Source organism: Tachyglossus aculeatus, chromosome 3 (assembly GCF_015852505.1).
Source record: "Tachyglossus aculeatus isolate mTacAcu1 chromosome 3, mTacAcu1.pri, whole genome shotgun sequence".
In the NCBI taxonomy this organism is placed as follows: Eukaryota; Metazoa; Chordata; class Mammalia; order Monotremata; family Tachyglossidae; genus Tachyglossus; species Tachyglossus aculeatus.
In genome coordinates this window covers 95,461,559-95,749,916 of record NC_052068.1, presented here as the reverse complement: position 1 = coordinate 95,749,916, position 288,358 = coordinate 95,461,559, and the positions used below count along the sequence as shown (strand labels likewise).

Below are 288,358 nucleotides of genomic sequence, written 5' to 3'. Positions count from 1 at the left end.
CCTCCCCACAGCACCTGTATATATGTTTGTACCGATGTATTACTCTATTTATTTTACTTGTACATATTTACATATTCTATTTATTTTATTTTGCTAATATGTTTTGTTTTGTTGTCTGTCTCCCCCTTCTAGACTGTGAGCCCACTGTTGGGTAGGGACCGTCTCTATATGTTGTCACCTTGTACTTCCCAAGTGCTTAGTACAGTGCTCTGCGCACAGTAAGTGCTCAATAAATACGATTGAATGAATGAATGAATTGTAAGCTCCACAGGGGACAGGGACTGTGTTCAATATCCACCTGTGTATTTTTACCCAGCACTTAGTACTATGCTCAGTTCATAGTAAGTACTTAACAAATACTATTACTACCAAATGAAGGCTATCTATAAATTATATATTATAAATTACCTATTTATATTAATGTCTATCTCCCCCTTAGGCTGTGAACTCATTGTGTCTGCCAGCTCTGTTATACTGTGATCTCCCAAGCATTTAATACAGTGCTCTGCACTCAGTATGCTCTAAATAAATACCATGGATTGATGAATGCCAAGATACTTCACAAATTGAGGTTTCTGGGATCATTCAACTTGATTTATTGATAATAATTATTGATATAAAATACCTAATTGCCACTTAGTGCCAATAAGAGATTATGCAGAAGACAACCGCCAGCTATCAGTAATATTTCCCTCTCTCCTATTTCTGCCCCCACCTATTAGAACATACTCTCAGTCTCTATCAGATTCTTGTGACCTCAAGAATATCTGCTGGTGCTCTTAGGCCAGTGATCAGTTAATAATAATAATTATGGTATTTGTTAAGCCCTTACTATGTGCCAAGCACTGGAAGCAGCATGGCTTAGTGGCAAGAGCCCGGGCTTGGGAATCAGAGATCATGGGTTCAAATCCCAGCTCCACCGCTTATCAGCTGCGTGATTTTAAGCAAGTCACTTAACTTCCCTGGGCCTCAGTTACCTCATCTGTGAAATGGGGATGAAGACTGTGAGCCCCACGTGGTACAATCTGATTACCTTACATCTACCCCAGTGCTTAGAACAGTGCTTGGCACATAGTAAGCCCTTAACAAATGCCAGCCAACGTTATCATTATCATTATTACAAGGTAATCAGGTTGACCCATGTGGGACTCACACTCTTAATCCCCATTTTACAGATGAGGTAACTGAGGCACAGAGAAGTTAAGTGGCTTGCCCAAGGTCACACAGCAGACAAGTGGAGGTCAGGATTAGAACCCATGTCCTCTGACTCCCAAGTCCTTGCTCTTTCCACTAAGCCATGTGGTTTCCTCTCCAGCTTATGGCTCCTTCTGATGTCTTTCAGAAGTTTGATTCCTTAGCCTGACATAAGCCAAATCTCTTTGTTCGGCTTTGTGTCAAGAGTAGATTGTGCTTCTAAATCAATCAATCAATGAATGGCATTTATTGAGTGCTTACTATGTGCAGAGCAATGTATTAAGCACTTGGGAGAGTACAATTAAAAAGAATTAACAGACACATCCCCCGCTCCTAATGATCTTACAGTCTAGATGGATTCTCTCACTGCCTTCCACAAAGATGACACTCCACTTGTGCACTGGAGACTGACATGCTCTTCTCCTCAAACATAGGAATCACTTCAATCTGTTCATCACTTTCATCATCATCATCAGTGGTATTTATTGAGCGCTTAGTATGTGCAGAAGACTGTACTAAGAGCTAGGAAGAGTACAATACAGAGTTGGCGGACATGTTCCCTGCCCACAATAATAATAATAATAATGGCATTTATTAAGCACTTACCATGTGCAAAGCACTGTTCTAAGCACTGGGGAGGTTACAAGGTGATCAGGTTGTCCCACAGTCTTAATCCCCATTTTACATATGAGGTAACTGAGGCACAGAGAAGTGAAGTGACTTGCCCAAAGTCACACAGCTGACAATTGGCGGAGCCGGGATTTGAACCCATGACCTCTGACTCCAAAGCCCATGTTCTTTCACTGAGCCATGCTGCTTCTCCAATGCGTTTGCAATGGGTTTGCAGTCTAGAGGGGGAGACAGACATTAATATAAATGAATCATTTCACTCATAAAAATCCTATAAATATTGAAAATGACTTGGTCCTCAGGATTACTGATAGTTCAAGTGCACACACAGTTTACCTATAATTTGAGGGTTGCATTCCCAGGGTAACCAACATTAAAGAAAACTCACACTGCATTTCGCCCTTGTCGCTGTGCTCATATGTCTGCCCTTAAGGAATTTCTTTGATAATGTGGCCCACCAAGCACAAATATAGGCTTGTGTCATCAGAATAACATTTCCTAAAATCCTAGCCGTGTTTTAGCACATGTTTTTTAGATGTGTTCTGGCTATGGCAGTGTAAGCAATCGAACAGTTAATATCTGTCTGATTTTATTCCCTTTCCAATTTTATGCTTCTCGAATATGGGCAATGTAGAAGTTGCCACCACAAAATAAGCACTCGATGCACAACTGATCAATTCATTGATTGGCTAAATGTCCTCTTACATAAATTGATCAGATAGGTGGACTGCCATTTTGCCTAATTTCTGAATCTGAGCATAAAGAAGTAAAATAAACAAAAAAAACCTCACCATTAGGAAAGCTTTGAATTTCCTAGAGAACCAATGTGAAAAGACAAGTGAAAACTGTAAGATGAGGCGGGTCTACTTTGCATTTTTGGGTATCTTCCCCCTTCAGGTTTAAGGAATGGTGGTAGTTTCTGGTCATTTACTATTTTAATGGGAGTTTCTTTGAGTCACCAAAGGAAAAACTATCCTTTGCCACCCATGTTTTCCAAACATTGGGGATAAAAAAAAATCTTTGAAGTCTTAGGCAGTCACAATGAAAAAAAAATGACTTCAGTTATGGACAAAGCTCAAAATGTTCAGGGGTTAAATATACCTGGAATTGAAAAGAATGTTATTGCACTCTTCTCTTTCCTACTCTTGATGGGGGTTATCATTCAGGCCAAGTGTTTATCTTTAACACATTTGTTTCCCTCAGTTTGAGAGCTTTTATGCCTTTGCTCTCATTACTTTTCTCTTGGTTGTGGCCAAGAAAAGTCTAAATTATAGAGCTCTTAAAATGAGAATTTCACTCTCTAAGTCCGGATCTAAATCACGTGTTAAATGTTAACCTCCCTATTAAAACCAATTGCAGTCACATCTATTGGGAATTGATCATTTATTTTTCTTTTCTTCATATGTCAGTTTGTGAACCATGAAAAGTAGGCCTCTGTTCCCATATATTCAGGCTGATACAATCCATATCAATTCAGTGGAGCAAAGTCTACAGAGTTTTCACTAAAAATGAGTCAGTAATTTTCCCTCTTCAGAAGTAATTTTGCCTCTTACAGACATAGCTGTGGGCTTGTATTCCCTTCAGGTTTCCAGACCTTGGGCAAGTCACTTGACTTCTCTGGGCCTCAGTTACCTCATCTGTAAAATGGGGATTGAAACCATGAGCTCCACATGGGACAGGGCCTATGTCCAAACTGATTTGCTTGTATCCACTCCAGGGCTTAGTACAATGCTCAACACATAATAAACATCATCAACATCGTCATCATTAATCGTATTTATTGAGTGCTTACTGTGTGCAGAGCACTGTACTAAGCACTTGGGAAGTACAAGCTGGCAACATACAGAGACGATCCCTACCCAACAGTGGGCTCACAGTCTAGAAGGGGGAGACAGAGAACAAAACGTGTTAACAAAATAAAATAAATAGAATAGATATGTACAAGTAAAATAAATAAATAAATAAATAAATAAATAAATAAATAAATAAATAAATAAATAAATAAATAAATAAAATATGTGCCAAGAACTGTGCTAAGCACTAGGGTAGATAGAAAATAGGCAGGTTAGATTCAATCCCTGACCCAACAGGGCCTCATAGGCTAAGTAGGAAGAAGAGCAGGTATTGAATCCTCATTTGACAGATGGGGCAACTGAGGCACAGATAAATGTAATGACTTGCCCAGGGACACCCAGCAGGCAAGTGGAGGAGTGAGGATTAGAACAAAGATCTCCTGGCTCTTAGGCCCATTCTCTTTCCACTAGGCTATGCTGGTTGCTTTGGGAAAACAATCAGAAATAGAATAATGGGTAAAATGGATAGTTGTGGTTGAAGAAACAATATCTAATTGTCCTCCTAAATTTAACTGACTGAAATGGAAGAAATCATTTTGTTTTTATGGTCTTTGTTAAGCACTTGTTATGTACCAGGAAAAATACTAAGTACTGGGGTAGATATAGGCTAATTAGGCTGGACACCATCCCTGTCCCACAGGGGGCTCATAGTTTTCATTCACATTTTACAGATGAGGTAACTGAGGCACAGAGAAGTGAAGTGACTTGCCCAAAGTCACACAGCAGACGAGTGGCAAAGCTGAGATTAGAACCCAAGTCCTTCTGTTTCCCAGGCCCACTAGGCCATGCTACTTCTCATTTTAGTCTTGAAGATCCTTCTGAGACCCTCAGGTTCTTGGTTTACCTCCTGGTAAATCTACTGGGGATCTGCATCACCTAAATTCTGAATCTGATGATGAGATATACAGCAAACAAAATAAACCAATAACTCATCATAGATGCAAATAGATTGCTCAAATATCAAGATGATTCTGGGGATTAAAGAGTTAATGTTTGAACAATTCACTGAGTTAGCTGAATAGTCCAGTCGACAATTATTGATCAAGTTCCCACAGGGTGTATAGCCCCGGACGAGACTCTTTATAGCTAAGTGCATATATTATTTATATGCACCTGTTACTAGCGTAGGCTATTGCTGCAGGCAATGTGGCCCAAGAGGATTCTATTTCCCTATAAAGACAGTTAAGAAACAAGGCATAAAGAAAACGGGAGATAAGAAATAAGGAATTAAATAGAAAAGGAAAGTTTGGGAGATCTTGATCATTGCTAAACTTTTAATCCTGCTCTGCAATAGTATGCTGACTAGAATGGAGGTGGGGGTGTGGTGTGTGTGTGTGTTTATAGGTATGTAAAGGGGAAAGAGAGAGAAAAAATACAGTATGTGTACTATATTGCTTTGCTTTTTCCCCCATAAACGATTTTATTTATTATGCCGCAGGATAAACAAACGGCTGAGCCTTATTTAACCCTAGATGTTCTCTCCATCCTTGCTCCCTGAGGGCAGGGATGTGTCTTTGAATTGTGTGGCACTCTCTTCAGCACTTAATATTTACTGTGGACAGTAGGCACTTTTTTTAATAGTACTTGTTAAGTGCTTACTAGGTGTCAGACACTGTACTAATCCCTGAAATAGATACAAGATAAGGTCAGACATAGTGCCTGTTCCACTTAGGGCTCACAGTCTAAACAGGAAGGTGAACAGGTAATTAATCCCTACTTTATAGGTGAGGTAATTGACACAGAGAGAAGTTGATTTAATCAATATCACATAGCAGAAAAGTGGAGAAGCCAGTAACAGAACCCAGATCCTCTGGCTCCCAGGCCTGTGCTCTATCCCCTTCGCCATTTTTCTCTACTAGGCCATGCTGCTGCTCTGTGTTGAATAAATGTCTGGCTTATAAATATCATTTTTAATATATATCCTTCTCCCTTTCACCTCCCCCTCATCTCTACTGGTGATCTAAAATGGATTTTAAAGTAAGTTGTATCATGAAAATGACAGCAGTTGATATCACACTGTAAACCTGAAAAAAAACAATAGAGGGTCCAGCTTTTTTCCAATTTTCTAGGAGTGTTGAATAGAGGGGACAATACAACAGGATCTCAGCCACGATAGTTGTCATCTTTGATTTTAATCAATTAGTGATATTTATCGAGCACTTACAGTGTACAGAGCACTAAACAAATGCTCTGTTGAGAAGCAGTGTGGTTCAGTGGAAAGAGCGCAGGATTTGGAGTCAGAAGCCATGGGTTCAAATGCCGGCTCTGCCAATTGTCAACTTTGTGACTTTGGGCAAGTCACTTAACTTATCTGTGCCTCAGTTACCTCATCTGTAAAATGGGGATTAAGACTGTGAGCCCCCGGTGGGACAACCTGATCACCTTGCAGCCTCCCCAGTGCTTAGAACAGTGCTTTGCACATAGTAAGTGCTTAATAAATGCCATTATTATTATTATTATTATTATTATTATTATGAACAAAGTGCTTGGGAGACTACAGTACAACAGAGTTAATAGACATATTCCCTACCCACAACAAGGTTACAGTCTAAATTTGATATGACTACCACTGTTGGGATACTGTTTTGTGTGGGATTTTTTTCCCCCTCTACCCACCATTAGTCTTCCTAATCAATCATATTTACTGGACACTTAGTGTGTGCAGAGCACTGTACTAAGTACTTGGGAGGATACAATATTACAGAGTCGGTAGACACATTCCCTGCCCACAGCAAGCTCACAGTCCCATTTTGTATCTCAGCAGCCACCATGAAACCACAGGCCAGTTAATCTATTAATCGATCAATCGATGATATTCACTGAGCACTTACCGTGTGCAGAGCACTATACTAAATATTTGGGAGAGTATTGTACAGTGGAGTTAGTAGACATATGTCCAGCCCTCATGTAGGTAGAGCTGGAGCAGCCAGAGCATAGGCCCTAAGCACCCACTTATAATAATAATTATGGTATTCATTAAGCTCTTACTATGTGCCAAGCACTGTTCTAGGCGCTGGGGTAGACACAGGGTAATCAGGTTGTCCCACGTGGGGCTCACACTTTTAATCCCCATTTTACAGATGAGTTCACTGAGGCACAGAGAAGTTAAGTGACTTGCCCAAGGTCACACAGCAGACATGTGGCTAGAGGTGGGATTAGAACTCACATCCTCTGACTCCCAAGCCCGTGCTCTTTCCACTGACTTGCTGGTTCAATCTCTCATCCTATCCCAACTGGATTACTGCATCAGCCTCCTCTCTGATCATCTCCCATCCTCCTGCTTTTTATTAATGATGTGAATATAGCTTTAATTCTATTTATTCTGATGGTTTTGACATCTGTCTACACGGTTTGTATTGTTGTCTGTCTCCCCCTTCTAGACTGTGAGCCTGTTGTTGGGTAGGGACTGTCTCTATATGTTGCTGACTTGTACTTCCCAAGCGCTTAGTACAGTGCTCTGCACACAGTAAGTACTCAATAAATATGACTGAATGCATGAATGAACTAAGCCATGCTGCTTCTCCACTTCCTCTTCTCTCTCTGACCTGCCAGCCTATCCTGTCTAGTCTGGGTCTCTGTCCCACCTGCATGATTTCTCTACTTTCCCTAAACTATATTAGCAGAGCACAGTTTGAGTTGTGGAGGTATTCGAAGTGATGACAATGGAAAGTCAAGCTTCAGCGTGGCTGAGTGGAAAGAGCATGGGCTTTGGAGTCAGAGGTCATGGGTTCAAATCCTGGCTCTGCCAATTGTCAGCTGTGTGACTTTGTGCAAGTCACTTAACTTCTCTGTGCCTCAATTACCACATCTGTAAAATGGGGATTAGGACTGTGAGCCCCCCGTGGGACAACCTGATCACCTTGTAACCTCCCCAGCTCTTAGAACAGTGCTTTGCACATAGTAAGTGCTTAATAAATGCCATCATTATTATTATTACTATCTCACAAAACGCGACATAGGCAGTGTACATGCACTGCTCAAGTTCAAAGAAAGTAAGCATAATGAATGCACAATATAACAGTCAATCAATCACATTTATTGAGCACTTCCTGTGAGCAGAGCACTGTACTAAGAACTTGGGAGAATACAATTTAACACAGTTGGTAGGCACATTCCCTGCCCAAAATGAGCTTACAGAATAAATATTTCATAGTCCAGACATACCCCAGAATGTAACAGGATTAATGACCCCTAAAAATAGGCTTGCATCCTGACTGGTTTTACCATGCGGCTTATTTTCCTGAGTCTTACCTATTTTATTGTAGAGTCCCTTATTGTAGATCCCTCTCTGGATTCTGGTTGCTTTCCCATACTCCTCTCACTTGATCCTTTCCTCTCCATCTCCCTGATTCCCCTGCTCCCCAACTGCCATGGGCCACCCATGGTTCCCTCCATTGACTCCACCTAGTAGGCCCACTTAATTGCCTGCAATTTTTCCACTTTTAAGATAGTTTCAGTAGTTTGAGTAGATCAGTGTTGAAAGAGCAACGGGTGAGGTCTGGGTTGTAGTAGGAAATCAGTGAGACAGGTAGGAGGGGGAATGCAGAATGAATGCTTTGAAGTCACTGATGAGTTTCTGTTTATTGTAGAAGTGGGTGAGCAACCACTGGAGGTTCGTGAGTAGTGGGGCAACATGGGCTGAAATTATTTATATTAATGTCTGTATCCCCCTCTAGACTGTAAGCTCATTGTGGGAAGGGGATATGTCTCTTATATTGTTTCATTTTACTCTCCCAAGTACTTAGTACAGTGCTCTGCACACAGTAAGTGCTCAGTAAACACGATTGACTGACTAGAAAAATGACCAGGATTGGAGTGGGGAGAGAAAAGAAGCAAGGAGATCTGTGAGGGGTTGATGAAGTAGTCGAGATGGGAGATGATAAATGCTTAGATCAGCATGGTATCAGTTTGCATGGAGGGGAAATAATAGATTCTAGAGATGTTGGAATGTATGGGAAAGTTGGAAATACCAGAGGGAAGAAGAGTAGTTCAGCTCTGGACATGTGAAGTTTGAGGTGTCAGAGAGCTAACCATGTAAAGATGTGCTGGAGGCAGGAGACAATGTGAGATTGCCCCTCTAGACTGTGACCTTGTTGTGGGCAGGGAATGTGTCTACCAACTCTGTTGTATGATACTCTTCCAAGCACTTAGTAATAATAATAATGATGGCATTTGTTAAGCGCTTACTATGTGCAAAGAACTGTTTTAAGCGCTGGGGAGGATACAAGGTGATCAGATTGTCCCACCTGGGGCTCACAGTCTTCATCCCCATTTTACAGATGAGGGAACTGAGGCCCAGAGAAGTTAAGTGACTTGCCCAAATCACACAGCTGACAGTTGGCAGAGCCAGGATTAGAACCCATGATCTCTGACTCCCAAGCCTGTGCTCTTTCCATTGTGCCATGCTGCTTCTCTAGTACAGTGCTCAGCACAGAGTACAGAGCAAGTGCTCAATAAATATGATTGATTGATTGCAGAGAAGGAAAGCAGTCTGGGATAGAGAGAGAGATTTAGGAGATATCTGCAAAGAGGTGTTAGTTGAAGCTGTAAGAGTGACTTAGTTCTCTGAAGGAGTTAAGTGTAGATGATGATGATGATGATGGTGATGATAATTATGATGATGATGGTGATGATAACGATGATGATGATCAAGTGTGCCAGCCAAAGGAGAATTTGAATGAATTGTCCTAAATCCAGATGAATACTTTCCTCTTTTCCTTCTCCTCCTCAGGTTTACTTTACCAAATAATATATGGCTATAATAGAAAACTAACTGTCACGTGATGAATTTTATTATTATTATTATTATATTCCCTTTAGAAACCCCAAGGCCATCACTCAAAGTATCGTCTTCAGTACCCAGAGGCATCCTGGCCTTCCCTGGCTGCTGATTTTCCACCTTGAGATCCTCTGACCATATATTACTTCACCCTCTTTTCTCTAGGTGCTAGTCAGAAACAAGGCATGATTTCTCACTTTAAAATCCTCCTAGTATCCTAGCTTGAGTTTGCAAATTCAGCTACATATTTTGCTGGTTCTATTCCTTATTTGAAAGGATCCTCCTATTATAGAAAGAAAAAGAAGCAGGTTGGGGGGATAAGGAATAGACTACCAAGGGAATCAGGCAGTAATCTACATTTTTGACACAAAATATATTATTCACAAAAAACTTAGAAGTGAATGAGGCACTTCAAAATCCCTGGGAATGATTAGAAATTTAGTGGAGAACACTTTGGCGCATCTGTCAATAGGCTGTGGTACTTCTACTTGCATTCCCTAGGGATTTTGCAGATAATACATTTCAACCTGCCCTAAGGAAACCTTACCTAGAAAAGTATAGTTTAATGTCCTTGAGCACAAAAAAGAAAAAGAAAAAAAAAGAAATAAATAATCTATGGAATTCCACATGGTAAATGAGACAGGTGAGAAACTGATGGGAGATTTCCAATTCAGATGTAATTATTCTGAAAGAGCTTCACAAGGTTAAAATCGGTTTCTCGCTTCTCATAACACTTATGGGATGTCCTCTACAACTTTTGCTCCCGTCTTTAAATTTATGATCTTTACTAAGGTCTTGAAGCAAACACCGCAGCAAATGCTTTCTTAAAGGTCAATAAAAAAAACAGGCTTTGGAAATGAAGGAGCAAATGTCTCCCGCACTGTTTGGTATGCTGTTATTCTACCAATTAAATTGCAATAAAGACAATAAAAGTAAATCAACTGTAGAAAATGAAAACTGCCCTCCTATTAATAAATATAGTTCAGATTCTCAAAGCCTTAAAAACGGCGAAGAAAAAAAGAGCTCCCATACAATCCAGGGAGAAAAAGGCCCATAAAAATCCCTAAGACATCTCATTAACTCCCAATACTTTTAGATGAATAAAAATCCTTTGCCTAAAGATGTTTGTATCTAAACTAGGAGAGCAGGCTGGGGAAATTGAGTTTAAAAGCAAAATTACTGAGCAAACACTTAATTTGCTGCCTTAATCTAGCAGTTTATGGATTGCGGCAAATGCAGGCCAGATGAAAGACTGGTCCTACCATGAAGCTCATCCTTCCTTCAGCACACTCCTGCTGAGCCCCTTTAATTAGACTGCCCAGTATCCTCTCACATCTTTGTCCTCTACTACTAGGACCAGACCGTATCACCTGAGAAACCTAGAGAAAGTTGTTATCTGGGAAAAATATAATACCGAGCAATACTCGACACCAAAGGCTGAAAAAACAACCCGAGTGAGCGGCTGCAGAGAACCTACCCTCTCCTTGGCTGTCGTTTTCCAAACAATCTTGGCAGAGAAGTGTTTCCAGCAGCTAACCCATTCATTTCTAAAGCAAATTCAGTTGTTCCTCCCTTCCAACACTCACCATCACATTCTACCTGAGGTCATTTTTTCACTGGCCAAAGCAGAGCATATTATTTGCTGGAACACTGGAGAATCAATTGCTTTCTATGCAGAAATCAAAGACATTTTGAAAATACATCTCCCTCCACCCTCATCCTGCCCCTGTGCAGACAGCAGTTTATTCCCCAAACCTCCTCTGTGATCTACGAGTGGGATTGGAAGCAAAAAGCATTCCTTAGCAGATGGAATAAACAAAATCCCTGTTTTCAACTCCCGACAGGTACCATTAGACCACCTGCAGTTTGTGGGTCAACTTTCTACAAGTTTAACTTCCTGATTAGTATTTTGCTTTTCCACCAAGTAATAAATACACTTTAAAACTACTGTGAGTGCATGTGACACATTCTTTATCAAGGGGTCTCAAAGGACTTTTGGTTGAATATGGAGTAGATGTCAGGCTGTGCTTTATGGCTCCACGGGGAAGGTAGGAATTTTCACTTGATATTTAAAATCGGAGTTCTTCCACCTATTTGTGCTCAGCCGAAACTATCAACTGGATCACCTTTCCCCACCAAGTGCTGTCTCTTTTGGGATTCCAGAGGAACCATTTGTCAAATGTTAAATCTCAATCTGGGCTGCTGTTATATTGTTATCGCGTAAATGTAAGAAAATGACTAAATAGCGGAAAATATCCGGCCAAGCGGCAGCAAAAAAAAAAAAGCCTTTAAATATTCAATCCAAAAAGAACATTATAACTCCTGACACTGTCAGAATGTAAGCTGAGTTTGGTTTCCAGTAGAATTATAGTGTAATAAAAATATAGAGCATTGCTGGACAGTGGAATAGCATTTGGAATCTCATTGAAATGTAAGTTTGCCTATCAATAGTGAATATAAAATAGAGCAATTTAAAGTATATCAAGGTACAGCAGACAACCAATTTCATTTCAGAATACTTAGGGGGGGTAGAGCCATCCTGACTGCGGTTGAAGAGAAACTGATTAAGAACAAAATGAGTATTAGGAAAAACACAAGGCAGCAACAACTCATTGGATTTAATTGTCATTGTTACCTTACATGTGGATGGATTTTTAAAAATATGTATTTCCAAATATCCCTCTATTGCTGTGATACCCAGTTACAACTAACTTTGTCAAGGAAGGAGAAACATAATCTCCTTTCCTGAAGGTCTCTAAAGAAAGCATAGGCAGCCATCTCTCCTGGATATTTCAGTCATTCACTTGCCTGGAGGCAGAAGACGGAACCTGACAGTTCTATGAATCTATGCATTTGGGGGGATAAAAATTAAAGGAGCTCAAACAAGTCACTTTAGACTGCAGAAGAATTTCAATGCTGCTTCAGAATTTATGTACATTGTATTTTTTAATGTGGCATTCACATTGACATTCATATCATGAACTGACTTTAGCAAAAACCAACAGGTGCAGTTCACTGGTCAGACTTTTTTCCCCTAAGGTCTCACATACTTTACCAAGCACAGTAATCATTTAATAAATCAATGATATTTATTGAGCACTTACTGCATGCAGAACATTGTACCAAGTACTTGGGAGAGTACAAATAATGGACATGAAGGCAAGTGGAGAGGGCAAATAAGGTGGAGAAATCAGGGGTTAATAATAATAATAATAATTATTATTATTACACACAAAGATATTGTGGTTCTTGTTCAGCGCTTACTAAGTGTCAAACACTATTCTAAGTGCTGAGGTAGATAAAAGGTTGGACACAGTCCCTGTCCCATATTGGGCTCACACTCTTAATCCTCATTTTTTTTTTACAGATGAGGTAACTGAGGCCCAGAGAAGTGAAGTGACTTGCCCAAGATCACACAGCAGACAAGTGGTAGAGCTGGGATTCGAATCCATGACCTTCTGACACTCAAGCCCATGCTTTATCCACTACACAATGCTGCTTCTCAGGGAAGGCCTCTTGGAGGAGTTGTGATTTTAGTTGAACTTCAGAGATTGGGAGAGTGGTGGTCCATCAGATATGGAAGGGGAGAGAGTTCGAGGCTAGAGGCAGGACACAAATAAAGAGTCGGCAGGACAGATGGGATCGAGGTACAATGAGTAAATCGGCATTAGAGTGAAGTGTGTGGGCTGGGTTGTAATAGGAGAGTAGCAAGGTAGGATAATCTTTTCTGTTTAGGTAGATCCTTTCATAATGTGGTTTTTTACACCCTGAAAATGCAGCTCTACTCATTTCAGTTCCTTGAAAAGTGACAGTTCTAGGGTAATGTGTGGGAAATAATTGGCTGCCTCTTAGGGAGGAGAGAGATGGAATGTGATATTTGGAGGAGAGATGGTGACTGAGGAGCAGTAGAATAGAAGGGGAAACTGGAGATAATAATAATAATGGCATTTATTAAGCGCTTACTATGTGCAAAGCACTGTTCTAAGCACTGAATAATGATGATGATGGCATTTGTTAAGCACTTACTATGTGCCAAGCACTGTTCTAAGCGCTCGGGGAGATACAAGGTAATCAGGTTGTCCCACGAGGGGCTCACAGACTTAATCCCCATTTTACAGATGAGATAACTGAGGCACAGAGAAGTGAAGTGACTTGCCCAAGGTCACACAGCAGACAAGTGGCAGAGCCGGGATTAGAACCCATGACCTTCTCGTTCCCAGGCCGGCGCACTACCCACTAAACCACGCTGCTAAATCGAGAGATGTAAGGGGGAGGGGGAATGCTCATGCTAGGAGAAACACTCTCAGAATCGAGAAGAAACAGAAATGGAGGTTACGGGAAAAAAGTCCCATGAATCACTTGGTCTAACCCCTATCCTAAGAAGATACAAAAGTTGTTGATTAATCACTTTTTTGTGATATGTGTTAAGCGCTTACTATATGCCAGACACTGTACTAAGTACCGCGGTAGATATAAAATAATAGGGTTGGACAGAGACCTTGACCCACATGGGGATCACAGTAGAACTAGAAGGGAGAACAGGTACAGGATCTCGATTTTACAGGAGAGGAAACTGAGGGGCAGGTAAATTAAATGACTGCCCCAAGTTCAAATAGTAGGCAAATAGAGGGTTTAGAACCCAGGTCCTCTATTTCCAAGGCCCAAGCTGTTTTCAATGGATCTCCTCAATTCAAGGCTACTTTCAGAATGAAAGTGTCCTTCATACCGAAGCTGCATAGTTGAAAACTGTGTCTTGTATTATTCTCTTCTAACTGAGGGGTAAAGAGACCCCTTCTGCACTCAATGCGTGCTTCCTACAGTCTCCAGATTGTGAAGTGATCACTTTAAGTTTCTAACATTTCCCATTCTCATTATACTCTTTGTCATCAGAATGGATTTATGCAGTGCCATTTTCTATACTCATTACAGTGTTTGTCAAGATAATGAATAGTTTGAGAATTTGAATTTCCAATACAGTGGGTGAGTTATGGAAGTGTGTCTAAAAATATTTTCCTATTTTTCCCCTTTATTCTGCATGCTCAACCAACTGGCATTACCTTATTTTCTTTTTTTCCCCTCCTAAACAATGCTAGGGAGAGGTCTACAGGCCAACCAAAGATGAGAATATTGAAAAGGTCAAAGGAACAACCCCACCTCTTTAATTCACACCATATATTAGGCATTAAATTTCTAATTCCTCACTCTCATGACAAATGAGAATAGAAAGTGGCATGAAATTAATCGGCCACACTTTATTATAAGTGACAAATGGTTATTAATTTCTTTGGTATTCATTACAATAACATTAATCACGGGGAACTTTTTGGTATCAGGGTGGCTGTAACGTGTAGTTCCATAGGAATTCAGTGGTAATTTAGCATTCATTAATGCCCACTTTTCTATAAAGTGTAACTGTATTAATCTGTTTTTCTGTGACAAAGCCTGTTAGTAGGAGAAGTAAAGTAAATCATAACCTGTTCTCCCTGTAGCCTTTCCATTTTAATTGTTCCACCTACGTATGCCTTCAATTAAAAGCTGAAATTGCATGAATTGTTTTGTTAAATCTGGTTGGTTCCAGTTGTTTCCTCAGCTGGGAAACAGGGAAGATCCAGACTCCTACAAGGGCACGTGAAGTATTTCTGAGATGACTATGGATCCAGCTGAGTCAAAACAGTCTTGCATAATAATTGTTTTGGTTTTATTTAAGTGCTTACTATGTGTGCCGAGCACTGCATTAAATGCTGGAGTAGATACAAATTAATCAGATCAGACTTAGTTGCCATCCCACTTAGGACTCAGAGTGTTTAACAGGAAGAGAGAACAAATATTGAACCAGCATGGCCTCATGGCTACAGCACTGGCCCGGTGGTCTGAAGGACCTGGGTTCTAATCCCGGCTCCTCCACTTGTCTGCTATATGGCCTTAGGCATGTCACTTCACTTCCTCCGTTCCTCAGTTACTTCTTCTATAAAATGGGGATTAAGACTGTGAGCCCCATGTGGGACAGGGTTTGTGAACAACCTGATTTGCTTATATCCATCTCAGCACTTAGTACAGTGCCTGACATATAGGAAGCACTTATAAATACCACCATTATTACTGAACTGTGCATTTTCAGGACAACCTGTGATGAACTCTGGCTCCAAACCTACCTTTCTTTGGCCTGGAAACAAGGCTTGGACCCTTATGATTATTGAGCAAGAAGCAGAATCTGATCAGAATTTTTTTCCAAATGTCCATATTATTCACATATGCAAAACATGATAATCATTTTTGGTATCCCTTCACTAACTAAAAAAAAGTCCATTCTTAAGTTAACAATAGTAACAATAATAATAACTGTGGTATTTGTTAAGCTCTTACTATGTGCCAGGCACTGTACTAAGCACTGGGGTGGATACAAGCAAATTGGGTTGGACACAGTTCCTGTCCCACGTGGGGTTCATAGTCTCAATCCCCATTTTACAGATGAGATAACAGGGGAACAGAGAAGTTAATTGACTTGCCCAAGGTCACTCAGCAGACAAGTGGCGGAGCCGGGATTAGAACCTATAACCTCATGACTCCCAGCCCTTGCTGTATCCACTATGCCATGCTGCTTGAAATGGCTGTAGAGAAAGAAGCATCTTCTCAAATCTCAAATCTAGGGTTGAGTCTAAGGCAAGCATTTCTTATTCACACTCTGGCATACGAAATTAATTATAACCTTTTAGCTGCTTCTAAGATCAATCAATCAATCAACCGTATTTATTGAGCGCTTACTGTGTGCAGAGCACTGTACTAAGTGCTTGGGAAGTACAAGTTGGCAACACATAGAGACAGTCCCTACTCAACAGTGGGCTCACAGTCTAAAAGATATAGTAAGTAGATATACTAAGATATAGTAATAATAATAATGACAATAATAATAATAACAATAGTATTTGTTAAGTACCTCCTATGCCAAGCAGTGGGGTAGGGTGCAAGATAAGGAGACCACACATAGTCTCTGTTATCACATCAGGAAGCAGCCAAACTTTATAAACCCTAGAAGACATCACTCAGCTGAGTGCTGGTTGAAAAACATTTACGTCATTTGGTGTCCCCTAGTTGGGGGTCACAGAACTCCAAAAGTTCCATCAAAAAGTACCTTTCTTCCTCCTTCCTCTCACTCCCCACTTAGCCTAAGTCATCCTGGGGAGTTCAGGGCCAACCAGTGGTATTTGTGCTTTGTGGCAGGAGGGGCCTATCACCACCCCCTTGCATGTATACTGTCTCCTTTCCAGGATGACCAATGGAGAGAGACCTTCACACGTTTTTGACCATCCTCTTATTTAAAACTCTGGAGGACAATAATGGGGTTAAGACCCCTTACCCTACAAAAGATGGTCTCCACCAATCCCTTGTTACAGGCAGGGAAAGTCCCTGCTAATCCTCCTGAATTATACTCTCCCAGGCACTTAGCATAATGCTCTGCACACAGTAAGCACTCAGTAAATACCACTGATTAATTGATTGATCCCTGGGGAAGGTGACATGGTGAGGGGAGTGAATGGATTCCAGTTTAATGGAGTTAGATGTGGAAGACCTTGGGGGAATCTCAGTGATGTGGTGGTGAGGTAGCCAGGGTGGTAAAGCAGTAACGAGGGTCTATCTATGCCCTTCTTAGCAATTTGGAATATTTACCTTACCCCTGAAATAGATCAGCATTCTTGAAGATAAAAAAATCTAAAAAAAAATTTTTTTCAATGAAGTCTAATAAATTCCCATGGGACCAGAAAAAAAATTCTGTTGAAGTCTGGTCCTACCCTGTCAATTACAGGCTTGAAATTGTGAAGGCAGGGGCAAAAGCTCGGAAACTGACAAGAACCTCTCCTGGGAGATTTCTAAGACAAATACATACATATATTTATTTATTTCAGAATGTACTTTGATAGGAAATACAGTATTTACTCTCTCTCAGACCTCCTATCCATGTGCCATATACCCATCATTACTCAATGCAGGTATTTGGTGGTCTGCTGAATCAATTAGGAACCCTACCTTTCCAGGCAGAAAGGGGCTACCTACCCCCTCTCTGCAAAGGAAACTCAACTTCAGTAGGTGTAGTAATAGTAGTGGTATTTACTGAGCACCCGCTAGGTGCAGTGCATTGGGAATTAGCACTTGGGAATTACAAAACAGACAGATATGATACCTTTCCAGGCAGAAAGGGGCTACCTACCCCCTCTCTGCAAAGGAAACTCAACTTCAGTGGGTGTAGTAATAGTAATAGGATTTACTGAGCACCCGCTAGGTGCAGTGCATTGGGAATTAGCACTTAGGAATTACAAAACAAACAGATGTGATGCATTCCCTGCCCACAGTGAGCTTGCACTCTAATGGGGGAAGCAGACATAAACATATGTACACATAGAGTAATGAAAGTAATCAAATGGGCACCTGAATAACATTCACATAGAAGTGTTCAGGATAGGTATGAGTAAGTACATAAGTGCTGGAGGGTGTGTACAACTTAGGCTTCTGGGAGTTAATTAGGGAGGGTTTGATGGAAAAAGCAGAATTTTAGGAGGGCATTAAATATAGAGAGAGCTGCAATCTACCCAATTGTGGAAGGAGGGAGTACAAGGCCAGGAGAACAGCATGGGAGAGGCAAAGGCAGGTGAGGAGACAGCAAGTTACAGCTTGAATGTTAGCTTGAGAGGAACAAGAAAGACAACATAGGGAATAGTTCTTAAAGAGATCAAATACATAAGATAGGATGAGTTGGGTAGCCTTGAAGCTAAGGGTGAAGAGAGGCTTTGTTTGATGAAGAGGAATATGGGAAGTCAGTGGAGGGTTTTAAGGAGTGGAGTAGATCATCATCATCATCGTATTTATTGAGCGCTTACTGTGTGCAGAGCACTGTACTAAGCGCTTGGGAGGTACAAGTTGGCAACGTAAAGAGACAGTCCCTACCCAACAGTGGGCTCACAATCTAAAAGGGGGAGACAGAGAACAAAACCAAACATACTAACAAAATAAAATAAATAGAATAGATATGTACAAGTAAAATAAATAAATAAGTGTGTGAAGTGACCTTCCAAGAATAAGATCTGGGTATCAGCATGAGGTATAGAGTTTGGGGTGGGGAGGCTGGAGACAGGGAGACCAGCAAGAGATTTGATACAGTAAACTACTTGTAAGTCACTTCTTTTCTCTGCGACTCAATTTCCTTAATGGCAAAATGGGGATTCAATACCTGGTCTCCCTCCTTAGACCGTGAGTCCCTTGTGGGACAGGGGCTGTGGCCAACCTGATTAATTTGTATCTACTTCAGCATTTAGAACTGTGCTTGACATGGTAAGCGCTTAACAAATACCATCATAATCACTAAAGTTATCTGACTAGAGCTTGGACCAGAATGCTAGCTGTTTGAGGGTGAGGAAAGCACAGACCCAGGAGATACTTTTTTAGGAAGAACCTCTGGGATTTGGCAGTAGATGGAATGTGAGAATTGAAAGGCAATGACGATTCCAGAATAACACCTAGCCTGAGGGCTTCTGGGAGGGGGGGTTGGTGGTGTCATCAACAGAGATGGGAAAGTTAGGAGAGGGAGTGGGTTTAGGAGAAAAAGATGAGTAGTTCTATTATGGACATACTGAGCTTGATTGAGTGGCTGTCACATCATCCAAGTGCATCCATCGCTATCCCCTACTGCAATTACTTGTTGCCATCAACTACTGTCCCCCAAATCCCTTCTCAAACTTTCTGAAACATTTCACTTTCTCACTTTTTCTCTTTCTCCATCTCTATGCTGATGTTCTGGGACTTCAATATCCATATGGATGTTCCCCAAAAGCTTTACCCTGGCCCACTTCTCAATCAGTTAATCATATTTATTGAGCACGTATTGTGTGCAGAACACTCTGCCAAGCACTTGAAAGGGGTTTAACAGAGTTGGTAAACATGTTCCCTGCCCACAAGGAGCATACAATCTAAAGGGGGAGACAGATATTAAAATGAATTACGGATACGTACTTAAGGACTGTGTGACTGAGGCTAGGGTGAAGAAAGGATGCAGACCTGGCATGCCGGCCTCCCTGCAGTCAGGGAGAGGGTCCCTGGGATGTGGTGGGTGGGGTGATATGAGTCCAGACCAGATGAGAAAGCCAGACATGCACAGTATTACTCGTCGGCTGGAGGAGGGTCATGGGACGGGCATTAGTCGGGGACACTGGCAAGCGGAACACGTGAAGTGGGGTGCCTCGGGGGGCTCAGAGGTGAATGGAGTACTAAGCCAGAGATCTGCTGCTTCACCTGGAATGTTCTCAGTTCAGCGCCTGACACGCGGCGGGAGCTCGCTTCAATCCACTGCAGCTACTACAGGACACCGCTTACTTTGAAGAGGTTTGGGGGCAGGAAGGAAGTTTTGGTGCCAGCCTCCAGTTGGGGACCAGATAAGTGAATCAATCAATGGTATTTATTGAGCTCTTCCTGTGTGCAAAGCACTGGACTACGTGCTTGGGAGAGTACAATGAGCAGTCAGACTGGAGGCCAGCCCTCCAAGGTGTGGGAGTGGTTCCAGCATTGTCTGGTGGACGGAGGCTGGGCCTGTGAGTCAGAAGATCATGGGTTCTAATTGTGGCTCTGCCACATGTCTACTGTGTGTCCTTGGGCAAGTCACTTTACTTCTCTGTGCCTCAGTTACCTCATCTGTAAAATGGGGATTATTAATAATAATAATGATAATAATAATTGGATTTGTTAAGCACTTACTATGTGCCAGGCACTGTTCTATGTGCTGGGGTAGATACAAGTTAATCAGGTTGGACAGAGTCCCTGTCCCACGTAGGGCTCACAGTCTTAACCCCCATTTTACAGATGGGGGAACTGAAGTGACTTACCTAAGGTCACACAGCAGACAAGTGGCAGAGACGGTATTAGAGCCCATGACCTTCTGATTCCCAGGCCCATGCTGTGGCCACTAGGCCATGCTCCTTGTCTGGTAAGACTGTGGGATGGGGGTCCTGCCCAATTATCTGCTGAATTGTACTTTCCAAGGATATAATACAGTGCTCTACACACAGTAAATGCTCAATAAATACAATTGAATGAATGAATGAATCTTGTATCTACCCGGATGCTTAGAACAGTGCTTGGCACATAGAAAACACTTAATAAATACTATTTATTATTATTATTAGAGCATGAGAGAGAGGGAGAGAATGAATGAGAAAGAGAGAAAAGAGGGAGAGAGAGAGAGAGAGAGAGAGAGAGAGAGCACTCTGTCTCCAATTATGCAATCAGCTGCTTGTGGGATATATTTGATGGCATTTCCTGGGAGAGTGAGACGTAGTGTAAATCTGGGAGGTAGCATAGCAAATGTCAGCCATAATATAGAAAGAATATCCTGTGTTCACATAATATATGAAAGCACCACTATAAAAGTTACTCCAGATTATAGTATATGAGTGACTGCAAACATATTTCTACATTGCCGTAACTGGATTGAAAACCTTGCTTAGTGGGTGAGACTTGATAAATCTCAGAGGAAAACCACATCCACAACAACTTGCTAAATTGTACCTGAATGAACTTCAGCACCCATTCACCCGTAGCCTGTGTCTACTCAGTCCGACGCCAGAGTCAGCATTTGTCCAGTGAATTAATCTGAAGAATTCACTCCCCACATTCCCTCTGGCTCTCATTCATTAATAGGAGACTTTGCGGCCCCTTGATGAAGCAGACTTTTGTATTTTTATGATATGTTTAAGCAATTACTGCATACCCGACTCTGAACCAAGCACTAGGGTAGATACGAGATAATCAGATTGAAGATAATGCATGACCCACATTGGGCTCACAGTCTTAATCCTCATTTTGCAGATGAGATAAATGAGGCATAGCTAAGTGAGGTGACTTGCACAATGTCACAGAGCAGACAAGTGACAGAGCTGAAACTAGAACCCAGGTCTTCTGACTCCCAGGACCACCCTGCTCTTTCCACTAGGCAAAACTGCTTCTCTGATATCATCATCATCAATCATATTTACTGAGTGCTTACTGTGTGCAGAGCACTGTACTAAGCGCTTGGGAAGGACAAGTTGGCGATATCTGCAAGTGATAAGGACAAGTGATATCTGCACACCCTCTATGCAGGGGCACCATCTCCTAGAGTTAGAGGCTGAGGTTAGATGAAAATGGGGACTTTTGACAACAACCTTTCCACAGAGAAATATTAAAATGTCCTTCACATGAAATTACCACAATAGCCTCTAAAGAGGTGAAAATAATCCGGGCCCCCTTCCCTTCCCAGACTGACAGTGACCCCTGCAACTTAAAGAGTTAATATACCAACTCCAGATTGCCAGCCATTCCAAAATTATGAGGATTAGTACTAAAGAATGTCTCCCATGAAGTATAATGAAGAATTTAGCAATACCAATGCACCCGGGGGTTATATTCTTGCAGAATCCCTTAAGAAAAACTCACTATTGCAATATTCAATCATGATTACGCATAACTGTTTTCTTCTGACACTGTGATGGGCTGTAGGCTGACTGTCATTATATGAAGAATAATATATAATAAAAATAATTACACAATGATAATCGTGATAGTTGTTAAGTGTTTACTATGTGCCAAAGTTCGACATACTTGAATAGATATACGATAATCAGATGTGACACAGTCCTTGTCCCCTATGAGACCCACAGTCTGTGAAGGTGGGATATCAGGTATTTCAGTCCCATTTTACAGATGAGGACTCTGAGGCAAAGTTAAGTGACTTGCCCAAGGTCACGCAACAGGCAAGTGGTGGAATGAGGATTAGAACCGAGTTTGTGATTTCCAGTCATGCTCTTTCCACTGGGTCACCCTGAAGAACGTCCCTTAATTTTGCCATCATCATCATCATCAATCGTATTTATTGAGCGCTTACTATGTGCAGAGCACTGTACTAAGCGCTTGGGAAGTACAAATTGGCAACATCATGTTCTATCCAAAATGCAGGCCCCAATGAGGCACTGTGGGACAACCAATTGTATTCCTATCTTCCTTCACCAAAGGGGCTACAAATTGTCCATTTAAGACCAAGGTTTTGGCTCTGGAATGCTTTATTTGATGCATGTACATTCTGAATCCTATCAAACCAGTTCTTATGGCATCATTTAATGATTTTCCACTTGTTGATCAATCAGTGGTATTAATTAAATGTGTACTGTGTGCAGAGCACTATACTAAGCACTTGGGAGGGTACAATACAATAGAGTAGGTCCATATTGATGGTCCATTAGTGCCAACTCCAAGAGCTGCCTTACTCTTTACATAGTGGATTTTGGTGATGGAGACTCTCTGATCCAAAGAGCACCTGGGAGGTGGTTGCTCAACTCCTTTTCAGCTGGTTTAGTTCTCCAGGAGCTTGACAGGCAACTGTCAAAGTACTTTAGATGCCAGGTTGAGCGAAGGACTCCAGAGCAGCAGCATGGCCTAATGGAAAGCGCACAGGCCTGAGAGTCAGAGGACCTGGCTTCTGTCCGTCAATCAATCAATCATATTTATTGAGCACTTACTGTGTGTAGAGCACTCTACTAAGAGCTTGAAAGAGTACAATATAAAAAAAATAAGTTGGTAGACACATTCCTGGTTCTAAATTCCAATCTTCCATTTATCTGCTGTGTGTTCTTGGGCAACTTCTCAACTTTTTTGTGCCTCAGTTGCATTGTTTGTGAAATGGGGATTAAGACTATAAGCCCCATGTGGAAGACGGACTGTAAAACCTGACTAGCTTGTATCTACTCCAGTGTTTAGGACAGTGTCTGGCACACAGTAAGTTCCTAACAAATACCATTAAAGAAAATATCTTTATTTACAAATAAATTTGGTCCAATCACTGACTAACTTTCAGCTACTAGGAGTCAAGATAATTTTTCAATCAGTGGCATTTATTGAGCATCTGTTTGCAGAGGATTGTACTAAGTGCTTGTGAGAGTACAACAGAGTTGGTAGACATGCTTACTTCCAATCCCAGAGAGCTGCAGCATAGAGAACACAGAAGGAGCAGCTTGTCCAAGTCAGGCACATCTCCTCCAGGAGGCCTTCCCTGACTAAGTCCCCCTTTCCTCTTCTCCCACTCCTTTTTGTGTCACCCTGATTTGCTCCCTTTATTCATCCCCCATCCCGGCCCCACAGCATTTATGTACGTATGTGTAATTTATTTATATTAATGCCTGTCTTCTCCTCTAGCTTATTGTGGACAGAGAATATGTCTTTTTATTGTTATATTGTACTCTCCCAAGCACTTAATATAGTGCTCTGCATACGGTAATTGCTCAGTAAATGTTTGAAAGAATAAATGCATCAATGAATGAAAAAGCACCTTTAGTCCCACTCTTTCCCCTCGGTTTTATTATGCAGTCATCAGTCCAGGTACTGAGCATGGGCTGCTTACTTGGGTGGAGTTTTCACATACCTGTCCATTTGCATGAGCCCACTCTGAGCAGATATGGTCAGCTCCCCTTGGCCCTCCCGAAGATGCTCTTACAGGAGTGAACCATCATTAGTCCTCATATTGTCACTCAGGTTTTGTGGCTCCTCATTGGTGGTTGAATGGGAAGTGGGTATCCCTCAGTCTCTAATGGCACCCATGCATCACTCTTAGACCCTCCTCCAACAGTCCATTGATCACCATCACATGGCCCGATCTGCCTTCTTGGAGCCACATGGTCTGGGAGGGCCAGGGGGCACCCCCCAAAATACCAAGATGTTGGGGAACCACAGAGCACTATGGTCTATCTCAAGCTGCAATGGGGCGGGTGTTGGAGGTGTCCTACGGAGGCGAGGGCTCCAAGAGATGTCCTCTGGGGCAGGGGTTGGGGAATGTGCCATGGATGGCACCTCAACACTGGGGTATGTGTGGGAAGTGGGGGGGTGGTCCTGGGCCACTGCAGCCGGTTCAACAGTGGAACTGGGCCCGGGACTGGTAGGGCAGAGCACTGTACTATGCACTTGGAAAGTACAATACAGCAATAAGGAGAGAGAAATCCTGCCCCCAACGGTCTTACAGTCTAGAGGGGGGAGACAGACATAAAAACAAGTTAACAGGCAAGAATATTAATAAATAGAATTATAGATACATACATATATACATAAGTGCTGTGGGATGGGGGGAGGGGGAAGAGAAAAGGGAGCAAGTTGAAGTGACATGCTTCTAATCCCACCTCTGCCAGTTGCTTGTTTTATGACCTTGGGCAAGTCACTTCATTTCTCTGTACCTCAGTTTCCTCAACTGTAAAATGGGGCTAAATCCTACTCCCTCCTACCTAGACTGTGAGCCCCATGTAGGACAGGGACTATGGCCAATCTGATAAACTTGCATTCATTCCAGGGTTTAGAACAGTGTTTGACACATAGTAAGTACTTAAAGAACACCATAATAGTAAGCGCTTAATAAATGCCATCATCATCATAATAAAAAAGAATGGAGAGGGGGAATGTGTGGGGAGAGTCGTTAATTTTTTCCCTGCCTCAGAGAAGCTGAACATCCAATGCTGGCCCTGGTGCCAGTCCTGCCAACATGTACTTCCCTACAGGTTTAGCTGTTTGCTCACCAAACTGACATTGCCCAGAACAGGCAGGCTCGACCATATCCAGGCATACTTACAAGCACATAATTTTCTTGTTCATATGATTTGCTCTGCTAAAATCCATTCTGCATGTTTTGTTGACTATGCTTATAATAATAATAATAATTAGGGTATTTGTTAAGTGCTTACTATGTGTCACCGTTTTAAGCACTGGGGTAGATGATGATGATGATGGCATTTATTAAGCGCTTACTATGTGCAAAGCACTGTTCTAAGCGCTGGGGAGGATACAAGGTGATCAGGTTGTCCCACGGGGGACTGACAGTCTTAATCCCCATTTTACAGACGAGAGAACTGAGGCACAGAGAAGTTAAGTGACTTGCCCAAAGTCACACAGCTGACAATTGGAGGAGCCGGAATTTGAAGCCATGACCTCTGACTCCAAAGCCTGTGCTCTTTCCACTGAGCCACGCTGCTTCTCCGCGTGGCTCAGTGGAAAGCAAATTGGGTTGGACACAATCCCTAACCCATACGGGGCTCACAGTCTCAACCCTCTTTTTGCAGATGAGGTAACTGAATCACGGAGAAGTGAAGTGAGTTGCCCAAGGTCATACAGCAGACTAGTGGTGGAGCCAGGATTAGAATTCACGACCTTCTGACTCCGAGGCCCATGCTCTATCTACTACACTACGCAGCCCCAAATTTTTGGATTAGCATTCATCTAAATGCCTTGAGTGCCTTTAAGCTAATTCCACCCTGGTTTATTATTCAGCGAATGAGATGCCAAACACTGACAAACTCAGCTGAGTCTGGAAATTAAGCCAAGCTTCCAAGTATGCAAACTTTTGACATGGGTGCCAGAGTTTGTCACTTTTCTGGAGCCTCCAAGACCTCTTTATATAAAAATGTCACCTTCTCCTGATTTCTACCTCTCTTCTAAGTCCATCGCTCTCCTCAACAGGGTCATCATCATCATCATCATCAATCGTATTTATTGAGCGCTTACTGTGTGCAGAGCACTGTATTAAGCGCTTGGGAAGTACAAGTTGGCAACATATAGAGACAGTCCCTACCCAACAGTGGGCTCACAGTCTAAAAGGGGGAGACAGAGAACAAAACCAAACATACTTACAAAGTAAAATAAATAGAATAGATATGTACAAGTAAAATAAATAAATAAATAAATAAATAGAGTAATAGAGGGTCCAGCTCCTTTTTAGGGCCATGAGAAACAGTGTAGCCTAGGGGATAGAGCATGGGCCTGGGAGCCAGAAGATATGGGTTCTAATCCTGGCTCTGCCACTTGTTTGCTGTGTGGACTTGGGTAATTCACTTCACTTCTCTGTGCCTCAGTTACCTCATCTGTAAAAAATGGGGATTAAGACTGTGAGTCCCATTTAGTACAGGGATTGGGTCCAACCCAATTTGCTTGTATCCATCCCAGTGCTTATAATAATAATAATAATAATGGCATTTGTTAAGTGCTTACTCTGTGCCAAGCACTGTATGCTTGTATCCATCCCAGTGCTTAATACAGTGCTTGGCACAGAGTAAGCACTTAACAAATGCCATTATTATTATTATTATTATTAGGCAACTTAAGGGAATAAAACCCCAGAGGACAGCAAAAAAGGGAATGATTATTTTGCAGAAGTCAGGAGCTAAGGGAACAGCTTCAGCTAAATGCTGCCATTCCTGAGCTAATGAGCATCCGGCCCCATCCCCTCCTGTCCTTCTTGAAACAGAGCTGCTTTGACACTGTGAACTCTTTTGTTGGATGGGGCTCGTTGCCTGCCGGTCACTCCTGGATCCCAGACCTTGTGCCCTACCCTTCCCAGTCAGAGGACAGTCACTGTCTTCAGAAATGCTACATCTCTGAGAGGCTGAGGCAGTTTGGAAGCGGGAACCATTTCTGGAGCTGGGAGGAATATCAACCGGCCCCCTCCAAGGACGACTCATCTGACCTTCTCTGCCCTTAGTTATTGTTTGTTTCTAAATGTTCCATTTGTCTGTAACTTTTCAGTGTCTCTCTTCCCCTACATAGCATGTGAAGCCCCTTGCAGGATGGGTACTGAATCTGAAATGCTTTATTTTCTATGTAACCTAGTGTTTGGCATTGAATCAGTGCCCAACAAACACCATAACTAACAAATTAACTCAAAAGACAGAGCAATAAGACTATTTTATCAATGCCTAAGTTACACAAACACCCATAACTTTAAGTCAATCTACCAACCACTAGAGATAAGAAATTCCAAAATAAGGTTTCTAATATCCTGAAGTCTTAGATTTCAAAAAGCAAACAAACAAATAAGCCAACAAAAACTCCTTACGGGTCCAGAGCAAATACAAAGGATCTCCTTCAGCGCAGTAATTATTTTTGCCATAACTCCAAAACTAAATGCTCCTTGAGTTAAGAACTTCATCCAGTTTGCTCATTCATGGTGTTGTTGGAATTAAGGCTCTTTCTCAAAGACTAATCTCCCCATTGTTTGCTTTGAATCACTATATTCTCATCCTTTTTATAGCTCCATATCAGGTTTATGTATAATTCAATCAATACCTTGGGGCAAACGATTTGATGATTATAATAAAAAAACTCATTTTGTTATACTTTGTGAAAGTAGTTTCATTATCACATGTCACTCAGTTACAAGTGTTTATGGGACCGGAACCCCACCAGAGGACATTTTAAACATACAGTTTTTATGACAACTAAATTCTAAGATAAACGAAAACATTAAAATAAGATATTAGGCCCCTTTTCTTTGGTCTTTGACTGATAGGAATTGGGGTAATAAAAAGGGTTTTCTTTTGCACAATTTAAAACGTTGCAAGAAACTAGATAAAGGGATTTCCAGCAGCCCATTTCATAAAGAGCACTTACACGGTCATGCTCCCTCAGGTGTGGTATGGGCGTGCAAAGCCAAACTTGCAAATAGCCATAGCTCTAACCAGCTCCAGCCATTAGCCCACCCTCTGGGTAGAAACAATATTGGGATCCAGGCTATTTGTGGATTGGGTGGTTTCATATAAATCATTATTGTTCCAATTCCCTCATTTCTTAGTACAGTGCTAAGAGCCTAGTACCGTGTTCTGCACACAGTTTACATTCAACAAATATGCTTGATTGTTTAATTTTTTCAGTGCCTAGGACAAGACCTGAATAAATATTAATCAATCAATCAATCGTATTTATTGGAGTGCTTACTGTGTGCACAGCACTGTACTAAGCGCTTGGGAAGTACAAGTTGGCAACATATAGAGATGGTCCCTACCCAACAGTGGGCTCACAGTCTAGAAGAGGGAGACAGAGAACAAAACAGAACATATTAACAAAATAAAATAGAATAAATATAATCAATGGCATTCATTGAAAGCTATGTGAAGAGCACTGTACTAAGCACTTGGGAGGGTACAATTTCAACAGAGCTGGCCGACATGTCCCTGCCCATGAAGAGCTTACATTATTTTTCTGACCCAAATCCCTTGTTACTCAAAGCCTGCGACCTCTTTTCCTTAGCCACAATGCATGAGGCAAGAGTGTTTTGATTAGGTATGGTCCTGAGCAGAAGAAGGAGGATGACTTAAATGACCTCAGGATAATAATAATAATAATAATGATGAGGGCTTTTGCTTAGCGCTTACTATGTGTCAAGTACTGTTCTAAGCTCTGGGGTAGATAGAACCTAATCAGATTGGACAAACTGCCAAAAGGAAGCAAATGGTTTTGTGTTCATGCAGGGACCCTGGGGATTCCTGGACCCGGTCACCTAGGTCCCTCAAGACAAAGCAGACATTGGATGGAAGGATGCAGAAGGGTTGTTAAGGGGCCATTTTGCACTGGGGAATCACTCATTGTTGCCTCCTGCTAGCTAGCTTTTCCTTTGTTAGAGCAAAGTTTGTTTTCTGCTCTATCTTTTGACCTCAAGAATTGCATCCCCCCAGAGAACGAGATTGGCAAGTGCTTTCAACGTCTCCTGCTTCATAGCCTAGTGGAAAGGGCTCAGGTCTGGGAATATTAACGTCTGTCCTCTCCTCTAAAAGTAATAATAATAATAATGGCATTTATTAAGCACTTACTATGTGCAAAGCACTGTTCTATGCACTGGGGAGGTTACAAGGTGATCAGGTTGTCCCATGGGGGGTTCACAGTCTTAATCCCCATTTTACAGTTGAGGTAACTGAGGCACAGAGAAGTTAAGTGACTTGCCCAAAGTCACACAGCTGACAATTGGCGGAGCAGGGATTTGAACCCATGACCTCTGACTCCAAAGCCTGTGCTCTTTCCGCTGAGCCACGCTGCTTCTCTAGACTGTAACCTCGCTATGGGCAGGGAACATGTTTACCCACTCTTGTACTGAACTCTTCCAATTGCTCAGTAGAGTGCTCTGCACACAATAAGTGATCGATAAATGCCATTGATTGAATCAGTGGGCTTGGGTTCTAATTCTAGCTCTGAACTTGCCTGCTGTTTGACCTTGGGCAAGTCACAACTTCTTTGTTCCTCCATTTCCCTATCTGTAGAATGGGAATTAAACTCATTTTCTCTCCCACAGACTGTGAGCCTCAGGAAGGATAAGGACTATGTCTGACCTGATTATCTTATAACTTCCCCAGTGCTTTGTACTATGTTTGGTGCATAACAAGTGCTAATCATATTTCCTAATTATTATTATTCTCTCTACCACTCCGAATCTGGTTTCTTACCCAGTTTCCACCATTACTAAGGAAATCTGTTGGAGCTGGGGCCCAGAGACCCATACTGTAGATGAGGAGTTTATTTTCTGGGGTCTAGAAGGCAGGGAATATTGCGGGGGTACAAAAGAAACCTTCTCTTCTTTTCCTCATGAACATGTGTGAGAGGCTGAGCCTACACATTTTGGGTGGCCCCACGTCCTGGGAAAGTAGAAAATTAAGAGCACAGACAAGTCAGAAAGGTTCGGAGAAGCTCAGAACGGACTGGGGATGATTAGAATATTAATCTACTCTGTCTTTTTCCCAAACACCAAGCTCACTTGTTTCTCCTCAAAAGTGGGGAGAAACAGCCTGCCTTCATTTGGAATGTTGAAGTCTGGGGAAAAAAATGAAAGTATTGAACAAGCAGGTTATATTCTGAGATTTTTTTTCTACCTAGGAAAACAGACCTTGAGGTTACCTCGAATCATAAATGAAATCTTCAATGCTGAAAAACTGAGCTTGGGCCAGAACAGCAGCAGATTTGGTCATGGAAGGGTTAAATGAGCAGATGAAGTAAAACAACTTCAGTTAATCCACCCATTGTGCACCCCCTTTTGCCACTTTAAACTAGGGAACTGGAATCACTAGGGAAGAAAATGGGACTGTTCTACATGTGTGAAATAGCTGAAAGCTGTTAGGGAAATTTACCTTCTATTTTCCCACCTTGCCCTTTAACCCTTCATTTATGGCACAGTCCCCGAAAGGAACAGACATTTCAGCCCCAGAGGAACAGTTAGCTCTCTGGAACATGAAAACGTCCATCACAAGGCTGCAAAACGAAATGATGAGAAGAAAATTGGGATGGGGTGAGTCAACTGCTTCTGAGCTGCTGAAAATGACTTTTTCCAAATACAGTATTCTGGGCTGTAACAATATATGATGCAGGGCACATATTCAAGCTGCTAGATTAATATCGGCTCCCACAAAAATCCCCTTGCACAATTGTCTTAGATCCAAACAGACTTTTTTGGGTCTTAAAATTACTAAACAAAGCAGGGCAAAGAAAAAACCATTTAATGTATTTTAAGCTGCTGCCTAGGGCAAGATTTTCTTATTCTCATCTTTAGATGTCTGCTTTCTAGTTAATTTGTACCCCAATTCCCACTTATGTGAGTAGAAGTTCCATGTGTTTTTAAGGTATAATAGATTTACTAAATTGCCCTCAAATATTAACTAGCAGTGGAATGTTCTCCAGAGAATTTTAACTAAAGCTACAGTGGCACGTGTTCTTGATAACTCACAGCTCATATTGAGAACAGTTTTGCTTAGTGGAAAGAACATGGGATGGGGAGTTGGGGTATCTGGGTTCTAATCCCAACTCTGCCACCTGCCTGCTGTGTTACATTTAGCATGTCTCTGAACTTCTCTGTGCCTTAGTTTTCTCATCAGTCAAATGGGGATTCAATATCTGTTGTCTCTCCCTCTTGGCCTATGAGTCCCTTGTAGGACAGGGACATGGAAAAGCAGTGTGGCGCAGTGGAAAGAGCATGGGCTTTGGAGTCAGAGATCATGGGTTCAAATCCTGACTCCGCCAATTGTCAGCTGTGTGACTTTGGGCAAGTCACTTCACTTCTCTGTGCCTCAGTTACCTCATCTGTAAAATGGGGATTAAAACTGTGAGCCCCCCGTGGGACAACCTGATCACCTTGCAACCTCCCCAGTGCTTAGGACAGTGCTTTGCACATTGTAAGCACTTAACAAATCCCATCATTATTATTATTATTATAGAATCTTGCTCCTCAACTTTTTTTAATGGCATGTGTTAAGCGCTTACTATGTGCAAAGCACTGTTCACCTCAGCCACTCACTAACTTGGTCATATGCTCTATCTCATCATGTTTAGTCACTGTACAATCTCTACCCTCACCAACTCTGAAATTCCTCTAACTACAACCTGTCCTGGCCCCCTACAGAGACCTCCAATCTTTTAATCCCGTCCAAGTTTGTAAAATTGTCATGGCCCATTTGCTCTCCATACCCAAACTATGGTCTCTTGAGGCACAAATCAACACCCTCAACACCAGGCTCTCCACTGAACTCAGCCCACTCAATCCCTTCTCCCTCTGCCAATCTCACACCACTAACCTGCAGCCCTGGATCACCTCCAAAGTATGTTTCCTTCACTGCTGTGCATGATCTACAGATTACTGTTGGAGAATATCCAGACATCTGGCTGCCCATGTCCACTTCAAGTTCATCCTTTCCTGCTTTCACTCTGTCAACATCATTTCTCAATCATTCAGGGGTATTTATTAAGCACTTACTGTATGCAGAGCACTGTACAAAACATTTGGGAGAGCACAATACAACAGAGTTAGTAAACATAGTACAGTGTTCTGCACACAGTTAGCGCTCAATAAATACGATTGAATGAATGAGCGAACATGTTTCCTGCCTACTCTCATGTCAGTTGCCTACGTCAGCAGTTTCATACATTTCACTCCCTCCTTAAATGCTCTGTCTCCTCACTCCCCCCATCTCTTGCCCTTAATGATCTGGCCTCATACTTTACTGATGAAATTAAAACCGTCAGGCATTAACTTTCTAAAATCTCCCTTGTTCTTCTCCAGTCCCTCCATCCTCCTACCCATTCTTCCACTCTCTCATCTTTCCCAGCAGTATCTCAAGAGGAGATCGCCTGCCTCTCCAACTCTTACCCCATCCCTTCACGCTTTATTAAAATACTTCTTTCCTCCCTGCCTACCATCTTTTACAGTTTACTTTCCAACTGTTCCTTTTCCCTCTGCTTTCAAACATGTTTATATTACCCCTTTCTTAAACCAAAAGAGCAAAAAAATAAAAAATCCTCCCTTGACTCCATGGCTCCACAATGATTTTAATAAAGCTTTGAAGGTGGAGAGAGTGATTGTCTGATGAACGTGAAGGGGAGGGGGTTACAGGCCAGAGGCAGGATTTGGGTTGAGGGGTTGGTAGTGTGAGAGCTGAGATGGAGGTACAATAAGTAGGTTGGCATTAAAAAAGTGAAGTGAGCATGCTGATTTGTAGTAGGAAATCAGTGAGATTAGAGAGGAGGGGGAGGAGGCTTTAAAGCCCATGGTAAGGAGTTTTTGTTTGATGTGGAGGTGGATGGTAACTACTGGAGATTCTTGAGGCATGGGGGAAACATGGCTGAGTGTTTTTTTAGAAATATGATCTGGACAGTAGAGTGAAATAAGGACAGAAGAGGGGAGAGACAAGAGACAGGGAGATCAGAAAGGAAGCTGATGCAGTAGTAAAAGAGGGACAGGATAAGTGCTTGGATCTGAATGGTAGCAGCTTGGATGGAGAAGACAGGGCAGATTTTGGCAATATTGTGAAGGTTGAACAGACAGGATTTGGTGACAGATTGAATATGTAGGTTGAATGAGAGGTGTGAGTTGAGGATAATGTCAATGTTATTACCTTGTAAGACAGGAAAGATGGTGGTGCTGTCTACAGCGATGGGAACGGCAGGGGGACAACAGGTTTCTGTGGGAAGATGAGCAGTTCTGTTTTGAACATGTTAAGCTTAAGGTGTCTGCCGGACATCCAGGAAGAGATGTTCTGAAGGCAGGACACCCATATGTTTATATAAAGTAGTTTATATAAATGTATGGATGAAAGGAACGTAAGGGTTTCTGGGAGTAAAGTTAGGGGTGTAGCGGGAGAAAAATATTAGGGATTCAATCTGATCCATCCCAAAACCTTTAGAAGGATGCTTCTCTAAGCATCCTATTGCCACAGAGACTGAATACTGGTTGGATGGACCATTAGTCTGACCCAGTAATGACATTTCTTATGTTCTTATAAACTGGGAAATATCTGACATTATTCTCAACTAAGCTATTCCTACCTTAGTAGCCCTCCTACTGAGTTGTAGTTTCTATTCAAATTTTACACTCCACAAAGAAACCCAGTATAAGCGAAAATGTCAGAGGCTACACTCTGATTAAGCTTCATAGGGGCAATAAAATTATGTTTTATTTTCTTTGACTACCTCGGTGAAATTTCTTCACCACCGGAATATGCTCATGGTATTATTGGTTTTTTAGAGAGTGAAAAGGACACACATAAAACCTCTTATTTGTCATCAGATCCAGACTCCCACACACTGATTTTAAAATTACCTATAACTGCAGCAAGCTTTTTTCCTTTCCATTTTTTCCCCTCATAAAAAAGTGGACCTAATTGTCTCCCGTACCGCTTTTTCACTGCTTTGTTAGAAAGAAATAACCAGCACAGGGAGTTTTCAAGGTTGTAAACAAAATGGCTTGTGCTTGTCCTGAGAAGCGCTTTCCACTGACTGTGGCCGGATCTCCATTGGGCAAAGCAAATTATCTTTAGAAACAAACACAAAAACAAAACCCTAAACTGTATGGGGCAACATTTACAGCTAAGTTGTCCAAAAAAAAAAAAGATAGCCAAATTGTTTTTACACTGATTGGCTGAAAGGGGTGGGGGGGGGAAGGGTGTGGGTGCATTTGTATGTGTGCAAGCATGTGTGGCCACCAAGACAGGTTTATTTGGTGATGAGACTGCATCATCAGGGATATGATTCCTGACTGATCCAATGCCCCACTCTACCCTCTTTCACCCTCATGATGTTAAAAACACTCAATCACCTTGCTTACCTTGCTTCTGTCTTACTACAATCCAGCTCTAATGCCAACCTACTCAATGCACCTTGTACAGGATTGTATATATTCTTTGCCTCCACTTCCTCTCCTCCAACTTCCTTCTTGACCTTTGGAAATAGAGTTTGACCCCTTCATTTAATAATAATAATAATAATGATAATAATGATGGCATTTATTAAGTGCTTACTATGTGCAAAGCACTGTTCTAAACACTGGGGAGGTTACAAGGTGATCAGGTTGTCCCACAGGGGGCCAACAGTCTTAATCCTCATTTTACAGATGAGGTAACTGAGGCACAGAGAAGTTAAGTGACTTGCCCAAAGTCACTCAGCTGACAATTGGCAAAGCCGGGATTTGAACTCATGACCTCTGACTCCAAAGCCCGGGTTCTTTCTACTGAGCCACGCCGCTTCCCTGAGACCACTCTCTCCAAGGTCTCCAACGACCTTCCAATGAACTCCTTCTTACCCAGTTCATACTCTGAAACTCATTTCCCCTAAAAATTAAACAGACAGGAATTGTCTCCATTTTCAAAGCCCTTATGATTTTTTTCATGATATTTGCTAAGCTCTTACTGTGTGTCCAGCAGTGACCTAAGTGCTGGAGTAGATACAAGTTAATCAGGCCAGATACAATCCCTGTCCCATAAGGTGATAACAGTCAAGGAGGAATGAGAAGAGGTATTGAATCCCCATTTTTTTTTACAGTTGAGGAAACTGAGGCACAAGGAAGTTAAGTGACTTGCCCAAGGTCACACAGCTGGCAAGTGGTAGGAACAGGATTAGAATCCAGGTCTTCTGGATCCCAGGCCCATGCTCCTACAGAAAATTTTCCCCAGATAATTTCTAATCTACCTTATTATATTCCCCATTCTTTCTCTCCAGCCCCTCTGTGTCCTCTAAGTACTCACAACTTCCCTAGCACTTTTGTTCATATTTTCCATTCCCTATGAAGCCATAGACTCATGTACATATAACCTTTGTTTCCCCTATCTGTAATTTATTTTAATATTGGTCTCTCCATCTATTAGTGTAAACTTCTTGAGGGCAATGATCATGTCAACTAATTGTGCTCTCCCAGGAGCCTAGTACAATGCAGAAGTTCAGGAAGTACATTTGATTGACTGAACATTTGTGGGTCTGAGCAGAACAGGTCAAGGCGTGGACCTCCACTTTGAGATGTGCAGCGAAACTGTGTTGCCATCAGTCACACAGGCGGTTTGTTGAAATACAAAAGTGTCCTGCGAGGTACTTCACATCTCGCTATAATAATCACTGTGGTGCTTTGTTAAGCCCTTACTATTTGCCAAACACTGTACTAAGCACTGGGGTGGAAACAAGATAATCAGATCAGATTGCCCCTCACTATTTCCCTATCCCTGATCTTTTTTAATATCTGTATCCACCTGTAGACTGAAAGCCCCTTGGGGTCTAAGACTGCATCTACCAACTCAGGTATACTGCACTCTCCCAAGAGCTTAATACAATGCTCTGCACACAGTAAATGCTCAATAAATACCAGTCTGTAAACTCATGGGTAGGGAATGTTTCCGCTAACTTTGTTGTATTGTACTCTTCCAAGTGCTTAGTACAGTGTTCTGCATACAGTAAGAGCTCAATAAATACCACTGATTGATTAAATGATCAGTCATGGGGCTCAGAGTCTAAGTAGGAGGGAGAATAGATGAGGAACTGAGGCTCAGAGAAGTTAAATGCCTTCCCCAAGGTCAAACAGTAGGCAAGTGGCAGAGTCAGAATTAGAGCCCAGGTCCTCTGATTCCTAGTCCTGGGCTTTTTCTACTAGACCACACTGCTTACTCCACCCAAAATGAAATAAAACCAAAAACCTTCCCCCTCAAAAAAATCTAGGCAGGAGAGAGCATTTTCTCAGACACCATTTAAATATTTATCAGTTTATTCCAGTTTTGGAGATTCCTTGGCTTCTGCCTGCAATTAAGGGGATTTTAGAATATCATGTATAGGTGTATCACAAACCCTTCAATTTAGCAATAACCTCATTAGCAGTTTATGTCAGTAAGCTTGAATGTATCTTACTTTAAACATTTAACACATGCAGCTAAATATCCCCTTCAGAAGCTAGAAAGTCCACAAAATATTCCAAAAAGTGCTGGCATATTTCTTGTCTGTCCTAAGGGCTATAATAAATTCACCTTTCCATTAATTCATAAAACCTTTAGCAGTCTGCCATTTGGTCCCTACGCTTTCATTCCTTCCTCCAACCTAGACAAAGATCTTTCAAATTCAATCTCTATAGATCTCTGAATGTTAAATCTAGTAAAGTTATCTTATTCCTGTAATTAGAAGGTCAGCTGTTACCTGGGGCTTTTCCATCTGTCTAGGAGCTGAATGCTGGCATTTAGTAAATCAACTATTGGTTACAAATTAGAGAGGTCGGTAGCGCAATGAGACAGGGCCTGGGTCTTTGCCGGAAGGTTGTAGGCTCAAATGTGGTTTAAAGGGAAATTGTAGGAGGATTCCGTTTATCAGACCCTTAGTCCATGTCTGCCTGGCACCAGGTGGAATTGCTGTTACCAAGCAGACTGGTGGAGCATTTTAACTCCAATTCTTAATGGAAGATCTCCCGGCTCTGGGACCTGAGTGGTGGCTTCTCCCTCTCCTCTGGCTTCCTACAGGATCCATCAATATTACTCTGAAATGCTTTGGACATTTAATTAACTCTGGAATGGCTCAGCCTGCAGAGCCGTGACTCCCTCTGGACTAGCAAAAATCCTCTGGTGGATCAGGGAACGGGAGCAGGGTGGGTCATAGGATTATGGTCTCTCTCAGGCAGCCTGGAGTGGCCATGCCGCAGTGCCAGTAGCCCCACTCAGGCAAAATTACTGCAGTCAAGTCAGGAAGAAGGACTGGATGGTCCTTACAGGTCCAATTTAATGCTTTGCCTCTCTTAAAAAAAAATTATCCGTCATACTGGGTCTCTGTTGGCCCTGTTCTAAGCTGCAGCTGTACAGCTGATAGCTGCCCCTGAAAACATTACCTGACCTTTTCCTACTCCCACCACCATAATGCAACTTTTTCCGATGTTACAAAGGTTACTTACACCATCAGTTTATCTGCCTTGGATAAATCACAAGTCCGCGTACTAAGATCTAGAACACACAAGACGGAGGATTCAGAACCTGAGTAGTGCTTAGTATAGTGCTCTGCACATAATAAATGTTCAATAAATACCATCAATGGATGGATGGCCCATTATGTCCCAATCAAAGGCTCCAGTTATTAGAGGATATTCCAGGGATGGGTCCTCAGTTTGATCCATTAGAAGGAGTTCAATCAGTCAATCAATCATATTTATTAAGTGCTTACTGTGTGCAGAGAACTGTACTAAGCACTTGGGAGAATACAATATAATGGAGTTTGTATATACGTTGAACCAATAATAATAATAATAACAATAATGGCATTTATTAAGCGCTTACTATGTGCAGAGCACTGTTCTAAGTGCTGGGGAGGTTACAAGGTGATCAGGTTGTCCCACGGGGGCCTCACAGTCTTAATCCCCATTTTACAGATGAGGTAACTGAGGCACAGAGAAGTTAAGTGACTTGCCCAAGGTCACACAGCTGACAACTGGTGAAGCCGGAATTTGAACCCATGACCTCTGACTCCAAAGCCCGTACTCTTTCCTAGTGAGCCACACTGTGGGCTTTGGACTGATTTGGAACTGAGTCATTTGAGTAACTGAGGACTGAGTAGAGAAAGTAATGTGTCATGGCAATTGAAAAATACTATCACACAAAATGGTGCATATGCACACATTTGATATAATGGTGTCAAGAAGAATGTGTGGGAGATGTCTATTTTAACCCTGCAACTGGGCAGTTGCATATCTGAAGCTTGGTCTGTGGACAACAGGGAGACTCAAGTCAGCCTGGCATAGAGCAAGGAGACATATTGTTGTGTGGTTCTCTCCCAAATGCTTGGTACAGTGTTCTGCACTCAGTAAGTATTCTGTAAATACAACTGACTGATTGATCGATTGATATATGGTGACCATCTTTGTCCACACACTTCAGGAAATTGTGGGTAACAAATGCATCAGAACAACAAGTTTCCTAGGCCTGCAGGGATTTGGCCAACCTACACACAATAGGCACCCAGGAAATACTAATGATGGTGATGATTTCCCTTTGGTCCAGATGTTGAGTTCAGAGAGTAATTTTTTTTAAGGGTATTGCTTAAGTGTTTAATGTGTGTCAGGCACTGTCTTAGATGCTGGATTAGATACAGGCTAATCAGGTTGTATACTGTTCCATTCCCAAACTGGGCTTATGGTCAGAGTTGGAAGGAGAAGGATTTAATCCCCATTTTACAGGTCACTGAGGCACAGGTTATTTAGTGAATTTCCAAAGGTCACATAGTAAACAAGTGGCAGAGCTGAGAATAGAAGCCAAGTCCTTGACTCCTGAACCCATCCATGCCTTTTCTACTAGGCTGCTCTGCTGCTTCTTCAGTTTTCCACAGTCCTAAAACTCAATGCTTGGAGTTCTAGTTCACTCTAGTTCTTTCAGGACTAGAGAGGAGGGAGATGAGATATCTACTTCCACATCAGAGAATCATAGAGCTGGAGACATGCACACACACGATAGGAGAAATCTTTAACCAAAGGAAAATAATGGGAAATGTTCCTTAAGAAAAATTCTGAATTGCCTAGCGAATTACTTGAAAAGAGTGAAGTCTATTTTACTTAAAAGGGAGAGAGATTAGGGTGTGAAGCCATTTTCTTTGCTTTGAATAAAATTGTAAAGCTAGTTTTCCTCCTTTCAGGACACAACCAGGAGGGCTGCCAGCTTCACAGTTTGGACTTCACATGAATCTTACAAAACCTCAGGATGGGAAAAAATGAATTTTGGCAATGCAAATAGGTTATTTTTCCAGACCTAACCTTCTGCCATTCACCTCTCTTAAGCACCTAGTATTCTGCACATAATAAGCACTTTGATAAATACCATTGACACAAAAGTGTATAAAAAATTTCCCTGACTTTCTGCCTAGAAAACTCACTCACTCCTTTCACCCATCATGTTTTGGGTGCGAACCCTCAGGGGATGGAGGGGGAAGTTAGAACAGAAGTGGGGAAGATGGGTTGGAGCTTGCTACAGCAGTTATCCGTTTCAGAGAAGTACCTAAGGGCTTTGAGTTTCTCAGTAGATCCACTCCCTTGAAAATGTCAGGTGTTGGGTCACCTTGTGAGAGTCTTATTCCATCACCACCAAGAACACTAGCTTGAAATCCTTCCCCTCTGTGGAGTTCCCATCCTACCATCTGATTTGTGGAAATGTCTGCTTGTTGAGACCCTGTGCTGGGCGGCAGAGGCACGGGAGAGAGTAGAGGGTGGAGACTCATGTTGACTGCGTGGAAGAAGGCAATGATAAACCACTTCCTTTTTTAGTTAGTTTTAGTCCCCCACTTAAGGGACATATCCTACTCTCATTGGTCTCTTGTGGCAGTGGAGGGAAGGGCCAGCAAAGCAGCAAGGGAGATGAGAGTCTGCTGTTTCCAGAATAGGGCGGGAGGGTAGGAGAAGGGAGGACCTCTCTGTGGCCCCTGAGGTGGTGGGTTGTAGGGAGAGTGGACTTGTCCTCTGCTGGAGGGCCCAGGAGCTGGTTACAGGAGTTCACACTGGGCTCAGTTTTGGTTTCTTGGGCAACACCTGTTTGCATATTAATAATAGTATTTGCCAAGCACCATATTAAGCACTGGGGTCTTGTCTTATGCTGTTGAGTCATTTCCAACCCGTAGCAACACCCTGGACACATCTCTCCCAGAACACCCCAGGTCCATCTGCAGTCCATCTAATAATAAAAATAATAATAATAAAAATGGTATTTGTTAAGCGCTTACTATGTGCCAGGCACTGTTCTAAGCGCTGGGGTAGATATAAGATAATTGGGTTAGACACCCAATTATAGTCTTAATCCCCATTTTACAGATGAGGGGACTGGGGCACAGAGAAGTGAAGTGGCTTGCCCAAGGTCACAGAGCAGGCAAGTGGCGAAGACGGGATCAGAGCCCACGGCCTTCCAACTCTCAGGCCCGTGCTCTATCCACTGGGTTATGCTGCTTCTGGTAATGGATCTGTAGAGTTTTCTTGGAAAAAAGACAAAAGTGGTTTACCACTGACTCCTTCTGTACAGTAAACTTGAGTCTCCATCCCCAGCTCTCTCCCATGCTGCTGCTGGAGGGGAGTTTTGACTTTTAGCAGATTGTCTGCAACTCCGTACCACTGCCCAAGCTAGGAATGGAAAGCCTCTGCTTGACTCTCCCTCTCATAACTGAGACTGGTAGAGTACTGGGAGCTCTCCAGGTACAATCCTGAGAGGGGAAAGCACTGGGGTAGATATCAGATAAGCAGGCCAGTCACTGTCCCTGTCCCACATGGGGCTCACAGTCTAAGTGAAAGGGAGAACAGGTATTGAATCACCATTTCACAGCAAGGAAAATGAAGCCCAGAGAAGGTAAATGATTCCCCCAAGATCACGCAGCACACAAATGGCAGAGCAGGGATTAAAACCCAGTTCCTCTGAAGAAGGGAGAGGAAGATAGGGAGAACAGACATCTCTTCCTGTTCTGGCTCACTAGGTTCTCTCCTCCATCTTTCTCCCTTCCTTCTAAATCAGCAAAAACAGCTGCTATGAACAGCTGTTATTATGAAGGAACCGTATAGTGCAATGATGTCACTGCAATGATGTCATCAGATTGTGTTTTGTGCAGCAGGACAGAATGACATCATATGTCACTTGGAACCCTGGTATTGTGGGGTGAGACGAGTAAGGAGAATGAGGAGGGGTGGGGAAATGGAAAAAATAAAGAGTGGTCGATATTGAGCCCTCTAGGGTGCAGAGCACTGTGCAGTAGAACTGTTAGACATGATCCCTGCTCTCAAGGACCTTACGGTATAGTGTGGGGAAGGGGGAATGTGGTTGACCTGCCAATAAGAGGGCACAGATGAGGTGGAAGGCAGGAGAGAGGCAAGGCTTTAAGATCCATGAGATTTATAATTAATCAATCCATCGGAGCACTGTGTTCAGAGCACTGTACTAAGTGCTTGAGAGAGTACAATATAACCGAGTTGGTAGACATATTCCCTGCGAGCTTACCGTCTAGAGGGGCAATCAATGAGGCTACTTTAATATGGCTTTAAATACTGTGATCGACTCTTTGTACGTCAGATGCTCAAAAGTTTCATTTTGCTTGCCTCTTCTGCACAAAATGGATGCCAATCCCTGCCCTAGGGAAACTTCAATCTTTTCCCCACCTGCCCTGAGCCTTTGCACTAACCTCCCAGGTCCCCAGTAACACAGGCATTGAGACTGTAAGCTCATTTTGGGCAGGGAATGCATCTGTTATAGTAATAATGACAATAATAATGATGATATTTAAGTGCTTACTATGTGCAAAGCACTGTTCTAAGCGCTGGGGGGATACAGGTGATCAGGTTGTCCCATGTGGGACTCACAATCTTAATCCCCATTTTACAGATGAGGTAACAGGCACAGAGAAGTTAAGTGACTTGCCCAAAGTCACGCAGCTGACAATTGGCAGAACCAGGATTTGAACCCATGACCTCTGACTCCAAAGCCCGTGCTCTTTCCGCTGAGCCACGCTGTAGTATTATATAGTACTCTCCCAAGTGGTAGTACATTGCTCTGTACACAGTAAGCACTCAATAAATACAATTGACTGCCTGAATGACTCCAAGCTGCATCACTGGGTGGTTGTCAAGATGACAGGAGTCTGGGAACTTTTAAATGTTTAACCACCACTGGCCCTTTAACAGGTTCCCATCTGAAACCAGACCCGCCAATGATAGGGAAAAACTCTGGGGAAGAGAGTTCCTCAGTTTAGGTTCTAGGCAATAGGTTCCAGGTTCTCACAGTCCCTGAGGTTAGAAAATTATTTCTAGTATCAACCTCCTGTTTAGAACACAAAGTCATCATTCATTCATTCATTCAGTCGTATTTACTGAGTGCTTACTGTGTGCAGAGCACTGTACTAAGCGCTTGGGAAGTACAAGTCGGCAACCTATAGAGATGGTCCCTACCCAACAACGGGCTCACAGTCTAGAAGGGGGAGACAGAGAACAAAACAAAACATGTGTACAGGTGTCAAGTCGTCAGAATAGAGATAAAGCTAGATGCACATCATTAACAAAACAAATAGAATAGTAAATGTGTACAACTAAAATAAATAGTGAATGATCTGTACAAACATATACAGGTGCTGTGGGGAGGGAATGGAGGTAGGGCGGGGGGGATGGGGAGGAGAAGAGGAAAAACGGGGCTCAGAGCTGGGGGGGGATACAAGGTGATCAGGTTGTCCCACGTAGGGCTCACAGTCTTCATCCCCATTTTACAGATGAGGTCACTGAGGCCCAGAGAAGTGAAGTGACTTGCCCAAAGTCACCCAGCTGACAACTGGCGGAGGCGGGATTCAAACCCATGACCTCTGACTCCAAAGCCCGGGCTCTTTCCACTGAGCCAGTTTAATCACTTTCAGAGCCAGAAATGTGGTTTTAGAAGACATACTTGAATCATTATACTCCGCAAATAGTAAGCGCTTAACAGATGCCATCATTATTATTATTATTGACCGTAGTTCACATATTCCATTTCCCAAGCTTCAGGAAACACTGTCCTCTTCCAGCCCCAAACAAGCCAGCCTGTTCAGATTCCGTAACACTCCCTGCCTGTTAGCTCAAGCATTATTCCCTATAATGCTTGACCCTGGTGTACTCCAAGGAACATTTAATCCATCCTTCTAACTCAATTACTTCAATCATGGATGGTGAGAAATATTTGCTCTCTTCCAACCTTTGGATACTCTAAGGGCTTTTCCCACCTAAGTTCTAGTTTGCCAAAGATCAAGATCGAGAAGCAGCATGGCCTACTGGCAAGACCACAGGCTTGGGAGTCAGAAGAGGTGGGTTCTAATCCCTGCTCTGCCACTGGTCTGCTGTGTGACCTTGGACAAGTCACTTAACTTCCCTGTGCCTCAATTACCTCATTGGTAAAATGGGGACTAAGGCTGTGAGCCCCTAGTGGGACAGGAACTGTGTCCAACCCAATTACCTTGTATCTACCCCAGCACTTAGAACAGTGCTTGGCACATAAGTGCTTAACAAATACCATAATTATTATCAAGTAATTTAGTCAGGAAGACCAAAATTGAATTCCAAAGATGCCTGAAAGTCTCTAACAAGGCTGAAGCTCAGTCCCGTATCTGTAAATCTTGGAAATCTTTCAATAAAACTGAACTCTTAAGGACAGAGCCTAGGGCGGGAATGTGCATATTAATTTTGTTTCCTGCTAAATAATCAACGGGGTATGACCCTCTATTCTATCATCAATAACTCTGCCTTAGCCCTATAACTAAAATGTGATCTTTGTCCACAGCGCACATTTCCATGTTAACCTTAGAGGAAAAGCCAGCATTCAATAAAGAAAAGCAGAGCTAGAGGTAAATCATAATATTAAGTTATGGAGGAGCAAGTCGGAATACTGAACAACTGATACAACAGATAACACAATTTGGGGTGCCTATTAGAGAAATCCAGGTCAGCAGCAGCCCAGCATACATCGTGAGATTTACGAGCTATTTAAATCAGAAACAAAATGAGAGAGCAGGTACAGAATGTTTTATTCTATCAGGAGATCAAATTGCCCAAGCCCACCTGGGCCCTCTGGGGTGTCAGATGGCTGTTATTATTTTAATAGCGTTGAGCCAGATTGACACCCCTGCGTACAGGGAGAACACACTGAATTATGCCTGCAGTGTCATGTGGGGGAAGGGAAAACTGAAAGTTGCTGCATTACATGTTTATTCTGTGCCAGTCTCCAGTGTTCCCCATCATTATTTGGAGACAGGATTAAGGGTGGATTTAGGGGGTACATTCAGGAGTATGGCTCTCTATCAGCCAGACGATTGTCACCTCTCTCTCAATCAATCAATCGTATTTATTGAGCGCTTACTGTGAGCAGAGCACTGTACTAAGCGCTTGGGAAGTACAAGTTGGCAACATATAGAGACAGTCCCTACCCAACAGTGGGCTCACAGTCAGCTTGGACCCCAACATGCTCGATTAGTCCTGGGTTCCCTCCCCTCCCCGCTTCCGTCCCAAAATTTCCCTTTTACCTGCATGTGTCCAGCACAGTCCCCGGGAACGCAGCTCAGTCCCGTTCAATGAACTCATTCGTTCCATTGGATTGATTGAGCGCTTACTGTGTGCGCTTGGGAAGGACCAAGTGGGCAACATTGAGAGACAGCGTGGCTCAGTAGAAAAGAGCCCGGGCTTTGGAGTCAGAGGTCAGGGGTTCAAATCCCGGCTCCACCAATTGTCAGCTGGGTGACTTGAAGCAAGTCACCTGTCTACTTGTTTTGTTTTATTGTCTGTCTCCCCCTTCTAGACTGTGAGCCCGTTGTTGCGTAGAGACTGTCTCTATCTGTTGCCAAATTGTATTTTTCAAGTGCTTAGTATAGTGCTCTGCACACAGTAAGTGCTCAGTAAATACGATTGAATGAATGAATGAATGAATGAAAAGAGGACTTAAACCAGGAAGGCTTCTTGGAGGAGATGTGACCTCAGATAATATTCTTTCGCTGATCCACCTCCAAGGTTCTCCCCTTTCCAAAAGACAACTCTCCCCTGGCCTCCCTCATAATAATAATAATAATGATGATGGTATTTAAGCACTTACTATGTGCCAGGCACTGAAATAAGCAGTGGGGTGAATACAAGCAAATCATGTTGGACACAGTCCCTGTCCCACATGGGGGCTCTAACTCTTAATCCCCATTTTCCAGATGAGGTCGCCAAATCATTGATTGATTGGAATCAATCAATGACATTTATTGAGCTCCGGAAAGCAGCATTGCCTAGTGGATAGAGCATGGGCTTGGGAATCAGAAGGACCTGAGTTCTAATTCCAGCACCACCACAGGTCTGCTGTATGACCTTGAGCAAGTCACTTAACTTCTCTCTTTGCCTCAGTTATCTCATCAGCAAAATGGGCAATAAGACTGTGAGTCCCACGTGGGACATGGATTGTGTCTAAATGGATTAGCTTGTATCTACCCCAGTGCTTAGTACAGTGCTTGGCACATAGTAAGTGCTTAACGAATACCATAAGAAAATATGCATGCAGATACTGTACACTTAGGAGAATGTGATACAGTAAAGTACGTAGGCATGATCCCTACCCTCCAGGAGCTCAGTCTAATGATGATAATAATAATAATTAGCAATAATAAGAATAAGTGGAGTGAGTTGTGATTGTATGATCCATGAGGGCAGGAATTGTGGCTACCTTCTCTACTGCGCTTAATACAGTGTGCGGTGCATCATCAGAGCTCAATAAATTCTACTGATTGAGAGACTGAGTCTCTGTGAGAAGCAGGTATGTACTGCTCTGGAAACTGGGGCGAGGGGTTCTCCATCCACAATTCTCCAGAATGCATTGTTGAGCCCTCAGGAGCTTCAGTTTGGCTTATCCATTCAATCATATTTATTGAGCGCTTACTGTGTGCAGAGCACTGTACTAAGCGATTATCAACAAACAAGCCTGGTCTCTCCCACGCAGGGAGCGATGAGTCATCAATGCACTGATGGATTATGACAGTGGGTATTCCCATGGCCCCAAAGAAGGGATGGCTAGGGAGTGTCTCTCAATTGCCCTTATTGCCATTATTTGGCTGAGGTCCGGCTGCTTATATCAGCCTCTTCTCTGTCCTCCCTATCTCTTTTTCCTTCAAACCATCTCTCCCCTCTCTCAGCTCTACTTCACAGTGCTTCCCAGATCATCTTCTCAAAGGTTTGCTAATCTCACATTTCTCTTCTTCCCAACTTCTGCACCAAGCAAAAACCCATCATTATCAACTTTAAGGCTCTCTACTAACTCTTTCCATCCTATGCATTTTGCCCTCTTCACCCATGACACCCCAGCTTGCTCTCTTCATTTCTCCCATGTTAATTTCCTGAGTATAACTCGCTCGGGACTCTTCCCTAACTACCCTCTCGCTTACACTGTTCCCATGCCTGGGACTCCCTCCTCACAATCAACAAACCTCCTAAAATCCCACTTCCTCCAACAAGCCTTCCCTGCTTAATCCCGATACAATCCACCAGCCACTTCCATCCAATCAATCAATCGTATTTATTGAGCACTTACTGTGTGCAGAGCACTGTACTAAGCGCTTGGGAAGTACAAGCTGGCAACCTATAGAGACAGTCCCTACCCAACAGTGGGCTCACAGTCTAGAAGGGGGAGACAGAGAACAAAACCAAACATACTAACAAAATAAAATAAATAGAATAGATAGGTACAAGTAAAATAAATAGAGTAATAAATATGTACAAACATTTATACATATGTATATGTATTTATACATCCATTATGTATTTGATTTACACCCATCCTCAGCACATCATTTCATATAGCTCTATCAGTCAATCAATTGTATTTATTGAGCACTTACTATGTGCAGAGCACTGTACTAAGCACTTGGAGAGTACAACAGAATTATTAGCAGACAAATTCCCTGCCCATAACGAGCTTACAGTCTTGAGTGAGAAACAGACATTAATATGAATACATATGTAATTTATAATATACAATTTAGCTCTATACTTTAACGTCTCTATCTGTATTTTGTTTAAGATCCTTCTTACCTCATTAGAATATAAACTCCTTGAGGGCAGGGAGTGTGTCACTTTTCTGTGTTGTACTTTGCCAAGCTGGTAGTACAGTGCATTACACCCAGAGAGTGATCAGTAAATAACATTACCCCTATTGATAACCACCTAGGCCCAATTTAAGGCTTAAGGAGGACCAGGACCTGCATTTTGGGGGGCTTGCATTTTGGTAGCTGAGTCTCTTTGTTCTGGACTACTGATACCACCAAGTCAGATACATCTTTTCTGGATCTCTCCAACTCCTATGAAGGATCCCTCCAACTCCTGAAACTTTCAATCCTACAAAGAGTATAGTAGGCAGAGCCAAAATTCCCAAGTTGGATGTTTCCTGAGAAGTCCTCATCTTAATCAATCCTGGTCAGTGATTGGAAAGTATTGAATTTAATATTATATCTTTTGGTAACCACCAAGGGTGAGCCAGACTCCTTCCCTGATAGTCCATATTCCTGAGCCAAATTATCTTACAATTTCCCCTTTCTTGCCTGTATCATTGACTAGTTGAATAATAGCATTATGACTTAAGGGTTATTTCTCAGGCACTGCATCTGTTTCCAAGTTAGAGAACTTGCACTCCCCTCTTCTTTTTTAAATGGTATTTTTTAAGCACTTACTACATGTCAAGCACTGTAATAGAAACTGGGGTAGATACAAGGAAATCAGGTTGGACACAATCCCTGTCCCATTTGGGCTGACAGTTTAAATTGGAGGCTTTAATCCCCATTTTACAGATGAGGTAACTGAGGCACAGAGAAGTTAAGTGACTTGCCCATGGTCACACAGCAGACACATGGCAGATCTGGGATTAGAACCCATGTCCTATGATTTCCAAGCCCATGCTCTTTCCACTAGGCCATGGTGATTTCCTGTATAGTTCTGTGTGAAGACTTGTGTGAAATCCAAGCTATAAAACCATGTAGCATGGTGATTTCCTGTATAGTTCTGTATGAAGACTTGTGTGAAATCCAAGCTATAAAACCGTGTAGCAGTATGCATAGTGCACGGAAGCCTAACACCAAAAATGGACATGTGTCCAATATAATATTGATTCAATCATATTTATTGAGCTCTTATTGTGTGCAGAGCTGGAATTGGACAGAAGACTGGCCAGTTGACAAGAGGACTATTCAATTTAAAACTAAATGGCTGCCCCTTTAGTGCTCAGTGGATCCAGTTTCTCCAGTGCACAGAAGACACTAGACCTCAGTATTCTAAATGGTCTAAGCTAACTTTTCTCAGGTAGACCACAAATCCTTGATCAAAGCACCATTCTCAAACAAATTCCAGTTTTAGAAACAACAGGAATTATCAGAGGATAACCACATAAAGTCATTCTCATAGGCTGAAGATTTATTCAGTTATGTTTCATTCATTTGCATTTACTGAGCCCGTACTGTGTGCAGAGAATGGTACTAAGTGCTTAGGAGAGTACAAATACAACAATAGACACATTACTTGCCCACAGTGAGCTAGAGGGGGAGACAGACATTAATATAAATAAATTAATTACTGCTATGCACGTAAGTGCTATGAAGCTGGGAGGGGGGGATAAGCAAAGGGAGCAAGTCAGGGTGATGCAGAAGGAAATGGGAGAAGAGAAACAGTGGGCTTAGTCAGGGAAGGCCTTTTGGCAGAGATGTGCCTTCAATAAGGCTTTGAAGGCAGGTATGGTAATTGTCTGTCGAATATGAAAAGGGAGGGCATTCCAGGCCAGAGGCAGGACATGGGTGAGGGGTTGGTGGTGAGAAAGATGAGATCGAGGTACAGTGAGAAGGTTAGCAATAGAGGAGCGAGGTGTGTGGGCTGGGTTTTAGTAGGAGAGTAGCAAGGTGAGATAGGAGGGGGCAAGGTGATTGAGTCCTTTAGAGCTAATGGTGAGGAGTTTCTGTTTGATGCGGAGGTGGATGGGCAACCACCGGAGTTTTTTGAGGAGTGTGGAAATATGTCCTGAGCATTTTTGTAGAAATATGATCTGGGCAGCAGAGTAAATTATGTACTGGAGTAGGGAGAGATAGGAGGCTGGGAGGCTAGCAAGGAGACTGATAAAATCAAGGCAGGATAAGATAAGTGATTGGATTAACGTGGTAGCAGTTTGGATCACAGATCACAATATCCTAGGTCTAGAAGTTTTGACCAGGTTGCAGAATTGCAATGCCTAAACTTCTCTCTCAATCAAACAAATGGTATTGAGTGCTCACTGCATGCAGAGCACTGTACTAAGTGCTTGGGAGAGGACATTACAACAGAATTGGAAGGCACATTCCTTACCCACAAGGAGCTTCCAGTCTAGAGGGGGAGACAAACATTAAAATACACAAATTATGGATCTGTACATTACTTCTGAGGATGGGGAGAATCAGGTGCTTAATGGGTAGAGGGATCCAAGCTCTTAGGTGATGCAGAAGGGAGAGGGAGTCATCTCTCAGGTTATTTGTAGATAATAAAATGGAGAGCACAACTAATTTTTCCACACAAATGGTCTATCTACTACTGACTTCCACAGAAAGGTTAAAACAAAAAGCATTCAAACTTATCTGGTCTTCACTGATCTATCCTAAAGCACCCAAAATCAATCCCACTCTGGTTTATTTTATCAGGTGGGAGAGGACACAGCAAATGTAGTGGTGATAATAACTTTCAAATAAACGTGGCTATTATACCTTAGCAGGGCATTGTCTGTTCAGAAAGCCTCAAATAATCATCATTCAAGTAGTAATCTCCATTTTGGCCCGGAACTACTATTTTATTTGCCCACAGAGGCCATGGAGGAGAAAAAAATCACAAAGGGAACAGGACAAGTAATAATGCCTCAACCTAAATTAATGATGCTCTTTACCACCTCAATATGTAAGAATGTTCTCACAGAACCGCTTTGAAATTTAAAATATACATATATTTCATGATTACACCTAATCTCACAGACTTTGTGATGGAGATGCTTTTCAATATTTCTCATTTGACCTTATCAAGGCCAGAGAGATTATAATAATAATACTCCATTCAATGAATCTGAGACCTTTCTTCCAAGGAGTACAAAGCTAAAAAAGATTAATTAATGTTGTCACTTTATAGTAGAAGGTGGGGAAGAGGAGAGCTGGAGAGGAATTTAGCAGACACTTAGGAAGTAAAATAATGGTCTTCATTCAGTTTTTCTTTGCTTTCAATTCACAGGGTGGGGAGCTGAGATACGTGTTTAGCCTGACATCTGGAACCATAAAGAGGCTAACAATCAATGGCCTCCTAATGATAGCAGCTAGCTGAAGAACCAAAATAATCATCTTTGGAAAAATCAATATAGAAGGGAATGTGAAAACAATTTGATAGAAGGTGTGAATGGTGTTGTTTTTCAGCCCCTAATCAGAACAGGGAGTATGTGTTCCTCTCGTTGTACTTCCCTGGAAGATAGGAAACCTAAATCTCTCAGGAAAAAAAATCATGTAATTAAGATATATGAATAGGGTCAGGTTGGGACACATGAAATAATGAAGGTGGGGGCGGGGAGAAACAGACCTTACATCTACTTCCTACTGGCAGAGATACAGCCATAAAGTGCTCAACCTAAATACAACCTTATACCAAAAGATGACATTCATTGAGAGAAGACATCTGATCAAAATGTCACAAGGAAAAGGAATACAAAAAAACCCCCTTCTTTAGCTTCACGGTATTTCAAGAAAGGGCTGATGAGAAAGTCAAGGTGACTCGATTACCCAGAAGACTAGCCTCTCTAGAAAGAAAGCATTTGTATACTTGTGGGTAGGGAATGTGTCTGTTAATCATTATACTGTACTCTCCCAAGTGCTTAGTCCAGTGCTCTGCAAAAGAGTACTCAAATACAAATGAATGCTTATTACTGAGCACTGTACATTTTCTAGTAAGTTCCTTATTATCAAAACAAACCTACTTCCTCTTAAAAATTCCGCAGACGTCTTCATGTCAGTAGCATAGTTGGAGATCTGGTCTATGAACCATTTTACATACATTGGGAATGTGATAAAGCGACAGCCTGATTGACACATTAACAATTTTTTATGTTATTTGTTAGTATGTGTAACTGTGTACCGTGCACTTTACTGTCTCACTGTCCTCTAGACCGTGAGCTCATTGCGGCCAGGAATTTATCTGTTTGTTGTTATATCACACTCTCCCAAGTGCTTAGTACAGTGCTTTGCACACAGTAAGTGCTTAATGAATATGATTGAATGAGTGATTCAATACTAAGTACTGAGCTAGATTCAAACTAATAGGTTATTTGCTTGATTATTTGTTTTAAATAATTTTAAAGTTTTTTAAAAAATGCTTACTGTGGGCCAGCTACTGTTCTAAACACTGGGAGAAATATAAGTTAATCAGGTTGGACACAGTTCATGTCATCATCATCATCATCATCATCATCAATCGTATTTATTGAGTGCTTACTGTGTGCAGAGCACTGTACTAAGTGCTTGGGAAGTACAAGTTGGCAACATATAGAGACAGTCCCTACCCAACCCATGTGGAGCTCAGTCTTAGTCCCCATTTTACAGATGAGATAACTCAGGCACAGAGAAGTTGAATATCTTTAATTATTAATTATCTTCCTGGAGGAAGTAATATGGCCTGACATTACTGCTCCTAAGACAGGCTAGTATCCATCTATGTATATATGTACATACTTATAATTATAATTCTATTTATTTTTATTAATGATGTGCATATATCTATAATTCTATTTATTTATAACGATGCTTGCTACTGATACCTGCTTACTTGTTTTGACGTCTGTCTCCCCGCTTCTAGACTGTGAGCCGGCTGTGGGCAGGGACTGTCTCTATTTGTTGCTGAACTGTGCTTTCCAAGCACTTAGTACAGTGCTCTGCACACAGTAAGCACTCAATAAATACAATTGAATAAATTAATGAATGGTCCTTAGACTGCCAGGGAGACAGAGTTGGTGTTCCTCTCTGAAGTGACTCTACCTCTCTTGCATCTTTGTATTCTAGTGCACTACTGAGACTGAGCCTAGCCTGGGGTTTGGAGAAGTCCTGCCGGCCAAAAGCATCTTTGCAATCATTGTTGGAAATTCTAAAGCAGTTACTCAGTTTCTCCCCTCATTTTCTATTTGCTATATTAAGCCTCTACCAACTGTGGCAGGAAGAATTGTTTTCCTGGTACCTTAAAGGAGATATAAGGGGAATGAATGTAATTTATTTTCACTCCAGAAGTAATTTCTGGGGAAAAAAAAACATCAGTCCTGGTGTTAGGACAGGTTGCTGGTTGTCTCCACACATGCAAGTCAACCCCATTGTAATGATGATAATTTCCTCCCTACAGCCATGCCTGGATCATTTTTCTAAAAAAAAAAACCAACCCTCCCCCCAACCCCCAAAAAAACAATAAAAAGTTCAGTCTGTATCTTCCCACTCCTCAAAACCCTCCAATGGCTGTTCAACAAACAGAAACTCCTCTTTATTGGCTTTAAGGCAATCAGTTGTCACCCCCCTCCCTACTTTATCTCCTACAATAACCCAGCTGGCACACTTAATTCCTCAAAACCAACTAACTCACCTTTCCTTGATCTCATCTATCTCACCACTGACCCCTTCCCCACACCCTCTCTCTGGGCTAGAACTCCCTCCCCGATCACAACTAGCTGATGATCACTCTCCCAATCTTCAGAGTCCTCTTGAAATCACATCTCCAAGAGGTCTTCCCAAACTAACCCCTCATTTCCCCATCCTATTCACCCTCTGCTCTGTCACTTGGGTGTATACCTCCTAAACAAGTTGATTCTCATCCCAGCCCCACAGAGTTTATGCATATACTCTTATACTCTGACATTTCCCTATCTGTATTTTAGTTTAATGTCTGTCTTCCCTTCTAGACTTTAAGCTCCTTATGGGGTGGTATCTTATCTACCAACACTATTGTATTGTACTCTCCCAGGCACTAAATGCAGTGCTCTGCACACAGTAACCTCTCAATAAATACAGTTGATTGCACAGGTTCTCTGGAAACTTTGGTAACTCTCCTGATATAGGTCCTGAACTGAACCACTCTCCCTAGACACCATGCTGCCTGTCCTAAGCTGGAACAGTACACATATCTTCTCCTCCTCTTCTCCTTCTCTTCCTCCTCTTCCTGCTCCCCTTTCTTCTCCTCCTCCTCCTGCTCTTTCTCTACCTCTTCCTCCTCCTCCTTCTCTTCCCCTTTCTTCTCCTTCTCCTCCCTCTGGCCTTGCCTGAATGACCATAGCACAAAGTAATATCCCTCTGGGGAGGACAACCTTGTAATGAACAAGAATACAAAGCCTCCAAATACTTGTAATAGTTTTTACCCAGTGCAGCCCCCTTAACCTGGCAACACTTCATTTCAACTGCAGGAGGGGCATTCTGCTCAATTCAATTCCCTTCCAGCTTCAGAAGCATGCAAACTCTTCCTCGGGATTGGTCCCCAGCCGGTAGTGGAGTGCATTTGGGTATCTCTGAACCAGATGGGGACCCACCCCAAAGATGGAGGAAGCGATTTCTTTGCATAATAAATTTAGGGTAATAATCCTTTGTTCTTAGCTGGGGCCTTTTCTTCTTGGATCTTAAAGCTGTCTGCAAAGAGCATTCAGTCCTTAGTAACTGGAAAATACTGGGCACAGTTGTTAGAGGTTTAATATGGCAAATGGGAAAAGAGTGGAAAAACTCTGAATAGCTGCTTTAGAATTTCCAACCAGCATTTGCCAAGATGGTTTTGGCAGACATGACTTCTCCAACCCCCAGGTTAGCCTCAGTCACATGAGTGCACTAGTTACTTCTCCCCACCTTTCTAAACCCTTAGACTGTAGGATCATTGTGGGAACTTGTCTACCAAATCTGTTATATTGTTCTCTTCCAAGCTCATAGTACAGTGCTCTGCATACTCTAAGCATTCAATAAATATGATTGATTCATCAAGCCTGAAGCATGACTAATTCATATTCATCCCAGAGTAATGTTACATTCCTTCTTAATTCCTCTATGTTACAGGGTAGGAACCACATCAATTATTGCTATTATACTTCCCTAAGTGCTTAGTACAGTGCTCTGTAAACACTACTAATAGATTAATGTCTATTTATAAGCCATTACTGACCATTTAATTAAATCAATTGTATTTATTGAACCCTTATCTGTAAAATGGGGAGTAAATCCTTTTCCTTCCTACTTGGACTGTAATCCTCGTGTGGAACAGAGACTGTGTCCAACCTGATTATCTTGTATGTACCCCAGCTTTTAGTACCATGTTTGTCACACAGTGAGCACTTAACAAATATCACTATTATTATTAAATGCCTGGTCAGAGCTGAAAATCACTCTCAGGAAATTGACTGCCTGTATGACTGGTAGAAACACAACTTCAGTGCAGGGCTGTCCTGTTCTGACCACATCCACAAATAACCAAACAATAGCCTTTACTGAGCTCCTATCTGCAGAGCACTGTTCTGAGCACTTGAGAGAGTTATAGTAGAATTAGTAGACATGATCATTGCCCTCAAGGAGTTCTCAATATATCAGGATTAAAATAAATTACAGATAAGAGAAGGAAAAGGAGATATGCAAATGAGATAAGTAGTGGGATATATAAAATATGTTCAAAAGTGCTGCAGGAAGTTGTTAGTACAGAAGTGGTACAAAGTGCTTGAAAGAAAGTGGGGGGGGGGATGTAAAAAGGGCAGTTGACAATTATTTAAGACAGTCCTCCTGGAAGAGATGTGATTTCAGAAGGGTCATATATATATATATATATATATATATATATATATATATATATATATATATATATATATATATATGTATATATATGGGGAGAGTGATGATCTCTCTAATTTTAAGGAGCAGGAGTTCCAGGAGGATGGTGGGGTGTGAGCAATAGTTGGGAACTTGGAGAGATGAGAGTGAGACACATTGAGAAAGAAGGCTTGAGAGGAATGAAGAATGCTATCTGGGACTTAGTGGAAGAAGAGAATGGGTAAGAGGTGATTTAGAGTTGATTATCTTAAAGCCAATGATCAGGAACTGTTTTAATTGTATTCATTCAGCACTATGTGTCAAGCACCACTGTAAGCACAGGGATAGATGCAAGTTGGACTCAGTCTCTGTTCCACTGATTCCCAGGCTGTGCTCTTCTACTTAATGTGGAGAAGTAGGGGCAAACAGGCTTTTTTAGGAGTGGGGAGATGTCTTCAGAATGATATTATTAGAAGAATGATCTGGGGCAGCAGACTGAAATATGGACTGGAAAAGGAAGTGAGGAGACTGATATAATAATCCACCTGGGGTATGATAAGGTCTTGGATGAGCATGGTGGCCATTTGGATGGAGAGAAAGTGGCAGGTCTAAGCTTGTCCGTGATTAGGGCACGGGATCACCATGCCCTGTCTTCCACTGGAGTGGCACTCAATCAATATTGCAGACTGCCTGAGAAGCCTCTTTCCTTAGAGGAGTGCATTGTCATATCCCTCCCCTTGTTAAATTCGCAGGAAAATTATTTCTCTTTCTCTGCCTCAGCGGTGGCAGGTACTATTATTGAAGACAACAAGATCAAAGCTACACTTACCCGAGGGGTTGACTGATAAATATCATTTGCTGGGATATTTCCCAAGAAACTGAAAATCGGCCTATACAAAATAAAACCCACTGCTAGAAACAATTAAAAACATGCACTTTAAATATGGGGAAAATCCTATGGGGAAAATCCCACTGGGTGCTGCAAAAAGGATGGTTGTCAGCCCTGATTTTTCAGAGAAACAGAAAAGGAATGCAGAAGAGAATCAAGAATCTAATGCATTTTTCAGCCTTTAAACTTCCTCCTCCTTCCAGCTACCATACACTCAGCTCAACTGTCAACAAAGCAATCAATTGAGCACTTAGTATTTGCAGAGCAGAGTACTGGGCATTTAAGAGAGTACACAATTGTATTTTTGAGCCCTCACCAAGGCCCAAAACCATTTCCCCCTTTCTCCATCCATAGAAAAACAACACAGACATGTCTATCCCTAGAGGAACTAGTCAAATTGATTGAGCATTTACTGCATGCAGAGCACTCTGCTAAGTGCTTGGGAGAGTACATTAGTATATGAACCTGATCCTTGTCCTCGAGGATTTTATCATCTAGTGGATTAGCAGGGAAATCTTCCTAATAATGATTCTCCGCTGTGTTGTTGGGAGAAGAAGAGAAAACCGACTTGGAGATAGCTGAGCTACGTATCAATGTAGGGGTTGGGTGTAAAGGTTGGTTGGCCCTGTGGGAAGAATGATGGTGTCAGCTCCCCTCTAGACCCTCACATTCATAGGGCAATCCTGGATGGTAGCCCCTTTTCCCAGCCCTGGCACAAATGGATGAAAGGAGCTGGATGTGAACAGACATAGAACAGCAGGACCTAGTGGAAAGAACATAGACCTGAGAAACAGAGGACTTGGGCTCTAATTCCAGCTCTGTCTCTTGCCTGCTGGGTGACTATGAGGTAACTGAGGCACAGAGAAGTTAAGTGACTTGCCCAAGGTCCCATAGCATAAAAGCGCTGGAGCCGGAATTAGAATACAGGTCCTTCTGACTCCCAAGCACATATGCTCTATCCACTGGGCCATGATGCTTCCTCATTTAGAACTCATAACCTGACTGGCGATGTGCCTTCTGTGGATCCCAAAGGCCAACTATACCAAAATAATAGTAGAAGAGAAAATGGACATAGAGTGTTCAGAGACTTGTAAAGCTGTCATCCTCAGATGGAATTCCCTCAAGATTTTAGAGTGGCCAAATGCTTTGAGTTTTGATGCCGAGAAAATACCTGCTTCCCCCTTTGCCATTCCCTTCTCTCAGTGCCAGCTAAGGTCTGGTTTCTCTACCTACTTCCCCTCTGTGGCAAGATAAGGACAAGAAACTGACTCCAGATTCCATTTGATTGCAAGACCCTTGGAAGTAAAAACCGTCTTTTCCTCTGCAAATCCCAACTATCTTTAGTATGATATTTTGCACTTTTAGGGCACTCGGTAGTTTAACTGGCTGACTGAATCACCGGGGACAGGATCAAATCTGCGATTCTGTGACAGCTCAACTGGCTTTTTTCCCCTACTCACACCTCCCCTGGAAATACTTTGGAAAGTTGAAGTGAAACCAGGAAGTAATTAAATCGAGTCTTATTATTAATAATTGCTAACATACTGCAGCTTGCCAATGGCACCAGATGTTTCTCCTTTCCAGAGAGAAAAACGTGAAGCAGGTGTCATTTCAGTCGAGTTGAAATAAAGGGGTACAGAAAGTACCAGGACTTGGCTATTACCCAAACAGGTAAGATAGCAAGAGAAACATCCTTTCTGTCAGATTGAATGCCCTTTAGCTTTTGCACTCCTATACTCTGGTTTAACATCAAGATGCCTTGAGCTTTAAATGAAATGTCAAATATAATTTGGCTGCAGATCCTAGAGATATATGATTGCCCTTGGAGAAAACTTGATAACTCAGCATTCTTTGCGTCAAATGTGTATCTACCAGCTACTGCACTCTATAAAACAAGCACCCAGTTCTCTCTCTACCATATAAAAATATTCAGCTTATGAGACTGCCGGACTGCTTGCAATTTACTCAAGTGGGTGTGTTTTTAAACGAAAATCTTTATGTCCAAAAGGCAAAACTCCCACCATCCAAAGTTCATTTGGGGAATTCAATCTCAGCAGAAAATGTCATCATTATGCCTCTCATTTGTATGCAGAGGAGATGGACTTCTCATTTTTGTGGCGTTTTGTGGAGCAATGTATTATGCTCGGTTATGCTTCGAGTCTGCTAGAGGGAATTGATTCTTAGACCTCTCTCGCTCCACATTTTATGAATCTCTGGAAGTTCCATGATTGTTTTTATGACTTGTGGAGGAGTCAGTGCTTACCTCTAGTTTGGTCCAAAATGGGAGTTTTTTTTTCTTCCCAGCATAAGACTCAAGATTTCATTGGGTTTGTGTGGGGGGGTGTCAATGTGGACTTTATATCTGCTGAATGTGCCTTTGTCAATACTGCAGAGTTAGGGTGGCAGAGGGGAGCTGAGAGGGTTTTGAAGGGGCCAGCAGGTGTAAGACGTGAGGTGGGGAGAAGATGAGAGAGGCCAGAGGAGAGTAAGAAGAGGCGAAGTTAGAAGAAAGCATGAATGGTCTAGACTTTTAGACTGTGCGCCCACTGTTGGGTAGGGACTGTCTCTATATGTTGCCAACTTGTACTTCCCAAATGCTTAGTACAGTGCTCTGCACAAAGTAAGCGCTCAATAAATATGATTGATTGATTGATTGAATGCTGAGAAGCCTGGTAGAAGTCAGCTGAAATGGAAGGGAGCCATGCAGAGGAATATGGGACTATTTTAGATGGGAGGTGAAGAACAGATGTAATGTTTTCCTAGAGATGCATAGAGCAACACTAGAAATCTGTCGTCTCCTCAGGTTATTTATAAAGGAGGAGTGAAATGAGGTTATTATCTCAATAAAACAATCTACAAAAAATAGCATGAAGGAATAAGGGGAGTGTTTTAGCCTGAAGTATCCCATGTGCCTATCCTACTGATCAAATTACCTGAATCACTGATAAACCATTCCATTGTCAGTACTCTATTGTGTACAGTGAGGCACAGTGCACCTGGCACTTAATTTTTTTGCAGTCAGCCATGAGTTTTGCATCTTCAGGGAGCTAACATTCCCTGATGGTGCGAGTCTAGTTGAGTTCTCCCAATCTGGGGCCTTGGCTTGGGTTTAAAATACATGCTAGGCTGGACTCTGGCTCATAGGGAAGGGTGGTGTTTAATGTGTCAGGGGGAAGGGCTGAAAGGAAAGAGTACATCTTTTCAGTTTCTTTGTAATTTAAAATTACTTCACCAGCATGTTCTACAGGGCAAGTGTATGTGGAACATTTCTGAGTGGCAGCTTTAAAGGAGACAAGTTGGAAACAGACAAAAGTATAAAATGGAACTGGATGATTTCTCTGACACACACAAGAATGATGAATTGCCTCATATTTAAAGCCGAATATTCAATCCATGAAAAACATAGGTCAGTAGAGGCATGACTCCCAGAAACTCCAATTTCTCTCAGTCAAAGGCAAAACAAAGGACTGGATCACTCAGGCCGAGACTGGTTAACCCACCTTGCCCTCCTGTCAAAATCCTTTAGCCCTATCTACCCCTTCACAGTTAACACCTCATTTTTATTTCACTGTTGCCCACCTCTGTACCCTCTCTTTATCACCTGCTTACAATTTTCCTAATTATTATATATATAATTATTATAATTTTCCTTATTATTATTATTATTATTATTATGACATTTAAGTGCTTACTATGAGCCAGGCACTGTAGTAAGCACTGGGATGGTTACAAGCAGATCAGGTTGGACACGGTCACTGGCTCACAGTCTTAATCCCCATTTTACAGATGAGGTACCTCAGGCACAGCGAAATGAAGTGAATTGTCTAAGGTCACACAGCAGACAAGTGGTGGAGCCAAGATTAGAACCCAAGTCCTTCCAACTCCCAGGCCCAGGCTCTAACTTCTAGACCATACTGCTTACTGCCTTCAAACCTAGGAAAATCTAGCATTATAGTGGTCAACTGAAGACAACACAAAACAACCACACACCTACTCATCCAATCAACCAACCAATCAACCCACCACCATGACCCATTCAATCTGCCCTGCCCCTTCTCTTGAGTGAGGCTAATCATTACCCTGGACTGGACCCAAGATCCTCTTCTCATGTCAGTAACGGTTCCATCATTATCAGACCGGTTTGTAATTAATATGAGATGAGTTGATATGTTGGTACATGATTAACTGATGTCTAATTCAAGAATATTCCTCCTTTCACACCATACTGGGAAGGTAGGAGCCAGAGAAGCAACAAACCCTAATGGACAGAAGACAGGGTTGGGAGTCAGAAGACCTGGTCTCTAAATGTGGCTCTGTCACTTGTCTTCTGTGCGACCACTGATTGATTAATAACAGATCATAAAACCTTATTTTGCAGGCTAAGAGAACTGAGGCTCAGAGAACTTAAGTGACTTGCCCAAGGTCACCCAGCAAGTAAATGGGGGAGCTGGGATTAGAACCCAGGACCTCTGACTCCTAGGCCTGTACTCTTTCTGCTAGGCCATGCTGTTTCCCTATTATTTCCCCAGTGACTGACATGTAGTAACTTAACAAAAACCAAAATTGTTATTAGTAGAATTGGTTATAGAATCTGTTGGGTTTTATTTATTTTTGGGCCAATGGAGAAAGTTGCCTAAATACTCTTCTGGAGGGAGCAATCTGTGCCCTTCCATGGCAGGCTTCCAACATTTGGCTAGCCTAAGCCAGGGAAAAATTGGCAATCCTCTCCCATTCCATATGGTGCCCTACTCAACATTTTGCAGAAATCTGTTCATATAGCGTCCTCTGCTCCTGTCCCCGTGGTTAACCCACCCCGTCTGGTTGCCTCAGCTCCCTGTTCACTTTCTGCAGGATTCCAGTACCTTTGGAAACCATATTAGCATGAAGTGGGCAGGGACATCATTTCCCCAGGAAGAGAACAAGACAGACCTTACTCAAACTGGGGGCTTTTTCTAGAATATAAGAATAGATTATCTGCCGGGGGGTTTCTGCCTGGCTTTATCTGGGAACCGGTGTTGGGGTGACTGACTGGCAGGCTGCAAATGAGGGGCACTCCCTCCAGTTACTAGCTCATCACCCTCCTACCATCCCTCTCTAAACTCCTTGAGTGAGTTGTTTACACCTGCTATCTCCATTAACTCTCCTCGACCCCCTCCAAGCTTCCGCCCTCTTCACTGCAAAGAAACTGCCCTCTGAAATATCATCAGTGATCTCCTTCTTGCCAATCCAATGGCCTCTATTCCATCCTAATCCTCCTGCACCTCTCAGCTGTTTTTGACACTGTAGACTGCCTCTTTCTCCTGTAAACATTATCTAACTTTGGCTTCACTGACACTGTCCTCTCCTAATTCTCCTCCTTTCTCTCTGGCTGCTTCTTCTCAATTTCTTTCATAGGCTCCTTCTCTGCTTCCCACCAAGGAGTTCTCCAAGGCTCAGTTCTGGGCTCCCCTTCTATTTTCAACCTACACCCACTCACTTGGAATACTCATTCACTTCTATGACTTCAACTATCACCTCTATGTGGATGATTCCCAAATGTACATCTTCAGTCCTGATCTCCCTCCTTCTCTGCAGTCTTGCATTTCCACTTGCCTATAGGTCATATTTACTTGGAAGTCTCACTGATTCTTCAAACTTAAAATGCCCAAAATAGAACTCCTTGTCTTCCCACCCAAACCTGTCCTCCCCATCACGGTAGATAGCACCCTCATCCTTCCTGTCTCACAAGCCTATAACCCTGGCATTATCTTCAAGTCATCTCATTCATTCAATCATATTTATTGAGCACTTACTGTGTGCAGAGCACTGTGCTAAGTACTTGGAAAGTACAAGTTGGCAACATATAGAGATGGTCCCTACCCAACAACAGGCTCACAGTCTTTCAGTCTGTCATCAAATCCTGTTAGTTCAACCTTTATAACATCCCTAAAACCCACTCTTACCTCCCCATCTGAACTGCTACCACATTAATCCAAGCACTTACCCTATTCTACCTTGATTACTGCATCAGCCTCCTTGCTAAACTCCCTGCCTCCTGTCTTTCTCCACTCCAGTCCAAACTTCACTCTGCTGCCTGAATCATTTTCCTATGAAAACATTCAGTCCATGTTTCCCCACTCCTCAAGAACCTCCAGTGGTTACCCAACCCCCTCTGCAAACAGAAACTCCGTAGCATGGGCTTCAAAGCACTCAATCAACTGACAATCTCCAACCTTTTCTCATTGCTTTCACCACACTTTGCTCTTCTAATGCCAACCTACTCGCTGTAACTCGATCTCATCTATCTTGCTGCCAACCTCTCATCCATGTCCTGCCTCTGGCCTGAAATGCCCTCCCTCTTCATATCCAACAGATGATCACTCTCTCCACCTTAAAAGCCTTATTTTTATTTAACTTTTTAATGGTATTTGCTAAGTACTTACTATATATCACTGTTCTAAGTGCTGGAGTAGATACAAGATAATCAGGTTGGACACAGTCCCTGTCCCACATTGGGCTCACAGTCTAAGTTGGAGGGAGGACTTAATACCCATTTTACAGATGAGGTAACTGAGGCACAGAGAAGTTAAGTGACTTGCCCACAATCACACAGCAGAGAAGTGGCAGATCAAAGAATAGAATCCAGCTCCTCTGACTCCCAAGCTCATGCTCTTTCCACTAGGCCATGCGACTTCTCATGCTTCCTACTGAAAGTACATTTCCAGGAGTCCTTCTGCAACTAGACCCTCATTTCCTCTTCTCCCACTTCCTTCTGGGACACCTTTGCACTTGGATTTGCATCTTTATTCATTCCACCCTCAGTCCCACAGCACTTATGTATGCATCTGTAATTGATTTATTTACATTAATGTCTGTATCCTCCTCTACACTGTAAGTTCATTGTGGGCAGGGAACATAGCTACAAACTCTGTTATATTGTACTCTCCCAAGAGCTTAGTACAGTGGTGTGAACACATTAAGAGCTTAAAAAATAAAATTGATTGATTGATTAATAGTGGACTGGGGGTTAAGAAGATGAACCCCGAGATTGATCTAAGGGAAACAAACTAAACCAGCAGATTTTGGGTCATTAATTTTAACCACAAGAGTTGTAAATATTTTTATGTCTGTCTCATCTATTGAAATGTAAAATATCTGTGGGCAGAAAACATGTTGATCTTATTCTGTACTTTCCTGGCTTTTGGTACAGTGTCCCACACAAAGTGGGCACAACTAAACGTTGCCACGACTACTGCTAAGATGCTGGAGAAATAGCCATCAGCTCCTCCTACTGATAATTGCCCCTATCTCTAATTTAGTATCCATTGTATACCATAAGCACCTTATGGGCAGTCAACCAACTGTTGAATTGTACTCTCCCAAATGCTTAGTATTGTGCTCTGCAGGCAGTAAGCACTCAATAAATACCACTGGTTGATTGACTGATAAACAGAACTAAATTAACCATTGGCCATTTCTTTTAGCTCAACACCTTTAAACACAGTCTTTAATCAGGTTCCTTCGCAGCAAAAACAAACATAAAAAAAGACCGAGTAAGACTTAGCCACTTCCCCAATGCTTTCTGGTAGCTTCCCGCTTCAAGGCTGTCCATCACCTCGCCCCCTCCTACCTCACCTCCTTTCTCTCCTTCTGCAGTCCAGCCCGCACCCTCCGCTCCTCTGCCCCTAACCTCCTCACTGTGCCTCATTCTCGCCTGTCCCACCGTCAACCCCTGGTCCACGTCCTTCCCCTGGCCTGGAATGCCTTCCTTCCACACATCTGCCAAACTAGCTCTCTTCCTCCTTTCAAAGCCCTACTGAGAGCTCTCCTCCTCCAGGAGGCCTTCCCAGACTGAGCCCCCTTTTTCCTCTCCTCCTCCATCACCCCCCCACCCTACAGCACTTGTATATTTGTACATATTTATTACTCTATTTTACTTGTACATATTTATAACTATTTATTTTATTAATGTGCATATAGCTATAATTCCACTTATTCTGATGGTTTTGACACCTGTCTACACGTTTTGTTTTGTCTGTCTCCCCCTTCTAGACTGTGAGCCCATAGTTGGGTAGGGACCATCTCTATATGTTGCCAGACTTGTACTTCCCAAGCGCTTAGTACAGTGCTCTGCACACAGTAAGCGCTCAATAAATGCAATTGACAATGAATGGTAGCAGGAGTTGGAGTGTGGCACCCTGAATTTGGTAATAATAATAATAATAATAATAATAATTCTGGTATTGGTTAAGCACCCATATTCTAAACACTGTACCAAAGGCTGGGATAGATACAAAATAATTAATGGGTTGCAGTCTATGTAGGAGAGAGAACAAGTATTGATTCCCCCTTTGCTGATGGAGGAATTGAAGCACAGAGAAGTTAAGTGACTAGCCCAGGGTCACACAGCTGAGCTGGAATAAGAACCCAGGACCTCTGACTCCCAAGCCTGCACTCTTTCCACTAGGCCACTTTGCTTCCCAGCCCCACCAACCAATTTTTTTCCTTTTATCTCTCCCTAAATATTTAGACAGGGGCTCTGCCTCACACTATGTCTAGGAAAGTCACAATTTCGAGAATCCTAGCCTAACAAACACTTCAGGTCATCAGTCGAAAGGAAAGTTGTATTTCTCCCCATAGAATCAGTTCTGTCTGCAGGAGGGAATCACAAGCTTTAAAGCCAAATCGAAAACCTCCATGGGAGAAGTAAAAAAAACCCTTAGAATTGATCTGTGTATTCTGGACTCCAGCACATAGAAGAGTCAGTCCTAACAGGTTCAGTATACTTTAAACAAGGGAAACAAGCCAAGCGGTCTTAGTCTCTCAGTTTGGGAAGAACAATGCGATTAAAACACTGGCCCTCTGTAGTCAGACTGGACTTAACCCAAGTGATTTCTCGGTGCAATATGCAACTGAAAATGGGGCTATCCAACCCGGGCTGATTCAGCTGGAACTTCTCCCTGCAGTGATTTCCAGATGACCTTTCACAAGGAGAGAGAGAGACACAGAGAAAGAGAGAGGCTTAGCATAGTACATTTCCCTCTTCCAACTTGAACTGTTCAGCCACTGGCCTAGGGGAGTTTTAGGCATTGTTCATGTCAAATGGTGTAGCAAACGAGGCCTCATTTAACCTTCCTCTGAACACTGATCGGTTCCTGAGCTGCTCCACGGGGCCAATTTGAAAGTCCCCTTCAATGCCAACCCTCGGCCAGATGGAGTGTTTACTCTTTCACTGCACCTTGCTGAGTCCTTTCAGCAAGTAGCAATTTATAAAATTTTTTTTTTAAAAAAACAGCATGCTTCAACATTCAGAGTGGGTGTGGTGAATCTAGAGAGGTGTTGCTGAAGAGGAGAAGTAGAAGAGAAGCAATAGGGGAGAGGAAGGTCTCAGAGGATGAAAGCAGAGGCTAGGGACAGAGGAAACTTACATCTTTATACTCTTTCAATCAAGCAAGCGATCATATTTATAGAGTGCTTACTGTGTACCGAGCACTGTACTCAGCACTTGGGAGAAAACACAAAACAGAATTGGTAGACATGTTCCCTGCCCACAAGGAGTTTAGTCTACCTCCCGCCTTCCACTATGCAACCCACTCTCCTTCTCACCCCCAAACTGGCTCAGAATCCCCAGGACATAGATGAATAATGATGATAATAATAATCATAATGGTATTGGTTAAACATTTACTATACACAAAGTGCTGAGTAGATGAGGGATAATCAAATGAGCACAGTCCCTGTTCCACACAGGGCTTACAGCTAAGGGAGAGAAAAAATGGGAATTTAATCCACTTTTTACAGATGAGGAAACTGAGGCCCAGGAGAGTTAAGTGACTTGTGCAGTTACATAGCAAGTCAGTGTCAAAATCCAGGTTTCCGAACTCCCAATCCTGCACTCATTTTACTAGACCACTTTGCTTGCAGTTGGAATCAGGAGAGAGGTTCCAGAGAAGGTTGGCACGGATTCATGGAAAGAGCCTGGACTTGGGAGTCAGAGGATCTGAATTCTAATACCAGCTGGGTCAATCGCTTGCTGTGTGACCTTGGGCAGGTTGCTTAACTTCTCTGTGCCTTGGTTTCCTCAACTGAAAAAAATGGAGCTTAAATCCTCTTCCCTCCTACTGAGTTTTGAGAGCCCCATGTGACACAGGAACTGCATCCCATCTGATGACCTTGTATCTACCCCAGTGCTTAGTACCTTGTTTGAGACATAGTAAACACTTCTCAGTGGGTAGCACACAGGCCTGAGAGTCAGGAGGGGAGGGCTTCAGCTATTGAAATGGCAGAGTCCCTGACTGGCTGGCTGAGGTCGATGAGAAGTGCACTGGCTAGACCTTTCCTTAGGACACGGAAGGATGTGAGGAGATAGCTCTGGTGTTGCAGAAAATTCAAGGTTGACTTTTTCCCTACTTTACAGATAGCCACTTAACTCTTCCCTTAGGGGTGCACGATGGGTGGAGAGAGAGCAGGCTGATTTGTAGCCTGGGTTTCACCTGGACACAGGGTTAGCTGATTAAAGATAATTAGCACACAGTAACTGTACTCAGTGAGCTGCCACTGTGTAGACGATGCTAGGTGCTGTGAGAAGTTAGAGAAAGAATAGTGTCTGGTCTGATATCGGGAAGTCTGATTTTCAACGAGGTAGTCACCTGTCTGGTACTGCGGTGGGAAGGATGGACCTTAAAATGGTGTTCTGGCAGTTGGCCTTCTGGGTGCAAATTGTCCAAACTACGTTCGATTGAACTGCAGCCTCCTTGGGCTGCGGTTTCTGATCAACCTCCACCTAGTTGAAGGGATAAATTTACTACAACATCACGCACCACACTCTCTAATTGGTTCCTGCAGACTGGATCTGATGGATAGCGAGATCTACCAGTCTTACGACAGAGAGCTGAGGGCGGAACAGCGAGAAAGTTTTCAAAAAAATCAAAATCAGTATCCTTCCCAGCATGTCTCAACTCTGCATCCCAGCTCCTCGGGCGGGAGGGGGGCTGTGCCTGCTGCTGACCCCACCCCATAACTTCCCTCAGCCAGGAGCTGAATGTGTGGGCATGTCAGGCTTGCTTGGCTGGAGCAGAGAGGAAGACTTATGGTGGAACAGAGACTGATGAAGGCCTGTTAGGAACAGACATGCCAGCTGAAGGGGAGCCATTCCGATTGTTCCCAGCAGTTCGGAACTGAGGCATCTGTGAGTTTGGACATTGAGCCCATTTGTTGTTTTTAAATGACTGTCTTTCAAGACAAGAAAAAGAAGAGGCCACAGACAAGCCACTATGCCACTGGCTTTAGAGAGAGGGGATTAAGTAATTACAGGTCTGGGGCCCAGGATGTACATATCTGTAATTTTTTTTTTATTTATATTGTTTATATTAATGTCTCTCCCCTTCTTGACTGTAAGCTTACTGTGGCAGGGGATGTGTCTGTTATACTCTTTCAAGCACTCAGTACAGTAAGCACACAGTGAGTGCCCAGTTAATACAATTGACTGTGACTGATCCCAAATTGTAAGCCCCTTGACAACAATAATTGTGTCTACTTACTCTGTTGTGCTTTCACAAGTACTTAGTCCATTGCTCTGCACAGAAATGCTCAATAAACACCACTGATTGATCTGTTACTGGCTCAGGGATGCCTGCAACTCAGGCCTCTAGAGTATCAGGTGAAAGCTGGGCTGGCAGCAGCCAGGGATTGGGGTAGGTAGCTACCCTAACATCTTTCCCCCTGTCCCCTGAAATAAATTCACTGCAGGATCACCAGTTTCCCTCCCTTTGACCCCTTTCCCTTCCCACTTCCGTGGAAGGGGGAGGTTTATCCTGTAGGGCAAGGATGTGTGTGGCAGCAAGAGGCTAAGTGGAGGGGATTGGGCCTGGGAGAAGACAGCGAGCATATTTCAGTGAGACTGCCCAAGTAAGTCCATCTCAGCGAGCCTGTCTCAGCCAGCAAAGCCATCCCAGTGAGGCCAGTTCAGCAAGAACACACCAGGGAGCCTCTCCTAGAAAAACGGCTTCAGCAAGGCCATCTTAGCGATGCTGCCTCAAAGCCATCTCAGCAAGTCCATCTCAAGGAGGCTATCTCAACGAGGCCTTCTCCCCAGAAAGTGCTCAGTAAATACAGTTGACTGACTGACAGATTGATGCTGGCTCAGCATGTCCATATCGACGATGACATCTCAGTGAGGCTATTTTAGGGAGGCCACCTCAGTGATCCTGCCTCAGTGAGACCTTCTCAGCAAGGCTGTCTCAGCGAGGACTTCTCTGCTAGACTGTCTCCGGGTGGCCATCCTAAGAAGGCTATCTCAGCGATGCTGTCTCAACAAGGCCATCTCAGTGAGGCCCTTTCAGTAAGGACTTTTAATAATAATCCTAATTGTGTTATCTGGTGCTTACTATGTGCCAGACACTGTAGTAAACTCTGAGGTAGATAATCATGTTAGACCCATTCCCTGTCCCAAATTGAACTCGCAGCCTTAATCCCCATTTTACAGATGAGGGAACTGAGGCACAGAGAAGTTAAGTGACTTACCCAAGTTCACACAGCAGGTAAGTAGAGTAGCCAGTATTAGAACCCAGGTCCTTCTGTCTCTAGGCCGCTTATGCTCTATCTCCTAGTCCACTCTGCTTCTACAGAGAGACCATTTCAGTGAGACCAAGAGCTGGACTTTTCATGGTCCCACAAGGTCTTGGTGAGAATTCCACAGATCACGGCAGCTACCTTCCATCCTGGTTTCAAGGAGCAGGACACAGAAGGATTCAGCTGGGCTGACAGGGAGGAAGGGAGGCCGGAACAGCACTCAATTCCAGGAGCCAAACAAAATTTTCTGCCATGCATGGGGATTTTCTAGGAGCAGTTTTACCGTTTCCTGGCTCCCCGCCTCCCCTAGTCCTGAAACCTGACTCACCCTATGCCCCCAGGGCCGGGGGCAGAGGGGAAGAGATAACAGGTGCTGCCCATGACCTGAGCAACTGGCCCCAGAGAGTGCTTCAGGCTTGACCTCACGGGTAGAGATAATGAACCTTATGATATCATCAGGTCATGTGATGGGGTGGTGCAGTCAATTGGGTTCTTGCCTCACCCTCACATGGTTCTGACTGTTAGCTTCTTGAAGGCAGAGGTTGTGTCTACCAGCTCTACTGTATTGTATTGTAATTTCCCAAGTGCTTAGTACAGTGCTCTGCACAGGGTATGCACTTAGTAAAGATAGAGCTTGGTTCTGGAAGTCAGAGGATCTGGGTTCTAATTATGACTCCACCACTTGTCTGCTGTGTGACCTTGGGCAAATCACTTCACTTCTCTGTGCCTCAGTTACCTCCTCTGTAGAATGGGGATTGGGACTGTGAGCCCCATGTGGGACAGGGACTGTGTCCAACCCAATTAGCTTGTATCCACCCCCCCCCCCCCCAAGGGCTTAGTACAGTTCCTGCCACATAGTAAGCACTTATTAAATACCATAATAATTATTAATATTATTACTTCACTTTTCTGGGCCTCAGTTACCTCATCTGTATAATAGGGATTAAGGTCCTGAGCCCCATGTGGGACAGGGACTGTATCCAATCTGATTAGCTTGTATCACTTGGAACCATGCTTAGCACATAATAAACACTTAAGAAATGTCACAATTGTCATTACTATTATTAATACTTGATTACATCCAGCCCTGAAGGGGAGAAAGGAGCAGGGAAGTGGACTATAACTGGAATAGGATCTCGAAGACTAAAGCCTGGAACATTTGGAGTCCCCTGGGTTAATTCGCAAGAGGGAAAAGTACAGCTCAGCACAGGTGATGGTGCTCAGATGCAGGAACAGCTCACAGGCTTGGCCTGGTTTAAACAGACCAAGTGCAACGCATGAAGAAGCAATGCCAATCCTCCTGCTGGGGCATGCTAGGACACCAACTGCTCTTGAGTTTCCAGAGTTCAGATATTCCCAGACCTTTGCTCCTTGGTTTGGCAGGGGACCTAAGTTCCCTTAATTAGGAAGGAGCCATGGATGGGCACTGCCTGCTCCTCTGGTCCCCGTTCTTGGAGCAAACTGAAAATCGCAGCAGCTCCCACCCCGTGGACATAGCCCTAGTTCCTGCTGGAATCTCATCAGCTCAGAAACAGAAAGGCTGGGTGATCCTGAAACTGACAACCTCTCCAAGCCAAGAGGGACACTGGGATTCATTCTGCTCTCCGGGCAGGGTGTGTGTGGGAATACACACACCCTACAGTTGTCCAGGTCAGTCAGTCTGTGTGCAGCCAGCCCTCCGTGGGGGTCCCCAACCCGGGGCGAACCAGGAGGCAGCCAACACAGAAAGCTTCATGAGTAGGTGCTCCCCCCAGCCCCTGAGGCTAGCCAGATCCCCTGACAAATACCAGAAGATGTAACTGAGCTCAGCGACTCTAGAATCACGACCCTGCTACAGCTGGGCAGGGCCAGAGATCCTCATGGCTCCCATACTGGTGGAAGGATCCCTGACAGGATGGGTTTACCTCAGAGGCTTCGGCCTGTTCCTAGCCCTACCCCGGAGAAACAGCTTGGCGTAGCAGAAAGTGCACTGACCTGGAGTCTGGACAGCTGGGTTGTAATCCTGGTTCTGCCGCTGACCTAGTAGGTGACCTTAGGCAAGTCACTCACTCAGTTACCTCATCTGTAAAACTGAGATTTGATACCTGTTCTCCCTCCTGCTTAGACTGTGAGCCCCATGTGGGATACAGACTGTGTCCGACGAATACCTTGCACCTGCAGCATGGCTTAGTGGCTAGAACATGGGCCCGGCAGTCACAAGTTTGTGGGTTCTAATCCTGACTCCATCACATGTCTGCTACGTGACCTTGGGAAAGTCATTTAACTTCTTTGGGCCTCAGTGACCTCATCTGTAAAATGGGGATAAAGAGTGTGAGCCCCTTGTGGGACAGGGATTATGTCCATGCTGATTAACTTGTATCTACCCCAGTGCTTAAAACAGTGCCTGGCACATAGTAAGCTGTTAATAAATAACACAATAATAATAATAATAATTTGCACTAACACAGCACAGAGCACGGCACATAGTAAGCATTTAACAAATACCACAGTTATTATTATTATTACTCCTAAACAGTCCTGGCCATGGATACTGCTTCTCTCCCTGTCCAGATGCAGGGATGATTCTTAGCTACCCTTTCCATAAATTTCTGCCAAGTTTCCCTCCAGCTATTTTCAGTCAGTCAATCAATTGTATTTATTGAACATTAACTGGGTGCGGAGCACTGAATTAAGTACTCGGTATCCCATCCCATGGTACAATATAACAATAAACAGATACATTCCCTGTCCACAATAAACTCATAGTACAGAGGGGACAATGTATTTTCCAGCAAGCAGAAAATTCAGCCTTGGACATAGAGCAGAACTGTGGTTGCATTTTTCTATGGTATTTGTAAAGTTCTTACAATGTGTCAAACACTGCTCTAAGTGCTGGGGTAGATACAAGTCAATCAGGTCAGACACAGTTGCTGTGCCACATGGGGCTCACAGTCCAAGCAGAAGAGGGAGTAGGATTTAATCTCCATTTTTTAGTTGAGGAAACTGAGGCACAGAGAAGTTAAGTGACTTGCACAAGGTCACACAGCAAGCAATTGGCAGAGATAGAATTAGCATTCAGGTCCTTTGACTCCCAAGTCTGTGCTTTTTCCACTAGGTCAGGCTGCTTCTCCTTTGCATTTGCAAAGGTATTGAAAACTTTCTTGCTTGCAGTCTGATTTTTTTAAAGTCCACCCTAGATTCCCACTTTACCTTGAGTTTTGGGGACTAGTGAATTAACTGGGGTTGGTCCCTCTGCCTACACTCCAATCTACCTGAGCCCTGAGAAAAAAAAAAAACCAAGAAACCTAACTGGAAAACCTTCCTTCAAGTTTTCAGGTAAAAAATGTTTTCTGCATCTTTAGGAAAGTGGAGAGAGCCCGGGCCTTGGAGTCAGATGTCATGGGTTCAAATCGCGGCTCCGCCATTGTCAGCTGTGTGACTTTGGGCAAGTCACTTAACTTCTCTGTGCCTCAGTTACCTCATCTGTAAAAAAATGGGGATTAAGACTGTGAGCTCCATGAGGGACAACCTGATCACCTCATAACCTCCCCAGCACTTAGAGCAGTGCTTTGCACATAGTAAGTGCTTAATAAATGCCATCATTATTATTTATTATTACCTGGCCTCCATACCTCCCAGTCACCACCAATTAGGATGGAAAAGCCATGAAAAATTGAACAACGAACAAGTTGGGTCTGGGCCACGGTGTGGAAAGAGGATTTCAACATCAGTGGTGGCCCAGAACCCAAAGACATGAAGAAACCCCATGTCTCATCCCTCACAAAGATTTGCACACTAAGACCTTAATCCATAAAATATCAATTTGGCCTTAGATGGAAATCTCATGGGGATTGAGAGTTTTAGATAGGCTGCCTCTTTTCCATCCCGTGGATATTTACATGGCAATTAGGAGGACCCTGACACGATCTAACATTGAGGCGAATTTATGAAATGGGATCATGTCTGAAGAGGTGGTTCCGAGTGCATGAAGAGTTAAGGATAGAGTTGAGAGAGGGTAATCCTGTTGGGTTTTACAAAAAAAAAATATTGACTCCAGCCAGATTTTCCAGTGCAATGGATCTTTTCTGCTTTTTCTTCTCCTCCGTCCCCAACAACTTTCATATTTCCTCTTTCCTCTCTGCCCCTCCTGTTGTTGCTCATTTTTCTTTTCTTCCTTCCTTTTCAAGGTGGTGGGGTAGGGCCAGGGAAGAGTTGGAATAAGGTGGTGAGGGGATGAGAAAGAGTGTGTCTACAGGGAGCTGGGTTTGAAGCAGCATCGGTAAGATCCCGGCCAGTTTTCTAAGAAATGTGACAGGGGGACGGCAATGGAATTGTCTCTATTGCTGAATTGTACTTTCCACATGCTTAGTACAGTGCTCTGTAGTGCTCTGCACACAGTAAGTGCTCGATAAATCCAATTGAATGAATTAGGAGGGTGTTATAAATGCTGAAAATTGGGTGGCAAGTAAGGAAAGGATTGAGATTAGACAGGTCTGTGGAATGCATATAACAATGTCAGCTCTAAGATGTTGATCTATTGATGCTGTTTAATTGGAAATTATTACTCCCCCTGGAACCCACTGGCTTCTCAGCCTGCTGACCGGGGGGAGGATTTACAAGCTCAGCTTCTATCTTTCCAGATTGGAACCACGATACCATGTTAGGGGGCATTGATTCAAGAAGGGAAGTTTGCTTTCACTTCATGAGACACTGATGAGCAGTAACTATTAGGTTTTTATCTCATGGGTTGAAAACAGATCTCTCTCTTGCTCCAAAGTAATGATGACCACACAAAATTAACTTAGGGGAACTAGAAATATAACAGCTAATTGTTTTTTGTTGGGTCTCTCACCTACCATGTTCTGGTCATTTCATCTCCTCCCTCAACTAAGGCTCTGCCCAAGTACTATATCCAAGTTTGCCTGCTTAGGCCTAATTCTCATCTCTTCTTTTCCCCTAAGCCCACTCCTCCCATTTAGCATTCTAAAATCAGTGGATAACTGAGTTATCTTCCCTGTAATTTAGCCTGCAAATTTAGCTTGCAAATCTTCAACTTCAGTACTTTTTAACTCTCACATTCAGTCTATTGTTAAATGTTTCCAGCCTTACTGCATGATATCTCCTGGATTCACTCCTTCCTCTCCACCCAAATGCTTCACACTGGGACAAATTTTGGTTTTAGAGAGGCCAGACTTTTGCATCAGCTAGTTTCCCAGCCTCCAGCCTCTCCCCTCTCCAATGCAAGCTATGTATTGCTGCTGGGATCATCCTCATGAAGAACCACTCGACCCATGTATCTCCTCTCCTCGAATCCCTAGATTGGCTTCCTGTGTCTCTCCACATCAAACTTCTCAAACTGGCTTCAGAGTCTCTCCATCATCTAACCCCACCTTATCAATCAAGCAGTCTTTACAGTTTACAAGCAACATAATTTGCTTGTATCCACCCCAGCACTTAGTACAGTGCCTGGCACAAAGTAAACATTTAACAAATATCACTATTATTATCATTGTAATTATCTGCCCCCTTCACCCACTATTCCCCACAATACTTCTTCGTTCTTCCCAAGCCAAACTTCTAGCTAAACTTCACTCTTGACTGTCCCACTTTTGTCCCCTTGCTCACACTGTTTTCCTGGTTAGGAACTCCCTCCCCTTCCCACACAGACAGATCACAGATCTCCTCACAGCCAAATCCCTTCTAAAATCCCACCTTCTGCAACAACCTTTCCTTAGTAAATTTCCCACCTAACTAAACTGTATAATCCCATTCACCAAATCTAGCATTTATGAATTTGTTTATACTCAACTTCAGTACTCATGTATATATGTTTATTCAATTTTTCCTATTATTATAATTTATTATTTATTCAAATATTCATTCAAATATCTCCTAGCCATCCCTCATCACTGTAAACTCATTGTGATCATGTGCTTACTGGCTCTGTTGTATTGTACTCTCCCAAGCACTTAGTATGCTCTGCATACGGTAACTGCTCAGTAAACACCACTGATTGATTAATTATTTATTTTGACCACTTTGTAGTTGTAAATATTTTTCTGTTCTCCTCCATGAGAGGTTAAGTTCTTTAGGGCAAGTAATGTGTCACTTCTCTATTCTGTAATTTTCAAGCATTTAGTACTGTGCGAGGCACCAAGTGGGAGCTCAATTAATAATACTACTACAGCTCCTGCTACTTCTGCTGGCAGCATCAATAAATGCCATAATTACTATTACTACTACTACTACTGCTGCTGAGAGTTGTCTAGGTCTTTGTGGGAACTAAGTTGTGCCTCTTTTTCCCGCTCTTCCCCTTCTTTTCTGAATCTAGTATCAATCATTTCATCCAAGGCCATGCAGAACCCCCCTGTCATTATTTCCTCTTTTTATGTGACACTTTTAACAGAGCAATCCTGGGTCAGACCAATGGCCTCTCCATCATGTAGTCAGTTGCCAACTAGGGCACCAAAAGACACCTGGAGGGACTTTATACGTTGTCCTGAATGCACCAACCATGGAGTTGTCCTGAGTATAACAATTATCATGACTCCCATCCACCACATCCTCAGTGTTGTACCACAGCGCACCAGATAGAATTTAGGTTCTTCATTTTGACCTATCACAGTATATGACCCTCATAATTTTAAAGCCTAGCTTGCTGCCCATCATTTCCAGGAAGCTTTTCCCAACTAGGAAAGAGAGTTATGGACTAATCCCTTAGCTCTTCCCCTCCCTCAACTCACTGATTTTCTACTATTAACCCAGTCCACACACTTTTTCCTCTTATGCCAACCTACTCACTGTACCTTGATCTCATCTATCTCACTGCTGACCTCTTGCATCAGATTCCTTTTTTTCCTGGAACTCCCTCTCCCTTCATATATAATCACGCTCCCCACCTTCAAAGCCGGATTAAAATCACATCTCTCCCAAGAGGCCTTTATCTCCCCTACTCCTTCTCCCTTCAGCATTGCCTGTTCACTTGGATCTGTACCCTTTAAGCACTTGACTCACCCCACTTTTATCCCCATAGCATCTATGGACATATCTGTAATTTATTTTAATATCTGTCTCCCCTCTAGACTGCAAGTTCCTTGTGGACAGAGAACGTGTCTACCGACTCCATTGTAGTGTACTTTCCCAAGCACTTAACATAGTGCTGGGCACACACAGCTCAATTATCTATGACTGATTAATTGACTGATCAATTGCTCTAGATTGTAAGTTCACTGTGGGAAGGGAACTTGTCTTGTGTGGTACTCTCCTAACCGCTTAGTTCAGTGCTCTACCCACAGTAAGCACTCAATTAATACCACTGGTGATTAATTTCATGGTGACTTTGATATTTTACTCTTCATCATCACTAGTAATGGACAGAAGCATTCAATGAGCCCCTGCTGTGCACTGAAACTTGCACTGTCTAGAGTCTTGACAGCATACACTGGAAGTAAAGGACATAGTCCTTGCCCTTGGGGAGCTTTTGATCTAATGTCAAAGTACAGTGCTCTGCACACAGTAAGTGCTCAATAAATTCAATTGACTGATTGATTGACAAGCAGGCACAGAGTGCCAAACAGTCAGTGAGTAGACAGAAACAATGACAACTGCTACCACTTCCAGAGAGATGGCTTAGAAAACACTCAGATCAACAAGCTCACTCCAGGCATGGATCTTATATCCTCATGCCTTCCTGGGAGGGTCCTCAACATATGCAACCAAAGTAAGCAGTGAAAGGGGCAAAGTGATCAAATTCAATTTGGCTTATATCTCCTAGGAGCCATGTCAGCAGCCTCACTCCTGGCCTGCCCCTTTCTTTCCTTAACCTTTCCCCCCACCTCTTTGTCCCTTTTCCTACTGCATTTTTAATCTAATCAGGGATTTTCTGTCCCTGGCCTGCCCCTTTCTGTCCTTAACCTTTTCCCCCACCTCTTTGTCCCTTTTCCTACTGCATTTTTAATCTAATCAGGGATTTTCTGTCTTAAAAGGACCTAGATTTCTCCCATTTTCTCCTATGATTAAATCAGTTAATTCTGTCCTATGGCTGTAACCTGCCCTTTTCTCTTTTCCTCTCCAAACCTTGAGAGGGATATCAAATAGTTAGCTGTGTTTGCATGGATGCATTGGGTGACAAAAACAAAACTGAGCTGTTAAATACATTAATAAAATGTCAATAAATAAACATACACACAAAGAAATTGAGTACAGAGTGCAAATGGCTGCCAGGGAGCTGGAAAAATCCCTTCAGGTACTCAGGCCCTTTTGCTGTTCCGGTTCTTTTCTGTTTCTTATAATCAATCAATCAATCAATCAATCATATTTATTGAGTGCTTACTGTGTGCAGAGCACTGTACTAAGCGCTTGGGAAGTACAAGTTGGCAACATATACAGTCCCTACCCAACAGTGGGCTCACAGTCTAAATAGGGGGAGACAGAGAACAAAACCAAAACATACTAACAAAATAAAAAGAATAGATATGTACAAGTAAAATAAATAAATAAATAAATAGAGTAATAAATATGTACAAACATATATACATATATACAGGTGCTGTGGGGAAGGGAAGGAGGCAAGATGGGGGATGGAGGGGGACGAGGAGGAGAGGAAGGAAGAGGCTCAGTCTGGGAAGGCCTTCTGGAGGAGGTGAGCTCTCAGTAGGGCCTTGAAGGGAGGAAGAGAGTTAGCTTGGCGGATGGGCAGAGGGAGGGCATTCCCTCTAAATTGTTCATTCAATCATTCAGTCGCATTTATTAAGTGCTTACTTGTGTGCAGAGCACTGTACTAAGCACGTGGGAAAGTACAATACAACAATAAAGAGTGGCAATCCCTGCCTACAACGAGCTCACAGCCTAGAGGGCTCTCTAAACTGCTGTGGGCTGTGTACCAACTCTGTTGTGTTGCGCTCTCCCAAGTGCTTAATACAGATCTCTGCATATAGTAAACATTCGATAATATATCACCCTATCTTCTTCCTACCCTTCCTTTCCAAACTCCTAGAAAGAACCATCTACACTCACTGCCTTGAATTCTTCAACTCCAACTCTCTCTTAAAACCCCTCAAATCTGGCTTCCATTCCCTACACTCCACCAAAACTGCCCCCTCAAAGGTCACCAATGAACTCCTCCTTGCCAAATCCAATGGCTCCTGCTCTATCCTAATCCTCCTCGACCTCTTAGCTGCCTTCGACACTGTGGACCATCCCCTTCTCCTCAACACGTTATCCACCCTTGGCTTCATGGACTCCATCCTCTCCTGGTTCTCCTCTTATCTCTCTGACTGTACATTCTCAGACTCCTTTGCTGGTTCCTCCTCTCCCTCCCATCTCCTTACTGTAGGGGTTTCTCAAGGGTCAGTTCTTGGTCCCCTTCTGTTCTCCATCTATACTCACTCCCTTGGTGAACTCATTTGCTCCAACGGCTTTGACTATCATCTCTATGCAGGTGTCACCCAAACCTACATTTCCTCCCCTGTTCTCTCTCCCTCCCTCCAGGCTCGTATCTTCTCCTGCCTTCAGGACATTTCCATCTGGATGTCTGCCTGCCACCTAAAGCTCCAAGACTGAGCTTCTTATCTTCCCTCCCAAACCCTGTCCTCTCCCTGACTTTCCTGTCACTGAGGATGGCACTACCATCCTTCCCGTCTCACAAGCCCTCAACTTTGGTGTCATCCTTGACGCCGCTCTGTCATTCACCTCACACATCCAATCCATTACCAAAACCTGCCAGTCTCACCTTCACAACATTGCCAAGATCTGCCCTTTCCTCTCCATCCAAACCACTACCTTGTTGGTTCAATCTCTCATCCTATCTCAACTGGACTACTGCATCAGCCTCCTTTCTGATCTCCCATCCTCCTATCTCTCCCCACTTCAGTCTATTCTTCATTCTGCCGCCCAGATTATCTTCGTACAGAAACGCATGGCTCAGTGGAAAGAGCACAGGCTTTGGAGTCAGAGGTCATTGGTTCAAATCCCAGCTCCACCAATTGTCAGTTGTGTGACTTTGGGCAAGTCACTTCACTTCTCTGTGCCTCAGTTACCTCATCTGGAAAATGGAAATTAAGACTGTGAGCCCCCCATGGGACAACCTGATCACCTTGTAACCTCCGCAGTGCTTAGAACAGTGCTTTGCACATAGTAAGTGCTTAATAAATGCCATCATTATTATTATATATTATGTCACTCCCCTCCTCAAAAATCGCCAGTGGTTGCCTATCAACCACTGAACCATGAAGCAAAAACTCCTCGCTATTGGATTCAAAGCTCTCCATTGCCTTGCCCCCTCCTACGTCACCTTCCTTCTCTCCTTTTAAAGCCCAGCCCTCAAACTCTGCTCCTCTGCCACTAAGCTCCTCACTGTGCCTTGTTCTCACCTGTCCCACCCTCGACCCCTGGCCTACATCCTACCTCTGGCCTGGAATGCCCTCCTTCCACACATCCCCCAAACTAGCTCTCTTCCACCCTTCAAAGCTGTACTGAGAGCTCACCTCCTCCAGAAGGCCTTCCCAGACTGAGCCCCCCCTTTTTCCTCTCCTCCTCCCCTCCCCATAGCCCCCACTCCCTTCCTCTGCCCTATCCCCTTCCCCTTCCCAAAGCACTTTTGTATATTTGTACATATTTATTACTCTATTTATTTTTATTAATGATGTGTATATTGCTACAATTCTATTTATTCTGATGGTATTGACACCTGTCTACTTGTTTTATTTTATTGTCTGTCTCCCCCTTCTAGACTGTGAGCCCGTTGTAGGGTAGAGCCTGTCTCTACACTCATTCGTTCAGGCAATCATATTTATTGAGTGCTTACTGTGTGCAGAGCACTGTATTAAGTGCTTGGGAAGTACAAGTCGGCAACATATAAAGACAGTCCCTACCCAACAACGGGCTCACAGTCTAGAAGGGGGAGACAGACAATAGAACAAAACATGTAGACAGGTGTCAAAACCGTTAGAATAAATAGAATTATAGCTATATGTTCATCATTAATAAAATAGAGTAGAAAATATGTACAAGTATAATAAATAGAGTAATAAATATGTACAAACATATACAAGTGCTGTAGGGAGGGGAAGGAGGTAGGGCAGGGGGTAATGGAGAGGAGGAGAGGAAAAGGGGGACTCAGTCTGGGAAGGCCTCCCAGAGGAGGTGAGCTCTCAGTAGGGCTTTGAAGGGAAAAAGAGAACAAGTTTGGCGGATGTGAGGAGGGAGGGCATTCCAGGCCAGGGGAAGGACGTGTGCTGGGGGCTGACGGTGGGACAGGCGAGAATGAGGCACAGTGAGGAGGTTAGTGGCAGAGGAGCGGAGGGTGCGGGCTGGGCTGGAGAAGGAGAGAAGGGAGGTGAGGTAGGAGGGGGTGAGGAGATGGAGAGCCTTGAAGCCGAGAGTGAGGAATTTTTGCTTGATTTTATATGTTGCCAATTTGTACTACCCAAGCACTTAGAACAGTGCTCTGCACACAGTGAGTGCTCAATAAGTTTGAATGAATGAATGAAAGATAAGGCCAGGAGGACAGGGTCATATCCACGTGAGTGTATAAACTGAAAGATGGGTGGAAGAAAGTTTGCAGATCATATCTAAATCTCCCAGTTGGTAACCACCTGAAACTAGTTAACTAATTAACATTTGGGGAATTTGATACTCAAGCTATCTTCCCCTAATAGGCACAGAAAGCTGCCTCAAATTAAGTCTTTGGAAAAAAGAGGTGTATCCTCTGAGACCCCACCCTCCTGATTGTCCAAGGAACCAGGCTGATGGATAGTGATTGATATGAGAAGCAGCCTGGTTTAGTGGAAACATCTCGGGCTTGGGAGCCAGAGGTCGTGTGTTCTAATCCCTACTCTGCCACTTGTCAGCTGTGTGACTTTGGGCAAATCACTTAACTTCTCTGTGCCTCAGTCAGCTCATCTGTAAAATGGAAATTAAGACTGTGAGTCCCACTATCCCATGGGGCAATCTGACTACCTTGTATCTACACCAGTGCTTAAAACAGTGCTTAGCACATAGCAAGCACTTCAATACCATCATCATCATTGTTATTATTATAGCAGGGCCCAGGATGAAGGCCATCTCAAGCCCCGCCCCATCTCTCTATCAGCATCCCTGGTCTCCAGAGATAATAATAATAATAATAACGATAATGGTATTTGTTAAGCACTTACTATGTGCAAAGCACTGTTCTAAGCACCAGAGATGGATCTGGGCCCTATACACTCTCCATAGTCCAACTACAGACTTCTGTCCTGTCAATTATATGGGGGCAGAGTTCCCAGGGTGGGCTCAGGAATGGAACCTAACGAACGTGATTCTGAAAACCTGATCATTGCCTTGCCTGTCCCCAATCTGTACTTTCCCTGCTGCTATACCTAGTATGAGGCTTCACATGCGGCTTTTCCCTGGCAGATTCTCAGTTGGCCAGGCATCCAGTTGTATACCAGTCCAATTTTCACCTGGCCTTTCCGCTGCATGGCATGAATTTAGCACTGGAAGCCAATGTGCCCAACATTTCTATTTAAAGCACTTGGCCTCCCTCGTTTCAGCTCCCGCTTTCAAATTCCATGGCTCAGAAGCGGTGCCCATAGTCAGAGGGACCTGGGAGAGGAACACAGTGACTTTGAGGTAAGTAGTCAGAGGGTCCTTGGAAAAACATTTTATGACTTGCTCTATTATATTCTCCCAAACACTTGGCAAAGTGTTCTGCAAGCAGTAAGGGGTCAGTAAAACCCACTGACTAAGGTTCACGTGGCGTCAGCATACTTCCACAAATGGCACACGGGATGAAATTATTTTATGCTGTGTATGTGCTCAGCGTAATGCATGTGACGTCATGTGTGTCTATTCATTAGCCAAGAAGCTGAGCAGTAACAATAATCATGATAATTATAACAATTGCGGTATTTTGTTAAGTACTTACATGTCAATCACTGTACTAAGTGCTGGAGTAGATACAAGATAATGAGGTCACACATGGGGCTCATAGTCTAATTAGGAGGGAGAAGTATTGAATCTCCATTTTGCAGACGAGGGAACTGAGGCACAGAGAAGTTAAGTGATTTGACCAAGGTCACACAGCAGGTAGGTGGCAGAGCTGGGATTAGAACTCAGGTCCTCTGCTTCCAGGCCCATGCTCTTTCCCCTTTGCCGGTAGTCACCTTAACATATTCAGACAAAACTGTCTACTAAAACAATTATCATTAAAAAAAGCTGCTTGCCCCCTCTTCAGACTTGACCTCTGATAGAGTGCAGTAAATCCTGACCAAATTTAAAAATGAGTTTCTGACTGATTCACTGATAGCTCTGCCACACAGACCCCTTGCTGTCTTTTCTCAATCAATGAGCAAAGTCCCGGAAAAGTTAGAACACTGGAACTAATAGTGGTCAAAAGGCGAACAAGCAAGCAGCTTCTCCCGAGTTGTCAGGCCCCATGATAGTGTTCGTCTTTGACTTTCCCTTTGCTTCACGCTTTCTTGGTCTATTTAGAGATGATTTCTTCCTTCCCATTAGAGAAAACCCAACTTCATGGCTGCTGAGTCATACCAATCAACTTTACCCACTAACCACTTCCCATTGTAGGGAATCATTCAGTAGTGCAGTTTATCGATCAGGCGTTTTCAGGAGAATGTCTTGCTTCCGCTGTTATTTTCTCCTTGTCTAAGATTGTTTTTATCTAAAAGCACAGTGTTCGCACACAGTGTATTCTCCCGAATGAGAAAGACATTTTGAAATAAAGCTGAGCGCGGGTTGGAGAAAAAAAATCACAATATCGATAAAGTCATTCCTTTCTTGCTTGTTGGAAAGAGAAGCAGTTCTTCAGTGCTTTGGCTTTCATTAGTTTGATTGATCGATCGATTCCCTAGAGGAAAAGAGTATTTAGATATGAAGAATTAAACTCCATTTTTCAACTATTCAAGCTTTCAGTACGTATCATCCCTGGAGGATCTCCATCTGTGATTTGAACTGATTTTCAACGAAAATTTCCAGATTTCTTCAAAAATGCATTAAGTTTCATCCAATGTTCTAATCCTGGTTTTGCCACTTGCCTGCCGTATGACCTTTGGCAAGTCACTTAACTTCTCTGGGCCTCAGTTTCCTCAGCTGTAAAATGGCGATTCCATAACCTACTCTCCCCTCCTCTTAAGAGTGAGAGGACCATCTGGGACAGAGACTGTATCCAACCTGACTATTTTGTGTTTACCCCACCACTTAGTACAATGTTTTATGTAGAGTAAACCCTTTACAAATACCAATTTTTGTATGGTATTTTTTAAGTGCTTACTACATTCTAGGCACTGTTCTCAACTCTGGGGTACATACAAGGTAATCAGGTTGGACGCAGTCCATGTTCCATATGGGGCTCACAGCCTTAATTCTCATATTACAGATGAGGTCACTGAGGCATGGAGAAGTGAAGTGACTTGCCCAAGGTCACACAGCAGACAAGTGGCAGAGCTGGGATTAGAACCCAGGTCATTCTGACTCCGAGACCCATGATCTTTCTACTACTCCATCCTGCTTCTTCAGTGATTATGTTTTCTCAGAAGCCCTGTTTCCCTACCTACAGATCGTTGTAAAGATTTATAGGTTAGTTAAAAAGAAACTGCAAATGTCATTATTTAAATAAGGATACTGGTCACCCAAAATTTTCCTTTGATGAAATGGAATGCACAGTGCTTATTGATATGCATTCCTTCTTTAAGACTAATATCAAATTAAGGCTATTTTCACAAAAACAGCTCAGGATGTATAATGAGGAGTAGTGATAGATGTTTTTTCTGTGGCTGGTAGTGTTTCAAATTAGGAAAGATTAGCTTGTAAAGTAATGCTACATGAGCACTCTCATCAATCAATTAGTCAGTGATATTTATTGAACATTTACTGTATTCAGAGCCCTGTCCAAAGCACCTTGGAGAGTATAATATAGACATGTTCCCTGCCCACAAGGAGTTTACAATCTAGAGGGAGCTTACAGTCTGGCTTAAATCTCCCTCAGCACAATCTAGAGATTCAAGGCACCCCATTTGTTGCCATGAAAATGGTGCACTATTATTTATTACCATAGGCATGGCCTTAAAATTTTGAAATAATGGAGACCATTCCATTTCATCTTCCCCCACAGCTACAGGCTTTATCAGTGCACTTAAGGCATGGTAGTATCTGGTTGGAAGGTTTTTTTTATTATTTTCATATGCTGAAATTAATGTGTCATTGTGAAGATTCAAAACAGATGGGGAAAGGTCAAGGTTTCTTTGTTGCTAACTGTGTTACTATGACAACTGCAATATGTGTACATTATCAGCAAGCATCATTTGTTGCGGTTGCTGGATCTTTAAAGGAGCAGCATCCTCCTCATGGTTCCATAATTTTTTTCTACTTGTCTCTTGCTCTAAAAGAAAAATAAAAGTGATTAATGTAGAAAGAGAGATAATTTACTGCCCAGCCAAAATTTGACATTTCTGAACATATGCCATGCTTCCAGTCCATGTTTTATATTTGCCAAAAAGTGGAGGTTCTTAGAAATCATCTGGCCAAGATCACACTAACATGATAGAAATGTTCACTCATCTTCATATTGTTATATTACAAAAAAATCCCAAAGCTTGATACAATACTGACTTTCAACTATTTAGGATGATGTAGCATAATATTTTTTCACTTGGGCAGGAAATGTTTTACTTATCTACTTTACAAACTTGTATGTGTATACGCATTATAGGTGTGGCTATGTGCTTATTTAGGTGTGTAGATACATATGTTTAGCTAGAGAGTGAGAGGAATATATAAATATAGAAAATCTAGTTGCATATCTAGATATGCAAATAGAAAACTATGAATCTAGATAGAAAAATAGATATGCATTTAGAAAAAGAAAGAATGAGGGAGAGACGGAGTTGCCATCTATGTTCAGAGAAGTTGCTACTGTTTGATAATGAAATTTACCTATTTATGAGGGTGTGGCTGATAAGACCAATATATCACTAACAATCCACTCCAGCAAATGAATCGATCAATGGTACTTATTGAACACTTAGTGTTTGCAGACCACTCTATTAAGCACCTGGAGAGTACAACAGAGTAATAATAATGATGGTATTTGTTAAGTGATCCTATGTGCCAAGCACTGTTCTAAGCCTGAGCACTGTTCTAAGCACTGGTGATCCCATTTCACAGATCCATTGTTCTCTTCCCTCAGGGTGGGCCAGGTTCCAGCCTCATTCCTAAATGTCCTGTAGAAGCAGAGTCACTTCTCCCTCTCAGGGGTAGGAGCCTCACTCCTCCAGAGTCCTAGCCACTAGCCCCCGAATACCCAGGATATCCCAACACTAACCTGGAATCATCTCCGATCCCTCCCAGTGCTCTCCATCCATCCAGGGTAGTAGCATAAACTTTCCCTCTGTCCTATTCTTCCAGGCACACAGCTCACAACCTGTCATCTCCTAGATGGCTGAGGGCTTTCATCTCCCACTACCTGGACCCCTTATGCCCACCTCAAGTGTTCCCTCTGATTGGCTTGGCTTCCTCCTCCCTCTCTTAAGTTTGAATATGTGAGGGGCTGGCCATCATGGTGCACAAGAAGTTGAAAAATGTGGAAAAATGTGGAAGAGAGAGGAGAAACCACAAAATGGAGACGATATAAAGCTCTAGGCTGCAAGCTAGCTCATTGTGGGCAGGGAATGCAACTATCAACTCTGTTATACTTAACTCTCCCAAGTGCTTAGTACAGTGCTCTGCGCACTGTAAACACTCAGTAACTACAGTTGACTGATTGAGAGGGATGGGGGGGCTGCAGTGATGAGGGGAAGGATTCGGGGTTCAGGAAATGAGGGCGCTTACAGAAACTGCTGGAAAAAAAGCCAAAGGAATAATTTCAAACGTTACAGTGTGGTGAGGTGGCAGGAAGAGGAGTAAGTTTCAAAAAAGGGCAGGGAAGAAGGAGAGAAAATGTCTCAGGGTTAAGAGCAGTGGCATTACATGATTGCCTGGTGGAAACAAGGGGAGGTTGATGTGATTATTTTACTTAACATGAACTTAAAGTCAGACTCACTTTTTCCACCAGTCTTAAACAACAGGAACCTCTTAATCTGATCAGCACTCAGTCCTAAATGTAAGCACCTTCTCTGGAAAGACTTTGTTGATTAGGTTTGATAAGTGATCTTCAATAAAATTCCTCTTTCCTGTGCTGAATAATTCCAATTTTCTTATGTTTTAAGTCCAAAGCCCTGTTTTCCAAATCTCTCTGCCAATAAAAATTCCCACAGTGGGTAGGGAAGCCAAAAACAGACTGCACCAATCACACATTTATTGGAAAGAGTTTAGAAATAGCAAAAATTCATAATTGATCCCAGAGTAGTGTCTCCTACTCTAGACCATTTTAATGAAGACTTGGAAGAATTTAAAACTCTTTTAAATCCGTCAATAAACCAATCAATCAATAATATTTATTGAGGATCCATTCATTCATTTGACTGTATTTATTGAGTGCTTAATGTGTGCAGAGCACTGTACTAAGCTCTTGGGATAAGCAGCGTAGCTTTGTCTTGGGAGTCAGAGGTTGTGGGTTCTAATCCTGGCTCCACACTTATCATCTGAGTGACTTTGGGCAGGTCACTTAACTTCTCTGTGCCTCAGTTACCTCACCTGTAAAATGGGGATTAAGACTGTGAGCCCCACGTGGGACAACCTGATTACCTTGTATCTACCCCAGCACTTAGAACAGTATTTGGCACACAGTAAGCAATTAATACCATCATTATTATCATTCCTGGGAGAGTACACTACAACAATGAACAGACAAATTCCTTCCCACAATGAGCTTACAGTGTAGAGGGGAAACAGACATTAAAATAAATAAATATACATAAATTACAAATATGTACATAACTGCTCTGGGCCTGATTGGGGGATGAATAAAGGGAGCAAGTCAGGGCAACACAGATGGGAATGGGAGAAGAGGAAAGAAGGGTTTAGTCAGGGAAGGCCTTTTGGAGGAGATGTGCCTTCAATAAGGCTTTGAAGTCGGGGGTGGGCAGAAATCGAAGCCAATGGTGAGGAGTTTTTGTTTGATGCGGCAACCACTGGAGTTTCTTGAGGAGTGGGGAAACATGTACTGAACAGGACATCAGCTGTTTCATCACCTAGGTTCTGGAGTCTGTACCCCAGAAGCATGTACTTACCCTATTCCAACCCCCACAGCAATTACGTATTCACCTTTTAACTCAGTTCCTTCTCCTATCTGTATTTTATTTCAAGACTGTAAACTCCTCAATAACAAGGATGGTGTCAATTAACTTTATTGTACCGTCTCAAGTACTAAGAACCATTATCTCCCCCAGAATAGGCCCTCAGTAAATACTATTGATTGATTGGCTGATTTTACAGCTGGGATGTCCCCTTACACAGTTGCAAGCCTCCACAACAGCGGTGGTGAGAGGGCCAGGCCCGATCTAGAGGGGTCTGCGGAGCGGATCTGTCCCTCCCCAACCTGCTCTGGCCAGCCCAACTCCATATTGAATCCCCATTTTACAGATGAGGGAACTGAGGCCCAGAGAAGTGAAATAACTTACCTAAGATCACACAGCAGGTAAGTGGTGGAGGCAGGATTAGAACTCGGGTCCTCTGATGCCTAGGCCCAGGCTCTTTCCATGCTGAGGGAAAGGGGCTGAGGAGCTCTGAGTGACACAGGGAGGAGAGGGGGTTTGCAGAAGCCATTGGGAAACAATGGTGAAAGGCACCATGAGAGAGAGGGGTATGAGGAGTGGGGAAGAGCAAGGAGGAGCTGGAGAGGAAATGGGGTAGAAGACAGCAACTGTCCAATTGCCAGTTGAAGAAAGTGGACGTAACTATTTACTTACAGTGAAGTTAAAGTCAGCTCTGCCATCACAGAAATTTTCCATGGAAAGGGCAGCCTTGATAGGGCTCCAGAGAGTGATTCGGAAGTTTGTGTAGCCCCACGTCTTCTGTTCACATCCACACACCCTGCCAGTTCCAATAACAATCTCAGATAGAGGTCAATGTGGAGCACAAGTTGAGGTCCCTACTTCTGGAGGGGGGAAAAAACAAAACACATCTTAAACACTGAAAAAAATCCCATAAATTTTGGTAGCCTGAAACACTGGACAATATGCTGGGTTAACAGCATCAGAGGAGGACAAATCAGTTTTTCTTGAGTGCTTTAGGCCTCATCCCATAAGGAGGCAGAGGAATGAACTAAATGACCTTTGGTGGTCCCAAAGGAGTCTGTGAGGAAATCCCCCAAAGAAGACAGATATTGTTACCAGTAACTTGCCCTAGAATAGGATGAACCTATAAAAGGTTAATACAAATTAGAGCAAAGACATTTTAGAGTTTTCTGCTTTTAATTTCACTTTAATGACTCTTTGGCCAAGGGAAACCTACGTTGTCCTATTTTACTGCCTTTCCTGCACAATAAACTATTAGGCATCTGTCCTGTGCTCACAAACAGAACAATTAGGAGATCATTTTTCCTCTCCTGCCTGACAGAAACAGGAGACTCAGAAGAGCCTAGATGAACCTAGATTTATTAAAGTAATAAATAACCTGGAAGACAGGGCAGAAACTCCTGCCTGCACCATTTTATTTACTTTTTTGTATGGCTTCAGAGATTAGGAGCCTGTGTGATTTAATTGCTCGGAAAGAACAATGTCCATGAATGGCACAGCGATCTTAGTCCAGAAGCAATAAAAACCACAGGCAGGAGCTGGCCTGCTTAATGGCAGCTTTCACAGAGGATCTGGCCACACAGAGCGGACATGGGAGTTATGACATACGTCTGCAGCTTATCAGGACCGATAGGTACACGGATGAACACAGTACACACACAAACATTTAGCCAGGGTAGGTACTTGGGGAAGAGGCCAGTGGGAAACCTTGAAATGTGCCGGACATTACCTGATTTATCAATTGCTGTATCTCCTCTTTGAGAGCTTTTTAATAAGGCTTTGTTCTTTGGGTTGATATTGCTTTAGCCCTACAGAAATTCTGAAAGATGGAAAAAGCAGAAATCAATCGCTTAGAAGGGCTCTACTAGATAATTATATTTACCCTTGTGCAGGGCAGAGAGCTGCCTTTCTTAGCACCACTTAGAATCTCAGTTTTAATTTAGGGCTTGCCACAGGAGCATTTTAATCAGGCCCTGTCTAAACTGGGGTTGTCGCTAATAAATTATACCCCGAATCTCCATTTCCTCCTGGTGGGGCTTCCTCGGGTAGGAGACACCTTGTCCTCCCCTCTCACTGGCCTGGTCAAATCTTCTCCCTTTACATTCCCCCTTCCACCAAGCTTTTGAATAGATTTGGGCTACTGAATCAATCTATCTCTATCAATGGTACTGAATGCTTTCTCGGTGCAGAGCACTGTACTTAACACTTGGAAAGGCAACGTGGATCAGAGTAGACACAGGTAGAGGAACAACCAAGCATAAGGAAAGCAGCATGGGCTAGTGGAAAGAGCATGGGCCTGGGAATCAGAGGCCCTGGATTGTTAATCCCGGCTCTGCCTCTCGTCTGCTGTGTTACCTTGCTAAAGTCACTATACTTCTCTGTGACTCAGTTCTTTCATCTGCAGAATGGGGATTCAATACCTGTTCTTCCTCCTACTTAGACTGTGAGCCCCATAATAATAATAATGATGATGGCATTTATTAAGCGCTTACTATGTGCAAAGCACTGTTCTAAGCGCTGGGGAGGTTACAAGGTGATCAGGGTGTCCCACGGGGGGCTCACAGTCTTAATCCCCATTTTACAGATGAGGTAACGGAGGCACAGAGAAGTTAAGTGACTTGCCCAAAGTCACACAGCTGACAATTGGCGGAGCCGGGATTTGAACCCATGACCTCTGACTCCAAAGCCCATGCCACGCTGATTACCCTGTATCTACTCCAGCACTTAGTACAGTGTTTGGCATATAGAGAGTGCTTAACAAATACCACAATTACTAGACAATCAGGCAGTCAATCATATTTGTGTGCAGAACACTGTACTAAGCACTTGGGAGAACACAATATAACTATCACAGACACATTCCCTGCCCACAGCGAGCTCACAGTCTAGCGATTAGTGTGTATGACTAATATAATAAGGAAGGGAAATAGTGGGGGAACTGAGAGATTGCCAGAGAGGTTTTTCTGAAGAAGATGTAATTTGAATCCACTTAGCACCACAATCCTGAGGTTTTTGCACACATCACCCCCATCAAGCCCCTCCTATAGAATCGTCCTAGTCTTTCCCATGCAGTTTATCTTTCCTTAACCACCCCCTCCCACTCTATACACATATTTCATCCCTCTATAACCTCCCATGATTTGGCTTTTGTGGCCACATCTTGCTTTCACTTCTCTTCCTCCTTTCTCCTCCTCCTTGTCTTTTCCATACTCTTGGCTCCCACCCTTTTCTTTTTTTTTTTCTTCTCTCTCCTTATCATTTTCCCTCAGTAAGGAGTACATTCTCCACCAGTGTGGGGTTCATTGCATAAGTGTTTAAACACTAGTTCTTTATTGAAAAGAAGCAATGTTGCCTAATCGAAAGAGCATGGGCCTTGGTGTCAGAGGACCTGGGTTCTAATCCCCACTCTGCCACTTACCTGCTGTGTGATCTTGGCAAGGTCATTTCCCTTCTCTGTGCCTCAGTTCCCTCATCTGCAAAATGGGGATTCAATACCTGTTCTGCCTCCTACTTAAACTGTGAGCCCCATGTGGAACCTGATTAACCTGTATCTACCCCAGCACTTGGTACAGTGTTTGGAATACAGAAAATGCTTAACAATTATCATTATTAATCTCATCATCATCATAATGATATGTACATAATTTCCTGGGAGGTAAATGCTTGTACTACCCCTGTGCTTAGTATAGTGCTTGGAACATAATAAGTGCTTAAAAAATACCACAATTATTGTTTTATTTTTATTATTAGTAGTAGTGGTATTACTATGCCGTATTTTCTTCATATATTCTTCTTTCTCCTATCCCTAATTTATTTTAGTGTCGTCCAGCCCTTGAGGACAGGTGTCATTCTTACTAATTTTCTTTTACATGGCTCACACTGGGAAAGCAGCATGGTCTAGTGGTTAGAGCATGAACCTAGGAGTCCGCAGGTCATGGGTTTTAGTCCCGGCTCTTCCACCTATCTAATGTGTGACCTTGAGCAAGTCACTTCATTTTTCTGTGCCTCAGTTACCTCGTCTGTAAAACGGGTATTGAGACTGTGAGTCCCACATAGGACAGGGACTGGGTCCAACCTGATTTGCTTGTATCCACTCCAGCGCTTTGTACAGTACCTGGCACATAGTAAGCACTTAACAAACACCACAGTTGTTATTATCATATGCTTAGTACAGTGCTTTGCCCACAGCAGGTGTTCAATAGGGACTATTGTCTGATTGAGGTCTCATTTCAGTGATATCATATTTCCCCACAATGTTAATTTGATTCCATTCAATAGTATTTATATAGTACCTGCCAAGGGCAGAGCACTGAACAAGGAAGTAGGGAGAGTTCAATAAAAGAAAATGATTGGGTCTCTATCCCTGTGAAACTTATGATCTAATGAGGTAGAAGCAGCCATAAATTGTATAGATGCATAGTGAGAGTAGGTGGATTATCAGATTTCACAGGTCTCAGCCCAGTGATCGTTTTACTTGACTCCAATGTCTCCCAAAGATCAATCATATCAATAATACACACATATTCTGAAATGGTTCATAACTTTTCAAATAGAATAGAAAGGTGGAAAAAGCTTGCATCTTCGTGGCTGCTCTTGGAAGCTTATACTGCACCTCATTCTATATGATATCAATTATCTGGACCCTTCTCCCCCTTCTCCCTCCCTGCCTCTCCCTCAACCCAGCTCCTAGAATGGCCAGATTTGCAGAATGGAAACTTAGAACCTTCTTGGGAAGGATTTCTAAGAACTTGTCCACCAAGAAAATCATATTTTAAAGGTTGGCTAACAGACTGGAATGAAGGTTAGTATCCCTAGTCCAAATGTCAGAGAGTGATCTGCCAGGCTTTTCTAGCAGCAGTAGTAATAGTATTAACTAAGTGCTTACTCTGTGCAGGGCACTGTATTAAACGCGGGGAGAAAATACATAAGAGGGAATTAGACATGGTCCCCATCCCATGGGGGACTCACCATCTAATAGTAGAGGTGGGGTAACGGAACGGGAGCAGGAATGATGAAATATTGAAACACAAACAAATAAACCAACCAAATCAGTAGGGTGCTGTGGTTAGAGGAAGACAATGTAAGTCTTCCTTGGGCTCAGAGTTCAAGACATACCCAAAGTCACAGCAGCCAACAGCCTTCCTGGGGCTTTTTTGGAGGCCTCAGGCTGGAGGTGTCTCTCTCTTTCCCAGGAGAGCATAGGAGGCAGGTTGGGATGGAGTCTTCTTGGTGGCGTGGAATAGGTCTGGTGCCAATTCCCCGGGTTTTAGCATGGCTGGCTGTCCAGTTTGGGGGGCACTGAAGGTGTGCTGTGACTGCTGTTCTTTTTCCCACTGGGCTGTGGAAGAAAGGGAGGACTGGAGTCTCCTTGGTAATGCAGAGGAGAACTGGGGCCAGTTCTATTGCATTGTGTTGTACTGTACTCTCCCGGGCGCTTAGTACAGTGCTCTGCACATAGTAAGTGCTCAATAAATACAATTGATTTATTGTGGGGTGTAGGACTCCACCATCTGATGGGATTGGTGAAGAAATCTCTATGTGGTATTTTTGCTGACTGAGCCCCTTCCTTCCTCTCCCCCTCGTCCCCCTCTCCATCCCCCAACCTTGCCTCCTTCCCTTCCCCACAGCACCTGTATATATGTATATATGTTTGTACATATTTATTACTCTATTTATTTTACCTGTACCTATCTATTCTATTTATTTTATTTTGTTCGTATGTTTGGTTTTGTTGTCTGTCTCTCCCTTTTAGACTGTGAGCCCACTGTTGGGCAGGGACTGTCTCTATATGTTGCCAACTTGTACTTCCCAAGCGCTTAGTACAGTGCTCTGCACACAGTAAGTGCTCAATAAATACGATTGATTGATTGATTGATTGATTTGCCTGTTCCCCAACTCTTTCTCTCAAATCCCAGGATAAAGTAGATTAAGGTATCCACTCAGAAGGCCCAAGAGCCTGAAGGCTGAGAAGCAACACACCTAATGGAAAGAGCCAAGGCCTGGAGTAAGAGGAACTGGGTTCTAATTCTGACACTGCTACTTACCTGCTGTCTGACCTTGGGCAAGTCACCCAGCTTATCTGTTCCTCAGCTTCCTCCTCTGCAAAAGATGGATTAAATACCTGTTTTCTCTTCCTCTCAGACTGGGAGCATCATGTGGGTTAGGGACAGTTTGGGCTTAATTTATTTTGTATATACTCTAATTCTTAGTACATCATTTAGCACACAGTGAGTGCTTAACATGCCATATACCATATCTACCGGTGGTCTCTTCCCTCCCAAAGTACTGGCTCACCATGACCCCAGCAGGCCAGAGATCACCATACCCAGGGCATCCCCAGGCTTAAACCAAAATGGATAAGGAAGGATGCCTGCCTTCAGGAACAAATAAAACCAGAACATTTTCATTCTCTTTTCTTTTCAAAATATTAATTGATTTTCCCGATAAAAATTGAAATATTAAATCAGCTATGAGCATCCATCAGATAAAATATAGGCAAATATCTTTATCAATATACAGGAATCATCTATAATGGTGACAGGTCAGATAAAGGCACTGGCATCCACTCAAAAATAGAAGTTTCAAATATCGAATGTAAATGCAGAGAATTTTCCCCACCTAGGTTCTCAATTTCTTCTGCTCTCCCTGACAGTTACAAATTACATGTATTACTGCCGGATCCCCTCCCAGCCCCAGCCCCAGCAGAGATTAAAAATACAGAATTGGAAATGAATTCTTCCAGTTGATATTGATGGGTATATGCCAGATCTTTCCTGGCTGCCGGTAAAAATCATCCTATCCTTGAATTTGTTGATGACTTTTGCTTTCCTGAAGCACTTTCACCATGGTTATTATTTTTTTTAGGATATTTGTTAAGCATTTAGTGCCAGGCATTGAAAAGAAACAGCATGGCTTAGTGGAAAGAGCATGGACTTGGGAGTCAGCGGTCGTGGATTCTAATCCTGGGTCTGCCAACTTGTCTGCTGTGTGACTTTGGGCAAGCCACTTAACTTCTCTGTGCCTCAGTTCCCTCATCTGTAAAATGGGGATTAAGACTGTGAGCCCCATGTGGGATGACCTGATAACCTTGTATCTACCCCAGTGCTTAGAACAGTGCTTTGCACATAGTAAGCGCTTAACAAACACCGTTATTATTACTAAGTGCCGGAGTAGGTACAAAATAAGCAGGTTGAACACTGTACCTGTCCCACATAAGGTTCATAGTCTTAATCCCCATTTTACGGATGAGGTAACCGAGGTACAGAGAAGTGAAGTGACTTACCCAAGGTCACACAGCAGACACGGGGTAGAGCCAGGATTAGACCCCAGCTCCTCTGATTCCCAAGCTCAGGCTCTTTCCATTAGGTCACGCTACTTCTCAGTTATTCCTATTTTTAACTTGAAGGCCCTGCTCAAAGCCACCCAGCAGGCTGGTGGCCAGCCTGATGTGAGAACCAAGAACTCTGAACTCACAAACCCATATTCTTTCGACTAGACCACAATGTCTCCTGCAATTTAGGTCATATAAGAGCATATCACACCCTAACTATCCCCCCTAGGCTGGCCTGTGACACCATTTATGGCTACTAATCACTGAGCTTCCCTTTAAGTAATGCCATCTTGTAGATAGAGAAGCAGTGTGGCCTAATGGGTAGGGCATGGGCCTGGAGCCTGAAGGTCATGGGTTCTGATGTCAAACTCCACCACTCATCTGCTGTGTGACTTTAAGCAAGTCACTTTACTTCTCTGGGCCCCAGTGACCTCATCTGGAAAATGGGGATTGAGACTGTAAGCCTCACATGGGACTATGTCCAACCCAACTTGCTTGTATCTACTCCAGCACTTAGTACAGTGCATGGCTTAATATATGCCACACTGATTATTATTATTATTAAAGTGCTTATGTGTTTTGCCCACAATAAGCACTCAACAGATATCATTGATTATTGTCAACTAAATATTTTGAGGATTTTTTTGTTATTTTTGTAATGTCATTTATTGAGCGCTTTCTATGTTCCAGGCACTGTACTAATTGCTGGGATAGATACGAGATAATCAGGTTGGACACAGTCCATGTCCCAAAGGATTCACAGCCTTAGTCCCCATTTTATGGATGAGGGAGTTGAGGCACAGAGAAGTTAAGTGACTTGCCAAGGTCACACAGCAGAAAAGTGGGGGTTCCAGGTTTAGAACCTAGGTGGTGGGTTTTTTTTACGGCATTTGTTAAGCGCTTACTATGTGCTAGGCACTGTATTAAGCACCGGGGTAGATACAACTTAATCAGGTTGGACACAGTCCCTGTCCCACATAATAACAATAATTGTGGTACTTAAGTGCTTACTATTTTCCCTGCACTGTTCTAAGCACTGAGGTAGACACAAAATAATCAGGTTGGGCACAGTCCCTGTCCCTCATGGGGCTCACAGTCTCAATCCCCACTTTACAGATGAGGGAACTGAGGCACAGGGAAGTTAAGTGACTTGACCAAAGTCACACAGCAGACAAGTGGCAGAGCTGGGAGTAAAACCCAGATCCTTCTGACTCCCATGCCTGTGTCCTATCCACTAGGCCATGCTACTTCACCAAGGGCTCACAGTCTCAGGTGTTTCCTTCAGTCCATCAGAGTCTAAATCATTTCACCAGAGTCACTGCCCACTCCCTCATCTTGCTCCAGAGTCTTTGCATTCCTCTCCCAGTTCTGTGTGAACACGGGCACTGCTTCCGATCCAGAGCACTCAGGTGCTTGAAATTATAATTCTGAACCGAAAGACATTCCATGTCGAATCTATCCTGGTAAAGAGATGGACCTGCTCAAACCCAGACTCTCCAGTACACATGACTAATCTATTTCCACACCCCCGGTCTATCATCTAATTTTTCTCCCTTTATCCCTTTACGAGCATTTGGCCTGAAGAATTGTGGTTAGCGGAGGTTGCCAAGTGAAAAAGCCCAGGGAATGTTTGGTCAGTCACTCAGTCAATCGTATTTATTGAGCACTTACTGTGTGCAGAGCACTAAGCACTTGGCGAGTACAATTCAACAATATAACAGACACATTCCCTGCCCACAAAGACCTTATGGTCTAGAGGGATCTTACAGTCAACAGTCCGGTCCATTGAAACGCCAATCAGCACCAAATTCAGGCGGTGAGAGAGCTGGAACATGATTGATGTTTCAGCTTTGACCTCTTGACGTGGGGAGCACTGTGGGGTGAAGTCCAGCTCTACAAATTCCTTTGTGGAGGTGACTTGTGTGGGCTCCTCTCCATAGGCCGCCTGTTTGATTTTCTATCGCAGAGAGAAATCAAGGCCCCAAGGAAAGTATAATAGGGGTCAAAAGACCAGCTGGCCCGTCACCGAGCTGTCTCTAATATGGCTGCCAGGGGCTTCTGTTTCTTATTGCTTGACAAGGACATCGATAGGATCAATATAGCTAAATTAAAACGTGTTGAACTTCTCATTTCTTAGTCTGGAGCATCCGGTTGGGAGGGGGCACCGAGGCTCTCCAGAGTGAGATACAGTGAATTTTTTAATAATACAAAACTATGCGATTAATTCTAATTTTTTCTTTCCGTGGCATCTGTTTATCTCTTATTATGATCCAGGCGCTGTACTAAGTGCTGCGAGTGAACTGAGATAATCAGGTTGGACACAATCCCTGTCCCACATTTTACAGATTTACACATTTTACAGATGAGGTAGAGAAGTTACTGAGTCGCAGGGAAAGATAAATGACTTTCCCAAGGTCACACAGCAGACAAGTGGCAGAGCTGAGATTAGAACCCAGGTCCTCTGACACCCAGGTTCGTGCTCTTTCCAGTATGCCACACTGCTTTTCACATCTTCACAGATGGCCCCATCATCGTCTCCTCTTCTCTCCTCACACCCTCTTTGAACTCTTAGTGCACTCTGGAAAGTCTAATGGGAGTAGCCAAAGTCTAAGTCCGTAGAGCGGGTAGAGGGATTACCATTTGGTCTTTTTATGCTGACACTCATCTCCATTCATTCATTCGTATTTATCGAGCGCTTACTGTGTGCAGACCACTGTACTAATCTACAGGAAGTGATACTCCTTCCCACTCCAATCCATACTCCATGTGGCTGCATGGATCGTCTTTCTGAGGCATTGCTCCACCCACATCTCTCCTCTCCTAAAATGCTTGCAGCGGCTCCTTAGCCTCTTCACTAGATTGTTAGATTTTAAAGGGCAGGGGTCAGGTCTACCATGTCCGAGTCGAACTCTCCGAAGCTCTCTGTACACAGTAAGTGCTCAATAATTGCATTGATTAATTGATTGGCATCAAGCAAAGACACCTCACAATTGGCCTTCTGGCCCCATATTCCCTATCTGCTCTCTTCACCCACTGATCTCTAACTCACTATCTTCATTCCTCACAACTTATAGTTTTACTCACTCTGTTTTCATGCCTCCATCCCCTTCCTTTCCCTGTTTTCCCAGCTTGAAATGCCCTCTCTTCACAAAACAGACAGACCCCAGCTGTCTCCATCGTCAAAAATCCCACCTCCTCCAACAAGCCTTTCTTGATGAATTTCCCAGAACCCTGAGCCATATCACCCCTGCAGCCAATTTATGAACTTATTTACACCCTCCTTAGCCCTCACCTATGCAACTTTGGAACATAAAAATATTTACAGTTAGAGAGGGCATCATCTAGTATTTATATATACCCCATCAAGTATTTATATATATATATATATGTGTGTATATATATATATATATCCATAACTTATTTATATCAATGTTTGTCTCTCCTTCGAGACTTTAAGCCCATTGTGAGCAGAAATGTCTACCAACTCTGTTATAGTGTACTCTCCCATGAGCTTAGGTATAGTGCTCTGCACATGGTAAGCGCTCAATGATTGTGATTAGTGTGTAAATTCCCTGTGGACAAGGGAACATGATACTTCTTTATTGTATACATCTTAAGTGCCTAGTACAGGGCACCTCACCAACTGGGCTTTCACATAAATATCACTATGACTATTATTATTATTATTAGTACTACTACTATTACTGCTACTACTACTTCTTCTACCACCACTTCCACAAGCCTGCCTCCCTGAAGGACAGGTCAGTATAAGGGGGCATAAGGTTATCTTTCAGCCATATGACAGGGAACAATAATAATAATAATAATAATGATTGTATTTGTTAAGTGCTTACTATGTGCCAAGCACTGTTCTAAGTGCTGGGATAGATACAAGACAATCAGTTTGTCCCATGTGGGGCTCACAGTCTTAATCCTCATTTTACAGATGAAGTAACCGAGGCCCAGAGAAGTTAAGTCTGGGGTGAGATTTTTGTAGCAACTATCCACGGGACTCGAACCCTGACTGAGACAAAGACTATGTCTAATTTATTTTGTATCTATCCTTGTGCTTGGCACCTAGTAAGTGCTTAAGAAATATCAATACTATTATTATTATTATCATTGCTATTAGTATCGTTAAAACTCATAAGATCATCCAAGTCACAATCCAGAGAGGTCATTCATCAGAGAACTGTCCAGATAGGTTTGTAGCTAATACAAAACTCTTTTCTTTCCTTCAGGTGGTGCCCCCAAATATCAACTTGGAGAAAAAAGTATAATAATGATAATAACAACCCCTTATAATAATAATTGTGGCACTTAAGTGCTTACTGTGTGTCAAGCAATATTCTAAGAGCTGGTGTGGATAAAAGCCAGATTGGACACAGTCCCTGTCCCACGTGGGGCTCCTCATTTTACATCTGATGTAATTGAGGTCCACAGAAGTTAAGTGACTTGCCCAAGGTCACACAGTAGACAAGTGGCAGGTCGTTCTGACTCCCATGTTCGTGCTCTATCCACTAGGCCTCACTTCCTCTCCCCAGCTTCCAATGTTCTCTTAGAGACTCATTTTCTTTGGATTACCCAATCCCGGCCCCCTCCGGAATACTAACCAAGTCTTTTCTATTGCCTCTGATCCAGCATTGACCCCACCAGCATTGGAGCACCTGGTAATTATTCTCTCCGGGGCCCACTTGCAGAACAAACCGCCAGCATCCTGTCAGCTTTATTACCCCTCACAAAATGTTTACTTCAGCCTAATTGAATTACCATATTCATCTCTTTTCCTTCCTCCCTGTCACTGGTCAGGCGGGCTCCCTCCTGCTCATTAGAAAGCGTGGAACACCTGGGTCTCTGCTGCAAATTGAATGCTTCGGCGGAGATCTTTGGTGGCCGTGCCTTGAATAACTTGTGCAGGGCATCTGGGTACAATGTGGTGCTGGCATCTGTGTAGACTAGGGAGCTGGTGATTAGAGGATGAGCACCCACCCCCACCCCTGTCAGCAGATGCGGCCGGGGCTGGCACCCTTTAGGAGGCATGTCAGCCTTCAACACTGCATTCCCAAAGATGAAGGGTGACCGGAATATCTGCTTGGAAGCTCCCCCAAACTACCTCCCTTTGGGGAGGGAAATCATAAACATTCCCAAATACCCATGCTTAAGATGCTGGGACAAGGCATTTCTAACAATGACTTCGAGGTGCAGGCACACCCCTGCTTCAAAACAACCACGATACATAAAATCCGGAGATATGTCATGCAGCAATAGCTGCCGTAGCTGAGGATCCTAAAGGCCCCCTGGACAGTACGTACAATCAGCGCAGGGTGGACAATTCCCTCTCACTCCCCCTCTTCCACTTGGTTCATTTCTTGCTCAGTCCTGGTCTGAGCAGTTTTTCTCCCCCTCCAGACTTCTATCGGCACCCTTGTCTCGCTTTCCTCTTCACAATTTCCCTCAATTTACAACAAGAAATCACTGAGTTGGAGCATCAAGACACGGTCATAAATTTATCTTTGCCCCAACCCTTAAAGGTCTGTAGGAGCAGCAGCCCGTAGGGCGATAGGGGATCAGTGAGGGAGGGGAGAAAAAAGAGGGGGTGGGAGAGAGGTGTTTAATCCCAGTATCCCTGGGAGGCAGGGAGAGAAGAGCCATGGACATGTCACAGTTTGTGCCAGGGGATTGGGGGCTGAGCAGGGAGATGAGTGGAGCAGGAGGAGGAGAATCTGTGGAACCTGTGCACTGAGGGATATTGATTGGAGAGTAAACAGCAAGGCAGCAGAACTAAAAGGAGTTCAGGACTGGGACCCAGGAGCGCAACCACTGGGAAAAGAACTCTGGTAGCAGGATGAGAGGAGTTGAGGAGGCTGGGATGGAGGTGGATGAGATTGGGGTGTACTGAGGGGGTCAGAGAAGTCCCTAGAAATAAAGGAGGGAAGGGACTAGGGGAGAGAGGCCGCGGGGGGGATCCGTAGTGAAGCTGTTCATTCATTACCCGAAGGGCTCCGTAGTCATGTCTGCCATCATGCCAGGAACGAGAAGGTGGCACATTACATTCAAGTCTAGGAGAAAACGTACCCTACGATACAAATGGTTCACAAAACATCCCCATTTTTGAGAAACACAGTACGTAGAAATCCTGGGTGTGCCTGTGGTCTTGCCAGGATTAGAGGGTGACTGGAAAATTCTGAACTTTGGATGAACTAGGATATGAAAACACAGCCTGCAGCTTTTGGCTGAATTGTCTGCATCCCTTGCGAGCAGCAGAGCGGAATTGCAAAATCCCTTCCTGGGAAACAGATCCACTTTGGTTGTCTTTCAGTGGTTCTAGTCCTGGGCACGTCTTTCTCTCTGGCCAAGGCTGGCTTCAGATATCCGGCCACCCTGAGGTGGCGTCAATAGGGCCACCTCGTGTTCCACATGACACCAGTCAATCAAACAATCATATTTATTGAGAAATTCCTGTGTGCAGAGAACCGTACCAAGTGCTTGGGAGAGTACAGAGTTGGTAGACACATTCCCTGCCCACAAAAAGCTGACAACCTAGATGGGGGAGACACATTAATATAAATAAATGAACTACGGATTTGTACATAAGTGCTGTGAGGCTGAGGGAGGGGTGAATAAAGGGAGCAAATCAATGCAATATAGAAGGGACTGGGAGAAGAGGAAGTGAGGGCTTAGTCAGGGAAGGGCTCTTGGAGCCTGTGAGCCTGCCTCTGGGCAGGGACCGTCTCTATATGTTGCTAACTTGTACTTCCCAAGCGCTTACTACAGTGCTCTGCACACAGTAAGCGCTCAATAAATACGATTGAATGAATGAATGAGGAGATATGCCTTCAGTAAGGCTTTGAAGGTGGGGAGAGTGATTGTACGATGGATATGAAGAGGGAGGGCATTCCAGGCCAGAGACAGGAGGAGGGTGAGAGGTTGACGATGAGATCGAGTTACAGTGAGTAGGTTGGCATGAGAGGAGTGAGGTGCGTGGGCAGGCCTGTAGTAGGAGAGCAGCGAGGTGAAGTAGGAGGGGGCAAGGGGATTGAGTATTTTAAACAGGTAATTGGGTGCTTTAAAGACACTAGCATGTCATCATGGTGCACGTGCAACATAACATAGTGATGTAATGTACTACCGTGCTTATTGGATGCCCACTGGGTGCAATGCACTGTGATAATAATGATAGCATCTATTAAGCACTTACTATGTGCAAAGCACTGTTCTAAGTGCTGGGGAGGTTAACAAGGTGATCAGGTTGTCAAACAGGGGGCTTACAGTCTTAATCCCCATTTTCCAGATGAGGCAACTGAGGCCCAGAGAAGTTAAGTGACTTGCCCAAAGTCACACAGCTGATAATCAATCAATCAATCGTATTTATTGAGCGCTTACTGTGTGCAGAGCACTGCACTAAGCACTTGGGAAGTACAAGTTGGCAACATATAGAGATAGTCCCTACCCAACAGTGGGCTCACAGTCTAAAAGGGGGAGACAGAGAACAAAACCAAACATACTAACAAAATAAAATAAATAGAATAGATATGTACAAGTAAAATAAAGAGTAATAAATATGTACAAACATATATACATATGATAAGTGGTGGAGCCAGGATTTGAACCCATGACCTCTGACTCCAAAGCCCGGGCTCTTTCCACTGAGCCACGCTGCTTCTCCGCTGCTTCTGTACTGAGTGTTTGGGAGAGTACAAAAGAGCCAAGAGACATATTCCCTGCCCATGCAAAAATTAGACTCCAGAAGGGGAGGCAGTCATGAAAATATTTACAAGTAGACTTTTATTCGTTGTTTTAGACTCTCTTGGTAGGAAGTTAAAAGTGACTCAAGCAAATGTAGAAATCGTAGTTCCCTCCTTTTCCAGGAAACAGACTGATCTACTCTCTCTCCTTTACAGTGGGGAGACCCAGAGGGAGGACGGGGCAAGCTTCTTTGGGCCCCAATATGACAGAGGGGAGAATCATCTTCCCACATTCTACTACCATGCAGGATGACTGTACTCTGGACATAATTGGGCAGTGCAAATATGGAAACAGGGAAGTAGCAAGGCCTAGTGCATACAGCCCAAGTTTGGGAGTCAAAAGGAGATGGGTTCTAAACCCAGCTCCACTACTTCTCTGCTGTGGGACCTTAGGCAAGTCACTTCACTTCTCTGTGCCTCAGTTACCTCATCTCAGTGGAAAGGGCACGGGTTTGGGAGTCAGAGGTCACACACCCTCCTGGACATAGGCTCCCCCTTCTCCTTGGCACTCGTGGGGCCATTTATAGACAGGGTGTGTGGCCTGATGAGTCGGCATCAATAAACTCCCCTGACAAGCATGGAGCCCCCACATCATTGAGAGAGCAAGGGACCTCCGAGGGTACCCTCAAGGGTCCCCTATTGATTGTGGGAGTGAGCACAGATCCATTTTACCTGCATTTCCGAGAGAAGTAGTTTTGCCTATCGGAAAGAACACGGGCCGAGAGTCAGAGGACTTGGGTTCTAATCCCAACTCTCCTGCTGGTATGCTGTGTGACCCTGGGCAAATCACTTCCCTTCTCTGTGCCTCAGTTACTGCAGCTGTAAAATGGAGACTCAGAGTGTGAGCCCCATGTGGGACAGGATTGTGTCCAACCTGATTAACTTACATCTACCCCAGTGCTTAGGACAGTGCCCGGCACATAGTAAGCGCTTAACAAATATCTTTTTTTTAAAAGAGGGGAGGATGGAGAAGCATTTACAAGGATAATTCCCTCAAAAAGGATGTTCAGACTTCTTTCATGCTCCGACCTAGGTTGTTGCCTTAGTTTTATGGTGAACAGAACTGCAGCAAACAGAGAAGAGTTTTTGCTGGACTATATGTTCAACCTTCTCCTTCAGACAATGACCTACCCTTCCTATAGGCAAGGGATCTTATTGGAAAAAGTTCTGGGCTGGAATCCAGCCTTAACTCTGACCTTTGGTCAAATCACTGAAACATTCTGAGCCTCAGTTCTACCACTTGGAAAGTGAAGATCATTGTTCCTACCTATCCCTTAGTTTAGGGAGGTGGCGAGGATAAATTAGAGCAGATGTCAAAATTATTCAGAATAAGAATGCTTGATATATAAAACTACTACGAATTTTGTCACTGTACCTCGATCTCATCTATCTCACTGCCGACCCCTTGCTTACGTCCTGCCTCTGGCCTGGAACATCCTTTCTCATTAAATCCACCAGACAATGACTCTCCCCGCTTTCAAAGCTTTTTTGAAGGCACATCTCCTCCAAGACACCTTCCCTGACAAAGCTCCCCTATCTTCTTCTCCCACTCCCTTCTGTGTTGCCCTGCCTTATTCTTTTTATTCATCCCCCCTTCCAGCCCCACAGCAGTTACGTACATATCTGTAATTTATTTATTTATATTAATGGCTGTCTCCCCCTCTAGACTGTAAACACACTGTGGGCAGAAAATGTGTCTGTTTATTATTATATTGTACTCTCCCAAGTGCTTGGTACAGTGCCCTGCACAGTACCAACTATATGTTAAGCCCTGTGCTAAGTGTTGGGGTAAATACATGCTAATCAGATCACAGTCTCTGTCCCACATGGAGCTCACAGTCTAAGGGGGAAGGAGAACAGGTTTTTAATCCCCATTTTAAGAGGACCAGACAAGTTAAGTGACTTGTCCAAGTTCACGCGGCACGTAAGTGACAGAGCTGGTATTAGAAGCCAGGTCCCTTGCTTCCCAGGCCTATGCTCTTTCCACAAAGCTATACTTCTCTGTGTAAAGGGACTACTGATAGAACAATTTTTTTATGAAAGCCAAATGAGAATCATATCCAACTGTGTACAACCGAACCAGCATATTAATTCCTCTTGGAAGTCTGAATCCCTCTGGAATCTTGACTAAATCTCTTAGCGTCTTACCTGAGTATAAACGGGGATAATAATATTTACCTGCCTGGTCACTTTGAGGATTAATTATGTCATCTCTTTAACAATGTAATATCTCCAATCAACTCTTTCTTGTCATCTAACTGACTGCGTAATTTTAATACCCAGGTGTTCCTCTGTTTAACACCCCCCTCATCTCAATGTCTGGCTAAAGAAAATTTCCAATAAAAATGTTTACAACCACTTTCCCCAGCAGTTAATGAACCTAGACTCCCCACAGAATAGAGGATTCTCTTGCCAAATGGTCCAGGGAAAAGGATTTTGACAGTGATAGTGGGGAGAGGGTAAGGTGCTGGGAAAGGGGAGCCTTAATAGGAGTCACTCTTCTAGGGGAGCGAGTCTTGTAGGCAAAGTGCGAAGAGGTCAAGATCTGTCAACAGCCATTTACTTGATCTTGTTGTCTGCCTGGCCCTTTGGTCGCACAGCCAAAGTGAAATTTTCCTTAGCCTATGTTGAAAAGTTACCATCTAGGAATGGGAAACATTCAAATTTCTGGTTTCTGAAATGCTGCAAATGCGCTTTGTTCTGAGCCAGGAATCCCAAGATAAACTGGGAGGGCTGGTGACATATGTTCACCATATGTTGCTAACAGTTGCTAACCTCAAAGAGGTTGGAAGATATGGTCAAGGGTAGGAACAGGCTGGGTGACTTAGTGGTTGGGCCATGGCCTGATTCACAGCCCTAGTTTATTGCTCTGAGTGAGGCTGGAGGAAAGTGGTGAGGGATTCAGGGGGATGAGGCTCAGGACCAGGGACCAGCCACTCAGCCAAGGATGCAAAAGTGACCTTCATTTGGCTAAGGGGGGGGGGCATCTAAGCAGAACTCACAAGTAAAAGTTCCCTACTGTTCTCCACCTTTGAAGGGTTTTGTGTGCCCAATTCCGGGTACGGGCTCCAAAATGCTTTATAAATTGTGGGTGGAGTTGGTTTAATTAAAATTTAAATAACTAAGCAAATAAATAAATGCAGGCAGTCCTAGGACCTACAACATAACTGGTTCCTGAAATCTGACATCTTAAATCAGAACACTGTACATCAGAACCAATTTTCATATAGGAACAATGTTATAAACACGGTATCTATTTATATATACATAGAAATGTACATATTTATAATTCTATTTATTTATATTAATGATGCGTATATATCTATAATTCTATTTGTTGATATTGATGCTATTGATGCCTGTTTACTTGTTTTGATGCCTGCCTCCCCCCTTCCTAGACTGTGAGCCCGTTGTGGGCAGTGATTGTCTCTGTTGCTGAACTGTGCTTTCCGAGCACTTAGTACAGTGCTCTGCTCACAGTAAGCGCTCAATAAATACATTTGAATGAATACGTGCCGTGGGGCTGAGGAAGAGGTGACTAAAAGGAGCAAATCAGTTCCTCGCCTTGAAAAGAAAAAGCTCAGTTTGTCAGGAAAGGGAATGTTGATGCATTTCTACTGGTATCTCACAGCAGCTTTGTTTGAATCCAAGATTATGCTTAGCAAAGACAAATGGCCTTTGGGACCCCCTTTCCCTGCACTGTGGGTAGGAAACACGTAAGGCAAGATTAACATAACTGCCTGTGGCTTTTTTTATTAATTTCCCTCTCTCCATGGGCATTTCAGACCAAAGCTGGGGAAATCCAACTTTGAGGAACAAAATTTAAACCATCAAATAGAAAGCCACTGAGGTGCTTTCAGCTTTGCCGAGACGTAGGCTTGACCTGCGCCCTATCTTGGGAGACACCAGGAGGAAAGCAAAGAGCCTCCAGAGGATCAAATAGAGAGGCCGTTGGGAAATACTCATTTTTAAGAAGGCCCAGACCCTTCTGCCTGACCACCTAAGTCAAAGTTGGTCTCTCCCTTTCTCCTGTTCTGCTTTGGAGGGCCTGGTCTGCTCATAAGCCATATGTGGGTCAGGGATTGCATCTGATCTGCACATGCTGTACTATCTCCAGTACTTAGCACAATGTTTAGCACAAGGTAAGCACTTAATACCACACACGAACAAAAATCCCCAAGTCCATCCTGGACAGACCCTCCGTATTTCAACAGTTCAGTTTCGGCTCAACTCTTTGATAAGGATTTTCATCGCCTCCATTCCATAGATATTCCATGTCCATTTCTCAGTGAGGAAAAACCCTTTTAACCGCTTCATTTAGTACCAATGGAGTTTTATGAAACTCTTGCTTGGGGTATTTCTCTAATCTTCTTCTTCTTTTCTCCAGACATTAAAATACTTCTATTTATTTTAATGTCTGTCTCTTCCTCTAGACTGTGAGCTTCTTGTGAGCAGGGAATGTGTCTACCAACTCTATCGTATTGCACTCTCCCAAGCAATTAGTTCAGTATTCTGCACACGGTAATCACTCAAATACCACTGTTAGATTGATTTCTCCCCAACACCAGATTTCCCCTTGTCATTCCATATCATTTCCTTCCTTCTCCAAACTGAACTCTCCCTCTGTTCTCAAAGCTTTTAGTTTCTCTCTAATTGGGCTGGTACGCTCTTTCTGAGCGGGGAACTTGTCTGCTAGATCTGCTGTACTGTACTCTTCCAAGTATTTAGTACAGTGCTCTGCAAAGAGTAAGCGCTCAATAAGTGCCATTGATTGAGTCTCTCCTCCTCTTGTTTCTCTGTCCCTTCTCTGGGTCTTCTCCCTGTGACACTCACACCAGGGCTAGAAATAGTATCCTGGGTTTCACTTCCTTCTCCTGGTATTTGGGCTGGAAGTGATCCCAATCCATGTCCAGAAGTGGAATTTAGGAGACTGGGGTTCCCCTCCTCTTCCTCTACAAAACACATCCTCCTTTTAGCACAACCGTGGCATACTTGGGGACAAAACAGTGAATTTGCTGCATCGCTTAGGGAGCCTGATCTTATTTTTCCGAAATTGATATGCTACATCCTATTCCACCAGATAGGGCCCCTGCCCTCCAGGTGCTTGCAAACTAAGCCAGGTGACCCAGAAGGTGAGGCGATGCACATTCAGATTAAACTAAAATTGGATGAATGTATGAACACTGTGGACACGCATGGGGTTAAAGTGAAAACTGTGGGACATCTGGTGAAGAACGTGTAGAGGATTGTGATCTGGCTCCCCTACATCTGAAATATGGTCTGCTTTAATAATAATAATAATGGTATTTGCTAAGCCCTTACTATGTGCCAGTCACTATTCTAAGCACCGGGGTAGATACAAGATAATTGGGTTGGACACAGTCCCTGTCCCACATAGGGCCCACGTTCTTCAATCCCATTTTACAGATGGCGGAACTGAGGCACAGAGAAGAAGTGACATGCCTGTTACACAGCAGACAAGTGGCAGAGCGGGGATTAGAACCCATGACCTTCTGATTCCCAAACCTGTGCTCTATCCACTAGGCTATGCTGCTTTCAGTCAGGAACAGGACATAGAAGAAGTGTGATCTCATTTCCAATTCCCATTCCCAAACTTGGTATGGTATACCACCCTGACTTTTTAATAGAGTGAGGGGTTGGACCGAATCATCCATCAATGGAATTTATTAAGCACTTACTGTGTACAGAGTAAGAAATATCAGTGAGTAAAAAGCATTTGGGAAGAGTAATAGATAGGCACAATCCCTACCCATGGAGTTTACAGATTTCAGTGGGAGAAAGTCTTAAAATAAATTAGATTGCCACGTACATAAGTGCTGCGGGAGTTGGGTGGACTTCCAAGTGCTTTGTGGTTACAGACCAAATGCACGGATGATGCAAAAGGAAAGGCAAGTAGGGAGAATGAGGGTTTAGTCACAGAGAACTTTTGAAGGAGATCAATCAGTAGTATTTATTGAGTGCTTGGGAGAGTATAGTATAACAGAGTGGGTAGACATGTTCCCTGCCCACAGGGATCTGTGATTAGTCTCAGCTACACTTTCAGACAGAGGACTATCTTATTCTTTTTCTCTACTTGTGCAACCCAAATCTACATCTCTGCCCCTGCTCTCTCTCCCTCCCTCCAGGCTCGCATCTCCTCCTGCCTTCAGGACATCTCCATCTGGATGTCCGCCCGCCACCTAAAACTCAACATGTCCAAGACTGAACTCCTTGTCTTCCCTCCCAAACCCCGCCCTCTCCCTGACTTTCCCATCACTGTTGACGGCACTACCATCCTTCCCGTCTCACAGACCCGCAACCTTGGTGTCATCCTCAACTCTGCTCTCTCGTTCACCCCTCACATCCAAGCCGTCACCAAAACCTGCTGGTCTCAGCTCCGCAACATTGCCAAGATCTGCCCTTTCCTCTCCATCCAAACCGCTACCCTGCTCGTTCAAGCTCTCATCCTATCCCATCTGGATTACTGCATCAGCCTCCTCTCCGATCTCCCATCCTCCTGTCTCTCCCCTCTTCAATCCATACTTCACGCCGCTGCCTGGATTGTCTCTGTCCAGAAACGCTCTGGGCATGTTACTCCCCTCCTCAAAAATCTCCAGTGGCTACCAATCAATCTGCGCATCAGGCAGAAACTCCTCACCCTGGGCTTCAAGGCCGTCCATCACCTCGTCCCCTCCTACCTCACCTCCCTTCTCTTCTTCTCCAGCTCAGCCTGCACCCTCCGCTCCTCTGCCTCTAATCTCCTCACCGTACCTCGTTCTCGCTGTCGAGCCCCGGCCCACGTCCTTCCCCGGCCCGGAATGCCCTCCCTCCGCACATCTGCCAAGCTAGCTCTATTCCTCCCTTCAAGGCCCTACTGAGAGCTCACCTCCTCCAGGAAGCCTTCCCAGATTGAGCCCCCTCCTTCCTCTCCCCTTCGTCCCCCTCTCCATCCCCCTTGCCTTACCTCCTTCCCCTCCCCACAGCACCTGTATATATGTATATATGTTTGTATGTATTTATTACTCTATTTTATTTGTACATATTTATTCTATTTACTTTATTTTGTTATGTTTTGTTTTGTTCTCTGTCTCCCCCTTCTAGACTGTGAGCCCACTGTTGGGTAGGGACCGTCTCTATATGTTGCCAGCTTGTACTTCCCAAGCGCTTAGTACAGTGCTCTGCTCACAGTAAGTGCTCAATAAATACAATGGAATGAAAGAATGAACATATACTTGCAGGTTTGATTTTAGTTATTTCCTTACTTTCCTTTTCCCAAAAAAAGTGGAAAAGATCGTCATTCTGCCTGACCTAAACTATGGATCTTTAGTCCATGAATTTATCCAAACCCTTCCTGAACATACTGTTTTCTGTTCCGAAAGACCTAGGGTTACAAAATCCTTATGTTCACTTCCACAGGAAAAGAAAAAAGTTTCCCTGATGTTTTGAACCCATAGCCTTCCAGCTTCAATTTTATTTTTGTACTGTCCACCCACTGCCAAGTGAAGTACCCCAAACATAAATTAGGCCTTAGCAACGTTGTCTCTCCCAGGTACCCACCAAGTGGTCTTGTAACCTGTAACAATGAGCTTCTGTCCGGGTTCTTAAGTCTGAGAGGATCTAGTTAGTCAAACCTCTTCGTATCTGTCCGACGATCACCCTCCCCATCTTCAAAGCTTTATTGAAGGCACGTCTCCTCCATACGGCCTTCCCTGACTAGGCCCTCATTTTCTCTTCTCCCACTCCCTTCTGCATCACCCTTGCACTTGGATTTGCACCCATTATTCACACCCTCCCTCAGCCCTAGAGCACTTATGTACTTATCCATAATTTATTTATATTCACCTCTGTCTCCTCCTCTACAATGTAAGTTGGCTGTGGGCAGGGAATGTGTCTACAACTCTGTTAATATTGTACTCTACCAAGTGATGACAAGCAGCACAGCCTAATGGATAGAGCACAGGCCTAGGAGTAAGAAGGACCTGTCACCTGTCTGCTGTGTAACCCTGGGCAAGTCACTTCACGTTTTCTGTACCTCAGTTACCTCATCTGTAAAATGGGGATTAAGACTGTGAGCCCCACAGGGTCATGGACTGTGTCCAATCTGATTAGCTCAGTACAGTGCCTAGCACATAGTAAGCACTTAACAAATACCATTAAAAAAAAAAACTCAGTACAGTGCTCTGCACCTAATAAGCTCTCAATAAACATGATGGATTGATTTACTGATTGACCAGAACCAAGACCCAGGCAAGGAGAAGCAGCGTGGCTCAGTGGAAAGAGCACGGGCTTTGGAGTCAGAGGTCATGGGTTCAAATCCCAGCTCCGCCAACTGTCAGCTGTGTGACTTTGGGCAAGTCAATTTCTCCGTGTCTCAGTTACCTCATCTGTAAAATGGGGATTAAAACTGTGAGCCCCGCCATGGGACAACCCGATCACCTTGTAACCTCCCCAGCGCTTAGAACAGTGGTTTGCACATAGTAAGCGCTTAACAAATACCATCATTATTATTATTATTATTAAGTCAGGGGAAACAGCTTCCACATTTACCTTAGATCTAAAATGTCTCAGGATGTGGCATTTCAAAACCACCATATCAGTTATGAAGAGAAATACCAGGTGCCCTGTGTTCACTCCAATATCTACCCACTTAAATAAATCTACCACTATTACATCATCTCAGAATCTCCACATATAAAACTAATTTTTCCATTAAGCACTAAGTATTTGGCAATGGATATATGTTCCCAAGTACTTAGTACAGTGCTTTGAACATAGTAGATGCTCAATAATTACTACTGATGGACATTCTTCAGATACTTTGTATGGAACTTTGGAACAGATTAGTGGTACCTTAAAACAAGCCCTCTCAGTAGCAATCTCATTAAAACACACCTTGAGTGAAAACAGACATTATAAATAGAACAGGTTTGAAGTGGCAACAAAATTATTCGAGGCTAATACAAGTCTCTAATTGCCCTTAGTTTAGCTGATGAGTAATATTATTTTAGAAACAAATGTTAAAATTAACTACAGGACAAGGGAGAATGAATTTATTTTTCACATTTCCTGCTGTTTTCTCTGGTGAGACTTCAGAGTTCGTTCACATCATGGATTTGGCACAATTCAAAAATTTTCTCATGCTGACAGCAATACGATAAGAAGTGCCACATCAACTGAATAGGTTACAAAGATCCCTTTATTGAAAAACTATTCACCTGCAATCTATGTTCTCAATGAGTCCCTCTAGACTATGGATACTCTGTAATAACACCTATATTTTATATCCACTGACGGCCTGGGATTAAGCCTGGATTCAACCATTAAGATGATACATTTAACACTGCGAGTTTCATTTTGTTGCTATTTGTGATTTTAATAAAAGGACAAGCTTCCGGCACAGAGAGGGGGTAATCTAATCGCCGTCTGAAAAAGTCCCCAACTATTTCATTTAGAAAACCCACAATTTCTAAGAATACCATCATTATGCCCCTTTCAGGATCATACCTGGGGAGTTTCCCGTACCCTACCAGTCTCGATTATGGGAGGGAAAGTCAAGCAGAGGCATACCCATTCCATTTCTAGCTTGGGCGGTGGTTAGCGAGTGGCAGACAATCTGCTACAAGTCAAAACTCACCTGTGCTGGGCAGCAGCAGCATGGGAAAGAGTCGAGGATGGAGGCTGCGTGGACGGAGGCAATGGTAAGCCACTTATGTATTTTTACCAAGAAAACTATATGGAAACACCACCAGAATGATTGCAGATGGAGGTTGTGCATTCTGTGGGAGAGATGTGTCCACGGCATCGCTATGAGAGACGACTTGACAGCATAAGACAAGACCATCGTTACACCAAAGTGGTTATTTCATTAGTCATTATTTCTACAGAAAAGCATCAACTCCCAAAGACAGCAATTACAATTGGTTGTCTATTTATACGCAGACCAAGCTCTGCCACTTGTCTGCTGTGTGACCTTGGGCAAGTTATTTCACTTCCTCTGGGCCTCAGTTACCTCATCAGTAAAATAATAATGATGGTATTTGTTAAGCGCTTACCGTGTGCCAAGCGCTGTTCTAAGAGCTGGGGGAGATTCAAAGTAATCAGGTTGTCCCACGTGGGGCTCACAGTCATAATCCCCATTTTACAGATGAGGTAACAGGCACAGACAAGTGACTTGCGAAAGTCAGAGTTAACAAGGGACAAAGCCGAGATTTGCTCAGTGCTTACTACGTGCCAGGCACTGTACTAAGCTAATCAGACTGGACACAGTCCATGGCCCTGTGGGGCTCACAGTCTTCATCCCCATTTTACAGATGAGGTAACTGAGGCACAGAAAAGCCCATGCTCTTTCCACTGAGCTACGTTGCTTCTATGAGCCTTCCCAGACTGAGCCCCTTCTTTCCTCTCCCCCTCGTCCCCCTCTCCATCCCCCCATCTTACCTCCTTCCCTTCCCCACAGCACCTGTATATATGTATATATGGTTGTACATATTTATTACTCTATTTATTTTACTTGTACATTTCTATCCTATTTATTTTATTTTGTTGGTATGTTTGGTTCTGTTCTCTGTCTCCCCCTTTCAGACTGTGAGCCCACTGATGGGTAGGGACTGTCTCTATGTGTTGCCAATTTGTACTTCCCAAGCGCTTAGTACAGTGCTCTGCACATAGTAAGCGCTCAATAAATACGATTGATTGATTGATTGATAGGGACTGTTTCCAATCTGATTTGCTTGTATCCACCGCAGTGCTTAGTACAGTGCCTAGCCCATAGTAAGTTCTTAACGAATACCACAATTATTAGCCTTACCATATATCAAACACTTCCTTCTTTAAAGTGTGCTTCCCATGTGAGGAAACAACAGAGTCTGAATACATGAAGTTTCTCTGTATGTGTTAAGACTGTATGTTTTGCTAATCCACATTAGTCAAGCATCTCATCACATAATAATAATATTAGAGAAGCAGCATGGCATAGTGGATGGAGCCCGGGCCTGTGAGTCATGGGTTCTAATCCAGGCTCTGCCACTTGTCAGCTGTGGGACTTTGGGCAAGTCCTGTCATTCGTCTGTGCCTCAGTTCCCTCATCTGTCAAATGGGGATTGACATTGTGAGCCGGACTGAGACTGTGAGCCCCACGTAGGGCAGGGACTGTGTCCAACCTGATTTGCCTGTATCCACCCCAGCGCTTCGTACACTGCCTGGCACACAGTGAGTGCTTTACAAATACCACAGTTATTGTTACAAGGTAATCGGGTTGGACTCCGTCCCTGTCCCACATGGGACTCAACAGTCAATCCCCATTTTCCAGGTGAGAACTGAGGCCCAGAGAAGTGAAGCGACTTGCCCTAGGTCACACAGCAAACGTGTGTGACCCGGGATTAGGACCCAGGTCCTTCTGACTCCCAAGGCCCGTGCTCTATCCACTAAGCCGTAGGTTGTTCTTCTCTTCAGTACTGGGGATAAAGTCACGGATCCTGTCTGTGGTCCATAAATGACTGATGGAATTGGATCCTCAGGCAGCCTGTCTGGAAGCACCGCCCGCCATGACAGAGCCTCAGCCCGCTCCTCCATTGGAGCTGAGGACCGGGGAGAGTCAGGGTTAGTTTGGATTTTTTAAAGTTGTTTTTCTGGATGTGATTCCCCCACAAGACTGTATGCTCCTTTTGTTTTTAATTTACATGGTTTTTGAATATTCTCTGGTAGAGTGCTAGAGAAGCAGCATGGCCTAATGAAAAGCGAACAGAGGATCTGGGTTATAAACCCAGCTCTGCCACTTGCTTGCTGTTTGTGACCTTACGCAAGTAATTCAACTTCTCTATGCCTTACTTACCTCATCTGTAAAATGGAGATTAAGACTGTGAGCCCCACATGGGACATGGACTATGTCCAACCTATCTTGTATCTACCCCAGTACTTAGTACAGTGCCAGACACACAGTAAGCACTTGACAAGTACCATAAAAAATGGTACTAGCTACACCACATTTGTTGATAGTAATAATAATAGTGTGATGGGCATGCTATCAAGGTTAATTACTTGTACCCATTTTATGCAGGGCATTACATAAGTAACTGCAAAGGAAGGACAAGATATGTTTCTTTCCCTCAAGGAGCTTACAATGTTTCAAAGGGCAAGAAGAGGCCACTTGAAGTTCTTCAACTCTTGCTTTCAAAGTGACTCTTCACTTGCATTTATCCATTCAATGGTATTTATTGAGTGCTTACTAAGTGCTTGGGAGAGTAATAATAATAATAATAATTATGGTATTTAAGCATTTACTGTATGCCAAGCACTGTTCTAAGCACCGGGGCTGATACAGGATAATCAGGTTGTCCCATGCGGGGCTATAGGGACTGACTTGCTTGTATCCACCCCAACACTTAGTAGAGTGCTTGGCACACAGTAAGCACCTAATACCATCATCATCATCATTATTAACTAAGTGCATCATGCATGGCTTAGTGGAAAGAACTCAATTTTGGGAGTCAGAGGCCATGGGTTCTAATCCTGGCTCCATCATTTGTCTGCTGTGTGACCTTGGGCAAATGACTTAACTTCTCTGTACCTCAGTTCTCTCATTTCTAAAATGGGGATCAAGACTGTGAGCCCCATGTGGGACAACCTGATTATCTTGTATCTACTCCAGTGCTTAAATCAGTGCTTGACACATAGTAAGCGCTTAACAAATACCACCATCATTACTATTATTATTATTATTATCATTAGAAATCAGGCCTCTCTGATTTCATTTTCACAAGTATGGAGTTTGAGGCACAATGGAGCACAGTGAATTCTAGCATTAAAGAAGAGCAGAGGAATGGGTGAAGGAGGTCAAACTCAGACAGGACATGGGGTTCTGTTGCATACTAAGTGAGAAAGATGATTTTACAAAGGCTCACAGAGATCAAGCTTGTATCCGTGGATGATTTATTAGAATCCATGTTTACAGGTTATGCAGAAAATCCCTTGGGAGTGATAGCTACCCTCTCACTACCTTTTGACTAGCTAGTCATCTAATTGTACTTCTCAATCCCACTTTACATACACACGTCGCCTGACCTGGGATCTGTATTTATTAAAATACCCCTTTCTAAGTAGAGAGGAAATTAGTGCCTTTTTCCAATGAAACCCTTTCCCAACCTGGGAAATGGCCATATGTGAAATGGGAAACTTTTATTTTAGGTGTTGATGGAGAATTCCAAAGAAACTTGTTTTCTTCAAGGCTCTGCAATACAGTTCCTTAAACAAAAGAGAAGTATCTTCTGATGATCACAGGTATTTGTGACCAGGTATGGCACTAAGGACATGAGTGGGCATAGGTTTCTGAATCCCTGGAGTAAAAAGCTTTCTCATTTAAGTGGCAGGTAAATAACTCTTCAGGGAATCTCCTGCAACTTAAATGGCAACGGAGCAAGTCCCTCGTTTACTTTCACATCCCATTAACAATATATAGTAGAAAATAAATATATACAATATTTTGAAACAAAATCCTCACAAGTGTCTGCAGGACAATGGTGTTCCAGGAAGCACTTGATGCAGAGGGGACACTACTCTCCAAAGATGAAATACTCTCTTTCTCGAGCTGTTATCCTGGTTGTTTCTCAAGAGGCATTTCTTGCAGCTTCATTTTCTCCAGTACTAGAGAGATTAAAAGTAACAAAGAAGAGACATTACCTTGAACAGTTCACAAGACTCCTGGCTGTCAATTTTTCTGTTCTGGAAAATGCATCGAGGCAGAAGAACTACCTGCTCCTTAGCAAAACATATCACTTTGGATTTTCGTTTCTGCCACTGACAAAGACTTCTGAGCCAACTTAACATTTTTAATTCGACAAATTATTTATCCATGGTCAAAGACAATTAAAATTCCATATTAAATGAGAGGGTACAGGGAGACGTTACCAACAAGAGCATTTGCAGGAGGAAAGCTGTAACTGGAATTTCCAGCTCCCATTAAATAACGTACACTGTGGTCTAAAAGCACCAATTAATATTAAATGAATCTGAACTAACTTCACTTTACATTTTGGGAGAGAAGACTCATCAGTTACAGGGTTTTAGTTTGGATTTTGCCTTTGAGCTAAACAACAAGGAAATGTTTCCAAGGAACTATTTGCTTTTACTTCATGTCTCAAACAAAACAATGGCATCTTGTTACCTTTGAGAATTTCCAGTGGCAACTTATTTGGCCTTATCCTATCATCAGAGTATCCAAAGGTCCTACAATACCCTTGTGAGAGTTGGAGGGCAAAAACAACCTCTCCCCATCCCCAGCAGTAGTCAGATTTGTAATTACAATAATGATGACAGTAAGAGAAAATACTATTTTCCTAATTCCAACACCTGGTGTAAGGATCCTGGGAAATCAATCAATCAATCAATCGTATTTATTGAGCGCTTACTATGTGCAGAGCACTGTACTAAGCGCTTGGGAAGTACAGATTGGCATCACATAGAGACAGTCCCTACCCAACAGTGGGCTCACAGTCTAAAAGGGGGAGACAGAGAACAGAACCAAACATACCAACAAAATAAAATAAGTAGGATAGAAATGTACAAGTAAAATAAATAAATAAATAAATAAATAGAGTAATAAATATGTACAACCATATATACATATATACAGGTGCTGTGGGGAAGGGAAGGAGGTAAGACGGGGGGATGGAGAGGGGGACGAGGGGGAGAGGAAAGAAGGGGCTCAGTCTGGGAAGGCCTCCTGGAGGAGGTGAGCTCTCAGTAGGGCCTTGAAGGGAGGAAGAGAGCTAGCTTGGCGGATGGGCAGAGGGAGGGCATTCCAGGCCCGGGGGATGACGTGGGCCGGGGGTCGATGGCGGGACAGGCGAGAGCGAGGTACAGTGAGGAGATTAGTGGTGGAGGAGCGGAGGGTGCGGGCTGGGCAGTAGAAGGAGAGAAAGGAGGTGAGGTAGGAGGGGGCGAGGTGATGGACAGCCTTGAAGCCCAGGGTGAGGAGTTTCTGCTTGATGCGCAGATTGATCGGTAGCCATTGGAGGTTTTTGAGGAGGGGAGTAATATGTCCAGAGCGTTTCTGGACAAAGATAATCCGGGCAGCAGCATGAAGTATGGATTGAAGTGGAGAGAGACACGAGGATGGGAGATCAGAGAGAAGGCTAGTGCAGTAGTCCAGACGGGATAGGATGAGAGCTTGAATTAGCAGGGTAGCGGTTTGGATGGAGAGGAAAGGGCGGATCTTGGCAATGTTGCGGAGCTGAGACTGGCAGGTTTTGGTGACGGCTTGGATGTGAGGGGTGAATGAGAGAGCGGAGTCGAGGATGACACCAAGGTTGCGGGCTTGTGAGACGGGAAGGATGGTAGTGCCGTCAACAGAGATGGGAAAGTCAGGGAGAGGACAAGGTTTGGGAGGGAAGACAAGGAGCTCAGTCTTCGACATGTTGAGCTTTAGGTGGCGGGCGGACATCCAGATGGAGATGTCCTGAAGGCAGGAGGAGATGCGAGCCTGGAGGGAGGGGGAGAGAGCAGGGGCAGAGATGTAGATCTGGGTGTCATCAGCGTAGAGATGATAGTTGAAGCCGTGGGAGCGAATGAGGTCACCAAGGGAGTGAGTGTAGATTGAGAACAGAAGGGGACCAAGCACTGAACCTTGGGGAACCCCCACAGTAAGAGGATGGGAGGGGGAGGAGGAGCCTGCAAAAGAGACTGAGAAGGAACGACCAGAGAGATAAGAGGAGAACCAGGAGAGGACGGAGTCTGTGAAGCCAAGGTCAGATAACGTGTTGAGGAGAAGGGGGTGGTCCACAGTGTCAAAGGCAGCTGAGAGGTCGAGGAGGATTAGGACAGAGTATGAGCCGTTGGATTTGGCAAGCAGGAGGTCATTGGTGACCTTTGAGAGCACAGTTTCCGTGGAATGAAGGGGACGGAAGCCAGACTGGAGGGGGTCGAGGAGAGAGTTGTTGTTGAGGAATTCTAGGCAGCGCGTGTAGACAACTCGTTCAAGGAGAGACTAGGAGAGGGAGCCAGAGAGAGCTGATCCAAGGAAGCTTGGCATGGAGAGGCAGAAGAGACGGTGACAGATTTGGCCAAAGAATGCCTTCGTCGGCTAACTTTCCCTTCAACTTCTCCTGAACTGGTCATTCCCTGATGCTTTTGGGGTTGGTTGGTTAGGAATCCAGCAGCATTTCTTCTGAAAACTAACTGAAGCCATGGCTGAATTAATGCACTAGATAGTAAAGCACTCCTTTAATACAATCTTAGATAAAAGGCTTAATATAATTCAGGACGAGGCAGAATGTGTTTTAGAAACATGAGAAGTTGACCTGGCTCTCTCGGGTTTTAAATCTCCAATCCTTAAAATATCCAGATTTTGTCAAGTGAATCATATCGATTCGATCACTGCATTTCACACTGCAGATAAATGCTACATAATATGGATTTATTTGTTTAAATTTCAAGAATTTGACCTAAGGGATAGAGCCCAGGCAGGGGAGTAAGAGGACCTGGGTTCTAATTCCGGCACCACCACTTGTCTGCTGTGTGACTTTGGACAAGTCACTTAACTCATCTGTGCTTCAGTGATCTCAACTGTAAAATGGAAGTTAACAATAATAATAATAATAATAATTTTCTAAGTGCTTACTATGCACCAGGAATGGTAATAAGCACTGGGGTGGATACAAGCATTATTGGGTTGGACACAGTCCCTGTCCCACTTGGGGCTCACAGTCTCACTCCCCATTTTGCAGATGAGGTAACCGAGGCACAGAGAAGTTAAGTGACTTGCCCAAGGTCACAAAAAGCAGGCAAGTGGCAGAGCAGGGATTAGAACCCATGAGCTCTGACTTCCTGATTAAGACTGTGAGCCCCATGTGGGACACATGGGCTGTGTCCAACTTGATTTGCTTGTATCTATCCCAGCCCTCCATATGATGGCAGGGCATATAAATCACTTAAATACCATTAAAAGAGCAGAATTTCCTTCAAATATGCCACCAATATCATTTTTGAACTTAACCAGTCCCACAGGAAGATTCCCTAAACCACACACAAAAGGAAGCATTTCCTTTATAGATACCCATGCTCTTCAGAGAAAAGTTCAGCACTGATCCAACAAGTCCGAAAAAACAAATATCCCAATAATTACTAAAATGTGACAAACTGAGGGGTGCTTGAGATGGGATACACAAACAATGTTTTGACTCATTCACTCATTCAATCGTATTTATTGAGTGCTTACTGCATGCAGAGCACTGTACTAAATGCTTGGAAAGTACAATTCAACAACAGAGACAATCCCTGATGATTTCTAGCCGATGGATTAACTATCTCCAGTTACAGAAAACACTGCAAAAACATTCAGTAGCTCAATTAATCTCAAAAACATCTGTTTTGGTACTGTGCTCTTTGTTCAAATAGGATAATGCCAGATGCAGAAGGAACTGGAACACAATGGTTACTATAACTGATCTTATTAAAAATATTATCTAAACAGGTGAAACACCCACTAATAATTACATATGAGTGTTTGCAAATCTCTTTTGGAAGAGATAAGGGAAATACAGTGTATATGGATTGATTATAAACCGTAAATTATCCAAACACACTACTGAAGGCTCTAGTTAAACATTAGAGGACATTCTGCCTATCACTGCTGGCCCAATAATAAACTAACCATAAGGTTTAAACACATTTGTCATGTAACAAGTGCCTAACTGTTTAAAAATAGTCGTTTTTAATTGCTATTTTAACTGCAAGACTGATTGCACTGCACCAAAGCTGTGCAGATGGGCAAATGAAACTCACAATTGATTTTGGCCAATGTGCCAGATGAACACATTATTGCAAATTCATGTGGTGTTAACTGCTTCTGGTGACCCATTTCTTCCTCTGATTCCTCTTGGTTTTTAGGTGATGGGAATTGGGGGACATGGAATGGGTGGGAGGGAAATGCCCAGGCTGTTATGATAAATATATTAATAAATATTGGCTGGTAAAACCAGTGTATGACACTGGCAAAACTCAGAAGACAATCTTCAGGCAGGAAAATAACAAATGTTAACTAAAATGATTTATGGGTTCACTGTTCCAAATTAATTTTGTACAACCTCGTGTGTTACATAGATATTAATGAAAAAAAAATCACTTGGCTATACATAGGCAGTAAGTCCAGATATATGATTACTTAATAGATCTAGAAGTGAATTATTTGGCCAGAGAGTCGAATATGTTTCAATAATGCCTGTGAAGCATTTTGTTCCAGAAATATTCTTAAAATTTTGTTTCTACTGATTCCTTTGGCTGGCTTCAGATCAGCTATTCATTCATTCATTCATTCAATTGTATTTATTGAGTGCTTACTGCATGCAGAGCACTCTACTAAGCGCTTGGGAAGTACAGCTATTCATTCATTCATTCATTCAATTGTATTTATTGAGCGCTTACTGTATGCAGAGCACTCTACTAAGCGCTTGGGAAGTACAAGTTGGCAACACATAGAGACGGTCCCTACCCTACAGCGGGCTCACAGTCTAGAAAGGGGAGACAGACAACAAAAACAAAACGTTAACAAAATAAAATAAATAGAATAAATATGTACAAATAAAATAGAGTAATAAATACGTACAAACATATATACATATATACAGGTGCTGTGGGGAGGGGAAGGAGGTAAGAAGAAAAAGGCAACGACAGAGGAGGAAGAAATTTATGGTTAAACCATTTCTCTATCCAGTACCCCTGCAACTCACTTGGGCACACTCCCGTACAGTATAACATGGTGCGGCAATACATCAATCAATCAATCATATTTATTGAGCGCTTACTGTGTGCAGAGCACTGTACTAAGCGCTTGGGAAGTACAAGTTGGCAACATATAGAGACAGTCCCTACCCAACAGTGGGCTCATCATTCATTTAATCATATTTATTGAACATTTACTGTGTGCAGAGCACCGTTCTATGTGCTTGGAGAGTACAAAATAACAAAAAACAGACATATTCCCTGCCTGCAATGAGCTGTCTAGAGAGGAGGCAGACATAATATAAATAAATTACAGCTATGTACATAGGTGCTGGGAGGGGGGATGAATAAAGGGAAAGAGTGGGAGAAGAGGAAAAGGGGGCTTAGTCAGGGAAGGCCTCTTGGAGGAGATATATAAATAAATAAATTACAGATATGTACATAGGTGCTGGGAGGGGGGATGAATAAAGGGAAAGAGTGGGAGAAGAGGAAAAGGGGGCTTAGTCAGGGAAGGCCTCTTGGAGGAGATGTGCAGTCAGTAGGCTTTGGAGGGGGAAAAAGGAATTGTCTGTAGGTTTTGAGGAAGGAGGGAATTCCAGGCCAGAGGCAGTACGTGGGTTAGGGGTCAGCGGCGAGATAGGCGAGATTGAGGCACAGTGACAGGATTAATAATAATAATAATAATGTTAGCATTTATTAAGCGCTTACTATGTGCAAAGCACTGTTCTAAGCGCTGGGGAGGTTAACAAGGTGATCAGGTTGTCCCACGGGGGGGCTCACAGTCTTCATCCCCATTTTACAGATGAGGGAACTGAGGCCCAGAGAAGTGAAGTGACTTACCCAAAGTCACACAGCTGACAAGTGGCAGAGTCGGGATCTGAACCCATGACCTCTGACGACAAAGCCCGGGCTCTTTCCACTGAGCCACGCTGTGGATTAGCATTTGAAGAGTAAAAGCAGTAGGGCAGTAGTGAGGTGAGGTAGGAGGCGGCATGTTGAGTGAATACTTTAAAGCCAATGGTCAGGGGTTTTAGTTTGATGTGGAAGTGGATGGGCAACCGCTGAAGTTTCTTGAGGAGTGGGGAAACGTGCTCTGAACGTTTTTTAGAAAAATGATCCAGGCAGCAGAATGCAGTGTGGACTGGAGTGGAGAGCGATAGGAGGCTGGGAGGTCAATAAGGAGGATGATACAGTAATCAGGTGGGAGAGGATAAGTGATTGTATTACCAGGGTAACAGTTTGGATGGGGGGGAAAGGGCAGATTTTAGCAATGCTGTGAAGGTGGGACCGACAGGATTTACTAGTGGACTGAATATGTGGGTTGCATGAGAGAGAGGAGCTGAAGATAACAGCAGGGTGATGGGCTTGTGAGACAGGAAGTATCATCATCATCATTATCAATCGTATTTATTGAGCGCTTACTGTGTGCAGAGCACTGTACTAAGCGCTTGGGAAGTACAAATTGGCAACATCAGAGACAGTCCCTACCCAACAGTGGGCTCACAGTCTAAAAGGGGGAGACAGAGAACAAAACCAAACATACTAACAAAATAAAATAAATAGAATAGATATGTACAAGTAAAATAGAGTAATAAATATGTACAAACATATATATAGATGGCACCATCTACAGTGGGGAAAGGGATCCCAAGCAAGCAACTTTCATGACCTACCAGTATAGAAATGCCTGAGTTTAGATCAATAATTGCTACTTGTCCGGAGCTAGAAATGCCTGAGTTTAGATCAATAATTGCTACTTGTCTGGAGCTACTTCTAGGCTGCTTAGACCCATTCTGGCAAATTGCAGTAGGCAGGTATACTGAAGGAGTTCTTCTCTTCTAAAAATAATGCAGCAGCTTTACAGTTTTCATCAAGCTATATGGTACTCAAAGGCAGAAAATGACTTGGAAAAGAGTTTAGGGGTCTGGTCTCCCAAAGAGTCTGCTCTGGCATGTTTGCCCAAGGTTCAGCTAGTCCCAGACTCTAAAATCCCCTGTAATAATAATAATAATAATAATTATAGTCTTTTAGACTGTGAGCCCACTATTGGGTAGGGACTGTCTCTACATGTTGCCAACTTGTACTTCCCAAGTGCTTAGTACAGTGCTCTGCACACAATAAGTGCTCAATAAATACGACTGATGATGATGATGATGATGATGATAATAATAATAATAATAATAATAATAATAATAATAATATTTGTTAAGTGCTTACTACGTGCCAGGCACTTTACTAAACACTGGAGGCACTTTACTAAGCAAGCTCCTTGTGGGCAGGGATCACGTCTCCCAACCCTGTTATTCTGTACTTTCCCCAGTGTGTAAACAGGGCTCTCTGCACATAGTAAGCATCAAGAAATACCACTGATTGATTGAATGGCTGATTAAGAACTTGTCCCAGGCTTCTTGGTATACTTGGCTTCCCCCATCTTGTTCTTTTCCTTCTTATACTTTTCAACCCCAAAAGGCAGTATTGACATTTCATGCCCATGTTTCTCTGGGCTGAACTTGGGGAAGAGAGGAGGGAACGGAGGCAAAAGAGAGAGTGTAGGGAATTGAGGGGTACAAACTAGTTCTGCCTCAGTTTGAGTGGCAACTTGGCTACCACTTAGATAGGTGCCACGTAAAGGAACTCCATGAACTGCTTGGACAGTTCACAAGGAGGGCCAATCCACTGGGGCCACTAGAGTTGCAGGGACTGGAGCAGTTGCCCAAATTACACTAGGGTTAAGCAAGTAAGTCATTGAACTTCTCTGTGACTCAGTTCCCTCATCTGCAAAATGGGGATTCAAACCCGATACTCCCTCCTACTTAGACTGTGAGTCCCACGCGGGACCTGCTGATTTTGAATTCACCCTAGCACACAGTAAGGGCTTAACAAATACCACAATTACTATTGAATGGTGGCTCCTTCCCCCACTTACCAGTGAATTCATACTGATGCAAAGTAGACAGCTCCATGCTCATTTGATGACTTCAAAATTGATGCTACCCAAGTGTTTAACTGACTGCTCTGTTTTGCAGGTCCATAGGCTGAGGATAGGTAAGTTGCCCCTAGTTCTTGGAATGAGTTAAATGAAGAACCAGAGTTGGAATTCCCAGACTTCCAGCCCGATGCCTTTAGAGCCAATCTGACTCTTGAGGATGTAGCCTCCAGGTCCACTGAAATATAACGTAATAGGGCTGCTTGGATAGATATTTCTATAGACCATTTCCTGCTCACTCAAAAATAAGGAAGTTAAGGATAAGATTTACTGCTTCCTTTGTGGAATGAGGGGGGAAAAAGGATGGTGGAACAATCCCAGAACAGGACACCGGGAAAAGAACAAGTAACTGGCCACCCATTCTGGCTTGGGGAATTTTGAAGTGGTTTCTTCCAGGTTTGGGGTTTTTTGTTGTTTTTTTCTTTCTTCTTGGCACTGAGCCACTTAGTCTTTGGTTTTGGCCTGAGGACTGCACGATGGCACAGGGACTGGGCTTCTCTCCCTGGGTTGAGTACCAAGGAGCAGAAGGGTAGGGGTGAAAGGTAGCCAGTCAAGCAGTGATCCAAGCAGGGCTTTGGGGTGGTTGGAGAGGGTTTTTAATCTTCAAGACTAATCTTTAATGGAAAAGCCTGTCAAAGCCAAGAGTCCGTCAATTGCATTTACTGAGTGCTTACTGCATGAAGAGCATTCATTCATTCAATACTTATTGAGCACTTACTGTATGCAGAGCACTGTACTAAGCACCTGAAAAGTACAATTCAGCAACAGAGATGATCCCTGCCCACACTGGGCCTACAGTCTAGACTGTACTAAGTGCTTGGGAGAGTGCAATACAACAGGCACATTCCCTGCCCATAATGAGCTTAGGATCTAAAGGGGGAGACAGACACTGATGTGGACAAATTTAGTCTCATCAGCAAATATAGCCTGAGGCTAATTTCCTGTTCTCAACTTTTTCAATGACTGCAGAGGTGAAAGCTTTTTATTTTGAGAGAGGGGATGGAAAGAGGTGCAGGGATTTTCTGGGGGAGGAGGACTGGGAGGGGACAAACCAAGCACTTAGTACAGTGCTCTGCACACAGTAAGCGCTCAATAAATACGATTGATTGATTGATTGATTTTACTTGTACCTATCTATTCTATTTATTTTATTTTGTTAGTATGTTTGGTTTTGTTCTCTGTCTCCCCCTTTTAGACTGTGAGCCCACTGCTGGGTAGGGACTGTCTCTATATGTTGCCAACTTGGACTTCCTAAGCGCTTAGTACAGTGCTCTGCACACAGTAAGTGCTCAATAAATACGATTGATTTTACTTGTACCTATCTATTCTATTTTGTTAGTATGTTTGGTTTTGTTCTCTGTCTCCCCCTTTTAGACTGTGAGCCCACTGTTGGGTAGGGACTGTCTCTATATGTTGCCAACTTGGACTTCCCAAGCGCTTAGTACAGTGCTCTGCACACAGCAAGCGCTCAATAAATATGATTGATTGATTGATAAGCTTCCAAGGACAAATTTAACTGGCCTGAAATCTAGCATTTTGAATTTTTTTTCAGCCCTCACTGGGCAGACCTCATCAAAAAGGAATCAGACTTTTTGACTCACCACATCCATTGCTTCCTTTGTAATTGTCTAGTCTACACTACCTACTATAAAACTGTCCCCAAGGTGGGCTGATTGATTTTAACCAATCAATCAATCAACAGTATTTACTGAGCTCTTACTGTGCAAGAGCACTGTACTTAGCTCTTGGGAGAATACAATGCAGCAGACAAATTCCCTGCCCACACGGAGTTTACAGTCTAGATGGAGAGCTTACAGTCTAGAGGGGGATCTAGATCTTGGTTATGTTCTCTACTCCTGAGAGATGCACATCATATGATTTGAAGACAATCCTGCAAACGAGGTACTCAGGAAACACATTTCCCAACTGATATATATCTATATGTGTGAATGCTGTTAGAAACTTTATATGTTCAGCTGGGTGGGGGTTACTTCCCATGCTCCTTGGTCAAAACTTCATACGTAGACAAGTTCAGGCTGGTCCTCTGTGCTGGGCTGCACATTCAATTTATTTGACACAGCCAGGCAGGCAGATGCAAACAATCAAAGATATTTACTGAGAGCTTACTGTGGGCAGAACACTGTCCTAAGTGCTTGACCAAGGGATCTGGATGCTGGATTTCGAATACACTCCCAATCCTCTGGGAAACTCTTCCAACTCACCAGGCTGAGGGTGTTGCTAAGCATTTTGCAGAGGGAGTAAAGCTACACTTAAGACAAAATATGGAAGAACTAAGGGCAGTTAGAAGCTGGCAACAGAGGGCAGAACAACCTAATATAAACAAATTAGCTCCTCTAGGAAATTCTTCCAATTTAAGAGGCTCTACGTATCACGGAGACTGCCAGAGGCAGTTATTCAGGAGTTACTATGCATGGATGATTTTGCCCTTGGAAGACACACCCCAGAAGCTTGGGAGAAGACGGTGCCCACTGTTGGGTAGGGACTGTCTCTATATGTTGCCAACTTGTACTTCCCAAGCGCTTAGTACAGTGCTCTGCACACAGTAAGCGCTCAATAAATACGATTAATTGACTGATTGATGGTGACATGCTTTAGAATCAGGCCACAGTTAAAGTCTGATGATAATCCTGAAGAAAACTGAAGTTATGCATCGGCCTATTCCAGGGAAACCCTAGATACAAACAAAACTAAGATTATTATTATGGTATTTGTTAAACGCTTATTGTGCATAAAGCACTGTTCCAAGCGCTGGGGTACATAAAGGTTAATCAGGTCAGACACGGTCCCTGACCCATATGGGGCTCACTGGCTACACGGGATGGAGAACAGGCATGGAATACCCCATTTACAGCTGAGGAAACTGAGGCACAGAGAAGCTAAGTAATGTACCCAAGGCCACACAGCAGGCAACTGGCAGAGCTGGGACTGCAGGCCAGGCTCTAGGACACCCAGACCCATGCTCTTTCCACTAGGCGATGTTGCTCTTATGTCTACAACATGGAAATAAATACTTTCACCAAATTCTGTTACCTGGGCAACACAATGTACAATCAATCAATGGTATTTATGTGCAGAGTACTGTACTACGCAGCATGGCTTGGGAGTCCGAGATCGTTGGTTCTAATCCCGGTTCCACCACTTATCACCTGTGTGCCTTTGGGCAAGTCACTTAACTTCTCTGTACCTCAGTTACCTCATCTGTAAAATGGGGATTAAGACTGTGAGCCTCACTTGGGACAACCTGATTACCTTGTATCTACCCCAGTGTTTAGAACAGTGCTTGGCACGGAGTAAGCGCTTAACAAATACCATTATTATTATTATTACTAAGCGCTTGGGAGAATACGACACAACAGAATTAGCAGACACGTTCCCTGCCTGCAATGAGCTTGAAGTCTAGAGGGGACGACAAGATAACTAAGAAAGATAACTAAGAAAGTTAGTTATCATTTGGGTGAAGTTATTCCTTGGGCAATTTTATGTTTATGTGCAGACTAAACTGACGTTCTTTAGCACTCAAGTGTTGTCTGATCTTCTACACAGTTGGGGTCCTGGCCTTGTCACCTAAGTCATACGTGATGCTTTCAGCAGTTTCATTCCCATCACTTATAGGCCACACTCAACATCGAGTAACAAAACAGAATCATAAACAATGAATGCCTGGAACAAATATTGATGTTAAGCTCACCTTGACACAATCTTGCTGGAATGGAAATGTGAGGTAAATGAATGATAGTAGGCTACCTAAACAACTGCTGCCTGGGGAACTTAAATAAGGTGACCAAAAGCAAGTAAGACAGCAGAAATGTTTTAAGGATGAAGTTAAAACTACATTTTGTCACAGCTGAAAGTTGGGAGACGACTGTGATGAAAGGACTTTTGCTACAATAGATCTAGAAAAGGGTGTCTCTTTTTGATGAGAAGCTTTGGGAGGACTGCGAGACCAAGAGACAAAAGTTAAAATGGTGCCAGATGCTGAAAATCACTTAATAATGTGACAGATATTTCAATGTGATAGAAACGTATTCACCTTTCCTGCTACTCAGAGGCAAATGACACCAGAACTCTGCATCAGCTTTGACTAAAGGACCACACGACAGTAATAATAACAATAATAATAGTATCTGTTAAGCACTTACTATTTATCAGGCGCTGTTCTAAGCACTGGGATAGATAGAAGCTAATGACGTTGGACACCATCACTGTCCTACATGGGGCTTCACAGTCGTAGTCCCCATTTTAAAGTTGAGGTAACTGAGGCACAGAGAAGTGAAGTGATTTGGCCAAGGTCACAGAGCAGACAAGTGGCAGAATCGGGATTAGAATCCAGGTCTTTCTGACTCCCAGCCCCATGATCTATCAACTAGACAAGATGCTATCTTCTGGACTCTTAATCTACGTAATGGCACAATCACACACACATTCCATTTTTTGGCAGGAGTGGCACATGCAGCTTCTCAAAGAACTGCTTTTGCCAGAGCATTTGTCTCTTACAGTGGAAGCTCCTTTTGGGACGGGAACATGTCTACCAATTCCGTCGTATGGTTCTCTCCCAGGTGCTTAGTACAGAGATCTGCACACGGTAAACACTCAACAAATTGCATTTCTTAACACACCAATTGCAGAGGTGCAAGGGAGCCATTCCCTTTCCAATTATTACATTCCCAAATGACAAGGTATCCCCTGATGGCTAAGAGCAGGGAATGTGTCTACCAACTCTATTGTATTGTACTCTCCCAATGGCACTTGTGAAGTGAGCGCTATGTGTCAACACTGTTCTAAGAACTGGTGTAGATACAACTCAATTAGGTTGGCCACAAAGATGCAAATGTGAGGTTTCACTGTCACCCTCGACTAAGGCGTGAGAGGGAAAACTATGACAACCGGTTGCTTTGCTTTTGTGGGTTCAAAAAATGGGATGAGCTATAGCGAAGTCCACAAGGTACCCACGCTGTGATATGACATACCTGAGCGAATTTGTGAATCTGTTCCACCACTGCGGCAAAGAGAGCATGGACACTTTCATCAATCAGGCTCTGCATATAATGCACCGCTTCTTCATCAGACAAGTCCAGACGGAATTTATCCTGCACCTGCAAAATAGTTTGTTTTAAAAACAAAACAAAACAAACATATTTTTACTGTGACAGACTCAAACTGATGCCGGTACTGCAATAATATACAGCAAGTTATTTCCATGCTGAGGTAATGACCCATAACTCAAAAGAAACAGAGTTCTGAATGACTTATGAAGGCCATTTCTTTGAGTATGAAATTTACTGTATGATAATAATGCCCAATTTATTCTATGCTCTTTATCCTACCTGGTGTATACAATTACTTTTTTGGTGGCTTTCATATTTATTGGAGTGAAAAATTTCCCCCAAACCAACAAAATACAATTAAGTCCTTCCGAGGAAAAAAGAAAAAAAAGGGAGAGAGAAAAAGAGCCAAAGGGGGAAAAGGTCCAAAGGGCCTTTGATGCTTTTATTTGAATTGTGATTTTTCTTATTTAAGAGTGTGCTTTCTTAGGAGTCTAAATTAAAATATTTTTTGAAACAAAAACTACACGCACGATACAAGTTATATAAATTACATAAATTACTCATATAATGAAAATGTGGTCAGTTATGTTAATGTGTAACAAGAAAGGTTGACTATTTACAGGACTGGTAAAATTATAGACTGCCTAGGCACTGAAGGAATAGTTCACAGGGAATGAAAGGAAGGGAACTCTTCACACATACGCTTTAATTTTTGTAACAGATATAGTGCGAAATCATGTCAAGCTGACCATCTGAAAACCTGGGAAAATAACATGAATCAAACCTCTGAAGTTAAGAAACAACAAATATCAAGGAAGCTTCTGTTACACAGAAAGCTCAATTAATTTACTCAAGTCTTAGAGTCTATATAGTAAACAATTATACATTATTCACGCAATTTATGTTACAAAGAGACTTATGAGTGGAAGCACTTTTTAAAAAACAAACAATTATCTGTCCTTTTTCTTAATAGTGAGAAATGGGGAAGGTTTACCCATACAGTTAAAAAAAAAAGTTTGGCTACCAGTTATGGCACTGAACAGGTTTCAAAGTGTGTTGGAAAATCTCTAAGGCTGAGAAGTTAACTTGGGCATACGATATTGGGATGTATTAGAGAAGCAGCGTGGCTCAGTGGAAAAGAGCCCGGGCTTTGGAGTCAGAGGTCATGGGTTCAAATCCCGGCTCTGCCAATTGTCAGCTGTGTGACTTTGGGCAAGTCACTTAACTTCTCTGTGCCTCAGTTACCTCATCTGTAAAGTGGGGATGAAGACTGTGAGCCCCATGTGGGACAACCTGATCGCCTTGTATCCTCCCCAGCGCTTAGAACAGTGCTTTGCACATAGTAAGCGCTTAATAAATGCCATCATTATTATTATTTTTATTATGTATTAGGAGAAAAGTGACACGCAAGGGATGGAAAACGATTCTATTTAGACGATTCTATTTTAACGATTCTTTTAGACTGTGAGCCCACTGTTGGGTAGGGACTGTCTCTATATGTTGCCAACTTGTACTTCCCAAGCGCTTAGTACGGTGCTCTGCACACAGTAAGCACTCAATAAATACGATTGATGATGATTCTATTCTTGCCAATGATGGACACATTGTTGGACTCCCGATTTTTACACATGTGGAGAGGATGATAGGCAGGGGAAAGGGTCACAGTTCAGAGAGGGGGAGGCCTCAGTGCCCAGTGAGGTGCCATTGGTGGAGACCTCAGGCACCAGAGAGGTGAACACGGGGGTGACACAGCAGGCCCCTCTCATTCACCAGACTCAGGGCAGAGGGAAGTGAAACATTTAACTGGGGGGAATTTTTGAGATTTTTTCCTCAGAGAGCTCTAGGACGTCGGAGCTGAAGATGGGTGTCAACCGAGGGGGTGCTGAGCAGGGACGGAAGCCATTTGAAAGGGCAGATTTGTCGGAAGCGAGCTGGTCCAGAGCTGGTCCACAGTCTTTTAGACTGTGAGCCCACTGTTGGGTAGGGACTGTCTCTATATGTTGCCAATTTGTACTTCCCAAGCGCTTAGTACGGTGCTCTGCACATAGTAAGCGCTCAATAAATACGACTGATGATGATGATGGTCCACACTCCAGCTATGGCGGGGCTACAGCGAGAAGTACTCTGGTCTACACCGGGGCTGTGCTCTCGGATGCCCGGGGAGCGGGGAGGGAAGCACACCTGATGCAGACGGCGTGCCCCATCCTGATCCCTCCACCATACGGCTTGCCTTTGGGGGACTTCTGGAGACTTTGGGGGAGTCTCCAGAGATGGAGATGGAGACGCCCACAGAGTCAGCTTTGCAGGGGGAAGGCTTGGCTGCCAGCAGGGAGGCAGGGGACTGACTGCTGAGTCCAAGCAGCAGAGAGTCATCATCATCACCAATCGTATTTATTGAGCGCTTACTATGTGCAGAGCACGTACTAAGCGCTTGGGAAGTACAAATTGGCAACGTATAGAGACAGTCCCTACCCAACAGTGGGCTCACAGTCCCAGTGGAAGGACAAGATGCAAAACCTGCCAGCGGCAGGGAGGAGTCTCAAGTGCGAGACGGAACTGGGACCCTGCCTTCACTTATAATAATAATAATGGCATTTGTTAAGCGCTTACTATGTGCAAAACACTGTTCTAAGCGCTGAATAATAATAATGACGGTATTTGTTAAGCGCTTGCTATGTGCAAAGCACTGCTTTAAGCGCTGGGGTAGATATAAGGTGATCAGGTTGCCCCACGTGGGGCTCACAGACTCAGTCCCCATTTTACAGATGAGGCGACTGAGGCACAGCGAAGTGAAGTGACTTGCCCAAAGTCACACAGCTGACAAGTGGCAGAGTCGGGATTCGAACCCAAGAGCCCGGGCTCTTTCCACTGAGCCACGCCGCTTCTGGAGCCACGAACTGCTCGCAGTAGGAGGTCTGCTCTCCCGAGTCTGGAGAAGCGGGGAGCTGTAAAACGGTAGGTGAAACCTCATCATCTTCTATCTATTCCTGTGTTTAGTACAACGCTCGACACATAATAAGCACTTAATCATAACCATCATTATAGAGAAGTGCTGCCACAGTGGATAGAGCATGGGCCTGGGGAGTTTCTGTTTGATGCAGAGGTGGATGGGCAACCACTGGAGGTTCTCCTTTACCTCAAAGCACCACAATCTCCTCACATCCTTGAGTGTCCTCCTCTGACAGTGCAGGGGTAGTCACTGAAAACAAGCAGTCCGACTTCTCTAGGCTTAAGTTCATTCTTTTTGAGAAACAGAGAGTTATTTTGATGTCTAAAACCAAACTTTCTTGCTTCATTCTTCAAATATCTTCAAAATACTACATCATGAAGGAATTTATCGATACAAAAAGATACACTCATCAATACAAAAAAGAATTAAGTTGGTTCTTCACGTACTTTTGTGTTTTGCACCTCTGAAATAATAGCACCTTTCATTGAAATAATTCGAGCTCAACAATCTGCATTCAAGCCTAACTCAAAAGATTAGCATCTCAGATTTGGTTTGTAATCTCTTTTTCCCCCCATACACAATTCTTAATGCTTTCATCACAAAGGTAATCACAACAAAAACAATTTTGATTCATCAGGTTATAAGGAAGAGTTTTAATTTAAACGTTATTCCCTTGCTAGGTTCACTTGATTTCTCTAGCTGCATTATAACAAACTGCTTCTTTCCTGGCTAAATTAAAGAATAAAAGGAAAACATATTTTTTATAAAAGAAATGAGCAAAAATAAGCTTGCATGTGTTGGAAAAAGCAGGCTTTGAGCTCCCTACTACTATATGGCACAGTAATAAGGGGAAAAAAACCCATCTATATCTTAACCTAAAAGTGATGGTTGGAATGGTTATTGACGTTACAGACATTGAATGTAATTTAATTTTACAGGTCAGTCTAAAATGGATCTTTAGCTAATTTGGAGTTTCTTGAAATATATATATAGATTTTTTTTTGTTAAAAGCTTAGAAAAATCAATTCAGAGGCTGAAAACATCTCCTTAATTCTCCTACAAGATACAGTATTATCTTGTTAAATGACTTTGAACAAACTTGACACTCAACAAAAAGGTTTAAAGAGTCTAGTTCTGATTCAGTCAAATAAAAATGAATAAAAAGGCAAACAAGCTAGGCCAGGCATGGTCAATTCTTTAGTGCATTGGAACAGCTCCATCTTCTGCTGATTTTTTGAGGCAGAGTTACGTCCAAGTTAGGGGACCCTACATCACATGTCCTGAAATCAGTTTTAGGTGGCGTCAAAGACTTTCCCTAGAAATCCAGAACATGATGATAATATAGCTCTTCTAGTCTGAAGTTGTTTCAGACCATGAAGCAGCTTGGAACAAAGGTGTTGCAAAAATAGAACAAAGTGGCAATTTTTGTGGCTTTCAAAATCTTTGATTATTGCCAAGATACTGATTCGAACATAACATGCTTATCAAAATATGGGAAACCGCTTCTGTCGACTTGGATGCACACTGGTGGATTAGAAGAAAAGTGACCTAATCAAAAAATCTTTGAGCTGGAACCGGGTCGCATCAAATAGGAGAAATGAACGGATATTAAAATGTACAGAAAAATAATCTCATGTTTGTCAACATCATCATCATCAATGGTATTTACTGAGGGCTTACTGTGTGAAGGGCACTGTACTAAGCACTGGGGAGAGCACAAAACAACAGAATTGGTAGATATGTACTCTGCCGACAATGAACCGAAAGTGTAGAGGGGAAGATAGACATTACTCAATCACATTTACTGAGCGCTTACTGTGTGCAGAGAACTGTGTTGAGCGCCTGGGAAAGTACAACATAAGAGTCGGTAGACAAGTTTCCTGCCCACAACAAGTCAACTATCTAGGGGATAATACAAATCTCATCAGAACAAATATTTGCTCTGCTAGTTTGGGTCTCTGGAAACAATGTAGTGACAATGCTCATTATGGCAAGACTCTCAATTTAAATACACAATAATGTTCTACTTTAAGTGAGGTGAGGTATTTCCAGTTAGTTCTTTAAGGGTCTCATTAACAGGTCTCATTGCTTTGCTTTCTGGTCCTGTCAATCAGTCGGTGGTATTTACTAATCCTCAGAGCCTCATGGAAATCATCATCAATCGTATTTATTGAGCGCTTACTATGTGCAGAGCACTGTACTAAGCGCTTGGGAAGTACAAATTGGCAACATATAGAGACAGTCCCTACCCAACAGTGGGCTCACAGTCTAAAAGGGGGAGACAGAGAACAAAACCAAACATACTAACAAAATAAAATAAATAGAATAGATATGTACAAGTAAAATAAATAAATAGAGAAATGTGTCTACCAACTCTGTTGCATTGTGATAATAATAATTAATATTACTTATGTTACTTGTTAAGCACTTACTCTGTGACAAACATTGTTACAAGCACTGGGGTAGATATACGTTAATCAAGTTGGACAGAGTCCCTTGCCCCACATGGTGCTCGCAGTCTAAGTTAAGGGGGAGGAGGATTTGAATCCCCGTTTTACAGATGAGGTAACCAGGGCACAGAGAAGTTAAGTGACTTGCCCAAGGTCACACAGCAGACATATGGCTGTGCTGGGATTAGAACTCAGGTCCTCTGATTCCCAGGCTCATGCCTTTCCCACTAGGCAACACTTCCTCTCTTGTACTTTCCTAAGGACCTACTTTCTACGGTAACATGGAACAGTCTGCAACTCCTAGAAAGCCTTTCAGGCTCTTACACCAGTCCTGTCCTGGCGACACGCAACGTGACTCATAGACTATGTCTATTCTTTATCAAAGTGTTTTCAAAAGCATTTGATTTTTTTCCAGGAGCTACTGCAGCCTGAAACAAACACAAAAAAATAACTGCAAGACCAGAGTAAAAAAATACATCGTAAAGTATGAGGCAAGGAGGGGGCAGCAACCCATTGAGGGTGAGAAATGGGATTTCCCCAACAGTTCCACGGACGGTGGCAAGAGGTAATACGGAACAGGTACGCGCCAGCTTAATTGGCAGAAAAGATTGGGAGATCTGGCTTGACAAATACCATCAGAAGTCTCATAAAAGACTTCCAGGCAGGAATGAATAAAATCAAGTCAAGCAACAGTGAAGTCTTGACAGAGATGAATGGGAGGCAAAGAAGAAGTAAGATAGACCCTGAAGGCCGTGGTTAAAAGAAAGACGGGGACTTCTGAAACCTGATGCTACGGCCGATCACGGTGAAGGAAATTTGTATCAGCCGATTATACTTCCTGATGGATGAGCCTTAGTCATCGACAAAAACAAAATAATGACAAAGAACAAAGCCTTCTGCATGTCAGAAGCCACAATTCTCCTGTTTGAGGTAATGTGGATCTATGCTTAAATGGTTTCAGAAAAGAATTTGTGGACTTTTCAATCACAGCCCAGTCATCTACATAACAGCTGCCAAAAATAGAATATTTTAATAATGAATTATGCTTGTCCTGAACTGAACAATGACACGCAATTTAAAGGACCAGCCTACTAGTCCAAAATCAAGGGCATACAAGTGTTCTTTACGTGCACGCTAGTACAAAGCATGCATAAACATATGTATGCATACACATGTGTGTGTGTGTGTGTGTGAAATTTATGACCTAGAGAGTCACCAGTCACTCCTGTCTGTCTAAATAAAGAGGCAACTGAATAACAATCAGTGTCACAATAAAATAAAAACAAAGGCTATTTTAAGCAAGAAGAAAGGCCCTGGATTTGGGCTACGAGACCAACTTCCCTCAGCCCCATTGCCACTCTTTAGTTCTTTACTTTGCCACGGGTAGTCTCTAGATGATTCTATGTTTCCAGGAGATAGTCTATGCCTGTCCAGGAAAGGAATTTCAGAGTTACCTTTTTGACAGTCTTGTCCGGCTCAAGAGCAATATCTGGAATGTTGGCATCCACCATGAGGGAGAACAGATTCAAAATCAGGTTGGAATACCTAATGAGAATGAAAAGGTGAGCAGTTATTTGTTAGTTCTCCCTCACAGCACTGTCAACTTGCAAAACTGGAGCATGAGATAGTTCTTTCCTTCAAGTAACAGCTGTTTTCACTCCAGGAGGCACCTGAGTTATTATATTAGGGGAAATGTACACCTATTGTGGATAACCAATCTACAGATATTGTGAACACAGCAGAAAATAAATAAAAAAAAAAAACAAAAAAACTAGCTCGGAAAAGTTTTTTAAAAATTTATCAACTGAAAATGGAAATCTACTCATCTCTTCTACTAAGGTACTGACCAGGAAATAAAGGAGGCTATTAATTTGTCACAACAAAAGAATTTATCTACTCTCGACTATGGCCTTCCCTATTAGATTGTAAACTCCTCAGGGAAGGGGCACACATTTTAGTTCTTCTACAGCTCCCTAAAGAACCTAAATATGCTGCTCTGCACACGGTAGGTACACAATACTGCAACAGTAAAACATTTGCATCACACAGTTTGGATAGGAAACTACTGAAGAATTAGTAGGCGACTACCTTCCAACAACACTTGTCTACCTGGAAGTGATGCGCCGGCAGAAGAAGAAAAAAATGTGTGCATAATATGGGTGGTGTCAATCAAAGCATGAGTCCAAAAATGGGAGATTCAAGAGCACCACTATCCTTATAAAGGAGAACTGACAGCCCTTAAGCCATGGGTTGAATAAACCTATTCAAATCATCTTTGTGAGTGAACAAAAAGTGAGGGTTTTCAAGGACTATTAAGCCTCAGGGGTTTGCTAATTTCCTTCCTAGCTTCAGCTAGCGACCGTAATGTTCTAATACACATGAGTAACAAAGTCCTTAGCTCAGAACAGGGCAGAGGAAAATGCAAAGTGAATATATTTTAATTCCAGCCATGAAGATTATTATATACATCATTGAACACGAAGCAGTATCTCAATGCATCTTTAGCATTAGAGGCCGCTGACATTTGATGGTCTGTGCCTAGACCCTCGTATGAAAGGACCTAACTCCTTCTTCATTACTTTAAGCTTAATGAAGTCGGTAGGAGCTCAGGCCTCCTTAGCTGGCACTTTTTGTTTACAAACTAGATAACATAACAATGGATTGGTGTCATTTTTTTGTAAAGGATAATTCATTTAAATGAAGTGCTACAATGAAAATGAAGAAACAAATATGGAGCCTCAAGGTAGAAATCAGTCAATCATATTTATTGAGCACTCTCTGCGTACTAAGCACTTGAGAGCACACAATATCCATGAATTCAATCGTATTTATTGAGCGCTTACTGTGTGCAAAGCACTGTACCGTGCATTTGGGAGAGTACGATAAAACAATACACAGACACATTCCCTGCCCACAATGAGCTTACAGTCTAGAGGACGAGTTTGCAATACAACAGAATTAGCAGACATGTTCCCTGCCCGTAACAAGCTTACAGTTGGGGCATTAGCACTAAGAGTGTCAGTGCTATTTAGAATGATAATGCTAGCTGTAGACAGCAATGGCCAAATAAACCTTAAATTACATAGTTTATCATAATTCTCAAAATTTTAGATTACCCAGAAAAATCAACACACTTAGCTGGATGCCTTTTCTTTTTGACCTCCACTTGCAAAAAGCCCAACTTATGAACGCTGACTCACAACAGAGACGGCATAACCTAACCTTTGGCTTTAGATTTGTGGTTGCGAGCTCCTGAGTCTAGTTTTACATTTTACCTCTGACATTTTAAAATGGACAAATCATTTAGCCTCCCTCAGAGATACGGAAGAAACCTAAAAAGATTATTATCCATTCTCCAATTATATTGTTATTATTACTACACTCTATTGTGTTACTAAACAATTTCTAAACTGGTGTTGGCTGCATAAAAATGCAATATACTGACTGGATTCCTTACTACTATTATTAATAATGCTTTTATGGTACTTCTGCGCTTACTATGTGCCACACACTTTTCTAAGAGCTGGGGTAGAAACAAGATAATTGGGTTGGACACAGTCCCTGTCCCACATGGGGCTCTCAGTCAAATAATAATAATGGTGATATTTGTTAAGCGCTTACTGTGTGCAAAGCACGGTTCCAAGCGCTGGGGAGGATACACGGTGATCAGGTTGTCCCACGTGGGGCTCACAGTCTTAATTCCCATTTTACAGATGAGGGAACTGAAGCACAGAGAAGTTAAGCGGCTTGCCCAAGGTCACACAGCGGACAAGTGGCAGAGCCGGGATTCAAACCCATGACCTCTGACTCCCAAGCCCGCGCTCTTTCCACTGAGCCACGCTGCTTCCCCACTGAGTCAAAGAGTCATGAGTCAAACATGAGTCAAACCATGTATATATGGTTGTACATATTTATTACTCTGTTTATTTATTTATTTATTTATTTTACTTGTACATTTCTATCCTACTTATTTTATTTTGTTGGTATGTTTGGTTCTGTTCTCTGTCTCCCCCTTTTAGACTGTGAGCCCACTATCGGGTAGGGACTGTCTCTATGTGATGCCAATTTGTACTTCCCAAGCGCTTAGTACAGTGCTCTGCACATAGTAAGCGCTCAATAAATACGATTGATTGATTGATTGATTGAAAGAAACAGAATTTAAACCCTCCAGATGAGTAAACTCATTCACAGGTGACTTGCCCACGGTCACACAGCAGACATGTGCCAGATCTTCTGTCTCTTCGGTCCACGCTTTTTCTACTACACTACACTGCTTCTCCTTGAAATAACTGAGTGGTTTTACTATTCCTACCTTAACTGGGTCTCCTGGGGGAAAAGATAAGTGCATATTTGAGAAGCAGCATGGCCTGCTGGATAGGGTACAGGACCGTGGGTCAGAAGGACCTGGGTTCTAATCCTGACTCTGCCACTTGTCTGCTGTGTGAATTTGGGCAAGTCACATCACGTCTCTGCGTCTCAGTTACCTCTACGGTAAAACGGGGATTAAGATTGTGAGCCCCATGTGGGACAGGGACGGTGTCCAACTTGATTTCCTCATATCCACCCCAGCAGTTAGTACAGTGTCTGGCACAGAGTAAGTGCTTAACACATATTATTACTGTTACTGTTTACAGAACTTGTTCTTTTAACAAATCTTTTCCCTTTTCGTTTGCAATCTCTCTGGACTGTAAACTTGTCGAGGGCAGTGAATGTGTCCTATTCTGCCTTTGTTCTATTGTACTCTCCCAAGCACTTAGTACAGTTCTCTGCACGTACACTGAGTAAACGCTCCATACATGCAATTGACAGACTTTCTCTACTCAATTCTGGGGACATTCCCTCCATCTCTGCCCGAGTTCCCAACCCAGCCTTATACTCTGTTGATAATGGCTTCAGAGATTTCTAATAACCTTTAAATCTGCTTTTCCGGTTAGTATACTGCATGATTGCTCCATTTAATCTGGGCTTTCTTATTTTGGTTCACTGCCCCTGGATTTAATGCTTTTACATCCATCAGCATTAACCTGCTTTTCCCATTTACTGGTCCAGTCACCAATCCAAACCCCGGGGAATCTGCTGGTCACAATGTCCCTTATTACCGACACTGTTTCTCTAACGTTAGTGTAAAGTTATTAAACAAATGTGTTTTATAGGATAATCCTAATCACCGGAGCATACGAAAATAGACAAGGCAAAACAAAACAGAAATGATGGCTTTCAAAGGACTTCACTCTCAATCAGTCCTACAACGGTTCTTATTGAGTGCTTACTGGGTGCAGAGCACTGAACTTTAAGAATTTGGCAGAGTACGATACAAGTGGTAGGCATGTTTCCTGCCCATTCATTCATTCAGTTGTGTTTATTGAGTGCTTACTGTGCGCAAAGCACTTTTTTAAGTGCTCGGGAGAGTACAATATAACAATAAACAGGTACATTCCCTGCCGACAACAAGCTCACATTCTAGAGGGGCAGACGTGAATATAGATAAATAAATTACAGATATGTACATAAGTGCCATGGGGCTGGGAGGGGGGGTGAGTAAAGGGAGTGTGTCGGGGCAAATCAGAAGGTAGTGGAGAAGAGGAAAAGAAGGCTCAGTTGGGAAGGTGTATTGAAAGAGATGTGCTTTCGAGGAGTTTACTGTCTGGAGGGGGAGAAAGGCATTAAAATAAATTACAGATATGTCCAGAAGTGCTGTACGGCTGAGGGTGGGATGAATATCAAGTGCCTGAAGTGCATAGGTGACCTAGAAGGAAGAGTGAGTAAGGGAAATACGGGTTTAATCAGGAAAGGTTTCTTGGAGATGTGAGTTTAATAAGGCTTTGACGGTGAGGAGAGTGACAGTTGGTCAAATGTAGGGGAGTGAGCTCTAGGCCATAGGGGACACTGGTATAGGGCTCTCTGGTGAGACATTTGGGATCGTTACAGGGAGTATACTGGTGCTAAAGGACCCAAGTCCACGATGCCCAGTGTACACTGTAGTAGGAAATCAGTGAGGGAAGGTGAGATGGGGTGAGCTGGTTGAGTGTTTAAAGTCAATGGTGAGGAGTTTTTGTTTGATAAGGAGATGGGTGGGCAACCACTGGACGTACTTGAGGAGTGGGGAGACATGAACTTCACACTTCTTTAGAAAGAATGATCTGGACAGCAGAGCGAAGTGGGGAGAGAACAGGGGCAGGGAGGTCAGCCAGTAGGCTGATGTAGTAGTCAAGCCGGGGAGAGGATAAGTGCTTGGGCTGATCGGTTGACTTGGCTGGATCAGCACAGTTGCAATTTGGATGGGTAGGAAAGGGCGGATTTTAGAGATGTTGTGGAAGGTAGAACTAACGGGATTTGGTAAGAGATTGAATACATGGGTTGAATGAGAAAAATGAGTTGAAGATATTGCCAAGGTCATGGGCTTGAGAGACAGGGAGGAGAGTGCCTCTTTGTGATTTACACAAAACGCCTGCTCGATAAATACCCTTGAAAAACTGAACTAATTCCAAGGCAAAGGAATTACTGTTCAATAACATAATTTTTATTTGAATTCTTAGAATCAATAAGCTGTTCTACCTTCCTATTTTCCCTCTGTTCATTTGTTTATTAGATTATCATTTCAGGGTGAACTTTTTTTGTCAAAAACAGTTTTCAAAATAACCACTGTAGTTATAGTAATGCAATATCCTAATTATCTTCTGCAAATGAAGGGGTTTATAATGATGCCACTTTCAATAAAGATTTCAAACTGTATTTTTAATAAGTTAAACAACGTCTATGGATGTGATTTTGTTGAGGGTTTACCGAGGGTTCTGTGTATCCCTGCTTTGATGTCATCTTGGTAGTACACCTCTTCCTGACAATCTAACAGCCTCTTCTCTAATCAATCAATCATATTTATTGAGCGCTTACTGTGTGCAGAGCACTGTACTAAGTGCTTGGGAAGTACAACTTGGCAACATATAGAGACAGTCTCTACCTAACAGTGGGCTCACAGTCTAGAACTTCACCTTCTTTGACCTCTTGGACGTCTGTGACACCATGAACCACTCCCTTCTTTGGGAAACTTTATCTAATCTTAGTTTCACCAACAAGAGACTCTCCTAGTTCTCCTCATCACTCTGGCTGACCATTCACTTTCAGCTACCACCTTGCACAGGTAAAACTCAAATATATCTCACCTGCAACCTCACATTTACACTTGTCTGCAACCCTTTTCTCACAAGACCAATCGCGCAGTACTATTTAAGCACTTACTGTGTGCAGAGCACTGTGCTAAGGGCTGGGAGAGAATACACAGGTGGTTTTCTTTAGCCGATGCTTCCGTAAGAAAGCAGTGCAAGCATAGCACTGAGACCTGACTCGGAGGCACGAGTCATTTCTTTAGAGAATTCAAAACTCCAAAGCCATTTTGACTGAGAGTCAGTATCGAGGCTTCTCAGACGAATCTCTTCATGATTACCCTCTGGAGTGAAGAGAGTTAACTTTGACTCCCGATTAATAACTTGTCTTTGTTTTCTCATTCTGGTGAATTGCGGCTAATCCATTATCACTGACAGTTTATAAGGCCCGGCCATTTTTTTCTGCTTTCAATAAGTCAAAGAGCCTTTTACATTTCTCCAGCTATCACTTCACATTATCTCGTCTGGCTCCCTTCTAAGATCACCACTGTTCGATATATTTTTTTTTCTTCGGGCTTTGACTGTTTCATATGAAAGGATGCAGATATTAAAGTAGAACTCTCATATACCCGTGAAAGCACTTCTGCATCGCTTGGCAAACCAAAAGAGCGTTGATCCGCTCATCATTTTCTTGGCAGCTCTTTCACACAAAACAGGGCCACCCTGCCACCCTAAGGACAGACAAGGCAACCATTTCTAAAATGGCATTTTTAAGAAGCTGATAAATCAGCTCAGTGAAGAGTGTCAGAAGCACCTCTCCAGCCCTGACCGCTCTCTTTCTCTGCAGTCTCATATTTCCTCCTGCCTTCAGGGCATTTCTACCCGGATGTCCCGTCGGCACCTCAAACTAAACATCTCCGAAACACCCCTCCTCACCCTCCCACCCAAATTCTGCCTTCTCCATCACTGAAGACAGCAGCATTGCACAAACCTGTAACCTTGACAGTAGTCTGTACTCGTTTCTCTCATAGCCTACGTATTTAATCTTTCAACACATCCTATCTGTTCTACCTTCACAACTCTGCCAAAATCCACCCTTTCCTTTCCATCTAAACTGCTACTATGCTGATGATCCAGGCATTTATCCTCTCCATCCTTACCTACTGCATCAGTCTCCTCGCTAACCTCCCTTTCATTCAGTCATACTTACTGAGTGCTTACTGTGTGCAGAACACTGTACCACGTGCTTGGGACAGTACAATATAGACTCCCTGACTCCAACCTCTCCCCACTCCAGTTCAGACTTCACTATGCTGCCCAGATCATTTTTATAAAACATATTCAGTTCACATCTCCCCACTCCTCAACTTCACTGGCTGCCTGTCAACTTCTGTATCAAACATAAACTCCTTATCATAAGCTTCAAGCCAACCAGCTCACCCTCTCCTTCCTTATCCTGCTGATTTCCCACTACATCCTAGTCAGCACACTTCACTACTCAAACACCAACTTCCTACACTTCAATCTTGTCTATCTTGCCGCCAACCCCTTGCCCACATTCGCCCTCTGGCCTTGAACTCCCCACCCAACCCTGACATATCCAACACACCACCACTTTCCCAACTTGACAGCTTTATTGAAAAATCACATCTCCTTCAAGAGATTCCTTTCCCAAGTACACCCTCTTTTCCCCTACTCCCTTTCCCCTCTGCGTCACCTATGCATTCAGATCTGTTCTGTTTAAGCATCTGAAATTCATCCCACCCTGGACTCCACAGCACTTATAACGGACAGCCCAGCCCACACCCTCCGCTCCTCGGCCGCCACTAACCTCCTCACTGTGCCTCGTTCTCGCCTGTCCCGCCATCGACCCCCGGCCCATGTCCTCCCCCGGGCCTGGAATGCCCTCCCTCTGCACATCTGCCAAGCTAGCTCTCTTCTTCCCTTCAAAGCCCTACTGAGAGCTCACCTCCTCCAGGAGGCCTTCCCAGACTGAACTCCCTCTTTCCTCTCCCCCTCTGCCCTACCTCCTTCCCCTCCCCACAGCACCTGCATATATGTTTGTACAGATTTATTACTCTATTTTACTTGTACTTATTTACTATTCTATTTATTTTGTTAATGATGTGCATCTAGCTTTACTTCTATTTATTCTGATGACTTAACGCCTGTCCATATGTTTTGTTTTGTTGTCTGTCTTCCCCCTCTAGACTGTGAGCCCGTTACTGGGTAGGGACCGTCTTTATATGTTGCCAACTTGTACTTCCCAAGCGCTTAGTACAGCGCTCTGCACACAGTAAGCACTTAAATACGATTGAATGAATGAATACAGATCTATGATGATATTATTTGTTAAGCGCTTATTATGTGCAAAGCACTGTTCTAAGCGCTGGGAGGGATACAAGGTGATCAGGTTGTTCCACTTGGGGCTCACAGTCAATCCCCATTTTACAGATGAGGTACCTGAGGCTCAGAGAAGTTAAGTGACTTGCTCAAGGCCACACAGCAGACACGTGGCAGAGCAGGGATTAGAACCCATGACCTTTGACTCCCAAGCCTGGGCTCTTTCCACTGAGCCATGCTGCTTCTCTATAATTTATTTATTTATATTAGTGCCAGCCTTCCCCACTGCATTACAGGTTCCTTGTGGGCAGGGAACATGTCTACCAACTCTTTTGAATTGGACTCTTCCAAGCATTTAGTACAGTGCTCTACATCCAGTAAGCACTCAGTAAACCCCACTGATTGATTTCACTACAGAGCAGATGGACAAACGTCTCACTCTGCTCCATCGGGGATCCCAAGAGATGCTTGAAAGAGGGTACATCAAGTCCACGGGGGGAAAAATTAACTTTAATTCACCTGTGACTATTTGGCTGCTACTACTGCCACCAGTGCCAGACAGTATCTACTGAGGTGGTGATCATCTACATTATGGACTCTCACAACAGGATTAGGACTAATATTCATTTTACCCATGCAATTCACCCCTATAATTCATCTTAATTAAATAACTTGAAAGAGAAGCACAGGGCCCACAGTCCTGTTCTCTCTGATTAATCTTCCAAGTCGTGTCTTTTACTCAAGCAAATGCCGCTGTTCTTTTCTGATTCTGATATTTGGAATGTTTCTGATTTTCTGATGTTTAGCCAGTGTGTTAAAAGCCACTTCTGAATAATCAATCTTGGGAAGACATGAGGTGCAATGACTGGGTAAACAAGTGATGGCGAAAGAGAAACCAACGGCTCTTTCTGCCAAATGACTGATGAGATGTTAAAATGTCAGGAAAAAACCATGCATCATATTTTCTTTTCCAAAGGCCTCTCTCATCAGGCTAGTGATGCAGACACCGAGCAGATAGTGAAGCGGTATTGCGCTAGTGTCATTCTAGAAACGGAAGCAAAGCCGATGTGGGGGTGGACTGAATAATGTTCATTAGGGACCTCCTGAGTATTTACTGGACTCAGTAAATACCATTGATGATGATGATGTTGACAAACATGAGATTTGATCCCTTTTGGGGGATCAAAAGGAAGAGGATCAGAACTACAGCTCATCTTACCTGCGAAGGTGTAGAAAAGCTGTGTAACACTGTTTCCGGAATTCTTGATACTGCTCACTCTGGGTTCCTCCCATTCCTTCCACCATCTCTTTATTCAGCTTCATTGGAGGTGGTAGAGGTTTTGGGTCCCGACCCAGAATATATCCAAAATCTATATGGAAAAGTTTACCTAGGATTGAAGAAAATGCAGATGCAACTCTTGGGAGTTTTTTTTTTTAATCACCCTGTTGAAAAAATGTATTTAAATACAACTACAAAAACTTTCTTTCATGAAGCATGTCCTTCATACATAAAAATCCTTCATTGTAGGCTAAGAAGAAACAACTCTCTGAAGTTGCTTGGAAAGGTTTCATTTCTCAGTATTGCTTTTACTAGAGGAACAATTTCACCTAGAAACTAATGATCTATGTTCCTAATGACCAGGCTTTTCACTTCTAAAATGTTCTCAAATAGATTAAATCAAGGGTTTGACGATGCTTTTTTGTGTTTTGTTTCTGTTGAGACATATATAATGAATTTCCAAATTCCTCTCCCAAAGACTGAATTAAAATGAACTTGGTCACAGTTAATAAAGATATATTAAGGCTGGATTTAGGTCAAGGAAGGAAGATGGGTCCGAGGAAAATGAGGCAGGAGAAAGGCAGAATCAGAAGAGAGTGGTGTTGGAAGAGATGAGGGTGACTGGGCAAGACTGGAAGGGGAGAGCTTGAGAAGAACAAAAAAGAGAAGAGAAAGATATATTGATCTTTGGGGGGGGTGGGAGCGTGGGCAGGGAGAGATAGATGGGCACAGGGGAGAAGGAAAAGATGCGAAGATATACATACACTGAAGGGGAGAAGGAGATGAGAGGAAGGGAAAATGGGAGGGAGGATTTAGAAGGTCAGGCTGAAAAAGAGGGAACAGGGATGGAATCACCACTTTAAGAAACAACAAACAAGGGTATAGGGAGAAAAATGGGCCTGGTTAACATCCGAGTACATTGGAAGCTTTTATTAATTTTGAAGAGGTGAAGAGGCACTGTAAATAGTACGTAGTTCAGAGCAAAAAATACTAAAAGCAATAAATCAAGACAGATAAATTAACGAGACAAAAACATATAACTGATCTAGAGATGATCCTGGAGAATAGGTGCATTCACAGCACTGTACTAAGTGAGGATTTCCAAGTGGGAATTTTCAAATTCTATCATGAAAACCATTTTATTTTATTCTCTAGCCTTGTAGTACAGAAGGTCAAGCCGCTGGGTGATTAAAATGGATTACATTCAGAGACTGGGATGCTGAGAGGAAAGGACAGGTCAAAGAGATGTCAACTGGCAATAAATCAATCGTATTTATTGAGCACTTACTGTGTGCAAATCATTGTACAAAGTGCAGTGAAGAGTGCAATATAACAGTTAGTAGACACGTTCCCTGCCCACAGTGATCTTACAGTCCAGGTTGGGGACAGACATTAATATAAATTATGGATATGTACCAAAGTGCTGATGGGCTGCGTGAGGTGAATAAAGGGTGCAAATCCGAGTGCAAGGGTCATGCAGAAGAGCAAATGAGAGCTTAGTTGGAGAAGGCTTCTTGGAGGAGATGTGCTTTTAATAAGGCTTTGAAGGTGGAGAGAGTGATTGTTGGATATGAACAGTGCTTTGCACATAGTAAGCGTTTAATAAATGCCATTAGAATTATTATTATTAAGGAGGAGGAAGTTCTAGTACAGAGGCAGCATGTGGGTGAGGGTTTGGTGGCAAGAAAGACAAGACTGAAGTATAGTAAGTTGGCATTAGAGAGAAATGTGTGGGCTGGGTTATACTAGGAAATCAGAGAGGTAGGGTAGGAGGGGGCAAGGTGACTAAGTGCTTTATGGCCTAGGGTAAAGAGCTTCTGTTTGATGTGGATGTGGGTGGACAACCACTGGAGGCTCTTGAGGAGTGGGGCAACATGGACCGAATGTTTTTGTAGGAAAATGATCCGGGCAGCACAGTGAAGTATGGACTGCAGTGGGGAGAGACAGGAAGCAGGAAGGTCAGCAAGGAGACTGACGCATGCAGGCTCCAGTTTCCGTTAGAGACTAGGGAGGGACAGAGGATGTAGTAATCAAACAAATCCAGGAGCTAGTCACGGCTCTCGGCTCACACACCCACAGTGTGCAATGGATCTCTGACTAGCCAGACTAGTTAGGAAGGCCTCATTTATCCTGTGGGATCTAGGTTGCCAGTCCCTGTCCTCAACGCCTCACAGGCTATACGTAAAAGAGTTCAGGGCCCAGCTTTGGGAAAAGCCATGGGGCTGGCATTTACGCCTCTGCATTCTTTGATGTACAGGGATCAAGGCTTAAACTAGGAGATTTGAAATCCAGAAACTAAGCTCAAAATGTCTTGTAAGATGAAAGATCTCAAGGGCTGATTTATTCCAGTCCCCTGTCTCCAGGGTGGATCCAAAGGGGACAAAATGGCTGAGATGTTTCCAAGGGTTCTCAGCCCTTTCCCTAGATCACCTACTCCTCCCTTGCACTCCGAGAACCCTCTCTACTTTCCTGTAGGCGTCCCGAGGCTTATGTTCCTCTAGTCAATCAATCAATCAATCGTATTTATTGAGCGCTTACTGTGTGCAGAGCATTGTACTAAGCGCTTGGGAAGTACAAGTTGGCAACATATAGAGACAGTCATATAGACTATAGTCATATAGTTGGCAACATATAGAGACCCAACAGTGGGCTAACAGTCTAAAAGGGGGGAGACAGAGAACAAAACCAAACATACTAACAAAATGAAATAAATAGAATAGATATGTACAAGTAAAATAAATAGAGTAATAAATATGTACAAACATATATACATATATACAGGTGCTGTGGGGAAGGGAAGGAGGTAAGATGGGGAGGATGGAGAGGGGGACGAGGGGGAGAGGAAGGAAGGGGCTCAGTCTGGGAAGGCCTCCTGGAGGAGGTGAGCTCTCAGCAGGGCCTTGAAGGGAGGAAGAGAGCTAGCTTGGCGGATGGGCAGAGGGAGGGCATTCCAGGCCCGGGGGATGACGTGGGCCGGGGGTCGATGGCGGGACAGGCGAGAGCGAGGTACAGTGAGGAGATCAGCGGTGGAGGAGCGGAGGGTGCGGGCTGGGCAGTAGAAGGAGAGAAGGGAGGTGAGGTAGGAGGGGGCGAGGTGATGGACAGCCTTGAAGCCCAGGGTGAGGAGTTTCTGCCTGATGCACAGATAGATTGGTAGCCACTGGAGATTATTGAGGAGGGGAGTAATATGCCCAGAGCGTTTCTGGACAAAGATAATCCAGGCAGCAGCATGAAGTATGGATTGAAGTGGGGAGAGACAAATTGAGGATGGGAGATCAGAGAGAAGGCTGATGCAGTAGTCCAGACGGGATAGGATGAGAGCTTGAACGAGCAGGGTAGCGGTGTGGATGGAGAGAAAAGGGCAGATCTTGGCAATGTTGCGGAGCTGAGACCGGCAGGTTTTGGTGACGGCTTGGATGTGAGGGGTAAATGAGAGAGCGGAGTCGAGGATGACACCAACGTTGTGGGCTTGTGAGATGGGAAGGATGGTCCTCACTCTCCCTCAGGGGGCAGGAGCCTCACTCCTCCAGAGTCCTAACCTCTGGACCCACAACTTTTAGGCAGTCTGAATGCACCACAATCCCCGCTTATCTCTCATTGTGCTCCATGTCCACTGTAATCACCTTCCAAATGTTCAAAGGTAGCCATTTTTAAGTCACTCAACAGCTTCCATTTCTCTCACCAAGGCCTCAAAAAAATCCTCTCTCCCTTTCTTTGGCATTCTTATCTTCCACTCTTTCGATCGTTACTGTAATTCCTTCCTGAACTCTTTCCAAATTCTATACACCCCTCTTAAAGTGTATTGAAGCCTAAGAAAGACTTCTTAAAGATAATCTTTTTAAGGTATTTGTTAAGAGCTTACTATGTGACAGGCGCTGTACTAAGCACTGCTAATCAGATTGGACACAATGAGATAAGAGACTGCAAGCTCATTATGAGCAGGGAACATGCCTGCTAAGTCTGTTGCATTGTAATAATAATAATAACAATATTTGTTAAGTGCTTCTAGACTGTGAGCCCGCTGTTGGGTAGGGACTGTCTGTATATGTTGCCAACTTGTACTTCCCAAGCGCTTAGTACAGTGCTCTGCACACAATAAGCGCTCAACAAATATGATTGAATGAATGACTGAATGTGCCAAGCACTGGAGTAGATACAAGACAATCGGGTTGGACGGAGACCCTGTCCCACACGGGGCCCACAGTCTTAATCCCCATTTTACAGATGAGGGAACTGAGGCAAAGAGAAGTTAAGTGACTTGCCCAAAGTCATACAGCAGACAAAAGGCAGAACCGGGATTAGAACCTATGTCTTCTGACTCCCAGGCTTGTTTTCTTTCCACTAGGCCACATTGCTTCTCTCAAACACTCCGGACAATGCTCTGCACATAGTAAGCACTCAATAAATATGATTGATAGGACACAGAAAAAAGTGTAGATTTTTCTCAAAAGGGGGAAAATAATCATAGAGAAAATACAAAGGCAGAAGAAAAGTGGCAACTTTGCTGGGAGGTACAGACCTGAAATTAAACAATGTAATTACCAAGGAAGTCCAGTCTATTTCCCCACTAAGGACACATCTGTGTGTGTGGCAGGCAGGCGGAGGGTGGGGAGTGGGGTGTTTCTTTCTCTTTCTCTCTCCTCTCCCCATTTTTCTCAAAAGGGGGAAAATAATCATAGGGCAAATACAAAGGCAGAAGAAAAGTGGCAACTTTGCTGGGAGGTACAGACCTGAAATTAAACAATGCAATTACCAAGGAAGTCCAGTCTATTTCCCCACTAAGGACACATCTGTGTGTGTGGCAGGCAGGCGGGGGGTGGGGAGTGGGGTGTTTCTTTCTCTTTCTCTCTCCTCTCCCCTCTTCCCCTTGTTCTTTAGCTGTTAAATGGTACCCTAGAGGTCCTAAAGAATCAATGCCCTTCCAAAAGTTGGCAATTTACTCTTGGAAACAAAATGACTCCCGCTTGGACTGGACCCGTGCTTTTAACAGGGAACCTAAGCCCCACCCCTCCCCTTCACTTCTGTCCACTTCACAGCATATTTTCCCGGAATTCAGAAGTCTGTAGTGCATCACTGCCTGCAAGTTCAGAGTACAAAATTCCCATCACAGTCAACTTGCTTGTAATAGAGCCCACAAAAAGCAGGGTTACCGCTTTATTAAAAGACATAAAAAAAATGAGTTTTCAATAATGGCACCACTATTAGGCCTTGCAAGTTCAAGAGCCTGTGTTTGTAAAAAGGCTATTAATGTTTCAGGGAAATTCATCCTCATGCACACCGAAGGGAACGATTGTTTTGAAGTTAATTTCTTCAAGTGAAACGAATAGGGTTTTTTTGTACTGTACATCATAAAATCACAAAACATGTTTAATTAATAAGTTTGAGGGGCTCATGCCTATTCAAATCTGCCACCTTGAACAGTCAAGTGCAAACGGGGCCATAAAGGAGCAACTCTGCCAATCATAATTAAAACCTCTTGTACCAGACTTGCTGTATAGAGGGAATAAGAGGTGCTAATTAAAATTTTACATTCTTTGCATAAGTGACATGGGGTATTTCTAAAACAGTTCAAAATAGCACAGCACCGTTAGGTTACTTCTAGCTGTGATAGGTAACAAGGAGTACAAGAACTAATGAACCTGGAGGCCTTAATCATTTGGTTTCACCAAAGCACTGTTACAAACATGACAATGTCTTAAAGACAATCCCAAATTTCAAAGCTCTCTCTCACTATATTTTTCACTGAAAATACTGTCATATTTTACCTTGAAGTAATTGACTGGGCTATGGCACACTCAGGTTAGAAATATTTTAAAATCCAGTTAGAATCCCATCATGATTGAATAAATACCCAAAGCTGCAAATGTTTCTATTTACACTCCTGGAATAGTTGGTATTGTTTATCAAAACATATCAAGTAGAAAAATCCATATGACTCAAGTACAAATCACAATCCCTACTGTAAAACCATACACAATTAAATCATAAATACAAGTAGCATTGTGAAATAATGTGGTCTAATAGAGAGAGTCGGAGGACCTGAATTCTAATTCCAGCTCTGCCACTTGTAGGCTGTGTGACCTTGGGTATGTCACTTAACTTCTCAGTGCTTCAGTTAACTCATCTGTAAAGTGGAGATGTGGGACAGGGATAGTGTCCAATCTGATTGTCTTCTAGGAACCCCAGAGCTTAGTAAAATGCCTGGCACATAATACATGCTTAAATACCAATTTTTAAAAAAGCAGCCATCCAAAACACACTGGCTTTCTACCTAAAAGGACAACTGGCTTCAAATATGGCTGTAGGCAAGACTCAAATTCTAGGATGACAGAAAGACCTGGGAATACACACACAAAATATATGCTCATTCACACAGATTTAAAACTAAGATTTCTGGGAAGAACTTGGAGCAGTTAAATGCAGTCCATTACTGAGGGTTGCAGCCCTTAATTGGGGTGAAATATGGTTCAAAGAGTCAGAGAACATACTGCCCAAAATAGGAAAAAAAGTGTATTTCATTGATGTAGGCATTTAAAAATCATGCTGAGCTACACAATTTTCAAACCACCCTGTAACTTGAGGTTTACTGAGGCACAGTCACAGATTCGGTAGTGGGAATGATATAGAGATGATGGGTGGTGGGTTTTTTTTTCATTTTAAACGTATTTGTTAAGTGCTTACTATGGGCCAGACATTGTCCTATGCGCTGGGAGAGATATAAGATAATCGGGCTGGACACAGTCCCTGTCCCACATAGGAGTCACAGTCTTAATCCCCATTTTACAGATGAGGTAACTGAAGCACAGAGAAGTTAACCGACTTGCCCAAGGTCACATAACAGCCAAGTGGCTGAACCAGGGTTAGAATCCAGGTCATTCATTCATATTTACTGAGCACTTCCAGTGTGCACAGCACTGTACAAGCACTTGGGAGAGTACCACGTAACAACAGACACACTCCCTGCACACTAGACCTGTGCCCTAGCCACTGGACCACACTGCTTCTCATTAATGATGGCTTAAATTACAGGAAAGGAAACTGAGGCACAGAGAAGACTTGTCCAGGGTCAACATAGCAAGCCAGTGGTGGAGTTGGGATTAGGACTCAGGTCCTCAGACTCCTAGGTCTGTGCTCTTTCCACTAGACTGCACTCTTTGTCTTCTCAAATGTGATGCTCCTAGCACTGCATGCAATCATTTTTTTTTTGTCATGAAGGCGACAAATTGCTATTCTATATATTACCTGGAACATAATCAAATCTGCCTTGCTGAACCCTGGCCTGGGAGAAGGCTTAGTATAATATTATAGCTTATCCATTTTGTAAACATTCGCAAGCTATAACACTTCCCAGGATGAAAACAAATATTTTTCAGAATCGTGGTTGCTTGAAGATGAAAAGCAATTTGTGGGATCACTGCTTTCTAAAATGTATTTTTTTTTCCCTGAGAATTAAGCTCCATGAGAGTATTTTTCCCATTTTTCTCTTCTCAAAATGAAGGTGGTTTCTGAGAAAGTTGAATGTAAGTAGATTGTTGCCTTGTTGACTAAATATGTGCTTCGGGGAACATTCTGGGAGAAGACTTCTCAAGAAGTAGTGATCGGACAAATAAGCCAGACCCCATCGCTGGGCTGTTAACTCACCGTGGGTAGGGAATGTGTCTGTTACATTGTACTCTCCCAAGTGCTTAGCATAGTGCTCTGCACAAAGTAAGCATTACATAAATACGACTGACACTGACACTTGTTAAACGCTTTTTAATTTTATTCTTCACTTCACACTGAAGAAGAGTTTGTTTTATTTTATTTCCCAAAACTCATTTGGTAAGGCAACTGCAATTTCTAGTTGTGTAACTGACGACCTGAAATTTGACAACATTTACACACTTCACACCTGGAAAAAATTAGAGGAATACCGCACACATCTATCCACTCCACAAAAAACTCAAATGACTGCCCATTTCTCCACATCAAGTAGAAAATCCTGACACAGTATCACCTAATATAACTGGATAATCCTTAAATACTTCGATACTCACTCCTCCATCCCCACAGCACTTATGTACACATCCTTCTACTCTGTTACTTCCCCATCTATAATTAATTTTGGTGCTTACCTTTTATTTTGATGGCATTTATTAAGCATTTACTATGTGTAAAGCATTGTTCAAAGTGCTGGGGAGGTTACAAGGTGATCAGGTTGTCCCACGAGGGGCTAACAGTCTTAATCTCCATTTTACAGATGAGGTAACTGCAGCCCAGAGAGGTTAAGTGACTTGCCCAAAGTCACAAAGCTGACCATTGGCAGAGTCAGGATTTGAACCCATGACTTCTGACTCCAAAGCCCAGGCTCTTTCCACTGAGCCACGCTGCTTCCTCCACCCAAACTACACTGCAAACGTCTTGAGGGCAGGGATTCTACATACAAGTCCTATTGTACTTTACCAAGTGCTTAATACAGGGCTTTGAACACATCAAATGCTTAATACGTAACACTATTATTTCTATTATTATTAATACAGGGCCTACTCTGTGCACAGAATTGTACTAGACAATTAACAAATACTTACTAGATGTAGACTCTAGACTGTAAGATCATTGTGGACAGGGAATGTATCTGTTCTATTGTTATATTGTACTCTCCTAAGCACTTAGTACAGTGCTTAGGAACACTAACACTACTAAGGTGTTTCTTGTTTTGTAATCTGTCAGACTCTCAAGTGACATGACAAAACAGGAAAATCAACTCCTGCTAAAAATCAGAGCTGGAAAATCTTGAGGTTTTTTGGACTGGGGACGGGGGAGAAAACAGAAGGATGGGGAGGGAAAGTTTTATTGTGTAACAGTGAATATCAGGGTTTCTGTGAAACACAACTGAGAAATTCCTGGATGTTAGAGACCTCATTCATTCAGTCAGTCGCATTTATTGAGTGCTTACTGTGTGCAGAGCACTATACTAAGCGCTTGGGAAGTACAAGTCGGCAACATATAGAGACAGTCCCTACGCAACAGCGGGCTCACAGTCTAGAAGGGGGAGACAGACAACAAAACATATTAACAAAATAAAATAAATAGAATAAATATGTACAAATAAAATAGAGTAAAAAATACGTACAAACATATATACAGGTGCTGTGGGGAGGGGGAAAGGAGGTAAGGCAGTGGGGATGGGGAGGGGGCGAGGGGGAGAGGAAGGAGGATTTAAGGTTATAAGAGAAAATTACCAAAAATAAATGGAACACTAGCTGACTCCTGTAATACTACTTCCCTCCTGCCATAGTTGGTTTCTCCAATAGGGCATCCAGTTGTCCCATCTAATTTCAATTTACAGGTGTTTCAATATGTCCTTGGAAAGATTAGATTTCAGTAAGAGAGTTGAGATTTCGGTAAAGGTGACATTCAATCTATATTTTCAAAATCTCTTGGATTTTCTAAATGGCTTATTTCATGTATCAAGTGTCAAAGGAGAGTGCTATTAAAAAATAAATGTTCAAAAACCACGGCAGTAGGATCATTTCACCTAATCTTGTCAACATGGGCTTCCAATTTCACTAAATTATGTCTCCTGCAAAACCAAGAAGGCAAGAGATTTCAAGCCAGGAATTTCAGAAATGGAAACTTTCCTTTAGAAACCATACAATACCCCTCATCAGTTATAATTTTCATTTGCTCAGCCACGGGACATTCCCCCATTTTACATTCCTTATGCTGACCTATTTCTCATCTCTTTCCCAAGGTTTTCATGGTAAGATGACTTACATTATTTCCCTCATGGTTCCTTTTGTGACATTTCTTTCTTCTTCAATTTAAATAACTCAAAGTATCTAAATCCAATATAAAACACTCAGAAAGTTGTCCCTGGCAAATTTGAGAAGCAGCATGGTGCAGTGGAAAGAGCACTGTCCTGGAAGACAGAAGACCTGGGTTCTAATCCCTGCTCTTCCATCTATCTGCTGTGTGACCTTGGGCAAGTCACTTAACTTCTCTGTGTCTGTTACCTCATCTGTAAAATGGGAATTAAGACCGTGAACCCCATGTGGGACTTGGGCTGTGTCCTCCCTGATCGGCTTGTATCCACCCCAATGCTCATTACTGTGTCTGGCACACAGTAAGTCCTTAAAAAAATACCACTTACACACATAAATGCAAATACAATTGCTCGGGATATCATTAAATGTCAACAAAAACATTTCCAGGTACTATCCTCCTAGTTACTGGCTCAATAAAGTAGGCTGCTGTAGCAGTACCTACCTCTCTGTTTAGATGCCTTGCCTGTGGCCATGAATAATAATAATAATGACATTTATTAAGCGCTTACTACGTGCAAAGCACTGTTCTAAGCGCTGGGGAGGTTATAAGGTGATCAAGTTGTCCCACAGGGGGCTCACAGTCAATCCCCATTTTTAACAATGACATTTATTAAGCGCTTACTATGTGCAAAGCACGGTTCTAAGTGCTGGGGAGGTTATAAGGTGATCAAGTTGTCCCACCGGGGGCTCACAGTCAATCCCCATTTTACAGATGAGGTAACTGAGGCACAGAGAAGTTAAGTGACTTGCCCAAAGTCACACAGCTGACGATTGGCGGAGCCAGGATTTGAACCCATGACCACTGACTCCAAAGCCCGGGCTCTTTCCACTGAGCCACGCTCTGCTTCTAAATGCTACAATTGACTAAGTTGTTCCAAAATGTTTTTTTTCTTTGGGGGCACGGATTGTAAGCTTCTTAAGATAGGAATCTTGACTTTTATGTCAGTCAATCATATTTACTGAGTGAGTGCTCTGTGCAGAGAACTGAACTAAGTGCTTGGGAGAGTACAATATAAGAATTTGACAGACATTCCCTGCCCACAGCGAGCTTACAGTCTAAAGTCTTATACTATTTGCTAAGTGTCTAGTTCAATTCTGTGCACTCTGTAGTCCCTTGGTGCAACCTTACAGTAAATGGACACTGATGATACGTCAAAACGAATTAGGGATTGACTACCCTAAAAAATTAAGTTCCTTCTAATTCCTGAACTGTGAATATTCTCTCAGTTCCCACTAAGGATTATAAAATAACGACATTTAAACCAATCATATTTATTGAGCGCTTTTTGTATGCAGAACAATGCACTAAGCACTTAAGGAGAGCCCGGCCTGATTAACTTGTGTCTACTCCAGCATTTAGTAACGTACCTGGCACCTTGTATGCACTTAACAAATACCATTAAAAAACAAACACACAAACAAAAAAAAAACCAGAGTTGGTAGACTTGTTTCCTGCCAACAGCTTCTTGTTTGATTTGAAAGTGTGGTGTTTTTTCAAAATAAAATACAGATACAGTGCAAGTTGCACTACGTAAATTTCAAAAAAACGTGTTTTGGTCTAAGGAATTTGAAAAGATGATCGCAAATTTAGAAAATTATCTGCTTCAATTGGTCTCCTAACACCTTTTTCCCCTAACAAGAAGCTGTTATTACTTCACTACAGTCAACTGCTATGTTGCTCAAGGATGATATGATTCAACTTAGGCACAAGTTAATCTTCTCAAGGGAGGAAGGGACAATCTGACAAGTTCTGCAATTTGTAGAACCATTTGTTGATAAAAAAAAAAACAAGTGGTACTGTGGTTTATCTTAGGAAAAAGACTAAATTTCATATAAGAGCCCTTAACCGAAAATCTAATACAAGGTTAATAAAAAGTCCCAAGGGACTTCCACTTGTTAATGAGAAGCAGTGTGGTCTAGTGGATAGAGAATGGGACTGGGAGTCAGATGGACCCCGGTTTCACCAACTGTCTGCTGTGTGACCTTGGATAAGTCACAGCTTCTCTGTGCCCCAGTTACCTCACCTGTAATGGGAATAAAAAAAAAAACACAAAATGTGGGACATGGACTGTGCCCAACCAGATTAGCTTGTATCTACCCCAGCATTTAGTACAGTGCCTGGCACACAGTAAGCACTTGAACATAAATACTGTTAAAAGTGATCCAACTGTTTCATACTTTATGTGAATTAAATTTAAGTTACAACACATGGCCTACATGACTTTTGGTAGGTAAGCGAAAAACAAAACCAAAGTGGATGAGTGAACTGTCGGTGAATGATTCTATTTGCTGATAAGCAGGGAACATGTCTACTAGCTTTGTTACACTGAGTTTTCCCCAGCATTCAGTAATAATAATAATAATGATAATAATAATAATAATGGTATTTGTTAAAGTGCTTTCTATGTGCAAAGGACTGTTCTAAGCACGCGGGGCGGGGGGGATACACGGTGATCAGGTTGTCCCACATGGGGCTCACAACCTTAAACCGCATTTTACAGATGAGGTAACAGGCACAGAGAAGTTAAGTGACTTACCCAAAGTCATACAGCTGACAAATGGAGGAACTGGGGCTAGAATCCACCACCTCTGACTCCCAAGCGCATGCTCTTTCCAATGAGCCACGCTCTGCACATAGTAAGCACTCAATAAGTGTGACTGATTGATACACTCTCATGAGGAGCAGCGTGTCCTAGTGAAACGAGCACAGGTCTGGGATTTGGACGCCTTGTGCTCTCATCTCAGCTCTGCCATGCGCCAGCTGTGTGACTCTGGACAACAGTAAGTATAGTATAGTATTTATAGTACAGTAAGCGCTTACCGAATACCATAATTATTTTTATTCTGTGCCTCAGTTTCCTCAATTGTAAAACTGAGGTTCAATACCTGTTCTCCCTCCTACTTAGACTGTGAACTTCAAAGGGACTTTGCCAACCTGATTAACTTGTACCTACCCCAGCATTCAGAAAAGTGCTTGACACACAGTAAACACTTAAAAATAATACTGTTATTATTATTACTATTACTACTGAGATATTAAGAGTAGCCTTCAAGAAACCCAAAAAGGATGGAGAAATCTAAGGCAGCACACGCAGCCCCAGAGTCAAAAAGCAAGGCAGAGGGCATTTAATGAATAGTATTTTTGACTCATGAAATAAAACCATTTTTATTTTAGACATGAAAGACTGTACATTTAAATATGGCTTGGCAGTCTGCAAAGGCACTTGGGGACATTTTGATCATCATGTATTACACTTACTGTAATGTTACTGCAACTGGAATGAGTCTGGCAGGGACTAAAGAGCACTTAGTACAGTGCTCAATCAATCGTATTTATTGAGCGCTTACTGTGTGCAGATTAGTACAGTGCTCTGCACACAGTAAGCGCTCAATAAATATGATTGATTGATTAAAGAGTGTGTAGGGTGCTGCACAAATCATGACAACTATAATAATAACGATGATGGTATTTGTTAAGCACTTACTATGTGCAAAGCACTGTTCTAAGCACAGGGGAGGTTACAGAGTGATCAGGTTGTCCCACGGGGGGCTCACAGTTTTAATCTCCATTTTACAGATGAGGTAACTGAGGCACAGAGAAGTTACGTTGACGTGCCCCAAGTCACGCAGCTGACAGTTGCCGGAGCCGGGATTTGAACCCATGACCTCTGACTCCAAAGCCTGGGCTCTTTCCACTGAGCCACGCTATAATCAATTCCTTGTGCAAGTCTTCATGATCGGATCATGATCATGATCTTCATGATCGTCCATTTTCTGTGATGGGAGACTCCATCATTTAATTGATGAGATCCCACATATCCCACACGGAGAGTAGACTGACTGAATGGAAACAGCATAGGCCTCGGAGTCAGAAATCCAGATTTCTAATCCCAACTCTCCACTTGGCCTGCTGCGGGACCTTGGGCAAGACACTTAACTTTTCAATGTCACGATTTCCACATCTGTAAAACGGGGGACTCAATACCTGTTCTTCCTTCTACAAAGATTGTGAGCCTCATGTGGGACACGGGTCATGTCTCACCTGATTGTCTTCACCTTTGTGGTTAGTACAGTGCTTGACGTAAAATAAATGCTTAACAAACACCATAATTATTATTGTTGCTATTATTATTATTAGATCTGAACTTCTAAAAAATTCCTGCCTTTTCTCCACTCATTCATTCAATAGTATTTATTCATCATCATCATCATCAATCGTATTTATTGAGTGCTTACTGTGTGGACAGCACTGTACTAAGCGCTTGGGAAGTACAAATTGGCAACATATAGAGACAGTCCCTACCCAACAGTGGGCTCACAGTCTAAAAACACACATAAGATAAACAGTCCACTTCTAAACTAAGCACATAAGCGCTTAACAAATACTATCATCATAGATCTGTATTCATTCATTCATTCAATCGCATTTATTGAGCGCTTACTGTGTTCATTCATTCAATCGCATTTATTGAGCGCTTACTGTGTGCACAGCACTGTACTAAGCACTTGGGATGTACAAGTTGGCAACATATACCCAACAACGGGCTCACAGTCTAGAAGGGGGAGACAGACAATAAAACATATTAACAAAATGTTTATTAGAATAATGATATATGCTAAGGAGATACTATATCCTTGGGAATCAACAACAGTTCTTCATTTTGAGTTTCGGTTGCAAGGTTAAAGGAGCCACTGGAACATTCTCTTCCCGCCATGTCTTGGATTAGGGCAGGCACGGACATCAAAAAGAGGGAATTCTGACTGAGTGAAAGTTGGCTGTAGGTGTTACCCCACCTACCATGATGTTACCCCACGTGTGGAAGAAGGATGGCAAGTATTTCAAAATTCCAGCCATGATAAACTAATGTTCTACTTCAAAATAACATTCTGACTAGACTATAAGCTTGTTGTGGGCAGGGAACGTGTCAACCGACTCTGATGTACTGTACTCTTCCCAGTGCTAAGTACAGTGCTCGGCGCAGAGTAAGCGCACGGTATCACTGATGATGTTGATTAAAGATGCTCAAAGGTACCGAAATGCCTTTCTTCCAAAGACTTCAACTACGGACCCCATCTGAATCCCCTCCACAGAGCTGTGAGATGGGCCAAGCACATTACGTAGAAAATCACTGAGGCAGAATCAATCAATCGTATTTATTGAGCGCTTACTATGTGCAGAGCACTGTACTAAGCGCTTGGGAAGTACAAATTGGCAACATATAGAGACAGTCCCTACCCAACAGTGGGCTCACAGTCTAAAAGGGGGAGAAGGGGACTAGGTGACTTGTTCTAAAACAATTCAATAAATCAAACCTGGGATTAAGTTTTGGCCAGCCCTCACGTTACAGACTGGTCCACCGGCTATCTCATTCTTCATTAAAATTGTTCATCTTTGTGGAGGGGGGTAAACTTCACCCACATAAATAATCAATTACAACAAAGCTCTGCAAAGAAAGCTGATGCAAAACCATTTTCAAATAGGGTGGGATAGCTATCAATTCCTTAGATCTTGATTTCTCTCAAATACACTACGAATCACGATAATAATACTCATAATAAAATTTTCAAAAGCTCTGAAGGTACAGAAAGCATCCTCCGGCTGAAATCTATTTTCCCAACTGCTGTCACTAAAACGACGGTTAACGGCTCCCTGGTTGAAAACCCCATTTTAAAGAAAGGGGGGAAATATTCTGGACCATGTCTCTTCTTGTACTTTGCATGATTTCCGCCCATGGGAGAGCACAATGTGGCAAATACAGACGGTTCTTTTAGCATGTCACGGATAAGTCTAATAAATGTGGCTTCACAACTTATATTTCACAGTAACAAAGGAATGCATACACTAGGAATGAATGGTGGAGGTGCAGTGCCCTCTGCTGCTTAAATCAAAATTTTCCTGAGAAAATTTTCTGATTCCAATTTTTTCCTGAAGAAAATATGGTTAATATTGAAAATAAATCTGAATTATAAAAATGTGCTGTATTTGTTGGGACTAAACATTAAGTGCAGTGGAATACAGTCTATACCATTATCTAGTATTCCCAAAATATATATATATATATATATACACACACACACATATATATATACATATATGTATATATATATATACATATATACACACACACACATATATATATCTATATATATATATATAGATATATAGATATATATATATATACACACTGCATTTTTCCAGAGGGAAATGATGTTCCTCAGACAAGTTTCCAAATGCCAGTCTAAATTTGATTACTTCGGATGTTTCTAAAAATTAACAGCATTTGAAAACAGTACTTTTCTGGAGAGGAAACCTTTCCTTCAGGTCTCCAGAAAGAAAATGAAGAATCAAGAATAATTAACCTAAGTTACATTGGCAAACATTTCAACAATGGAATGCATTTGAAATGAAGCCGAATTCCTAAAAGCTGTCAAAACTGCCTGCACAGAGTTGTTTATTAACAGGCATGGAATTAATAGCTTTGGAAAATGCTCTAAGCTGACATGCAAAAAGAATAATGCAAAAATTATGGAATTCTAAAATGAATTATTATGAGCTTGCAGAACTTGGAGAATGCTTAGCATTAGTTTCGAAATGGACCGTTTATCTTATTCCACATTACCTTTGCTAAATTTTCAAATTAAAAACTACAGACTCCAATACTAGAGAAAAAGAACTAAAATGTCCACTTATGGGATGTACGGGAAGACATATTTGGAGAGTAACTCCATTTCACCCATTCTTCCTCCTCTACAACAATAGAAGGAAAAATATGACATTTTTAGGGACAGGGTTCAAAACACAGTCATTACAAGAACACCTTGTCTTCCTGAGGTACTCATTTTATTTGCCCAGGCTCATTTTTTTTTCATTTTCAAACTGTGCTAAAATGACAAACAAAAACTTTTTACATTTGAGTTAAAAATGTATTCCATGAAAATCAGAGAATCAAATCAACAGTTTCAACGGCTAATGCATTAAAATATTGGCAATGCTGCTACAGCATGTTTTCAGTGCACAGTGTGAATGTAATATGACAGAAGACTGTAAGTTCATTTTGGGCAAGGGAAGGTGCCAACTTTGTGGTATTGCACTCCCTCAACTACTTAGCACGGAGCTCTGACCACAGCAAGTGCTCAATAAACTGATTTACTGAGCGCTCATTCATTCATTCAATCATATTTACTGAGCGCTGACGTGCGCACTGTACTAAGTGCTTGGCAGAGTAATGTGATGAGAACACTGTAATAAGCACTTGTGAGCGTGCAGTACAGAGGAGTTGGTAGTCATGTTCCCAGCACATATTAGGGAGTGTTCCCCTCACAACTTGAATCAGATCTGGTACAACATGATCCAAAACTTGGGACAAATAAATCTGGTGAAGGAAGACTGACATGAGTGCATATAATAATAATAATAATAATAATAATAATAATAATAATAATAATAATGGCATTTGTTAAGTGCTTACTATGTGCAAAGCACTGTTCTAAGCACTGGGGGGGATACGAGATGATCAGGTTGTCCCACATGGGGCTCACAGTCTTCATCCCCATTTTACAGATGAGGGAACTGAGGCACAGAGAAGTTAAGCGACTTGCCCAAGGTCACACAGCTGACAAGCGACAGAGCCGGGATTAGAACCCATGAACTCTGTCTCCCAAGCCCGGGATCTTTCCACTGAGCCATGCTGCTTCTCTGTATGGGTGGCAGCCATGGGGTGAAACTGCAGTGCTTCACAGCCTCTGCACCCGACAGTACTCTCTGTTTGGCGACTTGGCAATATTAATGTCATAAACTAATGCTGTATAAAGCATTCTAGCAGGGCAATACATAACAATGACAGAGAAAATGGAAAACGGCAGCTGTTCCATCTTTGAACCATCTACCCTCCATACCAACTCATTCCCAATAAATCAATGGTTTCTATAATGCAATTTCCCCTCTTGAGGGACACGGCAATCTAGCTTGGGCGGGCATGGCTGCGGTTAGGTTAAAATTACATCTAAAAATGTTTATTATACTCTTGCCCTTTTGCTTGATTTCTAAAAAGCAACGTTCTTTGCTGGGGCTAAATATTAGAGAAAACACAGACACCACAGATTTGCTTGATGTCGTTAAAATCTGAATTAGTACCGCACAACGTACTTCAGCAAACCATTCTCCCAAGCTCTCACTGGGTCTGCTCTTAACACCACAATAACACCTTAAATACAGGGTCTCGCTCCTAGCCCTTTTTGCCACAGTTAGCACAGCAGCGCTGAAAACCTGACAGACTGCGCTCACGTTGCAGGGAATTACTGCCTTGAGATTAAAATCAATCAATAGTATTTGAGTGTGTATTCCGTGCAGAACGCTTTCTTTCAGATTCCCTAGCTGGCAGGGTAGAGACCTCCGCCCCTAAGGCCAAGCATTACCAGAAACCCGCTCAAGCAGTCATTGCTTTTGAAAGCTGTGAATTAAAGGTGCTGAGGTGCTGAACCCTTCCCCAAGCATCGTTCGTTCGTTCAATCGTATTTACTGAGCGCTTACTGTGCGCAGAGCACTGTACTAAGCGCTTGGGAAGTACAAGTTGGCAACATATACAACAGTGGGCTCACAGTCTAGAAGTGAGCTCACAGTCTAGAAATCTGCATAGTTAATGTGAACCTAAGAATGCCCCTAGTAAGTCAAACCTGCTCAGTAAAGGTCTTCAGAGCAGCAATGGGATACTCTGAATAATCATGTAACTGTTGTCCTTGACCTTCATCCTAATCATCATGTATGTGCCATCCAACATCTCTAACTTTTCTCTCCAGCAAGGCATTAAAGGCCTCTTCTCCACGAATTTATCTAGCACCTTTTTTCAAAACTGTCAACCCGAAACTTCCTATGGTAAGAATCAAATACGGTTACCACGTGAGCGGTGCTTTCTTGTTTTGGAGACCGCTCCGCCATCAAGCTTCACTGGGTGCCCTCATCTTCCTGTGTGTGAATTAGTGAAAACACTCTTTTTCCCAGTCCATAACTTTCATGACTTTCTTAGCACAGTACTGCAGGTGAGGAGGGCGGTACCACGGTTTCATAGGAAGCACGTAAGTACCATTCAAAAACTCAAAACCAAGCAAAAAAAAAAAAAAAAACCCCAACTATGCCTGCAGTTTTATTTGCACTTCCATTCCTATTAATACGCAGAATTCAGGAAGCCTTGCTGGCTGCTGCTGCTGTACATTGGGCCTTTAATACCAAAGAAAAGATCAAAATAAAACAGAACATCTTCCCAACCAAACCCAGCGTGGCTCAGTGGAAAGAGCACGGGCTTTGGAGTCCTGCTGACAGCTTGTACGGACCTCAGGGACTACTCTGAGTCAAGGTAATGACCACGGCATAGTAGACATAGCACAGGCCCGGGCGTCAAAAAGCCATGGGTTTTCACCCAGCCTCTGCCACGTCTGCTGTGTGACTTGGGGCAAGTCACTTCATTTCTCTGTGCCTCAGTTACCTCATCTGTAAAATGGGGATCGAGGCTGGGAGCCCCACATGGGACAGGGATTGTGTCCAACTGGAGTTGCTTGCATCCAGTACAGTGCCTGGCACACAGTAAGAGCTTAATACTATTATTATCATTATCATGATTATTAGGATTAAAATGGCACGAGGAAGAGGCTCACTGTGGGCGGGGAATTTGTTGACCAATTCTGTTATATTGTACTCTCCCAAGTGCTTGTTTAGTACACACAGTAAGCACAAAACAAATATGATTAACTGATTAACATACCTGAAATGCCTGTTTCCTTTGCTAGTCATGGGTTTTCTAACCACATCATGCCATTTTGGGCCCATGATATACCATTGTGAAGAACTATGGATGTCTTTGGCCATGAGCATTGCTCTGGTCATTTTCTAGCCCACTGTCATGAGTGTATTCTGCGTCTCCACTACTCTACAGGTAGTACATTAGGATTACACTTACATTAATGTTACATTTATGTTGCCAACTTCTACTTCCCAAGTGCTTAGTACAGTGCTCTGCACACAGTAAGCGCTCAATACAATTGACTGATTGATTGATTACACAGGGAACTAATTGTTAGGTAAAATTAAGGAAACGGTGAGCTGTTAAAAGAGTTCTGATCAAATTCATTGTGCAATGTTAATGACTGCTGACAGGGAAATAGAAAATCCAAAGGGGTACACAGCACTATGATTTTAAATCTTTGCTGCAATGCTTGTCTGGCAATGTAAACAGAACTAACGGGCTTAAAACATGTTGCATTTTTCCTCCCCACCTTCTTGAACTTCAGCCAGTTTGCTGGAAGTAGGGGATTTCATAATGTTCAAAAATTTCTCATCTCTCTGCAACAACCCTTTTGCCTATTTTCGGGAACTGAAACGCCCACACTTGGCAAGGGAAATTAGTACTTTCAATCAACGGAGCATACTTGCAGCCACCTAAGTTCTTCAGGTGGACTTGGAAGTGGAACCAGAGACTCCAAACTCTTCTCTGAACAGCTCAATACAAAGGTGACCTCACAGTATGACACTTACCCCGTGGAGATTTGGGACAAAAATTAATTTGTCTTCTGAAATAGTTTTTTTTTTTTTTAAAAAAAACACATGGTTGCCCCATGAAGTTATGGTCATGCTCCTTTTATGGAGGGTGTCTGGGTCAACAATAGTATTGGAGAAGAAACAAATAACAGAAAGAAAAGAAAACCATAAGAGTAAGTGATCAACATCAAACTGTACATGGCACTGATGTGGAAGGCATATATATATCATATTATGCAAATATGAGACCACCTTCATGGAAATACACCTACAACTTGCTTAACTTTGTCACACATATGGATATGGGGCTCTGGAAAAAAATATTATGAGTGATCCCTTCACTAAAAGTAAGCTTGCCTTTTAAATACCAATTACTAGCCCCCTCTAGTAACAAATTATATAAGGAGTAAATCTATGTCTAGGTTAGTCCAAATAATCAAATTCAGGATTTTTTTAAACTCTCTCTCTCCCTCCCTCCCTCATATTGCACCGGAATCAAGAACAAATAGCTAGCTCACTGAATTCTGGATATTTGTGAGACCTAAGTGTCTATTAAGTCTAAACATATGACTAACCTTCCTCTAGAGAACCTCATGCATATAAATGTTTCAAAGGAGATGTGAATTTCAAAGACGCTTTGAAGATGGGGAGGGCAGTGGTTTTCTGGTTGTAAAGGGGGAAGAAGTTTCTGGCAGAGGAATGTTTCTCTTTTTCTGAAGATTTTTGAGGAGAGGGAAGATGCACGCAGAACATTAATTCTTGGTTCTAATCCCGGTTCTGTTATCATCAATCGTATTTATTGAGCGCTTACTATGTGCAGAGCACTGTACTATTGCTATATGTCTGCTGTGTGACCTTGGCAAGTCGCTTAACTTCTCTGTGTCTATTAGTCTTTAAAATGGGGATTAAACCCTAGTTTCTCCTACTCAGGAGTGTGTTGAAGTGATTAACTTGTATCATTCCCAGCACTTAAAACAGAGCTTGGCACATAGTAAGCACTGAACAGCATGAACCAGCAGGACTGTAATACGAATGGAGAGGAAGAGGAAGATCCAGGAGAGATTATGGAGGAAGAAAAATCAATCAATTAGTGGAATTTGTTGAGAGCTTACTGTGTGCACAGCACAGTGCTAAGCGCTTTGGAGAATACAACAGATTAGGAAGATGTTCCCTGCCCCTGACAAGTTTACTGTCTAGACACTTTATCAACAGTTAGAATCAATGAGGTTTAGAGAGAGAGGAGTTATGTAATTTGATTACATGATCGTCAAGGATAAGGATACACAAAAATACACAGCTACTAAACCTGGAATATCAGGAACATCGTAAATTCAGTAAGCACTGATTACCTGTTTTAGTCAGCAAAAGGTTATCCAGATGCCTGTCACCAACTCCAAGTATGTATGTAATCACACAGTAGCCAGCTGCAATTAGGATAGCAAGGAAAAAAAAAAAAAAACCAGTGTGAAAACTCCAGGCAGAGCCACTATTCCTTTCTAAAGAGGCCAATTGTCCTTTTTGGGTTACTGATCAGAATTCTGAAACTCTGACTTAATTCCTATACGCTTTGATTTGGAAACTCCATTTCAGCTTTGATCGGACAGACAGTTGAGAAAGGGGATCTGAAAAAAAGAAATCTGCCCACTCGCTGACGGAAAATCAACCAGGGGAGGGGAATACACAGACCAGTCGCCTGAAAGCCGGGGGAAGGAGTAGTTTTGACTGTGGGGGCTTCAAGTTTGCTACGGTTACAGTTAGTGATCTCTACGTTTTTGACAGACATGTTCTGTGCCCACAGGGAGCTCTCAGTTTAGTAGGGGATATAGACATTAAAATAAATTTCTGACAGGAGAATGGGAGAGTATAAAGATATGTTCAAAGTGCAGCAACTTGGCTCAGTGGAAATAGCCCGGGCTTTGGAGTCAGAGGTCATGGTAGTAGTAGTAGTACACCAACCTACTCACGATGCCTTATTCTCATATCCATTGCTGTTTTGACTTCTTGCTCACACCTTCCCCTTTTCCTGGAGCTTCTTCCCCATTCACGTCTGGCAGACCACAGTGTTCCCCACCTTCAAAACCCTTCTAAAGTTCCATTTCCTGCAGGAAGCCTTCCTTAATTGCTCTCTCATCTCCCCTACTACTAAAATTTAACACTGCCGTATCACCTCAGCAGCTGCGTACTCATGCCTCGTTTTCATGTAGTATACCTGCTATAATCTTGTTGCTTCTCCCTAACTCTATTTTAGTGCCTGATTTCTCTGCTTGGTGTATGCTCCTTGAGGATGGGAATCACATCTACTAACTAAATTGTACCCTCATAAATACTTAGTGCAATGTTCTCCAGAGTAAGCATTCAGTAAATATGACTGATTACTGATAACCTACTTTTCTCAGTCAAAACGTTTAATCGGCATACAATGGCTTGGGACAACATACCGCAGCTTTTAACATAAGTGTCCATAACCTCGGCACTTATTCCATTCGGTCCATTTTCACTGGGTGCGTGTCTTCGGAAAAAATTCTGAAAGAGCATTATTTATTGGATTAGATGACCCGAATGGTACCACCCGCCCCACTTTCCAAGCCTACCGCAGTAGCCTTATCCTCGACTACTCTCTCTCTTTCCACCCCCACAATTGGTTCGTTTCAGTCAGTTCTTCCTCCACCACATTTTCAACTTATCCCATCCAAACCACAACCATGCTGGTCTTAGACCTTGTAATATTTTGGCTTGACTTCTTGTTAATCTCCCTGCCTTCAGTAACCCCTCTCTCCACTCCACACTCAACTCTACTGCCCAAATCATTCTTCTGAAAGGTTGTTCTGAACACGTTCCTAAAAATCCTCCAATGCTTGCCCACTTCTCTCTGTATCAAACTCCTCTGACCACTGGCTTTGAAATACTCAACCAATTCTCTCCCTCCTAGTTATCCTTCTACCACTACGCCTCTGCTCGCCCTTATTATTCCTTTCAAACAAACCTACTCACTTGGCTTCTTTCTCTTCTCCCATTGCCCCTCCTGTCCCTTCGTATCCAAGAGACCATAGCTCTTACTATCTTCAGAGCTCTTCTGAAATCACATCTCTTTCAGGAGGCCAGCCCTGATTAATCGCTGGGTGCCACACTTTATATCCCTCAACTGCCACTTCAGCCCTTATTCGCTACCTCACACCCCTCCGTGGCATTTATGCCCTTATGTATAAATCCTTCTGCTTTATTACATGCTCCTACCATAATATACTTTATTGCTGTTTTTTCCTGCTATATTGTATGTTCTGTGAGGGCAGGGGTCATGCACGTTATTTTCTAAGTAGCATGGATTTCTAATGAACTCTCCCAAGTGCTTAGAATAGCGCTCTTTGAGACTGTGAGCCGACTGTTGGGTAGGGACCGTCTCTATATGTTGCCAGCTTGTACTTCCAAAGCCCTTAGTACAGTGCTGTACACACAGTAAGCGCTCAATAAATACAATTGATTGATTGCTCTGGGCTCATTAGGGAAGCAGTGTGGCCTAGTGGGTAGAGCAGGGGCCTGGCTGTCGGAAGGACCTGGGATCCAATCCCTGCTCCACCACTTGTTTGCTGTGTGACCTTGGACAAGTCACTTCACTTCTCTGTGCCTCACTTATCTCATCTGTTAAATGTGAATTAAGACTGTGAGCCCGATGTGGGACAGGGACTCTGTCCAACCCTGATTACCTTGTATCACTGCACTATACTAAGTGCTTGGGAGAATAAAATACAACAGTTGGTAGGTATGTTCTCTGTCCTCAGGGAGCTCATACAGTCTGGAAGAATATGTACACAAGTGCTGGCTGTGTGTGGAGCTAAAGATGGGGGGAATATCAAATGCTTGAAGGTTGCCGGGGCAATGCAAAAGGGAGAGGGAGTAGGGGAAATGACGGCTTAGTCAGGGAAAGCCTTATGGAGCGGATGTGATTTTCATAAGGCTCTGAAGGTGGGGAGGACGAAAATCTGTCAGATATGAAGGTGGAGGGAGTTATAAGACAGAAATAGGGCTTGTGCAAAGGGTAGGTGGTGAGAGAGAGAGAGAGAGAGATAAGCAAAGTGATCGGGGTGGGTCGTAGTATCAAATGAGCCAAGTCAGAAAGGAACAGGCAAGGTGACTGAGTGCTTTAAAGCCAATGGAAAGGAGTTTCTGTTTGATGCACAGGTGGATGGGCAACTATTGGAGGTTCAGGAGTGGGAAACAAGGACAAGGTTTTTTTTAAGAAAAATGATCCAGGCAGCAGAGTGAACTATGGACTGGAGTGGGGAAAGACAGGAAGCAGGGAGTGAAGCAGTAATCAAAAAGGGATAGGACAAGCTCTTGAATCGATGCAGTAGCAGTTTAGAGGGAGAGGAAAGCACAGATTTTATGATGTTGTGAAGGTAGAACTTATAGGATTTGGTGAAAGACTGAATATGTGGGTTGAATGAGAAGGATAAGTAGAGAAGAAACATGGTGTATTGGATACAGTACAACTCTGGGAGTCAGAAAAGTCATGGGTTCTAATCCCAGCTACATCACTTGTCAGCAGTGTGACCTGGGTCACGTCACTTCAATTATCTGTGCCTCAGTTACTTTATCTGTAAAATGGGTATTGAGACTGTGAGCCTCGTGTGGGACAGGGACTGTGTTCAACCTGATAAATTTGCACCTACCCTTATGTTTAGTGCAGTGCCTGGCACATAGTAAGCACTTAACAAATACCACAATTATTATTATTAAGATGATGCCAAGGTTACGGGTTGTGAGATAGGGAGAATGGTGGTGCTGTTGAGAGTGATGAAGTCAGGAGGACAATAGGTCAGATGAGAGGATGAGGAGTTCTGTTTTGGACATGTTAAGTTTGAGAACTTGGGTACCCAAGTATCTTGGAAGCAGGAGGAGATGTGAGGCTGCAAAGAAGGAGACAGGTTGGGCTGGAGATGTAGATTTGGGAATAACCACAAAGAGATGGTAGTTGAAACCATGGTTGCGAATGAGTTCTCCAAGAGGGAATGGAGGTAGATGGAAAACAGAAATGGACCCAGAACTGAGCCCTGAGAGACTTCCACAGTTAAAGGGTGGGAGGCAGAGGAGGAGTCTGCAAAAGAAATGGACAGAGAAGGGGGAGCCAAAGGGATAGGAGGAGAACCAGAAGAGGATAGGGTCAGTGAAGTCAAAGTTAGATACTGTTTCCAGGAGAAGGGGGTGGTCCACAGTGTCGAAGGCATCTGAGAAACAGAGGAGGAGTAGGATGGAGTTGGGGGGGGCCACTGGATTTGGGGAAAAGAAGGTCTTCTGTGACCTTTGGGAGGGTGGTTTCTGTGGAGTAAAGGGGAAAGAAGCCAGTCAGACTGGGTGGGGGTCAGAGAGAACTGGAGGAGAGGAAGTAGAGGCAGCAGGTGTAGACAACTCGCTCAAGGAATTTGGAGAAGAATCAAAGGAGGGAGGTGGAGAATAACTGGAGGGGGAGTCATGGGGCCAAAGGCTGGAGATCTTTGGGAGAATGTGCTTATTTACTCTGTTATATTGTACTTTCTCAAGTGCTTAGTAGATTGCTCTGCCCACAGTAGGCGCTCACTGAATATAACTGATTGGCTGATCACTTCGAGATACTGCCGGGAAAGATGGGAGAGTCAGGGTAGGAGGGAGGACCTAGAGAGAAGCAGGGGAGGTTTTATGGAGATCACGCCTAATGATTTCCATTTCACCAATAAAGCACGTGGCCAAGTCATTAGAGGAAAGGGATGGGAGGAGTGGAGGGACAGGAGATTTGAGGACGGAGTTCAACACCTGAAGCAATCAGCAGAGTCGTTAATAAGAGGAAGAAATAATGTTGCAGGGAGGAGGAGAGGGCAGTGGACAAGCAAGTGAGGAATAAGCGGAGATGGACAAGATGGATTTCCACCAGCTTGGCTCTGCAGCACGTGGACAGGAATGAAGGGAGTGGGAGGCAATCTAGGACTGACTGATAACAAGTGCTTCCAAATCTCATCTGGTGTTAATGAGCAAAGATATTTGGTTTATAACCTTGTAAAATCTTTGATCAACTCAGACCCGTCAGAAATTTGCTATGAGTTTGATATTCTAGGATATAGTAAAACAAGATTAAGTGCAACTCCTTTCCTATTATGGGGAGACATTAAAAAAAAAGGCAAATCGTATTTTAGGGCTTCACCTCTCTACATAATTTATCTCAGCTTTGTTAGCTCTTGAATTTTAAAACAGGATTTAAAATTACTTTTTCAAAAGAGTAACACGTTGAAAAAGCGCTTTCTTAAAAAAAAAACCTTTCCCATAAAATGAAATCCAAACTGTTAGAATAATGGGAACGACTGCTCTAAATTTTCCTTAGTGTTAAAAAAGGATTCCTGCCTAGCCTGCAAAACTAGAACATAATTAAACCAAATTTTAACCTTCTATAGAAGTAAAATCATTACACATACTTGAGATTTACTGACACCACTGTCCAGTTGGTGCTTTAGGTGCAAAAATCGGGAGGCACCTTTGATTTTTCACTGTCCTTTCTCCCTGAAACTTGACATCATATCTTAGTACTTTCTTTACAATAGCATTTAGATTGCCTTTCCTTTTCCCTAAGCACTTGCATTAGCCCTCTGTCTCCTCCAGCATGAACTATCTTAACCTTTTGCTGGTCCCCTCATCTGTGTACTTCCCAAGCGCTTAGTACAGTGCTCTGCACATAGTAAGCGCTCAATAAATACGATTGATGATGATGATCTGTGACCTGCCTCCCCTTCACTGCGTCATTCAATGCTCCTGCAAAAGTTCATCCTAAGTAGTTTTGCCCACACACCTTAATTTCTCAAGACTATTAGGTCCCTGCTGACTGTTCTCACGTATTTATTCTTAAATATGAACTTCAAATGCTCCCTAATGCCTTTCTATAGACTTAATTCTTCAACAGGGGAGCAGGTTACCGTTTGGGAGTTTATTTTCTTGGCTAAGTATCAGATCGGGTATCAACCACTGTAAATTCAGACATTTCTACTGCAGAGCAGAGATTTCCTTAAAACATCAAAGGGATCAAAGGGAATGGGAAGCATTTTAACTACTCCGATGGCACTGATAAGTTTATTAGTTTTAAAAATAATGAATAGAGCAGCTTTGTACCTGAATACTTCCTTCAGTATCAAGAACTTCTGCAACTGGTACCGACTGAACAAACTGCATAAAACCTAGAAAAGAAAAATATAGCCTTAACGTTAGATATTGGCTAAGTAACAAATATATCTTCACCTCTCTCTAGAATAAACATAAATACACACCCATCGTCACATGTAAACCTGAAGAATCAACCGAGTTGGACCAAACTTTTGGGTAACTGAAATCTGTGCTTCAGTTACAAGGAAAATCTGAGAGTGTCAGCATCGTTTCAATGATGTTTGTTAAGCACCTACTATGCGTTAAGTAGTTGTTCTAAGCGCTGTACATACATCATCAATCGTATTTATTGAGCGCTTACTATGTGCAGAGCACTGTACTAAGATACATGTTTTATCAGGTAGATAATGTTTTATCAGGTTGGACACAGTCCCTGTCCCACATGGGGCTCGCAGTCTAAAGTAGAAGGGAGAATGATTTGATCCCCATTTTACAGGTGAGGAAACTGAGGCACAAAGAAGTTAAGTGACTTGCCCAAGGTCATGCAGAAAGCAATTTACAGAGCCAGGATTAGAACTCAGGTTCTCTGACAGTGGGCCCATGCTCCTTCCACTAAGCCATACTGCCACTTGTGTTTTCCTCCTAAATTCCCCTCCATTTTTGGCATCTTGCCAACCAAAAGATGCAGCTACATGATTTTACAATTTAACTATAGCAGTTCCTCTCCCTTCAGGGATCTCATCATTATTATTTAACATGTGATATTACCAAAGATATTCACAATACTCTTCCAGTATTTGTGGCTAAAAGGCTTCCAGAATGTTGAAGTAGAAGTTGCTTTAGTAGCATGTATCCAAAATGTTCCTACAAAAGCATCAAGCAGAATTGACATTCTCAGCTAGATTCATCTTTTAACCTTTTCAAAGGGTGACTGACAGAAAGAAATCTCCAGTTAATCTCTAGGGCAGAGTGCTCACTTAGTAAAGGATTTCAATGTTTTTGGAATGACATTAGTCAGGTATAAAGTGTTACATCCTCTAAATGGGACTAACTCAGACTTTCTTGAGATGTCAGTGGGGCAACGAAAAATAAAAAAAGTTTTAAAATTCAAAGACAAAAGAAAATGACATTCCTGAACACTGAGCTTCTTACAGAATACTAGGAAATCAACTTACCATGCTTTGTACTTGTAGCTAGCACCTTATACGGAGTCAACTTCAAATCCAGATTCTCTTTCCGGAGTAGCTGAAAGTGAAAAATCAAATACCCGAGTCAATCTAATTGCGAGCACTTGAGAACAGGCAGACTCCACCAGACATTCTTAGACAACCACAGTCTCAAATCATCATCCCCACAAAAAGCAATTATTATAAGCACGTACTGATTATCCTACTCAATGTACCTCTCACCATTTTCTCTATTTCACTGCTTATCCCTTGCTCACATCCCCCCCACTAGCCTGGAACTCTCTCCCCTTTCATTTATGACAGACCACCACACTCCCCACCTTTTAAGCACTATTATCACATCTCCTCCCAAAAGCCTTCCCCAAATAAGCTCTCATTTCTCCCTCTTCTTCCACGTCACCTACGCGCTTGGATCTAAAATCTTTATGGACTCGATATCTATCCCATCCTGGGCCTCACAGCACTTATGTACATATTCATAATTTATTTTAATGTCTGTCTCACCCCTCTAGACTATAAATTCCTGGTGAGAAGGGGAGGTGTCTACCAACTCTGTTGCACTGTACTCTCCCAAGCACTTAGTACAGTGCTGTGCACATGGTAAGTGCTCAATAAAGCAGTCAAGCAGTCAAGTGACTGCTTGGTTAAAACACGTAAACACATTCCAAAGTGTATAGACTAATGTTTCTTGGGGTAGGGTTTCGAGCAACGCATGGGTTCATTTTGGTTTCTGAAGGATCCACTGTGGTTTGCGGAAGAGGGAATGCAAAGGGTATAAAAGGGTACAGAATATCTGAGAAAGAAAGTAATATCTGAGAAATGGGTATAAATATAGAATCGGGGGGAGTCCGAGAACATTAAACAGATACCATAAGAAACCTCAAAGGGGAACAATCAGAAACCATTTTCTATCAATTGTGCCATAGGCAGTAACTAAACCTTTTTCAGCTGTGTGACTTTGGGCAAGTCACTTAACTTCTCTGGGCCTCAGTTCCCTTATCTGTAAAATAGGGATTAGACTGTGAGTCCCCCGTGGGACAACCTCATCACCTTGTAACCTCCCCAGCGCTTAGAACAGTGCTTTGCACATAGTAAACGCTTAATAAATGCTATCATTATTATTATTATTATTATTTGATGTGACAAGAGCAAAATGTCAAAATCCACAGACGCTTTGTCAGAAGAGTCGGTGCATGACGACAGTGCTATTTATTTGCTCTCCCAGGTGGTTCAATGAAATGAGACTTTTAACACTGAGACAAATCTAAGAGGTTACAGTCACCTTGTCCATGAGTGAAATGATTTGAAGAATCAGTTGATCCTGGCGTAAATCATCTCCATGTTTAAATATAACTGGATATTTACCACCGTCTTCCGTCTTGAAGAACAACTGGGCAGGCATAAGAGCACTCTGGAAAAGAAACCATGTTGATTTAGTGAATCAATGAACATAATGGTTCCACAAAGTGCTTGTTAAAGAGAGGTCTGAAGGAGTGGAGCCAGAGGTTCTGACAAATTGGGCAAAAAGAATGCTGGACTTGGGTCCAAATGTCTAATCACAGTCAATCAATCAATTAATGGCATTTATTGAGTGCTTACTATGCGCAAAACACTGTACTAAATGCTTGGGAGAGTACAACATGACAGAGTTGGCAGACACATTCCCTGTCCACAACAAACACAGTCTAGAGGGGGAGGTAGTCACTACAAATACTTTATACAATATGATTTAAAACTGGCATGCTACTTGCAACCTTCCGATCAGAGAAGGGAGGACGACTGAAGTGTAGAAGAAAAGTGCAGCTCTGAAACACGTGGCAGCAATCAGAGCGCAAAGGAGCAAATCTGGAGGAGGGAAGCTAAGGAAATAACCCACTGGAGCCTGCATTCCCCAAACCAAGACTTCAAGGAATATATAACATAAGATATTTTCTTCAAAACAGCTTTTGTGGAAAGGGGTAACTATGCTTTCGATTAGTAATTAGATTTGGGAAATGAACATTTCAAATAAAGTATTTATAATACAAGATATTTTACACATTATAATAATTACCTCTGTGCTGGAATGGCAAGGAGATACAAATCTGTCACAATGATAGGGTAGTAAAGGACATGTCTTTCCCTTTTATAAGCAATCAAACCACAAGTAATTATAGCATTAATTCAGCACTTACTATGTGCGAAGCACTGGCAAAGATATAGGATAATTAGGTTAGACGCAGTCCCTGCCCCATACTGGGGCTCACAATCTAAATAGGAGGGAGTAGGATTTAATCCCCATTTTACACAGGAGGAAACTGAGGCAGAAAAAAAGTTAAGCGACTGACCCCAGTTCACCCAGCAGACAAGCAGTGAAGCTGGGATTAGAGGGTCCGTAATTTTTCCACTAGGTCATGTTGCTTCTCAAACACATACAACCCCTGCCACAGACCATCTACTGCTCCTATCTGGAAGGATGAAATGACAATGATAACGAACATCATAAATGGAAGACTTATTACCCTTACCTTGAACAGAGTAGCCGACTCTGGGAAGATCCCTTTAATTTTCACCTGGGGCTCTAAAGGTAATGGGATGAGTTCCACATCGGATAAATTCATCTTCTCATTGTCTCCCAGCAAGGCCTGCAACCTCTCATTCTGGGAACACAAACAAGGGGTTAATGGGAGGAAAATGGATGCAAAGTGGATGGTGAGAACATTAAAAAAAAATCTTTATGGATTCTGAAATACCTTCAAAGAATCACCTCTAAGTTATATATGCATATAACATATAGATGATGTGTACACAGAAGCACATGTGTGCACAGTAGTGGACTCATACTTCTCTGATCAACTTCAATCAATCAATGGCATTTATTGAGTGATCACTGTATGCAGAGCGACTGGACTGTAGACTGTACTAGACTCTAGACTGTAAACCTATTGTGGGAAGGGAATGTGTCTGTTATACTCTGCCCTAAGCACTTAGTACAGTGCTCTGTATATAATAAGCTTTCAATAAATACAATTGACTGACTGCCTAAGCACTTGGGAGAGTACAATTCAAAAAGTTGGTAGACGCGTTCCCTGCCCACAACGAGCTTACAGACTAGAGGGTTGGGCAGACATCAATATGAATTAATAATTTATGATATGTAATTTAAAGAGTTATACCTAAGTGTTGTGGGGTTGGGGGTGGAGTGCATACCAAAAGCCCAAAGGTCATAAATCCAACTGCATCGATGACACAGAAGGGAAAGGGAGCAAGGGAAAAGAGGGCTAAATCGGGGAGGGCCTCTTGGAGGAGATACGACCTTAATAAGGATCTGAAGGTAGGAAGAGTGGCTTTGACGTACTTGGAGCGGCAGGGAGTTCAAGGCCAGATGGAGTGATTGAGCGATCGGGGCACAGTGAGCAAGCTGGTGCTAGAGGAGTGAAGTGTGCAGGCTGGGCTGCAGTAGGAGATCAGCGAGGTAAGGTACGAGGGAGCAAGCTGACTGAGTGCTTTAAATAATAATTATGGTATTTGTTAAGCACTTACTATGTGCCAAGCACTGTTCTAAGCGCTGGACCAATGGTAAGAATCTCCACCCACTGGAGATTCTTGAGGAGTGGGGACACAGGGACTGAATGTGTTTTTAGAAAAATGATGACGCAGGCAGTAGAGTGAAAAATGGACTGGAGTGGGGCGACCGAGAGAGCAGGGAGGTCAGCGAGGAGGCAGAAATCAAGGCAGGATAAGATAATAATGAATAATTATGGTATTTGTTAAGCGCTTACTATGTACCAAGCACTGTTCTAAGCACTGGGGTAGGTACAGGGTAAACAGATTGTCCTTATGAGGCTCATACTTTTAATCCCCATTTTACAGCTGAGGTAACTGAGGGACAGAGAAGTTAAGTGATTCACCCAAGGTCACACAGCAGAGAAGGGGCAGAGGTGGAACTAGAACCCACATCCTCTGGCTCCCAAGCCCATGTTCATGCCACAAGGCACGCTGCTAGTGCTTGGTAAGTACTTGGATCAGTGTAGTAGCTGTTTCGATGGAAAGGAGAGGACAGATTTTTGCACTGTTGTAAAGGTAGAACCAACAGGATTTGGTAATAGAATATGTGAATAAGAGAGATGAGTCGAGGACAACACCAAGGTTATGGGCTTGTGGGATAGGAAGATAGTTGTATTTTCTACAGTGATAGGAAAGAAGGGAGGAGAGGGTTTGGGTGGGAAGATAAGGAGTTCTGTTTTGGACACGTTTAGCTTGAGGGAATGGCGGGCCAACTAGGTAGAGATGTCCTGAAGGCAGGAGGAAATGCGAGACTACAGAGAAGGAGAGAGATCAGGGATGGAGATGCAGATTTGCGAATCAACTGCTTAGAAATGGCTGTTGAAGCCATGGGAGTGAATGAGTTCTCCAAGGGAATGGGTATAGATGGAGAGTGGAAGGGAATCCAGAACTGAGCACTGAGGGACCCCCACCCTATCCCACCATCAGAAAACAGGAGGGAGAGAAGGAGCCTGCAAAAGAGACTGAGAAGGAGTGGTCAGAGAGACAGCAGGAGAACCAGAGAGGACAATGTCAGTGAATCCCAGGTTGGATAAAGCTTCCAGGAGAAGGGGGTGGCCCACATTGTCGAAGGAAGCCGAGAGGTCTAAGAAGATCAGGATGGAGTAGAGGTCATCGGGTTTGGTGAGAAGAAGGCCACTGGTTACCTTAGAAAGGGCTGATTCCGTGGAGTGCAGGGAGTGGAAACCTGACTGGTGTGGATTAAGGAGAGAACTGCAGGGGAAGAAGTGGAGACAGTGGGTGTAAACAACTCTCTTATGGAGTTGGGAGTGGAATGGTTGGAAGGGGATGGGGTGATAATTGGAGGGAGCCTTGGGGTCAAGGGAGGGTTTTGGTTTTTTTTTTGGATGGGGATATGAAAGCATGTTTGAAAGCAGTAGGGAAGAAGACATTGGAAAGTGAATGGTTGAAGATGGCAGTTAAGGAGGGAGGAAGGGAGGGAGCAGGTGTTTTTACAGAGGAGGAAAGAGATCACTTCCGGAGATACAGCTAGGAATTTTGGAAGAGTCAAAGAGGGCAGAGGAGGAGGCAGTGGGGGACCGGAGAGGAGTGAGGGAGATTTTAGGAAGCTCATGCCAGATGGTGCCCTGATGCCCGTATTGGTAAGTCAAATCTTTAAAATTCAAGCTGCCGAGAAATAGCTGTTTTACAGAATCTAGTCACTAGGGATCGAGTTTTCGAAAGGCAGACATTTACAAGCAGCACCTTCACAGGGAAGCCTGGAAATGCAATTTCTCCTGTGCCAAGCAAGGTAAAAAATTAGGGCAAACTTGATTCTCAAATCTCTCACGAGTGCCCACTAGGCAGGGACTTCAGCACCTATTCTAAAGAATTTAGGAAGTCATTTGGAGCAATCCTCTCTTTGGATCCTGCACTGCTGAGAGGCAATACGTCACATGCCAGTGGCCGTCCCAGTGCTACTTATGTGCATTGCAGCACACTGCCCTCCCAATTTGTCAGAAGCCCAAACCATGAGCTGAAACAAGCGTTTCAATCTCCCCCTTCTAGACTGTGAGCACGCTGTTGGGTAGGGGCCATCTCTATATGCTGCCAAAATGTGCTTCCCAAGCACTTAATATAGTGCTCTGCACACAGTAAGCGCTCAATAAATACGACTGAATGAATCTGACGGCAGAAGTCGGTGGAGACACTGCCCTGAAATACAGCTTGCTCCTAACCATTGGGGATCTATCAGTCAATCGATAAGTACTTGCCAGGCACCCACAGGAGTGAATCTGCTGCCTAAGATACTCTGGGTACATATTAAAGAACAGACAGGTCATCTGTCCTTCAGAACCTGCTTGTTGACAACGCCGGGCATATCGGACAAACAGGCCTTCGAAAAAATGAGCGCTTGTGAAGAAAACCAATTCCCAGTTGTGAGTTAAGGAGTGTGGTGTAAATCAAGGATCTCTGCAGTCACGGCTGCAGAATGGGTGAGGTTATAAAGGGGAACCACCTGGACCTAAACCTTGAGATGAGGATCGGGGTTTCATTCAATCGTATTTCTTGAGCGCTTACTGTGTGCAAAGCACTGTCCTAAGCACTTAAAAGAGGGAAGGGAGGGTTTTGGAATGCTGGGCAGGTGAGGTGGGGAAAGGAAGAGAATAAGTTGTTCTGGGGACATTTTCCAGTTTGGGCTAGTGATTTAACATAGCAAGACAGCCACAGTAAGGAACCCCGAGCTGAGACTTTTCCACAGCCCTCTGGGTATGGACTGCCACAGCAGAGCATGGGAGCCTGGACTGAAGGTGGACGTGAGCCCCAGGGGGAGGAATATTACTGGACTTAATGATAACAATAATGATGGTATTTTAGTAAGCGCTTACTATGTGCAAAGCACTGTTCTAAGCACTGGGGGGGATACAGGGTGATCAGGTTGTCCCACGTGGGGCTCACAGTCTTAATCCCCATTTTACAGATGAGGGAACTGAGGCACAGAAAAGCTAAGTGACTTGCCCAAAGTCACACAGCTGACAACTGGCGAAGCCGGGATTTGAACCCATGACTTAGGACTCCAAAGCCCGTACTCCTTCTCTGACTCCAAAGCCCGTACTCTTTCCACTGAGCCACGCTGCTTCTCTTAAAGTTATATTATCTTATAACTGCAGGGGGAAAAAAGCCTCAGTAGTGTTTCACTGGACTAGGAAATCAAATTGCAGAAATGATTTTAGTCTAAAATACGGGCTCGGAAGATAAAGTATTACTAGATGCCCCCATTAAAGTGTAAGTCTGTAGTTTAAGAGAAGAAGTGTTGTCTAGTGGATGGGCTGGGAGTCCGAAGAACCTGGGTTCTAAATCTGGCTCCACCACTTACCTGTGTGACCGTGGGTGAGCCACTTCACTTCTCTGTGCCTCAGTTACCTCATCTGTAAAACAGGGATTAAGACTGGGAGTCCCAGGTGGGACATGACTGGGTCCAACATCATTAGCTTGTATCTACTCCAGTGCTTAGGACAGGGCCTGGCACATAGTAAGCCCTTAACAAATACCACTTTAAAAAAAGTGAAAAAATAAAGAGACGGTCTTTAGCTGCAACTCCCTCAAGTCACCTATGTGGAGGGGGGGGGGAATAAAGAAAATCTCCAAGTTTACCTTTTTTTTACGATTTCCACTTTCACGCTGCACTGCTTTCATTAGATGAACCAGCCGATCTACAAACGTCTGCTGAGCAGCCAGCAAAGACCGCATAACTCTGACAGACTTATCACCCTAAGAGAATTAAAAGAGGAAAATTAGTTCTTTAGAGTAGAGATCAGAATTTCCTTAGAAGCTTGGATGATCTTTATTTCTTCTTCTAATAGCCATAAACTTGAAGACAAAGCTGAACTGAAAAGATTAATTATCTTGATTTAAAGATAATGAGAAACACGGTCTTCCAGTTAAAACACTAGCGACACTTCCAGGGTTGAAAATTATCTGTCTCTTCAATGAATATCAGCTTGTTTCAAAGAGGGTACATATTTTAGCAGACAGCCAAATGACGGCATGACTGTTTGATTATTCAACACAATAAACTACAGACCTTCCAGCACTACAACAGGGATGCAAAAAGTCATATTTTTAACAGATTTGAATGGAAATAGGAGCTACTAGATGAAAGAGCACTAATTAGTGAATTACATGTGAGAAAAGTTGTGGATCCAAACTCGAAAAGACAAAATTCTTAACCATTCTTCCTACACCCTCTACTGTCTGATATGTAACTGTGTTTTAGAAGCCGAAGGACAGTCAGTTTTTTGGTAACACGTGTTTTCATTATGAGTGTTAGTTAGAATCAACTGTTGGTTGTTATCGTGTGTAGAGCACTCAATAATTTTAGAGTCTAGCTGGACTGCTACTGATAAATTAGGGAAAATTGCTGAAAGCAGGGAATGTTTTTCTTTCTTCTACTGTACTTTCCCAAGTGCTTAGAAATGTAGCTGGTACTCAGTAAATATTGATAGGTTTATCCTGTTTGGAGTTGGAAGAAACTACTTGGGGGATGAGCTACATGGTTCATGATTCAGTGATGACAATGAAGATAATAACAACAAGGATAACGAACAATCAATCGTATTTACTGAGCGCTTACTGTGTGTGTAGAGCACTGTACTAAGCGCTTGGGAAGTACAAGTTGGCAACATATAGAGACAGTCCCAACAGTGACTGTCCCACAGTCTAGTCTAATAGCAACAAAAGCAACAAGAACAGTGGTGTTAAGTGCTGACTCTTTGCCATGTAGCCACAAGGTAATCAGGTCAGACACAGCGTAAGTAGGAGGGAGAAAAGATTAACCTCCATTTTACATATGCTGAAACTGAGGCCTAGAGAGGTTAAGTGACTTGCCCAAAGTAAGTGGCAGAAACAATATTAAAACCCAGGTCCCTTGCTTCCAGGCCCTCGCTGTTCCCACCAGGACACACTGCTTCCCTGAATTATGGGTATTTATATATGGCATGTTCTGTCCAGTTCTTCAGGAACACAATCCTCATTTTATGGGTGAACTGACTATACCATCTGTCCTTCGGATTTGAAAGCGACAATACCTATGGTGAATGCTTTTTCCTGTGTGTGGGTGTGACCTAAGAAACTAACTGGAAACGTGTTCCCTCCCGGGCCAAGTAAAGACTGTCCTTTGTTTTGCTTCTGCATTATTTCTAACATGTGGGGCTGTTTTTGAATCTGTTTCCTAGACTAAGCCCTCATTTCTCCCATTCACCCTCTCTTGTTTATTGCCCATGCACTTTGATCTGTATCCCTTAAGAACCTGAAATTCATCTCCACCCCCAGGATCATAACACTAAGTCCATACCCAACGCTCTCCCACTCTATTATGAGCTGGGCACGTAGTAAGCGCTTAACAAATACCATCATTATTATTATCATTATTCTCCAATCAGTGATTTTTTTAATGTCTCCATCCCCTCCAGGCTGGGAGCTCCTTGTGGACAGGGACTGTGTCTTGCATTTTATATCCATACTTGATTTTAATGCCTGACTCCCCTTGTAGACTGTAAGCTCCTTGCGGGCAGGGAGCGTGTAACTACCAATTCCGCCGCATTGTACTCTCCCAAGGGCTCAATAAACACTGTGAGTGGCTGCTTCCTAATCTCATGAACTTCCAAATGCTACACTCAAAGAGGGCAACCCCTCTCTTGATTAGTCCATGCCAGGGTGGACTGAACTCCTGATTCAAAACAGTCCACTGCAATGCCTTACCAAAAGTCACCCAAGGTGAGGGATAAGGGCCCTTAAAAGCCCTCTAAGACCACACAAACAATATTTAATTGAGAAGCAGTATGGTCTAGTGCAAAGAGCATGGACCCAGGAGTTGGGGGATATGGGTTTTAACCTCAACTCTACTAGTTGCTTGCTGTGTGACTTCAGGCAAATCACTTGACCTCCCTGTGTCTTTGTTTCCTCATATGCAAGAAGGACAAAATTCATGTTCTCTCTCCACCTTCGACTGCGAGTCCCAGACGGTACAGGAACTTTGTCTGACTTGATTATCTTGAATTTTTAGACTGTGAGCCCACCGTTGGGTAGGGACTGTCTCTATATGTTGCCAATCTGTACTTCCCAAGCGCTTAGTACAGTGCTCTGCACATAGTAAGCGCTCAATAAATACGATTGATGATGATGATGATGATGAATCTACTCCAGGGCTCAGTACAGAGCGTGACGTGACAAATATGTTTGTACATATTTATTACTCCATTTTTTATTTATTTATTTTACTTGTCCCTATCTATTCTGTTTATTTTATTTTGTTAGTATGTTTGGTTTTGTTCTCTGTCTCCCCCTTTTAGACTGTGAGCCCACTGTTGGGTAGGGACTGTCTCTATATGTTGCCAACTTGTACTTCCCAAGGGCTTAGTACAGTGCTCTGCACACAGTAAGCGCTCAATAAATATGATTGATTGATTGATTAACACAAATATCACAAGTATCATTACTGTTATTTTCATTTTTACTATTATTCTTATTATTGGTAGGATCAGCAACCTGGTAGACCTGCAACCTAGCAGCTAGGATGACTAGAGAACTGAGAAAGAAAATACAAGTAAGTACAATGCTGAAAAGACTATGTTGTCAGTGATAATTGTGGTGTTTGTTAAGCACTTACTATGTGCCAGGCACTGTACTAAGCACAGGGAGTGGATACAAGCAAATCAAGTCGGACTGAGCCGCTGTTCCCCATGGGGCTCACAGTCTTAATTGCAATTTTACGATGAAGTAACAGAGGCACAGAGAAATTAAGTGACTTGCCCAGGGTCACACAGCAGAGAACTGGTGGAGCCAACATTAGAACCCAGGTCCTAGACCACACTGCTTCGGTTTTCACCCAACTATTAATGAAATTGTTTCCATGCTTCCGCCCCTAAAAATGTATTACAGTACCTTTAATAATGCCTGACTGAACCTTCTCATTACATTCAGGTACATTTCATGAGTCTTAGGGTCTCTCTGCTGGGTATCTTGGTCTTCGCATTCGACAATCACATACCTTCAGAAAGGAGAAAAAGAAAAATTATTAGGGAAATGAAATTCAGTTGTTCAAGCACAGTTCTATCGCTTCAGCGCCAGGATATATAAAGGGATTGGCATTCAAGCAACTCACTTTAAACACGGGAAAACTACAGCACTAAGCATCTTCTTATCAAATTGTTTAACTGTTCATGTGGGTTTCTCTGGTTCTGAGCAATTTATAACCATTTCCTTTAAAGTCTTTTAAAAGATGGAGGAAGGATCTTGGAACTATGGCTCTAAAATGCCCGTGACTTTTGCTCAACTCTCCTTCTATAAGTCTGCAGACAGACCCTGAAATCTCTTGAGCTTTACTTAATGTCCCTAGTATTAAAAATCTCAACCAAATTGTATTATGGTACTAGTAACTCTAGTGTTAGGACTTGTGAACCCCATGTGGGACAGGGACTGCATCTGACTTGAACAACAGGTATCTACCCCAGTGCTTAGAACAGAACTTGAAATGTAATAACTGTTTAACAAATAATAATTAACTCATCATTTGACTGGATCATGTGACCTCAATCGCTTGCCCATTTCCTCCTTGGCCTAGTGGAAAGAACACTGAGTTGAGAGTCGGGAAACCTGGGTTCTAGTCTTGCCTCTGACACTCACCTGCTGTGTGACCTTGGAAAAGTCATTTCAGGGAATCAGTCGATGGCATTTATGGAGCACTTACTGTGTGCAGAGCACTGTACTAAGCACTTGGGAGAGTAAAATACAACAGCATTGGTAGATACTTGCCCTGCCCACAATGAGTTCAGTCTGTTTAAGCTCTGGGTCTCAGTTTTCCCATCTATAAAATATAATGCACCCCTCTTTCCTGAATTTCCTTCTGATCAAATTTTCCCTTTCCAGGGACTGCTTTTCATTCCTAGGAAAATCCTGGCACCCTCAAGGGCACCTGGTAACAGCCTAACAGATGCTGTGAAAGTGTGTACCTTAAAATGCTGAGCTGTTTGAGTTATCCTCCAAGCCCCAACCTGCTAGAGCACCCAGAGCATTAAAGGCACCCAAATACTGTTGACAAGTACTGTTAAAAATGATAAGTGCAACCTGCAAGTTTGTGTGGGCAGGGATCACATCGAACAACTCTACCACATTGTACTTTTCAAGCACTTGGTATAGTATTCTGGTCCTGGCAAGTGCGAGATATATACTGTTGATTGATTGTGGTGCAATTAGACTGCGGTAGATTTCTAGAAAGACAGACTAGGCTGCCACCTCTGTTTCACTACTTGGCTTTCTGCATATCTCAATCGTTTCCACTTTTAAAATACACTACTCATTTAGGTCCCAAAATCCAATCACCCGAGAAAGCAGCCAAGGTGTTATCGGTTATTATGGGAATTTAGGCATTAAGAGCACAGGGCTGGTAGTCGCAGGATCTGGGTTCTAATGCTGGCTCCGCCACTTGTCTGCTGTGTGACTTTGGGCAAGTCAGTTCACTTCTCTATGCCTGTTACATCATCTGTAAAATCAATCAATCAATCGTATTTATGGAGCGCTTACTGTGTGCAGAGCACTGTACTAAGCGCTTGGGAAGTACAAGTTGGCAACATATAGAGACAGTCCCTACCCAACAGTGGGCTCACAGTCTAAAAGGGGGAGACAGAGAACAAAACCAAACATACTAACAAAATAAAATAAATAGAATAGATATGTACAAGTAAAATAAATAGAGTAATAAATATGTACAAACATATATACATATATACAGGTGCTGTGGGGAAGGGAAGGAGGTAAGATGAGGGGGATGGAGAGGGGGACGAGGGGGAGAGGAAGGAAGATGGGGATTAAGACTGTGAGACCCACATGGGACATGGACTTGGTCCAACCTGATTGGGTTGCATCTACCCCAGGGCTTAATACAATGCTTGGAAGTTTGCTTTCAATTTCAACACTCTGGAAAGGCTATAAAAATAAAACCTGAAGCAATTTATAGCTCTGGATTCCTTACACCTTACATGCTTAACAAATACCATTTAAGAAAAAAAAAAAAAGGAAAAACTGCTACCTCTTTGAACCGCTACAGTCTGCAACTTGAACTCTGACCACCTTTTCTCTTTGGGTAGCCCTAGGCCACGAATGGTCAGAGTGGATGCTGAGGGAAAGCCATTTCCACTAAGAATGACTGCACAAGTCCTGTTGATGAAGGCAAGTCCAGAAGACGAAATGACACAATCATCCTAAAGTTTAAAGGACAGTGCTTTATCAAGTTGGGAAGAAGCTCTAGACTGTAAGCTTGTTACGGGCAGGGAATGTGTCTGCTAATTCTGCTGTACTCTCCCAAGTGCTTAGTACAATGCTCTGCACATAGTAAGCACTCAGTAAATACCATTGGTTGATGGACTGAGGCAGAATTCTGAAGTTTCTGATTTTTAGGTCTCTGTTCAGCCTCCCAAGTCTCCATTTTGCAAATCACTGTTCAGTAGTCCCATGTAATCACCTTAAAGAGCAGGAAAATATAAAATGGGCCAAGGTCCTCTTGCACAATGACCTCAGTGGTGACTGACACCTTAGTTTTGTGCTGTAAACACTCTTTGCGACCTCGTGAGATTTTAGAAGGCACAGGAAACATGTCCAAGTTTGTTTTCAATTTCAACACTCCTGGAAAGGCTATAAAAATAAAACCTGAAGCAATTTATAGCTCTGGATTCCTAACACCTTGCAGGCTGGGATCATAACTTCCCTCTGTGGCTTAAAAAGTTGAGACTATTCATTTTTGAGGGGCTGTCTGAGTGTCTAGGTTTTCCTAAGGATTCTGCTGTAGCAGGAACCTTAACTAATTCTTTGGAAAAGGGAATAACATATTAAAAAGGAAAACCAAAATGGGTTGGGGCGCCTTGCATAGCAGCGGACAAATTTATATTTTAATATGTTCAACTGAATGTAATATTTTCAAAGAAAGTACCATTTACATTCCTACATTTGTTTAATGCTCGTTTTTACAACAACTGCCTGTGTATTACTTATATAAAATACCCACCATGCACATATCATTTAAAATGATCTCATATATTACTAGTCAATATAGTTGTAGGATGGCCCTCATCATAGCAAAGCCAAAGATCAATACGATTATAAATGTTTTTTCTTTATTTCTCATTATGCATTATGTCAAAGCAACTATATGAATGTAGTAAAAATAATCACTCTCTTTAGAGCAAATGATGTTACCATTGCTATGTTGGCAAAATGAAAATCAATATCTACATATGAAAAATTGTTTATAAAACTCATAGGTGTTTTTTTTACGCTCAATTTTTTTTTTAACAAACTCCACAGTCAGAAACAAAACACTTTTCCCTGGATATAAAGGGCCTCAGGGCCGCTTTGTCGGACTGTTCAATTTGCTTGGTAACCTGCTGTTTTCACATCATTTCACAGCCCTCTATATATCAAGCTATGAGATATGCGATTTATCAAGGAAGAATGTCATTTTGTGCAGTGCTTTTAAAGTAGTTCACACTTCAGAAAGCAATCTGGGGTTCATTAAATTACAAAATAAGAAGTGCACCAGAAAGGTAGTAGTTACGCATTCCTAGTCTCATGTTGCAGAAATAGGAAGGGAAAGAACTGTTAAAAAAAGAGACTGTGGTCCTATTATGATTACTGTGTGGAAGGTTTTTTACAAGAAGTTTAAAGTTTCATGAGCAGCCGATCTATAGAAGTCTGTCCGTTGGCCTTTTTTAGCTTCTGGTATAGGACGAGTAGTCAACGATCTGTAGTGTAACAGATGACCGGCTACTAAATTGAATCTTCTGATTGAACTAGAGTTATTAGGTTTCAAAACAAGTCAAGGACAAAGACTGGATAACAACTGACTGCAAAACAAAGGAAAACCAAATAGTTATCTCACACAAAGGTTCATCTTGTAGGATGGCCCTCGCCACAGCAAAGCCAAAGATCAATAGGTGCTATTAGCAGGTGGCATGTTTTAGAGCCAGAACTAAGTAGAATCACAAGGATTCTTTTAGACTGTGAGCCCACTGTTGGGTAGGGACTGTCTCTATATGTTGCCAACTTGTACTTCCCAAGCGCTTAGTACAGTGCTCTGCACACCGTAAGCGCTCAATAGATACGATCGATGAAGGATGGAAGAAATAATGTTTGGTCATCTGGCCCATTTCCCTTTCTGTCTTCAAGCACAACTACCTCTGAGTCACCCAATACTGTATGATCCCAATAACGAGAGAAGAGATATTCTCGGATTTCCTCAGTGGCTCATTCTAGCAAACAACAGCCCGAGCTGGGAGGAAGTACTACCTTATAGGCATAACCCACATCTTCCCATTGAATAGCGTGTTCGTGTCCTCCAGATCTGAGTCGTCTCAGACCCATAGGGACACCATGGACACATCTCTCCCAGAACACCCCAACTTCATCTGCAATCGTTCCGGCAGTAGATCCATAGAGTTTTCTTGGTAAAAACAGGGAAGTGGTTTACAATTGCCTTCGTCCAAGCAGTCTCTGCTCTCAACTCTCTCCCCTGCCGCTGCTGCCCAGCACAGGTGAGTTTTGACTTGTAGCAGATTGCCTTCCACTGGCTAGCCACTGCCCAAGCTAGGAACGGAACGGGTGTATGTCTCCGCTTGGCTCTCCCTTCCATAGTCGAGACTGGTAGAGTACTGGAAACTCTCCAGGTGCGACCCTGAGGAAGGTTGTGTTTAGTACCCACCTGTCTGTTTTCTCCTACCACACATTACAGGACTCCTCGCCCAGTAAACGCTTAATAAATACTATTACTACTATGTCCTACACACTTTACTGAGTGCTGCTCAGAGTGCTTCTCCCCCTTTTAGACTGTGAGCCCACTGTTGGGTAGGGACTGTCTCTATGTGATGCCAATTTGTACTTCCCAAGCGCTTAGTACAGTGCTCTGCACATAGTAAGCGCTCAATAAATACGATTGATTGATTGATTGATTGCTGCGAGAGACACAAGATAATTAGATCAGACCCAGTCCCTGTGAGGCTAAGCATATGATTTTCTTATTCAATCAAACTTCACAGAGCGTGGCTGCCGAACACTCACTTTTCCAAAACATTCCTATAATCTATCAAATGGTAGATGATATAGAAGTTCGCCTCATATAATAATAATAATAATGGCATTTGTTAAGCACTTATTCTAAGCACTGGGGTAGATACGAGGTAATCAGGTTGTCCCACTTGGGGTCCACAGTCTTAACCCCCATTTTACCGTTGAGGTAATGGAGGCACAGAGAAGTGAAGTGACTTGCCCAGAGACACACAGCTGACAAGTGGTGAAGCCAGCATTAGAACCCACAGCCTCCCTCCCAAGCCCACGCTCTTTCCATTAAGTCATGCTGCTTCTCTAATACGGATCTAATATGAGGGAATAGCCCGGAACGGGAAAACACAGCATCAACAGTATTGCCTTTAAAATGCACTTTCATTAGTCATGCTGACTTTGACTATGAGGCCTCAACTGGTAACAGAATAAAGAAACCTTGGGAAGGATTTAAGGGGCTCTGGTACTAGAGACGGATAGTTTGCTCCTTCTGTTTCCAGTGGCGCTGACCTGCCTGGCCTGGCCTACACAAACTGCCTCTGGGCCCCACCAAATAGGCCCTTGAATCAACTCCTCTAGCTCCAACTGCAAGCTCGAACATTTCCCCATCAGCTCAGAATCCAGACTGCTGTCCCAGCTGCAGAACCCCCAGTAGGTACTGACGGGAGACCAACTAGGGGAGTCAGGAGTGGGGAAAGACTGGACTAGAAGGCATGGAAGTCAAGTCAAGCTTGGTTTCAAAGCTCTTCATCACCTCGCCCCCTCCTACCTCACCTCCCTTCTCTCCTTCTATGGCCCAGCCCGCAAACTCCACTCTTCTGCCGCTAACCTCCTCACTGTGCCTCGTTTTTGCCTGTTCCACCGTCGACCCCCGGCCCACGTCATCCCCCTGATCTGGAATGCCCCCAATCCCTCTGCCCATCCGCCAAGCTAGCTCTCTTCCTCCCTTCAAAGCCCTACTGAGTGCTCACCTCCTCCAGGAGGCCTTCCCAGACTGAGCCTCCCCTTTACCTCTGCTCCTCCTCCCCTCCCCATCGCCCCCCACTCACTCCCTCTGCCCTACTCCCTTCACCTCCCCACAGTACTTGTGTATATTTATTACTCTATTTTAATAATGATGGGTATATAGCTATAATTCTATTTATGTATTAACACCTATCTACTTGTTTTGTTGTCTGTCTTCCCTTTCTAGACCATGAGCCCATTGTTGGGTAGGGACTGTCTCTATATGTTGCCGATTTGTACTCTCCAAGCGCTTAGTACAGTGCTCTGAACACAGAAAGCGCTCAATAAATATGAATGAATGAATGAATGAGGGATATGGCAAAGGAAGACAAACTGTAGGGGCCAAAGAGAAGTAGGAAAAGCATCTGAGAAGTAGCGTGGCCTAATCGATACAGCACGGTCAGGGAGTCAGAGGACCTGGGTTCTAATCTCAGCTCTGCCACCTGTCTGCTGTGTGACCCCGCGCAAGTCACTTAACTTCTCTGTGCATCAGTTCCCAAATAATAATAATCATCATAATAATGGTACTTCTCATGCACTTATTAAGTGCTGAGCACTGTTCTAAGCACTGGCATAGATGCAAGTTAATCAGGTTGGACACAGTCCCTGTCCCACACAGGGCTTAAGAGTCTTAATCCCCATTTTACTTTCAGAGAAGTGAAGTGATTTGCCCAAGCTCAAACAGCAGACACGTGGATGAGGAGGGATTAGAACTCGTGACCTTCTGAATCTCGGGCCTGGGCTCTATCCAGTACACCACGCTGCTTCATCTGCAAAATGGGGATTCAGTACCTGTTGCCCCTCCTACTTAGACTGTGAGCCACATGTGGGACTAGATTACCCTGTATTTACCCCTGCACTTAGCACAGTGCTTAGTACTCACTAAGTAATTAAATACCATTATTATTATCATTATTAGGATGTCCTCGACTTCCTCACATTTTAAGTACAGTACTTAAACATCTTTTTCTCTATTCTGAAAAATTTGAGATTTTAGTCTCCTCTTACCCAATGATTCAATGATTGAGAAGTAGCTTCCTAAAAGCGGGCATTTTCCAAAAATATAATAAGAGGCCTATCAGAGTATGCTGTACGTACTATTCCAGGTACCAAATGATCCAAGCTGCAAGTGATCCAAAGATGTCAAATCTCTTGGAAAGCGAGACTCTCCCCTCCCCTCCAAAGGAAATACTGTTCTGAGTTTATGCTCCAGAAAACACACCCCAAAAAGGTCAATCATGCCCCTGAAGGGTTAGGCAGCTTTGGGAGAGGTGGAATTGAAATGGACACTTAGTTCTGTGCCGTGAATGCTGTCACACCAAGACAAATCGACGCTGCACGCTGGCTTATTTTTACTGCCAGCCTTACATATGGCTGTCAATTTCAAACTCTATTTCAGCCTAAAAAAGGTACCACAAGGGAAACAAACCCACGAGGCTTAATCCTGGGCTGTAACAACTACAAATGCCGTTATGTTGCATCCGAGGCAAGTATTCCTGACCCTATCTATTTGGAACACTGTTCTGTCAGTTACTCAATTCCCAGAACTCTACTTCAGAAATCTATTCTCCAAAGGAGCATTTTGAGATCCTAAGGAATCACAGTTTAAATTCTTCATCTTTGCTAGTGTTTAGAAACAGAATAAATTGCCCATCATTATCTTCTAAATTAGAGACCTAATCTAAAACCTTAAACCAAAAGCCAGAGTAACTGCAATGTGAGCAATCTCCTAGTAGCAACCTGTGACTTATTAAGAAAATATAGTGTGTTCATCATCATCATCATCAATCGTATTTATTGAGCGCTTACTGTGTGCAGAGCACTGTACTAAGCGCTTGGGAAGTACAAGTTGGCAACATATAGAGACAGTCCCTACCCAACAGTGGGCTCACAGTCTAAAAGGGGGAGACAGAGAACAAAACCAAACATACTAACAAAATAAAATAAATAGAATAGATATGTACAAGTAAAATAAATAAATAAATAAATAAATAAATAAATAGAGTAACAAATATGTACAAACATATATACATATATACAGGTGCTGTGGGGAAGGGAAGGAGGTAAGATGAGGGGTGGAGAGGGGGACGAGGGCGTTGTGATCATAAGGCTATTTGGTCCCTAGAGAATAATAATAGTAACAATAATGATAGTAGTGATTGTAATAGTTGTGGTCTCTGATAAGTGCTTATTATGTGCCAAGCACTCTACTAAACGTGGGATAGATATAAGATAATCAGGTGGGACCAAGTCCACGGTCCACAGAGGGCTCACAGTTTCCAAAACATTCCTATAATCTATCAAATGGTAGATGATATAGAAGTTCGACTCATGGCAATATATTTAATAATAATAATGGTATTTGTTAAGCACTTATTCTAAGCACTGGGGTAGATACAAGGTAATCAAGTTGTCCCAACTTGACAACAGGCACTCCGTTTACAAGATAAGGAAACTGAGGCACAGAAAATTTAAAGTGGCTTTGTACTAGGTCACACAGCTGACATGAGGTAGATCTGGGATTAGAACTCAGGTCCAATGACTCCCACGCCAGTGTTCTTTCCCCTGGGCAAACTGCTTAATAAGTGATCCACAGTTTGCTTTTGATAATGGGGAGCAGAGGTCTTCTGGTGAACTGTACCACCACAGAAGCCAAAGTAAACCCAGCCCCCTGACTTCCTATATTAGACAACGCGCTGTGGCAGGGGAATTTGTCTATCGTTATATTATACTCTCCCAAGTGTTTAGTACAGTGTTCTGCACACCAAAAATGCTCAATAAATATGATTAATTGAATGAATGAATGGCCTAAAAATAAAAACTAGGCAGGCAGCGATGGGCATGCTGGTGGGCGGAATGAGGATGAAGAGAAGTTTTGGGTGACCTCACCGCATAACTCTTGTCTTTTGGGGATGTAAGCCTAAAACATGCATCTTTTGATTTACAGTGCAATGTTGGAGGGGCCCGACATGGTCATAGCACATAACAATAGGGTTGATTTTCACGTACCAGTATAAATAGTTGGCCAATGTTGAATTTTTGCAGGCTCTGGATATCAAGAAGGTGCAGAGATCTTGCTGAAAAGGATTCAAAAGAAAGACAGCAGAGTACTTTCCCATCTCGCTCTTATTATCAATAAGAAAAAGATGCTGTCGTTGACGTCTACAAAGCACTTACCTGAACACTCTACACAAATGATCGGCTAGCAAATGAACTAGGTTCAAAAACGTCCGTCTTGCCATACGTTCTGTGCAAAGCCCATGAGTAAGCCTTACTCATACTCTAGCATATATCTAACCACCAAGCATTATTACCATTATTATTACTAACACTATTAATAATAACAATATCTGGTAAGTGTTTACTCTAAAAAACACACTTAACTAAGCACTGGGATAGATTAAATATACACAGATCAGACACAGTCCCTATCTTACATTGATGCTCACAGTTTAAACAAGAGGGAGAATAGGTATCTTTCCTTCATTTTTTAGAGATGAGGCAACTGGGGCACAAGGTGACTAAATTCATTCATTCATTCATTTAATCGTATTTATTGAGCACTTACTGTGTGCAGAGCACTGTACTAAGCACCTGGGAAGTCAAGTCGGCAACGTATAGAGACGGTTCCTACCCAATAAATGTGATTTTCCCATAATCCATCTTCTGAGTTTTCCTGCTTACAGTAGATGATGAATTGGTTTGCCCAACTGGTTTGCCCCATCGAAACACAATTTGAGACTAAGTCCAAAATCGAGTTAGGAGAGAAAATATTTTTTGCCCATTCCCCACAGACCTGACTTGCTGAGGAAATGTCCACTGCACAGGACCCAGCAGCAACTTGATCCTCAAAACCCAACCTCATGGGAGACTTAGGGAACTTCTGTGAAGCCCCCATTGTGACAGAGATGACCCTGACTCCCCCTAAATATCTGAACCCTATACAGATGGCAGCCTTCTTGCACAAGAAAGCTTTAGGGAAACCTGCAGGCTCAGGCTGCATCTAGTATCTCATGTAAAAAAAATTAAAATGGTATTTGTTAAGTGCTCAGGATGTGCCAGGAACCCTACGAAGTGCTGGAGTAGATATAAGCTAATCAGGTTGGTCACAGCCCATGTCCCACGTGTAGCTCACGGTCTTAATCCCCATTTTACAGATGAGGTAACGGAGGCACAGAGAAGTTAAGTGACTTTCCCAAGGTCATCCAGCAGACAAGTGGAGGAGCTGGGCTTTGATCCTTTTAGACTCCCCCTTTTAGACTGTGAGCCCACTGTTGGGTGGGGACTGTCTCTATATGTTGCCAATTTGTACTTCCCAAGCGCTTAGTACAGTGCTCTGCACATAGTAAGCGCTCAATAAATACGATTGATGATGATGATGATGATCCCAGGTCCTTCCGATTCCCAGGATCAACGCTCTATCCACTAGGCCGTGCTGCTTCCCTACCTTGGTATCCTTCTCCCTGCTGCTCAAGAAATGTCTCTAATGGGTCAACAAGTTAGTGGAAAATCCAAGTCCCATATGCCATCCTCACCCTACATGCCCCGATTAATCATATTCACTGAGTGCTTACTGTGTAAACTCTTTGTGGGCACGGAACGTGTCTACCAACCCTGTTGTACTGTACTCTTCTAAGTGTTCAGTACTGTGCTCTGCACTCAATAAATGTGACTGAGGATAAGGATGTGTGCCGATCACTGTACTAAGAGCTCGGGAGAGTACCATGCAACAGAAGAGAAACAGCATGGCATAGTACATCTCCCCCTTCTAGACTGTGAGCCCGCTGTTGGGTAGGGACTGTCTCTATGTGTTGCCGACTTGTACTTCCCAAGCGCTTAGTACAGTGCTCTGCACACAGTAAGCACTCCATAAATATGACTGATTGATTGATAGGGCACAGGCCTGAGAGTCAAAGTCATGGGTTGAATCCTGGCTCTGCCACTTGTCTGCTGTGTGACCTTGGGCAAGTCAATTGGCTTATCTGTACCTCAGTTACCTTATTCATTCATTCAATCATATTTACTGGGCGCTTACTGTGTGCAGAGCACTGCACTAAGCGCTTGGGAAGTGCAAGTCGGCAACATATAGAGACGGTCCCTACCCAACAACGGGCTCACAGTCTAGAAGGGGGAGACAGACAACAGATGGGGATTGAGACTGAGCCCCACATGCAACAGGGAGTGTATCCAATCTGATTAACTTGTATCCACCCTCAGAGCTATGTGCCAGGCACATAGTAAGCAGCGTGGCTAAGTGGGAAAGAGCACGGGCTTTGGAGTCAGAGGTCATGGGTTCAAATCCCGGCTCCGCCACTTGTCAGCTGGGTGATTTTGGGCAAGTCACTTAACTTCTCTGTGCCTGTTACCTCATCTGTAAAATGGGGATGAAGACTGTAAGCCTCACATGGGACAACGTCATCACCTTGTATCCCCCCCAGTGCTTAGAACAGTGCCTTGCACATAGTAAGCGCTTAATAAATGCCATTATTATTATTATTAATACATACCACCACCACCACCATCATTATCATTATTATTATATACATTCCCTGCCTACAACGAGCTTACAGTCTAGAGGACTTTACCGTCTACAGTCCCAACCGACTGAACAATCCATAAGGAACACTTAAATAATACCTGTGATTTTTCAAAAAAAAAAAAAAAATTCTCCTTTATCACTAAAACTTCTCAAAATTACTTCAAAATCAAACTTTGTGAATATTCCAGACAGAAAACAACTGGCCAAACATTTCCTTCCAAGCTTGGATGGCAGACTTTAAAATCTAAGTTGCAAAGGCATAATGCGCATTTTCATTAAGTACAGTTTTTTTTCCATGCTTTGAAGAAACAGGAAATCAGTATACAGATTTTCACAAATACAGGACTTATTGTCAAACTCTGGGAAAATCAGAAAAGCAGTTTTCTCTGTAGTCTAAAGTCTAACACCTGTATCCAGTCAACTAGCCAATTTAAATGGGTTCCTCAAAATGGTTTCTGTAAGCAACCTGCTATGCCGTTTCCATTCTTAGTCCCTTTTCAGTTAGCATTAGTGCCCAGGACTGTTCAAGCATCCTAGTCAATTACACAGATGCTATCTGGTACTAAAGGATGATTTTGTTTTTCCCCCAAACATTACTTTTTCTCATTCCCAGGTTACCCGCCTTCAACTATCATCTAATTTTGCACTACCCCTGCATCTTCAAATAAAACCTCCTGCTGTACTTCTGTATATATTAATTTAACACATTATATTTAAACACTTCTTTCTTTTATCTGTAAATAATTACGGGTCTGTCTCTCCCATTGAACTGTAAATTCCTTGAGGGTAAGGATATAGCCAACCTAAATCTACTGCACTAGCGCTTAGAACAGTGCTTGGCACATAGTAATGCTTAACAAATACCATCATTATTATTATTATTACTAAGGGCTTGGTACAGTGCTCTACACACAGTAGACATTCAATCAATCAATCGTATTTATTGAGCACTTGCTTTGTGCAGAGCACTGTACTAAGCGCTTGGGAAGTACAAGTTGGCAACATATAGAGACAGTCCCCTACCCAACAACAGGCTCACAGTCTAAAAGGGGGAGACAGAGAACAAAGCCAAACATACTAACAAAATAAAATTAATAGAATAGATATGTACAAGTAAAATAGAGTAATAAATATGTACAAACATATATACATACATACAATACATAAATACTAATGGTAGATTTTTATGGGCAATGTTTACACAACCATAGCAGCTGAAAAATATCACATCAATCAATGGTATTTATTGAGTGTTTACTGTTTGCAGAGAAATGAACTAAGTCCTTGGTAAAGTACAACAGAGTTTGTGGACATGATCCCTGCCCACAAGTCTACAAGAGGGACTTCCTACAAATCTGCCTATTCAAATTTTATTAAGGATTTGGAACTTAATTTAAGCTTTAGAAAATTCTCAATAGAGTTTTAATAACATAAAGTGAACAGAGTTCTCATGGATGGAGAAAAATTAGACTAAAAGCACACCCTGAATTTTGGTTGGTATTATTACAATGGATATGTCTTTCAGTCTGCTTTTGATCACAGGGATGGTGGAGAAGGAGACAGAAAGGTGTGGGGAAGGAAGCGATCCCTTCAGATTTTATACTCCATGACTACAACTGTTGTATGATACTGTTAATTGTTGAATTGTACTTTCCCAAACACTTAGTACAGTGCTCTGCACAGAGTAAGCGCTCAATAAATACAACTGAATGAATACAGTACTTTTCTTTTAGTTTCACAGTTTTTTCTCTAGACTGTGAGCTTTTAGTGGGCTGAGAATGTGTCTACCAATTCTATTATACTGTACTCTCCCAAGAGCTTAGGTTAGTGCTCTGCACACAGTACGTATTTAATAAATGATTGTTAGATTTCTCCTGCAACTAATATTGGATGCTGCACAGCATTAGCACCAAATCAAATGATTGTCTAAATAAAAATGATTTTTAGTAAGCACTTGCACTGTTCTAAGCATCTGATTAGAAACAAGATAATCACATAGGGCTCCACTGACCAGATCATTAAAAAAAAAAAATCTGCAACATCTCCAAATGCCTCAAAACTTCCGAAGGTTGCCCATCCACCTCTGCATCTGAGAAAAATTCCTTACCACTGGCTTTAAGCCACACTCACTCTCTTACTGCACCTGCCCTCATGAATTTTCTATTATAACCCAATGTGAGCATTTTGCTCCTCTTACAGTCAAACTATTCTCTATATCTCAATTCCATCTACCTCGCTGCCTATCCCTTGGTTACATCCTCCCTCTCACCTGGAACTTGCTGCCCCTTCAAAACCAAAAAGTTTCCTCCTGCCCCCAACTCCTCTTAGTGGATAGAGCACAGGCCTGGGAGTAAGAAGGACCTGGGTTCTAATCCCAGCTCCTCCACATGTCTGCTGTGTGACCCTGGGCAAGTCAGTTAACTTTTCTGTGCTTCAATGATCTCATCTGTAAAAAATGGGGATTAAGAGTGTGAGCCGAAGGTGGGACAGGGGCTGTGTCCAACCTGATAATGGCATTTATTAAGTGCTTACTATGTGCAAAGCACTGTCTTAAGTGCTGGGGAGGTTGCAAGATGATCAGGTTGTCCCACGGGGGGGTTCACAGTCTTAATCCCCATTTTCCAGATGAGGTAACTGAGGCACAGAGAAGTTAAGTGACTTGCCCAAAGTCACACAGCTGATAAGTGTCAGAGTGGGATTTGAACCCATTACCTCTGACTCCAAAGCCCGTGCTCTTTTTCACTTAGCCAACCTGATAACTTTTATCCATCCCTGTGCTTAGAGCAGTGCTTGGCACATAGTAAGTGCTTAACAAGTACCATAATAATAAATTATTATTATTATTCAAAGCCTCCCTAAAATCCTATCTCTTCCAAAAGGCTTCCCCTGATTAATCTCATTTCCCCACCCTATTGGCTCTCTTCTGTGTCCCCTATGTACTTAGGTCTGTACCCAATAAGCGCTTTGATAATCCCTTCATCCCAGGCCCACAGCATTTATGTATACAACCTTATACTCTCGCACTTCCCCAAGCTGTAATTTATTTTAATGGTCTGTCTCTCCAACTAGACTGTAAACTTCTTGAGGGCTGGTTTCACGTATGGCATTCTTGCAGGTGCACAGTAAATGCTCAATAAATACCAATGACTGATTGATTGATAGACAGAGAGAGAAAATGGTAGAGGAAAGGCAAGAGTAGAGAATTGGCCCCTGGGGAGAGGCAGAGGAAGCAAAAGGAGAGAGGATGGTGGAACAACTTTAAAAGCCACAGAAAAAACAAACAAAAAAACGAGTCAAGAGGGTACCTGACCAGCTCAGCATGTTAGAAAGCCCCACCGCTGCAAGCAGTTCCCCGTTCCTGAGAAGTGTATGTGTGAGATAACAGGCTTGCGGGTAAAGGATAAAACAGTAGGGCACAGAGTCGGGGGGAAGAACAGACAAAACAGTTGAAAAAGAAAGCCCCCCAAATGCATAAGTGTTAAGTGTCAAGTGTGGAACACATAAAAGTGGGGTAAAAAATAGAGGAAAGTAAGAAAAGCTACAAGGAACAGGCTAGAGAAGATCGTAGAGATAGGATGTTTCTCTTAGTTTGCTTAATTAGAATGACAGAAACTTCAAACCACAACATTTACCCTTGGATTAGACTCATACGTGCTTACTGAAAACTGGTCAGAAATCATTTCTGTTGGGTCCCCAGATCCACTGATTTAATCAAAAAATAGCTCTAGTCATAAATATGTCAGAATACCCAGAGGTTCCTATGTAAGTTTTAATTTAGTGTCTGACACTATTTCAGGCCACCCCATCACCATGACAAACAATTCCACCCTCTTCCAAAAATTGGTTTTACTATACAATTCAGGAGAAATGCATGCACTGGTGAAAATGGAAACTGAAACACTCAAAGCCTCCATATTGCTTGTTTTTTAGCACCAGACTGCTTACTTGTAACTTGGAAAAATATATATACTGGGTCAGAAGAAGGCTTTTAGCTAAGTCATCACTGTTTCGACTCACTAGAGTGTACAATTCCGCATAATGGCCCACCCCATGACTGAACCACTTTCTTCCACAAGATGATTCTGGCGAATAGTACCATCAATCAATCAATCGCATTATTTTTAGACTGTGAGCCCACTGTTGGGTAGGGACTGTCTCTATATGTTGCCAACTTGTACTTCCCAAGCGCTTAGTACAGTGCTCTGCACACAGTAAGCACTCAATAAATACGACTGATTGATTGATTGATTTATTAAGAACTTACTGTGTCAGAGCACCATACTAAGCGTTGGGAGTGTACACTATAACAGAGCTGGTACATACATTACCTGCCCACAAGGAACTTAGTCTGGAGGGCAATTCAAAGGCAGCAGGTGGGGAAGGAAAGTCCCCCATGCAGTCCCCCATTCCTGAGAGGTGTAAGTGTGAGTTCACAAGAGTGTGGGTAAAGGAGAGTAGTAGGGCACAGAGGCGGGGGAAGAACAAACAAAACCGTTGAAAAAGAAATCCCCCCAAATGCATAAATGCTATGTGTCAAGTGTGGAACACACAAAAGTGGGGTAAAAAATAGAGGAAAGTAAGAAAAGCTAAAAAGGACCAGGCTAGAGAAGATCACCAAAAGTGGATGTTAGTTTGCTTAATTAGAATGACAGAAACTCATTCTGTCACATACTCAGAGCCCCTTTATGACTGGAACGCCCACTTTTGACACTGTAGCTCCATGTCCAGACCAGCAAAAACTTCCCCCTCTAGACTGCAAGCTCCCTGTGTGCAGGGAATGTGTCTATCAACTCTGTTGGACTGTACTTTCCCAACTCAGTACAGGGCTCTGCACACAGAAAGCATACCGTAATTACCATTAATTGACTGACTGGTAAACTATTTTCACAGCTTTGCTGGTTGCTGCTTTTGTTGGAAAGCCAGTGGTACTGTTGCTCATAACTGTCAACCCACACCTATGCTATAATACGTGTGTGGGGGAAAATCTGTGTCTGATCTTTTATATTTGAATCACACAGAGCAGTGAACAGTGCTTGGCACCTGATAACATATAATACAACACAATTACATAAAAATATATTATGCAGTAGCTTTGGGCTAACTCACCTGGCAAGACCTAATCTACTGCTCTGAGGATAAATTATCCTTATACTGTGGTTTCTCTCAAATCAAAAGTGATATATTTCTTCAATCAATCAATCAATCAATCGTATTTATTGAGCGCTTACTATGTGCAGAGCACTGTACTAAGCGCTTGGGAAGTACAAATTGGCATCACATAGAGACAGTCCCTACCCAACAGTGGGCTCACAGTCTAAAAGGGGGAGACAGAGAACAGAACCAAACATACCAATAAAATAAAATAAGTAGGATAGAAATGTACAAGTAAAATAAATAAATAAATAAATAAATAAATAGAGTAATAAATATGTACAACCATATATACATATGGTCTTCATCACATTCATTGGAACTTGACCGTAATCACAGTAATGTTCATAAATATCTGGTCTATAAACAGTTGGAAACTGCTTAACAAAATACATCCCATTCATTTGACTGTTATTTAGGTACCCATTTCTATGCCTGAAGCTCTTGCAAAATGCATACACTGTGGACTATCTGAAAATTTATGCATGGAGAAAAGTCAAACGTGTCATAAAACAAGATATTTAATGAATTTTTAGTATTTAGTTTATCATATCTAGTGCTGCAAAACATAATGCAAAATGTACACCTGTTATCAGACCGTCCCTTCAGAAAGCTGTAAAATCCTTTTGCTCACCTCCAGATTTTCACCATCTGCAGAGTCCTTCGATTTTGATGCAGGAGGAGGAGGGGAAGATACTTGAGGAAGAGTACTGGTTATTATCTGGGAGCTGAAAATGCAAGTAAACAGTTATCAGCTTTCATTCATTCAATTGCATTTATTGAGCGCTTACTGTGTGCAGAGCACTGTACTAAGCGCTTGGGAAGTACAAGTTGGCAACATATAGAGACGGTCCCTACCCAACAACGGGTTTACAGTCTAGAAGGGGGAGAAAGATGCAGATTTATGATTTAGTAGTAGTAGTAGCAGCAGCAGCAGTATCGGCACACAGCAATTACAGAGAGGACAGCAAATACTATCTACAAGACACTGGTATACCGTTTGCATGGTGAATCTCAGTTGTGGCAAGGGTAAAATTTTCACCAAATTTCATAACACAGACGGAATGGATACTAATATTTTAAAAGATGATCAGAAATGGAAAACTCAAGTCTAAATAGAACAAGTCCCACGTGACTCGAAGAAAGCTTCAAACCAGCTGCAAGTCTAAATCCTGAATTAGTCTGGAACTAAAAAAAGGAGAGGTTTTCTTCGATGGCTCTACCAAAAGGAAAGGAAATAAAGGTAACCACCAATAAAAATACATTTTCACTGTTTGCCAGCCTGACTGATCTTTTTTCTCAACTTAAAACTGCATCTGAGTGGCTACTACAGATTCGGGATCCTACGTGTGCACACACAGTAGTGACTGATCAAGTCACAGCATGACTGTGGGAATGCAATAAAGATGTACTCTTACTAGTGAAGCCTAGTGGAAAGAGCATGAGCCTGGAAGCCAGAGAACTTGGGTTCTAATCCCGGCTCTGCTACTTGCCTGCTATGGGTGACCCTAGCAAGTCACTTTGCTCTCTCTGTGCCTTAGTTTCCTCAAATATAAAAATGGGGCTTCAATACCTGTTCTTTGACAGTGAGCCCCATGTGGGACAGGAACCATGTCCAATCTGCTTACCATGTACCTGCCCCAGAACCCAGTACAGTGCTTGGATACTTAATGGAAACCTGATACATACACTGGAGGGAGTGCAGAAAACAGTTCCTGTGGGCAGCCAGACTGTTATATTTTTTATGGTATTTGTTAAGCACTTACCATGTGCCAAGCACTGTTTTAAGCGTTGGAGTAGATACAAGGTAATCAGATTGGACAAAGTCCACGTCCCACGTCCCTCTCAGTATTAATTCTCATTTTACAGATAACTGTAAAGTAACGTATCTTGCCCAAGGTCACAGAGCCAGGATTAGAACTCAAGTCCTTCTCACTCTCAGGTCTGTGCTCTACTAGGCCACACTGCTTCTGTATTGACCTCATCTCCAGTCATAAACGACAGCATGGCCCATCTCTGAACCCAGGTCACATGCATTCTCACAGGAACTAATGGGAGAATTTTGTCCGTGTGGGAAAGATAAAATGCTTGAGCGACGTAGTTTTGCATTCCTTCCTGGAAGACCCTACCTTTCGATTTCTGCAGAACCTGCTCCGGATGCTGACATGCTCTCTGACATTGACCCTTGACTGTCCTTCTTACTGGGCTCTAATCCACTCTTTATGTCATCGAAGTTCTCATACTTGAGGGCCTGGACCAGCTGCAGGAGGTACATCAACAAATCCTGGGGAACGACAAAGATGGAAAGAAAAGTCAAAGCCACGTGAAAACAAGAGCGGTTTTAGATGATGCAAAGTCAAGAAGCCAACCCCCATACTCACTGATTTCTCACTTAGCAGGCACCCAGAAAAAAAACTCCAAAGGGGGAAGTTAAAGTATCTAGATGTGTATAATAATTTTAGTACTTGCTAAACATTTTGTGCTAAGCACAGTGCGAAGCCCTGGAGTCGGTTCATGATAACCGGACCAGAAACAGCTTCCACGCCACAGAGGGCATGCAGTCTAAGAAGGAGGGAGACCACGTTATCATCCCCGGTTTTACAGATGAGAAAACTGAGGCACCGAGAAGTGACTGGCCCAACAAGGTCTTGCAGGAGGCAAGTGGAAGGGGGAGTATAACCCAGGTCACCTGACTGCTTCCAGTCCTGGGCTTTTCCAACTAAGCCATGCTGCTTCTCTATAAGTGGCCACATTCTTCATTCAGGCGGCCAGAGAGAGATGCCAGGTCTGGCTCATATCCTGTACTGGGATAGCAGATCCAGCAGCTCAAGCTTAAGTCCAGAAAAGTCCCCAAAATCCACTCCTGGGCCTTCTGTCTGTGGCTTAGGTGTTGTCTCAGCTCAATAATAACTAAGAAAGTGCTCAGTTAGAGAAATACAATCAACATCCCTCTAGACCGAAGAACCCTTATGGACAGGGAATGCATCTGCTAATTGTGTTGTATTGTACTCTCCCAAGTGCTTAGTACAGTGCTCTGTGCATAGTGAGTGCTCAGTAAACACCACTGATTGATTCTCCCCACCCTCTGGCCAGGCACTACTGAACACGTGTATGGTGGCCAGCTATGTGCTCAAATCTCGAATCCTTCTGCCCTGTGCCGATGTCAAGTTAAGCCCTGCTGGGCCTGGCCCTAAACCCATTCCTCCTCCTAACTTTCTCATCTCAGAGGATACCACCACTATCCTCCCTGTCCCAGGAGCCTGCCACCTTGGTGTCATCTTGACTTCTTGACTGTTTTTCCACTCTCACATTTAATCTGCTGCCAAATTCTGCCGGTTCTTCCTACACAGCATCTTGCAGATCTGACCCTTACTCTCCACCCGAATAGCCATCACCTTGTCCGTGAGGTAGCCAGGCCCCCTTGCTGGTCTCCCTGCCTCCAAACTCTCTCCCTCAACCCTCAATTATATCTGTAATTTATATATCTATAATTTATTTATATAAATGTCTGTCTTCCCCTCTAGACTGTAAGCTTGTTATGGGCAGGGAATGTGTCTGCTTATTATTGCACTGTACTCTCCCAAGAGCTTAGTATAGGGCTGTGCGCACTGTTAGCGCTCAATAAATGCGACTGAATGAATGAATGAACCCTGCAGCATGGATTGCATTCTTGAAGCACTGCACAGGAGACATCACTTCAAAACATTCTGTTGGCTTCCTATGGCCCCTGTCCCTCCACCTCAACTCAAAGGTTTAGGTTCAAGGCTCTACAACTCACCCCACCTTACATATCTGCTCTCTTCACTACTCTACTCCCCGGCTGCTTCTATGATCCTTATACATTAACCTTTCTAACTATACATCGCTCTCAACTGCTCACACTGTTGCCCTGGTTTGAAACTGCTTCCCCCTCCCTGCCCAAATTCGACAGACAAGAGCTCTCTCCACCTCCTAAATGCCCCTTCTTCCAGAAAGCTTTTCTGATGGAGTCGCAGCACTACATCTCTAGTAACATGTAAGAACCTATTTATACCTCTTCTTGGTATTTTTGTTTGCATCTTTTTTTCAAGTGTACATTTTTTTTATTTGGATTACTCTTACTTGTAAATACTTGTGTGTTTGGCTCACTAATTAGAGCGTTAAATTCTTGAGTGCAGGGAATGTATCACTTTGTTCTGCACCTCCAAAATTCTCCCAGTGGTCCAGTGTAGTGTGACAAGGGTACACTACAGTACACCCAACGGGTGCTCACTAAATATGATTATTAGTATTCTTTCTTTAGGGCTGCTCTGGGTCAGCACTGCCTCTTTAAATACCATCTGATCAACCTAAATATTTTCCACAGTCTCGTCGTCATTGTGGGCAGGGAATGCGTCTGTTTATTGTTTTATTGTACTCTTCCGAGTGCTTAGTATAGTGCTTTGCACAGTGAATGCTCAAGAAATACAACTGTAAGAATGAATCCTCTCCCTCATCTGTCTCCTTTCCTTTCCTAGCCAGGGTCAGGAATACAGTTGATCCTGAGTACAACTGAAAGAATGAATCCTCTCCTTCATCTCTCTCCTTTCCTTTCCTAGCCAGGGTCAGGAACACAGCTGATTCTGAAATTTCAGGAGCACCAGCTTTTGGAGAACACACACTGCATGGTGACAGCAGGTATCAGAAGAACAATGAACATTTCCCCATCCTTCCCTGAGGGAAACTCATCTTTCCAGATGGCAACTGTATGAGCCTGGCAAAAACAAAACCCTGAGCAGCTCCTCAGAGCAATTATTAACACTTCCAATGGTGAGCAACAGGTCAATTAGGGCAAAAAGTGCCAACAAAGTACCTTTGGCTAGTCAGAGAATTCCATTAACTTGACAGGGCACTGTTAAGTTTAACTTACAGGGTAAAATTGTTCCCTAATATTCTACATGACTGAAGTAGCTCTTAGCTCCTCAATGAATCATTAAGGAGCAGTTGGCAATTTTACTTTTAAACTTTTTTCAAACTGAAACTTTCAAATCTCAGGAAATAACCTAACATTCTCTCTAACCTTTTTGTTTAAGAAGCTTTTCTTGCTATTTCATGTTAGAAGAGACTCATCTCCTCTCCCTGGCTATCGTTTCTTCATACTTAATTTTCCAACAAATGTGAAGTGAGATCTTTAAATGTTTTTTTCTCCTATTAGACATTGAAGAACATACCCAAGATCACAGTTAAGTAAAAGAAGCTGAAACATTAAAAGGAAGAAAATACACTGATACACTAATTTGACTGCTTTTATTTTCAAGTTTCTCTAGGGTTCATACCAGAGTGAAATCCCTTTAACACCACCTTGGAAAATAAACTACCCAAAGGTGGCTTTAGAACCTGGAAACTTATGTTTTCTATTATTTTCTGCAAAAGTAGGATACCCAGTAATGTGTGACTGGTGGTTTATTATTTGTATATAAAGAGTTTAATCTCTTAATAGCAGAGTGAGCAATACATTTAAAGGCAATTATCCTTCTTCCTGGTTGACTGAAGTCATTTGTTCTTCAGTCACTTCTCTCTCTCTCTCTCCCTCCCTCCCTCTAAGGCATGTAATATAACTGCTCCAGAATATACTCGGCCTGTTGTGCTTTTCTGCTTAAATAAAAGGCTTATTCTTATCATGCAAACCAAACAGCTGCATTGTTATTAAATTCCCCGGGAAAAGAATAATTCACAGAAGTAACTGTTCTCATCCTCAGTCACTTATCAATATCTCCTTGTAGAGTTCATTTAGCATTCTATACCTCAACCACTGTCTCCATTTGTATGAAAATAAGTTCAAATGAATTAACCTCAACAGTTAGTTGAAGGTTTGGACTTTCACGTTATATGGCCTTACCTTAGAGTTTACTGCAGTGCCTCCAAGCATGAAGGGCATGAGCACATGAATAAACCAATTTACTACATTAGGTTATGATTCTGAGTCATTCAGTGACTTTTTCCCTAAAATTTCCAGAGCCTCCAGTGGACTGACCAATACCTTCAATTCTCAAGAATTAACCTACATGCGATCTCTTAAAACAATGAGTTGCAATCATAATGGCTTGAGAAGAGGGAAGATTTGAGGGAAATGAGTCTTCTGTTTAAGCTATAATAATTCCTTGGGTGGTAGATACTGCGCTTAGTACAGTGCTCTGCACATAGTAAGTGCTCAATAAATACGATTGATGATACTGCTGCTACTGAAACTCCTGCTATCCCACCTACTGTTCTACAGAAAGCTTTTATAGGCTTTGACGGTGGAATAGCTGGTTGTTAACCAAGGACAAGTCCCTGTCCGGTCCTGACCAACAGTATTTATTGAGCGCCAAACTGAGTACAAGGCATTGTACTAAGTGCTTAGGACCAATCAATCCGATTTATTGAGCACTTACTGTATGCAGAGTACTGAACTAAATGCTTGGGACAGTACAAAATTGCAGAGTTGGTAGACATGCTCCCTGCCTATAAGGAGTTCACTGTCTAAAGGGGAAGAAAGACATTAAAATAAATTACAGATATGCACATAAGTGCTGTGGGGTTAAAGGTGGGGTGAACAAAGGGCACAAATCCAAGAGCTAGAGTGACCCTGAAGGGAGAGAAATAGGGAAATGATGGCTTAATCGAGCAAGGCCTCTTGGAAGAGATAATATTTTAGTGAGGCTTTAAAGGTGGAGAGAGTGACCATCTACCAGACACGAAGGGGGAGGAGTAACAGGTCAGAGGCAGTACATGGGCGAAAGGTTGACTGTTAGGTAGATGAGATTGAAGTACAGTGAGTAGGTTGGTGACAGAGGAGTGAAGTCAGCGTGCAGGTTTGTAGTAGGAAATCTACCGAGGGGAAAAGGTGATTGAGTGCTGTAAGTCCCCTCTCTTTCAACCCTAATACTGTCAGTCCCCGAGTGTCTCCCATTCTTTCTTCACAACATTTCTCCATCCAAAATGCCAAGCACATCCCAACTCCTCAAAACCCTCCAATAGCTGCTCATTCCTCTCCTTCACAAGAGAAAATTCTCAATGAGCTCTCACCCCACATGCTCCTTCTCTCTCCTCCCCAAGTCGCACACTTCATTCCACTCGTACCAACCTAATCATTGTGCCTCATTCCCGTCTCTCCTGCGGCTGACGTCATGCTCGCCCCCTCCCTTTTTCCTGGAACTCCCTTTCCACTTCCCATCAAGCGGATCGCTGCTCCCTCCATCTTCAAAGCCCTTCTGAAATTACATCTCCTCTAAGCAAGCTTTCATCTTCTCACCCTTTTCCCCCTCCTCCACTGCCCTTTCAGCTCTTCTGCACCTTTTAAGTCCTAGGGTACTCACACCACCGGCCCCGTGGCAGCATTCATATTCTGTTGCTTCCCCTACTTGTAATTTACTTAGTGGCTGTCCCCCTACTAGACTGTATGGGCCTTTTATTCGCTAGTGTCCTCTTCCAAGTACTTAGTACAGTGCCAGTGCTCAGCACTGTGAGCACTCAACAAATACTTCTGACTGCCTGATTCAGGACTGAGGACCTGCGTGAACGAGCTGATTATCTTTACAGTGTTTTGCAGAGTGCTATGCTTACTCTTCTCCTTTCCTGTGTCATTCCACAAGGACAGTAGGTACAAAGGTACTTGAGCAGAAGCGAGGCACGCTGTTGCAGTCACTTTGGCCTTTCATTCTGATTATCCTCTACCTACTCTTTTAGCACAGTGCTTGGCACAGAGCAACCACTTAATACACGTTAAAACCTAATGGACTGTATATATAAATAGGCTATAAGCCCTTGAAGGGGCAGGAGTGTGTATCCTTTCCCTGCTGAAGTCTCCCAAGTGTTTAGTATCAGGCTTTGCACTTGTAGGCGTTCGATAAACGCAACTGATAGATTTGATTAACATACACAAAAGTGGTGGCTTTCTGCTTTACTTTATCCTGCAGATATGCATGAGGATGAAAATCCCTTCCCCTAAGAATACACCACTCCATAAACTGCCCCAAGGGTCCCACCAGAGACACTTAGCTGTGGAGTCAGACATTTCTGAAAGCTAAATATGGACGCGCATCTATCTCCTACAGCGCTTCAGGCCTTAAAGCGTACACTGGGAAATCAAATAAGTGATAGCCAAGATTGCTGATGGCTGGAGAGTGTGTCTCCATTTGAAGCCAGCAGAGCATGTACAGGAAAAGATGATTCCTTTTTCCCAGAAGGACTCATATAACAATAATAATGGCATTTGTTAAGCACTTATGTGCCAAGCACTGTTCTAAGCACTGGGGTAGATACAGTGTAATCAGGTTGTGCCCCGTGGGGCTCACGGTCTTCCTCCCCATTTTCCAGATGAGGTCACTGAGGCACAGAGAAGTGAAGTGACTTGCCCAAGGTCACACAGGAGACAAGTGGCGGAGTTGGGATTAGAACCCACGACCTCTGACTTCCAAGCCCGGGCTCTACCCACTGAGCCAGGCTGCTTCTCATCTCCACCTTGAGAGACAGACACACACACACACCCCGAACCCGCCCGCTCCCCTCTCTTCCCCTTCTGCAGTCCGATTTTTTTTTCCTGAGCTGCAATTAAATGCGGACTTCTTGTATATTGACTGATGGAGAGTATCTGAATTATTCCGTCGCTGGCACTGCGTAGAAATATTTTTCAGCAGAACTACTTTGGCCAAACGGAGGGGTACAAGCCGGGCTGCCAAGGAACTATCCTGGGAGGAACTGCCCTGTCACGTAACAGTTCTGAGAGGAGATTTCCATTTCACAAAAGAGTCCTTGAAGGAATATTTTAAGTTACTACTGGTAGGACCCCCTCCACCCTCCATAATGGCCTCCAACCTCCTGAAAAACTCTCTGCCACAAGCACCACGATGCAGTTCAGTGACCAGACTCTGGCATAAAGAATACCAGGCTAAAGAGTGATAGGTGGTACCTCATCATCCGCTTGCTGCAATCTGGCAACCGCGTAGCGCCGCACTGTTGGATTGGTGAAGTGGGAAGATAACAGCTCCAGAGAATCTTCCACATCCATCGGCTTCCATTTCCCTAAAAGTTCCAGAGCTTGTTTGGCTTCCTGAGGCAGGTCCCAGTTAACACACTTCAAAAATTTAGTCAAAGCCTAAAGCAGGAAGAAATTGCGACACAGTTCAAATAGCCCTCACCACAAGCTGCCTAACATATAAACCCACCCTAACAAAAAGACCAAGCTCCACTCAGATCCACTGCCTTGCCAAATATATAAATTACAGTGTATGTTTATAGTCCCGTGTCTATTATAGACCGATCAGTGAGATGATAGGCAGAGCTCACCGATTCATATCAATAGTTTCTTCAAAAGACAGATACAGCTGACAAAGGATAGCATTATCATTTAAAATAATAATAATGACAGTAACAATAATTGGGGCATTTGTTAAGTGCTTACTATGGGCCAGGCACTAACTAAGAACTATGGTAGATATGAGCAAATCGGGTTGGACACAGTCCCTGTCCCAAATGAGGCTACCGGTCTTAATCCCCATTTTATATATGAGGTAACTGAAGCCCAGAGAAGTTCATTCATTTATTCAATCATATTTATTGAGCACTTACTTTGTGCAGAGCACTGTACTAAGCACTTGGAAAGTGCAATTCAGCAATATAGAGAGGAAACCCCCGCCCACAACGGGCTTACAGTCTAGAAGGGAGGAGACAAGACAACAAAACAAGTAAACAGGTTTGCCCAAGTTCAAACAGCAGACAAGTGGAGGAGTCTGGAACAGAACCCAGGTCTTTCTGACTCTCAGGCCTGTGCTCTATCCACTAGGCACAACTGCTTCCCTAAAAAGACTAATAAAGGTGGAAGGGAGATTAAGTAATCATGTAATTACTCAATCATTGAGTAATACTTCACGCTGCCTATACTTCACGCTGCTGCCCGGATCACCTTTGTGCAGAAACGCTCTGGGCATGTTACTCCCCTCCTCAAAAATCACCAGTAGCAACCAATCAACCTACGCATCAGGCAAAATCCTCCCTCTCGGCTTCAAGGCTGTCCATCACCTCGCCCCCTCCTACCTCACCTCCCTTCTCTCCTTCTACAGCCCAGCCCGCACCCTCCACTCCTCTGCCGCTAACCTCCTCACTGTGCCTCATTCCCACCTGTCCCGCCGTCGACCCCCGGCCCACATCCTCCCCCTGGCCTGGAATGCCCTCCCTCTGCCCATCCGCCAAGCTAGCTCTCTTCCTCCCTTCAAAACCCTACTGAGAGCTCACCTCCTCCAGGAGGCCTTCCCAGACTGAGCCCCCCCACTCCTCTCCCCCTTCCCATCCCCCCGCCCTACATCCTTCCCCTCCCCACAGCACCTGTATATATGTTTGTACAGATTTATTACTCTATTTTACTTGTACATATTTACTATTCTATTCATTTTATTTTGTTAATATGTTTTGTTTTGTTGTCTGTCTCCCCCTTCTAGACTGTGAGCCTGCTGCTGGGTAGGGACTGTCTCTATATGTTGCCAACTTGTACTTCCCAAGCGCTTAGTACAGTGCTCTGCACACAGTAAGTGCTCAATAAATACGATTGAATAAATGAATGAATGAATGTGGCCTACTCTATGCCACCAGGTAGAGGAATGCTCCAGTGGTGTATTCTCCAATTGCTTAGTACTGTGCTCTGCACACAGTAAGAGCTTAACACTACAACCATCCATCCAGGCTAGGCTTTTCCTAAAAAAAAAGATTTAGGTATACTTTTTCCTTTAAAAAAAACAAAAAACAAAACTAAAAAAACCCTCCAGGGATGGGAACTCAACCTCAGATCTTAAACATTTTGATAGAGAGCCCACAACACTTATGAGAATATCTTCATACTTGACTGGTTCCCCTATCTGCAATTTATTTTCCTGCATGTCTCCCCCTCAAGACTGAAGACTCCAGGTGGGCAGGGATCATGTCTACCAACTCTACTGTATTTTACCCTCCCAAGGGCTTAGAAAGGTGTTTCACACATATGAAAAACTCAATAAATACTATTAATTGATCAATTGACCATCTGCAGTTCAAATCCAAAGTTTGACTCCATTCACAGATGCCTTGAGGGGAAGTGTGATGGTTGCCCTCATGAGTGGGATGGCTGCCTATACAACTTACCTTGATCACCTACTTCAGTACATTATCATATCAGTTCAACATGCCCTTCTTTATGTCCAACTAAAATTATTTCCGTTTGAACAAAGCCCAGTAGGAGAAGAGTGGTCATTGATGATGATGATAATTATATTAGTCAGGCACTTACTATTTTCTAAACACTGCAGTAAATATTAGGGTAGACACAACTGGTTAACATTCTCTCCATAAAAAAATAGGTAATATTAAAGAAGTTTCTACGTCACCTCAGCTTTTGTAAACCACCCTGATTAGCTTAACTTTCCTTGTTAGGACTGAGTGCTTTAAAGATGATGGAAAGGAGTTTCTGTTTAATGGGGAGGTGGATGAGCAACCACTGGGGGTTCTTGAGGAGTGGTGAAACACGGCTTGAACATTTTGTTGAAAAATGGCCAGGTAGCAGAGTGAAGTATGACTGGAGTGGGGAGAGACAGGAGGCAGGGAAGTCAGCAAAAGAGGCTTTTGCGCTAGTCAAGAAGACCTAGGATAAATGCTTGGATCTGCATAGTAGCAGTTTGTATGGAGAGGAAATGGCAGATTTTAGTGGTGTTGTGAAGACAAAACCAACATGATTTGGTGAGAGATTGAATATGTGGGTTGAATGAGAGAGATGAATTGAAGATAATGCCAAAATTACAAGATTGTGAGACAGGAAGGATGGTGGTGCTGTTTACAGTAACGGAGGACAGGTGGGAAGATAAGGATGTGTTATGTATGTTTTAGGTTTGAGGTACCAGCGAGACATCCAAGTGGCGATGTCCTGAAGGCAGGAGGAAATGTGAGACTGCAGAGAAGGAGAGAAATCGGGTCTGGAGTTGTAGATTTGGGAATCATCTGCACAGAGATGGTAATTGAAGACATGGAAGCGAATGAGTTCCCCAAGAGAGTAGGTGTAGAGGGACTCCCACAGTCAGGAGGCGTGAGGCAGAGAAGGAGCCTGCGAAAGAGACTGAGAATGAATGGCCAGAGAGATAAGAGGAGAACCAGGAGAGGAGAGTGTCAGTGAAGACAAGGTTGGATAATATTTCCAGGAGAAGGTGGTGGTAGACAGTCGAAGGCAGCTGAGAGGTCGAAGAGGAGTGTAGGACGGAACAAAGGCCACTGGATTTGGCAAGAAGGAGATTACTTGAGAGCTTGTAGGGGCAAGTTTCTGTGGAGTGAAGGGGGTGGAAGCCAGACGGGAGAGGGTCAAGGAGAGAATTGGAGGAAAGGAACTGGAGACAGCGGGTGCAGGCAACTCAGTCAAGGAGTTTAGAGAGGATTAATAGGAGGGAGATGGGGCAATAACTGGAGAAAGTTGTGGGGTCAAAGGAGGGCTTTTTTAGAATGGAGAGACATCAGCATGTTCAAAATCAGTGGGGGAAAAAGCCACTGGAGAGTGAACAAGGAGAGAAGAAGGGAGGCGGGAAGCGTTTTGATAAGGTGCAAAGGGGATGGGGCAGGAGGCACAGCTGGAGGGGGTGGAAAGAAAGAAAGCATGAGATCTCAAGATATTGCTGGGAAAGATAGGGTAGGAGGAGTGAGGGATTAGAGAGGAGCAGGAGAGAGTTAAGGGAGATTATGCCTGATGGTTTCAACTTTTTCAATAAAGGACATTAGGGGCAAGAGATGGGGAGGTACAGGGGGTTTGAGGAGGGAGTTAAGCATCTGGAGAGGGCAATGGCCATGGGCTTCCATAAGGAGAGAAAAACTTTCGCAGGGCAGAATTAAGGCATGCAAGAACAAACTTGAGGTGGACGAGGTCAGCCTGCTTTCAGGATATCCACCAGCGACACTCTGCAGCTCATGCACAAGAGTGAAGGAAGAGATTGTGGAGATGATCCAGGGCTGTGGTTTAGTTATACAATATCACCAACAGGACAGGGGAGCAAGTGAGTTGCATTTAGTAGAGGGTGGTGGTGTCAATTTGGTTGTCAGGGGAAGGTACTTTGGGTGTGGAGACTAAATGTGGAGCCAGACCCAATTTGGACTTTTAAGTCTCATGTCTGAGGTGGTGACTTCTTGCTCCTCCTGCTTACCTGGAGTTTTTCTGGACTCTTCAAAAAGAGCATTTCAGAGCGTTTCAGGCCCTACTCTAAAAGGCCAATTCTCAGGGTTCCTCCTAAATCCCAACTTTCTACTCTGGTCACATCTTCATTTATGAAGGTATGTCAGTCAATTGAGGACAAGGGTGCATTAGCGACTGGGTTCAACCCTGTGATTTTGCAAAATTAAGTGAAATTCTAGGAATTTGGTATTGACTTCCTTACAAGTACATGTCAGACCAAAGAAACAATCAAAAATGCACTCCTTAAATAAGGTGTTTGTTGGGGGTTTTTTCTCCCCCACTAGAGAAGGTGAAAAAAGCCAGGTTATAAAATCACTGATTTCCTAGTACCCCTGAAATTGCAAATAAGCATGAAATGCACAAACACACTCCTTTAGAGAACTCATTTGTTCCCCCGGCATCAATTACTACCTCTATGCTGATGATTCCCAAATCTACCTCTCCAGCCTCTCTCCTCCTCGGCAATCTCACATTGTTTCCTGCCCTTCTGGACATCTCTAATTGAGTGTTCCACTGACTCCTCAGACTTTACATGACTAAAACAGAAAACCTCATCTTCTCTCCCAAACCCCATCCTCCCCCCGACTTTCCCATCACTGTGGACAGCACCACCGACCTGTCTCACAAACCCATAATCTTGGCACAGTCCTCAATTCATCTCTCTCATTCAACCCACATATTCAAACTGTCACCAAATCTAGCCAGTTCTACTTCCACAACATCTCTAAAATCCATCCTTGCCTTTCCATCCAAACCGCTACCACTTTGATCCAAGTATTTATTTTATGCCACCTTGACTACAGCACCAGCCTCCTCACTGACCTTGCTGGCTTCTGTCACTCTGCTGCCTGGATCATTTTACTAAAAAAAAAATTCAGTTCACATCTTCCCATTCCTCAGTAACCTCCAATGGTGGCCCACCCACCTCCGCATCAAACAGAAATTTCTTATCTACTTTAAAGCACTCAATTAGATCTCCCCCCACCTACCTTTCCTTGCTGATTCCTACTACAATCAAGTCCTCACACTTTACTCCTCTAATGACAACCCAGTCACTGTACCTTAGTCTCATCTATCTCACCATCAACCCCCTGCCCTCATCCTGTCTCTAGCCTGAAACTTCATATACAACTGACCACCACTCTCTTTACCTTCAAAACCTCACTAAAATCACATTTCTTTCAAAAGGCCTTCTCCAACTAAATCCTCATTCCCCCATCCTCTCTCCTTTCTGAGTTGTCACTGCATTTGTATCTGTACCTTTTAAGCACTTGATAGTCACCCCACAGCAATTATGTACATATCGAATTGATTTTAATGTCCCTCTTCCCCTCAAGACTGTACGTTCCTTGTGGGCAGGGATCACTTCTACAAAGCCTGTTGTGTTGTACTCTCCCAAACATTTAGTACAGTGCTCTGCACACAGTAAGAGTTAAATAAGTGACTACAACAAGACAGTTTTTAAGGTTCCTTTTCTGAGACATCTGTTCAGGTAGGAAGCAGGTATTACTCTGATTTTTACAGATGGGGAAATATGTATACTTGGGGTAGGGACTAGTGTCACTTTCAGAGGAATATAATTTGAAGTCACACTGCACATATAAAAAGCACATCATTTACAAAAATGATTGTAGGGAAGAGACGGTTAAATAAGTACAAGCATCAATCTTCACCAAAGTATCATTCGAATCCGATAATTTTATGGTATAGTATTTATTGATTCTACTCCAAGCTTCAGCATTTGCCTGTTGTGTGACCTTGGGTGACTTGTCTGTGCTTCAGTTTCCTCATCTGTGAAACTGGAGATTAAATACATGCTCTCCTTCCCTCCTATAATGTGAAGCCCATGTGAGACAGAGACTTTGTCTGACCTAGGTATTGTCCAACTATTCCATCACTTAGAACAGTGCTTGGCACACAGCACACAGTGAATGCTCAAATGACATTATTATTTTTATTATTATTATTACAGCATTTACAGCTGATGCTTCCACGGAGTCTACCCTGGGAAATTACAGTGATTACCCTTAGGCCAAACAACACATAGAGAGAAAAGTCGAAGACTCCTTCACATCAAATTTTCCTTCCTGGACCCAAATGCTTTTGTTACTGACCAAAAAAAAAAAAAAAAATGAAGCATGAATTGTTCAGTGTCCCCATGATTCCTGATTCTGTTTCTTCACTTAACGTACCATCCACCATAGCAATATATCATCCAACCATACAGTAATACAACAAAGTTTAAGAATTGGTTCTTTCCTTGGTTCTACTTTGAGAGCACTGAAGTGCACAAATGACTTACCTTCTCTTGATTAGTAAGGTAGTAGCGAAACTTCCAAACTAAGTCTTGTTCTTCATATGACAGTAGCTTGGTTGGGGGATAGCTCACTATGATCTATTAAATAAGAAAAAAATATACAGTGTAACATCTTTGTTAAGTTATTGAAAACAATATTACGATTTAAATGAGAAGCAGCGTGGGTTCTAATCCTGGCTCCTCCAATTGTCTGCTGTGTGACCTTGGTCAAGTCGCTTCATTTCTCTGTGCCTAAACTACCTCATCTGTAAAATGGAGATTAAGACTATGAGCCTCATGTGGGACAGGGACTGTGTCATTCACTCATTCATTCAATCATATTTACTGAGCGCTTACTGTGTACAGAGCACTGTATTAAGTGCTTGGGAAGTACAAGTAGGCAACATATAGACGGTCCCTACCCAACAACGGGCTAGAAGGGGGAGAGACAGACAACAAAACATGTAGACAGGTGTCAAAATCGTCAGAACAAATAGAATTAAAGCTAAATGTTCATCATTAACAAAATAAATAGAATAGTAAATACGTACAACCTGATAATCTTGTATCTACCCCAGGCCTTAGAACAGTGCATGGCACATAGTAAGCACTTAAATACCAACAGAGAAAAGAAAAAAAAAAAAAGAAAAACTCCACCAACTCAGGGAGTTCTCTACGAACTCACTGTAAGCAATGGTCTACCCTGAGCCAGTTACGAAGACTTTGGAAAAGAGAATCTGTGCAAACTAGTAGATTACAATGCCGGTGGTTTGGGCAGCAATATTGAATTCTCTTGTTTCTGTCCATCAGGTTTCTGCTGGGGGCACCAAGGATAACAAACACATAGGGAGGCAAGGATGAGACACATCATCAAGTGCACACAAGCTCTCCAGCCAGTGGCCACAGCAGAGTGCCACTACCGTACCCTAACACCACAACTTGGCAGGGTATTGTCAGATAAACTGCCTTGATGATCACTATGATTTTCACCATCCACAATAAGCCCATCATTTTCAGGTTTACTGCTGAAACTGTCCAGTGCACAAGACTCTAGATGGTTGTTTAGTCAGAACCCCACCACCATCACTGGAGGAATTATATTTCCTGTTTTCTTCCACTACCCCAACGTGGTGCAGTATGGTTCAATCAATCAATCAATCGTATTTATTGAGCGCTTACTGTGTGCAGAGCACTGTACTAAGTACTTGGGAAGTACAAGTTGGCAACATATAGAGACAGTCCCTACCCAACAGTGGGCTCACAGTCTAAGGTTCAACCATTCAATCATCAGGATCATACTCTGAGGGTGGTGAAGACCCTACAAGTTACACAAATGAAATAGGGCACTCAGATCTTCCTCCACAGATGCCAATTGACAGATTTATCCCAATAAAGGGCCTAACAGCAAAAATGTATAACTAAGGGATGGTACCTTCACACGGATTTTCCATACAAAGTATCCTAATTCTGCTATTAACCCGTGACAAATTTGTTTTTGAATCAAAGCACTTCCGTTTCTAAAAGTGCTTCCTGCTTTTCCTGCTTCTAGAGCAGCAATGCTGGTTGAAGTTTACAGAACGCCAAGAGAAATGAAAATATTCACTCACGTTAAGCTGATCTCGGGTGGCAGCATTCGGTTTGAGGTCGTGGTCCGAAGGGCCGCTTCTCAAACTCCGGGCAAGCTTGTGATGTTTGCTTTCCACCAAGTTCTCCTAAAATTGGTTTGGTAACGGCAGAGGTTAATTCCGGAGAAAACGATTTCAAAACTAATTTAAAAGCAGGAAATTCGATCAGAGAACAATTTTTACACCAAGTGGGCTTTTCTTGACATTTTCCACAGAACCTCATTTGTAATATTCCTGAGCATTAGGGGGATGCCTATGCCTATTCTACAGATAAAGCCACTGAGGTGGCTTTTAGACTGTGAGCCCACTGTTGGGTAGGGACTGTCTCTATGTGTTGCCAATTTGTACTTCCCAAGCGCTTAGTACAGTGCTCTGCACATAGTAAGCGCTCAATAAATACGATTGATTGATTGATTGATTGATTGGAGAGTTTCACGGGACTTAATCAACCAGTGGTATTCGCCGAGCATTTACTGTCTGCAAAGCACCCTGGCCACTCTTATTCTTAGGCCAGTGGGTTTTCCTGCCCCTCTCGGTATCAGACCTCATCCACAGGCGAACCAACGCAGGAGCAGAAGCTGCCGAACCCCCACGCCATCCGGGGCTCCCATCGGGCCCTGCCCGGGCTGGGCACGGGGAACTTTGAAAGCGACGGTGAGGCTTTTCCAGACTTGTAGAACGTTAGGACGGCTGTGGCTGTTATGACTGTTACAGCTGTTGGCCTCTGAAAGAGCGGACCCCGAAACTACTCCTGAAGCAAAGACGCTCTGGTGCTATTATTTAATTGATCATCCGTGTTATTTTTCTGCTTTGTTACACCTTTCCTCACGAGTGTCCCGCCAACCCTTCTCTAAATCCCCTTCTTCCTATCCTTAACCTCTCTCGCTCGGATGGCTTCTTCCACTTAGCCTTCAAATAGCCTCCCTTCTGAAAAGCAGCCTGGCTTAGTGGAAAGAGCATGGGATTAGGAGTCCCTATATGTTGCCAACTTGTACTTCCCAAGCGCTTACTACAGTGCTCTGCACACAGTAAGCGCTCGATAAATACGATTGATTGATTAGGAGTCAAATCTAAGTCAAGTCAGTTCTTGGTCCCCTTCTGTTCTCAACCTACACTCACTCCCTTGGTGACCTCATTCGCTCCCACGGCTTCAACTATCATCTCTATGCCGATGACACCCAGATCTACATCTCTGCCCCTGCTCTCTCCCCCTCCCTCCAGGCTCGCATCTCATCCTGCCTTCAGGACATCCCATCTGGATGTCTGCCCGCCACCTAAAACTCAACATGTCCAAGACTGAACTCCTTGTCTTCCCTCCCAAACCCTGCCCTCTCCCTGACTTTCCCATCACTGTTGACGGCACTACCATCCTTCCCGTCTCACAAGCCCGCAACCTTGGTGTCATCCTCGACTCCGCTCTCTCATTCACCCCTCACATCCAAGCCGGTCTCAGCTCCGCAACACTGTCAAGATCCTCCCTTTCCTCTCCATCCAAACCGCTACCCTGCTCCTTCAAGCTCTCATCCTGTCCTGCCTGGACTACTGCATCAGCCTTCTCTCTGATCTCCCATCCTCTTGTCTCTCCCCACTTCAATCCATACTTCATGCTGCTGCCCGGATTGTCTTTGTCCAGAAACGCTCTGGGCATGTCACTCCCCTCCTCAAAAATCTCCAGTGGCTACCAATCAATCTGCGCATCAGACAGAAACTCCTCACCCTGGGCTTCAAGGCTCTCCATCACCTCGCCCCCTCCCATCTCCCCTCCCTTCTCTCCTTCTCCAGCCCAGCCCACACCCTCCGCTCCTCCGCCGCAAGTCTCCTCACCGTACCTCGCTCTCGCCTGTCCCGCCATCGACCCCCAGCCCACGTCATCCCCCAGGCCTGGAATGCCCTCCCTCTGCCCATCCGCCAAGCTAGCTCTCTTCCTCCCTTCAAGGCCCTACTGAGAGCTCACCTCCTCCAGGAGGCCTTCCCAGACTGAGCCCCTTCCTTCCTCTCCCCCTCGTCCCCCTCTCCATCCCCCCCATCTTACCTCCTTCCCTTCCCCACAGCACCTGTATATATGTATATATGTTTGTACGTATTTATTACTCTATTTTTTTTATTTATTTTACTTGTACATATCTATTCTATTTATTTTATTTTGTTAGTATGTTTGCTTTTGTTCTCTGTCTCCCCCTTTTAGACTGTGAGCCCACTGTTGGGTAGGGACTGTCTCTATATGTTGCCAACTTGTACTTCCCAAGCGCTTAGTACAGTGCTCTGCACACAGTAAGCGCTCAATAAATATGATTAATTGATTGATTGATCTGTAAAATAGGGATTAAGACTGTGAGCCCCACTTGGGACATGAACTATATCCAACCTGACAACCTTGTATCTACCCCTGTGCTTACAGTGCCTGGCACATAGTAAGCGCTCAACAAATACCCAAAAAAAAAAAAAATAGGAAGCAAGGCATTTGCTTCTGTTGGTCTTCGCAAGGATTTAGGACACTGCATTGCATTCAGTAGGCACTCAACAAATAGCAGCACTACTGTTAGAGTTTTCAATGCTACTCTTGAAACCAATTTGGAAAAATCAGATTTCATGATCACTTCTTTTGAATTTAAGAACAAAATAGAAAGCAGCATGGCCTAGTGGAAAGGGCCCGGGAATTAAAGGACCGGGGTTCTAATTCCAACTCTGCTAATTGCTTACTGTGTGTCCTTGAGAAGTCATCCTACTTTTCTGTGCCTCAGTTTCCTCACCTTTAAAATGGAGCTTAAATACCCATTCTCCCTCTTACTTAGACTGTGAGCCCTATGCAGGACAGGGTCTGTGTCCAACCTAATTCACTTGTATTGACCCCAGAGCTTAGAACAGTGATTGACACACAGTAAGCACTTAAAATACCATAAAAATGCAAATCCATTCATATTTTCTTCAGTACCCGGGACTTACAGATCTAAACAGAAAAGGCAGGGGGAAAAGGAAGCATCTTGGCAGGAGAGGAACTGTAATTGATATGTGAATATGTAAATAACTCACCATAGACATCTGTGGATCTGGAACTTTAACAATCTCAGAGCTTGTTAAAATGGGAGATGACTCATCACCATCCTAAAATGACAATGTGAGCAAAAAAAAATCACATATTTAAGTTACGTAGTTGGTGATCAGTGGGCTACAAAGCATCATAAGTTACTTGTGGATCATGCAGAAAGGTTACCAGAAAGCAATTCTTGTCATTCACCATGGGACTAAAGGTTTAATATGATGAAGTGAAAAGGCTTAAGGTGATTACAGGCCTCTGTTTTGGGATGGGCGGGGGGAGTTACGGAAAGCAGATTCAAGAAACGGACAATCCACTGGCCAAAATAAAACAAATTTCTAAGATATGCGGGCACTTTTTCCTTGAAGTTTGGTTCAAGATCAAAAAAGAAGAGGGGAAAAAATGAGAAATGTGTGATCGGTGCAAGAAATCTGGGAAACCAGCCTTGAAGCATAATTAAAACACGACATTCACTTTCAGCATTTATTTGCAGAAGTCACTAAGGGAATATGGTTAAGTTAAAAAAGGATGTGACAACATAAGAGATGTACATTTAGAAGCAAAAGCTTTTGGGGGAGTAGCGGACTTCACACGGCTCCTAGTCGGCATGGCCGGAGACTCAAAACCACTTCTTCACCTATATTAAGTGATTGGGAAAGTACGGAAACAACAAAATTAGCGGACACTGTTCCCTTCCCACAATGAGCTTACAGTCTACAGGATCCCTGCGGTAGCCAAGACCTGCCCTTATTTACCCCGTAAGCCCCTCTGGAGAGCAGGCAGCATGACGTGAATTTCCAGGGGTAACGAGCTCCTCCTAGTTACTAGTTCCAGGAGAAACTAGGAGCAGATACCAGAGGGATCGTGCCTGTACCATCCCTCCCTTTGGAGAGAAAGAAAAGTCACTCTACATAACAGCAGGCGTTATTCACTAAAACTCAGTTAAATGTTAGTTGTAAAAATCACAATACGGCGTTCGCTCTTGAAATCGGACATTTCAATTAATTAGTGTAATTTAATGTGAACTCTGCCTACGCTATAACGTACACAAAACTATGACAATGGAATTACAATTGTGATGATCATTTAGGCAAGCGAATTAACAGTGATATGGCTTTCATTATGACAAATTACGGGTCTCACAACATCAAGCAGAAATTCGGCATCGGCATCTAAGCCCTCCGTCAGCTTTCTCCCCACCTCCTATCCTCCTTCCCTTCCCACTCCAACAGAGCCAAGACACTTTGCCCCTAACGTCAACCGACCTGCTGCCCCTTGTTCTGGCATCACCCGTTGTTGATCCCTCCCTTCCCGCCTGGAATATCCCCACTCCCTCTTAGTCCCACCTATAAACACGAAGGATTCCCCCCACCACCACAGGATCCTTATACTCAGTTGCTTCTCTTACCTGTAATGCATTTTAATGTCTGTCTCTCCCACTCAACTGCAGCTCCCTTACGACAGGGATCAGTACTGTACTATCCTGATTCCTTAGTAAGAGTAATAATGATGACGATGATGATGAGAAGCAGCGTGGCTCAGTGGAAAGAGCACAGGTCAAGGGTTCAAATCCCACCCCGCCAATTGTCAGCTGTGTGACTTTGGGCAAGTCACAACTTCTCTGGGCCTCAGGTACCTCCTCTGTAAAACGGGGATGAAGACACTGAGCCCCCCGTGGGACAACCTGATCACCTTGTAACCTCCCCAGCGCTTAGAACAGTGCTTTGCACATAGTAAGCACTTAATAAATCCATTATTATTATATTAACAACAATAATATTTGTTAAGTGATTACTATATGCCAAGCACTGTACTAAGCACTGGGGTAGATGCAAGATAATCAGGGCCCATAAAGGGTTCACAGAGGAAGTCTGTAGATGAGGGAACTGAGGCAAAGATAAGGTATTTGCCCAAGATCACACAGCAGGTAACTGGCAGGTATTATAGTGTTCTGCACAATGTAAGTGGTCAATAAGTAACACTGATTTATTGAATTAAGGAGGCAGGGGGGCTTGGAGAAGGTGGGTCACAGTGCTAGTGGGTACACTAGATTTTAAAAAGAATTTAAGAATGTGTGAAGGCTTCATCAATCAATCAATCGTATTTATTGACCGCTTACTACGTGCAGAGCACCATATTAAGTGCTTGGTACAATACAATAAAATTAGCAGACACATTACCATTTTAAAAGGGGCAAGATTACTAACATTATAGAAACCACCTTTTTAGTGATAGCACCAATGTGGCAGAATTGTTACACCTATTTAACACTGTTGCTTCTCTCCCGGAAACCCATTGCAAGTATAGAATACTGATGGCACTTATTAAGTGCTTACTATGTGCAAAGCACTGCTCTAAGCGCTGGGTATGAATTGTACCACAGCTCACACTCAATTCACAATTTGAGTTGCCACGTAGTTAAGGTGCAAAGTACCCTCATTAAATTTAAGGGACTTGAGCCTTCACTATTATCTCAACACTGCTGAGAGGTTCCTGAGAAGAAAATGCTGACATTATAGATCCCTTCACAATCATTAAGTCTGCCATGCCAAGTAAATTCTGTCCCTCTTCCTAATTATTCAGAGGAATTACTTTCACGTAAAACTACCTCTGACAAAGTGTTACTTGCCAATTTGGAACCTAATAAATCAAAAAGTTTTTAATCACTTGCATGATTATTGAATTTTGTAACCCTGAGATGCATTACATGAATGATTGACTTTTGTAATCTTGTTGTTGCTATACTATTTGATTTGTTTGTACATAAACAGCTGCTGCTGACAGCTGTCGGCTGATATTTTGAAACTAAATAATTCATCTCAGCAGGAATGCCAGTAATTTTTTATGCTTTTTTCCTTCCCCTCTGTTTTAAAGACACTATAAAAAAGTTTTGTGATACATACCTTCTCATAATAAACTATTCCGTATTCCTTATCATCACACTTGACACAGCGAAACTCAACCATCAAGTACATAAAGTTAGAACTTCGTTTCTCACTCTAAAAATAATAATAAAAACACAGGATGAAGTGAAGGAGGATAATTTCCAGGCTTTTAAACATTCTTTTAAAAAACTAGCTCTTTGATCCTGAAACAGGTGGATCAGATTATCAAGTGTTACCGCATTTATTCAGTTAATAAATTTTACCTGACTACTTATATTGGAAAAAAGAAAAAGAAAAGCAACAACAAAAATACTTTCTACCCCATATTCCAAACAGTACATCACAGGTGAACTTCACGGTCAGTGGGGTCTTCTTCAAACACGAAAGACGGCTACCTAAATAATATACAGTTATTTGTATACAGTTATTTATTAACTGTTTATTCTACAGGAACAGAAAAGGTCACCAAAAGGCTGAAAACTTAGATGATCACACTGATTGGACCTGAAAAGGCAAAGGAAGCAATCTAAACATCACCAAAAATGACCGACGGAAACTAAATTGTGAAATGTTCTCCCCAGAACTTTTTGGATGGCTGTGGAAGCCTCACTCAATACTTGTGAGTGAAAAATCATTCAAAAACATGGAATGTTTAAACCTGGAATTTTGATGAGGATGATATTCAACTTGAGTATGTGATTACCATAACTTGGCTCTTAAACGGAGTCAACTAAACCAGGAAATACATATGAAATAGGATCAGTCAATGGTATTTTCTGAATGCTTACTATGTGTAGAGAACTGTGCTAAGTGCTTGGGAGAGCACAATACAATAGAATTAGCAGATATGCTCCCTGCCCATAATGCGCTTACAGTCTAGAGGGGGAGACACGCATTATGAATAAGTAATTTATACAATATAATCTAAAGATACAGACCTAAGTGCTGTGGGGCAGCGGGAGGGGTGAATGTCAAATATTCAGGAGCTTATACTAATAATCCAGCCGTGAACATTTGGGTCTAAGGCCATCATCATCATCATCATCATCATCATCATCAATCGTATTTATTGAGCGCTTACTATGTGCACAGCACTGTACTAAGCGCTTGGGAAGTACAACTTGGCAACATATAGAGACAGTCCCTACCCAACAGTGGGCTCACAGTCTAACAGGGGGAGACAGAGAACAAAACCAAACATACTAACAAAATAAAATAAATAGAATAGATATGTACAAATAAAATAAATAAATAGAGTAATAAATATGTACAAACATATATACATATATACAGGTGCTGTGGGGAAGGGAAGGAGGTAAGATGGGGGGGATGGAGAGGGGGACGAGGGGGAGAGCAGGCCAACCTGCTCCTAAAAGTCTAATGCCCCTCTGATGTGCCCGAGGGCTCAGCGTTGTCCCAACAATCCCAGACCACTCCAAAATCCAGTATGTGCACACAGTAGGCACTCAAATGTAAGCTCCCTCTAGACTGTAAACCTGCTGTGGACAGGGACTGCATCTCTTATACTGCTGTGTTGCTGTGTTCACCCAAGCACTTTGTACAGTGCCCTTCACACAGTAAGCACTCCATAAATACCACTGACTGATGTCGGTATAGGCGCCATTTCCAGCCCTGCTGCCTCAAAGCCTTCCCCTTCCGCCCAAAGAAATGGAGGAAGAGACGGGAAATCAGAAAGATGTCCCAGCTGTAGCTAAAATATCAACTCAGCTTCTCAAGTTTGCTTACCATCATTTCTGCTCATCTCCCTTTGCCCTCCCGGGCTCCCACTCAAGATATTTCTTTCCTGTGTAGTGCCCACATCACAAAACACATTTAGTGAGGACAAGAAAACGGAAGCAAATCTAGCAATAGCAGCAGGATGTCCAGGAATAAAAATAATTTCAACCACACCTTGGTGGCCACGGACCCTGGATATTTCTCACCTATCTTCCTAAGCACTTAGCACAGTGCTTTACACACGGTAGATGCTTTATGAATACTTTTAGAGAGTGACAAGAGACTGGGGATCCAAAAGAAAGAAGAGAAGGAAAAAACATTGGCAAAGGCAATGTTAGGAGAGAACTGCCCTCAAAGGAAAGTATGCTGTCATTAAAAGACAGAATGGAGAATGACAAAGTAATCCAGCACGCTTAATTAGTAATTTACCAATTATCTCCCAAAAGTCTTATTCAGTTGACTCACTCTCAATTTAGTTATCATTTTGCTTAGTAATAAATCACTTCTCTACTTGATCATGCTAATTAGCCAAGTTGATACAGTAGAGTTTTACTTCAAAAACACTAAAGTCTTTAAGGTTCTAAGAATGCAAAATCACAACAGTTAGCATTCAATAGCACATCAATCAATGGTATTTACTGAGCGCTTACTCTGAGCAGAGCACTGAACTAAGCGCTTGGAAGAGCACAATACAACAGAATTGGCAGGCATGGTCCCTGCCTACTATGAGCCTACAGCCTAGACATATGAAAGCAAACCAAAAAACAAAAGACGGCTAATGCAAGGGTAGTGAAAAGAAAAACATAACAATAGCAGTTTTCTTCTGCACAGAAATCATTAAATTATAATGCTGATACAGGATATTCAATGAAGCAGTCTCTACAAAGTGAAAATGCATTTTTTTAAGCTAAGGTTTTCATAATAGATTTCTAAAAGTATTGCTCAAAAAACTCTATTGTTCAAGTTTCCAGATAATTCTCACTAGCCCCAGTTATACCCTATGAGAATACACAATATCCACCAATGGAAGTTAGTTTTCTAGGAGTTCTTTGGAAAATAAAACCCATTGTCTGACTTTGTATGTGCTTCAACTGCTTAGAGAATCTAAATCAAGTCAGTTGTACCCTGCAGCGCTCATTATGTGCTAGTGAACACTATGAAATTGATACTCCTCCCCTAGAACTTGATTAGTATAATTGTCATTTCTGTTCCCCAGACACAAAATGTTAGACTCAACACCTGGTACTTAGAAGCCCTGCACCACACTGCACTGAGTCAACATGATCTTTTGAGTTTAGAAAAAGATCTCTATTGAGTCACCTTCTGACTTGATTTCTTCTAGTTAATTGTTTTCACTCGAAGGATGAAAACGAAATGGATGAATGATGTAGTTTTCGGCACTTTTCTGGCACTAAAATGGACAGAATAGAAAGGAACTACTTGAAAACTGGCAGAAATGTGACCTACCTCGTTGATCATTTCTATTTCTCTGAAAGTCAGTCTGTCCAGCCAGTCGACCTTCACCATGTGGCCTTGTCGGTGAGCCTTGGTGAGCTGCAAATGGAAACAATAATCATTAACAATCAAGATCCTGGAGAGAAAAGAGGCTGATGTAATGCCCATAACATCTGGCACAGTTCTGGTTTGAGCGTAACTCCCTACTCGAGCCCTCTGGTACCCCAGCTCCCCGGTGCCTCGACTCGAAAGACCTTACCACCTATTTTATCAATAAAATTGAAAGCATCAGGCATGACTTCTCTAAAAATCTCCCATATTCCTCTCCAGTCCCTTCGACTCGCCCACCCTTCCGAGCAGTAGCTGAAGAAGAGATCTCCTGCCTCCTCTCAAAATCTACCCCCTCAACCTGCACCTCTGACCCTATCCCTTCACACCTTACTAAAACACTTGTCCCATCTCCTCTTCCCTCCCTGACAGTTATCTTCAACAGTTCCCTCTCCAATGGCTCCTTCCCCAATGCTTTAGAAACATGCCTGCATAGCCCCTACCCTAAAAAAATAAAAACCCACCCCTGAAACTTCCAAGAATCCCCCTTCGGACTTTAAGTTCATGCCAAGCACTTAGTACAGCGCACTGCAAACAGTAAGCACTAAATACATATGCCTGACTAAATAACCCTCAGATTAACAGAATTTCAATTAAAGGGTATCTAAAAGAGATTCTAACACTCTTATTCTAAGGCTTAACAAAAGACAGTTCAGTTCACCAATTAAAACAATACCACCTGTCATACGCTCTCTGCCTTTGGTCCTGTCTTTGGTTTAACTTTGATTTCTTATCTCAATAGTTCTGTCTTCCCAATGTAGACATATTTTTCCGGGGGGGGGGGGGGGGGGGGGGAACACACTGAAATCAAGGTGAGTCACCTACCAGTACTGTCCCAAGGTGACCCTGGGGTACCGGCCATCTCAAGGTCAAATGCTATCTCGTGGCCACCTGAGCCAGCAGTGGAAGTGAGGGTGGGATACCACCCCCACAACCAAAACTGCTAGATTGACAGCCCTAGCTGGGAATACAGAAGGTGCCCTTTGCCCCCATGCCAATCAAATTAGGTTTGGAGGAGGGGGGAGGGCAGAGATTGGATAAACTGAGGCCAGAAGCTGGAATAGCCCAGGAGCACAGGTGAGAAATACCTGCAGCCTCTAACTTTCTGTACAGAGGATCGAGACTTGCAGCAGATGGCTGCAGGGTGTTTCTGCCCAAAGCGTGAGAAGCCCGCTCTGCCTGTATAATAACAATAATAATGGCATTTATTAAGCGCTTACTATGTGCAAAGCACTGTTCTAAGCGCTGGGGAGGTTACAAGGTGATCAGGTTGTCCCACGGGGGGCTCCCAGTCTTCATCCCCATTTTACAGAGGAGGGAACTGAGGCACAGAGAAGTTAAGTGACTTGCCCAAAATCCCACAGCCGTCAAGTGGCGGGGCCGGGATTTGAACCCATGACCTCTGACTCCAAAGCCCGGGCTCTTTCCACTGAGCCACGCTGCTGCTTCTTCTTCACTGTATCAAGTGAGGAGCCATGGGATGGGTGAACGTCCCGCCCCGCTGGATGGTCGCGGGGCTGGAAGCCAGGCGCTTCGCCATGGGTATGTAACGGCATTAATGGATTCCTCCCAGGTGGAAAATTTTTGTGGGTGGGAGCTAGGGGCTCCCCCACGGGTGTGTAACTCAAGTGGATTCCTCCCAAGTGGGACGTGCAACATGGGTGAGAGCTATCCGCCCCACTGTGTACAAACAAACTGTAAGGGAATTCCACCTGCGTGTACTGCCATGCATGAGTAATGTACAAGTGTGTTCCTCCTGCTACGGAAGCTCTCATCCCATTCCTCCCGAAAGGCAAGTTCAATTCATTGTGCCTAAACAATTAAAAGAATTCAATTCGCCTCGCGGAATCAATTTTGTATAAAAGTCAGGCTTTCCATCCCTGGCCTCTCTCTCTCTCTCTCTCGCTGCACCAATTCCCCAACGAACCCATCCCCAGACGACGGGTGACAAGCAGCAAGGAGAGATAGTCACAAAAACAGGCCAGTGGGTGTGATGATAGTCAAATACATTATTTCTAGAAGAGGCAGAAAGAGAGCACGTTGCAGAGACAGTGTGGAGGAAAATGTCTGGGAAGCAGTGCGATGTAGTGGACAGAACACATGCCAGGGAGTCAGAGGACCTGGGTTCTAATCTCAGCTTAGCCACTTCTCTGCTGTGCCACCTTGGTGAAGTCATTTAACTTATCCGTGCTTCAGTTTCCTCATCTGGAAAATAGGGATTAAGACTGAGCCTCAGTGTGGGCAGCGACTGTGTCCAACCATGACTGACTTGTATCTACCCCAGCGATTAGAACAGTGCTTGGCACATACTAAGTGCTTAACAAATACCATGAAATGATATATGTCTATATGTCTACATTGGGAATGGAGACAAAAATGGTCTGGAAGGAGAGGGAGAAAACACTCTTGAGACGAGGAGTAGCATGTACAGTTAAAGAGTGAATAAAGTTCCACTTCTACATTTTACTTTTGAAATTTGATTTGTATAGAGAGAGTAAAAAATAGAGACTACACTACTTTATTACTACTACACGGTTAAGCTGAACTCTAAACACTTGGGAATTAGCACCATTCCATGGCACCAAAGTATGTGTACTTTCAACCTAAAACGGAGATTACATAGAACGGGCATTGATCAATGGTATTTGCTGAGTGCATATTGTGTGCAGAGCACTCTACTGAGTACTTGTGAAGTGCAATACAACAGAGTTAATATGACCTGTTTCCTGCCCACAAGGAGCTTGCAGTCTACAGAGGGAGACAGGCATTAAAATAAATTATGGATGGGGATATAGTGGAGTATAAATATGGATATTTACATAAAGCACCATCGCAGATATAGTGGAGTATATATATATATGGATATTTACATAAAGCACCATCAAGTCGTCTTCCTTAGTGCCGTCTGTAAAGGGAGTTGAGGAAAAAGAGGGAGACAAGGCAACAAGCACTAATTCCCAAGTAATCACTTCAACTGCTGCTCAGAAGCATATCCTTCTACTAGGGTATTCCTGCCACTCTCCCCACACCATTCCTTTATTTCCAGGTCCCTGCCCCTCACAGCGTCTCTGCCCCACAGACAGAAGCATGGACAGAGGAGAATAGAAAAGATGAAAGTTTCATTTGTTGAGTGATCAATCAATCAATCGTATTTATTGAGCGCTTACTGTGTGCAGAGCACTGTACTAAGCGCTTGGGAAGTCCAAGTTGGCAACATACAGACATAGTTCCTACCCAACAGTGGGCTCACAGTCTAGAAGGGGGAGACAGAGAACAAAACCAAACATATTAACAAAATAAAATAAATAGAAGATGCAGGTTCCCAGAGCATCCAAGATGGGATGGCAACAGGCCTCTAACAGCAGTGAAACAGGCAGAGCCACAGGAGAAGCAGCAGCTTCTGGCCTGGCATGCCCCCCACCTCCGACCCCAGTAAAAGACCTGGGCCATGGGGACGCTTGAATTACGCTACAGAACTAAGAGGGTCATCCACATGTGCAAATGAAAAATTAATCCGTTTAAAACTCTAATCATTTACATTAATGTCTTTATTCATATTAAAGTCTGTCTCCCTCTCTAGACTGCAAGCTTGCTGTGGACAGGGAATGTGTCTGCTGATTCTGTTGTACTGTTCTCTGCCGATCGCTTAATCATCATCATCATCAATCGTATTTATTGAGCGCTTACTATGTGCAGAGCACTGTAATACAATACACTGCATATAGTAAGTGCTCAATAAGTACGACTGATTGATTGATTACCCTCTCCTTTTGCACATCAAGTTGTCAACTTGCCCCGGGCACCGCTCACGTCATTTTTTCTACGCTCTGCCCCATCATGCCATCCCGCCAAGCACAGAGTCACTCATACACTGACTGAGCTTTGGGGCTAGCTGCTGAGATACGGGCTACGAAATGGCCAGAAGAGGAAATCCAAACTGCACTGTGTTTTTAAGCACATTTCTGATACTGGAACAAACAAAAGACAAAGTCACTAATCAGGGAAAAAGCCTTACCCAGGAAAACACACACAGAAAGGATAACCTGGGTGAAAAGGAGAAAAAAAAAATTAAACACAATGAGCTTGCTATTTCACTTTAAGATCACAATTCATATCAACTGAACAAATTTATTGGGTGCTTACTGTGTCCAGAGCACTATACTGAGGCACTTGGGAGAATCAATACAACAGTGTTGGAAGATCAGATGCCTATGTTCAAGAAGTGGGAGAAGCAGAATGGCCTAGTGGGTAGAGCCTGTGCCTGAGAGTCAGAAGGACCTGGGTTCTAATCCTGACTCTGCCCCTTGTCTGCTGTGTGACCTTGGGCAAGTCACTTCACTTCTCTGTGCTTCAGTTACCCCATCTGTAAAATGGGGATTAAGACTGTGAGCCCCATAAGGGGCATGGACCGAGTCCAACCTGTCTTCGACTTACCCCAGTGCTTAGTACAGTGTGTGGCACATAGTAAGAGCTTAATACCTTTAAAAAAAGGAGCTTACCAGCTAGAGGGGGATATCATGTTATCATATCATAGATGCACTCATTCTAATTAATTTAACTTTCACTTCACTTAACCAAGAGCAAACAAGGTGTTGACAGGTGTTTTATCTTTACTGCTTTCTCCAAAGTCATTTTCACCTACTGCCCTCAAGAAATATATCAAGCAGCTGTCGTGGTCAAGGATTATCATTTTCCCCTATTTTGTTTTCAAAAACGTAATTCAGAACAGTAAAAAGAACCCGAGTCGCAGGTCATTTAAAATGTGATCATTTATGTGCCTTTACAGTAGAGGACTAAAAAAATCTGGGGTGGAAATCCTTAATATAACTAGTTTATGTGAAGGGTCATTTTAAAACTTTTAAGTTAGGCAAGCTTCAATAAAATTAGCTTCAGATAGAATAAGAAAATGCTAGCCATGAAAAACAGGAACTGTTCTGACTGATCAGTTCAGACAATCTCTCTGCAAGACTTCATCTGCAAATAATGGGGAAATTCAGAGTTCTCATGAAGGGTAGTCATATGGAAAGGCTGTCATGATCCACTGCCTCATGAAAATTAAGGAGCTGATCCATAACAACTTAGAATAGAGTAAAACAAAACTGGGAACAAGTCAGGAAGAAATTTGGGAATCCGCATACTTGGTTAATCAAGGTCAGTGCAACATCAGCTAACCTCCAAGTTTCTTTTAAGAAATTTCCTTATTTTGGTGTGCTGTTTTATTGCCAGGTCATGGCGAACCTCAACTCCCTAATTTTTCAGGAAAGAGGAAAAAGCACATTTCCTCCTCATGTAAAAGCAAAAAGCTTGAGCCTATACACTTAAGTCTGGCTCACTGAGGTTAAATAAGAAAGCTTTTCTTCATTCCTACTGTGCTTTTAATTACACCCAGACACGTAGGATGGTGGGCCCTTTTCTACCAAGAAACTAAAACACTTGGTTCTGAAAGATAAGATCTAGGCCACAATTCTCCCAGTGCAATTTTCACTCCTTTGCATATTTATAGTACAGCTTTTAGGGGGGAAAGCTCTTGACTCAATAAAATAGCTTCTCTTCCGAGATCTGCACTTCACCACTTTGCTGACTTAAGCTCTAGTAAAGACAGGCAATAGCTCTACGGAACATAAATCAAGGGCATTTCGGAGCTCAATCTTTCAGCTGGAAACAACTAATTTAGTCTACTCGCTAGAGCAGGTCTCCAGGCAGACCTAAAAGTTTCTGACGGCTTTAGACAACAGAAAGCAACTGGATGCTGACTGATAAGGGGGACTCTACTACATCTGCCCGAGAACGAATTGTTCCTAACGGTTACACAACATTCTCGATGATGTAAAAGATATCATGAGTCACAATCAAGTCAAAAGTCTACCTATCAACGATGAAACAACCTGGCACGAGATTTACGAAGACACACAAAAGCGTGGTCTATCAAACACACAGCAGGAGAGAGGCAAAAGTAATTCAAGGTCATGGACACAGGCTCTTCCCACTGCTCCTGAGAAGGAGCGTGGGTTGCCTAGTGAATAGAGCACGGGCCTGGAAATTAGAAGGACCGGATTTCTAATCCCAGCTCCGCCGCTCGTCTACTGTGTGACTCTTCCTTCTCTCTGCCTTGGCTGCCTCATCTGTAAAATGGGAATTAAGGCTGTGAACCCCATGTGGGACAGGGACTTTGTCCAACCTGATTTGCTTGAATCTCCCCCAGCGCGCAGCACAGTGCCCAGCTTGCAGTAAGCGCTTAACAGATACCAAATACTACAAATAATTATTAACAAAGGTGGTGAAAAAAATGACTGGAAGTTTTCCACACAAAAAAAAAAGGAGGAGGAAAATTGAGAAAGCAGATATGAGGAAAATTGTGACTGGCCTTAAGTTAAAAGCGACAAACATAAGTAATCCTACTTTTGTGAGGTAGGATAGTAAGTAGCATGGCCTAGTGGAAAGAGCATGGGGCTGGGAGTCGGAGGACCTGGGTTCCAATCTCAACTCTGCCACTTGTCTGCTGCGTGACCTTGGGCAAGTCACTTCACTCAGTTCCCTCAACTCTAAAATAGGGATTATAAATACCCCTTCTCCCTCCTAATTAGACTGTGAGCCCCATGTGGGACCTGATTTTCTTGTATTTATCAATCAATGGCATTTATTGAGCACTTACTATGTGCAGAGCACTGTACTAAGCATTTGGGAGAGTACAATACAACAGAACTAGCAGACATTCCCTGCCCATAACAAGATTACAGTGTCAAGGGGTACACAAACATTAGTATAAGTAATTTATAATACATAATTTAAAGATATGTACATAACTGATGTGGGGTTGGGAATAGGGTGAATATCACTGTCCAAAAGTCACAGATCCAAATGCACAGGTAACACAGAAGGGAGTGGGAGTTGGGGAAAAGTAGGCTTAATGAGAAGACCTCTTGAAGAAGATGTGATTTTAATAATGCTGTGACGGTTGTGAGAGTGGTGGCCTGGTGTATATGCAGGGGGAGGGACTTCTAGACTATCTACCCAGTGCTCAGTACATAGACTGTTATATTACTATTATTATTTGTAATAATAATGCATTATTATTATTACATCATTACGCACAGTGTCCCCACACCACAAACTTGACAGGCAACTAAAAATGTTTCATTCGAAGGTCACACATTTCAGGAGGAAAATTAAGGTAATTAACTTGGCCAATGATCCCAGCTTTTGCAACTTTTATAATGGTCAACTGATCTCACAGATAAAGTCAGGAAAAAGTACAGGTTACGTGATGCCTGGGACTTCCCAAACCAAGTGAACAAGCTTTCCGGTTTTATCCCTCACAAAACACTGTCTCCTGAAACCAACTTTTCTTTGGCAGAAGAATGTGAGTTTGATAATCTCCCACACCTGGGAGAGTATGACGGAATCCTAAACGGGAATCAATGAAACACAGTGGTCAAAAATGACAAGATATAAAAAAGAGTTTTCTTCAAAGAGAGACCAGCGTTTTCAATCGTGCTTCCAGACACAAGGTATTCTTTCAAGTGAATTACTGGTTTTGATGGTTTCAATTTATTCTCTAGGGGACATCAGTCAATATCATAAAACCATTACACTGTGTGTCACTACCTCACACTATCTGAAGTTTCTTGGAAGAAAATTAAAAAGTTTGCTCTTGTGAAGAGTATAGGGCAGAACAGAGGAGAACAGCATGGTTCCAATCAGTATTATCCATTGATTTTGTCACAGTTAAAACCAATTTAGTTACTACAAATAACTAATTTTTTTTTTTGAAATGTAACCACGGGGAGCAATCTACAGAAGGTCAGAATTCTGGGTATGTCTTCTAGCTCTACCCAGAGTTTAGCTAAATAAAACTCACAGTCTACAAAGTAGCAATGACACTTTGCTCACCCCTTTCAATAAAGTGTGCAAAGTGCTCTGATCTCTTTCGAAAACGTATAGGGATTCGGACACTAAAAAAGTACCTATTTTTTAATTCCCACAGTTTTAGCACCTGACAGAGCCCCCAGTTTATAACTTTCTTGGTGACTATCCAGAGTGAAGTGGACTAATGAAACAAACTCACAACTTCAAAAGGTCAAATCCTGCTACCCTCCCTTGCTACAGTGTTACCACTCATTTCTAATGCCCAGAAAAAACAAAAAATGAAAGTCTTTCTTAATCAATCAATGATATTTACTGAGTACTTACTGTGTCCAGAGCACTGCACTAAGTGCTTGGGAGAGTACAATATAACAACAAACAGACACATTCCCCGCCCACAACAATCTTACAGTCCAGAGGAAGAGACAGACATTAATATAAATCAATTACGGCTCTGTACATTTATTATTATTACTATTTATTGTACTTGTTCGGTGCTTACTATGTGTCAGGCACTGTTCTAAGCACTTGGATATATACGAGTTAATCAGGTCAAACACAGTCTCTGTCCGACAAGGGGCTCACAGTCTAAATTGGAGGGAGAACAGAGATCGACTCCTCGTTTTACAGATGAGGAAACTGAAGTTCAGAGAAATGAAGTGACTTGCCCAGGGTCCTCTGACTCCCACGCCTGTAATCTTTCCACTAGGCCAGGCTGCTACTCTGCTGCTCCTTGAACTACTTTGTACTGGGCCCCTCTTACAAAAGCGCCGTGGGGCATTTGCACAAGGATGCTAAAGTCATCTTCTAAAACTGAACTCATTCATTCAATCGTATTTATTGAGCGCTCACTGTGTGCGGAGCACTTTACTAAGCGCTTGGGAAATACAAGCCTCATCTTGCCTCCCAAATCCTCTAGTCCCCTTGCATTTCCCATCACCACTGATATCACCAAGATCCTCCCAGTTGCCAAAATCCGCAACCTTGACCCCTCCCTCTCTCTCCACCCTCGTATTCCCCTTTTAGACTGTGAGCCCACTGTTGGGTAGGGACTGTCTCTATGTGTTGCCAATTTGTACTTCCCAAGCGCTTAGTACAGTGCTCTACACATAGTAAGCGCTCAATAAATACGATTGATTGATTGATTCGGTTTGTCACCAAATTCTGTCGGGTTTTTTCTGCACAATTTTCAGGAAACAACCCCTTCCCTCATCCAAACAGTCATGAAGCTGGTCCAGAGATGCATCATATCCCAGCTTGACTCCCGCATCAAGTCTTCCCTGCCTTTCCCCACTTCGATCCGCAGTTCACTCTGTTGCTGAGGTCATTTTTCCAAAATATCTTTCTGCGCACCTCCATTCTCTTCGAAACACTACCAACGGTTCCCCAGTCCTCTCTCAAACAGATCCTCCAAGCCACTGGCTTTAAGGTAATCAGCAATCTCCAATGATACTTGCCCATTCTCTTCACCGCGGCCCAGGGGATAGAGCACGGGCCTTGGAATCAGAAGCACCTGGGTTCTAATATCTGCTGTGTGACTTCGGGCAAGTCACTTCACTTCTCTGAGCCTCAGTTCCCTCATCTGTAAAATGGGGATTAAGACCGTGGGCCCTACGTCAGACAGGGACCATGTCCAACCTGATCATCTAGGATCTAACCCAGCGTTTAGAATGGTGCCTGGCACTTAGTAAGCACTTAGCAAATACCCTTACTAGTAATTATTATTAATCCCCTACAACCCAGCTTAATTCCTTTGTTCCTCTTAAACTAACCTGCTCATTGTGCCTCGTCGTCTCCCTGATGGTCTTCATCTTGCTCCCTCCCTTCTCCCTGCCTGCAACTCACCCCTACTTCAAATCCACCAGACCACAGCTCTCCTCACCTTCAAAGTCCTTCTGAAACCACATCTCCTCCAGGAAGCCTTCCCTGATTAATTAGCTATCCTCTACAACAACCACTTCTGGTGCAACTATGCACTTGTGACCCCATAACCACCCACAGAACTTCTGCATCTATCTACTTACATACCTTATTACTTCGGCACTCAATATATGTATCTACCTCCCTTTTCTTCCAAGTGGAAATTATTTAAATCTCTGCCTCCTTCATTAGAAAGTATTTGTAGTGCTTGTTGAGCACCAACGTGGGGCAGTAGTAATAATAATAATTGTGGTATTTAAGCACTTATAATAATAATAATAATGATGATAGTATTTGTTCAAGTGTATTTATTGAGTGCTTACTGTATGCAGAGCTTGTTAAGCGCTTACTATGCACCAAGCACTGCTCTAAGCTCTGGGGTAGTTACAATGTAACCAGGCTGTCTCACTTGAGGCTCACAGTCTTAATCTCCATTTTACAGATGGGGTAACTGAGGCACAGAGAAGTCAAGTGACTTGCCCAAAGTCACACAGCTAATAAGTGGCGGAGCTGGGATTAGAACCCATGACCTCTGATTCCCAAGTCCGTGCTCTTTCCAGTAAGCCATGTTGCATCTCCAGCGTGCCAGGCACTCTTAAGCGCTGGGGTGGAAACTAGAAAATCAGGTTGGACACAGCCCCTATCTCACACGGGCTCAGTCCTAATCCCCACTTTACAGAACTGAGGCTCAGAGAAGTTAAATGACTTGCCTAAGGTCACACAACAGACAAGTGGCAGAGCTGGGATTAGTACATTGTACTACATGCATGGGAATTAAAGAAAAAAGAAATGACACATTCTCTGCCCACAAGGAGAAAGTGTAACAGCTTACCAATACTCGTGAGTTCAGAAGAGGGCATAAATGAGTTTCGGGTGCTGGAAGATTAATCAGGGAAAGCTTATTGGAAGAGGTGAGATTTTAGGAGGGCTTTGAATGTGGGGAAAAGCTGTGGTCTATTGGATATGGGGTGGGTGGGAGATCAAAGCCAGAAGACAGTGTGAGGGAGGGGGCATAGCTGGGAGAGGTATACCTAGAAGGTTGGCATGGGGGAGGAATGAAATGTGGTTTGGAATAGTGTGTGGGGGGCAGGAGGGGCAGAGATGTAAGATGGTGCCAGGTGCCGGAGAGCCCGGACGTCCATCTGTGCCCCCTTCCCAACTGGCAGACCACTGCTCTCCCTATCTTCGAAGCCCTCCTGATATCACACCTCCCCCCACCCTATTTCCACCCCCCTACTGACACTTCAGCTCTTCCCTGTCACCTAAACATTTGGGTACTTTCCCTCACTCCATAGTAACACACATATGCACAACTTTAAATTCTGTTGCTTCTCTCTACGTTTATTTTTAGAGTCGCTCTTTCCCACTAAACTCTTAGCTCCTTGAGGACAGAGACTGCGTCTACTAACTCTACCAGGCTCTCCCAGGTGCTTAATACAATATTCTGCACAGATTACGTGCTCAATAAATGCTATAAAAAACTGATCGAAGATAACTGTAAGGAATTGTTATTTGATGTGGACAGGCACAGGAAGCCACTGGTGGGATCTGAGGAGAGAAATTGTACCTACTTACTCTTCTAGTCTTCCAAGTGCTCAATAAGGGGCTTTGAACACAGTCGACATTCAGACACTATTGACTGATTGTGTACATGCTATGATTGAGGAAAGCAAATGTATGGACACATAAAACAGTGTAAACGCCATAGCTAATAATGTAAACATCAGAATTGGGGATTCCAAATTCTGATCATCACCCACAATACAGATCAATCTTGATCCTGTATCCTGATCCCTGAAAATAGTTTTTACAAGATTTTGTTTAAATACACATATACTCTTTACTGCCCTTTTAGATTCAACTTTGTTCACTTTAGAGTGGCTCACAGGCTAGAAGTGAGCTGATTATAATGAGTTTTCTATTAGAAACTCAAGGTTAGCTACCTTTGAAAAGGGCATACATACAGGAGCTGAAATTAAAGTTACTTTATTGCCATGATAAATCTCTTGGAGGAAGTAGACATATTTATAGCATCACAACTTCTCTGTCCCCAGAGCAAATAAGTGAATAAAATCTAAGGATGCTTGCCTTGAAATGTTAAGGTTCCTGACAATGAATTTTTTAAAACTGACAACAAGATATTGAAAACAATGTCTAATCGTTAGGTGGCTATGGAATCAATTTTCCAGAAAAAAGAAACGCAATTAAAGGAGGTCGTCAACAAAAAACCTCAAGATGAAGCACAAAGGTTAATCAATTTTACTGCTCATTCTTTATAATCAGGATTTCTTCAGGTTAAACCTTGAGGCAGCCGGTTAGAAAACTGTATTTTATTATCCCCTGAAACTAAAATGTATCTTGACAGAAGACGGCTAGTCATACCAATGACAGGCTGAACAGGAGCTATGTCAGCTGTTCCTATTTTCAATTAATTGTCTTCCAAGAAAAGTCAAAGTTCATACTGAACTGAGCTGGAAACTATGCACTTTTGTCATTATAGTTCATCAAAAAGCAACTTTTGATATGGAGGAAATACTTGGGCATCAAACACTCATTCCCCCCAACACACACAAAAACACCGGGCAATTTATGTCCAGGGAGCCATACGGCTTTAGATTTGCAAGAATAAACAAGACTTGTAGGGCCCCAAAACGCAAGTGCTTAAAAAAAATATCTTGAGGAGCTTTGCAAAACAATTTGAAGCTCGGGGTGGTTTTATGTATGAACTCCTGAGATACTAGTTTAGAGTGTGACTCCATCTAGGTAATAATCAATCAATCAATCAATCAATCGTATTTATTGAGCACTTACTATGTGCAGAGCACTGTACTAAGTGCTTGGGAAGTACAAATTGGCAACACATAGAGACAGTCCCTACCCAACAGTGGGCTCACAGTCTAAAAGGGGGAGACAGAGAACAGAACCAAACATACCAACAAAATAAAATAAATAGGATAGAAATGTACAAGTAAAATAAATAAATAAATAAGTAAATAGAGTAATAAATATGTACAACCATATATACATATATACAGGTGCTGTGGGGAAGGGAAGGAGGTAAGATGGGGGGATGGAGAGGGGGACGAGGGGGAGAGGAAGGAAGGGGCTCAGTCTGGGAAGGCCTCCTGGAGGAGGTGAGCTCTCAGCAGGGCCTTGAAGGGAGGAAGAGAGCTAGCTTGGCGGATGGGCAGTGGGAGGGCATTCCAGGCCCGGGGGATGACGAGCCCCCCGTCAATATAATAATATTATGATTATTATCATAATAATAATGCTACTTGTAAAACACTTACTATATGCCAAGCACTGTTCTAAGCACTGGGGTAGATACAAGTTAATCAGGTTGGATGCAGTCTCTGTTCCAAACACGGGCTCACAGTCTAAGTAGGCAGGAGCAGGACTTAATTCCCATTTTCAGATGAAGTAAGCGAGGCACAGAGAAATTAAGTGGCTTGTCCAATGTCACACAGCGGCCAAGTGGTGGGGCTGGGGTTAGAAATACCTCGTTGTTACACTGCTAAAATCCACCCTTTCCTGTCCACCTGAACTACCACGTTAATTCAAGCACTTATCCTATCCCACTATGATTACTGTATCAGCCTTCTTGCTGACCTCCCTGCCTTCTGTCTCTCCTGCTCCAGTCCATACTTCACTCTGCTACCCAGACCATTTTTCTACAAAAATGTTCGGTGCATGTTTCCCCACTCCTCGGGAACCTCCAGTGGTTGCCCATCCACCTCCACAACGGACAGAAACTCCTCAGCATCGGCTTCAAGCACTCAATCACCTTGCCCCCTCCTACCTCACTTCGCTACTCTCCTAATACTCTTTTAGACTGTGAGCCCACTGTTGGGTAGGGACTGTCTCTATATGTTGCCAATTTGTACTTCCCAAGCGCTTAGTACAGTGCTCTGCACACAGTAAGCACTCAATAAATACGATTGATGATGATGATGATGATGATAATACAACCCAGCTCGCACACTTCAATCCCCTAATGCCACCTACTCACTCGATTTCAATCTTACCCCCAACCTCTTGCCCACCTCCTGCCTTTAACCTGGAATGTCCTTCCTCTTCATATCGGACGGATACTCTCCCCCTATTTAAAGCTTTCTTGAAGGCACATCTCCTCCAAGAGGACTTCCCCGATTAAACCCTCTTTTCCTTTTCTTCCACTCTCTTCTGCATCGCCCTGTCGTCCTCTCTTTATTCATCCCCTCCTTCCCACCCCACAGCATTTCTGTACATATTCATAATGTATATATTTATATTAATGTCTGCGTTCCATTAACATGTACTCTCCCAAGTGCTTAGTACAGTACTCTGCACACAGGAAACACTCGATAAATACACCGAATTGACTGTTTATACTAGGTCAGCGTTGTTTATAACCAGACTAACTTCCTAGAGGCGTAGTGGGTACAGCCCTGCCTTGGGAGTCATAAATCATGAGTTCTAAGCCCGGCTCCACCGCTCGTCCCCTGTAGCGTTGGGCAAGTCACCTCACTTCTCTGTGCCTCAGCTACCTCATCTGTAAAATGGGGATTAAGACTGCGAACCCCGTGCAGGACAGCAACTGGGTCCAACCCAATTTACATGTAGCCACCCCAGTGTTTAGTACAGTGTCTGGCTCTTAATAAATACCACAATTATAATTATTAAATTTAGCATGGAACATTGGGTGCGCAATTACTGAGAGCTAACACATTTAAAGTGTGGCTCTAAGTTGTTTTACCAGCTGTCCCGCTCAACCCTATGCTTAGCAATTTGACCTGATAGCCTCATGCTTAATACAGTTGCTTGGCACACTGATTCATTCAGTCGCATTTATTGAGCACTTACTGTGTGCAGAGCACTGTACTAAGCACTTGGGAGAGTACACTACAGCAATAGTCACAGTCCCTGCCCAAAAGGGGCTTACAGTTTAAGGGCTTACAGGGTTAGTGCTTAACAAATACCATGAAAAACAATACTAAGAGACATTACTTTATACAAGAGGCTTAGGAGGACTCTTGTAGGTTAGCGCTTTACCTTAGCTAGTCGGCTCATCTGATCCTCCGACAGTGTACTGCTCGTCCGGCCAGGTGTTTTTGTGGGTTCCAAACCATCAGCTTCTACATTAGGCCACACTTTCAAGTCATGCATCCCCTGGCGAAACATGCTAAGGAAAAAGACAAACATCAGTGGAGGGAAATGACTCCAAATGACAAAAAGGGAGACCTTTCTGACGGTGCAAAGCACAGCCAGAGCGTTCTGAAAGGACTACGTGGTCCTATTGCCAAGTTTCTCTTGCAAGAATGTAAGTTTCTTGAGGTCAGGAATCACACCTACTAATTCTGCTGTGCTCCTACAAGTGCTTAGCATCAAGCTCCGCACACAGTCGGTTATAAATTGATTGGTCTTAGGTTCAAGACAATTAAAATATTGGGGCAATTCCAATTCTCATTCATAAACACTTTTCTCGTGTTCTGATAATTTTTTTTTAATTCTGATAATTCTTTTTTTGCCCCACTTAGACCAAGAAATGCTCAAACGAGGTTGAAAAATTCTGTTGCACACAAAACATCAAATCAGCTGAGGCCGGCCACCACAACAACGTAAGAATTCCTCCAAGTTATTGGGACTGATAAGAAAAGAAAGACCGTTTCTGGACTGCTCCCTAGTCGGCTGCTTTATGCGAAGGGAAAAAGAAAGAGGGGAAGCAAGTGAGACAAAAAACAGGTCCACTAGACTGTTTTCATTTTGAGGCCAGAGACCTAATCGACTGATTTGCATTCTCCCCAGTGGCCAGTTCAGTGCCCACCCATCATAATATGCTTCATGGACAATTACTGGTAATGGAAAATGGGTCCCGGGGGAGTGCGGTCAGAGACACGCCAATATTTTTCCTCTTTCCAAAACATAAGTTAGACACATATGAGAATGTAGCCTAGGCTCAACTCAAGAGAGCTGAGTTTTGAACAGTAAGACGCTAAGTCATACTGCTGGTCAAAGTCACTGTTTTTTCCCCAGTCACTTACGGAACATTTTTACTGGACAGCTTCAGAAATTTCAGAGATGCTTACTTCAAAGAATGAAATGAGCACCCTGTCATTTCGCTTGCGTAAACAATTTGCGGACTATGATTTCTCTCTGTGTCATTCCGGCCCATGGGGTATGGTGGAAAATAATCAGCACCCGCATAGTACCAATACTGCCTTTTGTTCACCCACCTCCACAATAATTCTCACCTTCTCTTTACAATAACCTAACTCCACCTCTCTCCTTTTAGCCCTCCTTAAGATGCAGACCAGCATCGAGGTAGATATTTCAATCATCAACATCATATTTGTTAAGCACTTACTATGCACTTCCCAAGCGCTTAGTACAGTGCTCTGCACACAGTAAGCGCTCAATAAATACGACTGAATGAATGAATGTGCCAGGCACGGTACTACGCATTGGGGTGGATACAAGCAAATCGGGTTGGACACTGTCCCTCGTCTCGCACAGGGCTCACAGTCTTAATCCCCATTTTACAGATGAAGTAACTGAGGTACAGAGAAGTGAAGTGACTTGCCCAAGCCCACACAGCAGGAAAGTGGAGGACCTGGTATCAGAATCTGTGACCTTCTGAATCCCAGGCCCGTGATGATGTTTCAATTTGAATGTCTTCTAGTGGAAAGTGATATGTGGGTTACGTCTGGTGGAGGTTTTTCGAAAAGGAAGGTGAAACTAGCTTGGGGGGTGGTGGGGTGGCGGTGGTGAAAAAGTTAACAGATATCTGAGACAACAGGAACCACATCTCTTATATCTGTTTTGAATCCAGATTACAGTGACCAGCCCAAGAAATCTCAAGGTTGAAAATGGGAAATGCCAAATTAATCTAAACTAAAATAGGGGCTGAAAGGGAATATGGTAGGAACTCCCTCCCCCTTCATATCGGACAGACGACTGCTCTCCCCACCTTCAGAGCCTTATTCAAATCACATCTCCTCCAAGAGGCTTTCCCAGACTAAGCCCTCATTTCCCCTACTTCCTCCTAATTCCGTAGCAGCCTTGCAGTTGGACTTGTACTCTTTAAGCACTTGACATTCACGGCATTTACATACATACTTGTAATTTATTTTCACGTATCTCTCCCCATTTAAACTGTAAGCTTCTCATGGGCACGGAACGAGTCGCCCAACTGTGTTACACTGTCCTCTCCCAAGCGCTTGGTACAGAGCTCTGCACACAGTAAGCGTTCAGTAAATACCACTGATTACACCACCATGCTGAGAGGCAGCGTGGCTTAGTGGAAAGAGTACAGGCTTGGGAGTCAGAGGGCATGGGTTCTAATTCCGGCACTGGCACCTGTTAGCTGTGTGACTTTGGGCAAGTCACTTAACTTCTCTGTGCCTCAGTTCCCTCATCTGTAAAATGGGGATTAAGACCGTGAGCCCCACGTGGGACAACCTGATTACCTTGTATCTACCGCTGTGCTTAGAAGAGTACTTGTCATACAGTAAGTGCTTAACAAATACCAACATCATTGTTGAGGCCTTCCCAGACTGAGCCCCTTCCTTCCTCTCCCCCTCATCCCCCTCTCCATCTCCCCCATCTTACCTCCTTCCCTTCCCCACAGCACCTGTATATATGTATATATGTTTGTACATATTTATTACTCTATTTATTTTACTTGTACCTATCTATTCTATTTATTTTATTTTGTTAGTATGTTTGGTTTTGTTCTCTGTCTCCCCCTTTTAGACTGTGAGCCCACTGTTGGGTAGGGACTGTCTCTATATGTTGCCAACTTGTACTTCCCAAGCGCTTAGTACAGTGCTCTGCACACAGTAAGCGCTCAATAAATATGATTGATTATTATTATTTCTCCTAGAAAGCCTTCAAAGCCTTATTAACAGTACACCTCCTCCAAGATGCCCTCCCTGACTCTGCCCTCATTTCCTCTTCTACTCCCTGCACTGGATTTGCACCTTTTATTTACCCCTCCCTGAGCCCCACAGAACTTATATACCTATCCCTAATTTATTCAAATAAATGTTTGTCACCCCCTCTAAACTATAAGCTTATTGAGGGCAGGGAACGTGTCTACCAACTCTGTTATACTGTACTTACACAGAGCTCGGCACACAGTACATGCTGACTAAATATGTTTGACTGACTGATTAAAATGTAGTCCAGGGCAGAAGAGAATGAAATTACTCCTCAAAACTAACAAAGCATTTGTACACAACTCACCTCCTGGTGCAGATTCACGTTAAATAGACCTACTGCAACAGGTACCCAAATCTGATTACATCACATATAGGGTTTTTTTTTTTTTTAATCAATCAACAGTATCGGACACCCCTCTACCTCCTGCCCCCCTCAATGTACTGAGTGCAAATGCTTGGGAGAAAACAAAAAAAGAGATGTGTTTCCTACTCTCACAGATCTCACAATCTAACTGTGGAGACAAAAAAAAACTTCAAACAGAGCAAAAAGGAGGCACAAGTGGAATCAGGATGGAATTGCACAATAAAGTGTACATAGGTAAGTGCTGATGATAGCAATAAAAGACTTAAGTGCTCAGATAATTTTTTTTAACAGTACTTGCTAAACACTTACTATGTGTCAGGCACTATGCTAAGCTCCGGGGTAGATACAAGATAATCAGGTCAGACACAGTTCATGGCTTTCATCATCATCATCAATCTCATTTATTGAGCACTTACTATGTGCAGAGCACTGTACCAAGCACTTGGGAAGTACAAATTGGCAACATATAGAGACAGTCCCTACCCAACAGTGGGCTCACAGACTAAATCCCCATTTTACAGATGAGGTAACTAAGGTACACAGAAGTAAAATGACTTGCCCAAGGTCACACAGCAGACAACTGGTAAAGCCAAGTCCTTCCGACTCCCAGGTCGTGCTCTACCAACTAGGCCACGCTGCTCCTCTGCTCCTTGACACAACTGAGATGCTGGAAATGAATGTACTGATAATTGACTATTTCAATCAGCTGGATGTAACCCAATCAGAATCAAGCCTATTTGGAAGCCAGCTGATTTACAGGATTTAGAAACTGAGGGGAGGGGTGCTTAGGGATACAAGGTCATCTGCTCCAGACATTTCGCAATTAAGGCATTAAAAGAGGCTTTGCTCAAAACTGTCCACTTCCAGGTGACATGCCAGAAGAAGCACGTAACAACATAACTTCTTGAAGAGGGGAAAAAATATACAGACAAGACAATGCAGCCGAATAAAGCGGCCAGCAACTGCGGTCTCGCCTCTCTGTATGACTTCAACCCCTCTCCCCTGTTGTCGAAAGAACTGCCTTCCCTCCCCCACGTGCTGTGTGTGCCAGCCACGTCATCTCTCGCGAAAAACAATTCTTACTCCCATCTGCACCCCCGAGGAGCCACTATCCGGCCCCTCTCTCCACCATCCTGGCAGAAAAGACGTGCATCTAGCTTTACTTCTATTTATTGTGATGGCTTGACACCTGTCCACATGTTTTGCTTTGCTGTCTGTCTCCCCCCTCTAGACTGTGAGCCCGTTGTTGGGTAGGGACCGTCTCTATATGTTGCCCACTTGTACTTCCCAAGCGCTCTGCACACAGTAAGCGCTCAATAAATAAGATTGATTGAATGAATGAAAGAAAACAGAACCTCTGGCAAGAGGCTACTATGACCTCCGGAAGGTTAGTGGTGGCTTCTGAATCATGAGGAGCCTGAAATTCTGCTCCTCCCAGCTTCACTGTTTTTACTGTGCGTACTGTGTATTTGTCCTCATTTCTTATGTTGTTTCAACACTTCACCGTTTCATCACTCCTGATGCAGCGGCCTCCAATCACTCAACCATATTTAATGAGCACTTACTGCGTGCCGAGCAGTGTACTAAGTGCTTGGGAGACAGAGCTGGTAGACACATTCGCTGCCCACGATGAGCTTACAGTCCTCTCCCCCACTTAATTCATAGATTATGAGCCCCTAGAAAGACAGGATCCTTGTCTAATTCCCACCTGGGCAACCTTTCTCAGTACCTCGTACAGTGCTCTGCATTTACTACATAATATCACTACTCACTGGCGTCAGTCTACGAGCAACAGCTGCTGTTCTCGCTCCTACCTCCGGTGCTGAGTCAGGCAAGAGGAGTAATCATTCTCAGACTTTAAAATTCACATTTGGAAGGAACATCTGCAGCGGAAACGAGCAAATCGTCTCTAGTCCCGGGCCAACCAGACAGAATGATCAATCCCCTCCTTAGCTACGTACAAGCTAGCTTTCCCAAGTGAGGACCAACAGCCTATCCTTGCTTGATCTTGACAAATTACCCTTACGGATCCTTAAGCTGTTCGCCAAGAAGTTGCAGTTCGGGCCGAATGCTTAATCGGATCCTGAGTGAGATTTGCAGGGACTGAAAAGTGGACCACCACACTGAGCAAGGATAGAATCACTTTTGTTCTAAGTTAGTTACCTTCCTAGGGAGTACCAGGAGCCCCGATTTATGTTTTGGTCATATTCCCAAAAAGTTTAGCAAAGACGGAGGAATTTTTCATTTTTTTTTTTTTAAGATGACTACTGAAGTTTGGAAATGAGAGGGTGGTCACACAAGGAAAAATAAAAGACTGGAAAGTGAAATTAACTCAAAAAAACCGAGGTGCATTTGCCATGTCTAATACTTCAGCCTACTTAGTTGAAAGGGCCGAGTTCTAGGCCTGACAGTGCCCCACTGACACAACTACTAGATAGAGCACAGGCCTGGGAGCTCCATCACCTGTCTGCTGTATGACCTTGGGCACGTCACTTCACTTATCTGTGCCTCCGCTCCCTCCTCTGTAAAATGAGGACAGAGACTGTGAGTCCCATATGGGACAGGGACTGTGTCCCTGTGCCCAACCCGATTTGCCTGTATTCATCTCGGTGCTTAGTACGGTGCCCGGCACATGGTCAGTGTTAAAATATCTCAATTATTAATTAGCAGGGCTGGATGCCAGCTGGAGGCCCCAGGCTTTGGGTGGAAAGGAGTACAGCCAGACTCAGAAAGATTCTTAGCCCGTCTCTCTCCCCTCTCCAGCTACTTCACTCTGCTGCCCATATCGCTTTTCAAAAAGTGTGTTCTGTACATATCAACCCTCTTCTCCAAAACATCCAATGGTTGCCCATCCACCCTCACATCAAACAGAATCACCTCACCATCACCTTTACTGCATCTTTACGTGATATATTATAAATTATTTCCTTATTTATATTAATGTACGTCTCCCCCTCTAGAACGTAAGCTCGATATGGACAGGGAACGTGTCTAACTCTGCTGTACTGTAACTCTCCTAAGCAGTTAGTAGAGTGCTCTGCACATAGTAAGCATCCAATCCCCTCAACTTATTTATCAAAAAGCTCTCAGTGTTTCCCCTCACTGCCTGCATACTTCACTCCTCTGACATCAACCTACTCACTCTGCCTCACTCACATCTCTCTCACCGTTGAACCCTTGCTCACCTCCTTGCTCCTGTTTGAAACTTCCTCCCACTTGAATCTGCCAAACCACTTGTTTCCCCATCTTCAAAGCCCTACACAAAAATCGCAACTCCCCCCCACCCCTGCCCCGCTAGATAGTAAGCTCCTTAAAGGCAGGGATCAAGATACTTTACTGTACTCTATTCTAACTGTACTCTCCCAAACACAATTCACTGTTCTGCACACGGTAACCACTCAATGCCTTCGATTGATCTCTGAAACCTTCATAGTTCCAAGTTGACGTCCCACGTCTGGAGCTGGATTTATGCAGCTGGATTCAATTAGTCCATCACTTTAACTCTGAGGCAGCTGCAATCTCTGTGCAAAATCAGTTCCATCCCTTTCGGCCTAGCATACTTAGTTCTCCTGTAATACGGGTGCTGCATTTTTGCAAAACCTCATGCTAGGGAATATTCACGCCGCATCGCTCACCGTGTCCCAAAGTGGCATTGATGCACACATGCTCACAACCGCTGTTTCCCCAGCCCACAATGAATCCACAACAGGCTTGTCCTAGCAAAAGAACGTTTCCTAATTCCCTAAAGATGTGAAAACACATCTTCTGGCAGAACTGAATGTACCAAATACAACAGACATAGGGGCACAAACGACCTTGGGCAGGTCATCTCACTTCTCTGGGCCTCAGAGTATGGGTTTCTCCCAGGTAAAGAAAAGTCTGCTGCACCAGAGAAACAGGAGACTTTCTGAGATGATGTGGAAAAAGTCAGGACTGAAATGTTACTCAACCATCACTTTGCAGTCAATTCTGATAACACGTAATGCATCTTCTTCCACACGGCAAGGGGATTCCTCCCTGCCTGGCAAAGGTGTAAAGTGGCATACGGCAGTGACGCCGAGCCCAGAAATGTTCCGTTTCAGCGGCTGCCCGCAAATCTAGAATGAAACTTACTTGTACATATTTACTATTTATTTTGTTAATGATGTGCATTCAGCTTTAATTCTATTTGTTCTGACAACTTGACACCTGTCCACAAGTTTTGTTTTGTTGTCTGTCTCCCCCTCCTAGACTGTAAGCCCGATGTTGGGTAGGGACCGTCTCTATATGTTGCCGACTTGTACTTCCCAAGCGCTTAGTACAGTGCTCTGCACACGGTAAGCGCTCAATAAATACGACTGCATGAAAGAATGAATGAAACAGATACACCCGAATGTATCCGAGGATACAAGTCACACCTACGTACACCTCGACTTCAAGATCTCTGAAGAAATCGTTTCTAAACTGTAAGATTCTCCTCTGGGCTGTAAACCACTTGAGGACAGGGATCCGGTCTATACTTCTATTGTATGGATGGTCCCAGGCAGTACAGTGCTTTGCACGTGGTAAGTGTTCGATAAATACCACTGATTGCTAAATCAACTCTATTGTACTGTACTCTCCTCCCAAGGGCTCAGTATGCTGCTCTAAACACAGTAAGCGCTCAATGAATACCACTGATTGATTGGAAGTGTGAGGCAAAAAAAAAAAAACTTACCCATATTTCCCGAAAAGCGAGACAGTCGTCCCTCCTACGGGGATGGCTTTTCCGGGTCCGTACACGTCCCATATCGTCAGAGCCACTTGGGCATTTCTGGGTAGGTCGGGATACTTCACGGGCAACTTTAACCATTCGTTCCAGCTATAAGCAAAAAAAAAAACCCCACAAAATTCACTTACCGTACATGACATGCATTTTCCTACATTACTGATTTACAGTGCTGATTCGGAACTTGCTCTGCATTGCTATCACAGTGCTTGGGATTTCGGTGACTTGATTTATAATTCTCTAGGCTGTAAGATTGCTGTGGGCAGGGAATGTGACTGTTTATTATTGCATTGTACTCTCCCAAGTGTTTAGTATAGTAAGCACTCAATAAGTATGATTGAATGAATCTAATTGTGAATCCTCCACGTGCCTGCTGTGTGACCTCTCACAAGTCACTTAACGTGCCTGTGCCTCAGTTTCCTTTTCTGCAGAATGGGGGTTAAATACCGGCTCTCCTTCCCTCCTTGGTCTGTGAGCCCTATGTGAAACAGGAACTGTGCCCATCTGATACTCTTGTATCAACCCGACTGCTTAGTAATAATAATAATAATAATGGCATTTATTAAGTGCTTACTATGTGCAAAGCACTGTTCTAAGCGCTGGCACACAGCCAAGTACTGCTTGGCACACAGCAAATGCCACAATAAATATTTTTTGTTTGTTTTTGATGGTATTTGTAAGCATTTACTATGTGTCAAGCATCAAAGAGTTGGAATAGTTGCACATCAATCAGTTTGGACACAGGTCACGTCCCACATGGGGTTCAGTCCCAATCCCCATTTGCAGATGATGGAACCGAGGCCCAGAGAAGTGAAATGACTTGCTCCAGGTCAGACGGCGTACAAGTGGCAGTCATGATTAGAACCCAAGCCCTTCTGACTCCCAGGCATGTGCTCGATCTACTAAGTTATGCTGTTCTTCATTGTTGGAAGGAGAATGCCTTTCTCCATTATTCAGCACAGTGTACTTGCTTCTTCTCACAGTTACCAAAAACAGTCAGCGAAAAGGAACCAATTCCCTACTGTGAACCTCTCCTTCGCCGGCAACATCAACATAATATCCTACAACACCTTTGATGACAGAGTTTTCAAATAACCTAATGTTCCTCACAAAGGAACGGTGGAACATAGACTCAGCTTTACATGATCTCTGTGCCCCTTCTCTGAAAGCTTCTTTTTCCATTTCACTTCAAAACTAGAATGACTTGGTAATGAAATGCCCCTAAAGTAGTAAAATGCTCACCAGATCCCCACCGAACAACGTGAGCGTGATTGCTTTAATCACAAAGTAATACGCAGTGGACAGTCTCAACGATGAGGAAAAAAGCCTCTGTTTACACAAAATTATCCCCACTGAGCCGTATCTTCAGCCCACATAATTAATGTAAAAGAAACTGGCCCACTGTCAATGCTGAAAGCAAGGGAAGTGGTCTTTGCCACTTGATTGCACTGAACAGGATTTTCGGCAAGCATTCCAATCATTATTTTAGAAGCCATAATGCCTGCCATTCAAGTACCTACTGAACAACTATGATTAATGTTATTTTTCAGAATTGCTAAACAGTAAAAACCATCTCAAGTCAGTTGTATACATAGCCTTTCTAGACACACACTTCTATACAGAGCCTTTCCACATTTCATACTAACCTGGGTAATTGCAAGAGTCAATTTAAATCCTGAACTCCTCATGGGACAGGGATTACTTCCTATCTGATTATCTTGTATTTATCCCAGCCCTTGGGACCAATCAATCTTATTTAAGTGCTTACTATGTGCAGAGCACTGTCAGTGCTTCGAACAGTGCTTTGCACATAGTAAGCGCTTAATAAATGCCATCATCATTATTATTATTACTAAGAGCTTGGAAGAGTACAACATAACTCTGTAACAAAGTTGGTAGACAGGTTCCCTGCCCACAACTCCCTTACAGTCTAGAGGGGGAAGCTGACATTAAATAAATTACAGATGTGCACATAAGTGGGGCTGAGGGACCGGTGAAGAAAGGGAGCAAATCCAAGTGCAAAGCCGCTAAATACTCTCATCTAAATACTAATCCTCCTGGGCCTCTCAGCTGCCTCCAAAACTGTGAACCAAACCCTTCTCCATGTAACCTTGGTTCCACTGACATTGTCATCTCCTGGTTCTCCTCTTAACTCTCTGCCCACTCCTTCTCCATTTCCTTCGTTGTCTCTGCTTCCCACCCTCTGACAGTGGGGGTCCCTCAGGGTTCAGTTTTGGGTCCCCCTCTATTCTCCATCTCCTCCCAACCCCTGGGAGAACCCACTCGCTCCCACGGCTTCAATTACCATCTTTAAGGAGATGATTCCCAGATTTGCCTCTCCAGCCCTGATCTCGTTTCTTCTCTGTGGTCTTGCAATTCCTCCTGCCTTCGGGACATCTCAACCTAGATTTCCCGCTGACAACTCAAACTTCACATAACCAAAACTGAACACCTTATCTTCCCACCCAAACCCTGTCCTCCCCTATCTTTCCCATCCCTATAAACAATACCACTATCCTCCCTCTCACAAGGCCATTACCCTGGCATTGTCCTTGACTCATCTCTCTCATCCAATCCAATCTGCCACCAAATCCTGTCAGTCCAACCTTCACGACACTGCTTAAATGTGCCTTTTCTTCGAGAAGCAGCGTGGCTCAGTGGGAAGAGCATAGGTTTTGGGTTCAAATTCCGGCTCCACCAATTGTTAGCCGTGTGACTTTGGGCAAGTCACTTAACTTCGCTGGGCCTCAGCTACCTCATCTGTAAAATGGGGATTAAGACTGTGAGCCCCCCGTGGGACAACCTGATCACCTTGTAACCTCCCCAGTGCTTAGAACAGTGCTTGGCACATAGTAAGCGCTTAATAAGTGCCATCATTATTATTATTATTACCCAAAATATCTGGTCCAAGAGCTTAGCCTGTCTCACCTTGACTACCATCTCTGCCTCCTCACCGACCTCCCTGCCTCCTGTCTCTCCCCACTCCAGACAGTACTTCACTCTGCTGCCCAGATCATTTTTTTCTAAAAAAAAAAATAACAAATAAAAATGTTCAGCCAATATTTCCCCTCTCAAGAATCTCCAGTGGTTCCCCATCCACCACCACATCAAACAGAAGCTCCTTAACCTCAGCTTTAAAGCTCCTAATTAGCTTGCACCCCTCCTACCTTAGCTTACCAATCTACCATAACCCAGCCCACACACTTCACTCTTTTAGTGCTACCTTGCTCACTGTGCCCTGATCCGATCTCTGGCACCTGATCCCTTTCCCACATCCGTCCTCTGGCTTGGAACTCCCTCCCTCTCCCCAACTTCAAAACGTTATTAAAATCACATCTCCAAAAGGTCTTCCCTGATTAAGCCTTGTTTTTCCCTACTCCCTCCCTTTCTGCATCACCTAAGCACCTGTAGCCATGCCCTTTGGGCAACTGGTATTCACCCCACAGCACATATTCACATATCTGTAATTTACTACTGAATATTAATGTCTGCCTCGCCTTCTACACTGTATGCTCACTGTGGGTAGGGAATCTGTCTATCAAATTTGTTGTACTGTACTCTCCCAAATGCTTAGTACAGTGTTCTGCACACATAAGGGCTCATAGTCCATTGATTGACCATTGCTACTCCCTATTTATGTAGTATGATGGGATAAGAGGATAATAAATTAGCATTATTGCCTTTGACACAAGAAAAACAAAACTACAGAGGTTAGTCAATTTGACCACAAAGTGGGAAGAAAATAGTTTTGCTTAGCCCTATGTTATAGCTTTCCAACTCTAGGGAGAGCTGATGCACCTGGAAGTCATTCTGACATAATTCACCACCAGAAATGTATTTATTTATATAAAAATATATATATATATACACACACACATATAAATATATGTGTGTGTGTGTGTGTGTGTGTGTGTGTGTATAGTGAAAATTTAAAACTTTGCAGCTTAAAAATGAGGAGGGAAACCTTGTGCAAGATATAGCAAATGAAGTAGGGATTCTGCAGTTTCCTCTTCCAGGGATAGCTTTGAATGTAGTCATTCCTACATAAATCGTTGTGAACAGAGAACGTTTCTATACCTAGTTCTTGAACAAATTGGAAGGTATTTAGAGTGCTTGAAAAGTTTCCCTTTCCTGCCTAGGTTTCTGCCTAAGAATATACACTAGGGAGGGGAGAGGGATGAGGAGAGAGGCGAACTGTTTATAGCTCAGTGTTTCTTTCCTGCTCTTTTAAAGTTTTGATAATACTGGTAATTAAAATATTGATAATAAAAAATCCTTATACATTGAAAAAACTTTGATTTTCTACATTAAATAATCTGCCCTGAATCTCTGGAGACATTAGAAAACATTAGAGAAGCAGCGTGGCTCAGTGGAAAGAGCCCGGGCTTTGGAGTCAGAGGTCATGGGTTCAAATCCCGGCTCCGCCACTTGTCAGCTGTGTGACTTTGGGCAAGTCACTTAACTTCTCTGGGCCTCAGTTCCCTCATCTGGAAAATGAGGATTAAAACTGTGAGCCCCCTGTGGGACAACCTGATCACCTTGTAACCTCCCCAGTGTTTAGAACAGTGCTTTGCACATAGTAAGCGCTTAATAAATACTATCACTATTATTATTATTATTATTATTATTATTAAAACAGCATGGCCTGGTGGAAAGGGCACGAGCTTGGGAGTCAGAGGACCTGAGTTCTAATTTGAGGTCCGCCACTTATATGCTGTGTGACTAACTGCTCTGTGCTTCAGTTCTTTCATCTGCAAAATGGGGATTCAGTTACTGTGCTCCCTCCTCCTTTGAGTGAGAGCCCCATATGGGACCTGATGATCTTGTATCTTCCCCAACACTTGGAAAAGAGCTTGGCACATAGTAAACACTTAAATGCCATTGCTATTATTATTATTATCATCATCATCATCAAGATTTCCAGGCTAGGTCAGAAAATTGACAAAAATCTAGAGCAGAAAAATCCCTCCAAGCTCACATTTACGAATTTTATTGCAAACCCGCTGAATGTATAAGCAACGAATAACTACTTACTTCCAGCGGGTACTAAAAGCCTTGTAGGAAGTTCTTACTGGTAAGGCCAGAGGTTTTCCTTCCGCAAAAACTTGACAGGTGACATAGAGGTCAGAACACGTCTCCTGGTATAAGCCAGAAAACTTCAACATAGGATCTTCCAGCACAGCTTTGTAACTCTTTTGCTCTCTCTTCCCTTCCAGGCTGCCTCTGAAACCACAAGAACCACACCAGAGTCAAAAACACGAACAGAAACAATCAAGCAGGGGGAGACTACTGTGTCTCGGTCTCTCGCTTCCAAGAGGTCATGATATCATCTTCTCCTAAACTACGTTTTGCTCTGCCTGTTTCTGTGAGACTATGAATTACCATCTTTCACAGTGCATCTTAATAACTCATACGAATTAAGAAGTAGTGTCTTCCAAGACTGTGAGCCCGCTGTTGGGTAGGGACCGTCTCTATATGTTGCCAACTTGTACTTCCCAAGCGCTTAGTAAAGTGCTCTGCACACAGTAAGCACTCAATACGATTGGCTGATTGACTGATTGATTGGTCTCCTCGATTCCCAAACACCAACTTAAGTGCGGGAATAAAGATGGGCGCATTCGTGAAATTCAGACACCAGGTCTAACAACCGTGTTGTACCTTCCTAAATGCTGAGTATAGGGCTCTGCACAAAGTTATTGCTCAGGAAATACCACTGACTGATCTAGTCAGGTTCAAAAGGAATCCTGAGCTGTAAAATGGTGAAGGCGCTACTGCTTCCTAAGGTGAGCGTGTACCAACGTGTTAATCAGCAGGTAAGGCGAGGGAGCGTCGGAGTTTGTAATAAATAAATGTATGCCATTAAAGTCGACCTTTCCTAAAAGCAAACACTTATTCCAAAGAGGCAGAACATATAGCTAGTTTGACACAGGCCATACGTCCAATAATATAACGGCCTGCTCCCAAACTCCTGAAAATATTCCCCGCTAGAAACTACAGCCTATCATTCCCCCTCCTTCCTCTGCCTCCACAGGAGTATGCAGATCTTATTTTCCCAATCCTCAATGAAGGCTCCAAAGCCCCCATCTCCATCATCCTAACCCCTGCACCTTCCCTTACTCTCCCAGGGCTCTGCACACCATATAAATACCACTAATTACCACTCCCCCTTGCCCTGTTTTATGGTTTTTGTTCAGCGCTAGCAATGTGCCAGGCACTGTACTTGATCTCCCGTGACCCCACCCAGTCATCGCTCCACCTTCCTCCTACCACTCCTCTCCAAACTCCTGGAGTGAGTTGTCTACCCCTGCTGTCTCAAATTCCTCTCCTCCAATCCTCTCCTTGACCTCCACCCATCTGGCTTCCACCCCCTTCGATCCCCAGACACCGCCCTCTCAAAGGTCACAGATGATCCTCTTCTTGGTTATAATCCCAGCTGCACCAGCTGCCTGCTGTGTGACCTTGGGCAAATCACTTCACTGGGCCTCAGTTCCCTCATCTGTAAAACGGGGATTCAGAGTGTCAGCCCCATGTGGGACAGAGACTGGGACCTGATTACCTTGTATCTACCCCGGCCCTTAGAACAGCGCTTGGCACACAGTAAGCACTTAACCCCGGTACCATAATTAGGAATTATTATTATACCAAGTCCAATGGCCTCTACTCCATCCTAATCCTCCTCGACCGCTCAGCTGCCTTCGACACTGTCGACCACCCCCTTCTCCTAAAAACACTACCCGACCTACTCCTCTCCCCCTCGTCCCCCTCTCCATCCCCCCCATCCTACCTCCTTCCCTTCCCCACAGCACCTGTATATATGTTTGTACATATTTATTACTCTATTTTACTTGTACATAGCTATTCTATTTATTTTATTTTGTTAGTATGTTTGGTTTTGTTCTCTGTCTCCCCCTTTTAGACTGTGAGCCCACTGTTGGGTAGGGACTGTCTCTATATGCTGCCAATTTGTACTTCCCAAGCGCTTAGTACAGTGCTCTGCACATAGAAAGCGCTCAATAAATACGACTGATGATGATGATGATGACCTCAGCTTCACCAGCACTGACCTCTCCTGTTTCTCCTCCTATCTCTTTGGCCATTCACTTTCAATCCCTTTTGTGGGTCCTCCTCTGCCTCCCACCCTATTACTGTGGGAGTCTCCCAAAGTTCAGTTCTGGGTCCCTTCTATTCCCCCTCAACCCTCCTCCCTGGAGAACTCATTTGCTCCCAGGACTTCAACTATCAGCTCTATGCAGATGATTCCCCAATTTTCATCTCCAGCCTTGCTGTCTCACTCTTTGCAGGCTCATGTTCCCTCCTACCTCCAAGACATCTCTACTTGGATGTCCCGCTGACATCTCCAACTTAACACATCCCAAACTGAACTCCTTATCTTTCCGCCCGAACCCTGTCCTCCCCATGATTTTCCCATCATGGGACGGCACCACCATCCTGCCTGTTTCACGAGCCCGTAACCTTGGCGTTGTCCTCGACTCCCCTCTCTCATTCAATCCACAAATTCAATCATCTATCACTAAATCCTGTGGGCTCATCCTTCACAACATCACTAAAATCCGCCCTTTCCTCTCCATCCAAACTGCTACCACGTTAATCCACGCACTTATCTTATCCTGCCTTGATTACTATATATCAGCCTCCTTGCTGACCTCCTTGCCTCATGTCTCACCCCATTTTAGTCCACACTTCATTCTCCTGCCCAGATTTTTTTTTTCCCTACAAAAACCTTCTGCGTACATTTCCCCATTCCTCAAGAACCTCCTTTGGTTGCTCATCTGTTTTTGCATCCAACAGAAACTTCTTACCACTGGCTTCAAAGAACTCCATTACCTTGCCCCCTCCTACACCAATTTGCTGCTCTCCTACTACAACCCTGCCCACATATATATATATATATATATATACATATATATATATATACACATATAATATATATATACACACACATATATACACACACACACATATATACACACATATATATACATATATACATATATATGTGTATATATATATATACACACATATACATATATACATATATATGTGTATATATATACACACACACATATATATACACACACATATATATACATATATACATACACACATATACACACACACACATATATATACACACATATACACACACACACACATATATACACACACACATATATATACACACACACACACATATATATATATATATATATGATGGCATTAGTTAAGTGCTTACTATGTGCGAAGCACTGTTCTAAGCACTGGGGGGGATACAAGGTGATCAGGTTGTCCCACATGGGGCTCACAGTCTTCATCCCCATTTTACAGATGAGGGAACTGAAGCCCAGAGAAGTTAAGCGACTTGCCCAAAGTCACACGGCTGGTAATTGGCAGCGCCGGCATTAGAACCCACGACCTCTGACTCCAAAGCCCGGGCTCTTTCCGCTGAGCCACGCTGCTTCTCTGAATCGTCATTATTAGTATTATTATTATTAGCGTGCCTCTCCCCTAGCGCTTAGAACAGTGCTGGGCACATAATAAGCGCTTAACAAACACAATCGTTATTATTAGTATTACTATTATTAGTTTGCATCTCCCCCAGTGCTTAGAACAGTGCTGGGCACATAATAAGCGCTTAATACAATCGTCATTATTAGTATTATTATTATTAGCTTGCACCTCCCCTGGCGCTTAGAACAGTGCTGGGCGCATAAGAAGCACTTTAACAAATCCCACCATCATTATTAGTATTCTTCTCATTAGCTTGCCTCTCCCCCAGCGCTTAGCATAGTGCTGGGCACATAGTAAGCGCTTTAACAAACACCATTATCATTATTAGCATCATTCTCATTGGCTTGCCTCTCCCCCAGCGCTTAGAACAGTGCTGGGCACATAGTAGGCGCTTAACAAATACCACCATCATTATTAGTATTATTCTCATTAGCTTGCATCTCCCCCAGCGTTTAGCATAGTGCTGGGCACATAGTAAGCGCTTTAACACCAGTATCATTATCCGTATTATTCTTATCAGCGTGCATGCCCCCAGGGCTTAGAACAGTGCTGGGCACATAGTAAGCGCTTTAACAAACACCATTATCATTATTAGTATTATTCTCATTAGCTTGCGTCTGCCCCAGCGCTTAGAACGGTGCTGGGCACATAATAAGCGCTTAATAAACACAATCGTCACTATTAGTATTACTATCATTAGCTTGCACCTCCCCCGGTGCTTAGAACAGTGCCGGGCACACAATAAGCACTTTAACAAGTCCCGCCATCATTATTAGTATTATTCTCATTAGCTTGCGTCTGCCCCAGCGCTAAGAACAGTGGTGGGCACATAATAAGCGCTTAACACAATCGTCATCATTAGTATTATTATTATTAGCTTGCCTCTCCCCCTGCGCTTAGCACAGTGGCGGGCACATGGTAAGCGCTTGACAAATCCCACCCTCATTATTAGTATTCTGCTCATTAGCCTGCCCGTCCCCCAGCGCTTAGCAAAGTGGCAGGCACATAGTAAGCGCTCTAACAAACACCACTGCCATGATTAGTATTCTTCCCCTTAGCTTGCCCGTCTCCCAGCGCTTAGCACAGTGCCGGACACATAGTAAGCGCTTAACAAATCCCACCCTCATTATTACTATTCTTCTCATTAGCCTGCCCGTCCCCCAGCGCTTAGCACAGTGCCGGGCACATAGTAAGCGCTCTAACAAATCCCACCATCACTATTAGCATTCTTCTCACTAGCATGCCCGTCCCCCAGCGCTTAGCACAGTGCCGGGCACATAGTAAGCGCCTAACAAATCCCACCGTCACTATTAGTATTCTTCTCATTAGCCTGCCCGTCCCCCAGCGCTTAGCACAGTGCCGGGCACATAGTAAGCGCTCAAACACCATTGCCATGATTAGTATTCTTCCCCTTGGCTTGCCCGTCCCCCCGCGCTTAGCACAGTGCCGGGCACATAGTAAGCGCTTGACAAATCCCACCCTCATTATTAGTATTCTGCTCATTAACGTGCCCGTCCCCCAGCGCTTAGCACAGTGCCGGGCACATAGTAAGCGCTCAAACACCATTGCCATGATTAGTATTCTTCCCCTTGGCTTGCCCGTCCCCCCGCGCTTAGCACAGTGCCGGGCACATAGTAAGCGCTTGACAAATCCCACCCTCATTATTAGTATTCTGCTCATTAACGTGCCCGTCCCCCAGCGCTCAGAACAGTGCCGGGCACATAGTAAGCGCTCTAACAAACACCATTCCCCTTAGCTTGCCTGCCCCCCGGCGCTTAGCACAGTGCCGGGCACATAGTAAGCGTTTAACAAATCCCACCATCACTATTAGTATTCTTCTCCTTAGCCTGCCCGTCCCCCAGCGCTTAGCACAGTGCCGGGCACATAGTAAGAGCTCCAACAAACACCACTACCATGATTAGTATTCTTCCCCTTAGCTTGCCTGCCCCCCAGCGCTTAGCACAGTGGTGGGCACATAGTAAGCGCTTAACAAAATCCCACCCTCATTATTAGTATTCTGCTCATTAGCCTGCCCGTCCCCCAGCGCTCAGCACAGTGCCGGGCACATAGTAAGCGCTCTAACAAACACCTGTCCCCTTAGCTTGCCTGCCCCCCGGCGCTTAGCACAGTGCCGGGCACATAGTAAGCGCCTAATAAATCCCACCATCACTATTAGTATTCTTCTCATTAGCCTGCCCGTCCCCCAGCGCTTAGCACAGTGGCGGGCACATAGTAAGCGCTCTAACAAACATCGTTGCCATGATTAGTATTCTTCCCCTTAGCGTGCCTCTCCCCCAGCGCTCAGCACAGTGCCGGGCACATAGTAAGCGCCTAGCAAATCCCACCCTCATTATTAGTATTCTTCTCACTAGCTTGTCCGTCCCCAAGCGCTTAGCACAGTGCCGGGCACATAGTAAGCGCCTAACAAATCCCACCATCATTATTAGTATTCTTCTCACTAGCTTGCCCGTCCCCCCGCGCTTAGCACAGTGCCAGGCACATAGTAAGCGCTTAACAAATCCCACCCTCATCATTAGTATTCTGCTCATTAGCCTGCCCGTCCCCCAGCGCTTAGCACAGTGCCGGGCACACAGTAAGCGCTCTAACAAACACCATTGCCACGATTAGTATTCTTCCCCTTAGCTTGCCCGTCCCCCAGCGCTCAGCACAGTGGCGGGCACATAGTAAGCGCTTAACAAATCCCACCCTCATTATTAGTATTCTTCTCATTAGCCTGTCCATCCCCCAGCGCTTAGCACAGTGCCGGACACATAGTAAGCGCTCTACCAAACATCATTCCCATGATTAGTGTTCTTCCCCTTAGCTTGCCTCTCCCCCAGCGCTTAGCACAGTGGCGGGCACATAGTAAGCGCTTAACAAAATCCCACCCTCATTATTAGTATTCTGCTCATTAGCCTGCCCGTCCCCCAGCGCTCAGCACAGTGCCGGGCACACAGTAAGCGCTCTACCAAACACCATTGCCATGATTAGTATTCTTCCCCTTAGCTTGCCCGCCCCCCAGCGCTTAGCACAGTGCCGGGCACATAGTAAGCGCTCTAACAAACACCATTGCCATGATTAGTATTCTTCCCCTTAGCTTGCCCGTCCCCCAGCGCTTAGCACAGTGCCGGGCACACAGTAAGCGCTCTACCAAACACCATTGCCATGATTAGTATTCTTCCCCTTAGCTTGCCCGTCCCCCAGCGCTTAGCACAGTGCCGGGCACATAGTAAGCGCTTAACAAATCCCACCACCACTATTAGTATTCTTCCCCTTAGCTTGCCCGTCCCCCAGCGCTCAGCACAGTGCCGGGCACATAGTAAGCGCTCTAACAAACATCATTCCCATGATTAGTGTTCTTCCCCTTAGCTTGCCTCTCCCCCAGCGCTTAGCACAGTGGCGGGCACATAGTAAGCGCTTAACAAATCCCACCCTCATTATTAGTATTCTTCTCATTAGCCTGTCCATCCCCCAGCGCTTAGCACAGTGCCGGACACATAGTAAGCGCTCTACCAAACATCATTCCCATGATTAGTGTTCTTCCCCTTAGCTTGCCTCTCCCCCAGCGCTTAGCACAGTGCCGGGCACATAGTAAGCGCCTAACAAATCCCACCATCATTATTAGTATTCTTCTCATTAGCCTGCCCGTCCCCCAGCGCTCAGCACAGTGGCGGGCACATAGTAAGCGCCTAACAGACCCCTCAGCCCCCCTCAGCCCCTCACATCTTGATCCGCACGTGTCTGTCGAGCTGGCAGCTGTAGACGTAGTAGAACCTGGGCGTCTCCCCCATAGCCGCGGCCTGCCGCTCCATCCCCGCGCCGCCGCCGCCGCCGCCCCTTCCGCGGCCCGTCACGTGATCGCGCCCCGACCCCCCCTCCCCTCCCCTCCCCTCCCCGCGCACGGTCACGTGACAGCCCCGCCAACGCCGGGGCCCCGCCCGCGTTCGATCACGTGGCCGTCCCCGCCCTCCGAGCCCGTCCGCGTTCGATCACGTGACCGGCCCCAGCTCCCCCCCGCGTTCGATCACGTGGCCGCCCCCCCCCCGAGCCGCGTCCCCGTGTTCGGCCACGTGACCGCCCCCCACCTTCCGAGCCCGTCCCCTTTCGATCACGTGGTCGTCCTGACCCCCCCGATCTCGACCACGTGGCCGCCCCCTCCCCGAGCCCCTCCCGCCTTCGATCACGTGACCGCCCCCCACCCGACGCCGAACCCTTCCGCGTTCGACCACGTGACCGCCCCCCCGACACCCCCCCTCCGCGTTCGGTCACGTGACCGCTCCCCCCCAACGCCGAATCAATCAATCGATCGTATTTATTGAGCGCTTACTGTGTGCAGAGCACTGTACTAAGCGCTCACAGTCTAAAAGGGGGAGACAGAGAACAAAACCAAACATACTAACAAAATACAATAAATAGAATAGATAGGTACAAGTAAAATAAATAAATAGAGTAATAAATATGTGCAGACATATATACATAAGTATAATATATATACACCCTTCCGCGTTCGGTCACGTGACCGACCCCCAGCCCTCCCGCGGTTGATCACATGACCGCCCCCCCCTCGGGCCTCCGGCCAATCCCGAACTGGGATTTGAACCCGTGACCTCTAACTCTATTCATTCATTCATTCATTCATTCATTCACTCACTCACTCATTCACTCACTCAATCGTAATCATAATAATGGTGGTATTTGTCAAGTGCTTACTATGTGCACTGTGGGCAAGTGAATCGCACTTAGTGAGCGCTTGTCGGGTGCGGAGCCCGGTACTAAACGCTTATAATAATAGCATTTATTAAGCGTTTACTATGTGCAAAGCACATAGTGCATAGTACATAATGATAATAATGGCATTTATTAAGCGCTTACTATGTGCAAAGACATAGTGAACAGTACATAGTAATAATAATGGCATTTATTAAGCGCTTACTATGTGCAAAGACATGTGCGTAGTACATAATAATGGCATTTATTAAGCGCTTACTATGTGCAAAGACATGTGCATAGTACATCATAATAATAATGGCATTTATTAAGCGCTTACTATGTGCAAAGCACATAGTGCATAGTACATAATGAGAATGGCATTTATTAAGCGCTTACTATGTGCAAAGACATAGTGCATAGTACATCATAATAAGAAGAATGGCATTTATTAACCGCTTACTATGTGCAAAGCACATAATGCATAGTACATCATAATAATAATGGCATTTATTAAGCGCTTACTATGTGCAAAGCACATAGTGCATAGTACATAATGAGAATGGCATTTATTAAGCGCTTACTATGTGCAAAGACATAGTGCATAGTACATCATAATAATAATGGCATTTATTAAGCGCTTACTATGTGCAAAGCACATAGTGCATAGTACATAATGAGAATGGCATTTATTAAGCGCTTACTATGTGCAAAGACATAGTGCATAATACATAATAATAAGAACAATGGCATTTATTAAGCGCTTACTATGTGCAAAGCACATAATGCATAGTACATCATAATAATAATGGCATTTATTAAGCGCTTACTATGTGCAAAGCACATAGTGCATAGTACATAATGAGAATGGCATTTATTAAGCGCTTACTATGTGCAAAGACATAGTGCATAGTACATAATAATAATGGCATTTATTAAGCGCTTACTATGTGCAAAGACATGTGTATAGTACATCATAATAATAATGGCATTTATTAAGCGCTTACTATGTGCAAAGCACATAGTGCATAGTACATAATGAGAATGGCATTTATTAAGCGCTTACTATGTGCAAAGACATAGTGCATAATACATAATAATAAGAAGAATGGCATTTATTAACCGCTTACTATGTGCAAAGCACATAATGCATAGTACATCATAATAATAATGGCATTTATTAAGCGCTTACTATGTGCAAAGCACATAGTGCATAGTACATAATGAGAATGGCATTTATTAAGCGCTTACTATGTGCAAAGACATAGTGCATAGTACATCATAATAATAATGGCATTTATTAAGCGCTTACTATGTGCAAAGCACATAGTGCATAGTACATAATGAGAATGGCATTTATTAAGCGCTTACTATGTGCAAAGACATAGTGCATAATACATAATAATAAGAAGAATGGCATTTATTAACCGCTTACTATGTGCAAAGCACATAATGCATAGTACATCATAATAATAATGGCATTTATTAAGCGCTTACTATGTGCAAAGCACATAGTGCATAGTACATAATGAGAATGGCATTTATTAAGCGCTTACTATGTGCAAAGCACATAATGCATAGTACATCATAATAATAATGGCATTTATTAAGCGCTTACTATGTGTAAAGACACAGTGCATAGTATATAATAGTAATGGCATTTATTAAGTGCTTACTATGTGCAAAGCACATAGTGCATAGTACATAATGAGAATGGCATTTATTAAGCGCTTACTATGTGCACAGACACAGTGCATAATACATAATAATAATAATAATAAGAAGAAGAATGGCATTTATTAAGCGCTTACTATGTGCAAATCACATAGTGCATAGTACATCATAATAATAGTGGCATTTATTAAGCACTTACTATGTGCAAAGACATAGTGCATAGTACATAATAATAATAATAATGGCATTTATTAAGCGCTTACTATGTGCAAAGCACATAGTGCATAGTACATAATGAGAATGGCATTTATTAAGCGCTTACTATGTGCAAAGCACATAATGCATAGTACATCATAATAATAATGGCATTTATTAAGCGCTTACTATGTGTAAAGACAGTGCATAGTATATAATAGTAATGGCATTTATTAAGTGCTTACTATGTGCAAAGCACATAGTGCATAGTACATAATGAGAATGGCATTTATTAAGCGCTTATTATGTGCAAAGACACAGTGCATAATACATAATAATAATAATAAGAAGAAGAAGAATGGCATTTATTAAGCGCTTACTATGTGCAAAGACACAGTGCATAATACATAATAATAATAATAAGAAGAAGAAGAATGGCATTTATTAAGCGCTTACTATGTGCAAATCACATAGTGCATAGTACATCATAATAATAGTGGCATTTATTAAGCACTTACTATGTGCAAAGACATAGTGCATAGTACATAATAATAATAATAATGGCATTTATTAAGTGCTTACTATGCAAAGTACATAGTGCATAGTACATAATAATAATGGCATTTATTAAGTGCTTACTATGTGCAAAGCACATAGCGTATAGTACATAGTAATAATAATGGCATTTATTAAGCGCTTATTATGTGCAAAGACACAGTGCATAATACATAATAATAATAATAAGAAGAAGAAGAATGGCATTTATTAAGCGCTTACTATGTGCAAAGACACAGTGCATAATACATAATAATAATAATAAGAAGAAGAAGAATGGCATTTATTAAGCGCTTACTATGTGCAAATCACATAGTGCATAGTACATCATAATAATAGTGGCATTTATTAAGCACTTACTATGTGCAAAGACATAGTGCATAGTACATAATAATAATAATAATGGCATTTATTAAGTGCTTACTATGCAAAGTACATAGTGCATAGTACATAATAATAATGGCATTTATTAAGTGCTTACTATGTGCAAAGCACATAGCGTATAGTACATAGTAATAATAATGGCATTGATTAAGCACTATGTGCAAAGCACATAGTGCATAGCACATAATAATAATAATAATAATAATGGCATTTATTAAGCACTTACTATGTGCAAAGCACCTACTTCCCTTCCCCACAGCACCTGCATATATGTATATATGTTTGTACATATTTATTACTCTATTTATTTATTTTACTTGTACATATCTATTCTATTTATTTTATTTTGTTAATATGTTTGGTTTTGTTCTCTGTCTCCCCCTTTTAGACTGTGAGCCCACTGGTGGGTAGGGGCTGTCTCTATGTGATGCCAACTTGTACTTCCCAAGTGCTTAGTACAGTGCTCTGCACACAGTAAGCGCTCAATAAATACGATTGAATGAATGTAGAATAATGGCATTTATTAAGCGCTTACTATGTGCAAAGCACTGTTCTAAGCGCTGGGGAGGTTACAAGGTGATCAGGTTGTCCCAAATGGGGCTTACAGTCTTCATCCCCATTTTCCAGATGAGGGAACTGAGGCCCAGAGAAGTTAAGTGACTCGCCCCCCCCCCCGGCCCCCGACTTCCAGACAATCCCGAGCTGGGATTTGAACCCATGACCTCTGACTCCCTTCATTCATTCATTCAATCGTATTTATCGACCGCTTATCGGGTGCGGAGCCCTGTACTAAACGCTTATAATAATGGCATTTATTAAGCGCTTGCTATGTGGAAAGCACGTAGTGCATAATACATGATAATAATAATGGTATTTATTAAGCGCTTACTATGTGCAGAGCACATAGTTTATGGTACATAATAATGATGGCATTTATTAACCTCTTCTTACTCTATGCAAAGCGCTGTTCTAAGCGCTGGGGGGGATCCAAGGTGATCAGGTTGTCCCACGTGGGGCTCACAGTCTTCATCCCCATTTTACAGATGAGGGAACTGAGGCCCAGAGGAGTTAAGCGGCTTGCCCAGAGTCACGCAGCTGACAAGTGCCAGAGCCAGGATAATGATAATAATAATAATAATAATAATAATAATAATAATAATAACATTTATTAAGAGCTTACTATGTGCAAAGCACTGTTCCAAGCGCTGGGGGGATACAAGGTGATCAGGTTGTCCCACGGGGGGCTCACAGTCTTAATCCCCATTTTACAGAGGAGGGAACTGAGGCCAAGAGATGTTAAGCGACTTGCCCAGAGTCACACAGCAGACAAGTGGCGGCGCCAGGATAATAATAATAATAATGATGATGGCATTTATTAAGCCCTTACTATGTGCAAAGCGCTGTTCTAAGCGCTGGGGGGGATCCAAGGTGATCAGGTTGTCCCATGGGGGGCTCACAGTCTGAATCCCCATTTTACAAATCAGGCAACTGAAGCCCAGAGAAGTTAAGCGGCTTGCCCAGAGTCACACAGCAGACAAGTGGCGGAGCCAGGATAATAATAATAATAATAATGATGGCATTTATTAAGCGCTTACTATGTGCGAAGCGCTGTTCTAAGCGCTGGGGCATACAAGGTGATCAGCTTGTCCCACGGGGGGCTCACAGTCTTCATTCCCACTTTACAGATGAGGCAACTGAGGCCCAGAGAAGTTTAGCGACTTTCCCAGAATCACACAGCAGACAAGTGGCGGTGACGGAATAATAAAAATTATGATAATAATGGCATTTATTAAGCGCTTGCTATGTGTGAAGCACTGTTCTAACCGCTGAATTAGTTAATGATGGTATTTGTTAAGCGCTTACTATGTGCGAAGCACTGTTTTAAGCGCTGGGGGGGGGGGGGGATACAAGATGATCAGGTTGTCCCACGGGGGGCTCACAGTCTTCAACCCCATTTTACAGATGAGGGAACTGAGGCACAGAGAAGTTAAGCGATTTGCCCAAAGTCACACAGCGGACAAGTGGTGGAGCCGGGATAATAATAATAACAATAATAGCATTTATTAAGTGCTTACTATGTGCCAAGCACTATTCTAGGCGCTGGGGTAGATACACAGTAATCAGGTTAGCCCACGTGGGGCTCACAGTCTTCATCCCCATTTTACAGATGAGGGAACTGAGGTCCAGAGAAGTTAAGCGACTTGCCCAAAGTCACACAGCAGACAAGTGGAAGAGCCAGGATAATAATAATAATAATAATAATAATAATAATAATAATAAAGATAATGGCATTTATTAAGCGTTTGCTATGTGCGAAGTGCTGTTCTAAGGGCTGAATTAGTTAATGATGATATTTATTAAGCGCTTACTATGTGCGAAGCGCTGTTCAAAGCTCCGAATTAATGATGGCATTTATTAAGCGCTTACTATGTGCAAAGCGCTGTTCTAAGCTCTGAGTTAATGATGGCATTTGTTAAGCGCTTACTATGTGCAAAGCACTGTTGTAAGCGCTGAATTAGTTAATGATGGCATTTATTAAGCGCTTACTATGTGGAAAGTACTGTTCTAAGTGCTGAATTAGTTAATGATGGTATTTGCTAAGCGCTTACTATGTGCCAAGCACTGTTCTAAGCGCTGGGGGGGATCCAGGTTGATCAGGTTGTCCCACGTGGGGCTCACAGAATCTCCATTTACAGAGGAGGGAACTGAGGCCCAGAGAAGTTAAGCGACTTGCCCAAAGTCACACAGCGGACAAGTGGCGGAGCAGGGATAATAATAATAATAATAATAATAATAATGGCATTTATTAAGCCCTTGAGAAGCAGCGTGGCTCAGTGGAAAGAGCCCGGGCTCTGGAGTCAGAGGTCATGGGTTCAAATCCCGGCTCCGCCACTTAGCTGTGTGACTTGGGGCAAGTCACTTCACTTCTCTGGGCCTCAGTTCCCTCATCTGTAAAATGGGGATGAAGACTGTGAGCCCCCCGTGGGACAACCTGATCACCTTGTAACCTCCGCCGCGCTTAGAACAGTGCTTGTCACATAGTAAGCGCTTAATAAATGCCATTATTATTATATTATTATTATTATTATTATTACTATGTGCCAAGCACTGTTCTAAGCGCTGGGGTAGATACACAGTAATCTGGTTAGCCCATGTGGGGCTCACAGCCTTCATCCCCATTTTACAGTTGATAGAACTGAGGCACAGAGAGGTTAAGTGACTTGCCCAAAGTCACACAGCAGACAAGTGGCGGAGCAGGAATAATAATAGCATTTATTAAGCGCTTACTATGTGCCAAGTACTGTTCTAAGCGCTGCACTAGTTAATGATGATATTTGTTCAGCGCTTACTATGTGCGAAGCGCTGTTCTAAGCGCTGGTGGGGATACAAGGTGATCAGGTTGTCCCACGGGAGGCTCACAGTCTTAATCTCCATTTTATAGATGAGGTAAATGAGGCCCAGAGAAGTTAAGCGACTTGCCCAAAGTCACACAGCAAACAAGTGGCAGAGCCGGGATGATAATAATAATAAAAATGTCATTTATTAAGCGCTTACTATGTGCCAAGCACTGTTCTAAGCGCTGAGGTAGATACACGGTAATCAGGTTAGCCCACGTGGGCCTCACAGTCCTAATCCCCATTTTACAGATGAGGGAATTGAGGCCCAGAGAAGTGAATCGACTTGCCCAAAGTCACACAGCAGACAAGTGGCAGAGCCAGGATAATAATAATAACAACAGTGCTTTGCACATAGTAAGCGCTTAACAAATACCCCCAAAATAATAATAATAATGGCATTTATTAAGCGCTTACTATGTGCGAAGCGCTGTTCAAAGCGCTGAATTAGTTAATGATGGCATTTACTGAGCGCTTACTATGTGAAAAAAGCACTGTTCTAATCGCTGAATTAGTTAATGATGGCATTTATTAAGCGCTTACTATGTGCAAAGCACTGTTCTAAGCGCTGAATTAGTTAATGATGGCATTTATTGAGCGCTTACTATGTGCAAAGCGCTGTTCTAAGCGCTGAATTAGCTAATGATGGCATTTATTGAGCGCTTACTATGTGCGAAGCACTGTTCAAAGCGCTGAATTAGTTAATGATGGCATTTATTGAGAGCTTACTATGTGCGAAGCACTGTTCTAAGCGCTGAATTAGTTAATGATGGCATTTATTGAGCGCTTACTATGTGCAAAGCGCTGTTCTAAGCGCTGAATTAGCTAATGATGGCATTTATTAAGCGCTTACTATGTGCAAAGCGCTGTTCTAAGCGCTGAATTAGTTAATGATGGCATTTATTAAGCGCTTACTATGTGCAAAGCACTGTTCTAAGCGGTGAATTAGTTAATGATGGCATTTATTGAGCGCTTACTATGTGCAAAGCGCTGTTCTAAGCGCTGCATTAATTAATGATGGCATTTATTAAGCGCTTACCATGTGCAAAGCACTGTTTTAAGCGCTGAATTAATGATGGTATTTGTTAAGCGCTTACTATGTGCGAAGCGCTGTTCTAAACGCTGGTGGGGGGATACAAGGTGATCAGGTTGTCCCACGGGGGGGCTCCCAGTCTTAGTCCCCATTTTACAGAGGAGGGAACTGAGGCCCAGAGAAGTTAAGCGACTTGCCCAAAGTCACACAGCGGACTAGTGGAGGAGCCGGGATAATAATAATAATAATGGAATTTATTAAGCGCTTACTATGTGCCAAGCACTGTTCTAAGCGGTGGGGTAGAGACACGATAATCAGGTTAGCGCTTGTGGGGCTCCCAGTCTTCATCCCCATTTTACAGAGGAGGGAACTGAGGCCCAGAGAAGTTAAGCGACTTGCCCAAAGTCACACAGCAGACAAGTGGCAGAGCCAGGATAATAATACTAATAATGATGGCATTTATTAGGCGCTTACTATGTGCGAAGCACTGTTCTAAGCGCTGAATTAGTTAATGATGGTATTTGTTAAGCGTTTACTATGTGCCAAGCACTGTTCTAAGTGCCGTGGTGTGTGTGTGTGGGGGGGAATACATTGTGATCAGGTTGTCCCACGTGGGGCTCACAGCCTTCATCCCCATTTTACAGAGGAGGGAACTGAGGCCCAGAGAAGTTTTTTTATAATGGCATTTATTAAGCGCTTACTATGTGCAAAGCACTGTTAAGGGCCTTGCCCCAAGTCACACAGCTGACAAGCGGCGGAGCAAGGATAATAAACATAATAATAATGGCGTTTATTAAGTGCTTGCTACTACTAATAATAATGGCATTTATTAAGCGCTTACTATGTACAAAGCACTGTTAAGGGACTTGCCCCAAGTCACACAGCTGACAAGCGGCGGAGCAAGGATAATAAACATAATAATAATGGCGTTTATTAAGTGCTTGCTACTACTAATAATAATGGCATTTATTAAGCGCTTACTATGTGCAAAGCACCGTTCTAAGCGCTGGGGGGGGGGGTTACACAATAATCAGGTTGTCCTACATGGGGCTCACAGTCTTAATCCCCATTTTACAGATGAGGTGACCGAGGCACAGAGAAGTGAAGTGACTTGCCCAAAGTCACACAGCAGACAAGTGGAGGAGCCGGGATAATAATAATAATAATGATGATGGCTTTTACTGAGAGCTCACCTCCTCCAGGAGGCCTTCCCAGACTGAGCCCCCTTTTTCCTCTCCTCCTCCCCACCCCACCGCCCAACCTCCTTCCCCTCCCCACAGCACCTGTATATATGTTTGTACAGATTTATTACTCTATTTTACTTATATTTCCTATTCTATTTATTTTGTTAATGATGTGCATTTAGCTTTAATTCTATTTATTCTGACATCTTGACACATGTCCACATGTTTTGTTTTGTTGTCTGTCTCCCCCCTCTAGACTGTGAGCCCGCTGTTGGGTAGGGACCGTCTCTATCTGTCGCCAACTTGGACTTCCCAAGCGCTTAGTACAGTGCTCTGCACATAGTAAGTGCTCAATAAATACGATTGAATGAATGAATGAATGAATGAAGTACTTACTATGTGCGAAGCACTGTTCTAAGCGCTGGGGGGGGATCCAAGGTGATCAGCTGGTCCCACGGGGGGCTCACAGTTTTCATCCCCATTTTACAGAGGAGAGAACTGAGGCCCAGAGAAGTTAAGTCTTCTAGACTGTGAGCCCACTGTTGGGTAGGGACCGTCTCTAGATGTTGCCAACTTGGACTTCCCAAGCGCTTAGTCCAGTGCTCTGCACACAGTAAGCGCTCAATAAATACGATTGATTGATTGATTGATTCATCCCCATTTTACAGATGAGGGAACTGAGGCACAGAGAAATGAAGTGACTTGACCAAAGTCACCCAGATGACAAGTGGCGGAGCCGGGATTTGAACCCATGACCTCCGACTCCAAAGCCCGGGCTCTTTCCACTGAGCCACGCTGGATGATTGATTGATTGATTGATTAAGTGACTTGCCCAAAGACCCACAGTATACAAGTGGCAGAGACAAGATAATAATAATAATAATAGCGGCATGTCAAGCGCATACTACGTGCGAAGCACTGTTCTAAGCGCTGGGGGAGATACAAGGTGATCCCAGCGCTTAGAACAGTGCTTTGCACGTAGTAAGCGCTTAATAAATGCCACCATTATTATTATCAGGCGGTCCCACGGAGGGCTCATAGTCTTCATCCCCATTTTACAGATGAGGGAACTGAGGCCCAGAGAAGTTAAGCAACTTGGCCAAAGTCACATAGCTGATAATTGGCAGAGTCGGGACAATAATAATGATAATAATAATGGCATTTATTAAGCGCTCACTATGTGCAAAGCACTGTTCTAAGCGCTGGGGAGGTTACAAAGTGATCAGGTTGTCCCAGAGGGGGGCTCCCAGTCTTCACCCCCCATTTTACAGGTGAGGGAACTGAGGCCCAGAGAAGTTAAGCGGTTTGGCCAAAGTCACATAGCTGATGATTGGCAGAGTCGGGACAATAATAATGGTAATAATAATGGCATTTATTAAGCGCTTACTATGTGCAAAGCACTGTTCTAAGCGCTGGGGAGGTTACAAAGTGATCAGGTTGTCCCAGAGGGGGGCTCCCAGTCTTCACCCCCCATTTTACAGGTGAGGGAACTGAGGCCCAGAGAAGTTAAGCGGTTTGGCCAAAGTCACATAGCTGATGATTGGCAGAGTCGGGACAATAATAATGGTAATAATAATGGCATTTATTAAGCGCTTACTATGTGCAAAGCACTGTTCTAAACGCTGGGGAGGTTACAAAGTGATCAGGTTGTCCCAGAGGGGGGCTCCCAGTCTTCACCCCCATTTTACAGATGAGGGAACTGAGGCCCAGAGAGGGTAAGCGGTTTGGCCAAAGTCACATAGCTGATAATTGGCAGAGTCGGGATAATAATAATGATAATAATAATGACATTTATTAAGCGCTTACTATGTGCAAAGCACTGTTCTAAGCGCTGGGGAGGTTACAAAGTGATCAGGTTGTCCCAGAGGGGGGCTCACAGTCTTCACCCCCATTTTACAGATGAGGGAACTGAGGCCCAGAGAGGGTAAGCGGTTTGGCCAAAGTCACATAGCTGATAATTGGCAGAGTCGGGACAATAATAATGGTAATAATAATGGCATTTATTAAGCACTTACTATGTGCAAAGCACTGTTCTAAGCGCTGGGGAGGTTACAAAGTGATCAGGTTGTCCCAGAGGGGGGCTCCCAGTCTTCACCCCCATTTTACAGGTGAGGGAACTGAGGCCCAGAGAAGTTAAGCGACTTGGCCAAAGTCACATAGCTGATGATTGGCAGAGTCGGGACAATAATAATGGTAATAATAATGGCATTTATTAAGCGCTCACTATGTGCAAAGCACTGTTCTAAGCGCTGGGGAGGTTACAAAGTGATCAGGTTGTCCCAGAGGGGGCTCCCAGTCTTCACCCCCATTTTACAGATGAGGGAACTGAGGCCCAGAGAAGTTAAGCGGTTTGGCCAAAGTCACATAGCTGATGATTGGCAGAGTCGGGACAATAATAATGGTAATAATAATGGCATTTATTAAGCGCTCACTATGTGCAAAGCACTGTTCTAAGCGCTGGGGAGGTTACAAAGTGATCAGGTTGTCCCAGAGGGGGGCTCCCAGTCTTCACCCCCATTTTACAGATGAGGGAACTGAGGCCCAGAGAGGGTAAGCGGTTTGGCCAAAGTCAAATAGCTGATAATTGGCAGAGTCGGGACAATAATAATGATAATAATAATGGCATTTATTAAGCGCTCACTATGTGCAAAGCACTGTTCTAAGCGCTGGGGAGGTTACAAAGTGATCAGGTTGTCCCAGAGGGGGCCTCCCAGTCTTCACCCCCATTTTACAGATGAGGGAACTGAGGCCCAGAGAGGGTAAGCGGTTTGGCCAAAGTCACATAGCTGATAATTGGCAGAGTCGGGATAATAATAATGATAATAATAATGACATTTATTAAGCGCTTACTATGTGCAAAGCACTGTTCTAAGCGCTGGGGAGGTTACAAAGTGATCAGGTTGTCCCAGAGGGGGGCTCCCAGTCTTCACCCCCATTTTACAGATGACGGAACTGAGGCCCAGAGAAGTTAAGTGACTCGCCCAAAGTCACACAGCTAAGTGGCAGAGTCGGGATTTGAACCCAGGACCTCTGGCTCCCAAGCCTGGGCTCTTTCCATTGAGCCACGCTGCTTGAGCGCTGACTGTGTGCAGAGCGCTGGACTAAGCGCTTGGGAAGTACAAGTTGGCAACATATAGAGACGGGCCCGACCCAACAGTGGGCTCACAGTCTAAAAGGGGGAGACACAACAAAACAAATCACGTAGACAGGCGTCAATACCATTTGCTTATAGTAATAATAACGATATAATAACGGCATTTATTAAGCGCTTACTATGTGCAAAGCACTGTTCTAAGCGCTGGGGAGGCCACTATGCCATGCTGCGTCACAGCGTCCTGCCGTTTTGCTTATAATAATAATATAATAATGGCATTTATTAAGCGCTTACTATGTGCAAAGCACTGTTTTAAGCGCCGGGGAGGCTACAAGGTGATCAGCTTGTCCCATGGGGGCGCAGGGGGCTCACAGTCCTAATCCCCATTTTCCAGATGAGGTGACTGAGGCCCAGAGAAGTGAAGTGACTTGCCCAAAGTCACACAGCTGGCAAGTGGCAGAGCCAGGATTCGAACCCATGACCTCCGACTCCAAAGCCCGGGCTCTTTCCGCTGAGCCAGGCTGCTTGCTTGCCTCCCATGCCGCCTTAGCCCGGGAATACGAGTGGCAGGGACAGAGGAGCGGGATGGGCTCCTTCGGAGCTCCGTCTTGGTTGGAAGAATCCCAGTTGGCCAATGAGTTTTGAAGGAGGACTTCCTTGGACGTGGAAGTTGTCGTAGCCAGTGGAAGCCAGCACATATTTATTACTCATTTATTTATTTCACTTGTACATATTTATTCTATTCATTTTATTTGGTTGATTTGTTTTGTTGTCTGTCTCCCCCTTCTCAACTGTGAGCCCACTGTTGGGTAGGGACCGTCTCTATGTGTTGCCAGCTTGTACTTCCCAAGCGCTTAGTCCAGTGCTCTGCACACAGTAAGCGCTCAATAAATATGATTGAATGAATGAATGAATGAATCAAAATAAATAGAATTATAGCTGTATGCACCTCATTAATAAAACAGTAATAAATATGTACAAATAGACACAAGTGCTGTGGGGAGGGGAAGGGGGCAGGGCAGAGGGAGGGAGGGGAGGAGGAGGAGGAGAGGAAAAGGGGGGGCTCATTCATTCATTCAATCGTATTTATTGAGCGCTTACTGTGTGCAGAGCACTGGACTAAGCGCTTCATCATCATCATCATCATCATCAATCGTATTTATTGAGCGCTTACTGTGTGCAGAGCCCTGTACTAAGAGCTTGGGAAGTAAAAGTTCGCAACATATAGAGACGGTCCCTACCCAACAGTGGGCCCGGAGACGGGGGCCAGAACAGCTTCATTCCTTTGCTTTCACATTAAATCCGCTTTTCCGCCCTGTCCTCTTTCCTCATATTCTATTTATTCTATTTCGTTAATATGTTTGGTTTTTGTTCTCTTTCTCCCTCTTCTAGACTGTGAGCCCACTGTTGGGAAGGGACCATCTCTAGATGTTGCCAACTTGTACTTCCCAAGTGCTTAGTCCAGTGCTCTGCACACAGTAAGCGCTCAATAAATACTATTGATTGATTGATTGATTCCTTTGCTTTCTCATTAAATCCGCTTTTCCACCCAGTCCTCTTTCCTCATATTCTATTTATTTTATTTTATTAATATGTTTGGTTTTTGTTCTCTGTCTCCCCCTTCTAGCCTGTGAGCCCACTGTTGGGTAGGGACTGTCTCTACATGCTTCCAACTTGTACTTCCCAAGCGCTTAGTCCAGTGCTCTGCACACAGTAAGCGCTCAATAAATATGATTGATTGATTGATTGATTGATTCCTTTGCTTTCACATTAAATCCACTTTTCCACCCAGTCCTCTTTCCTCATATTCTATTTATTTTATTTCATTAATATGTTTGGTTTTTGTTCTCTGTCTCCCCCTTCTAGACTGTGAGCCCACTGTTGGGTAGGAACTGTCTCTACATGTTTCCAACTTGTACTTCCCAAGCGCTTAGTCCAGTGCTCTGCACACAGTAAGCGCTCAATAAATACGATTTATTGATTGATTGATTGTCTCCCCCTTTTAGACTGTGAGCCCACTGTTGGGTAGAGACCGTCTCTAGATGTTGCCAACTTGTACTTCCCAAGCGCTTAGTCCAGTGCTCTGCACACAGTAAGCGCTCAATAAATACGATTGATTGATTGATTGATTCCTTTGCTTTCGCATTAAATCCGCTTTTCCGCCCAGTCCTCTTTCCTCATATTCTATTTATTTTATTTTGTTAATATGTTTGGTTTTTGTTCTCCGTCTCCCCCTTCTAGCCTATGAGCCCACTGTTGGGTAGGGACTGTCTCTAGATGTTTCCAACTTGTACTTCCCAAGTGCTTAGTACAGTGTTCTGCACACAGTAAGCGCTCAATAAATACGATTGATTGATCAATCGTATTTCTTGAGCAGCAGAGCACTGGACTAAGCGCTGGGAAAGTACAATTCATCAACGGAGAGAGAGATGGTCCCTACCCAACAACGGGCTGACAGTCTAGAAGGGGGAGACGGACAACAAAATAAAACAAGTAGACAGGCAATACTAGCATCAGAATAAATAAATAGTACTATAGATATCAATCAATCAATCAATCATATTTATTGAGCACTTACTGTGTGCAGAGCACTGGACTAAGCACTTGGGAAGTACAAGTTGGCAACAGATACAGTCCCTACCCACCAGTGGGCTCAGTCTAAAAGGGGGAGACAGAGAACAAAACCAAACATACTAACAAAATAAAATAAATAGAATAGATATGTACAAGTAAAATAAATAGAGTAATAAATATGTACAAACACATATACATATATATATGTGTATAGATAGATACACATCTTTAATAATTAATGGTCGCGACATCTCTAGAAAGAATCTGCATGTCCGAGGAACGCTTAACTTCTCTGTGCCTCGGTTATCTCATCTGTAAAATGGGGATTATTAATAATAATGATAATGATGATAATAGGGATGATATTTGTTAAGAGCTTAGTATGTGCCGAGCACTGTTCTAAGCGCTGGGGGAGATACAAGCCGATCAGGTTGTCCCACGGGGGGGCTCACAGTCTTAATCCCCATTTTCCAGATGAGGGAACTGAGGCACAGAGAAGTGAAGCGGCTTGCCCCAGGTCACACAGCAGACAAGTGGCGGAGCCGGGATTAGAACCACGTCCTCTGATTTCCAAGCCCAGGCTCTTGCCACTGGGCCACGAGAAAGACTGTGAGCCTCATGTGGGACAACCTGATTACCTTGCATCTACTCCAGTGCTTAGAACAGTGCTTGGCACATAGTAAGCGCCTAACAAATACCATGATTCTGGGCTTGTGTGTCCCCCATCCTAAAAGAAAACTCTCCCTTGACTTCATTCATCCATTCATTCGTATTTTTTAAGCGCTTACTGTGTGCAGAGCACTGTACTAAACGGTAGGAAGAGTATTCTACAACAATAAAGATTGACAATCACGGCCCATTATGAGTTCACAGTCTAGAGGAGGGGAGACAGATATCAATACAAATAAGCAGACATCAGTACAATAATAATAATAATAATAATAATGGGATTTATTAAGTGCTTACTATGTGCAAAGCACTGTTCTAAGCGCTGGGGAGGTTACAAGGTGATCACTTGTAACCCGATCGGGTTGTCCCACGGGGGGCTCACAGTCTTCATCCCCATTTTACAGATGAGGGAACTGAGGCCCAGAGAACTGAAGTGACTTGCCCACAGTCACACAGCTGACAATGGGCAGAGGCAGGATTTGAACCCGTGACCTCTGACTCCAAAGCCCGGGCTCTTTCCACTGAGCCACGCTGCTTCTCTACAAATAATAAATAAAATTATCATCATCATCATCATCATCAATCGTATTTATTGAGCGCTTACTGTGTGCAGAGCACTGTACTAAGCGCTTGGGAAGTACAAATTGGCAGATATATATATGTAAGTGCTGTGGGGTGGGGAGGCGGGGAAGAGCAAGGGAGCAAGTCAGGGTGACGCAGAAGGCAGTGGGAGATGAGGAAAAGTGGGCCTGAGTCAGGGAAGGCCTCTTGGAGGAGATGTGCCTTCAGTAATAATAATAATAATAATAATAATAATAATAGCATTTATTAAGCGCTTACTACGTGCAAAGCACTGTTCTACGCGCTGGGCACTGCAGTAAGGCTCTGAAGGGGTCGGGGGGAGTCACTGTCTGTCAGAGTTGAGGAGGGAGGGCAGAGAAGCAGCGTGGCTCAGCGGAAAGAGCCCGGGCTTTGGAGCCAGAGGTCATGGGTTCGAATCCCAGCTCCACCACAAGTCTGCTGTGTGACCTTGGGCAAGTCACTTCACTTCTCTGAGCCTCAGTTCCCTCGTCTGTAAAAATGGGGATGAAGACTGTGAGCCCCATGGGGGACAACTTGATCACATTGTATCGCCCCCCCAGCGCTTAGAACAGTGCTTTGCACATAGTAAGCGCTTAACAAATGCCATTATTATTATTAATATTATTATTCCAAGTCAGAGGCAAGATGTGGGCGAGGGGTGGGTGGCGAGACAGGCAAGATTGGGGCACGATGCCAAGGTTAGCACCAGAGTAGCCAAGTGTGCGGGCTGGGTTGTAGAAGGAGAGAAGCAAGGTGAGGTAGGAGGGGGAAAGGTGATGGAGCGCTTTAAATCAATCAATCGTATTTATTGAGCGCTTACTGTGTGCAGAGCACTGTACTAAGCGCTTGGGAAGTACAAGTTGGCAACATATAGAGACAGTCCCTACCCAACAGTGGGCTCACAGTCTAGAAGGGGGAGACAGAGAACAAAACCAAACATATTCACAAAATAAAATAAATAGAATAGATATGTACAAGTAAAATCAATAGAGTAATAAATATGTACAAACATATATACATATATACAGGTGCTGTGGGGAAGGGAAGGAGGTAAGATGGGGGGATGGAGGGGGGACGAGGGGAAGAGGAAGGAAGGGGCTCAGTCTGGGAAGGCCTCCTGGAGGAGGTGAGCTCTCAGACAATGGAGAGGAGATTTTGCCTGATGCGGAGGTGGGTGGGCAACCACTGGAGTTTTTTGAGAAACGGGGTGACGTGTCCTGAACGAAGAAAAATAATCCAGGCAGCAGAGTGAAGTATGGACCGTAGTGGGGAGAGACAGGAGGCTGGGAGGTCAGCAAGGAGGCTGATGCAGAAATCCACGTCTAAGTGACGTTTATGCACGTCCATCTGTGATCTTGGGATGTCTGATATTTGCCTGACCTCCAACCCCTCAGCATTTATGTGCATATCTTTAAATTGCATATTATAAGTTACTTTTTCATTCATATTAATGTCTGTCTCCCCTTCTAGACTGTAAGCTTGTTATGGGCAGGGAACGCCTCCGATGACCCTGTTGTATTGTACTCTCCCAAACACTTAGTACAGTGCTCTGCATATAGTAAGTGCTCAATAATCAATCAATCAATCATATTTATTGAGCGCTTACTGTGGGCAGAGCACTGTACTAAGCACTTGGGAAGTACAAGTTGGCAACATATAGAGACCGTCCCTACCCAACAGTGGGCTCACTGTCTAAAAGGGGGAGACAGAGAACAAAACCAAATATACTAACAAAATAAAATGAATAGAATAGATATGTACCAGTGAAATAAATCAATCAATAAATAGAGTAATAAATATGTACAAACATATATACATATATACAGGTGCTGTGGGGAAGGGAAGGAGGTAAGATGGGGGGATGGAGAGGGGGACGAGGGGGAGAGGAAGGAAGGGGCTCAGTCTGGGAAGGCCTCCTGGAGGAGGTGAGCTCTCAGTAGGGCCTTGATAAATATGATTGATTGATTGGGTTTAAGTTTATCATCGCTACCCCTCCTCTGCCCCTTCTCCCTATACTCAGGCCGTAGAATGAAGTCACATCCCCGCTTGCAGGGTGAATACATACATCATACATCAATCAATCAGTGGTATTTATTGAGCACTTACTAGGAACGGAGCCCCGGACTAAGCACTTGGGAGAGTAGAATTCAACAGACGGACAAATGGTTTTCCTGCCCACAACAAGCTTAGAGTCTCGAGGGGGAGACGACTTTAATATAAATAAATACCGAATAATATAGGTTGAAGAGATGTACGTAGGGTCTACGGGGTTGAAATATGTCAGGGAAGGCTTCCCGGAGGAGATGTTATTTTAGTAGGACTTTGAAGATGGGGGAGTTATGGTCTGTCAGATACGGAGGGGGAGGACGGGAACAAGAGGTTGATGATGAGAAAACTGGGAGGAGGCACAGATTTACCACTGAATCTCTATTGAGCATTTATTGGATGTTGATGAGTTTCCTATTCATAGAGATAAAGGATAAAGAGATAAAGACTTTGGGCAAGTCACTTAACTTCTCTGGGCCTCAGTTACCTCATCTGTAAAATGGGGATTAAGACTGTGAGCTCCACGTGGGACAACCTGATCACCTTGTATCCTCCCCAGCACTTAGAACAGTGCTCTGCACATAAGTGCTTAACAAATGCCATCATTATTATTATCTGTAAAATGGGGATTAAGACTGTGAGCTCCACGTGGGACAACCCGATCATTTTATATCCCCCCCGGCGCAGTGGTTGGCAATGGAGGGAGATTCCTCAAAATTCTCAGACCCACGCGCTAGATCTTGAGAGATCCGAACATTTGAGGGGCAGCGTGGCTTAGTGGAAAGAGCATGGGTTTGGGAGTCAGAGGTCATGGGTTCTAATCCTGCCTCTGCTACTTAGCTGTGTGACTTTGGGCAAGTCATCATCATCATCATCATCAATCGTATTTATTGAGCGCTTACTATGTGCACAGCACTGTACTAAGCGCTTGGGAAGTACAAATTGGCAACATATAGAGACAGTCCCTACCCAACAGTGGGCTCACGGTCTTAAAGGGGGAGACAGAGAACAAAACCAAACATACTAACAAAATAAAATAAATAGGATAGATATGTACAAGTAAAATAAATAAATAGAGTAATAAATATGTACAACCATATATACATATATACAGGTCTTATACAGGACTTATATATAATAAGTCACTTAACTTATTATTATTATAATAATAATGATGGTATTTGTTAAGCGCTTATTATGTGACTGAGCCCCCCCTCCTTCCTCTCCCTCTCCTCCCCCTCCCCATCCCCCCCGCCTTACCTCCTTCCCCTCCCCACAGCACCTGTATATATGTTTATATGTTTGTACGTATTTATTACTCTATTTATTTTATTTGTACATATTTATTCTATTTATTTTATTTTGTTAATACGTTTTGTTTTGTTGTCTGTCTCCCACTTCTAGACTGTGAGCCCGCTGTTGGGTAGGGACCGTCCCTATGTGTTGCCGACTTGTACTTCCCAAGCGCTTAGTACAGTGCTCTGCACACAGTAAGTGCTCAATAAATACGATTGAATGAATGAATGAATTTATTACTCTATTTTATTTGTACATATTCATTCTATTTATTTTATTTTGTTAATATGTTTTGTTTTGTTGTCTGTCTCCCCCTTCTAGACTGTGAGCCCGCTGTTGGGTAGGGCCCGTCTCTATGTGTTGCCGACTTGTACTTCCCAAGCGCTTAGTACAGTGCTCTGCACACAGTAAGCGCTCAATAAATACAACTGAATGAATGAATGAACTTCTCTGTGCCTCAGTTCCCTCATCTATAAAATGGGGATTAAGACTGTGAGTCCCATGTTGGACAACCTAATTACAGAACAGTGCTTGGCACATAGTAAGTGCTTAACAAATACCATCATTATTATTCTCAGTTCCCTCATCTGTAAAATGGGGATTAAAAGTGTGAGCCTCCTGTGGGCTAACATGATTACCCTGTATCTACCCCAGCGCTTAGAACAGTGCTTGGCATATAATAAGTGCTGAAGAAATACTGCAGTCATCATCATCATCACTTGTTATATTGTACTCCTCCTCCAAGAGCTTAGTAGTGCTTTGCACACAGTAAGCACTCGATAAATACAGTTGAAGAAATGAATGTTCAGTGATTGGTGGGGCCTGGTTTAAAATAGCAAAAACAAAACCACAAAGAAAACCAAAACATGGAAAAAGAACTTCCTCCCTTCAAATGCATTTCCCTATCTTTGGGGTTCGGCCCTCCCGTGCCCGTTTACCGCTGAATCTCTACTGAGCATTTATTGGATGTTGATGAGTTTCCTATTCATAGAGATAAAGGATAAAGAGATAAAGACTTTGGGCAAGTCACTTAACTCCTCTGTGCCTCAGTTACCTCATCTGTAAAATGGGGATTAAGACTGTGAGCTCCACGTGGGACAACCTGATCACCTTGTATCCTCCCCAGCACTTAGAACAGTGCTCTGCACATAGCAAGTGCTTAACAAATGCCATCATTATTATTATCTGTAAAATGGGGATTAAGACTGTGAACTCCACGTGGGACAACCTGATCATCTTATATCCCCCCCAGCGCTTTGATCAGTGCTTTGCACATAGTAAGCACTTAACAAATGCCATCATTATTATTATTAAAGAAGGATTCTTTCTCAAAAACAATGAAATAATATCAGCTCGCTGGGTGTTACAAATATGCGTGTGTCTCTGTTATTATGGCGTTTATTAAATGCTTAGACTGTCCTAAACTCTGGAACAGATACTTAGCATTATCTGTTTCAGAAAGCAAGATTTCAGAGGATAGGAACTGGAATCCCTTCAATTTACTTTTTGTACATACTGTATGATGATGATGAAGATGATGATTTCTAAACTCCCTGAATCCTACATTTATTCTCATCAGTACTTCCCTTGCCCATTCAGTGTTTGATCTCTTAAGTTTGTCTCCGTTTCATTTGACACTTTGGACAATTTACTTCACAAGGCAGAGAAAACTTTATTTATCTGGCCAAGCTTATTCCGGCACCAAGCACATTTATGATGGCTCATAAATATTTAATTGTTGCTTATCTGCCACTCAGACATCCATAGCCTCAGCTGAAGGAAAGAATGCCAAATTGTTATTGCAAGCCCAAAGGCAGTAATTAGTGACACACGCAATTCCTTGGGATCCCCGTTACTAGTCTAAGTTCTCCTACCATCTAGCTCAGTGCTTTGAACAAGCAGGGAAAGAGCTGTATGGAAATGAAGAAGAAGTCAAATTTCTCGCTGGGCTGTTTGAGAGCTGAAAAAATGTAAACTCTTGCAAAGACTGAAAGAGCAGTCCCAAAAATGAAAAGAAGGGAATGAAACAGAGAACCGTTCATTTGCAGGTGGTATCAGGCTAGGCTGCTGTGTTCACGTAAGAGTTCTGAAAGTTAAGAGCCCTGAGAAAATACTGATGCCTGTCATGCCCGCTTTGCCACAGAATTATAGTGTTCCACTAGAGAACTGCTGTAGGCTGAGATTTGATAGCAGAAGCAATAGAAAAAAGTCCCCAAATAAGGTGAATATATGAGATAAAGCCCCTGGGCCTTCCATCTTTTCTGAACCACTGAGTTAAACTAAGGGGTATACGGACAGCAGTACTCTTTCTTCTCAAGCTGAGGTTTCTTTTTCTAAAAAAATGATGTAACTCTCCTCTATAACTTAGTCTTTCTCTTCAACTCGATTGCAGAGAAAATCAAGTGATTTTCAAAAGTAGCTGCAAAATTATCACTTTGGACTGACACTTGACAGGAGCGTTGAGTTGGTGGTGTCCAACTTTAGACACTGGACTCTGCAGAATAATAATTTATGTTTGTTATACTGTTCAAAAAGCCGTGAAGGAAGAATGCCAATCAATCAATGGTATTTTTTGAGAGCTCGCCGTGTGCAGAGCACTGTTCAAAGCACTTGGGAGAGTACAATGCAATGTGACCTCTGCCTTCATGGAGCCGATAGTCTAGAGGGGAAGACAGAAACTTAAAAAGATATGGAAGCTCTCAATGTTTTTGCAATGGAGATTCATTCCACCCATTCAAAATGATAACTATTACTCATTACTTGGGAAACATGCAATGAAAGTGTCTGTCCTTAAGGGAAGCTTTGAATGTTTTTGCAACGGAGATTCATTCCACGCATTCAAAATGATAACTATTACTCTTTACTTGGGAAACATGCAATGAAAGTGTCTGTCCTTAAGGAAATCACAGTTTAATGTCGGGCGTCTTCTTCCTTTTTTTCTTCTTCTTCTTTCTCCTTCTCCATGGGTACGGTAAGTAGGTAGGTGTTTGAGGAGTGAAATATGTGGGCCTGATTATAGGTGGAAGAGGAGTGAGGATAGGTAGGAGGGAGAGAGATGGGTGAATGCTCTAAACCCAACGGTGAAGTGTTGCAGTTTGATGTGGAGATGGATGGGCAATCATTGGAAGATTTAGAGGAGGGGGGAGACAGGCCCAGGACATTTTTTTTAAAGAAAAATGATCCAGGCAACAGACTGAAGCAAGCGCCAGAGGGGAGAGAAGCTGGCGAAGAGAGGACAGGAGGAGGCTGATGCGGCAGTCAGATTGGAACGGGATTTTTTTTGTGTGCCTGGATAATCATGGTGGCGGTTCAGAGGGAGTGGAAGGGGAGGATTTTTGAGATGTTGGGAAGGTAGAACTGGCAGGAGTTAAGTAGAATGCCAAGGTTATGGGCTTGTGAGCTGGGGTGCTGATAATGTTGTCCACAGTGGGTACAAATGATACAGTACAACAAAGAAAGTGCAAATACAAATAGTAATGACATTTTAAAAATGCACAAATGGAAGAAACCAACCAATATACACATATTAGTCTAAGGATAACCAATAGGGTGGGCACTGATGACACTCCAGAATCCTGGGCATCTCTTTGATAATCTCCCTAAACCCGCAGTACTGGATAATAATAATTGTGGTATTTGTTAAGTATTTACTATGTGCCAGGCAGTGTACTAAGTGCTGGGGTGGAACCAAGCAAATCAGGTTGAGCACAGTCCCTGTCCTACATGGAGCTCCCAATCTTAATCCCCCTTTACAGATGAGGGAACTGAGGCCCAGAGAAGTGAAGTGACGTGCCCAAGGTCACACAGCAGACAAGTGGCAGAGCAGAGATTAGAACCCATAACCTTTTGACTCCCAGGGCCCATGCTCTGAGCATTACATCAGACAGACAGTTCTAATCCCGACTCTGTCACTTGTCTGCTGTGTGACCTTGGGCAAGTCACTTCATTTCTCTGGGTCTCAGTTACCTCATCTGTAAAATGGGGATTAGGACCGTGAACCTCACGTGGGACAGGGAATGTGTCCAATCTGACTGGTTTGTGTCTACCACAGAGCTTCACATGGTGTCCAGCACATGGTAAGCACTAAACAAATACCATAAAAACCAAACCAAACCAAAACAGAACAGCCAACAAAAAGCAAAACTGGATGAATTGCCAACCTCTAGGCACATAGTTAAGTGCTTAACAAATACCATAATAATAATTATTATTATTATAAAGGGTTTATCTGATCAGGGAGGTAGAGATTAGTCTTAAAGAGGTGCTTTTTGGGAGAGCTTTGAAGATGCGGAGGGATGGTGTGGTAGATCTGAGGGAGGATAGTTTCATGATGGACTGAGGGCATATGCGATTAACATCTGGTGGATACCTGAGCTCCTCCTCTAGACTGTCAACTCTTTGTGGGCGGGGAATGTATCCGCCAACTTTGTTGAATTGTATTCTCCCACAGTTTTTCTCTCCTGGGATTGATAATCAATAATAAAGGAACTAGTAGTCAAGAAATACGCCAAAGATTAATATTAGCAAGACTTTGCTATGAAGAGCCTTGGAAAAAGTCATGAAACGTGTCGATGTAACAACAGCCACAAAAATACAAATGGTCAATTCTATGGTGTTTCCAATGACAATGTATGGGTCTGAAAGCTGGACAGTGAGAAAACAGGATAGAAAGAACGTCGACTCTTTTGTACTTCCATGTAATTTGTACTTCCCAAGCGCTTAGTACAGTGCTCTGCACATAGTAAGCGCTCAATAAATACGATTGATTGCTTGATTGATTGATTTTGAATTGTAGTGTGGGAACGGGCTTTTGCGAATACCAGGACTGCCCAAAAAAACAAACAAATGGATTTTGGAGCAAATTTAGCCAAAGTAGTCTTTGAAAGGCCAAGCGATTTGACTTAGATAAGCATATTTTGGACACTTAATCAGGACTAATGCTCTGAAGAAGACACTAATGCTAGGAAAAGTCCAGGGAAAACGTGGAAGAGTCAGACCAGCAGCTAGATTCATTCATTCATTCATTCAATCGTATTTATTGAGCGCTTACTGTGTGCAGAGCACTGTACTAAGCTCTTGGGAAGCCCAGTGCTTAGAACAGTGCCCAGTGCTTAGAACAGTGCTTGGCACATAGTAAGCGCTTAACAAATACCAACATTATTATTACAAGTTGGCAACATATAGGGACGGTCCCTACCCAACAGTGGGCTCATAATCTAGAAGGGGGAGACAGACAACAAAACATATTAATAAAATAAAATAAATAGAATGAATATGTACAAGTAAAATAAATAGAGTAATAAATACGTACAAACATATATACATATATACAGGTGCTGTGGGGAGGGGAAGGAGGTAAGATGAGGGGATGGGGAGGAGGAGGAGGGGGAGAGGAAGAGGGGGCTCAGTCTGGGAAGGCCTCCTGGAGGAGGTGAGCTCTCAGTAAGGCTTTGGATAGAGACCATGACAACGGTAATGGAAGAACCGTTAGAAAGGTTGAGGATTATGGCAGAGGACAGGACATTCTGGAGAAAGTATATCCACGGAGTCTCTATGAATCGGAAACCACTCGATGGCGCCTAACAATAATAATAATAATAATAAGTATGTAGTACAGTGCTCTGTAACAGTGAATACAATTCATTGATTGATTAATGCCTGCTTTCCTTGATTGTCCTACAAAAATAAATGGAGCTAGTATAAACTGAGTAGGAGGAGAGAATGTAACTGTAAAGTTGGTTAGCCCTAGAAGCTCATTAAATATCATTACTACTATTACTGTTATGATAGCCTTAGGACACCTAGCCTCCTCCCCTACCCATCATGAGAAGAATCCTGAGCAGCTGGAGAGTGAAATATGGACTCGAAGGAGGCAGTTTCTGTAGTCAGGCAACAAAATGCTTTTCGCTGTCACTTTCAATTAAAGTTGTCTTTTGACTAGTCCCAAATGGTTGAATTCCCTCTTCAACCTCCACTTCGACTATTCTACATTTAGGTGACAACGCTCTTTTGTCATTTACTTTCCTGGCTTCTAACTTAATTTCATTATTTGTAATTAAAACTAAACTAAAATAATTGAGATATGGAAGGGAAATGAGAAAAAAGTTCTAACAATAAAATGAGACAAATGTGCCATTTTGACTCATCTTAAAAATCAAATATCATGATAGCAATTTTAATTTTGAGTAGTTTTTAATCAGACCATTTCAGAATTCCTCATCACATCTAACCCACCATTTCAATATGCTCTAGAGAAAAGATTCGTTTTCACTTTCCTACTCTAGAGGAAGGATTAGTGGAATTTTCCCAAAATTATCCGTAGCCAGTTTGAAGGGCCCCACCTCAATATTGGGATGGTAGCCACGTCATGATATTTAGCTAAAGATGTTAATGTAAATGCCACTTAAATACTTGGTGTGCTTTTTCTGCAAGTAACTCAAAACAATGTCTGGGCCAAACAGCACAAATTCAGGTTTATTAGCTCACATGTTCCTGCCCACTGGTTTTTGGAGATTCGGATAATGAATTTGTGAGGAGCAGCGTAGTCTGGGAGTCAGAGAACCTGAGTTTTAATTGCAGCTCCACCATACGTCTTCTGTGTGACCTTGGACAAGTCACAGGACTTAACTGTGCCTCAGTTACCTGATCTATAAAATGGGGATTCAATACCTGCTTCCCCTCCTACTTAGACCGCGAGCCCCGTGTGGGACCTGGTTGTATTTTGTATCTTTCCCAGCACTTAAAACGGTGCTTGACACATAGTAAGTGCTTAACCAATAGCACAATTACAATTATAATTAGAGAGAGAAGAGAGACAAGAAACCCCAAATTTGTGTTTGTTTTAATACTTTAGAATTTTTAAAAGAATTAAAAAAAAAATCATCCCATTAGTTGGGATGGGGCCTTTCCCTTTGCCTGGAATACCCTAATCTCTTTGATGCATCAAATCATATTCACTTTCCTTAGAATTCTCTCAAAAGCTATTTCCTTTAGAAGGCATTCACTGATTATTTCCCTACCTTCAGGCT

General features: G+C 43.2%; 1 protein-coding gene and 2 non-coding genes across 3 annotated transcripts; 1 reads left to right on the top strand and 2 right to left on the bottom strand.

Moving 5' to 3' along the window:
• The first annotated feature begins 110,967 nt into the window (after nt 1-110,967).
• LOC119926455 lies at nt 110,968-111,105 on the top strand. The gene has a single exon (XR_005450328.1). It is a non-coding gene; the product is annotated as a small nucleolar RNA SNORA7 (small nucleolar RNA).
• A 3,286-nt stretch (nt 111,106-114,391) lies between these two features.
• PIK3C3 (phosphatidylinositol 3-kinase catalytic subunit type 3) lies at nt 114,392-261,755 on the bottom strand. Its single transcript, XM_038743980.1, has 25 exons — nt 261,666-261,755; nt 254,448-254,636; nt 249,363-249,506; nt 241,415-241,544; nt 226,505-226,591; nt 223,319-223,414; nt 220,412-220,483; nt 217,364-217,468; nt 215,763-215,855; nt 209,198-209,383; nt 202,419-202,573; nt 200,924-201,017; nt 192,609-192,676; nt 183,432-183,537; nt 180,144-180,260; nt 175,511-175,642; nt 174,286-174,414; nt 172,992-173,061; nt 171,826-171,890; nt 167,139-167,223; nt 166,050-166,124; nt 144,307-144,475; nt 135,099-135,189; nt 128,167-128,292; nt 114,392-115,119 (listed from the first exon to the last, which is right to left on the bottom strand). Exons 1-25 carry the CDS (start codon nt 261,752-261,754, stop codon nt 115,105-115,107), a joined length of 2,688 nt encoding a protein of 895 aa, XP_038599908.1. The 5' UTR covers nt 261,755; the 3' UTR covers nt 114,392-115,104.
• Nucleotides 188,082-188,223, bottom strand: LOC119926308. The gene has a single exon (XR_005450195.1). It is a non-coding gene; the product is annotated as a small nucleolar RNA SNORA7 (small nucleolar RNA).
• Nucleotides 261,756-288,358: the final 26,603 nt, after the last annotated feature.

Bases quoted from the DNA above. Each gene is read 5' to 3' on its own strand.
- PIK3C3 (XM_038743980.1), bottom strand. From the start codon at position 261,754: ATGGAGCGGCAGGCCGCGGCTATGGGGGAGACGCCCAGGTTCTACTAC. The intron at 220,484-223,318 runs GTATGTATCACA...TTGTCATTTTAG, and splicing joins GAATAGTTTATTATGAGAAG to GATGGTGATGAGTCATCTCC. The intron at 175,643-180,143 runs GTAAACTTGGAG...TTGTGTTCCCAG, and splicing joins GTGGAAATCGTAAAAAAAAG to AATGAGAGGTTGCAGGCCTT.